The 237,014-nt window shown below is 49.6% G+C and overlaps 69 protein-coding genes across 69 annotated transcripts; 36 read left to right on the forward strand and 33 right to left on the reverse strand.

Annotated features, from left to right (window-relative positions):
* Positions 1-2,704: 2,704 nt before the first annotated feature.
* N7457_003145 (putative ATP dependent RNA helicase) lies at positions 2,705-7,354 on the reverse strand (the record flags this gene model as incomplete). Its single annotated transcript, XM_057174190.1, has 6 exons — positions 2,705-2,914; positions 2,974-3,301; positions 3,364-3,577; positions 3,628-4,925; positions 4,985-6,533; positions 6,592-7,354. The coding sequence occupies 6 exons, from the start codon at positions 7,352-7,354 to the stop codon at positions 2,705-2,707; spliced, it is 4,362 nt and encodes a 1,453-aa protein (XP_057034341.1).
* A 294-nt stretch (positions 7,355-7,648) lies between these two features.
* Positions 7,649-17,588, forward strand: N7457_003146 (uncharacterized protein; the record flags this gene model as incomplete). Its single annotated transcript, XM_057174191.1, has 12 exons — positions 7,649-7,769; positions 7,828-10,779; positions 10,840-14,664; positions 14,716-14,907; positions 14,965-15,120; positions 15,175-15,256; positions 15,315-15,456; positions 15,509-15,962; positions 16,607-16,655; positions 16,810-17,079; positions 17,176-17,326; positions 17,445-17,588. 12 exons carry the CDS (start codon positions 7,649-7,651, stop codon positions 17,586-17,588), a joined length of 8,538 nt encoding a protein of 2,845 aa, XP_057034342.1.
* A 2,325-nt stretch (positions 17,589-19,913) lies between these two features.
* Positions 19,914-21,197, reverse strand: N7457_003147 (uncharacterized protein; the record flags this gene model as incomplete). Its single annotated transcript, XM_057174192.1, has 1 exon — positions 19,914-21,197. The coding sequence occupies one exon, from the start codon at positions 21,195-21,197 to the stop codon at positions 19,914-19,916; it is 1,284 nt and encodes a 427-aa protein (XP_057034343.1).
* A 1,421-nt stretch (positions 21,198-22,618) lies between these two features.
* Positions 22,619-24,707, forward strand: N7457_003148 (uncharacterized protein; the record flags this gene model as incomplete). The annotated part of the gene is made up of 3 exons (XM_057174193.1): positions 22,619-22,643; positions 22,891-24,332; positions 24,417-24,707. The coding sequence occupies 3 exons, from the start codon at positions 22,619-22,621 to the stop codon at positions 24,705-24,707; spliced, it is 1,758 nt and encodes a 585-aa protein (XP_057034344.1).
* An 8,096-nt stretch (positions 24,708-32,803) lies between these two features.
* Positions 32,804-36,247, forward strand: clcA (putative C6 finger domain protein; the record flags this gene model as incomplete). Its single annotated transcript, XM_057174194.1, has 3 exons — positions 32,804-33,352; positions 33,424-35,852; positions 35,953-36,247. 3 exons carry the CDS (start codon positions 32,804-32,806, stop codon positions 36,245-36,247), a joined length of 3,273 nt encoding a protein of 1,090 aa, XP_057034345.1.
* Positions 36,248-37,353: 1,106 nt separating this feature from the next.
* N7457_003150 (short chain dehydrogenase/reductase family protein) lies at positions 37,354-38,453 on the forward strand (the record flags this gene model as incomplete). The annotated part of the gene is made up of 2 exons (XM_057174195.1): positions 37,354-37,390; positions 37,444-38,453. The coding sequence occupies 2 exons, from the start codon at positions 37,354-37,356 to the stop codon at positions 38,451-38,453; spliced, it is 1,047 nt and encodes a 348-aa protein (XP_057034346.1).
* An 860-nt stretch (positions 38,454-39,313) lies between these two features.
* lah (involucrin repeat protein) lies at positions 39,314-58,536 on the forward strand (the record flags this gene model as incomplete). The annotated part of the gene is made up of 3 exons (XM_057174196.1): positions 39,314-45,274; positions 45,422-56,917; positions 56,995-58,536. The coding sequence occupies 3 exons, from the start codon at positions 39,314-39,316 to the stop codon at positions 58,534-58,536; spliced, it is 18,999 nt and encodes a 6,332-aa protein (XP_057034347.1).
* A 988-nt stretch (positions 58,537-59,524) lies between these two features.
* On the forward strand, positions 59,525-62,613 carry N7457_003152 (magnesium transporter CorA family protein; the record flags this gene model as incomplete). Its single annotated transcript, XM_057174197.1, has 4 exons — positions 59,525-60,072; positions 60,144-62,201; positions 62,275-62,477; positions 62,543-62,613. Coding segments are annotated over 4 exons (2,880 nt in total), but the record flags the coding sequence as incomplete, so codon positions are not given.
* A 1,489-nt stretch (positions 62,614-64,102) lies between these two features.
* Positions 64,103-66,810, forward strand: N7457_003153 (putative phospholipid metabolism enzyme regulator; the record flags this gene model as incomplete). Its single annotated transcript, XM_057174198.1, has 2 exons — positions 64,103-64,746; positions 64,800-66,810. The coding sequence occupies 2 exons, from the start codon at positions 64,103-64,105 to the stop codon at positions 66,808-66,810; spliced, it is 2,655 nt and encodes an 884-aa protein (XP_057034349.1).
* Positions 66,811-67,946: 1,136 nt separating this feature from the next.
* N7457_003154 (DUF3824 domain-containing protein) lies at positions 67,947-70,674 on the reverse strand (the record flags this gene model as incomplete). Its single annotated transcript, XM_057174199.1, has 5 exons — positions 67,947-68,446; positions 68,517-68,791; positions 68,821-68,875; positions 68,939-70,309; positions 70,425-70,674. 5 exons carry the CDS (start codon positions 70,672-70,674, stop codon positions 67,947-67,949), a joined length of 2,451 nt encoding a protein of 816 aa, XP_057034350.1.
* Positions 70,675-73,001: 2,327 nt separating this feature from the next.
* N7457_003155 (phosphoesterase superfamily protein) lies at positions 73,002-74,443 on the reverse strand (the record flags this gene model as incomplete). The annotated part of the gene is made up of 2 exons (XM_057174200.1): positions 73,002-73,811; positions 73,877-74,443. 2 exons carry the CDS (start codon positions 74,441-74,443, stop codon positions 73,002-73,004), a joined length of 1,377 nt encoding a protein of 458 aa, XP_057034351.1.
* A 3,109-nt stretch (positions 74,444-77,552) lies between these two features.
* N7457_003156 (uncharacterized protein) lies at positions 77,553-78,443 on the forward strand (the record flags this gene model as incomplete). The annotated part of the gene is made up of 1 exon (XM_057174201.1): positions 77,553-78,443. One exon carries the CDS (start codon positions 77,553-77,555, stop codon positions 78,441-78,443), a length of 891 nt encoding a protein of 296 aa, XP_057034352.1.
* A 409-nt stretch (positions 78,444-78,852) lies between these two features.
* On the forward strand, positions 78,853-79,449 carry N7457_003157 (GNAT family N-acetyltransferase; the record flags this gene model as incomplete). The annotated part of the gene is made up of 1 exon (XM_057174202.1): positions 78,853-79,449. One exon carries the CDS (start codon positions 78,853-78,855, stop codon positions 79,447-79,449), a length of 597 nt encoding a protein of 198 aa, XP_057034353.1.
* A 177-nt stretch (positions 79,450-79,626) lies between these two features.
* On the reverse strand, positions 79,627-80,287 carry N7457_003158 (uncharacterized protein; the record flags this gene model as incomplete). The annotated part of the gene is made up of 2 exons (XM_057174203.1): positions 79,627-79,971; positions 80,021-80,287. The coding sequence occupies 2 exons, from the start codon at positions 80,285-80,287 to the stop codon at positions 79,627-79,629; spliced, it is 612 nt and encodes a 203-aa protein (XP_057034354.1).
* Positions 80,288-81,950: 1,663 nt separating this feature from the next.
* N7457_003159 (Zn(II)2Cys6 transcription factor) lies at positions 81,951-84,292 on the reverse strand (the record flags this gene model as incomplete). The annotated part of the gene is made up of 3 exons (XM_057174204.1): positions 81,951-82,344; positions 82,408-83,597; positions 83,651-84,292. The coding sequence occupies 3 exons, from the start codon at positions 84,290-84,292 to the stop codon at positions 81,951-81,953; spliced, it is 2,226 nt and encodes a 741-aa protein (XP_057034355.1).
* A 2,359-nt stretch (positions 84,293-86,651) lies between these two features.
* hxt8 (uncharacterized protein) lies at positions 86,652-88,799 on the reverse strand (the record flags this gene model as incomplete). Its single annotated transcript, XM_057174205.1, has 11 exons — positions 86,652-86,799; positions 86,889-86,994; positions 87,071-87,184; positions 87,249-87,388; positions 87,440-87,569; positions 87,632-87,693; positions 87,752-88,180; positions 88,263-88,453; positions 88,512-88,573; positions 88,631-88,658; positions 88,740-88,799. The coding sequence occupies 11 exons, from the start codon at positions 88,797-88,799 to the stop codon at positions 86,652-86,654; spliced, it is 1,470 nt and encodes a 489-aa protein (XP_057034356.1).
* A 1,131-nt stretch (positions 88,800-89,930) lies between these two features.
* N7457_003161 (60S ribosomal eL42 domain-containing protein) lies at positions 89,931-92,357 on the reverse strand (the record flags this gene model as incomplete). Its single annotated transcript, XM_057174206.1, has 7 exons — positions 89,931-90,151; positions 90,211-90,395; positions 90,463-90,555; positions 91,053-91,173; positions 91,348-91,918; positions 91,978-92,227; positions 92,280-92,357. 7 exons carry the CDS (start codon positions 92,355-92,357, stop codon positions 90,112-90,114), a joined length of 1,338 nt encoding a protein of 445 aa, XP_057034357.1. The 3' UTR covers positions 89,931-90,111.
* Positions 92,358-92,933: 576 nt separating this feature from the next.
* On the forward strand, positions 92,934-93,504 carry N7457_003162 (NEDD8 family protein RUB1; the record flags this gene model as incomplete). Its single annotated transcript, XM_057174207.1, has 4 exons — positions 92,934-92,944; positions 93,054-93,108; positions 93,254-93,336; positions 93,405-93,504. The coding sequence occupies 4 exons, from the start codon at positions 92,934-92,936 to the stop codon at positions 93,502-93,504; spliced, it is 249 nt and encodes an 82-aa protein (XP_057034358.1).
* Positions 93,505-94,253: 749 nt separating this feature from the next.
* Positions 94,254-95,510, reverse strand: N7457_003163 (elongin A domain-containing protein; the record flags this gene model as incomplete). Its single annotated transcript, XM_057174208.1, has 4 exons — positions 94,254-94,601; positions 94,625-95,206; positions 95,302-95,378; positions 95,453-95,510. 4 exons carry the CDS (start codon positions 95,508-95,510, stop codon positions 94,254-94,256), a joined length of 1,065 nt encoding a protein of 354 aa, XP_057034359.1.
* A 1,200-nt stretch (positions 95,511-96,710) lies between these two features.
* On the forward strand, positions 96,711-97,227 carry N7457_003164 (putative tubulin-specific chaperone Rbl2; the record flags this gene model as incomplete). Its single annotated transcript, XM_057174209.1, has 3 exons — positions 96,711-96,887; positions 96,973-97,059; positions 97,126-97,227. Coding segments are annotated over 3 exons (366 nt in total), but the record flags the coding sequence as incomplete, so codon positions are not given.
* Positions 97,228-97,376: 149 nt separating this feature from the next.
* Positions 97,377-98,463, reverse strand: N7457_003165 (uncharacterized protein; the record flags this gene model as incomplete). The annotated part of the gene is made up of 2 exons (XM_057174210.1): positions 97,377-98,377; positions 98,427-98,463. 2 exons carry the CDS (start codon positions 98,461-98,463, stop codon positions 97,377-97,379), a joined length of 1,038 nt encoding a protein of 345 aa, XP_057034361.1.
* A 452-nt stretch (positions 98,464-98,915) lies between these two features.
* Positions 98,916-100,088, forward strand: N7457_003166 (uncharacterized protein; the record flags this gene model as incomplete). The annotated part of the gene is made up of 1 exon (XM_057174211.1): positions 98,916-100,088. One exon carries the CDS (start codon positions 98,916-98,918, stop codon positions 100,086-100,088), a length of 1,173 nt encoding a protein of 390 aa, XP_057034362.1.
* A 1,899-nt stretch (positions 100,089-101,987) lies between these two features.
* Positions 101,988-103,747, forward strand: N7457_003167 (Maltose permease; the record flags this gene model as incomplete). The annotated part of the gene is made up of 8 exons (XM_057174212.1): positions 101,988-102,086; positions 102,137-102,581; positions 102,648-102,916; positions 102,992-103,096; positions 103,165-103,220; positions 103,287-103,395; positions 103,460-103,608; positions 103,687-103,747. The coding sequence occupies 8 exons, from the start codon at positions 101,988-101,990 to the stop codon at positions 103,745-103,747; spliced, it is 1,293 nt and encodes a 430-aa protein (XP_057034363.1).
* Positions 103,748-104,667: 920 nt separating this feature from the next.
* Positions 104,668-106,523, forward strand: N7457_003168 (putative MFS transporter; the record flags this gene model as incomplete). The annotated part of the gene is made up of 3 exons (XM_057174213.1): positions 104,668-105,496; positions 105,550-105,805; positions 105,866-106,523. 3 exons carry the CDS (start codon positions 104,668-104,670, stop codon positions 106,521-106,523), a joined length of 1,743 nt encoding a protein of 580 aa, XP_057034364.1.
* A 534-nt stretch (positions 106,524-107,057) lies between these two features.
* On the forward strand, positions 107,058-109,402 carry N7457_003169 (putative C6 transcription factor; the record flags this gene model as incomplete). The annotated part of the gene is made up of 4 exons (XM_057174214.1): positions 107,058-107,177; positions 107,229-107,323; positions 107,388-108,081; positions 108,131-109,402. 4 exons carry the CDS (start codon positions 107,058-107,060, stop codon positions 109,400-109,402), a joined length of 2,181 nt encoding a protein of 726 aa, XP_057034365.1.
* Positions 109,403-109,502: 100 nt separating this feature from the next.
* On the reverse strand, positions 109,503-112,293 carry N7457_003170 (uncharacterized protein; the record flags this gene model as incomplete). The annotated part of the gene is made up of 5 exons (XM_057174215.1): positions 109,503-109,831; positions 109,885-110,085; positions 110,141-110,376; positions 110,435-110,857; positions 110,918-112,293. 5 exons carry the CDS (start codon positions 112,291-112,293, stop codon positions 109,503-109,505), a joined length of 2,565 nt encoding a protein of 854 aa, XP_057034366.1.
* Positions 112,294-112,696: 403 nt separating this feature from the next.
* N7457_003171 (uncharacterized protein) lies at positions 112,697-113,987 on the reverse strand (the record flags this gene model as incomplete). Its single annotated transcript, XM_057174216.1, has 6 exons — positions 112,697-113,057; positions 113,116-113,176; positions 113,227-113,539; positions 113,599-113,666; positions 113,724-113,901; positions 113,955-113,987. The coding sequence occupies 6 exons, from the start codon at positions 113,985-113,987 to the stop codon at positions 112,697-112,699; spliced, it is 1,014 nt and encodes a 337-aa protein (XP_057034367.1).
* Positions 113,988-115,699: 1,712 nt separating this feature from the next.
* N7457_003172 (amidohydrolase family protein) lies at positions 115,700-116,878 on the forward strand (the record flags this gene model as incomplete). Its single annotated transcript, XM_057174217.1, has 3 exons — positions 115,700-116,137; positions 116,189-116,666; positions 116,730-116,878. 3 exons carry the CDS (start codon positions 115,700-115,702, stop codon positions 116,876-116,878), a joined length of 1,065 nt encoding a protein of 354 aa, XP_057034368.1.
* A 583-nt stretch (positions 116,879-117,461) lies between these two features.
* On the forward strand, positions 117,462-118,244 carry N7457_003173 (basic helix-loop-helix domain-containing protein; the record flags this gene model as incomplete). Its single annotated transcript, XM_057174218.1, has 1 exon — positions 117,462-118,244. One exon carries the CDS (start codon positions 117,462-117,464, stop codon positions 118,242-118,244), a length of 783 nt encoding a protein of 260 aa, XP_057034369.1.
* A 343-nt stretch (positions 118,245-118,587) lies between these two features.
* Positions 118,588-120,303, reverse strand: N7457_003174 (NADH:flavin oxidoreductase/NADH oxidase family protein; the record flags this gene model as incomplete). Its single annotated transcript, XM_057174219.1, has 6 exons — positions 118,588-118,653; positions 118,704-119,288; positions 119,379-119,398; positions 119,461-119,880; positions 120,064-120,166; positions 120,235-120,303. The coding sequence occupies 6 exons, from the start codon at positions 120,301-120,303 to the stop codon at positions 118,588-118,590; spliced, it is 1,263 nt and encodes a 420-aa protein (XP_057034370.1).
* Positions 120,304-121,273: 970 nt separating this feature from the next.
* Positions 121,274-123,576, reverse strand: N7457_003175 (Malic enzyme NAD-binding; the record flags this gene model as incomplete). The annotated part of the gene is made up of 5 exons (XM_057174220.1): positions 121,274-122,351; positions 122,426-122,774; positions 122,889-122,967; positions 123,046-123,265; positions 123,347-123,576. 5 exons carry the CDS (start codon positions 123,574-123,576, stop codon positions 121,274-121,276), a joined length of 1,956 nt encoding a protein of 651 aa, XP_057034371.1.
* A 2,076-nt stretch (positions 123,577-125,652) lies between these two features.
* On the forward strand, positions 125,653-127,962 carry N7457_003176 (uncharacterized protein; the record flags this gene model as incomplete). Its single annotated transcript, XM_057174221.1, has 2 exons — positions 125,653-126,046; positions 126,155-127,962. The coding sequence occupies 2 exons, from the start codon at positions 125,653-125,655 to the stop codon at positions 127,960-127,962; spliced, it is 2,202 nt and encodes a 733-aa protein (XP_057034372.1).
* A 588-nt stretch (positions 127,963-128,550) lies between these two features.
* N7457_003177 (uncharacterized protein) lies at positions 128,551-129,909 on the forward strand (the record flags this gene model as incomplete). The annotated part of the gene is made up of 2 exons (XM_057174222.1): positions 128,551-128,720; positions 128,817-129,909. 2 exons carry the CDS (start codon positions 128,551-128,553, stop codon positions 129,907-129,909), a joined length of 1,263 nt encoding a protein of 420 aa, XP_057034373.1.
* Positions 129,910-133,219: 3,310 nt separating this feature from the next.
* Positions 133,220-141,387, forward strand: N7457_003178 (type I polyketide synthase; the record flags this gene model as incomplete). The annotated part of the gene is made up of 6 exons (XM_057174223.1): positions 133,220-133,450; positions 133,517-133,930; positions 133,986-135,333; positions 135,383-136,533; positions 136,584-140,480; positions 140,533-141,387. The coding sequence occupies 6 exons, from the start codon at positions 133,220-133,222 to the stop codon at positions 141,385-141,387; spliced, it is 7,896 nt and encodes a 2,631-aa protein (XP_057034374.1).
* A 404-nt stretch (positions 141,388-141,791) lies between these two features.
* N7457_003179 (Clr5 domain-containing protein) lies at positions 141,792-143,409 on the reverse strand (the record flags this gene model as incomplete). Its single annotated transcript, XM_057174224.1, has 2 exons — positions 141,792-142,322; positions 142,384-143,409. 2 exons carry the CDS (start codon positions 143,407-143,409, stop codon positions 141,792-141,794), a joined length of 1,557 nt encoding a protein of 518 aa, XP_057034375.1.
* A 187-nt stretch (positions 143,410-143,596) lies between these two features.
* Positions 143,597-144,355, forward strand: N7457_003180 (snoRNA-binding rRNA-processing protein IMP3; the record flags this gene model as incomplete). The annotated part of the gene is made up of 3 exons (XM_057174225.1): positions 143,597-143,628; positions 143,741-144,101; positions 144,182-144,355. The coding sequence occupies 3 exons, from the start codon at positions 143,597-143,599 to the stop codon at positions 144,353-144,355; spliced, it is 567 nt and encodes a 188-aa protein (XP_057034376.1).
* Positions 144,356-145,507: 1,152 nt separating this feature from the next.
* N7457_003181 (uncharacterized protein) lies at positions 145,508-146,545 on the reverse strand (the record flags this gene model as incomplete). The annotated part of the gene is made up of 1 exon (XM_057174226.1): positions 145,508-146,545. The coding sequence occupies one exon, from the start codon at positions 146,543-146,545 to the stop codon at positions 145,508-145,510; it is 1,038 nt and encodes a 345-aa protein (XP_057034377.1).
* A 772-nt stretch (positions 146,546-147,317) lies between these two features.
* Positions 147,318-149,342, reverse strand: N7457_003182 (allantoate permease family MFS transporter; the record flags this gene model as incomplete). Its single annotated transcript, XM_057174227.1, has 7 exons — positions 147,318-147,369; positions 147,418-147,598; positions 147,656-148,004; positions 148,084-148,503; positions 148,584-148,789; positions 148,871-148,966; positions 149,090-149,342. The coding sequence occupies 7 exons, from the start codon at positions 149,340-149,342 to the stop codon at positions 147,318-147,320; spliced, it is 1,557 nt and encodes a 518-aa protein (XP_057034378.1).
* A 1,146-nt stretch (positions 149,343-150,488) lies between these two features.
* pyrG (orotidine-5'-phosphate decarboxylase pyrG) lies at positions 150,489-151,371 on the reverse strand (the record flags this gene model as incomplete). The annotated part of the gene is made up of 2 exons (XM_057174228.1): positions 150,489-151,162; positions 151,215-151,371. The coding sequence occupies 2 exons, from the start codon at positions 151,369-151,371 to the stop codon at positions 150,489-150,491; spliced, it is 831 nt and encodes a 276-aa protein (XP_057034379.1).
* Positions 151,372-151,738: 367 nt separating this feature from the next.
* N7457_003184 (MAPEG family protein) lies at positions 151,739-152,373 on the reverse strand (the record flags this gene model as incomplete). Its single annotated transcript, XM_057174229.1, has 3 exons — positions 151,739-152,023; positions 152,144-152,279; positions 152,342-152,373. The coding sequence occupies 3 exons, from the start codon at positions 152,371-152,373 to the stop codon at positions 151,739-151,741; spliced, it is 453 nt and encodes a 150-aa protein (XP_057034380.1).
* A 477-nt stretch (positions 152,374-152,850) lies between these two features.
* On the reverse strand, positions 152,851-154,518 carry N7457_003185 (putative diacylglycerol O-acyltransferase (DgaT); the record flags this gene model as incomplete). The annotated part of the gene is made up of 4 exons (XM_057174230.1): positions 152,851-153,068; positions 153,116-154,112; positions 154,170-154,210; positions 154,266-154,518. 4 exons carry the CDS (start codon positions 154,516-154,518, stop codon positions 152,851-152,853), a joined length of 1,509 nt encoding a protein of 502 aa, XP_057034381.1.
* Positions 154,519-154,962: 444 nt separating this feature from the next.
* On the forward strand, positions 154,963-156,961 carry N7457_003186 (WD40 repeat domain-containing protein; the record flags this gene model as incomplete). The annotated part of the gene is made up of 4 exons (XM_057174231.1): positions 154,963-155,047; positions 155,129-155,244; positions 155,295-155,495; positions 155,558-156,961. 4 exons carry the CDS (start codon positions 154,963-154,965, stop codon positions 156,959-156,961), a joined length of 1,806 nt encoding a protein of 601 aa, XP_057034382.1.
* A 289-nt stretch (positions 156,962-157,250) lies between these two features.
* On the reverse strand, positions 157,251-157,729 carry N7457_003187 (uncharacterized protein; the record flags this gene model as incomplete). Its single annotated transcript, XM_057174232.1, has 2 exons — positions 157,251-157,371; positions 157,440-157,729. The coding sequence occupies 2 exons, from the start codon at positions 157,727-157,729 to the stop codon at positions 157,251-157,253; spliced, it is 411 nt and encodes a 136-aa protein (XP_057034383.1).
* A 274-nt stretch (positions 157,730-158,003) lies between these two features.
* Positions 158,004-160,237, forward strand: pex8 (putative peroxisomal membrane protein Pex17; the record flags this gene model as incomplete). The annotated part of the gene is made up of 4 exons (XM_057174233.1): positions 158,004-158,077; positions 158,144-159,141; positions 159,196-159,644; positions 159,695-160,237. 4 exons carry the CDS (start codon positions 158,004-158,006, stop codon positions 160,235-160,237), a joined length of 2,064 nt encoding a protein of 687 aa, XP_057034384.1.
* A 160-nt stretch (positions 160,238-160,397) lies between these two features.
* On the reverse strand, positions 160,398-161,337 carry N7457_003189 (protein-S-isoprenylcysteine carboxyl O-methyltransferase; the record flags this gene model as incomplete). Its single annotated transcript, XM_057174234.1, has 2 exons — positions 160,398-160,483; positions 160,545-161,337. 2 exons carry the CDS (start codon positions 161,335-161,337, stop codon positions 160,398-160,400), a joined length of 879 nt encoding a protein of 292 aa, XP_057034385.1.
* A 339-nt stretch (positions 161,338-161,676) lies between these two features.
* N7457_003190 (sugar O-acetyltransferase) lies at positions 161,677-162,447 on the forward strand (the record flags this gene model as incomplete). The annotated part of the gene is made up of 3 exons (XM_057174235.1): positions 161,677-161,837; positions 161,919-162,315; positions 162,370-162,447. The coding sequence occupies 3 exons, from the start codon at positions 161,677-161,679 to the stop codon at positions 162,445-162,447; spliced, it is 636 nt and encodes a 211-aa protein (XP_057034386.1).
* Positions 162,448-163,133: 686 nt separating this feature from the next.
* On the forward strand, positions 163,134-163,649 carry N7457_003191 (uncharacterized protein; the record flags this gene model as incomplete). The annotated part of the gene is made up of 1 exon (XM_057174236.1): positions 163,134-163,649. The coding sequence occupies one exon, from the start codon at positions 163,134-163,136 to the stop codon at positions 163,647-163,649; it is 516 nt and encodes a 171-aa protein (XP_057034387.1).
* A 38-nt stretch (positions 163,650-163,687) lies between these two features.
* On the forward strand, positions 163,688-171,354 carry N7457_003192 (uncharacterized protein; the record flags this gene model as incomplete). The annotated part of the gene is made up of 11 exons (XM_057174237.1): positions 163,688-163,736; positions 163,789-166,679; positions 166,737-166,898; positions 166,953-167,103; positions 167,160-167,737; positions 167,796-167,899; positions 167,956-168,155; positions 168,217-168,774; positions 168,827-168,878; positions 168,938-171,081; positions 171,146-171,354. The coding sequence occupies 11 exons, from the start codon at positions 163,688-163,690 to the stop codon at positions 171,352-171,354; spliced, it is 7,098 nt and encodes a 2,365-aa protein (XP_057034388.1).
* Positions 171,355-171,759: 405 nt separating this feature from the next.
* Positions 171,760-173,680, reverse strand: N7457_003193 (pseudouridine synthase PUS2; the record flags this gene model as incomplete). The annotated part of the gene is made up of 4 exons (XM_057174238.1): positions 171,760-171,991; positions 172,055-173,284; positions 173,343-173,546; positions 173,604-173,680. The coding sequence occupies 4 exons, from the start codon at positions 173,678-173,680 to the stop codon at positions 171,760-171,762; spliced, it is 1,743 nt and encodes a 580-aa protein (XP_057034389.1).
* Positions 173,681-174,280: 600 nt separating this feature from the next.
* On the forward strand, positions 174,281-175,771 carry N7457_003194 (putative transcription factor TFIIE complex alpha subunit; the record flags this gene model as incomplete). The annotated part of the gene is made up of 3 exons (XM_057174239.1): positions 174,281-174,375; positions 174,425-174,520; positions 174,610-175,771. 3 exons carry the CDS (start codon positions 174,281-174,283, stop codon positions 175,769-175,771), a joined length of 1,353 nt encoding a protein of 450 aa, XP_057034390.1.
* A 534-nt stretch (positions 175,772-176,305) lies between these two features.
* N7457_003195 (uncharacterized protein) lies at positions 176,306-176,515 on the reverse strand (the record flags this gene model as incomplete). The annotated part of the gene is made up of 1 exon (XM_057174240.1): positions 176,306-176,515. One exon carries the CDS (start codon positions 176,513-176,515, stop codon positions 176,306-176,308), a length of 210 nt encoding a protein of 69 aa, XP_057034391.1.
* A 439-nt stretch (positions 176,516-176,954) lies between these two features.
* On the forward strand, positions 176,955-177,512 carry N7457_003196 (uncharacterized protein; the record flags this gene model as incomplete). Its single annotated transcript, XM_057174241.1, has 3 exons — positions 176,955-177,147; positions 177,261-177,339; positions 177,401-177,512. The coding sequence occupies 3 exons, from the start codon at positions 176,955-176,957 to the stop codon at positions 177,510-177,512; spliced, it is 384 nt and encodes a 127-aa protein (XP_057034392.1).
* Positions 177,513-179,589: 2,077 nt separating this feature from the next.
* Positions 179,590-180,666, reverse strand: N7457_003197 (uncharacterized protein; the record flags this gene model as incomplete). The annotated part of the gene is made up of 1 exon (XM_057174242.1): positions 179,590-180,666. The coding sequence occupies one exon, from the start codon at positions 180,664-180,666 to the stop codon at positions 179,590-179,592; it is 1,077 nt and encodes a 358-aa protein (XP_057034393.1).
* A 912-nt stretch (positions 180,667-181,578) lies between these two features.
* sit1 (putative siderochrome-iron transporter Sit1) lies at positions 181,579-183,836 on the reverse strand (the record flags this gene model as incomplete). The annotated part of the gene is made up of 9 exons (XM_057174243.1): positions 181,579-181,955; positions 182,022-182,081; positions 182,139-182,420; positions 182,470-182,527; positions 182,585-183,004; positions 183,064-183,168; positions 183,217-183,357; positions 183,418-183,501; positions 183,588-183,836. The coding sequence occupies 9 exons, from the start codon at positions 183,834-183,836 to the stop codon at positions 181,579-181,581; spliced, it is 1,776 nt and encodes a 591-aa protein (XP_057034394.1).
* A 1,420-nt stretch (positions 183,837-185,256) lies between these two features.
* Positions 185,257-186,765, forward strand: N7457_003199 (uncharacterized protein; the record flags this gene model as incomplete). Its single annotated transcript, XM_057174244.1, has 2 exons — positions 185,257-185,887; positions 185,942-186,765. 2 exons carry the CDS (start codon positions 185,257-185,259, stop codon positions 186,763-186,765), a joined length of 1,455 nt encoding a protein of 484 aa, XP_057034395.1.
* A 604-nt stretch (positions 186,766-187,369) lies between these two features.
* On the reverse strand, positions 187,370-189,923 carry N7457_003200 (GcvT family protein; the record flags this gene model as incomplete). Its single annotated transcript, XM_057174245.1, has 2 exons — positions 187,370-188,814; positions 188,849-189,923. 2 exons carry the CDS (start codon positions 189,921-189,923, stop codon positions 187,370-187,372), a joined length of 2,520 nt encoding a protein of 839 aa, XP_057034396.1.
* Positions 189,924-191,187: 1,264 nt separating this feature from the next.
* On the forward strand, positions 191,188-191,709 carry N7457_003201 (uncharacterized protein; the record flags this gene model as incomplete). Its single annotated transcript, XM_057174246.1, has 1 exon — positions 191,188-191,709. The coding sequence occupies one exon, from the start codon at positions 191,188-191,190 to the stop codon at positions 191,707-191,709; it is 522 nt and encodes a 173-aa protein (XP_057034397.1).
* An 862-nt stretch (positions 191,710-192,571) lies between these two features.
* Positions 192,572-197,314, reverse strand: N7457_003202 (uncharacterized protein; the record flags this gene model as incomplete). Its single annotated transcript, XM_057174247.1, has 3 exons — positions 192,572-194,530; positions 194,578-196,151; positions 196,309-197,314. Coding segments are annotated over 3 exons (4,539 nt in total), but the record flags the coding sequence as incomplete, so codon positions are not given.
* Positions 197,315-199,170: 1,856 nt separating this feature from the next.
* On the forward strand, positions 199,171-199,765 carry N7457_003203 (uncharacterized protein; the record flags this gene model as incomplete). The annotated part of the gene is made up of 3 exons (XM_057174248.1): positions 199,171-199,249; positions 199,311-199,349; positions 199,521-199,765. 3 exons carry the CDS (start codon positions 199,171-199,173, stop codon positions 199,763-199,765), a joined length of 363 nt encoding a protein of 120 aa, XP_057034399.1.
* A 1,122-nt stretch (positions 199,766-200,887) lies between these two features.
* N7457_003204 (uncharacterized protein) lies at positions 200,888-201,070 on the reverse strand (the record flags this gene model as incomplete). The annotated part of the gene is made up of 1 exon (XM_057174249.1): positions 200,888-201,070. One exon carries the CDS (start codon positions 201,068-201,070, stop codon positions 200,888-200,890), a length of 183 nt encoding a protein of 60 aa, XP_057034400.1.
* An 886-nt stretch (positions 201,071-201,956) lies between these two features.
* Positions 201,957-203,537, reverse strand: N7457_003205 (acyltransferase family protein; the record flags this gene model as incomplete). The annotated part of the gene is made up of 3 exons (XM_057174250.1): positions 201,957-202,660; positions 202,723-203,350; positions 203,424-203,537. 3 exons carry the CDS (start codon positions 203,535-203,537, stop codon positions 201,957-201,959), a joined length of 1,446 nt encoding a protein of 481 aa, XP_057034401.1.
* Positions 203,538-206,129: 2,592 nt separating this feature from the next.
* Positions 206,130-207,955, forward strand: N7457_003206 (SGNH/GDSL hydrolase family protein; the record flags this gene model as incomplete). The annotated part of the gene is made up of 10 exons (XM_057174251.1): positions 206,130-206,331; positions 206,408-206,414; positions 206,476-206,512; positions 206,569-206,621; positions 206,671-206,795; positions 206,916-207,003; positions 207,066-207,159; positions 207,219-207,278; positions 207,333-207,569; positions 207,656-207,955. The coding sequence occupies 10 exons, from the start codon at positions 206,130-206,132 to the stop codon at positions 207,953-207,955; spliced, it is 1,203 nt and encodes a 400-aa protein (XP_057034402.1).
* A 1,280-nt stretch (positions 207,956-209,235) lies between these two features.
* On the reverse strand, positions 209,236-211,525 carry N7457_003207 (fungal specific transcription factor domain-containing protein; the record flags this gene model as incomplete). The annotated part of the gene is made up of 3 exons (XM_057174252.1): positions 209,236-210,613; positions 210,665-211,395; positions 211,457-211,525. 3 exons carry the CDS (start codon positions 211,523-211,525, stop codon positions 209,236-209,238), a joined length of 2,178 nt encoding a protein of 725 aa, XP_057034403.1.
* Positions 211,526-212,293: 768 nt separating this feature from the next.
* On the forward strand, positions 212,294-214,381 carry N7457_003208 (fungal specific transcription factor domain-containing protein; the record flags this gene model as incomplete). Its single annotated transcript, XM_057174253.1, has 5 exons — positions 212,294-212,818; positions 212,875-213,038; positions 213,100-213,276; positions 213,340-213,675; positions 213,736-214,381. 5 exons carry the CDS (start codon positions 212,294-212,296, stop codon positions 214,379-214,381), a joined length of 1,848 nt encoding a protein of 615 aa, XP_057034404.1.
* Positions 214,382-215,541: 1,160 nt separating this feature from the next.
* On the forward strand, positions 215,542-217,267 carry N7457_003209 (uncharacterized protein; the record flags this gene model as incomplete). The annotated part of the gene is made up of 3 exons (XM_057174254.1): positions 215,542-215,626; positions 215,680-216,205; positions 216,265-217,267. The coding sequence occupies 3 exons, from the start codon at positions 215,542-215,544 to the stop codon at positions 217,265-217,267; spliced, it is 1,614 nt and encodes a 537-aa protein (XP_057034405.1).
* Positions 217,268-218,433: 1,166 nt separating this feature from the next.
* Positions 218,434-219,303, forward strand: N7457_003210 (TMEM53 family protein; the record flags this gene model as incomplete). Its single annotated transcript, XM_057174255.1, has 1 exon — positions 218,434-219,303. One exon carries the CDS (start codon positions 218,434-218,436, stop codon positions 219,301-219,303), a length of 870 nt encoding a protein of 289 aa, XP_057034406.1.
* Positions 219,304-219,531: 228 nt separating this feature from the next.
* Positions 219,532-220,473, reverse strand: N7457_003211 (uncharacterized protein; the record flags this gene model as incomplete). The annotated part of the gene is made up of 2 exons (XM_057174256.1): positions 219,532-220,066; positions 220,118-220,473. 2 exons carry the CDS (start codon positions 220,471-220,473, stop codon positions 219,532-219,534), a joined length of 891 nt encoding a protein of 296 aa, XP_057034407.1.
* An 891-nt stretch (positions 220,474-221,364) lies between these two features.
* On the forward strand, positions 221,365-222,449 carry N7457_003212 (Kelch repeat protein; the record flags this gene model as incomplete). Its single annotated transcript, XM_057174257.1, has 2 exons — positions 221,365-221,530; positions 221,620-222,449. The coding sequence occupies 2 exons, from the start codon at positions 221,365-221,367 to the stop codon at positions 222,447-222,449; spliced, it is 996 nt and encodes a 331-aa protein (XP_057034408.1).
* A 520-nt stretch (positions 222,450-222,969) lies between these two features.
* On the reverse strand, positions 222,970-227,284 carry bud4 (uncharacterized protein; the record flags this gene model as incomplete). Its single annotated transcript, XM_057174258.1, has 5 exons — positions 222,970-223,605; positions 223,660-224,082; positions 224,130-224,356; positions 224,410-227,143; positions 227,204-227,284. The coding sequence occupies 5 exons, from the start codon at positions 227,282-227,284 to the stop codon at positions 222,970-222,972; spliced, it is 4,101 nt and encodes a 1,366-aa protein (XP_057034409.1).
* Between the last annotated feature and the right edge of the window lie 9,730 nt (positions 227,285-237,014).

Genomic DNA, 237,014 nt, shown 5'->3' on the forward strand with positions numbered 1-237,014 from the left:
GGCCTTTGAGGGGTTAAGAGTGGCACAGCAGAATGACACTCGGACACGAGGAGAATTGGACAGGGATGTTCCCTGTGGCCTAGTGATGTGTTGTACAGAACAAGCGAACCGAGATAGCCCGTCTAACCTATAGGTCCTTTTGGACATTCCTGGAGTATACCTCCCCATCGCCGTATTCTGGCGACTCCATGTGACGCGAGAGAATTTCCAGGCGCCACCGGTTTCGCGCGAATAACAGCGCACCACGACAGGATCTGGCGTGGAACTAGGCTGGGGCCGTGCAACTGGATTTAACCTCGCATTGCATTGTCCCGAGCCAAGAGATCGACTGCACGTTCATCTTGCCTTGACACACTCTAGCGTCGCGAAAGAGGGGGGGAAGAAGCTGGGAAGACTAGGTGGTAGCGGGGACTGACACCTTATCACTCGACATAGAGGTGAACATCGTCGAGTGCTGATGCCGCCGTACTCCCTCTTTTCCTTATATCCTTCTCCAGCAAATCTGTACCTCAACCGCCCTAGCCGTCCAGCCGCCACTGCCAGGCCAAATGTGCAACGAGGCTAAAGCCCTCTGTCCAAGCCGGTGGCGCCGATGATTGGCTCTCGCGCCAGCAGCCCGCCGATCGATGATCCGACGCAACAATGACTGGCTGCGGGCAAGACCACGTACGAAGGGCTAGATCGTGTGGATTCACCGCCAGTTGCCCCCTTGCGTGCAGACGTGGCACAGAATTATCTCATTTCTGGAGGTCCGATGCCCGCGGGGGTGGGTTTGATTGGATTTTCCCTCGATGGGAGGAAGGATTTAAGATTGCATTACGGAGGAGTTAGTACTCCGTCCTCGACTCTCGAAGGATGACCCTAAACCCGATGTCGGGATTTCTTCGGTCGGAAGGGGAAGGTTTAGATGTACGACATAGTCCCAGGTGATTTCGATCTCTTTGTTCAAGTCGACAGGGGCTTCTGCACTCTTTCTCACAAAGCCAAAGTAGACATAAGCATCACCACATGCAGTGTCTGCAGACCTGTACGTATCAAACTCCGGGTGTCAGAACAAAAGGCGAAAACAAGGAAAGTCCGGGAGCCACCTGATCGCAGGAACCCCAAGATCCCAGAAAGGGAAAATGGGGGAGCCTGCTCACCGTCTCTTGCGCTGTCTCAGGTCATATTTTATAGTACCTAGACATCGTGCATCCGACAATCCCCTCAATACACCTAGAATAAAACAATAGACGAGACACGCGCTCTCTCCACGCTTCTCTCTCCCCGGGGAGGCGTTTCCTAGTAAGAATGTTATGCACAGTCCAGTCCAAGCTGCAAGCATCATGCACGATGGAAACCCAGAACCAGAGTCTGAACCTCGAGCTATAGCCAAGTGCCAGCGCAGGGCCTTCGGACTGGGTTGCGGTGCATGAACAGAGACAGTTCCCAGCCTGACTGATCGATGTCAATCTTTTCCCGGATCGTCCCTGGCGCCTGATGGCTACATTCTCGAATCATCGAATCATGTCTGCCATTCAACTTGTGCAGGCTGTGCATATTGGGTGTGGATTGGGGGGGGGGGCGTGTTTGGTGTCTGGGATTGTTTTTTTTTTTTTGGTTTTTGTTTTGATTTTAGATTGTTCTTTTTTGGCGCCAGAAAAACAACCCCGAATTGGAAACGGATTGCCCTGGTTGGTCCAGGTTGGGGCGATACTGGTGGGGGTTGGGAGTGCAGGAAGCTTCCAAGGCCCTTCCTGGGTATGGAGTAGGTCTCGAGGCTGTTCTCTTTTTTTCCCCCCTTTTCTCTTTTCAGACGTTCTCACCGCTGGTTGAGGACCTGCATGGGGAAACAGTTCTCGTGTTTGCTCAAGGGATCATCCATGTCGATGGATGCTGATACCAGGCGGTGGCGGATAGGTATATCCCTTGATCGATCGCGATGACGAGATTGGGATTGTTGTTGTCTTCGTAGACCGATTGTTGTCCGGTGGGGAAACTGGTGGGAACCAGTTTGGAGACTTGGTCTCGACCCTTCTAGGGGATTTGGAATCGAAGCCTTAGGACTTTTATGCTCTTCTTTGTGCTCTTATGCCGGAAGCATTGTGCGTGGATCTGGAGATCTTGATCTTGATATCTGGGGATTGCCTTGATAATGCAATGGTTTACGCACGGCGGATCAGTGCGGACAGCGTTGACGCATTGACTCGGGATGTATCTGCAGTGCTCTGTGTTATGTAGACGGATCTGATCGCGCTTCCAGAAGGCGTGGATGCAGTATGCTGTCTCCCGTCGTTCATGTAGGGATGCTACGGTTCCTGCTGATAGATCGTCCGGCAGTTTTGTGTTGCCTCGGTGTGATATATGAGTTCTGGGTTTGCTTAGGGGTTTAAGCTTCGATAAGTGGGCTGTAGAGATATGTTTCGGGGGAAAATACATTGAACCTCGTACATCTACTCCTTATATATATCCCTTCTGCGGGTCGAAGATGAGGTTGGCGTCGCTGCACTATATTACGAAACCCTTCCGGATATATATTTCCGACACAAGGATATACAGATACATCATGGAAAGGGTCATCGGAATGAAAAGAAAGTGTTTGTCCAACAAGGTGACTCTAAACCTAACAAAATTCTATATCCGACCCAACCATATCCATCATGATTTTATACATGCATATCTCATCAAAGCCACAGCGCATAGTCACATATCAAGCCTGGTATATTCATCGCTTACCAGCTTGAGCAAAGATCTGTTGCCAGATATCAATCCACTGTTGGTGCTTATATGACAATGGGCGGTGGGGGTTGCGGAACGTGTTCGAGAGAATTTCGCGCAGGCGGCTGTTGAGGATCTTCAGAGCGAGCATGGACTTCCAATCCCGCACGGCGAATCGAATACGGTTTGCATCGATGGAGACGACACCCGAGTACAACTATTATGGCAGTGGTTAGCTCATTCTCAAAAGAGAAAGGAGGAAGAATGCAGCCTTACCTTGAATTCAGCATCACCACACAGCAGAGCTATGGCGAACTCGTCTACTGCGCTGGTATCGTGCGCACTAAGGTGGCGAGCACGCGCCATGATGCTGTAGTATGATAGCCACTTGACCGACGATTCCGCCCTCTTGTTGATGGAAACGGCGGGAAGAGTGACTGTCTGGTTGTTGCCGACGTTACGCCAGCCCTTGCCCTCGCGAGTCAGGAGCTTTGGGTAGAAGCTCCAAGCGATGACCGAGTTGATGACAACGTCGTTGTTGCTGTTGATATCGAAATCTTCGGGGATGATGAAGAATTGTCTGTTTCGGCTGTTGGAGCGCGCACTGGAGAATTGGTTAGTAGCTGTAAGGCGATCATGTATCCTTCAGACCAAACGATTGCTTACCGGTTGAGAGCGGCTTTCTGGGTCGCATCTAGGGTAAGAAGGCCTGCATCGATGATTGACACTACTAATTGCATCTTGACATCTTCGATCGCGAGCAAGGTCTGCGGGCTGAGACAGTTCTTTCGGCAGAATGCATACTCGTTGGACCCCGGCGTGCTTCTCATGCGTCTCCAACTGCAATAGGCATTGTATACAGTCAAGAGATCCGAGTCACCTAGATTTTGTTAGTCGAGTGTCATTGGAGGCAAAGATGATGGAACATACCTCTTCGGAAAGACGCTCGTGCACCGTCACGTTGAGCATTGGACCCCATTGTGTTCACGAATGGCGATTTGGACGAAAGAATTGCAGCGATACTGACAGTTGCGTCCAAGCACCGGAAGAAGGCTCCATGGATGATCATTTTGCCGAGGAAGACATCGAGTGGCAACTTTGCCAGTTGTGTTCCAAGAGAGGTCAAGGTCTCGTTACTTGTCAGAGCTTTGACTTCCTTCAGTGAATCAATGGCACGACGAATATTCTTAGATGATGGTGGGTCAAGGGCTTCAAGAAGTGTCTGCTCGACTTCTCCCAATTTGCAGATCTTCACTCGAAGCACCAGATCCTGCAAAGAAAGTCGCAGCAATTCAGGGGTTTGCTGTTCAGAAAGTAACTTTTCATGCCGGTGTTTTGTGAAAAGATGGAAGCAGATACCATTTTGGACACGGCCAGCACGACCGCGACGCTGTTTAGCATTTGCACGCGAAATGAACGACTCAACCAGGCGAGATAACTGACGTCTCTCATCGAATCGCATTATCTTCTCCTTTCCTGCGTCGACCACAGCTGTGATATCTGGGATGGTGATACCTGTTTCGGCAATGTTCGTGGCAATGACAATCTTCCTTGTACCTTCGGGTGGTACGTTGAATGCCTTTTCTTGGTCTTCGCTGGCAATGGAAGAATGAAGCGTGTGCACAATCCATCCTCTTTGGAACATTGGCTCGGACAAGATTTCATCGTTCAGGCGACGGATTTCCGCCAGACCAGGCATGAACACCAAGATGGCCTTACTGTAGTGAGCCATTTCCGGGGCCGTGGCAATTTTGATCAGCAACCTCTTGATCAGCTCATAATCAAGTCTGTACTCGTCGATGTTGATGACTGTTTCCTTGGTTTGCCTGGAGTACCCATCGAGGCTAGCTTGGAGGCCTCCTGTCGTGTCAGCATCCGTGGGCGGGTCATCCATATCATCGTCGAGAACTGTGTGCTGGGCATCCTCTGACAAACGGTAGTTGGTCATCTCTACTGCATCCTCCAGGTACTTCATTTCCACGGGGAAGGTTCTTCCTGGGATGTTCAAAACCGGCACTCCACCAAGGTAATTCGAGAAACGCTGGGCTTCAAGAGTGGCAGACATGAGGATGAGTTTCAGGTCAGGGCGCTTTTGCATCAATCGTCGAAGTACAATCAGAAGGAAGTCACTGTCAATCGTGCGCTCATGGACTTCGTCAAGAACCACATGAGTGACGTCTTGGAAATCATCGGGTCGCTCGAGCATCCGTACAACCACTCCCGTGGTTCTATAAAGAATTAGCTGAGAGACAACGAAAGTGAAAGTGAACGAATTATCGGAACTTACGCATAGATCAATGGGGTTGATTGAGTGAACTTGCTTTCCAACCGCACTGCAAATCCAATAAGGGATCTATTAGTACCCACGTCGTTCTTGCTCTCTCCAAGCTCCTCGCTAACACGTCGAGCAAGTGAGATTGCGGAGATACGGCGAGGCTCGGTCACATAAACCTTGCAGGGTCGGCCTTGAATCATCTCATGCTCCAGGATGAAGGACGGGATTTGAGTACTCTTTCCGCTTCCAGTTTCACTGCAAATGATGAGAACTCGGTGAGCATCGAGCGTGCTCAGGATTTCATCTTTGAAGGCCCAAATTGGGAGGTTCATTCTGCCTTGCATCATGCGCTGGAACGAGGGCGTCGATGACTTCGCCATCCATGTTTCCCGCAAACGGTCATCAATACCCGAGTAATTGTCACGCGCGGATCCCTTCATCGGAGTACCAGGCTTGCTGCCGATGCCGTTTCTCTTCCGGAAGTTGTCAGAGAGAACGATGTCGTCTTCGAAAGTGCCTTGGTTTTCTTGGACAAGACGTTTGAGCTCCTTAATCGTATTTTTGTCGATTTCATCCTGCTGTGTTTTCTGCAAGGCTGCAAACTCAGTCCAGAGATCTCTCCAAACGGCCGGCAGCCGCAGGTATGCTTTGCCCTCCTTAGAATTCTGAGGAAACAAGATGAACAGAGCTAGAGTTGACACGTAACCTTCAGCCTGCTGGGCGTTCGGTGTTGCAAGGGCATCCATTGACACAAAAGTAGCCAAGGCATTCGACTTGTGTGTAATCGAGTCCACCGCGAGTGAGAACGGGGCCTCCTGAGGTTTCGACCATCGCACTTCGAGAGCCTTTCTATTTGAATAGCTTGAAGTAGAAAAATCTTGGTAAACAACCACACAAGACGAGTCCCTTGATTTACAAGTCTCTTCCAAAACCCGCCGAGGGGTCAACCCTGTTGACTTTCCAAAGTCTCGGAGTGTGATTGGTGTTTTGATCTCTGGGGCAGGGAGACCTAAGATAGAGCCTGAGTCCTCGGGCTCGGCTTGGAACATGTCACCCAGAGCATCGCCCATTCCCTCGATCTCAAGAAGACTCGGGTCTATCTCTTCGCTGGTTTCGGCCATTGGCTGTTCTTCTACAGCGGTTGCGGCCTTCTTCTTTCTGTCAACCGGCCGCCGAATGAATGTGGCATCCTTTCTAAGCTCGTCGAGCTTTTGCTCCCATAGATACTCTGCTTCTCGACGTTCGAAAAGGACATCGCGTTCGATTTTAGCAATCTTACGCTGCAATTTTGAGGATTCAGGATTTTCAGACAGGTTGGGAGCGCCTCCGCGGCCTTTCTTTCCTTTTCCAGGGCGATCGAAGAGATCTGGCTCTAGGCTGTAAAGCTGAGTTTGCAGCTCCAGCCATTCCGGAACCATGACATCTGGGTCGACTGAGCTGTCCGAGTCGTAGGAGACAAGAGGAGGAGGAGCAACCTTTGATGCTTTCCAATCTGGTTTCTTGCTTCCCTTGGTCTGATTTTGGGATGAAACAGGAGTTGAAGACCCCGAAGGCTTTGATTCTGAAACGAGTTAGCGTGATATCCTACTGAGAAGCGCCCAAGGAATTGAAGAAGTTACCTGTCATCCATGAGGTGACATTATCCGTGTCTTTCAGTTGACGAGTGTTTGTCTGCGTATAAGAAGGCAACTCATTCTTATCACTGTGCGTAGCTAGCCATTCCAGGGCTTCATCAAGGTTCCACACAACATCCCGACCAGCACTGGTTGAGTTGGCAGAAAAATAGTGCAGAACATGCTTCAGTGCATCCTCAATACGATTCGCTGGGAAGTCGAGTTTGGCCAAGGTTTCTTTCAGGATCCAAAGCTTGCTGTATAGCTCCTCCTCGGAGCCAGCTTGTTTTGAACTTGTGGTTCGTCCACCTGCCGTAAGATATTCATGCTCCTCAGTACTGGCTAGTTCGAGGATCTTGTCTTGAATATCTGTGGGTAGCCACTCCAATAGGCTCAATGTCACCGATTGCTGTCGGAAAACACGGCGTTCAGTATCCAATTTGACGGCCTGTCGCGTTGCGTCATTCTTGCACTTTGTAGCATACTTATCAACCAGAATTTGAAGTTCTGCCTCTTCAAGATGTTTCTCTAGTTCCTCCGGTGTGTAGTCTTGCAAAGATGAGGTCGCCTGTGGTGCGGCGGCGTCCGCGGTGGGCTCTGCGGTGCGTTGGGGCTGTGGTTCGTTTTCCGGCGTGACTTTCGATGTTTCAGGGGCTGTAGAAGGTGTCGGTGCTGCCTCTGGTTTAGGCTTTGAGGGCGTAGAGACCGTTGCAAAGCCACGAGCCGGGTTAGAGGCGGGCTTCTTCTTTTTCCTACTGCTCGGCGGCATTATGGCTTAATTAGCAGCGGGGCCGGCGGAGGTGTCTTCAAACGCTGAAAGTCAGCGGTCAAAGACCAATGGATTTTGCCTGTGAGATACTGTGGGATATAGTGCACAGGATTCACGTAAAAGAGGGTTGGGGTGTGTAAAGAACGAAGAGTCGGCCATGGCTGTTCAATGGCGGGATGGAATCCAGCTCCCCACACAAAACTCTTATGACAGCATTCCTAGCCCACTTCACCACCTTCACACTCTCTAAACCACCCCCCTTCTCTTTCCATTCCCCCGTATTGACCGCCGATCATGGATGGGATTCCATGGGACCAGGTCAAGGCCGGGGATCTGGATGCCTTGCGGGTCGTACTCCTCTCGAGTTCGACCTCGCGCAGGCTCCGGGCCCTGCAAGAACTCCGCGACAGGAATGGTAACGTGCCGATATATGGCCTCGGGACAAGCAGGTTGGCTGACTGTCTACTCTATAGGATCTGAAATATCTCCGGAAACCCACCAAGATATCCTAGACTTGCTCTTCCGAACCTATCCTCTCTATGTCGATCGATCCTCCCGACAGGCGGTTCAGCAATGCCTCCGCTCCCTCCTCCGCACATCCAATGCGACCGAAGACCTAAAATTCCTTACCCCAAAATTGCAAGCCGAGGCATCTAGACCAGGCCTGGCTTCCTCCTTTGCATTTGTGCTGTTGGAGTGGTGCTCTATCCTGTTGCAACAGGCAAGCGAGGACCAGAACACACCGCTGGCCATTGTGCTCGATTTGATCGCGGTCGATGCCAAGGCTTTGGAAAATTGTCTTGCCCACAACCCCAAGCCTGCAGTGAAGCAGTCTGCTCTTCGAGTAACCAGACGTGCTTTGCGAGCCGTATTTTCGTCTGAGGCATGGGGTGCTGACGCAGTGCGGCAGTCTGTTAGCCGACTGACTACGGACTCCACCCCAGCATACAAGAACGCGCCTCTTCTCGGTGTCGTATGCGGAGTCTGCGCGCGGCTAGCAGATAAGAAATCAATTCTTGAAGAATCCAAGAAAAACATTTTGGCATTCTATGTTAAGGAGATCGTGGGCTCAAAATCCGCTGTGTCCACACATATCGCCAATGGCATGTTCGACTTTTTCGCCTCGTTTGTAACACTTGAAGATGTCACTACTGAATTGGTACCTCCCATGGAGAAGTCCATACTACGAGCACCAGAGGTGGTTCTCGGCGGCGTGATTCCACCTCTCTGTGCCTCTTTGCCAGAAGAAATTGATCTCTCGGAAATAGTGCAAACGCGTCTTTCTAAACACCTTCTAGCTAGCATGAAGTCAAACAACCTCTCAATCCGCCAAGGCGCATCTGATTCGTTTGGATCCTTGCTCTCTCGATGCAAGACCGATCCCTTGGTCTTGAAGATCACGAGCGATATCATTAGCCCGTTGAAAACTCAGAAGATTACCACCGCTGAGCACCGCCTGGCTTATGCCCAGGCAATCGCAGCTATCTCACCTTCAGTGGATGTCTCGAAAGAGATTGTTCAAGGACTCTGCCCCGTTGTTTCACGGGAGCCCAATGAAGCTGCTCTAGAAGAGGAGATCAAATCTTTCAGCAAACACCTTACCTATCTCATCCAATCTAAGACCAAGGTCAGCGATGATGTTATCAACACTATCGTGAAGGGTGTTTCCGATAAGCGAATCCCATTCCGCAAGATCTGGCAAACAAGTGTGGGAGAAGTGCTGTGGAAGTCTGACCTTGAGGCTTTGAAGAGTGCTGAGATTGAACCCCTTGTTACAAAGTTCCTTGCTAAGATGAAGGATCTGTTTGGCGAGGTTGCTTCCAACCCGCTACCATCAGCCCAGAGTGGTGCTCTCTTTTCGGCTTATCTTTTCCTGGCTCTGTTCCACCGAGTTTCCGACATCGAAGGGTCTGCTAAGTCTGCTTGGGAGGAAAAAGTAACCCAGTCGATGACATTGAGTCCCAAGCCTTCTTTCCTTCTTAACCCAAAGGCATACCCAAAGTTGAGTTCCAAGGAAGAAATCCAGTGGCTCGTAAGGGCTTTGACTGCTGTTACTTCCGGGTCAAAGTTTGCTAGCTCTGAAGACGCATCCAAGACGGCCTGGGCTGAGACCTTCATCTACGCAATCACTGCGCCCGCTATTCCCTCAAACATTCGCGAGAACTCTGTGGAAGCTTTGTCCAGAGTCTATCTTACTGATGTGGCCTCTTTTGGACGCACCGTTGTCAATGCACTATGGGCCTGGATTCTTTCTTTCCGCACTGCGGAGAAGGAGTCAGCAGCAGTTTCTGCTGGACCAGAGAGTGAACGCCTACTTCATTTGGTCTTGAAGGCTCTTTGCCCAACCAAGGCTGGTGCAGAGGCCTCTGGAATCTCTTCTTCTGATCTCCAGGTTCTTCTCATTGAAATCTTGATTCTCAGTCGCCCAGAGTTGATCCCGAGCACGTCATGGATTGAACTGTGTCTGAGGACCGGCACAGATCCTGGCGATCTTGTTCGCGCACACCCTGCCAATTGCATTGAGCAGTTGGTTCGCGTCAACGCAGACGCTGTGCAGTCAGCAGTGCCGAATGTCAACCTTGCCATTTGGAGCGCTGGAGCCGAACTCGCGTTTGTTGCCCCTGACGCAATGATCCCGCGCTTGGTTGATCAAATTAAATATGATTTGGATGGCACCCGCCTATCCAAGTTTACTGCCACCGATGCCGCCATTGCACGCACGCCCGAAGGGACCGCTTTCATCGATGTGCTCAGCAGCAAGTCGAAACAGCCTGCCTTTGATAAGAATACCAAGGATTACGATACTTTGAAGTGGGAAGAGGAGCTCCGCGCACAATTGGCCGAAAAGAAGGGACAAAGCCAGAAGAAGCTTACTCCTGAGGAGAATGCCAAGGTCAAGGCCCAACTTGCCAAGGAGGCCAAGATCCGTGCAGATGTTTTGGACGAGGTCAAGCGAATCGAACGAGGAGCTGGCCTTATCCGGGGCCTTGCAACAGGCCCTGCCAACGATGTGGAAGGGTGGATCAACGCTGCTATCACTTCTTTGCTCTCACTTGCTCAGGCCGGCGCAGGTCTGTTCGTTGGTGATGTTGTTTCCCGAGCCTTCATCACTTGTGCCGACGAAGTGTCGACCCGCCTAGGCCCTCTGCGATCTTTCGTGGGCATTGCCACACTGCGAGCCATTGGTAACACCAATCTCCCCGCTGATATGGAATTAGAGCCCCTTGGTGAACTTGTTACAAGAATTCTATACCGATTGCGCTTTGCTTCCGAGCAACGTCCTTTCGATACCACATCTCTCGCTTACGTTCTCCCGCTTATCTCTTTGGTTTTGACCCAGAACGGCATCGAAGAAGCGAAGGGAGAAGAAGAAGGCACCCAGGTTCTCCTTGCTCTCGAGTTCCTGTCCTTCCACTCGGGTTCCTGTAAGTTATATCCTCTCGTGGTGAGTATGTGCCAGCCGATTCGCTAATGATTCTGTCTAGTCACCGACGCCCGTCTGCCTCGTGTCGATGTTCTTGGTCAGCTTCTGTCTGCTATGCAAAGATACACCCAGCACTATAAGCTGGTGAAGGATACGTTGTTCGACTTCTGTCGGTGCATCTCACCTAACATCAACAGCGAGGAGCTGGATACACTCTTGGAAGGAGCCATTGTCGCTGATGCGTCTGTTCGAACAACTGTGCTTCAGGTCATTGAAGCTGAAATCGATCTGACCGACCTCGACTTCTCGGAGCATATCTGGCTTGGCTGCCACGATATGGTGGAGGAGAATGCTGAGATTGCAGACACAATCTGGGAAGATAATGCGCTGGAGGTGGATGACACATCGTTCAGTAAGATCATGAAGTACTTGGATTCGAAGGACCATCAACTCCGAGGCGCTGCTGCCCGTGCTTTAGCACATGCAATTGAGTTCGACAAGAGCAAGTTTGCAGGCATTCTATCTGAACTGCAGTCCAAATATGTGGAAGAGATCAAGCCTAAGGCGCCCGAAAAGGATGCCTACGGAATGCCCAAGAAAGTGGACATTTCAGACCATTGGGAAGCTCGCAGTGGTATTGCACTTGCTTTCAATGCCATGACCAAGGAATTCAATGGTGATGAGGCTGTATCCTTCTTGCGATTCCTGATCGAAAAGGGACCCTTGCTCGATGGAAACTCCCGTGTGCGTGGCCAGATGACAGAGAGCGGTAAATCTATTATCATTCTTCGAGGCGAGTCAAAGGTTGAGGAGATGATGAAGCTTCTCCAAACAACCTTGGAAACCTCCGACAAAGACACCAAGACCTCTGACCTGCTGAACGAGGCTGTCATCGTCCTTTACGGATCCGTGGCGACACATCTCAAGGCCGATGATCCTCGCTTGCAAACTGTTATCAGTGAGCTGCTTGTGGCCCTCGATACTCCTTCAGAGTCTGTGCAGCATGCTGTATCCGAATGTCTGCCACCCTTGATCAGATCATCTGGTTCCAAGACCGCAGAGTATGTGGAAAACCTGATTTACCGACTTTTCAATGCCCCTGACTACCCTCGTCAACGCGGTGCTGCATACGGTCTCGCAGCAGTCGTGTGCGGTAGAGGTATCGCAACCCTGCGGGAGTTCCGAATCATGAGCCAGCTCAAGGAGGCTACCGAGAACAAAAAAGAAAAGGATCACCGACGAGGTGCTTTGCTCGCTTATGAGCTATTCGCCCTTGTTCTGGCGCGGACCTTCGAACCTTATGTCATTCATCTCGTACCCCAGCTTCTGGGAGGATTTGGTGATACCAGCATCAGCGTTCGCGACACCTGTTTGGAGGCGTCAAGAGCTTGCTTCCAAAACCTCAGCTCTTACGGTGTGAAAGAGATTCTCCCTACTCTACTTGACGGCTTAGATGATACGCAATGGCGCAGTCAAAAGGGTGCTTGCGATTTACTTGGAGCCATGGCCTACCTGGATCCGCAACAGCTTGCGGCCAGCTTGCCTGACATCATTCCACCCTTGACGGTCGTGCTCAATGACACCCACAAGGAAGTCCGTAATGCAGCGAACCGCAGTCTTCAACGCTTCGGCGAGGTCATCAGTAACCCTGAAGTGAAGAGCTTGGTTGGCGTGCTTCTGAAGGCTCTGAGTGATCCAACAAAGCACACAGATGAAGCTTTGGATTCTTTGATCAAGGTTTCCTTCGCACACTACCTAGACGCCCCCTCCCTGGCCCTTGTTGTGCGCATTCTCGAGCGTGGTCTTAGTGACCGATCTAACACCAAGCGGAAGTCAGCACAGATTATTGGCAGCTTGGCCCATCTTACGGAGCGCAAGGATCTGATTTCCCACTTGCCCATCCTTGTGGCCGGTCTCAACTTGGCCATTGTTGATCCAGTTCCTACAACGCGTGCTACTGCATCCAAGGCTCTTGGTTCACTCATCGAGAAACTTGGAGAAGATGCTCTGCCCGAACTCATTCCTAACCTCATGGCTACTCTCAAGTCAGATACTGGTGCTGGTGACAGACTTGGATCTGCTCAAGCCCTTTCGGAGGTTCTTGCAGGCCTTGGTACTACCAGACTCGAGGAGACACTGCCAACTATTCTCCAGAACGTTTCCAGTGCCAAGCCTTCTGTTCGTGAAGGCTTCATGACACTCTTCATCTTCTTGCCTGCTTGCTTCGGTAACAGCTTTGCCAACTACCTCAGCAAGATCATTCCCCCTATCCTTGCTGGTCTGGCTGATGATGTTGAATCAATTCGGGAGACTGCTCTCCGGGCCGGTCGCTTGCTCGTCAAGAATTTCGCCCACAAGGCCATTGACCTCTTGCTTCCAGAGCTGGAGCGTGGTCTTGCGGACGACAGCTACCGTATCCGTTTGAGTTCCGTCGAGCTGGTTGGCGATCTTCTCTTCAGTCTTACTGGTATCTCTGGCAAGAACGAGGGCGACGAAGAAGAGGAGGAAGCCACTCAAGCTGGCCAATCTTTGTTGGAGGTTCTCGGAGCGGAGCGCAGGGACAAGGTTCTTTCGGCCCTGTACATCTGTCGCTGCGATACTTCAGGACAGGTCAAGAGCGCGGCTCTGGGTGTCTGGAAGGCGCTTGTCGCTTCTCCCAGAACGCTCAAGGAGATGGTTCCCACGCTGTCTCAGCTCATCATTCGCCGCCTTGGATCCACCAACATGGAGCAGAAGGTTATTGCCAGCAACGCTCTTGGAGACCTTATCAAAAAGGCTGGCGAGTCTGTTCTCAATACCTTGCTACCCTTGCTTCAAGATGGTCTTCAGACTTCGCCCGATGTAGATGTTAAACAGGGTATCTGCATTGCTCTTCGGGAGCTTATCACCGCTGCTTCCCCCGATGCACTGGAGGACTATGAGACAATTCTTATCGCCACCGTTCGGGTGGCCTTGGTCGACAATGACGATGATGTGCGGGAAGCTGCTGCTGAAGCCTTCGACTCATTGCAGCAGATCATGGGCAAGCGGGTTGTGGACCAGGTCTTGCCACACCTTCTCCACTTGCTGAGAAACGACGAGGATGCCGAGCAGGCATTGTCTGCTCTGTTGACTCTCCTCACAGAACAGACTCGTGCCAATATCATTCTTCCCAACCTGATTCCCACGTTGCTCACGTCACCGATTACTGCTTTCAATGCCAGAGCCCTAGCATCTCTGGCCGAGGTTGCCGGTTCCGCCATGACCAGGAGGCTGCCAACTATTCTCAACTCCCTCATGGACGGCATTATCGAGACTACCGACGAAGATCTTCGGGAAGAGCTCAGCACTGCCTTCGACACAGTGTTGGTGTCTGTGGATGAATATGATGGCCTAAGTGTCGCCATGAATGTAATGGTCACTCTTGTCAAGCACGACGATCACCGCCGTCGTTCTGCTGCGGCGCTCCATCTGACCAAGTTCTTCTCCGAGTTCGAGCATGACTTCTCGCGGTACTATCAGGATTTGATTCGCGCCTTGCTGATTTCATTCGACGACCCGGACAACAATGTCGTCAAGTCAGCATGGACTGCTCTGACTGGTCTCATGTCCCACATGCGCAAGGAGGAGATGGAGAGCTTGGTTGTTCCCACACGCCAGATTTTGCGACACGTGGGTGTGGCTGGTGCAGACTTGCCGGGCTTCAGCCTGCCCAAGGGTATTATGGCTATTTTGCCGATCTTCTTGCAAGGTCTTCTCAATGGTACTGCCGATCAGCGTACTCAATCAGCTCTTGCGATGTCAGACATCATCGACCGTACTCGTGCCGAGTCATTGAAGCCTTTCGTTACTCAGATCACCGGTCCGCTGATTCGTGTTGTCTCTGAACGTTCTGTCGATATCAAGTGTAAGTCACGCAAATCCCGAGTAATATCTACGTACTGACCAGTTCCGACAGGCGCTATCTTCTACACCCTCAACAAGTTGTTGGAGAAGATCCCATTGGCTGTGAAGCCCTTCCTGCCTCAGCTCCAGCGTACATTCGCCCGTGGTCTTGCAGACACCACAAGCGAAACTCTGCGCAACCGGGCTGCCAAGGGTCTCGGTATCTTGATTACGCTGACTCCCAGAGTTGATCCTCTTATTGCTGGTAAGTTCCAGCATATTTAACTATGGAATGAACCTCATCGCTAATTTTTGTCTCCAGAACTTATCACCGGCTCTAAGACTACCGATATTGGCGTGAAGAACGCCATGATGAAGGCTCTCCAGGAGGTGGTTGGCAAGGCTGGTGCCAATATGAGCGAGGCATCCCGGCAAGCGATTCTTAGTCTGATTGACGATGACGCCAGTGACCAGACCGGTAAGATTACTATCAAAGGTTTCTGTGTTCAATAGCTTACTGACCTACTTGCAGATTCTGTTGCCATTACCAACGCCCGTCTTCTTGGTGCGCTTGTGAAGGTCCTCCCTGCCACAAGTTCGGTTCCTCTTATTAAGTATGCATATTCCTTCTCCTGGACTAGTGTTACCAGATGCTAATTTACTTGCTTGTAGGAACCGTATCCTCACTGGCTCACTTGATCATGCGGCAGTCCTGGGACTTAATGCTCTTTTGGCTGAATGTCCCGAGGTTTTGACGGAACACTTCGCTGCCGAGCTTCCTACCGTCATCTCCCAGGGCATTGCAAACAAGGATGTGAGTATATTACCAGATTATCCATGGCGGTTCAAAGCTAATTCAAGAACAGCCCTTCGTCTCCGACAACAGCGCCCTTGCTGCAGGCAAGTACCTCTTGTCCAACGATGGTGACCATGCTTTCGAGTCAAGCAAGACCATCTTCGAAGCCTTGGCACCTGCCATTCAGGTTGGTAGTCCTACCGATACTCGCCGACTGAGCTTGGTCGTTATTCGGACTGTCAGTCGTCTTCACCCCGAGCTGGCCCGTCCTCATCTGGCTCTGCTCGCACCGCCCATCTTTGCCAGTGTCCGTGATCTGGTGATTCCCGTCAAGCTGGCCGCCGAAGCAGCATTCTTGTCCATCTTCTCGGTGGTCGAGTCTGATAGCGAGGTGTTTGACAAGTATATGGCCGGTCCAGGAGCATCTCTTCCCCCAGGCCCCAAGCGCAGCATGTCTGATTACTTCAAGCGTATTGCTGTTCGTTTGGCTAACCAGGCGCGTGAGCGTCGGGAGGCTGAAGGTGGTGAGGGTGGATTGGGACTGTCAAATGATGAGCTGGATGATGAGAAGGAAGTATGGAGCATTGGCAAGGTCGATCTCGGAGAGGCCTTTGGCGATGAATGATGATTGATTTGCGCATCCAAGGAGCATCTACATGTCTATAGATATACCCTTGGGTTTTTATTTGTTTTTAGTCGTACAAAAGTTATGCATATGTACGTATGTTGATGTATATTTCATATTGCGTTTCGAGGTTATTCTATACCGGCCATTCACTGGGCTGCGTTTAGTTGTATACTGCCGATCACTATTTCCTAAACGGGAGGGTCCAATCAGGTGACATCAATCCTTTGACAGCACGTGATAAACCTCATCTTTGTTTTTCACCACCAAAGCCCAAGAAAATCGCCCGGTAAAAAACCAGAATAGAAAGCAAATTGTAATCACCCTCTTGATCTATCATTTACCATCCCATATCATCCCGTGGGAATACTCTTGGCTTCCCCGGACTGCAAGATCTTCAAGTTCCATCATCCCGATTTGGACTAGTGCTAGGGTATGCACCCTGAGCCTCTCCGCCCGTTGGTGGAAGCACTCGCTTAGCCCTCGGCTGACCTAATCTGGCCCGCAGTGCCCTCTCAAACTCTCACTGTCGGGATTTCTCAGTGCCACGAACATCATCCGCCAACGACCGTCGATACGCCGACATCAAGATGTGAGTTCATCTCCAAACTGTTATTGAAGTTCTCGGAAGCACTCCCGTGTGCTCGTGTCAATCATCCAACTCGTGGACCCCGATATTTTCGCCATAGTGGAGGAACAACTTCATGATGTGTGTGCCATGATGCTGACCGGGTCTCTCACCATAGGGTCAACCTTACCACCCAGAAGCGCCTCGCCGCCTCCGTGGTCGGCTGCGGCAAGCGCAAGATTTGGCTCGACCCCAATGAGATGAGCGAGATCTCCAACGCCAACTCTCGCCAGACCATCCGCAAGCTCGTCAGCGATGGCCTCATCATCCGCAAGCCCGTCACCATGCACTCCCGTGCCTCCGCCCGTGAGCTCAACGAGGCTCGCCGCAACGGCCGTCACCGTGGCCTCGGTAAGCGCAAGGGTACCAAGGACGCTCGTATGCCCAGGTATGCATACCTTTTCTCGTCTCCAATCGGCCTGTCTCGGACTCGTTGAACGGAATTGGGCCAGGAGCACAGTTACTGATACTGTTTTCTGTTTAGCCAAGTCCTCTGGATGCGCCGCATGCGTGTTCTCCGTCGTTTGCTCGTCCGCTACCGCGCCGCCGGCAAGATCGACAAGCACCTTTACCACGAGCTCTACCACCTGAGCAAGGGTAACACCTTCAAGCACAAGCGTGCCCTCGTCGAGCACGTAAGTTACAACCCGGATCAACCCCACGGATGACGATCGAATATGGAATATGAAGAATCCATATCCTACGCAACAAGAACACACCCAGGCTGACTCGTTCTCTTTTTCCCCGCTACAGATCCAGAAGGCTAAGGCTGAGCGTCAACGCGACCGTGCCCTCAAGGAGGAGATGGACGCCAAGCGTGCCAAGAACAAGGCTCTCCGTGAGCGTCGGTTGGAGCGCAAGGAGGCCAAGCGCGATGCTCTGGTCAGCGAGGAGTAAATCTGATACAAAAATTCAATTACCCTTCCGTTGTTTGACGCTTTTCTCGCAATTCGGCGGTGCGGAGGTTGGAAACGGTTAACTTCTGGGTTGGATTCGGGATTCGAGGCTGTTCCCGACATCGAACTCAGGTCGGCCTTCGGCGTCTTCCTATTAGTCTTAGATTCTGTTACGACTTTCTCTCCTTCCCCTGTTTTCTCTGATAGCACGGGGGTTCGTGGCTTCTTGGATCTTTCGGGAAATATGGGGTGTGGAAAATAGGAAGATGCGATGATGATGTGATACTCAAGCTATTCTTGTTAAAAACGTAACGAGAAAGCAAAAGGAAATCTTTTTTTACTTCACCAAAAAAAACAAAACAAAAACACCACCCTCGTTCCCGCGCATCTACGATGTACTCTGCTTCTATGGCATACTGATTGATATGCTGAGAAGCGGAACGTATGCGCCATCTAGGCCTCCCGGTATACTATTAGTGGTCTCGTCCGTCTTCTAGATTGCGCTGTATATGGTCACTAGCCGATCCCAGTATATGTATACAGCGTGGCTGACACTTTCTTGCTCTGTATTGGCTTTATCGGAATGACTCTCATACTATTATATACCCTTGACCACTGTCGTGGATCAAAGAACTCCAATGTAATTTATGGGTCTGGTGGCTCTGCTGTCTGGGGCTTTAATCCAAGGCCTATCCACTTCTAGATGAACCCACCACTCACACCACATTATTGCAATGGGGATGATCTTGCAGGATATCTATTTGACTTCTTTCTTCTGGCATGTCTACTCATTCGAAGTCTATGCGGAGAAACAAATTTTATATGAATCATTGTTACTCGTGTCTATATATCCATAGCGTAGCCCCACAGAATGCGGAGTATAAAAACCCGTCACTAGAAAGATTCCAGCCCAAGATTGATTGAATGAGGCCGTGTCTATGATTCCAGAGTAATTAAGATTTTGAATCACTCCCTGAGACCTACCTAGGTATCAGCGACCCCAATATACAACTTGGAATGTCGCAAGTGGCCCTCCGAACCCTGTAAAGGAAGAATACGCGCTATGTATTTATATTCCTCACCTTAATGAAAACCAATGCAGGACAGACTTCAAGCCCAAGTATATGACTGTACAAACCAGCAAAGACGGGTCTAAATCCCCAATCTCATGCCAAGAAGCTCAAATAAGGACAGCAGCTATACGGAGTACGGATTTGGAACCCACATACAAAAGCCTACCTCAAACCTCTCCAATTCTCAGTTCGTTTTAATTTCCCACCTCTTTCCATGATCTCAAGAGGCGGTGAAGCTTCACCAAATCCTTCCGGGAGTCTTAGAACGCCTCTGATCTCACAAAGGCGGGATGAGCATGACTCTATATCCCGACAGAGAACTCTGCTCAAACTTCAACCCTACCAGGAGCGAAAGTAAGAGCAAGGTTCACTGGATCCCATCTACAGATTTCATAATAAGACCTCAATCCAATGCCGATTCATGATCCAATACTCACCGCAACTCGACATCTGATCACCACATGTGTTCATCCCGAGCTTGGATGTAGGTAAGTCCCGCATGACGAGGGACAAAAGTGGTGAGAAGACAAGCCACCCCATACCCTGAAGAAAGAGATCTATTTTCAGAGCTTTTTCATGGCCTGGAGTGGACTCTTCTTTCAATTGGATGCGATGCCTGGCATACTTCGATCAAACACACCGGTCGGGCAAACAACATTCCAAAATAATGATATTTGGCTTTCAGCTTCCTTGGCCCTTCCATCTCCTTGCTTGGAATCTTTGGCCTTTGAAACAAGTCAGGAGTGGCGGTCAATGAAGTTGGCGATGTGCTAGATCTGACAGGCATCCTGAGCATGTTTCAGCCGATGGCCATTCCATTGCCTCCAATACGAAGAGAATCATCACTCGTCATTCCTCGCATTCTTATTCTAGAATGTTACGCGGAGAAAAGAAAGAACCGAGATCTGAAAGTAGGCCTATATTTTGAATATCAAAATGGAATACAAATCCTCACACCCTGTCTCATCGTACATATCAATGAACCCCCAAGAGTAATCCAGACCTTCAACACCAAGCTAAAAATATGATATAGATGCATCAAAGAGAAAAACCAACACGCAAATAAATGTGAAAGGTGAAAAAAAGCTGGTATATATGACGTTCGTAAAGTCTTATCATCGTCAGTCAAAGAGAAGGGAGAAAAGCAAGTGTATCAACATAACCATATAATATATGCAACATGCAAAGCGAAGCGGAACCGAGCCGAAAATAGGCCCGAACAAAAGAAGAAAAGAAAAAACAAAGTTTGCTTTCTAAAACTTGACACCCCATGGTGTTGGCAGCGGAGGAGCCGAAGGCCGGTGATGTGCGTTTGGAGGAGGTTCGAGATCGAGGTCGAAGGGGTCACTGCGCATGCTATCACGCATCATCGGCGTATCCAGATAACCTGGACTCAAGCGCGGTACAGCGAGGGAATCTGCGCCCTCGCGCTCGCAATCCCAGCTCGGATACCCATGCCCGTTTCCCCAGGAGGATGAAGAGTATATTGAGACGCTGCGAGATGGAGCAGATATCTCGATGACTGCGGATGGCGGATTCGCAAAGGAATCTTGTGTTGTGCGCTCGCCACGCAGATACATGCTGTCCAGGGACAGATCTGGATTGGAGGGTTGCAATGGGATAACTGGGAGCTTGGGTGATCGCGGGCTGATATTGCCTGGCATCGAGGGATAGGAATGGTAACGGCAGTGACCGATTGAAGAGGTCATGGAGTCGGCTCGTAAAAGCTTTTGTCTTGTATCGGGACGTTCTGTCGTGAGCTTGCGTCGCCTGCGGCGGATGAACAGAGCGAAGGCCAGAAGGGCGAATATGGTGAATGCTGATGCTCCGATGACGCTCCCAACGATCGTCCCGGTCTTGGAGGTGGATTTGGGGTGCGATTGGTCAGCTTGAGCTGTGTCTGAAGCGCTTGCGCTTGTGACAACTCCGGTGACTGGTGATATCGAGGGTGTGGTGGACGACCCAGTGCTTGAGATGGTCGAGGCACTAACTGAGCTCACGGAGCTAGTCGTCGCCTCCGGGAAGACTGGCAGTGGCAATGATGGAGGAGTACTTGGGCTAGTCAATGAGGTTTGTGAAATCCATATGCTGCTAGGAGCATCGGAGTTCCACGCGAGGTGTTCAGATAACTCTGAAGTGGTTGGAATCGGCAGATCTTTCATTGCGCTTGAAGACACTATGGTTGTTAGGCTCGATGTGAAGGTTGCCGATTCCGAGACAGTTGATGATATAGAGATGGCAGTCGGTAATACGATGTCCGGATTAGTCGTTGATAGACCAGTGGTTGTCAGCGTTACAGTCACTGGGGCTGGGTTCAGTGTTGGCGACACGAGATCGAGTACAGTGGTCGCAGTGCTGCTGGGACCACGCTCGGAGTCGGATATTGTGTAGATCCATGTAGGATGAACAGTCTCCGTTTGAATTGACGTGAGTGTCACTAGATTCGGTGGTTCAGAGGGTAGATGTGTAGTCCACGTCCGGGTGATGCTGGCTAGCCCTGCAGAGGGAGTACCAATGGCAGTGAAGGCACTCGACATCTCGTCGCGAGCCCACAGGCAACACCAGCCGGTTAAAAGACAGATCTGGTGGTATTTGCCAAGTCCTTATTGGATGTATGGAACATAGGGGCGATGTCGAAGAATGGATCCCTTTATATGTGAGACCCCGGCCGACAAAGGATATAGCGACAACGCAATAAAGCAGTAGGCTTCTCAAAGTGACTCTGAGAGTTCATCCAAGCCCCATACTTTATTCCTTGCTTTGTTCCTTGAAGCCTCGAAAAAGCCACGAACATACTCCCGTGGTTGGGTCGGGATTCCATACAGTTCAGGATTCACGTCGGTGGGGGTGCCAAAAGTGTAGCACGTCAGATACCAAGAGGTCGGAGGGTTATATAGACACTTTTTGCCCCTCCTATTCTGCAAGATTTCACACGAATTCCCAGGGGGTCTTGTCTTTCATTTGTCTGGAACCCGGCGCTTCTTCCGGTGTCTGGGTGGAAGCAACTCTTCCTGTGACAGATGAACGGCGCTTAGCATCCCCGTCCAATAAGACCCGGAGCGGAGGACGATCATCTCTAGAGAATATCCGATGCAATAATGTGACCCTCGCTAACTTTTTCTGCACGCACACAATCTCGTCATTGTCCCTGGGGAAGTAGGATCGGAGCAGGGAGAGTATCACGGACGAAATAAGGCCGTTTCGGGATTGGCGAAAGACCCAAGGTGATCATTTTGACTGGTCCAACCTGGAGTTACCCCCTGAGGTTTCACATTTTGCCTAATTCAGCTGCTGGTGTCTTGCAGTTCTCTGGAGTCATACTGCAGATGTGCCCAGCATCGAGTAGCAATGCCTCTTTTGGTAGATCATGTGATGATGTCAGACAGTCTCACAAGCCAAAAGCAATATAAAAGAGAGGATTGAGCTTGCAAGAGACAAATTGCCCAGTGCTCCGTAGAAATGTAGACGAATACGAGATAAGAGGAGTAGCCCATGAAAGTAGGGGAGTACATGTACGGGGTATGGGGCCTTGGAGAAGAGCACGTGGGAGCACCATAGATGATCCTCTTCAAGGCCAAAACAGCAATACAGCCGATCAACGAATGCACCAAGTCAGTGTGTTATATATCCCAACCTGGACAATAGATGCATCAACTCCAGTTCAGATGGCAGACGAAGTAGGCGAACAGGAACAGAAACAGAGGCAGGTCCATGTTCCCGCCAATTCCCCACCTGCAAAAGTCCATTTCCCTTCTTCTCTTCTCCATCTCCCCATCTCAGGGAGTCACTCTTTTTTTTGATCCAATTTCGACTGTTCGACTTCTTTATCTCTATACTGTGTTTTTCTGCCTTGCCTTTTCGGTTGTTCATTCACCAGATTCCCATGTGATCCCGGGGTGAAACTGGAACTTGGCGATAACCTTGCATCTGCATTTGCATTAGATCTCTAGAGCTCATCATGTTTGGCTGGGGATCTGGGCTGGGTAAGCAGCTTCCTTTGCCCGCCTAGGGTCGTTTTATTTGCTACCCCTCGTTGTGTTCCCCTTCCCCGCCATCTCAACCCCTTGGCAGTTGAATCCGAGTCGGGCCCAAAGCGATTATGTGACTGTACGGCGCCTGGCTGGGGATTGTCTGTTTGGATGCGACCTTCAGTCCATTGTCTATATCTCGAGAATTTCTTTGCCACCCATGCCGCGATTGCAACACCGAGTTAACGCAACCCTGCTACAGCCTTACCCTCCACCACTTCAGAGCCAGAGAAGGAACGAAAACCACCTGCTCACCCGATATCCCTCGATTTCCCCGTACACAACCTATCCAATGCCCTCGATAATGAGTCCGAGTCAAGACTTAAGGAGATGCCGGGTCTCCTGGCCGACATCAAACGCCCGCAGGACATCTCCTTGGAGCGCTTCAAACCCTTGAACATCCAATACGACATGGACATTGAAGTCGCCCGCATGATTCCCGAAGACCCCTCGTACCCCAGTCCTCCCGTGCCATGGAAAGACATCGCCGAGCCAACGGACGACAATCCCCGACCGTTGATGAGCAGCGGGGCCCCATATCCTACGAAGGAACGATATGAAGTCTTAGAAAAGGAGCTGTCGCTGGACAATGACGACGCCTTTCGCGAAGTGTCTCGATTGCCGCCATGCGAGGGCCGGAGTCGGGTTCGTATAACGCAGTCGAGAAAGTTCTGGACGGGGTTAGAGCGCATGGCTCAATACTGGGATACCAGCCTAGACAATTATTTCGAGCGTCCAGCAACCCCCGAGCCGACACCCCCGTCAGAGATAGAGCTGTCGGATGATCGCAAAATGCAATTGGATGCGGAGTCTAAGAGCGGATCCGAACTGGCAGATGCGATGGAGCTCGATGAAGCGCAGGCGTCCGCGGCTCTGAACAATGGCACTGTTGACGAGGAGAAACGGCCAGTTGTTGCCAGGTACACGGGTCGTCGAGTCGGGAATGGAGCCGAAATGCCGGATGACATCCGTGACGAGACAATCCGGGCACTCGTGGAGATGGCGGCATGGCCATTTGGATGCCAAGTCACCGCTCCTACGCTTCCGCCACGGCTCACGGCCAAGAACCTCCTCTTTCCCGTCCGGCAAACTTTCCAGTCTTCCCGGTCTCCGCGAGACCGCCAGCTCGCGCGGAGCGGCATGCTCGAAGGCCCCGTTCTCATCGCGCAGTGTCGCCCCGAGACATCTTTCCGCGCCCCGGGTGATACCCCGGGGACGGGAATTGGTGAGATAAGTGATCTGTACCGCGAGGTGGGCGGCATGCTGCTCGCCGCACAAGAGCGTGCCCGTGAAGGCGCAACCGAGCAGCGACCTGGCGAGGGCAAATGGTGGACCATGGCGCCTCGCTTCGGAGGGGCTTCCAACGACGGGATCCTGGATGATCTTGTTCACAATGGACACGGGATGTCCTTGCCAGATTCGATGATGGAAGAAGTTAGATCATCTGCCCGGGAGGCGGAGAGCGCCAACAAGCGTCACAAGTTTGAACATCCATTTGTCACATCTCTCGCGCGAAGACCAAGTGCTATGCGGAGACTCACCAGCACTGAGAAGTGGAAGATCCTGCAGCCTGGGCCCAGTCTTTGGGATAAACGAATGAGTTATTTGCAGATAGGCAAGGTCCAGGAGAGCCCTTTTGATGATGTATGTCACATGTTACCCAGTTTGTATTGAGATTGAGTGTGCATATGGCGGCATGACAAAGCTAACTATTCCGATCGTCTACAGATTTACATGATCTCATCTATCAACCATCACATCTCCATCCTGCACCTCCGCGTTCACCGACGGTACCTGGACATTCTCACTCACGGCGACAGCACTTTCCCTGCAACCGAAGACCAGCCATGGCATGTACTTCAGCTGGAAAGGACTAGGTGGTTCGACCTCTTTGATGCCAAAGACCGCATCGAAGCACTCCGGGGAGTCTGGCAACTGTTCCACCACCAGCTAAGACAGACACGACGTGAAGCTGACCTTCCAGTGCCGTCAGAGTTACCGATAGAGCATCCATTGTAGAGCATACATGGTGTTCGTAGAGACTTGTTAGCTCCTGGCCCCAGAGGCCTTTCTCCAGCGATGCATTTTGTACAAACGGCGCAGCAATCATCTTCCATTTCTCGGTTGCTATGTCATCGTCGATGTCCTTTTTTTACTTGTTTATTTACCATACCCATCTCCAATGACAACAGATCACAGCTATGGCCTTGTGCAATTCCTCGAATGAAGATATCAAGTAGAAAGATTTAGAGATCCCTGAGCAGGTCGTCAATTGACACTCGAGGAGGAGATAGACATCGTTGAGCTTGTCCAGTAAGGCCTCAATATACCTCGATCCAGCGTACCCTTGCAACATTGGCACTCCAACTCAATGCTTACTCCGGGCCTCGTGCTCAACACGGAGTACCTACCGAGGCAGGTATATCTGTTCCCATCGCCATCATTGTTCTACATGCTACCTCGGTACGGAGTACTTTTCCTGCCCCTGAAACCCAGGAACCCTCCGTACTCCGTATGGAACAACGCATACCCGGACATACTCGGTGTCTCAACTCCAACGACCTTTCCTCCGTCCCAATATCAGAAAAGAAAAGAAAAAGGCCAAGCGAAAGCAGCAACGGTCCAGACCAACCAATCCGTTCCAAATGTGATGTATCGAGATGATAGTCTGTCAAAATCCTGATTCTCAGCGCCCGGTGTGGAGAGTGTGAAGAGTGGTCCCCAAACCGGCCAATGCCACCGGTCGCTTTTCCGTTTCCCGTTTAATTTCCGCCGGCGTCACAAATAGACATGATAGGTGAGGATATTTCTGTGCGAAGTTAGATTGTATGAGATCAGAGACCCTTTCGATCGGGCTCTAGTTGTTTTAGTTGCGTCTTGGCTGTCTGAGCGCGCGTACCGCTGCTTTTTTTTCTTTTCTTCTTTTTCGGTCAGGAGGCTGGAGGAGGGTAATGGTGCGATCCTTGGTTTGCTTTTTGTTTTCGAGATACTCCGTACGGAGTACTCCGTACAGGTGCGTGCTCTGGAGGGCTTCGAGTATCAAGGACAAAGTACACACGTTGGCTGTGGTGGGGCGCGTTGCAGTCGCTTGACAGATCTGACTTCTTCCCCCCGTAACTTTCCAGTGTATGGGGTTCGCTTATTGCGATTGACGTGAGGTACGGAGTACACGAGGTATTGGTATATGTATTGGTACCGAGTACTCCGTAGTACATGGTTGTTACCCGATCATCGAGGCTATGGATCTTCGGGGATCGAGTTGGTGAGATCGGATCTGGTTGGACGCCTCAAAACACGAAAGCAGAGGAGACATGGGTATGGACAACGGTTGTGTCGACTCTGGACTGGGGTTGGTCCGATGCTTGTTTGCAGGTTTGAAGAAGCACGGAGTACGGAGTCCATACAAGTACTCTGTAAGTATAGTGGACAGACTCGTTGCTATCGATATTCCCAGATACACGTACTTCCTACCGAGAGATGTCCTGCTGGACCCTCGTACACGGACAGGTACGGAGTGTACAATGTATGTATCAAAGTATCCAAACGGTCCCCAGCGCTATTCGATCTCCTGATGGGATGATCGCACAAAGACCCGCTATCAACGCTAAATCAAGTACGGGGCAAAGCCAATCAAACCATACCAATTGTCCTTCGCCTCACCTCGCTGCGCTCGAGCCTTATAGAACAATGGGTATCAACCGCAGGCTGCAGCGGATCACACCATATCCATGACAAAGCGTGATGAGCCCCGTGGACCCCCCAAATCAAGAATATGGTGCGCTGAGCAAGTGTCCACATTCCAGTGCAATACATACATCGGCGCAAATAAGGCTCTGTGCGGAGCACTGCCCAATGGGGATGAACAAAAGTACGGTGTGTACCCGCTCAGCTGGAAGGCCATGTGGAGGCCGTGGAGTGACGATTCGGTGTACGGAGTACGGGTTACGGAGTACGGAGTACTCGGGGAACAATTGCTCAGGCCAGGGATGTAAGTTTCCCAAATAAGAGCTATCCCTTGAGTGAGATCGGCTTCAGGGGGGTTATAATCGTCAATCGAGAGCCTTGAACTCAATTCCATAGGTCGGAGGCTGCAGAAATAGAAACTCAAAATCAGATCAGAATGAGATCAAGCTGTGTACGATGCATTGATGACCCAGGGGGCTGGTTGTTTGATCTCAGAGATTAGAATCTATGCAAGTAACTGGTTCGAGGAAGTGGGGAGGAGCTAACCTCACCAGAATCCAGTCTACTGCCTATTTAGGCAATACCAACATAAAGGGGGTGTACAAAACCATGACTTGCGTGAATGCTATGCATAAAGTGGATGGTGACTCCAGAATGTCGGTTTCGACAGCGGGAACGATGTGAGATATCTGAGGTACTCCGTAGTCGCGTTGGAAATCCATTTGTCCCCCACGGCAAGGTACACAGCCGCGCTAGGAGGCTCGTCGGCTCGACGGCTCGACGGAGGGCTGACTTTTGGCGGTAGAGCTGGATTGAGTGATATTGCACATCACCAATAACTTTCAACGTTGACCGGCTGATTCGAAATCCGACCAGACTGACCTCTTCTGCCACAACTCGGTAACACCTCACGGGGTCAGAATCCGGTTGTAATCCTGACTTCCTTGGTTTTTGCCGGATTGGAATCTAGGGCTGCAAGAATACCAATTGGGCTGTGGACACTGATCTTGTCCTTCATGATTTCATTCTTTTCGGTTTCCCTTGCATTTGGCGAACGGACCAGCGGTTCATATGAACTCCAATGTTCAAGCCTCGGTGATTTGTCCCAAGAGGTGATGCAGCGTAAGGAGGTAGATCTTGCTTTGACTTCTGTTCTTCTCTTCTGCATTTTGATTAAGCCTTGTTGAAGACCCTTTCAGAAGGTAGTTGGCAACCCCGAGCCAGGGGGTGATGTGACAAGCGAGTGAATCGCGATCGGGATTTGGCGAGCGATATTGCCAGAGGTGATCGGCTCTAATTAGCTTTCAGAGTGGCTAGAGGCGCATTTGGATCCGAGGCTTCTCGCGATAGCTCGAGTAGATCCAACCCACACCTTATGACCACATGGAGCAAAACCCACGTGGGAGCGCCTCCGGCCGGGAGCTAGGAAGGTAAGTAAGTGATGAATCTCGATGTATCAGTTGCACAGATCACTGTGGCAACAGAACTCTCAAGTCGAGACATGGTCCCAGCCAACGGTGAAAGGGGGTGTGTGTTGTACAACCTCTACACATCACATTTTGCACCTTCTGAGTGGAGATATGAGACTAAAACCGTGTCGCGCATGTGGGGATAAGCGGAGAAGGACTAATTGCGCCTCCCAAATCGATAGGTAGCTGGTGCTGCTCCAAAACAACTCGCAGTCAAGAATGAGCCCTGGCAGATTTATCAAATCTGCGCTTGCTGTGCTGCAGTCCCGATCGTCAACAGGATTCTGTCGTGTCCCGTGAGATGTAGCGTTCGTTCTAGACTCGATCAAAGTCGATCGAAACCCTGGAGAAGACGCGCTTCGCGGGCCTAGCCTTCCGCCATCAGAAGATCATCCCCTATCTTCCGTACGGAGTATAGTGACAAATTCATGTGTCAAAGGTACCGAGAGAATGAAGGCGATCACATTTCAGCGCGACTTGTGGGCAATTACGCGAAACATGCGCTGGTATCGCCGAAAATTGCGAAGTTCCGTTTGAAATGAATTGATAGAATAGACTGGTAAGGAAGCTGCGCATGTTATCGTGTGACCTGGCTCTATGAGACATGACAGGAGTGACAGGCTAGGGTTGCGGTTGCAGTTTGATTTTAGACTATCGGCGTTTTCGACTTTGCCTTTGGCGCGTGTCAACGTCGTCTGAGCCACTTCGTACTCCGTATACGCCATACCCATCTGTGCAACCTCTCACGATGTCATATCAGCGACGGTGGCAACTAGGTCAGTACTCCGTACTCCGTACCTAGGTATGGCATCCATCGATCCCCCGAACTATCTGATTAGAACATGCATCCTCTCTACTCCGTACTCCATAGATAGTAGAGGTGTAAGCTGCATCTCTACTTGCCCTCAATCCTCCGTCTAGTCCGTACATACGGGCCATATCAATTTTGCATCAGTATCCGAGTCTAATGTGAGAAAGCCATATCCAACCACTATGCAACCCTCCGTATCGCCTTCTTTCAATACGGAGTTGATGTGGGGATCACGGCCTAGAGAGAAGATCGCCCGCGTCTTCTTCCCCATATGGCGTCATTCCAAGTATGTTGTCGTCGCGGGAAGATGATGCTCAGTCCTGATTGGATACGAGCCAGGTCTGCTGCATATTCATTCGGATCCTTGGGATTTCTCGGAGGCGAAAGCTTCGGCTGTACGCGGCACTGTACATGATCCATAGCGATACATTATACAGGAACGTACCTAAGGCTTATAAGGTAGTATAATTCAAGGAATGCAAAGGAGAATATCAAACTTTAGGTCTGTCTCGCTACCGGGCTTGGAGTACGAAGTACGGAGTAGTGCGGTTGATCCCAGAGGCTTGAGGCTCCAAGACATTGAGCAGTCCCACTTGGAAGGTGTAGGTGTTTGGACTATGACATAGGTGTCCCCTGTGCTTATAGAGAGGTTGGATTTTGGGTTGGATAATGTCATGTTCGGTGGTTACCCCTTGCGTTCAACATTGCATATCGTATGGGTCTGGGAACTTAATTGTAGGTATCGACATGCTGCACTGTGCATGGCGTGCAGCTATTATCTGGATGCAGGAGCGCATTGTTTGGAAGGTATGAAGGCTTTCCAAAATTCTAGTAGAGACGAAGCGAGGAGAAGGGATTGGGCTTGATGACAATGGATATTTGTTTTCTCATTGGCCTGATTGACATTCTACTTTCTTATCATCCTGGATCCATTCTCATCTATTATGCTTAGAAACAACACACCGAGCAACGCGTAGTCGCAGGATACATAGAGAGATGAAGATCGAAACCCATGCACCGCCCCGAACCTAGTGGACAGGATAGTGCAAAGGGCAGGTCAACAGGGCTGATCAAAATGGCAGATCAAAATGGCAGATCAAAACGGGAGATCGAATGGCCGATCGAATGGCTGATCGAAAGGCTGATCGAATGGCTGATCGAAATGGCTGATCGAAATGGCTGATCGAAACTGGAAGGATACGTTTGTATGGGAAAGTGGAAATCCATGTAACCCTAATTAAACCCCTTAACGGTGGCAAGAACTCGATTCGGCTGTCAACCGGAGTGGGATGTCTTGGAATTGGCAACGGACTATTCAGATACCCGCCTCACATTGCTGGATCGTTTTCCTCGGTTTAGCCTCGGATTACATATTTTTGATTCTTGTTTCCGTACGCACCCCATTCGTGCCGTCCAATCCCGGCTCCATATGAAGGATCCTCCAAGTGATCATTGCTCCTCCATGCTCCGGTTTTTGGAGAGCGGACACCCCTGACATTACTTGAGGTGAATCAATCTACTCTCAGACAATTTGACCAGAGGGAATCATTCCCTCGGTTCATGGTGAGGTCTATTGTACTGTAATCAGCCTTGAGATGGGGGGATTGTGTAGGTATCCATACACTATCCACTCCCGGAGTACGGAGTACGGAGTAGGCATACCACAATATTGTACTCCACCATGATCCTTCTATCTTTGCCGAGTGGCTATGGATTGAAGCGGGTGACGGCACGGACAGGACACAAATCAACGGTTTTTTTGGGTAGAAAAAAGCAAAAAAAAAGAACGAATCGAACCCCAGGAATGCTGGAGCAACTGTGTGCCACTATCCGGTTGACCCAGAAGATGAGGAACGCCGTTGAATGTTCGGTGGCACAGAGGCCTTGAGCTGCATCCTGATCAAGGGGTAAACCGTGTCACCGTCTCCGTTGGGAAGGAGATAAGCCGTGAGGATGCCTCTCCACTCCTTTTTCTGGAAGAATCCCCTGGAAGCTGTGGATGTGCCTATCCATGGGCCAGCGACGGGTAACCCCGAGTACGCCGTAATTACAATACCTGGCCTTGGTACTCTGTACCAAGGTATGTACCTGCTCCGTACTATATTCACGTAGGGCACATGAGGTATGTTAGATATTTTCCCATGGCCAATTCTCCGGAGATAAGTGGATGCCGGCTCAAAGTGTATCTGAATTAAACGACACTTTAGCCCACGGGGAGGTGCCCAGAGCTCTGGGTTGCTGATCAGCCCCGACAACCGCCGCCCTGGGAGCCACGGGATGGAAAAGATATCCCCGAATGACGCTCCAATGAAGGATGCGCTGGATGGAGAGGGGCTTGCAAGCGCTCAGACATCGCCGATCTGAACGTCTACCGATTTAACCGAATCCCCAGTCCAGAGTTTCCATGGCCTACAACATATATGTTTGAGAAGCGCCCCTTGCAAGTGTTTCCGAGTTTATTGACCGCATTGACGGCCAGTGCGGCGCGTGTTATTGGGTATTTGAGGCTCTGGAAGGCGATCCCACTTGACGTCCGGACACATCCATTGTCAATTGTTTCCTGGGAGGGTTGGGGGGTTCGCGTTCTGAATTCTTGACCCTTCGAAGAGGATGATTCATAGATTGGGAGAGAATTGATCTGGATACAATATCTGGCTTAAGAGTATACTCCGTACTCCGCACTCGAGTTCCAGGTTCCCTGAGCATTGATCGCTGCCCGACATGGATCATATTGTAATGTGAGATGAGCACTGCTTTGCACTCGCCTTGAGCGAATCCGGATACCTACCATCTCTCCCGGGACAACCAGGGAAGCAACTTGCATGGCGCATTTCCCGGCGAAGCGGTTGACCCCGTTCCACGCGGAGGACCCTAGCTTCGATCGTAGTACGGAGTACTAGAGATGTCCCTAGGAGAGATGGGCTGTCCGGAGCCTCGTCCCGCTGGATTCACATCTTTGTCCATGAATATTAATATAATCTCGCTTCTGCAGACCATCTCATATGTATTTTCCCCAGCCGCCGGACCCACCGTTAGGAAAGTCGGCAAAAAGAAAAAAAAGAAAAAAGAAAAAAAGAAAAAGAAAAAGAAAGAGGGAAAAAGAAACGGAAAAAGGAAAATCAAAGCCGACCTGTCAACTGTAACAGAGGAAGTACTTGTGTTTCCTTCAGGGGTTTCCTAAAAAAGATATGTACCAAAAATCATGAAAATCGGAAGCCACGAGAAGACAGTTGTTTTGATTCCTGAGGTACTCTCCGTGATCCAGGGAGAGGGGCAAACACACGTCGATCCCTACAGGCGTAATTCGAACTATGTGATTTATTATGTTATTCTGTTATTATGTTATATGTTTCCCCTCTCTTCCCCCAGAATCCGATTTCCTCTCTTCCCCTTCTAGTCTCCCAAACGCGGGAAATCGAATGCTTTCTGATTTAGCTCCCCAGGATTATTCGTATTGCCCACGGGCTCAGGTACGTGGTTTTGTGACAGCCGTACCATACCTGACCAGGGTACCTGCTGCGTGACCGGTACCCAGTACATACCGTGTACCTGTACATCGCAACTTGGACTTCATCTTGGGTTTTTTCCCCTCCTTGTGCCCAACCTTGTACTTCTGTTTGCGATCTGTCGTATATACGGTGGATGCACCTCACTTTTGGCTCTCTGGAATCGCTGCTTCATTTCCAAGTTTTGTTTCTCCTATAGCTCGGTCTAACGGCAGGCCCCTGGTCGGATCATCGCCGTAATCTGACTATTTCTTTGTTTAGCTCCACTACTCACCCACTCCAGAACTGCGACATCACCGCATTTTTGTGACCTGGAAATTCGGAGCTTTAGGCGCGCTATTTGATTCGCGGGAAACACCTTTTCTAACGGCGTGATCTGATTTCATTGTTCCCGACTTTCGCTCCTTCCGACATCAGTCCCATTCTCCATTCCGTTCTTGCCCTTTATTTACGCTCTTCCTATCTCCAAGCGCCATGTTGGCTTAAGTCCCAGTTGACCAAGCCCATTTGCTTTGAAAACGGTACCTTGTCCGCTCCAGAAAGACCCTGCGCCAAGGTCCGGGACTAATTGCGACAAGAGACGACTGCGCCTGGCAGCTTCAAGCCCCTCCGCAAACCCGGATTCTCTATTGGGAGAAAAAAAAAATGAATCGCATGCCTCCTCCAGAGGGGCACCATGCGCACCCAGGCCCGCATGCAGCATACGACTCATGGCGCCCTGCATACCCCCCGCCCTTCGATAGCCATCACCCCGACTCTCGTCGCACCTCAAATTCTCAGCCACCCCTACCACCTCAACCTCCTGGATATCCCGTCATGCCGAACCGTGAATTGCCACAAATCACACCGGAAGGCCCATATGGCCGTCCCAATGGTCACGGCCTGCCCCCGCACGCGCCCGTGCATTCCCCGCAGGATCCAACTCCCCCTCACCCAAGCTTCCACCAGCCCATCAACGGTGCGCCGCACGAGGCCTCGCCAGACTATCGCGCTCGCATGGGCTACCCGCCCCCAGATCAGATGAGCAATGGCGAACATACACCGGTTTCCGGCGCGTTACCGCCCGCTTCGCAATTCATGAACCCCGCTCCCCAAATAGTTGCCGGTTCGACGCCGCCTGGTGCGTACGATCCAGGCTATTACCAGAATCAGGCGATGGGAGCGCGTCAGCGCAAGGCAAACCGGGCTACACAGGTACGTTGGGCTCGCAGAACAGACAAGGTTCTTTTTTTTTTTTTTTTTTTCTTGCTGACTGAGCTATACAGGCGTGCGATCAATGCCGAGCTAGGAAAGCAAAATGTGACGAGGGAAGACCGCATTGTAGTCACTGCAAAGAGAACAGCTTGGGTTGTGTCTATAAAGAGGTACCACCACACAAGCAAGAAAAGACCACCCAGCTATTATTGGATAAGATGACTGCGATGCAGGTCCTCCTGGAAGATCGACTCCAGCAACTGGAAGAGAAATTGCTCAAAGAAAAGGCCGAAAAAACGCCTCCGACGGTTGAAGCGCGTCCGGTCCTCCCACCACCGGTCGTGAAGTCGGACCCTCCTCTCAAAACTGAGATGCCGCCAACTCAGATGGCGCAGACTCAGGCAGGACAGACTCAGATGCCGCAAACTCATACTTCACCTCCCAATGCTTTGGATCCCGGGAGTGCAGAGATGCCTGCCCCTGCCCAGAGAATCCCGGCCTCCGCCATCCCTGCCCAGAACATGGTACCAGTGGACTCGAGGTTTGATGACTCGATAACTGAGGCCGAGGGAGAGCTATCGATCCCGGTGGAGCACACTACTGCAGCCCACAAGCTATTGATGTGGCCTTCAATCAAGAAGCTGCTGATCCCCGAAGAATATGACGAGGATTATGTGATGCGATTGGAAGAAGAGCGCGGTCTTATCAGTATCTATGGTCAAGGCGAAATCTCATTCACGGCCGATGACAGTGAATTACCAATGGGGGAAAATCTCGATGGTGTCCGAACTGATGGGGATGGTGCGGGCCCTGATTCTGACGCCGAGATTGACAAGTTTGGTAACTTGAAGCTGGATGCCGTGACTGCTCGTCGCTATTATCAGAGTTATCTCGACAACATGTTCAAACTTCACCCGTTCCTTATGCAAAGTGAACTTGAGATAAAGGTCACCAACTTTATCCGCATCTATTGTCGTCCCAACTCCTCCCCGAGCTTGAGCTCGAATTACACCAGACCAGCTCGTGATGGTCCTCCACCCGCCAAACGGAGGCGATCCAACGAGAATCCAGGTGGGTGTGGAGAGTTCATGGAGACTATCTCCAACCCGCTGCGGCCACGAGTTGGTAAAAATATCGACAATGCCGTGGTTTTGCTATGCATGGCGCTTGGTGCTATCTGCGAAACCAGTGCTCCTCTTCCTGGGCCTATTATGGACGAGAAGATTGATTTCCGCCGCCAGTATATTCCTGATCCACTCCCACCAGTTGTTCCCGCCCAGCCTGCGAACGCAACATTTGCCGCCAACGGAGTGCTTTCCCCGCCAAACTCGGATCCGTCCATGCCGATGTCGCTTTCGCATTCCATGTATGTGCTGCCAATGCAGACCACTCCTAGCCAGTCTTTTTCCACTACCACCTCCACCCTAGGCGAGAGCCGAAAAAGCTTGTCACGGCGAACCGTGTCATCGACGATGGATGAAAAGGGCCGTACAAAGAACTATCAGGTCATTCCGGGCCTGACTCTCTATGGATACGGGACCGCGATCTTGGGTCATCTGCAAGGTGCCAACGAGGTGGAACATGTCCAATCCGCACTGCTTGCTGGGCTTTATGCTGGCCAGCTGGCTCATCCTTTCCAGAGTCACAGTTGGATCTCTCAGGCGTCAAGGGCTTGCCAGGTGCTCGTGAGAACAAAGCGATATGAACGACTCGAGGAGGGGCCTATGCAGGACTTGTACAATTTCGCATACTGGACATGTCTGCAGTTGGAGAGTGATTTGCTCGCCGAGCTTGATATCCCAGCGAGTGGTATCTCGCGTTCCGAGGGACGAATGGAGCTCCCGAAAGGGAAATTTACCATTACCCTACCTAACGATCTCAACGCGCCTCAAACCATGATGATGCTGTTTTATTCGGCCCAAATCCACCTGCGCAAAGTCTTGAATCGGGTACACACTGATTTGTACAAGGTCGAAAAGCAAGGCCAGATGCGATGGTCATCAACTGTACAGGAGGCTTTGAGTCTGAACCTCGATCTCTGGCGCGGAAGCCTACCTCTAAGCATGCAGTGGGACGAAAGCGACCCGCCAGCAAACGAAATCAATGCTGCTCGTATGCGCGCCAAGTATTACGGTGCTCGGTATATCATCCACCGACCTCTACTCTATCACGCATTGCACTATGGCCATACTGGTGCTCGTGTCGGTCCAGTCGGCCAGGCCTCAGTGGACTCGCCTACCTCCCAACAAATGTCTCCCTCGATGCTGCACGCTAAAACTCGTGCCCCGAACATGGCCCGCATGTCTAGTGACATGGGCTCTACGCCAAGCGCAAGCGCTGATGGCTGGACTCCCCCAAAGGTCCGGTTGAAAGATCTTCCGAAGAAGCTGAAACAAGCCTGCGAGATCTGTATTAGTTCGGCAGTCAAGAGCACGGAGGCTTTTGATGGTGTAGGTGGACATCGGTTGGTCGTCACCAACATCTTCGGCACTGCCCATGCGTAAGTAGCCCCATCACTGGGTTTTGAAAAAAAAAAAAAAAAAAAAAGAAATGAGACAACCCACAGACATAGAAACACTGCTAATATAGCTTCTCCACAGGCAATTTGGCAATATGCTCGTTTTATCCGCAACTTACATGTCCAGCCTCAAGGGGCTCGTCGATGAACAGCTACTCGATCGCCTGCTCAGACGCACTATTAGCTTCCTCATCCAAAGCGAGAACATCTCCCCCACCCTTCGCGCCGATGCCCGTATACTCACCGAGATCTACGAAAAGATCTTCAAGCACGCCCCTGACTTGACCCAACCCTCGAACTTGAGCAGCCAAACCCCAAACATGAGCGGTCAAGCTCCGAGTATGAGCAGCCAATCTACAAGCATGAGTTTCCCCTGAATGTGCATCTAACGTCAAAGTCCATCTCGTTTCTTTTCATCCCGTTCTTTATGGGCTTCGCCACCCAATATCTGATATTCGATATCTTTATGAACACATCATGCATGTCCCTTTAAGCCTGAGCCCTTCCGCGCTCTCCATTTGTTATATGTTTTGTCATCTATACCTTGTGCACTATACGCTTCTTTTCATTGGTGTCGCCCGTGCCCTATCCGACACCAATATCCGGCACTCACGGATCTGGGAACGACCCCCAGATCTCCTGGATATTATACCCGGTGGTTGGATAGGTGCAACTTCTCTGTACGTCGCGCGAACTCACCCCTCTTTTGATTGCCTCAAGGCGATGACTGGACTGGATCTGGATTTCGCACCTTTACTTTCCAATTTTCGTGTTCTAGTTTCAGGGTTGAAAGCATTTTGTGCCCCCGATGGTTTCCTCGGGGATACGCCCGGGATGTGGAGTTCTTCTGTGGGGATTCTACCTGCATGCATTGCGAGTCAAACAACTCTGTTTGTTATTCATTTTCTGGACACTTTTCCAATCTATCTTTCCCATTGGTGGTTATGGCTGTGCCATATCCCCTCTTATTTCAGGCAAAGAGTTGTCTTTGTCTTGTGGGTGGTACCGGTGTTTGTGGAACTATATACCTCCAATTTTAGTCTGGGTTGCATTTTGGGGGGATTGATTCTGTAGATTAATCTACCCAGCAGATTATACGTCTGGACAGAACAGCAATCAATTGAGATGAAAGCCAAGATTCTAGATAAAGTGGCATATGTGTACACGTTATGAATGCCCGTGCACCGGGTCAGATACCCTGTTGGCCTGGGCGTCGCGGGGCAAGATCCCACTCGAGACTCCTTTCAGCTCAAGGGGCTCGGGCTTTATGTTGATCTGACCGTTGTGATGAACAGAACGATTAAATGCACGCGGACCTCGGCTTCCCCGCATATAGATCAGGAGGGCCGAATGGCACGAGTCGGCTTACTCCATACTACATATAGACATTCGCTGTCAGCTTTTAGCTCCTGTGTTCCCCATCTTGGATCATTGAGAAATTGAGTGTGAAGGTGCACGGAGTACATACATCCTCACTTGGAATATGGCATCGAACGCAAAAAAGTGGCCCTCGAGGGAAGGTATCAACCCTTGTGACGATCATATGCAGCCCAAAGCTCACATATAACCCTAGGCTTCACGGCTGATGTACTTGGCAAATTGATATCCCGCACTTTGCTGGACCCATGGAAGATCCTCCCTATCCTCGCACTAGCTCAATACACAGCCCAAGGCCGTGAATATATGCAACAGCACCCATATCTCGACAAGATCCTCAAAGTATTGGCAGCACAAGCTGCCATCAGCCGTCTAAGCCACTGGCTCGACAGACGCACACTTAACAACCGCGTCAGCGACCACTACAATTGGAACCGCGAAGTTGTCATCCTCACAGGCGGCAGCAATGGCATCGGGCGACGCATCGCCCAACAACTCGGCGAACGCGACATCAAAGTCGCCATCCTGGACATAGTCCCCCCACCAACCGACGACATCCTGCCCAACAGTGTCCGCTTCTACGAATGCGACATCACCTCTCCCTCCGACATCACCGAAGTAGCCACCAAAGTCCGCGCTAGCCTCGGCCGACCCACCATCCTCATCAACAACGCTGGCATCCTTACCGGCCAAACCATCTTGAAAACCACCGTCGCCACAACCCGCCGCATGTTCGAGGTCAACGCGCTGGCCCACTACTGGCTCGCACAGGAATTCCTCCCGGACATGATTGAGGCTAACCACGGCATGGTCGTCACCGTTGCTTCTCAGGCGGGCTACACTGTCACGCCGAATATGGTCGATTACTCGGCTAGTAAGGCGGCGGCGATTGCGTTCCATGAGGGTCTTGGTGCGGAGCTGGTTACGCGGTACCAGGCGCCAAAGGTTCGTACTGTGCTTGTGACGCAGGGCTTTACGAGGACTACATTGATTAAGAACTTGACGCCGGATGATACTTGGATTAATCCATTGCTTCATCCGGAGACGGTGGCGGAGGAGACGGTCAGGCAGGTGTTGAAGGGGGAGAGCGGACATGTTGTTGTACCTGGTTCGGCCGGGTGGATTTCTACGAGCTTTAGAGGGTTTCCGTTGTGGATGCAGCATTCGTTGCGGTGTCAGTTGGAGAAATTGATGAGGGCTGGTTAGGTGGAGTTGGGTTTATGGATATGGGTTATTTAGGGCTTGGACTTTTTTTTTTTTAACGGCGATGTTGCTTTTGGTTCTTAGGAGGATATAGTATACTTCGTACTCGATAGGATTTGGAACATAGGATATATTTTTTAAGAGACTGTCCGAGACTCTGAGATTCACTCCTTTGCTGGCTTCTCGCCACTTACACCCCCCTTCATAGGAATTCGGGTGGTACCTTGCTGATGTGTGGCGCAATAATCGCGCCCTTGGAGGAGGTCTTGAACGTATACTCCGTGCTCCGTGCTCCGTCCGCAGGATGGTCGTATTGGAATGATTGTTGGCGAGAGACTCTCTCTCACGAGGAACTTCTCTTCCCAATCCTGTAGCCCGATAGTGCCTCGGCCAGTGTAATTATATGTGCTTGCAAGACTGATAGAGGACGTAGTAAGTCGATGGCTGGGCTGACGAAATCGAATCCCAGCCCCGTCGAGGGCCCGTGCACGATGCTTCACCGCGACTTTGATTCGCTCCACTCGTTGCACCGACAGTTCATCGCAGGCAAATCTCATTTTTTGTTCTGATTTTTTTTTTCTGCCAGATCTTCTGCATCTCACTTCTGACAGAACTCGACGACAGGACGAAGAACAGGTGAAGCGCCAAGTGTCGAGTTCAGCGGTAACACTGGGGGCGGGTGTAAGATCCACGGGTCAGCTCCCGTTGTTTACTCCCCCAAACAAATCCCATCACAACCTTGTTCCTGACCTGACATTCCCTCAGCTAACCTTTGGAACATTCATCTTTTCCCCCCTTTCGCTTACATTCCTAACTTAGTTTCATCCCACATGGTTCCCTCTGCTTCTAATTAATTGCCCATCATGTTCAAGGCCCTGATGGGCGGGGGCCGCTCGTCCTCCGACGTTCGCAGTTCTAGGAGCAGCCGGCGCAGGTCCGAAAGGTCCGACAGGTCTGACACAAGATCTATCTCAAGTCGCAATCCTGCACGGGGTGACGACCGTGACCGCGGCTTGGGGGATCTAACGACATACTCGCCATCGGGCTCCCGCAGTCAGCGCGGGCCGCCCAGCATTGCCGGTGAATCGATCGCATCTACCTATGTGACCGCTGAGCCGGAACCCATGAACGAAGATGATCGCTACATTGTTGAGCGCTCCTCATCGCGCAGAGATAGCGAACGCGAAAGCAAGAGTTCTCGCCGGCGCGACCGCGACCGATCTGACAGTCTGGAGCGAGAGAACCGAAGAAGCCGCCGAGGAACGCAAGATACCTTGGACGATGACTTAGATCGGGAGCGCGACCGTCGCGATCGTCATCGCACCCAGCCAGGGGATCCATATGTGGCACCAATCTACACAAATATTCCCGTCAGCGCTCCCGGCGCACAATTTGCCGCTGAGATTGGCGCCCCGGGATTCTCGCAATTTCCCATGCAGTATGACAATGCCATGCCGTCTGCAGGCCCTTCGCCAGCGTACGAGGTGCCTTATGACCCGCATGTACAGCAACAGTTCCCCGGCCAGTTCCCGGAACAAAGCGCCGCACCTTATCGGCCGCCTAATCCTGCTGGCGCTGCTGCTGATTACTACGGGGATCAGGGTCAATCTGTTGAACATCAGCCTGGTATTCGCCCAGATCGTCCAAGTGTGCTTCCCAATACTCAGGCGCATTTGATGGCCGCATCTCCATCGGCCAACCCGCCTCCAGAGCCTAGTAGTATGGGCCAGACTGGTGCGGCGGCAGCCTATTTCGATGACAATTTCCATGCTCCGGCACAACAGGGTCCGCCACCAGAGGTCTCTCAAGCTAGGCCCCCGAAGCCGTCGAAGCCGTCGAAGCCTACCTCATCTGGTGTTCTTCCTGCTGCCGCTGTTGGAGCTGCTGCTTACGGCATTGGTGGAATGATGTCGCACTCCGAGTCATATTCCTCTGAACAACACCATACTTCGTACAATCAGCAAACCCAGCCAATGACCCACGCTCAGCCGATGGCCCACGCTCAGCCGATGGTCTACAACCAGCCGATGACAAGTGCTGCCCACGAATCTCCCTCCAAGCCGTCCCATTCTCATAGCTTCAGCGAAGGCGTTGGTATCGCCGCTGCGGGTGCCGCAACGGGATACATGGTGGGTCATCACCATCATTCCTCAGGTTCGGAGCATGCGTCGCCATACCCTTACCACAACTATGAGCAATCTTCCCAAGCTGGCATGCCACCATATGCGCCTGGTCATAATAACGCCATGTATGCCGCAGGCGCAGGAGGTTTGGCTGCTCATGTTGCTGCCCATCATCACCCCGGTTTCTACCCCCACACACTCAGCGCACTGGCCTTCCAAGAACGTCAGCGCGGAGCCATGGGGAGATTCGTTGATTTCTGGCGTGATCCCGAGGGTGTTGGAAGATTCGAGGATTACACTGAAAGCATCGGTGTCTGCAAGTATTGTTTTGCACCTGGCACGACCTCCATTGATGCCCCTCGAAAGCACAATTATAACAGTCGCCGCCGAAACTCCGGCGATCGTTACAGCACCAGTGGGAGCTCCAGGATCAGCAAAAACAGTCGATACAATTCCTCCGAAGAGGACAACCGCCGAAGGCCAAAACACAAGAGGTCATCCTCGTGGCTACCTGGTATGATTGCTGGTTATGCGACTAAGTCGATCTTCTCAAACAAGGAGTTCGATGATTCTTACAGTGTTCATTCCGGCCGAAGGGGCTCAGCCCACGCCGAGGAAGATGACCGCAGAAGCTATAGCTCTCATGGTGTGACTCGTCGCTCTGGTCGCAGTCCTCACAGAGACCATTATGCTCACTCCGCGCATACACACTCAGTGCATGCATCCCATCCTGCATACTCTCGACGCGCACGCTCGCGATCCAGGTCTTCCTCTCGATCTGGCCGCAGTTCGTATTTGAAAGAGGCTGCGATCGGCGCGGCCGTGGGAGGGGCAGCTCTGGCAGTTTCGAAATCGCGTAACCGCTCCCGCAGTCGGTCCCCTGGAAGAGGTCGAAAGGATTCGTCCTCATCGTCGTCCTTTGTCAGTCTTTCCAGACCCGCCAAGAAATCCGTTGTCGGTGGTATTGGATCGTTCTTCACTGCCTCTTCCGAGAACCGGAAGAAGCGCCACTCCAAGAAGAAGAGCGGTTTCTTCTCTTTCAAAGGCTCTTCATCATCATCCTTGGATAATGATCTTGCATTCGGAGATGGTTTCTCGAAGAAGCGCTCAAAGCTCCAGAAGAAGAAAAAGAAGAGCAAAGATGTCGATGCTGCTTTGCTGGAGCTTAGCGACACCGCGAACCGCCTAGCTGGCTCATCGCATCACGGTCCCAGCCGTAGTGCAGGTGAGATGTACACGGCTCAATCCCGTCATTCCAGGACTTCTTCTTCTGCCAAGAATGATGATGAGTGGATTGATGCCGAGTCGGATGAGCGCTCTTCTTCAAGTGTTAGTTCCGCCCTTGCGTTTGGAGGAAGCAGCGCTGAGTCTTCATCCGATTCTGGCAAAAGCACCTGGGGCTTCAGATGGGGAAGCAAGAAGGACAAGAAGAGAAAGGAGAAAAGGTCGAGTGCGACCAATGCTGCTCTGGCAGTTGGCGCCGGAGCTCTTGGAGCTGCTGCAATCTCTTCTGCTCGCCGCCGTGATAGTAACGTCCCGAGCAGCTCTGGCAGTCTCCAACACGTTCACCCAATGCCAACTTCTGATCCTTCCCGCTTTGATGTTGCCAGAATGTCCCCATCTAAGTCTGGCGAGGAACCCACTCTGATCCGCCCGGGACCCATTCCTCTTCAGCAGCCCCAGCCCTTCACTCCTGTCTCCCAATCCGTGTACACCACCCAGGGACCTGTGCCAGGATCGATTCCTGTGTATAGCGGCCCTGTAGTGTCTCCCCTGTATGCCAGCGGATTTGACAAATATGATCCGCAATTGCATGGTCCTCGTGACGCGGTTTGGGCTATAGAAGATCCAGCCAATGCCGATCGCCCGAGATTGCATCGACGTAGCGATTCGTCTCCGGTTTATTCCACCCGGGAAACTGCTTCTAGCCTCAAGCGACGGTCTACCACGAAGGATCAAGCATCCGTGCAATTCGACCTGACGGAAGAGCAAGCTGAAAGGGAACGCCACCTCATTCGTCGCGACAGGAACTACCGAGATGAATATGTTGATCAACCCGTCCAACTCATTGACCGAGAGGAAGAGCAACTTCGTGATCGTCGCCGAAAGGAGCAAGATAATGACGACCGACGATATGGCGGAGACAGAGCCAGTGACTCCTCCTCTTGGGTTGGTGCAGCCGCAGCCGGAGCTGTCGGTGCGGCAGCTGCCAGTACTATGATATCACGCAAGACCGAGGATGATGAAGCCTCCGAGGCCAGCCAGCGATACAGTGAGCGCCGAGAGAAACGTCGTGCTGAGCGGAAGCGTGATATCGATACAGCGTCCATTCCCTCGATTGTATCACGATTCGAGCCCGTTCAACCCACTGAGAAGGAAGTACCTTCGGTGGAACACCGCGAAGACCAGAAGAAACGCTCTCCACGATCTCCACGCCCAGCACCTGTTTATGATGATTACGCCAAATTTTACGCCCCTGAAGAGTTACGACACAGCCCGGATGTTCATGCCCAGAAGCAAGGCTCCACCGATATGCCCACTATTGTGGAGGTGGAGCCAGCCAGCGAACGTCAAACAAATGAAAAGTCTGCGCCTGTAGAGCCAGAATATTCAGACTATTCATACGAACCTTACCAAAATGTGGAACGCCTGCCATGGCCAGTCCCGCGATTCAACATTATCAAGCCAACTCCACCCCAGAGCATGAATGGTGGTTCTGTCCGCGATGTCACGTCCCCAGTCCCTATTGTAAATGAATCTGATGACGCAAAGCCCCGCGACCGACCGACGACTGGCTCTCGGGTCTCCTGGGGCGAACATGAAACTCACGAATACGAAATACCCTCTTCCTCTGAACAGGATCCTCTGGAACATGATATTTCCCCCACGGAAATCTCAGCCAAGGATGTTCCTCTCCCAAAATCCGAGATTTCTCAGAGCAAGGGTGTCACTGACAAATCTGGTTATGGCACCGATATTGAATTTGCTGCCACACTTGCTGCTGCAACTGCCGCTGCTGGGTTCGATCCTTCTCTGATCACAGACGACCCATCATACCATACCCGCACTTCGCCTCCTGGATCCGAGGATGAGCGAACCTTCACTTCACCGTGGACTGCATATGTTCGCAAGGAGCCTCACGGTTTCATCGAGGGGGAGGTTGAAGAAGTTGATCCCAAGTCAACTAAGGACATTCCTTCAGCCACCGATCAAATCGTCCAAGACAATGATGATCTTTCTTTCACCGAAGGAGAGTCCTTCTCAAGGGATCGAGATATCTACCCCGAACGCCGCGAGAGATCGTCGATCGCCCAGGAGGTGATCGAGCAGCTTAACGGTAAATATGGCAAGCGCGAGAATTCCGCTTCCCCCGAGAAAGAGGTCGATGTCTTCTCAATGCCCGGTGGGTTTGATGTTGCCGACACTAAGGAACTGATCGATGAGAACACTGTTCCTTCGGCGCCGGCGCCTGCTGCTATGGATCCAGAGACCCCAACCAAATTCAAGAAATCGAGACGCAGCGGCGATGACTTCGAAATTTATGAGTCGCGGGAGGCATCTCCATCTCTCGGCGATTCTTTCTCTGTTATTACTGCTCCTGTCTCAAAGGACGAGACTTCCAAGTCCAAGTCTAGAAAGTCCAGACACAGTGGCGATGACTTTGGAATCGAATCTCGGGAGGCAGTACCTCTCGAGGCTCATGATGATTCTTTCTCTGTTATTTCTGCTCCTGTGTCAAAGGATGAAACCTCAAAGTCCAAGTCACGCAAGTCACGACGCAGCGGTGATGATTTCGAGATCTACGATTCTCGTGAGCTATCTGAATCTCGCGATGATGCCCGCTCTGTTACCTCGGTTCCTGCCGCTGAGGAACATGAGCCATCTAGGTCAAGAAAGTCGAGACACAGCAGCGATAATTTTGACATCCCTCTGTCACGAGAGGTTTCTGAACCTCAAGACGAGAACCGGTCTGTTTTCTCCGCCCCTGTCTCTAAAGAAGAGACCACCAAATCTCGCCGATCTCGTCGCAGTGGAGACGAATTTGATAACTCCAGATCGCGAGATGTGTCCGAGTCGCGCGATGACTCTCGCTCTGTCGTCTCTGAATCAGCTAAGTCTAGGAAATCTCGTCGCAGCGGCGATGATTTCGATCCGCCTCGTGATGTTGAGGATCCCCCTTCCGATGACGCGGAAGGTGGTGAGGAGAAGAAGAGACGTCGCAAGCGTCGCTCCAAGCGCGATAGTGACACCTTTTCTGTTGATGACGATGCTCGATCTATTGCCTCGATAACGCCTTCCGCCCGGGGCGATGAGCCCCGCGAGAAGCGCCAGGGCAAGGACGACAAAGAAAAGAGCGGTGGCTTCTTGAGAAGTATATTTGGCTCGCAGGTTTCAGCTCCTGCTGAGCGCGTTCGATCTGACCATTCTAGGTCTTCCTCGCTGGATAAGCGCTCATCCCGCGAAGCAATGTCTGAAGTTGGTGTCGACGATGAACGCCGCCACCACAAGAAGCGTTCTTCCAAACACCGCAGTTCCAGCAATGGAGATAAGTTAGATGCCTACATATCGGACAAGGAGAAAAGTGCTCAGGATGACACCAATCTGGAGGAGTACAGGTCCAGTAGGCAGCAAAAGGAAGAGCGGCGTCGGCATCGGTACGAGGAAATTGTTGATTCAGGGAGGAAACGGGATTCTGAGAAGGTATAACATCTGATTTTTTTTTCTTTTACTTATGTTGTGATCTTTTTTCTTGCTGTACACGTTATCGTGGCATATAGTTTCCCTTTTTTTGCTGGACGGTGGACCGGACCAGTTTGCACAAAAACCACAAAACCCGGACAAAAAAAGAAATGTACTAAGCTTTTACTGGTATTATTCCATGTGCAGGACAGACATAGTGACGACTTTGACGAGCAATCTTCTTTGAGAGAGCACCCCGGAATTTTAGCCCCTGAACGCGAGGGTCATGGCGCTTCGGGCGTTCCAGAATCAGCCGATGATCCAGTTGCTGTGGCTACAGGCTCCCAAGCCAGTGAGACCTTCCAACAAAGACCTCGGAGCCGCTCCGCCTCTCCGCCAGCCACAGAAAGGACCCTTGACCTGGGCCCCAAGTCTTCGAGCCGCCCCGCCTCACCTGAAACAAATCGCTCCCACGAATCCCGATCCCCCAAGCAACGCCGTCACTCCATCGCCAAATCCACCAATGAATCACCCACAGCCGTGCCAATCCATTTCCGCCGGCCCCCAACTTCCCCATGTCTTTCGCGCGCTGTTCCCGCCGAGCCGCCCGCCATAGTCGCGTCCCCGGGCTCCCCAACCCAACAGCGCAGCCGCCGGCCCACCTCCCTCGAGTTCCGAAACTCACGGGAGATCCGCCCTCTATGGCTCGTCGAGCGCCACAGCTTGATGAAGAGCGAACCTGAGCCCGAGGAGCCCCTACCATCACTCCCGTCCAGCAAAAACTCCTCCCGCGTTCCATCCATCGAGGATCTGAAATCCCTCCGCGAGGATGATGACATGAAAAGCTGGGAGCATGTCGATCTGAGCCAGTCCCTTATTGTTAACAAGCGGCCGACTGGCTTGATGATCTCAACTGATTACCAAAATGAAAATGACAAGGATCTTGATCTCCTCGACTCGCAGCAGGCCACGCCTACCGCTGAGACCTTCGAGGATGCAGAGTCCAAGAAGGAGAGACCCAGATATGAATTCCACTCTCCCTCGGAGCTCCTCCACGACCCCGCTATTCTAGATGTTTTGCCCCCCTCGCCTCATCTGGCTCCACTGCCTTCTGCAGAGGGCTCGGCTGTTGGCGTCGGCTCTAGAGTGCAAGAAACACAACGTGCCCTTGATGCTCTTGAAGGTGCATCCCAGCTGCCTGCTGAGCCGGAAACTCCGACCCAGGAAAAGCACTCGTTCTTCGGGGACGAGGATGCTAAGGGCGCCGGTTTGGCCGATGTTGTTGATTCCGCCACTATCGCCGCTGTCAAAGACCATGACGAACCGCGCTCGTTGTCTATAGATGAACCCGCTGCCGAGCCTGCTAAAACCCATGGATTCGGCGATATTGTCGATGCAGCAGTTGCCGCCAATGATTCCTCACAAACTCATGAGAAGGCATCTGTTGATGATGAGCTCAGTGAGCCTGTCACCGCTATCGAAGAGAATGTTCCTCCGCTCGAGTCTGTACAACCAGAGATTGAAGCAAAGGAATTAGTACCCGAACCAACTGAAAAACCCCTTGAATCTTCTGATCTTCAACCCCAACCTGAGCCAGAAGTTGTTCCTGAGGAGGTTGCCGCTACCCAGTCTTCGAAGAAAAAGAATAAAAAAAAGAAGGGAAAGAAAAATCAGTCCCAGACTGCAGACCCGGTTGCACTTGAAGAACCCGTCACACAGGATGATGTCTCCAAGGAAGTCGGACAAGATTCTGCAGAAGTACCCGCGCTCGAAAACGCTCCTGTTGAGCCTGAAGTTGTTCGTCCTGAGCAATCCGAGGCTGAGGTTGCTGAGGTGTCTCGTGAACTTGATATCAACGAGCCTCTAGTTGAGGCTCACCTTGCTGAAGCTTCGGCTGATGCTCCCTCGGTTGACGCTCCTTTGATGGACGCCGTCCCGGTTGACGCTCCCCTGGTGGATGCTGTCCCGGTTGACGCTCCATTGATGGACGCTGTCCCGAGTGATGCTGCTAATGTCGAGCCTGAAGTTGTTGTTCCTGAGAAATCTGAGGCTACCCCGGCTGAAGCTGCCCACGTTGATCCTGAAGTTGCTATCCCTGAACAACCTGAGACGAACCCCGCCGAAGTTTCGACTGACGCTCCCTCGGTTGACGCTCCCTTAGTGGACGCTGTCCCGGTTGATGCTGCTGTTGATGCTGCCAGTCTCGAACCTGATGTTATTGTTCCTGAGCAATCTGAATCCGCCACCGCTGAAGTTTCGACTGACGCTCCCTCGGTTGACGCTCCCCTAGTGGACGCCGTCCCGAGTGATGCTATCAATGTTGAGCCTGAAGTTGTTATTCCTGAACAATCTGAATCCGCCCGCGCCGAAGTTTCGACTGAAGCTCCCTCGGTTGACGCTCCCCTAGTGGACGCCGTCCCGAGTGATGCTGCCAGTCTCGAACCCGAAGTTGTTGTTCCTGAGCAATCTGAATCCGCCCGCGCTGAAGTTCCGACTGAAGCTCCCTCGGTTGACGCTCTCCTAGTGGACGCCGTCCCGAGTGATGCTATCAACGTTGAGCGTGAAGCTGTTATTCCTGAGCAATCTGAATCCGCCACCGCTGAAGTTTCGACAGAAGCTCCCTCGGCTGACGCTCTCTCGATGGACGCTGTCCCGGTTGACGCTCCCCTAGTGGACGCCGTCCCGGTTGACGCTCCGTCGATGGACGCTGTCCCGGCTGATGTTGCCAAACTCGAACCTGAAGTTGCTGTTCTTGAGCAATTTGAACCCGCGCCCGCTGAAGTTTCGACTGAAGCTCCCTCGGCTGACGCTCCCACGATGGACGCTGTCCCGGTTGACGCTCCCCTGGTGGACGCCGTCCCGGTTGACGCTCCTTCGATGGAAGCTGTTCCGGTTGATGCTGCTATTAATGAACCTGTTGAGACATCCCGCGAACTCGAGACCGAAGTTCCAGCAACCCAAGAATCAGATCCCATCATCACTCCTGAGGCCGAGGTCACTCAAGCCGCGCCTACCGATATTGAACAGGTGGAGGATACGTCATCCTCGACTAAGAAGTCTAAGCGCGACAAGAAGAAGAAGAGGAAGTCTAAGAGTGCATCTACAGCCGAAGAGCCTACTGATGACAGTGTTGCCACCCAGCTTCAGGATGACATTTCGGGCTCTAAGGAAATTGATAATCAGCAAGAAGAAAAGCCAACTGCACTCTCATCGGATGAAATCACTACCTCGATCGAACCACTCGAAGGAACAGCCGAGCAACAGGAATCTGGAGACCTCCTTGAACCCGTGGAACAAGTGTCTACCAAGGAATCCGTCCTACCTGTTTCCCAAGATTCTCCCCTACCTGCAGAGACACAGGAACACTCAGAGCCTATCTTCACCGATGCCAATGAAAATCCAATTCCCGAGGCTACTTCGCTAGAATCGGAGGAGACATCCCGCGGCTTCCACGACATCGAGAAAGCAACCGAGGATCCCAGCTCAGTTGCCCCTCCTGATGATCTGGCCCTTGTAATTCCTGAGACTCCCAAAGAAGACACCGAGACCGAAGACAATTTCCAAGAGGCTGTTGAAAAACAAAGCCCACTGTCTACGGAAGAAAAGGAATCCGTGCCGGAGCCTCGCGTGGAAGTAGCGGCAGATACTACTGCTGACGCTTCGGAATCTAAAGCTGATAAGCGGAAAAAGAAAAAGAAGAACCGCAAATCTGCTGCTGTCGAGGAGGTTCAAATTGCCGAGACGCCTGCACCTGAGACCGAACTCCAGTCAGAAAGCCAAGGCCTCGAACCTGAGCAGTCAACTTCTGCTGAACCTGCAGATACCCAATCCCCTCCAATTGGCGGTGAAGCCTTACCTTCCAAACTTGAGCATATCGAGCAAGCCCCCAAGGATGTGGAACCACCTTCAGAAATCGCCGTTGAAGATCCTCAGGCCAGCCAAGACCAGCAGCCACTTCAATTGGAGCCCACGGTGGATGCAATGCATGTCGGGACTGAGGAAGTGGGTCCTGAGGACATATCTCATGAAGTGTCACAGCCAGTTGCCGAGGAGACCCAGCACAACACGACCCTCCAAGATCCTGTTGAAGAATCTTCTCGCGAACTTGTCGAGCCTCCCATTGTCGAGACCCAACCTGACCCTGAAGCCGAGCCTGAAGTTGCTTTGACTGCAGCACAAAAGAAGAAGGCCAAGAAAAACAAGAAGAAGGGCAAGCAAAGTCAATCTTCCATTCCCGACGAACAGAACCCTGCGGAAGCTATCTCGCCGGCACCTGAAACAGAAGCTGCCGCTGAGGACATGGCAAAGGAACTTCCTGTTGTCACCGAAGACACATCATTGGACACTCCTTCCCAGAAAAGTGAAATGGAACAGCCCATTCAGGTCACACAGCCTCTTGAACCAACGCAGCCTACGGAGCTCGTGGCACCCGAGGAAGAAGCCACTGCTAGCACACTTCCGGAACCGACGGCAGAGGTAACTGAGGTAGAAATACCAAAGGAGGAACCTACCGAGCCAGAGGAGCAGGCCAAGGTCGAACAATCTCCTGCCGAGCCAGAGATCCCCATGACCGCCGCGGAGAGGAAAAAGGCCAAGAAGGCCAAAAAGAAGCTGCAAAAAGAGCAGGAACAGGGTGTTGGCTCCACCGCCGAGGCTGTCAAGCCTGCTGAGACCGCGTCTGCACCAGATGCCGAAGCTACGGAGGCAAGCAAGGAAATTGCTCCTGCTGCAGACGATGAAACTCTTGCTCCTGTGGATGTGTCCGCCCCATTGGATACCGAATCGGCTGAGACTGCACATGAGGCTGTGCCTACATCTATACCTGAGTTCGAAGCAGTTCCAGTAACAGACGATATTCTATCTGCCGCTGAGACTACGGAGGCAGTTCAAGATGTCGAAGCTCCCACTGAGGCCGAACCCTTGGTAGAGAGCGCTCCCCCATCAGCAGAGCTTGAGGCTGCAGAAGCAAGTACTGATGTGCCTCCTGTCTCGGAAGAAGCCCCTGTTCCTGTCGATGTTCCACAAGAACTTGATGAACAGGATGATGCTTCCAAGGCAGAGGAGCCAAAGAGCGACGACGTCATCCCAGTCTCTGTCGAAGAAGATTCAATCCCCGCTGCAGAGATCGATGCTCCTAAGGAACAATGTGATCCCGCAGAGCTCGAAGTGCAAATGACTGCGGCCGAGAAAAAGAAGGCCAAGAAAAACAAGAAGAAACAGCAAAATCAACAGTCCGTTCAGCTCGACGAGCAGCCTGCATCTGAGGCCCAACCTACTCCTACTTCTCCCGAGAACCAGAGCTCCGAACAGCCTGGTGATGTTTTGCCTGAGACCGAAGCCACGCCTGTTGCGGAGGCTCTTGCGAGTGCTGATGAAGCACCACAGCCTGAGGCAACCGGCGATCTTGAATCCGAGAACAAGGCCGAGGAGACACAAGCGCAAGATGATCCAGGTGTCGAGATACCAGCTGCTACCGAGGCACCCGCGGAAGAAAGTGTTTCTACTCCTGAACTTCACGAACAGGCTCCTGAGATCCCAGAGGAGGCGAAGGAGATTGTTCCAGAGCCCATGGCCGAAGCTCTTCCTTCCACTGAAGATCTGCAGGAAGAACCGAAGATTGATTCTCTTGTCGAAGAGCCTGTATTGGACAAGTCACTCGATGACATGGCCGAGCCAGTCCTGGAGGAGACCCCTGCTACAGAATCTACGGAAACCCCATTACCAGAGCAGGCCGAAGGTGAACAGGCAGCCACTACTTCGAAATCAAAGAAGAAAAACAAGAAGAAGAAACGGCAATCAGTGGTCGCTGAAGAAGACCAGCCTGTGCCCACCGAAGAGGAGCCAGCGGCTACCTCTGTAGCGGAAACAGCCGTGCCTACACCTGCCGAAGAAGAATCTAAGCCAGAGATTGCTGAGGGAGAACCTGTTGAGCCCACTCCACCTCAAGAGATTGAACAGTCTATTGATCAGGAAGTGCAAACTCCTGCCGAGCCAGAAGAAGTCAAGGCTGAACAACCCGCTCCCGAGGAGACCACTCAACCGGAGGTTCCAGCCGAGACAGCCACTACCGAGGCAGCTGAAGAGGCAGCAATGACTCCTGCTCAGAAGCGCAAGGCTAAGAAGGACAAGAAAAAACAGCGTCAATCGCTTGTCGTGGAAGAAGAACAGTCCGCTCCTGTTGAGGCAGAGTCCAAGCCCACACCCGCCGAGGAAGACATCACTCCTGCGCCTGCCACTGAAGAGCCCTTGGAATCTACCCCGACCCTGGAAACCGAGCCAGTAACTCTCGATGAAGAAATTGAGACTCCTGCTAAGACCGAAGAAGCACCCGCAGCCCAGGTAACCTCCGAAGAGCCCGCTCAGCAGGATACCCCAACTGAGGTAGATGCTACTGAGACTGCCGAGGAGGCGGCGATGACTCCCGCCCAAAAGCGAAAGGCCAAGAAAGACAAGAAAAAGCAGCGCAAGTCTGTTGCTTTTGAGGACGATGCCACTGCTTCTCCCGAGGAACCAAAGCCAGAAGATTCATCTGTGGCTCAAGAGAAGAGTGAGTCGCAGGATGAGCCTGCAGCTGACTTGGTTGCCGCCGAAGAATCTGCCAAGGAGCTTCCAGTGACCGAACAACCCGCCGAGTCTGCCGCTGAAAAGGAAGCCTCGGAAATCGCAGAAGTCTCCAATTCCCCCGAACAACTCCAGGAGGTTATTGAGCAGGAATCTTCCTCAATCCCTGAGCCTGATAGCTCCACTCAGATTGAAGACCCACAGATTGCAGTGGACGCTACAGAGCAGGACGCTCAAACCCCCTCAGAGTCACAGCCGCCGAGTGCGCAAGAGCCTGAAGCCCAGGCTGAGGCTGGCATGACTGCCAAAGAGCGTCGCAAAGCGAAAAAGAACAAGAAAAAGGGCAAGTCCGTGGACTTGACCGACGAAACTCCCGCTGCTAACGAGGCGGCGCAGGAATCTGAGCCTGTGGTGCAATCTCCTACCGATACTACGACTGAAATTCTGGAGGCACAAGATGCTCCAACCTCTGAGTCCACGAACCCGGCGGAAGGCCCCGAAGAAACGCCTATCGAACCTGATACTCCCGAGGTTGAACGACCCGAGACAGCAGAAGCCATACCAGACGAGGCACCAAAGGAAGAGACTCTTGAAGCCAAGGAGGCTGACAACGAAACTCCTGCCACCGATGTGGTTGTTGATTCTGAGTCGATCCCCTCCAACGAAGCAGAGGCCGCTGCCGAACCGACCGAAGAAGCTGGCATGTCAGCCAAGGAGCGACGAAAGGCTGCCAAAAAAGCGAAGAGGCGCCAATCCAAGAATGTCGATACCGATTCACCTTCTGCTCCGGCAACCGAGTCCGCTACGCCCACCGAAGCGGCCGATAGCGTCGAAAAGGTCCTCACATCCACGGAAACAGATGCCCCTGGGCTTCCAGCCGTAATGGCATCCTCGCCTGCGGAACATGACGGTAAAGAACATCAGTCCCACGACATACAAACTTACGACGCCGCGGCGCAAGATACGGCCTCGACTGATAAATACATGTCTTCCCAGGTAGAGCAGACCTCGATAGAGAGTCCTTTTTTAGATTATCCTCCCCAACCCGTGCTTGAGCGTTCAGTTGATTCCGGCGAGTTGGTGGAGGTAAATTCCCAACAGGAAGAAAGCGTTGTTCCTGTTGCACAAGAACCAGAGGAGGAGTTGATTGTGCCTGCATCTCTTGAAGAGGTGAAGGCGGTTGATGAGGGTGAGATTGTTGAGGAGATTTCGTCTGTGCCGGAAGCAGATGATCTCTCTACGGAGAAGGTGGTTGAGGAGGTAAAGGAGGTGCCTGTGGATGTGCCAGTTGATGTTGTCGCTGAGGCACAGACACAGGAACCTCTTGTGGAGGAGGAGGCGTTGGAGAGCGTCGTATCAAAGAAGCAGAAGAAGAAAAACAAAAAGAAAAACAAAAAACAAGAGGAAGAAGTTGCAACACCTGAGCCTGAGACCGCTGTGGCGGGGGAAAAGGAGCAAACTGACGCTGCGCCCTTGGTTGAGGCTGAGTCCAAATCCACGGAAGAGGAAATCGCTGAGGCCGAGCCTATCGCTGAGGCCGAGCCTGAGATTGCTGTGACACACGAACAGGAGCCGGTTGACGCTGTGCCTTTTGTTGAGGCCCAGCCTCAACCCAAAGAAGAGGAAATCACTGCTGTTGAGCCCATCATTGAGCCCGAACCTGTGAGTGTTCCTGAGGAGCAACCGGCAGACCAGTCAAGAGATGTCGAAGAGACTGTGACCGTCCAGACTCCGGAGGCGGCTGAAGATACCAAGGAGATCAGTGTCCCAGAAGTCGAACTGGCGGCTGCTCCCACCGAAGACTCTGAAGCCACTCCTGGATCAAAGAAAAAGAAGAACAAGAACAAGAAGAAACAGCGCCGATCAATTCTTGCACAAGAGCCCGAGGCCACCCCAGAAGCCAGGGAGATTCCAGAACCCGAGGTGGCTGAAGCCTCTGTTCCAGAGGTTGAGCCCACATCGGACTCTGTAGTCGCCGAGGATAAGCAGCAAGATGAGATTATTGTTGAAGCAGAGCCTACGGCATATTCCATTGATATCCCAGAAGAATCTGCCAAAGACGTCATCCCTCTCGCAGAGGAGATTGTACAGCCTGTTCTAAGCGAAGAAGGCGTAAACGAAGAGCCTTCCCCTGAACTTCCGTCCACCGAATCGAAGATGGATGATCAAGGGAAGTCGATTGAGGAAGCTGCTGAACAGCCAACAGAAATTCTCGAGACTGAGCAACCTATTGAGCAAGTGCTTCCTGAAGCTCCCGTTGAGCCCGAAGAGGAATCGCCAATAGTCTCTAAGAAGATGAGTAAGAAAGAGAGGAAGAAGGCTGCCGCTGCCGCTGCTCTTCTCGAGCAAGAAAAGCTGGCCGAGTCACAGCCTGAGAACCAGGAGGTTTCCACAATCACACCTCAAGCTCCAGAGGAAGTGGTAGAATCGACCGTCACCGAAGAGCCGCAGTCTTCAGAGATCAAGGATGAGTCTCAACCAGAGGCGGAAACAGGCTTTGAAGAGCCAGCTGAATTGACAGCTTCGGAACCCAAGGAAGATGTTCCCGAGCATGTCATTGTGCCTTCCGAGTCTATTGATTCCCTCGAGCCTGAGGTAAAGCCGGAGGAATCTACAAAGGAGATTGCTGAAGAGCCGGCTGAAGAGCCAGCTGCTGCAGCCGAGATCGTTACTCGGAAAATGTCAAAGAAGGACAAGAAGAAGGCCAAGAAGCAAGGCAAGCAAGAACTTATTGTGCCGACTTCAGTCCTATCCGAAGATCCTGTTTCCACCACAGAACCCGCAACTACTGAGGCTGCTCATGAACCAGAGGCAACCCCGGAGCAGACTACCCATGAAATTATTCCTGAGCCTGAGCTCGTCACCACGGAAGAGTTGATGGAGGCTCCTCAGCCCGAGCCTGAAAACACTGAAACACACAGTCTCGAGGATTCGAACATCCTACGGGAAGAGAAGCCATGTTCAGAGAGCGAAAAAGGTGAAGCATTCGTCTCTCTAGACACAGTCGAGACACCAGCACCTGTGGATTCCGATCCCACTGGCCATGGCATCTCTCTCGGGATCTCGGACAAGGGTACCGCCGATGAGGGCCTTAGCTTTGAAAGTCCTGCGGAGAATAATGGCCAACACAACGAAACACGGAATCTTGAGACAATTCCCGATTCCAATATCGCCAGGAGCCTGGATGAAAACACTCAACCTGAGGAATCTGAGGTAATCCCGGCCCTGTCCAAGAAAATGTCGAAGAAGGACAAGCGCAAGGCCAAGAAGAATGCCGGAACTGCTGAAGTCCCACCCCAACCAGAGGCAGAACCTCGAGCTGATGAGGCCGAGGTTGCTGTAGAATCTGAGATCCAGTCGATGGAGCCTAAGACGGAGGAGGAGCCTCCCAAAGAGCTCGAATTCGCAAGCTCGTCAAAATCCATAACTGAGCCAGAGCTGCCGATAGATGCCCTGATTCCGACTGAGGATCAACCTACACCCGAGCCTGAAGCTCAGGCTGAGCCCATGCAAATCGATGCAGAGCCTGTCGTCGACGAAGAAATTCGCCTTTCGCGGAAAGCCTCAAAGAAGAAGGGAAAGAAGGCGAAAAAGGCCAACAAGTCCCTTGATCTCGAACCACAGGCTGAGAATACTGTTGATCCTAATCAGCATGCTTCTGCTCCGCTGTCGGAGGAAGATCGAACCAAGACACAGGTTGCGGACACGGCAATCGACAACGCCGCTCATGACGACGAAGACTGGCCTGCAATTGACTGGGAGCAAGCTAGATATGGAGAGTTCCAGCGATCGAGAGACACGGATCCTGAGCCTGAACCTGAGATTACACTACCTGAGCCGGCGATTATCGGAGAATACATCGAAGCTTCGAGTCCTGAAGCCTTGCAACGCACCAAGTGGAAAGAGGGTGTGCACGAGAACGCTTGGGTTTTCAAAGAGCAGTCGCAGCAACCAGCCCGCCAAGTGGAGAGCCCTTCATCGGAGACTTTCAACGACAAAGAGATCGAGGCACCTTCCCGAACAACTACACCTGGTGGATCTAAGATTGCTAGCCTATTCCCCGAGCTTGAGCGTGGGGGATTCCGGCGATCGGTCTTGGAGAGGAAAACATCGTCACTAAAGGATAGTGCTGAGGAAGAGACTGTAGCGGGCTCGGAGGTCAATCGTGACATTGCGATCCCTGTCTTGGAAGCACCCCCAGCGACCGCCCAAACCAAAGATATTGCCACTGACTTGACCACTGAGCAACCGATCAGCCTTGAAAGACAAATCGAGTCCACGCTCTCTGAACTGCAAGCTCAGTCTGAGACCCCTCCTGCTACAGAAGATGAATCAACTAAGGAGCCTGAGTTTGCCACGCAGGAAGCAAAGTCTTCTGATGCGCCATTGTCATTCAAAACGAAAGACTCTACCGAACGATCTCTAATGCAATCTGATCCCCCGGCATCCAGTCGCATTGAGGAACCTCCTTCTCCCACGCGACTTCCACCCCAGGCGGAAGCTGGGGATGATCTATGTGAACTACGCCGATCACCATCTATTCGCGGACGGCATCAACAGACAGCCAGAACATGGAGCCTGGAACCACCGGCTCTACAACCCTTGAGCTCTCCATCGCCTCCTCGGTCGCTGTTCGGAGGACCGGTTGGTAACGATTACGTCCGACCCCGGACTCCGCTTGATACTATCGCGGAGCAAGACCCACGGGATGGCCAGGGAGCGACCGTGGCTCGTCGCGGGACGCCCCGCCTGGAGATGAAGGCCGAACATGTCTTGCCTCAACCTCAGACACCCGTCCGCAAATTTACAGACAATGCTTTCGATCGCGAAGCTTGGCCTACCGAGAAATCCAAGGGCTCTGATGTTTTCCGAGACGACATTCAAAAATCACCCGAACAAGGGATGCCCGTTCTGAAACCCAGCAACAGCAGTGGAAAATTACGTCGTACAAACCGCAGTCTTAGCGGCGATCTGCGGGCGGCTAGTCGAGCGCTAGACTCCCAGCCTTCGAATCTGGATCTTGATCAGCTCCCGTCTTCCTCTTCTTACGACCCCGTCACCGACAAGGGCAAACGTCCGCTGCGAGAGATGTCGGATGTATATGTAAGTTATTAATTTTGGTTTTATTGGATCTTTTTTTGCTTTGCGATTGTTTTGGTTTTGTTTACTAACTTCCGTAGGAGGGATGGGGTGAGACGCCGAACTCCCCGCGGTCGCCCAGCCGACCGCCTAGTGTCCGCCGTCGTCGCAGCATGCAGCACCTGCAAGAGATCGAAACCCGCCTCGACCAGCTCATTTCTGAAAATCGCCTGTTGATCGCCGCCCGTGATGAAGCCGAACATAAGCTGCGACACTCCAGCGTCGCGCGCAGAAAGAGCGACCGTGCGCTCAACTCCCGCGACGGCGATTTGCGCGACAGTCAATCAGAGGTGGAACAATTGAAGAACTCGGTGGAATGGTTGCAGAAGGAGACATCTCGTTTGACTCAAGAGAACGAGGAGTTGACAGAATCCAAATCTGCTCTCGCTGCCACCCATGCAGCTGAGGTCAACGCCTTGCGCGAGTCGTCCACGCGCGAGCTTGCCGACCTGCAGTCACAACACTCCCAACTGTCGTCCCAAGTACATGATCGAGTTCGAGAAGAGATTGAGTCGGCTCTTGCGCAGAAAGACATAGAATTGCGCCGCCTCCGTACCGAACTTGAGGAGGCTCGCGACAAGGTGAAGGAGCTACAACAACAAATTGCAGCCTCGGTACACGACAATGCCCTTGTCTTCCGTGATGAAGAGTACTTCGATGCTGCTTGCCAGAAGTTGTGTGGCCATGTTCAATCATGGGTTGTGCGCTTCTCTAAGCACAATGACAAGCGTCGCTGCCGCCCCCTCAGTGAGGTAAAGGATGAAAAAGTTGCAGACCGTTTTGACAATGCGCTCCTCGATGGTTCTGATCCCGATGCATACCTGTCTGATCGCGTCCGTCGCCGCGACGTCTTCATGTCCGTGGTCATGACCATGGTCTGGGAATACATTTTCACCCGCTATCTCTTTGGCATGGACCGGGAGCAGCGTCAAAAACTCAAGTCCCTTGAGAAACAACTGGGTGAAGTTGGCCCAACCCGTGCTGTGCATCGCTGGCGAGCCACCACCCTCACACTGCTGTCCCGGCGACCAGCCTTCGCTGCGCAACGTGAGAACGACACGGAGGCTGTTACTCTAGAGATCTTCCAAACGTTATCCCTGGTTCTCCCTCCTCCGTCCCATGTTGAATCCCAGCTCCTGGATAATCTCCGCAAGATCATGCGGGTGGCAGTCAATCTATCCTTGGAGATGCGCACCCAGCTGGCTGAATTCATCATGTTACCGCCCCTACAGCCTGAATACGATACCAATGGCGACCTTGCACGCCAAGTGTATTTCAATGCTGCCCTGATGAATGAGCGAAGTGGTCTGACCACTGACAATGGGGAGCTCGAAGCCAAACAGTCGATTGTGCGCATCGTGCTCTTCCCTCTTGTCGTCAAAAAGGGCAATGATGTGGGCGAGGGTGACGACGAGGTTGTCGTGTGCCCCGCTCAGGTTCTTATTGCTCGCCCCAGCAAAGACAAGAAGCTATCAAAGATGATGAGCGGCGACCGCATGTCCATCGATGCTACCAGGTCGGTCCACAGCGTGGCCCACAGTGTTGCACCGTCATCTATGATGGACATGAGCAATGTGATTTGAGGCGTCACACTCTGATCACGATTGTTCCCATCTTTACATGCGACTTTGCTGCATCCATACTCTTATTGTTTAATCTTTGTTCCTCTTGTCTTTTGCTGCTCGGAGATCTGGCGTCCGGGTTATTTGAAGTAGCGCTCATCGAAACTCGATGACCGTGAAGCATATGGAGTTATTTGCTTTCTATTTCCCTGTTTCTATTCCATTTCCTTGTTTGTCCCCTCAAGACTGTGTGTCAAGATGTGTATTTACCATGGCTTTGATGTCTTACGAGTGATGACCTGTACTTCTGACCTGGCGATGTAATAATCTATTTCTGTTTCCTTTTATTCTCACTTTATTTGCTTTTGCACTGTAGTCCTCCGGCTTCGTGTTCGCCGAGGTAGGTCGTCTTGGTAGGTATGCCTTGTGCATTATATTTGGAATTGCAGTAAGAGACAAGATACACTAGGCTAACAATCATTCAAGTAAGTCACATAGATCGAAAACATCCATCGTTCTCTTACATTGCTCAAGGACCATTTTCATAGATGTGCTGACCTCATCCGTTCCGTTTCGGGAAACCGACCGAGGCCGGGTCTTCCATGAAATCAGCTGGGAGTCAGAATCTTATCTGCAGGGGTTCCTTTATGACTGCTCTCTCATTTGTACAAGTAATCAGCTTTTCATTACACGGTGATATTCAACCATTTGCGGATTTCAGGTCTGTTCTTATCTGTCCTTCTCGTGCCTCGCTCAGCCTAATGTTCCCACCTGCATTGCCACACGCGTCATCGCCAACTTGAGCTGCAGCTCTTTTCGTGGTGCCTGGGTAGTGAGTGTGCTGTCAACCATGCCGATGTCGGTTTCCCCGTGATCAACAGCGCTAGTCAGATCGCGTGGAAAGCCGGAAATTCTGCCTGCTGCGAGTCTTAGCCTATGATCCAGCACCCCGTTTGCGTTGGCCTAGCTCCATTGGCTGATGAGCTACTGAAAATTCTCATTTCTCCAGTACGACTGCTCCGTACTGGAGATACCCAAATTTCATTGTGACCCAATTATTCTGATTGTCATAATGGATCCATCCATGACCCCGACATCTGGCATAGCGGCCTCTCAACCGTCTCGTTCCTCACATTCGTCCAGCTCAGGAAAACATCTACAGCATAGCGATTATCCACCTTCTGATGATAACAACGCTAACTACGACCCAATGAGCGGTGGCCGGTCCCCAGGGACTGGCCCGGTACCCGTCTCCGAGACTACGCCAGCCAGCGAGACCCGCTTCGAACCCCCCGCTGATAGTGCCGCTGGCAAACCCTCCAAGTCCCCCAAACGCAAGAAGAACCGCAATCGCAAGCGTCGCAATCGGCACCAGTCTTTCATTCCGCCCAGTAGAGAGGAATCTCATGATCTTCCTGGGGAGGACTCGGGTGCTGGAGGTGTCAGAGATCCAATGGAGGCCGATCGGCCAACCTCGAGGGACACCCCATCGTTCTTCAAATTGGGGCGCAATCTGAGTAATACAAGCTTGGAGAGTGATGCGCTTTTAGATCATCGGTAAGATATCCTGATACTAAGGGGAACCAAAGCTTGATATAGATACTAATTTTTTTGGCTTTCTCGAACAGGGATCAACCTTTGATGCGACCTCGCCGTGACAGTCGCCTCGCATCTTCATTCCGCCCTAGCTCTCTCGTATCCAATATCTACCGATCGAACGATGGGCAGCCCCGCAGTACCCCAAGAGGCGGACGGAGCCACCAGCAGTACAATGGTGATAGTGACGAAGACGAAGTCAATGACCGGACACCATTGGTGCGGCCAATCTCGGGTCACACACCCGGCCATACTCGATATGGAACAGATACTCGCGCGGGTTTGTTCGCATCTCGTGCTCGGCAGCCTTCTATTCAAACTGTTTCTTCGGGATGTTCGCCAAAGGACAGTCACAGTCCAGTCTATTCTCCCACTGTGGAGCGAGATTACGATGTCAACAACCCGCCATCCATTCCCGGGTCTCCAAAATTGGGCCCGGAGATGAACTATGATGATGCTGTGGTGACTGGGGCTGATTGGGACTTCTCTCTCGCGCGGTCGATGGAGAATCGCCGGGACTCCTTAAATCTGCTCAATGACACTCTGATTGACATAGATGGAAATGGATTACAGCCACATTCTGCGCCATCCTCTTCTCCTGGATCACCATTGCTCTCACCACACCAAGAATTGCGACGGCGCCGTACCGTGGCATTGCCAGCCGAGGAGGACGTATGCTTCCCTACCGAAACAATATCCGAATTGGGAGACGAGGGACCTAGGCAATTGCGAGATGAAACCGGTGAGCGCCGGCGCCGTAGACACCGCCGGTGGCCCGATCTCTCTGCACTGGAAGAATGGAGCCGCGAGGAGAAAGAGGAGCGCAATGGAGACCTCAGAGTCAAGAAGATCAGTGAGCCCATGTTCATCGAGGGCCGGTTGCGACCTCAGTACAAAACCTGGCGACGCGAAGAAGATGAGGCGCCTTATCGATTTACCTATTTCAACGAGGAGTTCCCGAGCACCATTCATGCGCAAACCATTTCGGAGTTGGTACAACCAGGTGGTAGCTTCCGCGATCTGTTCATTCCAGATCCTCCCGAATTGGAGGATTCTTCCTCCGACGAGGAAACGGAGGAAGAATCTCTTATGGAGAACCCATCTCTAAACCACTCAACACAACCCATCACCAAGCCGACATCCCATCCAGACAGCCAAGCTCAAGGCCATCAAACTAATGTCAACCCTCACCTGACACCTCAATCTATTGTCCCAAGCGGAAAGTCTACAAGCGACCTTATGGCTGGCAATGTCCCTCCTGCCAGAGGACCATCGCGTTTATCTGTCATCAGTGAAGGACGACCAGATTCACATCGAGAGCAATCACCGGCACAGTCGAATACATCGCCCAACGCAACCCCTCAGCCGAAGCCTAAGAAGTATGGACCGCGACCGACTTTCTGGTTGGATGTTCTCTCACCGACAGATGCAGAGATGCGTGCTATTGCCAAAGCGTTTGGAATTCACGCACTGACAGCAGAAGATATCATGATGCAAGAAGCTCGAGAAAAGGTCGAGTTATTCCGCAGCTATTATTTCGTCAACTACCGTACCTTTGAGCAAGATATCAATAGCGAGAATTATCTTGAGCCCGTGAATATGTACGTGGTAGTTTTCCGCGAGGGCGTGATATCCTTCCATTTCTCGCAAACACCCCATCCGGCCAATGTGCGGCGGCGCATTCGTCAACTGATGGATTACCTGATCCTGAGCTCGGACTGGATCTCGTACGCACTGATTGACGACATTACCGATGTGTTTGGTCCGCTGATTCAGGCCATCGAAGATGAGGTTGATGAAATCGATGAAATGATCATGCAGATGCACTCATCCAGCAAGGAAGGGTCGTCTAATGACAGTGTACTTCCCTCATTCGCCCCAGGAGAGATGCTCCGACGAGTCGGAGAATGCCGCAAGAAAGTCATGGGACTGTACCGACTGCTCAGCAACAAGGCGGATGTAGTCAAGGGCTTCGCCAAGCGTTGCAATGAGCAATGGGAGGTCGCACCCAAGTCAGAGATCGGTTTGTACCTGGGTGACATTCAGGATCACATTATGACAATGACGGGCAACCTTACACACTATGAAACGTAGGTGTTTTCTCTATTCTCAAGGCTGGTCTGGTGGATATTGGCAGTAATCCCGCTGACTGTGTTGTTCTAGGATCCTCTCCCGCGCCCACTCCAACTACCTCGCGCAGATTAACATCCTCATGAACGAGCGCCAGGAACATACTGCCGATGTATTGGGTAAGCTGACTGTTCTTGGTACAATTGTGCTACCGATGAACATCATCTGCGGCATGTGGGGGATGAACGTTAAAGTCCCCGGTCAAGAGATCGATAGCCTGACTTGGTTCTGGTGCAGTCAGTGTTTCCCTGATTTCTTCTTTGCTTCCATTTCTGGGTTGACCACTAATACGTTGCAATAGTTACTGCCGGTCTGTGTGTATTTGCATTCGTTTCAGTTTGGACTGCTAAACGAGTCTACAAAATTGTATGAACGGACACGATGTGTCCCCATCTTGGAAGATTCTGGGATCTACCTGGCTGGATCGATACCCTGTTTTGGTTGTTTTTGTTTTAACTGGCTCGTTATGAAAATTGGGAACCCTGGAGTCTTTTCTTGCTTTCTCTTTTTGGTCTTTGTTTCTCGCTAGGAATACGCTGCGTGTCGGTTTCTAGGGTGACGATATACGGGTTCATGGTGCTGCATTTGGGTGGTTATCTAGGTACACATATTGCCTACTAGGATAGAACTGTACATTAGTTGTCTATTTCTTTCATACCTATGCTTTTCACACTATTGCCTACTATAGATAGTCCTTGATTGTCCTTGATTGTACCCTTACTACTCGTTCATTCAGGCTGTGATTTGCGTGGCGTTGTTGGATTCTTTGTCCAGACACAATGACAGGAACATGTTGCAAACCCTAAAAATACATCGATGGCACGATCATTGGCCCATCGAGGCCAAAGAGATATATAGCTATCTCAAAGAAAAGAGTCTTCAGAAGAAGCAGTGTGTTATGTGTACGGAGTACACAGGGGGGCAGTGTCATCGTAATTCCCTTACATGGGTAATTAATTATTTCCTGCAGGCTGCAGGTGTTATTATCATTTATTACTATTAATTACCATCTCTTACTATTGATTACCATTGATTACCATTAATTACCATTAATTACCGGTTTCCACGTCACCCACGGGTCACCACCTGAAGAGTCGACTCCAGTGACTTCATCTCCTTTAAATCTTGCTCTCTCTCGCTATTCCCTACTTCCATCACCCTTATTACTCCGTCCTCCGTGCTTACATCTATAATCCATCCCGAGATTCTACAGGATTCTAGACCCGTGCTTCCCTGCAGTGGGCGCCCCTTCTTGACGTGGGCAACGATCATTGGCCTCGGCCACAAACCCGACCCTCTCAGCCACTTTTCACCTTTTGGTCACCGACTTCTCTGTGGTTTTTGGACAAACGTAAGACCAGAGACGTTGAGCCGGATCGGCGGGTCTCCATTCGCCTTGAACCAACCAAGGATTCTCAATTCCTTCGTTCTAGACCTCGTTTTTCGTGGACTGAAAGCAACATCGGGATGTGTGTGCTCTTTGCACTACCCTGACCAGGCCCACTTGGTGTTCTAAACAATCTCCATCTCCAGTTTCCCCAACCACCCTTGCACCTGCAGCCCTTTCGCTTGTTTCTGTACAGATCCCCCATTTTATGGCAACAGCATGTGGTCTTCGGCTATTCGTCCTGTACCCTCACATGTGTAACGACCCGTATTCTGCGCAACATCGCGGTTGATCCTCGTGATAGCTCATTCGCTCTTTCCGCCACACTTCTTCACCGTCGAGCTTTCCCTGTCTAGGCGCTGTGCCTTGCTTTTAGTATTTGCCGTTTCGGGTCCTGTGTCTGCCCAACTGGCTACCTCTCGGGTCTCCTGACTTGTCTGTGTTGTGTCAGCCCATTCTGACTCGACAGGGACCATGGCTGCGGAGTCCGAGAGCACGCCTCACCTTAACAGCACCTCTGGTCGATCCAGAGGGCTTAGGGATGGGGAGGCGGCGTCAGACCCAGTGCATCTGTCGGCCAGCGAAAATGGCATGATGGAACGCTCTATCATTAAATCCCAGGCCCAACCCATGTCTCAGATGCCTAAGCTTTATCCCAATTTTCCTCCGACTTCCGCTCCCGCATCAACCATCAACTCCGTTGTTTCCTCCCGCGAATCTTCCCCGGTCCGACTTTCCTCACGCAATCTCAATCCCTCCTCCCCCAGCCGAGCATCTACACACCACCGGAAGGCTAGCCAAGACCGATCCAGCCCAACCCGACCCCCGAACGGCTTAACTTCTGTTCCATCTACGCACTCACCGACACCGAGCCTTCAACGTTCTGCTTCCTCTCCCGTCAAGCCTCATCTTCTCTCCGCTCCTCCCGACTCGTTGGCCAATGTTCCTAGTCCAGAAAAGTCCAATATGCCATCATGGGCCTCGAACCGTCGCGCCGAGATGGAGTCGACACTTCCGAATACTTCACACAAGAGATCTTCGTTACCCTTGGAGGAAATTACGCCAAAACCGGACCGAAGCACAAACCGGGCAGTTACTAGGGGCGTCAGTGGGCCAGGGTCTTCCTGGAAACGGTCGAAGAGATGGCAAGCAATCCCTCGACCCCATCCAGTGAGACTGCTGCAAAGTCCGTGATCTCGGAAGAGCCACGATTGCACCGGATAGATGAAGACCCAACCACCCCACGCGCCCCCGCTCAAAATCTAGGCAGTGGCAGCGACAGTGGTGAAAATCGAAGCTCGGAGCCAAAGGAAGAGCCTCGTCCACAGGCGTCTGGTACTAAGACTCCCAGGGCCCTCATGTCGCAACGATCGACAACATCCCTCAGTGCAGGCGCTCGCGGAAAGCCCGCTGACGGCTCAGTTCGTAACATGATTGTGGAAACAGAGACGGTCAGCTCGATACCGCAGATCTCCATGGGAGTGGGAAATGGTGAGCGAGGCAACGCTACTCGTTCTGAACAAGGAACTCTACGCACAAAAGGTTCCAATGAGACGATTCGTCCGCGCAAAGAAAAGAGAAAGCACCGTCGACCTAATACCATTACATCGGGCCCTGTAACAAGCAAGGCGGACATTTTCGAGGCTAGAGTGGCTAGTGCAGTCGATGAGGCTGATGTTTCGGACTCTGACGAAACTTTTGTTTACGATTCGAACCCGCCTGATCCATATCCTTCCCGGACTCCCCGTTATCACTCCCGGACGCCTAGTGCGACATCCATGGTGAGTCAGGCAGACCAGCTGGCTGGTCGCTCACGTGGGTTGCGAGATGCTGCTCATGGCGTGACAGGCAAACGCAGCATGAAGTTTACCGCCTACAACAGCAGTATTGACGGCGATATTGTTGAGGGCGATGGTGTCTCGCGGTCTTCCAGGGCCGATGGAAGTGGAACTATCACTCCTCGACATCATAACATTGGTCGTCTTCATGGACGCAGCGCGCACTCGAACTTCCTTGACAACGACTCTCCATACGCCCCATCCCAATCTCAGAAGTCTCCGCGCCATTTTGTTGGTAATACCTATCGACATTCGCGCCACAGCAACACTCGATTGTCTCCCAACTACAGGACTATCAGCGGGGCTAAGAAGGGCGGCGAGCATCCCTATGACTTTGAAGCAGAGGGTGCAGATGATGAACGCACGCCATTGGTGGGCACGCCACGGTCAATCTACAGTCGTAATGGTCGCCGGCCTAACAGTGCAAGCTTGCGGCAAATGGAGTACATGGCGCAGCGCGAGCGTGGATTATTCTCTCGATTCGGCTCTTGTGCCATCATCTTCCTACTCATGTTGATTGTCGCCGGTGGTGCGACATCATTCATTGTTGCAGCAACTCAGCCTCTTTTAGATGTCCAAGTCATTGCCATTCAAAACGTGCTCGCATCAGAACAGGAACTGATGTTGGATCTGAATGTGCAAGCTGTCAATCCGAACTTATTCCCTGTCACAATCGATGACACTGATCTCAACATATTCGCAAAAAGCCGTTTCGTTGGGACTGACAAGTTTTGGCGCGAGCATGGAGATCTGGATAACTTCCCACGCATTGAGCAAAGTCGACGTCGTTGGCACTTGTCACAAACCATTCGGTGTCTGGGAAATGCGGCCTGTATTGATAAATCCATGCCAAGTGACTCTGACACACACACCAACGATGGAGTTGATAAGGGCACCGATCCCCCCTCAGACCCAGAAGGCGATCCGCGATCGATGTTGCTCGGCCGTGTATTCCACTTCGATTCGCCACTTTCTTTCGAATCATCTCCCTGGAATCATCTCACGTCGAGCTCTAAAGGACAAATTCGTCTGGCCCGGCCAGGAAACAAAACTGAAGCAGGAGGTACAGAGCGCTGGGAGCGAGTCCTCCAACATCCCTTTGAATTGACTGTCCGTGGTATTATCAAATACCAGCTTCCGCTAAGCTCGCGTTATCTCTCGGCCTCTGTCAGCTCCAGCATCAGGGTCGTTCCTGATAGTGATGACAATGATCCGCAACAAACACCGCCGAGCAACGACACAGTCCAAATTGCTGTGCCGCAGCCACCTGTCCGCCTTCCTCCCCTTGATACCCGTTCCACCGTGCCTAGCTCGGAGGTTTCGAGACGACCTTTCACGGCATAACAAATTTAGCGATAGATCGATATCATTGACTTACGACAGTCCTGTTATTCCTTTAATCTTTCTAATTTTTTTTTTCACTCATGTAACGAGACAAAAAGGCAAAGAGCCTATGCTTTTGGCTTGAGACTTTTCCCGCGGTATACCCATTTGCATTATTCTCCTGTTTATGCTCTTCTAGCAAGTCCTATCACGGATCAACTCTGTCTAGCACTTGTTGGATCTCAGATCTGGTCTCTCATCTTTCATTTCCCTCTTTCCCCGAGATGGATGCAAATCCTTTCTTATATTTCATGCTTCCAATTCCCACACGGCACCCAGCCATGTTATATCTGAGCAGGTTTCTCTGAGCAGGTTTCCATTCGAAGTTTCTTGTCCATTTCCATCTTTTGTGCCTGTGCACGCTGTATCCATACTATGTATCTGGTCCCTGGCTAATCTTGGAATCGTTTTTCGTCACCTTTGGTTTTGTATGGCGGCAGGGCCTTTTTTGGAAATTCTTCTCCTCATTAGCTCAGTCTTCGAATACGAGGCGGATTGGGCTTTGAAATCTTGTTTCATACTGCTAGAGATTATGTGGATATCTTTTGTTCGGGCTTGTAAATATTGACATGCATATTGTTTCGGGCTTTGGGGATGATATATAGGTTACGATTGAAAAGTTTGTGTATCATCCAGCTCTATTTTTTGACTTGGCTTGTAATCTCTGATTAGATCTGTTACTTATATTTCGTCTGAATGTCAATATTCAGCACAAGTCAGGAGACACTCATAACTTGGATAGTTAACATCCGAGGTCTTCCTACTGAGTCCTAACATCTACATGAGTCTAGTCGATCTATAAACCTGCATATTATCTAACAAAAAGCAGTAATCATTGCACTATCTGAACACACATACACGTCGTTAATCATTATCATCAGCAGCAGGCATCATTCATAACCCTATGAAACAGACGATAAATCAAAGATAGTATATCAAAGAGGCAGGGAACGGAAATCATCAAGTGCAGAACGAAGTAACTGTAAAAAATCAAAGGGGATTGAACCAGGAAATCTGTCAAGGTGGATATAGTATCAAAGGGGCTCAAGGTAAAATAAGAGGCAACGAGGAACTGAAAGCGGAAGCTAACACCACCACTAGAGCAAGATCTTGCTGACCTTGTTGACGATGTCTTCAATAGTCTTCACAACAGGCTCTTGCTCGAGGAGCAGACGACCCTGTCTGTCGAAGCGACTGGGTAGGTCAATTGTTGAATCTGAGTCTGTTTCAGAAGGTCTGTTACGTTCACGTTCATCTCTTTCGTGAGACTTGTGCGATGATGGGTGGTGGTGACTGGAAGAGTGATGATTCGAGAAGGAAGAACTGGGATAGGGCACAGGTGGATGGGGGACAGGAGAAGAGCGGCGGCGGCGATGATGATGATGGTGATGATGGCTATCTCGATCTCGATCGTGATGGTGTTCTCTGTCATCACGATACGAAGATGAATATGGCTCAACAGTCGAGTCACTATCATCGGTCTCATAGCCAGGATCCTGTGGGGAATCTGTCAAGTCGAACGCGACAGATTTCGAGGCTTGTGGCGGCTGGCTAGTTGACCTAGGTAGGGACGATGGGAATGGGTGTATGTTTAGACCTATGGATTAAAGATTAGCTTCTTGTTATGTATAGTTTATGAAGCCACAGTCGTGGTTCATCGAACCCACCCTTGTGTACATCATTTGGATCAGTGGGTAGGGTGGAGATGCTCACATTCTCATCAGCCCTACGCGGCCGAGGTGCGTACTGTTCAGCTCCTGGTCCTGGTGGTGGCACAGCGCCGTAGGCGTACGGCTGGGGTGGAGCAGCGCCAGGGGGAGGAGGGTAGTCCGCCGGATTGTAGGGTGCAGGAGTAGCGTTCAGGTTGTGGGGTGACTCGCCTGGAGGCGGGGGAAATAGTTGTTGTTGGGGTAGTAGTGGGGATCGGCCATGGGTGGAGGGCCTGGGGCCGTTTGTGGAGAATGCGGGTACGGCTCTGGGTCATAGGATTCTTCATAAGGGTCGTGGTGGATGTTGTCCTCATACTCTGGTTACGCCACTAGTCAGGGTGAATATTTCTCGATGGAAATGAGGGGAAGTGGGAACTTACTCGAATGTTCGCGCTCGCGCTCTTTGGACTTGCGGCGCTCGTTCAACTTGTGCGCGGCGTATCCGAGGCCTGTTGCGCCCAGAGCAGCACCTGCGAGGTCGCGTGAGCGGCTGCGGTGCTTCTGGCTTCGTCGACGGCGACCTTCACGGTCAGAATCGGATGAACTACTATAGCGGGCTCGGCTACGACTGCGGCTGCGTGGTTGGCGTCTGGGGCTGTAGGCTTGCTGCGTATTGTAGTAGGGCCCGCCAGGCTGACCGTAGTAGTGTTCAGCAGGGATGCTGCCTGCGACTGGGTCATTGCCGTATTCAATCAAACCAGCTGAGTCGCGAGATGGATCAGGGTAGGAAGAGGATGGGGCGCGGCTGTGAGACCTCGAACGATGGCGGCCCCGGCTCGAACCGTCCTTTTCATCCTTTTCGGCCTTTTTCTTCTCATAGAGACCGGTGGCAGCAGCAGTGGCAAGACCAGCACCCACGATGGGGAGAGCTTGTCTGATACGACTGTGGGAGCGGGAGCGTTCACCCTTCCGGGAGCGTGAATGGCTGCGGGCCTTCTCAACCAGGCCAGCGACTGCAGCACCAGCCAGTCCAGCACCAGCCATGTGTTTGCGGCGCTCGGACATGCTACGAGCCGATCCATCCCTGTCCCTGCCATTCTCTGAGCGACCCCGGCTGAAAGCCCGGGAGCGGGAGCGAGTGCGAGAGCGAGAACGACTCTTGCGGTCTCCGGCGTTCGACTTGCTACGCAATGCAGCCACACCAGCAGCCACAGCTGCGGCGCCAACACCCAGCTCGAGGAGAGTCTTCGCACGGGAGTGGGAGTGCGAGCGACTACGGCTCCGACTGTATCGGCCACCGCTGTGTCTATGGTGACGATGGGAAGAACGATCATCGTCAAAGGAGTGGGCACGGTGACGGCTCTTACTACGGCGGTAGTAGTCACGAGCATGCGACGCAGCATTCACAGCGACTGCTCCGAGAGCACCGGCACCAACGGTCTTACCTATGCGACTCATGCCATGGCTGACTTCGCCGTTTTTCTTACTGCGGCTGCGCAACAACTCAGCAGCGCCAACACCCACCAAAGCACCCTCTGCGAGGTGACGACGGTGGTGGGGGTGGTCGTCATATGAGGTCTCTTTCCTGATGTAGACCATGCTATCATCGCTGCTGTAGTCGTGGTCACGATCGCTGCGACGCCGACTCGCCTGAGAAATGGAGTCATCGGGGCTCAGCTCACGTCGAGGCCGATGGTCCTCGTACTCGCGGACTCGACGGCGGCGGTGGTAATAGTACGGGTCCTCATCGACCTCAGAGCGGCGCACGACATCATAGTCGGATTCACGGGGACTAGTATACGCATTGCGGGCTTCACGAATAAGTATGGGTCATTCTCGAGTGGGAGCCAGGGTACTGCTCCGCCCTTCCAGGAAAACTCATGGACCGGAAATGTGGGTGACCAATGTAGGGATTCAGGTACTCACGTTCATAGTAGTCCCTCTCGTAGCGCACAGGTGGTTCGTAGTCCACCTCTCGCTCGTAGCGCGTGATGCTCACAGGCTCCTCGCGATCAGTTTTGCGCCGAATGACCAGTTCGCGCTCGCCGCTGTACGGGTCTTCGTGTCTCGACATGAAGTCTCGACGATCGTCATCAGCAGGAATGACGTAGCGCTTAATTGACACCGAACGCCCGTCGTCCCAGTCTCGTTCGCGATCTCTGTATGTGTACGACATGGGATGTAATGAAGATAGTAAGAATTTATGAAAGACTGAAAAATGATTCGAGAAGTAAGATGTCGAGGGGCAGTAAAAAAAGTAAGATGCACAATGCAGGGAACTGAGGGGGGCGGCACGGAAGTGGGGTGTGTGCAGAGAGGCTGTGGTCGACTAATGGATGGGGATGTTTCCAGTTCAAGCCTGATTATTGGTAACGACGATCTGGCCACACAGAGTCAAAGCCAAGACAAGCCGGCGAAACCACAGTGGGCTGAATAATGATTCAGAATGATGAAAGGATCCTGTAGGGCAGAGAGCGGAGAGTCGGCACGCACTCAACCGACTCAGCCTCAAGAGTAGGTGATCTGCACCGCTGTGTCTAACTTGGAGAGTCTTGGAGTGGAGATGAAAGTTGACAGCGATGACAAGCGAAGATGAAATGAGAAATAGATGGGGAGAAATAGAAGAGAGAAAAGAGAAACGAGGCGAAGACACCGAAGATAAGGCAACCACGTGAGGCTCTTGGGGGTTTGGCAGCACCTTTGCCCGGGGGCTGTGGCAAAACGATGGAGAAGTCGCTTAGGATTGTTTGTCTCGTGTTGAGGGTGTACGGAGTACTGTACCTACGTTGTACGATACTGCCCAGGCGTCCAGTGTTTACCTGACGAGTTTGGTCCTTCCCGCTTCGACCCATGGACTCTACCAACTGATCCGGGCAGGTTCCATGGTTTTGACCTTTGTGACCCAGGGTCCTACTTTGTATACATTACATGTACATATGTACATGTACCGCCCGGTCTCTCGGACGGTACTTTGACAGAGGCCATGCATTCCAAAGTCATTCGGTTGACAGCTGCATCTAACAAGCCCAGGAGAATGGATCGGCGCTATATGCAGATAGTCATGAGAACACTCTCGCGCACTTCCCGTTGATAGGACATGAATAGATTGGCGGCAATCCACACCTTATATTATAGATTAATTTTACGCCGATGGTCTCGGGTCGGCATTTTAGGTTGCCGTTTCTCTGATCGATTCGACAATACGAGCATCATAGCGCAGCATCTTCGTTCCAATAAGCGCCCAGGAGTTCCCATACACAACCCTCATACCCTTTGACCGAGGGAAATCACTGCAGTGTATCACAGCCCTTATCCACCGGGGCAATAAGAGGCAGAGAATCCTCGCCCTGGTCTTTGTTTCTTTGTGAGAGCCCCGCGGATGACGTCAGTCTGCTGGGCGCGGGGCGTTCTCGGCCACTTGGGGAAGGCTGAGCACTTCGCCTCCCATCCTTCAGACAAAGGGAAATGCGAAGATGCGGTCAAAAACCAAAGCCTTAGGATTATAAGGTATTGTCCGATATATTACTCCATTAAAGAGAACAAATATAAATCCAAACAAACAATATTGCCTTGTCTGATCTCTTGCAGGCGCCAACTTCCATTGCTTTTCCTAACATGAAAAGCGCCTAGGGAAACCCTGTCCGACACCAAAAGCCCATGGTTAACTGGGAATACACGCTCGGGGTACAAATAAGGTACTAATGCGATATAGGCACATCCCGGCGCTATCTAAAACCACAAGAGCGCTTGCCAGATCAGTGTTTCATCAGCACAGATGACGCCCGGAGAGCCCGTTTCCTGACCAATCCCAACATGACGTCTCCATGTGCCCAGGTGATGCGCCCAGATTGCCTTCCAAGGTCGGCCCGACGGCATTGCACTTCCGTGTCATTGGATCTGGCAGACAGGTCATTCCGATATCCTGGAGCCTTTGGTGTTCTATGCCCGGGTCAGACGGAAGCCTCTGCTCTAGCATTTCCTGTTCGAGTAATTTTCTCCTTTTTTTTCCTGTTGGATGTTCCGTTGCATTTTTCCTTTCTTTCTTTTTGATAGAAATATCAAATCTCGGCTGACCGGTAGAGGAAAACGCTCTCCTCAAACGACATCTCCTTCGGGGATGGGAATGATGTGCCTTTCACTGAAGATGATTTTCTGCAGAAGGTCTGCTGTTTCTGTTGACACTGAGGACTGAACAATACTTCTTCTATCATGACATTCCCAGTACCTACGCTGGTTCAGGTGTCTATTTAAGCTTGAAAGCTGAGGTTGTCAATTTTCTGCTGGCTATAAATATTCACAGTACCCGCGCGATTATTCCAAAAGCCAAGTGGACTTCTCTCAATATACAGAGTAACAAATATCTAGCAGGACCACTGGCAACTGAAATATTGACACAAATATGCATCAAGCATGTTGAGCAATGTCTATGCCCAAGCACGTACTACCTCCTTGCTAAAAGCCTTTGTACAATTCCGACAGGCAGGAATCAACAGAGAATCAAACTTAATTATTGATTCTCCTGAAAGCCACAGGCTGCGGCAACGTTTCAGGAGTATCAGTCCGCGCCTGCTTCTGAATCAGGTGATCAAATGAAGCTGACGACCCAACACGAGGAGTGAAAGGCTCGAAATCCCACAGATAACCGAGAGTGCGCAGGATCGAAGAAGCAGAGTAAGACACGATATTACCGTTTGAGTCAGTTCCCTTTTGCTCGACCTTGCCCTTGGCAATCCACGGCGAGATGAGGAGAGTCGGGAGACGACCACCGAGACGGTCGAAGGAGAAGGTATACTTCTCACCATTGGGCGCGGTCTCAGTGTAAGTCAGGTCATCTGGACGGGTAGCCAGAGGGGGTGGGACGTGATCGTGGAATCCACCTGTCTCGTCGAAGGTCAGGATGATGAGAGTCTCTTCCCACTGTGGACCGCCGCGCACTGCGTCGTAGACACTCTTGATGAGGTTTTCACCATCGGAGACGAGACCACTAGGGTGCATGGAGTTCGTGCCAACGCTACAGCAGGACGGATCGACAAAAGAGAACTCCGGGAGCTCGCCGGCTGCGGCATCGGCATAGAATTCCTTCAGGGGAACTGCCTTGTCGTCATTTCCGCTGGTGAAGGTCCAGTCGAAGAAGAAGGCGTCAACCATACTGGCACTTGTGTAGTAGTTCTTCCAAGTGCGGTTGGTTTCTGAGAGCTGCTGGAAGATAGACCGTTGCGTGAGACCGTGAGTGTCTGGGTTGAAAGCCTTGTCATTGGTGCCGTGGCCGGCAGATGTGCCCGAAAGGACAAAGGCCCGGTTGGGATTAGTGGGCTATTATTTTACGTTAGTCTCTAGCACTTAGAGGATATCAAATAGGGTATTTGATATGGACTTACTCCGGGATGATCCGAGTGCCAGTGGTTGAACGTCAGGTAATTCTGGACTAGCGAAGTGAAGACTGGGACTTCATCCTCGGTGTAGTAGTTGATCACCTGCTTGGCCAGAGCAGCTTTGTCCACATCATCACCATAGAGACGTAGCTGTTCATGCACGAATCCCTGCTGTTTGGGCTTGAGTTTGCGCTTAGCAATGTCGTCATTGTTGGGGACAAATGTGCCGAAAAATTCGATATTATTTCCCGTCACCGAGTGATCAGGATCGTTCAAAATCGAATCAAAGTCCGTCGCAACGCTGCATACCTTACCCGCAGAAGGATCGGTTAGGTTATACGGGTTACAGAAGGGGCCATTGTTGATAGGATTGTCTAATCCCTTCAAAGTCTGGCCACCGAGCAGGTTGTCGAAAGATCGATTTTCCATCTCCAGGAGGACAACATGTTTGATCTTGTTCTTCAGGTTGGCGATAGAATCCGAAGAATGAGCCTGGGACTTGAGAACCCTCTGGGGGGCAGCGGAGACTGCCGCCGCGAAGGTCAATAAGCCAAGAAGAGCATTCAGATTCATTGTGAATCAAGGGAATGATCCGATTGAAGGTATGGGCAAAGTGATTGCTCGCTGGACACTCGATCCAAACTGCGGGGAACAGGCTCCCTTCTTATATGTTGGCATCCTGACATATCTCAATTAGCCAAAGATCCGCAACATTCCTCAGGCCCATTCATTTCCCAACCCCCTCCCACGTGTGGCTCTGGGCCTCATCGGCTCAACGTCCATCTAGAATCATAGATGCGGAGCGTAGACGTGATCCATCTGCGGGGTATTCATAAATTGAGCTTATCACAAGGGCTCCCACGCGGGATGAATAACGTCCATCTGAACTGAATCTGATTGGCGACTCCCTCCCCTGTCAGGACATGACCGCGAGGAATGCTCCATGCTGAAGGTCTGATTGGTCGCTTGTTCGGGATTGGCAGGCACATCAATGCCGCAGAGAGGTACCAGCAGCATCTAATAAGGTACATACAGCTTTCAACGGTGGGTAAGCATCAAGGTCGCAGATGGATGAGCACTTCCCATTGCGCCAAGCATTTGCCCAGAGTGCCAAAAGCAGCAAGATCGTCAGGAATGAGTCTAGGGCTGAAAGAGAATAACCCCGCTCAAATCAGGTCATGAGCTGCTTCCACGGGGTATGCTGGCTTGCAACAAGCCCTCTCATTCGGCCGACCTTTGCGCCGTGTGGAATTTCCCGGGGACAGGCAGACCATAACAAGTCAACTAGTTCACCTGCACCCGTCGGGATGAAGCGCAACCTCCGTAAAGCCCATGTCGATCACTTCGAGAGGTATCATCTTATAGCCACATCATAGATCAGGGATTGGATCTTACTTGGATTTGAGTCTTCATGTTCCTGAGACCGTGCGATCAGGGCGGGTGGCGATTGGCTGTCGACTTTGCGACAACCTCATGTGGCTGGTTTAGGTTGTTTTGCCTACGCCGATGTAGTATTCGGGGAATATGCACGCGGTACAAGAATAGTATCTATTGTGAAGATGTGGGAGCTGAGGGGACAAGAGTACAGAAGCTTATATGCGAAGGTTTTCGGTGCCGTGGGTTGCTGAAGCATACTCAGCACCTAATCTATCAACCTGGATATGTGAGAGTATACAATAACTTACTCGCCAATTTGATGTCAACGGTATATCACCTATATCACTCCAATAGATGAACAAAGTGGAAGCTAGAGTCTTTGGTTTCCTTCATTCGACCATGCCCACTAGACGCAAGAAAGGATCGACACAAAGATGTAGTGGAAGTCGCCTGATGTCTTCTTGGAGTGCAGATCTATCATCAAGCTAGCTGTCGGTGTGACATCTGTGCCAATCGAAAAGACCCGATGTTGCACTGTATGACTGTTAGTTCTCCTCCTTACTCTTATGAGACCATGGTTTTCTATGTCGACATCGATACCAGGCACTATCCCCAGAGTCTAAAACTCAAATTTTGTGTAAGACAAGAATATATGCATGTATTCATTATGATTATAAACCTCGAGACCGAGGTTGTCTCTCGTAAAGCTCAGGAGCGGGGTCCGCGGGAAACCTTCACTTCTGGCCGACAAAGGATTTTCTCTCTGTGAAAAATAGCTATATTAGGGTGTGCCGTTCATAAATCTAGAAGATACGTCATTCTTTAGATTTATTCGTCCACATAGCACGTACTAAACCTTGGAATGGACGATGACATGAGCCAATCACCCCAAAATTACGATTCAGTACGAGAGGATGCCCTAGCAAAATCAGGTTAGAATCCCTGTATAGATGGCGTCTACATCTACATATATCCTGCAAATTCTGATTGATTGAGGTTTGCTGTATAAATCGACACACAGCTTTCCTAGTATCAAAAGACGTAGATCCCACGGGATTACAAGAGACGATGGAATTCAAAAAGAGGCACCTAAAAGACATGAGTCAAGAGCATCCCGAGTATCCGGAGCAGCACTTAGTAACATTCACTTGTCAACCGCTCGAAGAACGTGAGGTGTATGCAAGAAAGTGGACTCATTGCGGAATGCGACCGGACGCAACACACCGGAGACCGTGAAGGTACTGCGGAGCAGATAGTTTTAGACGGGTTGATTGCCGTGGCAGATGTAACGAAGGAGAGTCTGATATGTATCTTTTGCTTTAGTCTCTCTGAAGCACAAAAGCCCAGGAGAACCCTGAATATAAGTGATGAGTCCGGTGACGGTGTAGCCCATTAGTAATTTTGGATATGCAGGAGCGGGATACTTCCGGGCCGGTATAATAATCACAGGTATCCTTCTCTTATGTCTTTATGCAATGAGACTCTAACCCGTTCGATGTTCACCTACATTAGCTAACATCTCCGGGATTGACCCCGCACGAGTATTAGAATATAGCGTTGTGTTTCGCCGACAGACTGCACGATGTCAAATCTAATGGTTGGTTATTAAGTATAGCCAAGCTAGTATTACGTTTATTTGTGCGATATTGAGGTTATATTCTTTAGTGGTTGTTTTGCACTTTGCCGGCTTCGAGCATCCTCAAGTATCGGGGGTATATAGACCCTTGCGGGTCATGAAGACTATCTAATAATTTGAGTTAGAGCCCTGGAGCGATACTTATATATAGATACGGCCTAGTGAGAAGAGATATTGAGGAGATGCCAATCTCAGACGACTGTTTGCTGGGAATCAGGCCTAACATCTCAGTCCTGCGTATGCTTACAAATCATAGCCTTCTACCTGTGTGACGGCGAGGCTCAAATAGAATGCTCTTGCGACCATTCTATATACATCTTGGATCTCCTATGGGAACCAAAATCTGAGTGACAAATAGCTCATCGATCTAGCGGGAGTATCCGCCGATGACGCAACGCCAATTCCGCCCCGCTGACGACCTCGGGAGGCCCCGACCAAAAACAATTAGTAATCAAGGTGGATTTCCAATCGGTCGTCAGAAATTCAGATTGCGCATATATCTAGTTCAACAATTACCTCTTATTTGGAAGATAGCACGTAGTATCTTCTTACTGTCTCATCTGCAATTTGCCAACTCACATCTCTCCCATTAAGAGGGATATCCCATCTAATAACTCCAACACACCAAGATCTTCGAAATACGTTGATCACATCAAAGCTACCAACAAAATGACCACAGCAACATTCAAATACATCGATCCAGCCTCGTACGATGCCACCGCCACGGAGCCATTCAAGAAACCGTGGGGCAAAGTCGACGGCCCAGGCTACTCCTACAAACTCACAGATCGGGAGCGCAAAGTCTCAGATCTCCGCGGCCAGGAGGCAGACTTCAACACCGACAATGCTGGCTTTGCTTTGTACAATTCACCAGCCAAGGAGACCACATTCACCGACGACGCAGAAGTGCAAGCGGGGTACTACGCTGAAGTCGAAGCCCTTCTACGGGCGAAGCTGCCAGGCGTGAAAAAAGTCGTCATCTTCGACCACACCATCCGCCGCCGCATTTCGGGCTCAGCGCGCAGCCCTGTACAGCTAGTCCACGTGGACCAGACGCCCCGGGCTGCTGAGGCAAGGCTGCGCCGCCACCTGCCGGAAGATGAAGTGGAGGAACTGTTGAAGGGACGGTACCAGATTATCAATGTCTGGCGGCCGATTGAGAACCCAGCTTCTGATTTCCCGCTGGCGCTGATTGATTGGAGGAGCATTGCCCCTGAGGACTTCGTTAAGGTTGATTTGCTCTATCCCAAGGCGTGGCAGGAACACGAGGAAGTCGCGCCTGATTCTGCGTCGACGTTTTCGACAGAAGGGTATGAAGTCAAGGGGGAGACTTACGCTATTGCTCCTAATGAGGGGCATCGGTTTTTCTATGCTAAGGATATGACGCCCGAAGAAGTCATGTTCATCAAGTGTTTCGACTCGAGGAGTCACACTATGACCGAGGGGAAGACGGATATTGCTCATGGATCTGGTCATACTGCTTTCGAAGATCCGCAGACTCCTGCCGGTTCGCCTGGGCGGCAGAGCATTGAGGTTAGATGCTTGGTCTTCTATGAATAGTGCGATTATCTTGGTGTAAATGAGTGATGACTTTACAACATACACCATACAATATACTTCGACTGTCATCTCGTATTCCGTATTTGACTCCACTTGAGATTGTGTACAGTCATGTCATCGGAAGGCGCCCCTCGTAAACGGATCAATCTGCTCATCTCCAAATTTCCTCGCAACCGTCTTGGCGAAAATTGGTGTCGTGTCTGTACAATGCTGTGAGTCACAGATCGTATCCCTCCCTATATGAAGGCTCAATTCTCCGAGATAGCCTTTTCTTACCCTCCTGTTCTTCAATGCGAATTTTCCCAATTTGTCCATAGTTTTCTACAAAGAAAGGTGGACTAAATAGTGAACAACTCTTGATTCCCCACAATCGAGCCAATTGAACTAACATCCTCCAGAATTCACCAAAATGTCCACATCCAATCTAATCACAGATCTACAAGATCAACCCAAAACCTGGACAAAGGGACCACACCTCGTCTCAACAGACCCATCCCTCATCCCCATCGCAACCCTAAACACCTGGTTCGCCAGCGATGAAGTATACTGGGCAAAGCCCATGCCCGAACCCGTCATACGACAAACCCTACAAAGCTCCATCAGCTTCGGTCTCTACCGTCAAAGCCAAACACAGACCGACAACTCAACGAAAGATGAAACCCCAGATCCGACTTCAGAGGGGCTTGAATTCATTGGCTTCGCGCGCTGCATCACAGACACCACAACATTCATCTACCTAACAGACGTCTTTGTCCTCCCCTCATGCCAGGGCCTCGGACTGGGATCGTGGCTTTTGGCCTGCATGCGGGAAATCATCGATGACATGCCTTATCTACGGAGATCGCTGTTGTTCACTGGTGATTGGAAGCGATCGGTGCCGTTCTATGAGAAGTTCCTAGGAATGCATGCTATGAAGAGTACACCTCCGGTTGATGGGAAGGATGGCGAGGGGTTGGCTGTTATGCAGCGGCGATATGCCGGGTTTCCTGGGTTTAAGGACTTGTAGATAATCTTCAGGGTTAAACACCCTTTGAATATTCGCTTTATACATATTAAAGATATAGATTGTGTGTATCTGGGTACATCTAGAGGGAGAAAGAGGTATATATATGTAGGCTGTAACCTTTGACAGTGAGTGAAAACATCCATGGCTTGTCCTCCAGGGCTACAGCATAGCAATGATTTAGAGACTCTTCATGGCAAGAATTGCATCCCGGACATGAGCTCCAAGCACAGTTCCAGCGTCAACGTCACGAGTGGAGGTATCCCCGGAGTCAAACGTCTTGTCTTGAACAAGGGATTTAGGGAGTTCCGATCCTGAAACACAAAGGGCTAATGTAACCAGAGTTGATCGATTAAGGTACTCGCCGGCAGAAGGCCAGAAACGCGTGGCTTCAACCTTTTTCGCAACGGCGTCACTGGCTCCTCGGCTCTTTGCATCCAGGTACGCAATAATGAAACAAAAGTACAAATACTGTTGGCGAGGACGGTTGTTAGTAACGAACGTCAATGGCTTGTTGTCAATCTCCTATTATATCATTAATATAATACTCAACTCTAGGTTTTGCAATACTGACCTTCAGTTTCATATAGGATCCACTCAAGGTACCGATGATGTTCTCCTTCTTTGATTCATCCAAGACAACACACCTCCATTGAGTTGGACTTTGCATTGGGCCGGGGATAGGTACAATCGCGATGGTACCTTGGTCGAAAAGTAGCTTAATATTGTCTGCCAGTGTGATGCCTAATTTGTATGAGTCAGTCATTTCCTTGGCCACAAAAAGAGCATGCTTGCCATTGCGGGGGTCACCAGGAACTCCATCGTTGACTAGGGTTAACATGTTAGCGGTATAATACAGGCAAGAAAACGAAGGCCTGATCAAACTGGACAAAAGAAGAGGTAACAGGCTATTAAGCTGTTGGGAAAACAGCAATGCTAATAGTTCAGCTGGATGAGAAAAGACGATAAGCTGATGAAAGGTAAGACAGACTTGATATCAGTGATGAAAAGGGAAGGAAACGTGAAGAAAGGTGATAGACTGATGGAAGGTGCCCTGGAGTACAAGAAAAGCAACTAAGCCTAGTTCGGATTTGACATGGCAGAGCCGCCAAATGTCGGGTTCCCAGGTGGGGCGCTCCGATGAGACTGTAAACAGTGCAAACATAGCCAAACCCTGACTTTTAAATTACGCTTCAATACCAGGGCTATATTTACATGTAGGCTTTACACAAAGGTAACTTCTGGTTCTTCGAGAGGATCTTAGGTATAATACAGAGTAGGTAATCTTTAAAAATTACGCGGTAAATCAAGGGAACTTTTTTATTTTTCTATTTTATAAATTACGAGCTTTTAGTGAGGACCTCCGTACCTACGTACGTGACGGCGTATTGAGGCGCTAAACCCTAAAAAGCAAAACTAACCGGATGTTGAAGTTATGTACTCCGTACAAGGTATACCTATGATATACCTACATTAGGTAGCTTGTGTGGTTTCAACAATGGTTCAACTGATAACTGTCTACAATGCTGGGTCTGTATAGAAGAACGGGTCTCCCTAAAAGGTATAGCATTGTGTAAAGATCTCAATGATATCTGCAAATGTACTGCTATTGGTGCCTTTCCTTCATTCCGGTATTCCACCGAGTAGCCTCGGGTTGGACATTATCGGCGTAAGAAAGGGTCCTTGTCGAGCTAGGTGTAGCGTCGACTAGTCCCAAAAAGGGGAATCAGGCCCTAGACATGATTCTCAACACCGGATACAGTAATTCAGAGGTCCGCTGTTTACATTTAGAAATGTCATTTTCACCGTGTAGCCTGTTAGTAGCCTGTATTATAACATCATCCTCAATTCTTTCTAAACAATATAGTCATTGTCACAACAAGCCCCCGTGATAGATCCAGCTGATAGATCCAGCTGTCTAGTTCCGGCGACTGAAATGGCGATTGAATCAATAGCCGGTACCTACACGGCCAGAGTTTCCGCAATCACACGGGGGAAATTCCCAAGTAGGGGCTTAGCTCCATCCCGCAATATGGTCTTACGGGTGAACCATGCGAAAAGGAAGGGTACTTGGAATCAGCTGAAAGAGAACTCATTTTGGTGTCGTTTTGGTGTGGAAACGAGGCGAACAAGTGTGCAAGTCGAGCGTCAACATCACATGCCCCTGGGCAGGACCGGAGGATGACTAAAAGTGCTTAGTTGCCCGGAAGAGAGCCCTGGAGGTGTTACCGGGCAGCGGTCAAAGGGTGGCAAGGCAGCCATTTTTGGCCTCAAAAGCGGTCATTTTCAGCGTCGATCCCACGGATCTCTCATATATACGTAAAAAAAAGTAATGCTTTTAATGTCTTCCATCTGTTCATAGCTCATGTGACTCATGACCAACATTATAAGATAATATAAGCCACCCATATCATGTTTAATATGTCCATCTCCCAGACCCGCGAACATGCGTCGCGCCGGTCAAAAGTCCATCCATATCATGTCATCTCAGACATAGAGAGCCTTTAATCGAACCCGAACCCGGCTGCGCCAGGCCCGAGTGTATCCCACGGTACAGACGTAGGACCGATCCAGTTTTGTGGATGCATCTGTCCGAAATTGGAATGCATGACTGGCTCGCTGCAGGTGGATGCAATGGTCGGTACCGGCGAGCCAGATTGCGAGTGCGAATGAACGTAATTATCCTGCATTGCTACCATCGGGGATAGGGTTGACATTGAGGACATGGGGGTTTGGATGGCTGGTCGGAGGTGGTTGTGGGGTTGGGATTGGGACGGGATGTTGGCTTGTGGTTGCTGGAGTTGGGCTTGGGCCTGGGCTTGAGCGTGCGCCTGCGCTTGGAGGTGGGTTTGCGAATGGGTGAGTGATCGGGGGTTGTATTTCGATGAAGCGACGTCACTTGGGTTTGGAGGTTAGTTGCTGAGTAGGAGTGGGGATTCCAAGGGTGGGCATTTGACATACATCATTTGTCGAATGATCGGAACTGCTTTGCTGCAGAAAACACTGCGCACTGAGAGTGAAGCGAACATGTCCAGTGCTCGGTCGAGAAGCTCTTTGATCTCTTCGTATTCGGATTGGTTTTCCGGGATGAGCAGGATGACTGCTAATGTGACGGCAGCGTGGAAAGCGTGGAAGCTGCCGAGTCCGCTGGTATACCATTTATAAGGCTTGAACGAGGGTGTTTCGAGGAGAGCTTGGAAGATGGACAGCGAGGCCTTGGCGGATGCGATGCACTTTGCTCTTGAGTCGCAGGTTGCGGGCGTGATTTCACCTTGTAGATAGCGGCAGAGACTGGGACGGAGGAGAAGGAGGAGGAGCTGGTGGATTTGGCTGTAAAGGATGTGGTGGTTGGCCTGGTGGTGAACGAGGACAGGTTCGTTTGTATCGAGTGTGTAGCGGGAGTCGATTGTTTCACGGACGGATATGATTTCCGCTTCGAGGTTGGAGGTGGTGTAGCGACAGGTGCTGGGATAACTAAATATTGATTCGCAAATTTTGGAGGAGATTTTGTACAGCCGAAAGTTCAAGAGAAGGTAGGTCATCTGTGTTGGGCGGGGAGAAGATGGGGAACGCGCTGCCCCTTTTACGCTGGGGCTGGTGAGTAAATCGACGTCGTCAATATCCGCTGGCATTTTCACGTCGTGGGTTAGAGGCTGCTGGTCGAGGCTCCCAAATGCGGTATTTTGGATGGTATAAAGCATCATCAATCCGGCCCAAACCCGCCGTCGCTCTTCTCGCTCGATCGGTCCAAGTGCAAATCGTTCTGGATCTAAATGACAGCCCATTGATATCGCAACGTGATGTGTGAATCCTAGCAATGTCCAAATCGGTAGTCCACGGTGGACTCGGGCGTAGTTTATAAGTATCAAGGCTTGTAATGAGTTGATCGAATGTCGGGACATCACTCCATCGGCGGCGAGACATCGCAATGCCGCAGAGCGATATCGTGCTGACAATGCTTTGATGTTTCGGCTGACCGTTCGCTCTCGCCCCAAATCAGCCAGCAAAGGATGATCATCGTCGAGTGCGCTTACAGCGATTGAAAGAATGGCGAAGAGCAATGCCAGCCATGATGTCGACACGCTGCCCGGATCGTGGCAGAAGTGTTGATATTCCGCTTCGAATGTTAAATCGTGAAGGATGTGGAAAACCTGGCAAATGATCAGCTAACCCGCAACCCACCCCGGTTGTTCTTGGGGCGTACCGTAGAAAAGACCTGAAAATAAACATCCTTGAGTGTATCACAATATCGACCAGGCGGCAAGATAGCTAATAGCTCCGCGCGTGATATACTCCCATTCTTCGCCAACGGAATCTGCAAATCATCATCATCCTCCGCGACATCCGAGTCAGCAGTCCGTAAACACTCCGCAGCGGGGCTCTTCGCCACCAACGACTCCCATTGCGAAGCTAGTGGCACGTAGCGGACATGACCGGAAGGCGACGTATGCAAAGTGCCAACGTTATCCATCATAGGACCTAGCGTGTCCCAAGCCTCCAGACCAGAGCCAATATCAGGCTCGGAGAAACTGCCAGCAGCACTCGTCCCACCTAGTGGCGAGAGCGCGCCACCAGAGGGCGTCGTCTGCGCGCTCATTTGTTTCTGGAGCAAGGCCTCCAAATTTCGAATGCGGGCTAACAGCTCGTTCTGCACGATGTTATCCCCAGACGAGCCGTGTTCAGCTGAAAGCCGCGGCTGGCCGAGGTAAATACAGTCTTCGGCGCCGAGACCGCGTCGCACGCATGTCTGACATGGTCGGCCATCACGCGAACATCGAATCTTTCTTGTTCGACAGGCCTGGCAGCTGATGGGCAGACGCTTGCCAGTCGAGCGGGATGAGGCCATAGAAGGGGGAATAAGAATGTCGGGGTAAACCTGAAGTTGAGAGTGGCGCAATCACCTCGTTCGAGGGGTTGTGGAGAGAAAATAAGAGGATTGTCGATAACCCAAACCACCCCCAAAACCAAAAAAAGAAACAATAAATTGGGAATCGTGCGATCTTAAAAAGGGGGTTACTCCACGATATTGGACTGGGAACAATGGCCCTGGTTGGGGGGTCATGGGCCCATGGATCGAGCAAGAAAATCACGATATAGAAAATCCACTAGATGGGGATGACATTTGAAGATTAAGAGCGGTTAAGGTCTTTCTATACTCCAGGCAGATCTTTATTAATAGGAGGTAACCCTTTTTTTTTCCCTCCAAGCAGCCACGTTGGGTTGCGTTAACCAAGTGAATCTTAGCGTCCCATTCATTTTGCCCCTGTCTTCACGCGGGCCGAGAACTAAATAAATAAAAGGCAATAAAATAAATAAGGGAAAAGGATCAAGACTCAAGGGTTGACTACGGCGAGCCCGATGCATGAAACCCTGAGTTCTAGAAGAGTGGAAATTGTTCCTTGATGGGGCTTGGGCGATCAACGATGTAAGCGGAGTCGCCTATCCGATGCCACTAAACAGAATGGAGTATAGACTGGAACGGAGTGCCGGGATGGGTTAGTCCTAATAGGGCCTTGATACACCTGGCAATCCATGGATGCAGTGCGGCTTAGGGTTCGGTCTCAAACACCTCCGAGTCCCGCTCCGGACCGAAAAAAAAAAAAGGTGCGAATGGACTCACATTGGACGCCAAGTTGGACACCTGGAGAGAGTAAGGTAAGGATGGGCGAAGAGACAGTAATCAAGGATCAAAACACCCAAATGCCCGTTGCCACTGGCCTAAGCCACTCGGATGCCGATCATTCCCCCTTGCTTCAGCTCCAAACCACAAGCGCAACAGGGCTGGTCCCTCGGCTGCTCATTGGTCGGGGGTAAGGCACCCGCGCCACATCGGATGCGCCTATGACAACAAACCAATCCCCCTGTCCGGGCGCCAACGCGCCATACTTAGAACAGGGAAAAACGTGCAAAACACGAGCTTGTTATGAAAATTCTGACGTTACCCTTATTTTTCAGCCCAGACGTCACTTGTCAGAGTGGTTCGTGTCAGACAGTGTTTATTTTTTTTCACTAGGAGGTTAATTAGCCCTATTGTATAGCATGCGGATACTTGATCCGCTTCCCTGGGTTTTTGATTCTTCCCTTTTCTTTTTTTCGTTTCGTTTCGTTTCTTTTTCGTTTCGTTTCTTTTTTTTTTTTCTTTCTTGCACATTCGCCTCCTAGGACTCCGTACGGAGTACTTTAGAACGTATGATGTATCGATTGACATATCAAGTGTGAGAATCCGTTATATTTCCCTTTGTGCGACACTATTCTTCTTAGTGGGCTCGGGCCTAATGTGCGTTCCTGGCTCTCGGGAATCCGGTTAACTTTAACGCTTTCGTTCGTTGACCGCAATTCCGAACTAAATCCGAAAAGGCAGCCTGCGAGGGACGGATAGCTGAAAGAAACACGAAATATGGGACATCAGCTGGAAATCACAAAGTACGTGGCAAATAGTCTTCTTCCCGATCTCAGGAGCATCCAGGGGGAGCAGAACTGTACCTTGGAAACCCGGTTTCAAATGATCGTGAGTTTACGGACTATTCCCCGCGGTAGCGATAGTTTACTTTGTTTTCTTTTTTCTATTGCGCGCTTGGACATGATTCTCATGCGTGGAGCAATGTCAAGATCACATTGTGTGGCGCAGTTCCGAGGGAATACACCGGATTCTCCACTGGGCACAAGCCACAACATTGTGTACAACGGTGTCGCCGGAGACTCAAGTGTATCTATTACGTAGGTAATCTAAGACTGCAGCGACGGCTGGTCATCAGTCAAACGCAAGTCATGATCTACACTCAAGAGTCTATTTTGGCGCGTTCCGTTGCTCATGCTGGTTGAGTGGAGACCAAAGCTGAAACGGGAACACACGAAATGTCCTCAGAGGCATCTCTTTTGGGCCTCGACAATGCATTCGGCCGGATATGCAGCTCAGCAGTTTCCGATTTTACTTTGTGGCTTCGGTAGTTTGAGAAAAGCCACAATTAATTTCGCAAGTGGGAATTGGGGGGTATTGTCCTCTACTCTACACGGATCCATGGATACCAGCCAGTAACTCCCAAGGGCTTCCAGAGTTGGTTATCACAAGGTAACCTCTCCGGAATTAACGTGGGGAATATTAAAAACACGTGGAATTCGGATCTCGAGGGGAATCGCATTGGCGTAACCTTCTTGTGAACCCCCCGCAAAAAACCCTGATCACTTTATCTTCATGCAAGGGGGTTTTAGACTCCCTTGCCCGTTGCACCCGCCGATTCAACGTGCTGTGTGTCGCCAATCACGCTGGTCGCGCGTTTAGTGCCTTCGTCCTGGTCCACAACCCGATCGCCGAACGCCGCGGCCACCTCTTCCAGAGTCTTTTGCTTGGTTTCCCTATAGAGTGGATGTTAGCTGCTCCACTATGTCTTATTGACTGATAAAATGGAACTGGAGGCGGAGCTGATGGTGGATCGGTTACTCACGGGAAGTAAAAGTAAGCGATCACCAGGAAGAACGCGGAGCATCCTACAAAGACATAGTAGTAGTTCTCGTGAATATTGGCAAAAGCACTGGGCCCGGCTTCGGTGACTGTTCGGAGATAACCATGTTAGCCATATCACATTCATGGAACCTATCTCGCAGGATTCATGCAGGTAAGCCATACTGGCAACGTTCACGATGAAATGAGATGCCGCCGCAATGCCCATCACCTTGTTGCGAAGAGCAATAGGGAGCACCTCGGCGCCATACAGCCATGTCGTACTATTGAGCATGCCATCTAACATGGAGAAATTCCCGAGTTAGCGAATCATATCGTGCAGTTCAGGTGCCAAATCCCGTACAATAGCAAACCACAAACAGATAGATCCCGAGTATCGCGAAGCCTTTCCCAATGCGGTTATCCGTGTTTTGGAACACTCTTTGCATCACCGCGGCGTAGATTTCGATCAAAACGACTCCGGCTAATCCGGTGATGATCATTCTGCGGGCCATTAGTGGTGCCATATAATATAAAACCCCATAGTTAACTTACTTTCGACGACCCCATTGGTCAGTGAGATATTTTGTCGTTAGGGAGTTCGACAAAAACGCAAACGTGCCATAGACCGCAGCCAGAGCGAGGATTGAGTGTGAGCCGATTCCAAGACTCTTGTACAGAATGGCTGAGAAAGGAATTAGCGATACAACATCCCCGACGCCAACACACTCACACCCCAGAACTCACTCTGATAGTATTGAATAACATTCACTCCCGTCAAACTTGTCATCGTCTGCACCGCAATCGATCTATACATCTGAGTCAGTCCCCAAACACCCCCACCGAAAGCATAAATGAAAAACTCACACCAGCACCCGGTGTCTAAATAGCATAAATACCTCCCGGTACGAAGTAATCTCCCGCTCCATCTCGTACTCAATCTGCGCCTTCATAAGACCAAATTCCTCCTCCATCTCATGGAGAGCCAGCCCCCGCCGAATGCGCGCAAACTCACTCCGCGCAAGCTCAATCTTCCCACTGCGAATTAACTGGCGAGGCGAGTTCGGCATAAACGTCGCAAGACCGATGAACATGATGATCCCCCAAGGAATCTGGATACCCAGAGGCAGACGCCACTGGATGGGGCCATAGGGTGCATAACTGCAAGCATAACCCACCCAATTCGACATCATTGTTCCGAACGAGATGCCGCAGCCGGAGATTCCACCGATCAAACCACGGTATTTGGGATCGGAGATTTCGCTCAGATAGATCGGGACGGTGGCGACCATGCCGCTGGGGGAGGATGCTTTGTTAGCCTTTATTCCGTTGGCGAACATGGCTGGTTGTGTTTGAGATATGTAGATATGCGACCTACCCAACGGCGAAACCGGCCAGCACACGGCCAGCGAGGAACATGCCAATGTTGACGGAGGCGGTTTGGATGACGGTGCCGATGGTCACGATTACACACATCATTTCCATGAAGCGGATGCGGCCGAGTCGGTCACCGATGAATGTCTGCGTTAGGGCCCCGACGGCCTCGCCGGCGATATACACGGCCACAACCTATTATAATCAGGTCTCTTGTCTTTTTCTATTGTGTCGGCAATTCAACGGGACATACAGCTCCTGTGAGGCCATTTGATGGATGTTTCATATAATCAATCCAGCTTTGGTGGGCAATGGCTAGTCATCCATCAGTTTTGAGTTGCGAATATAGCATTCTTAGATAGTCTAACTTACTCGTTGTAGCAATGCCAGTGTCAAAGCCCTATACAGTCATTAGGACTAATATTCTTTTTGGAGACAAGACTAGAGGATCTCGGAACAAACATCCCAGGGTTCAACCTACGAACAAGAACGTGCCGATGGCAGCAAAGAAAGCGATACCCAGCGCATACCACATCGCCATGTTGAAGGGTTCTTGATCCTCTGTAGAATCAGAAAACTCGTAAGGATATAAGCAAGTGATACAGAAACCAGATGTGAACAAGAATGTAGATCACTAAGACCTAAAAACAAGAGCTACCCCCGGTATATTATCAAATTCCTGCTAGAACAAAGCGGGCTGCGTCCGATGAGCCGAGGATGCGTCACACAGTACTCCATACTCCGTACTCCGTAGAGATACATGGGATGGACCGCGCAGAGCTCACAATATCGGAGAAGAACCGAGGGGGAAAACGAGCCTTGGGGAGGCGGGGGACTGGGGTAGGTTCCGATACAAGCTATGTATGTACTGAAGAGAGAAAAGATCATCGGCTCATTCGAATTCCTCAGCCTTTTACCCTGGCGAAATAGCTGGTGGCTGGTTGAATCGAACTCGATGTCCCGTCCCCGGAATGCGGGGGTTGGGGTCTTCGGGAGAGTTCATCCCGCACGGTGGGGGTCCACGTCTTCATTTCAGGCGCTTTCACTTTCGGCTTCAAGAGTTGCTCCAGGGAACCATACCCTTGCCGGTGTGAATCTGGGTTTTGGGTTAGCATCGTGGGATGACATCTTGGCGTTTACTTGACCCCCACGCTCGTCGAGTCCTCTAGGCGAACTAGTCCTGCTCTGCTCTAGTCGTTGTAGTCGTTGAAGTGGGTTGTGGAAGCCAATTTCCGTGTTTGAAAAGGCGAAATATCTTGTCTTGCCCCGTGTCATGGTTGTTAGTGCTCGGAGGGATCGGGATGTGCCGAGTCCGAACTAATATACTTCAACTGGTTGGTGGACAGGAGGATTTGGGCACCTTGTGTGGCCCTTGGTTGCACCGATAGCCTTGAGATGAGGCGAGGCAAGGCGTGTGAGACTCTGTTAAGTCTCACCAAACACCCCACGGGTAGATAGTGGATCCATATTGAGGATTCGTATATACATACTCCGGACATTGTAGTAAGTCTCGCCAAGAACGGGGCGCTCAGCCCACTATGACAGTCGAGATATCCGAGCTTGGGGTCATTGCCAGAGATAACGCCCTGAAGCATACGATGCAGCAATACAGACGGGATATAAGCGTGCAGATAAGGGGTTCCCGCTACGGTGTCGACAGCTACAAACAGCCCTACTCTGAAGCAAAAGATAATCATTCAACGACTCATAATCCGGTAGTCATAGATGGTGTTTTTGAATAGATGAATTCCTATTTCATTTTTCCATTGCCAAGGTCATATATGCTCCGCAATAACAGCGAAGCACTTTGTGCAATGCAGGAAACCCAGAAGCCGAACAAGGAAATGAACAATCTAGAAAACGAGGGCAGCACCCTTGGTCTTCTTGTCACCACTGTAGAAAGAGACATGTTAGTACTGAACAGTAGAATAGTAGATTCAGATGCAACATACCCCAGCTCGAAGTGCTTGCAACGCTTCAGGGCGAGCTGCTTCTTGGCCTTGCAGGCAGTGCACTCAAGACGCAGGACAACCTTCTTGGTGGTCTTAGCCTTCTTGTGGAAGACGGGCTTGGTCTGACCACCGTAACCACTCTGCTTCCGGTCGTAACGGCGCTTACCCTGGGCGAAGAGGGAGGCCTAAATAATACACAAAAGTCCGTCAGCAATGGCACTCCGTTGCCATCCCGGTGTCGAGGGCACTAACCTTGCCAGCCTTGTACTGGGTGACCTTGTGCTGTTGGTGCTTGTGGCACTCCTTGGACTTGCAGTACGTCCGGCGGGTTTTGGGAATGTTGACCTGTACGGAGATATGTCATGAGCTTTTGTCTTTTGGTTTGGTTAAGCGGATGAGATCAATGTCAATGTGGTTCGTGCCCCGAGGTCCAGTTCGAAATTGTTGTAGTCGCGAAGAGATTGATCGCGTTGGCCGAATACGAGTGTTCATGGGGAAAAAGCATGGTTGTAGGGCTGAGGCTCGAAAGGATCGCAGAGTGCGCCCATTTGGGTCTGCGACTTGAAACCCCGATCCCATCTATCACCGGAATTGATATTGCAGATTTCGCCACCTAAGCTCTCTTCAATGTCGACTTTCGTGTAGCACACTCCGTGGATCCGGTGGAAATCGGACGATTTGATGGTGCATCATATGGTAATTCGCGATGGGCGGGCAGATTTGACGATTTCGAGGTCGGCCGCACAATGAACATGATACAATCTCTCCACGACTCGACACGAATTTCGAATGACCGGGGCTCGCAGAACACTTTGACATATCTCGTAGGGTGATATTCTTACCATTTTGACTGACTTGGCCGGATAGCTGGGTGGTGGTCGTTGGATTGTCGCTTGTCGGAGGAGAGCAAGTGCGATTGTTGGGTTGTGGGATTCGACTCGCTTAGGCCCTATCGGGTGGGCGCTAACCGTTTTGGGAGTCACCGAGCTTCGTGCTGACTCATTATGTGATATTGATGCCTGAGGCACATTTCACATCCCGCATCAATCGAAGTGTCTGAACTCCATTCTCTAGGTATGTCTTGTAGTTGGCTATGCAAATCCCTTTCCAAGTATGATACTATCGCCTTTTCCGTACCATGTTCTGCCCTTGATCAATTCCAGCCCTTTTTCATGCCCAACGACCCATTCCCCTTGAGATGGATTCCCCAAAGTTCTCCACACATCTGAGCGGAGTTCTTGATTGAGATCCTCAATCTCATTTATGAGTTTCTTAGCTTTCTTCTCAACTTCGTTTGGAGAATCCAGCTTTTGATCTTTATTTCCACTGGGCGTGATAAAGCGAGCAATGGTAATATGCGCAGATGGCACAGTATACCTAGCCGCAATTGGGCAGCCAGATTGCGTCACTTTATTGTAGAGATCACTCCGCAGATGGTGATACGTAAAGTGGTCATCTTTCCCGCTACATCTACTGCGTTCTTCCTCGCCAGCGGCGGGAACAAAGCTCAGGGCTATAGCAGAGGTATCATAGCTGATGACTGGCTTAACGAGACGGGCGCGGTGTGTAAAGGTGTAATTTGCCAGCTCTTCTAGAACATCACTCTTTCCGAGCACATCAGCAATCTCATCGATCTCAGGTCCTGTCAATGCAGACCTGATCTCAAGGGTGGTCATGTGGAGATGATCCGGGGGCACAAGCCAGAGACCTAGGGCCATGATCAGTAGAGTCTTTGTGCATTCCTCGTGAATCTGATATAATACTCACCAGGTCCAATCAATGGACCAATTCTCTGCTGAATCTTGTACACCAAGTCCCGGACATGTTGTGGCGGACGTGCCCAAAAGGCAAGATTGTGTCTCGGGTCGATGAAGTCTGTCAGTCCCTTCTCTACCTCGAGGACTTGAGAAAGGATTTCATCTTTCTTCCACTCATGAAAACCTGGCTGGCAAATTTGATCCTTGAAAACGGCGGTTCTCTTGTTCCTATGGGTTTCATAGGCGAGTTGCAATTGTTTCTGGTGAAAATTCTCAATATTGAACTATTGCAGAGTGATAGCTTAAACTTACCGGGTCGTTCTTGGAAAGAGTGATCAATTGCTGAAACTGATTCTCAGGGGGTTCATGTTGTGCCAGTTCATGGGCCATGTTGTTTGAGGTTGAATTCCAGACTTGCGGGTGATTCTAGTTTGGGCCGAGACTCTCAGCGGGGTCGATGGGGTAACCAGGACTATGCGAATGAGAAGAGATATAAACCAATTTCAGACCGTTTGGTGGATTTTTCTAAAACGAGATAGCGTTGTTTCAATCAATTACTAGGTTAACAGCCAATTTTTACAAACTTCGATGCTATCAGTTTGTCGATGATGTTGCAGGTGATATATTATATATTGTTGAACTTAGCAGAATAAATAACCTATTCTGGGGGACAAACAGATACTTCAAAGGTATACCGCTAGAACAAAACAACAAGAAAACAGCCCGGTAGATCATCTTTAAAAGTCCCGATCATACTCCAAAACTGGTCTCTCTGTTCCTTTGTCGCGAGTGTGAGGCTCGCGATCAGGCAATAAGGCCACAGGCCCCACCAAAACCCCGCCGGCCTCACATCTTCTCTCCAAGCCCTCATTGACAATCAGCTGTACCTCCAACTACATTGCCAGCGCTGTCTCTCGCTCCCAAGTTACTGTTCAGTCCTCTTAAAAAAGCAACCGCCGCTCCAATATGTTGATCAAGTGCGTTTCTAAGCTCCATCATGACTCCACCCCCATTGCATCATCGCCAGACCCCGATCTGAAAACGAACAACCCGAGAGCCGCAAGCTGACATCGCGTCTCCAAATAGGGTCCGAACACTCACCGGAAAGGAGATCGAACTCGATATCGAGCCTGACTACAAGGTAACCCACCCGCCAGCCTTGATGCGTTCCCAGATTCTCCCCGCACGAACTACCGCGCATCCGCGATGACCGAACCCATTTACCAACATATACATCAAATTATGCTTTAAAAGAAGCCCAGACTAACACGAACGATTTTATACAGGTTTCCCGGATAAAGGAGCGCGTTGAGGAGAAGGAGGGTATTCCTCCAGTCCAGCAACGACTGATTTTCGGCGGCAAGCAAATGTAAGACACCCCTGAAGCCTGTTGCCTCTGACCAAGGGAAATGTAAGCTAACAATATCTTACCAATAGGGCGGATGACAAGACAGCCTCAGAATACAACCTTGAAGGTGGTGCTACACTCCATCTCGTGCTTGCCCTGCGTGGAGGAAGCACCGCGATGTCGATGTAACCCGCTCTTTGTCATTTTTAGATACCATATTTCTGCAGCAATGTGATTCCATTGAAGAACATCAATGTGTGTCTATTTCACACGGCCTCGGTTACAGCTTGGGGGACATTTGCTGTGATATAGGGACTGGAGCTGGGCTCCACTTGTGAGACAATATGTATACTGGGCGTCTAGGATTGAGTCAATGGTATTTATTTGAGCTTTTGTTTCTCGAGAATTTTAAACTTTCTCACAAACTCGCTTGTTTTTCTATGCCTCATGGTCACAATGATGAGCTTTGGATGGCATTTACGTGTATATTTTGGAGTAGTTGGATGTACGTGTGAATCCTCGGATATGATGGGATTACTAGTGACTGTGTTGGGAGCAAAGGACCGAGACACATAATTTAGCCTCAACGTCGGGTACTATGAAGTATAGCGGACTGAATCTATAGAGCATCCATATCAAGTTTTCATAGCGTAGCGAGAGGCGCAAGACGATCATGAATCTCCTTGTTTGTACAGACAAAGTAGCAGGAAACAGGCTACAATATCTCTGGGAAGTGGAGGATAACTTTTTCAATTTTTTCAATATTTTTTTGCACTATGAACTCAGAACATTATAATAACAACATGACACGCAAGTGAGGTGAAAACCACCTCGGGTATCTATTACAACATGCCGGAAATCCGGCCGCAAAATGAGAAGATTTGTAAAAGGTCCCCTTTCGGGGGACCCGCAGACCATAAAGTACAGTGATCCGAAGATCACGAGACACGGCGGCGCTTCGCTGGCATGAAAATGCTCGGCGCAGGGCGCCGGCGAATGATGCCTTGGCGTGGGGGAGGAGGCCCGGAGGACGGCGGGCGAGAGGAGGGCTCAGAAGAAGTGGGAGGGGCGGGGAGCGAAGAAGAGGATGCCTTTGCGGCATCACGAGGAGGAATTGGTTGGGAATTGACACCACTCTTAACTCCAGGTTTGATGGCTACATCTGCTGGCTTCTTTGCGCCAGGCGCATCGCCAGAGCCACTGACACTAGACACAGTGCGAGATACGATAGTGGTCCTAGAGATCGGAGGGCGCGGCCTAGGCCCAACTTGTGCTAGCATAGGGTGCTGGAGCGACGGTGGAAGCATACCTGGGAGTCTGCTGATGCGTGGGGGAGAGCCTGTGTCTTTGGAGGCAGAGGTGCTGGCTTCTCGGCTGGGTTAGGGCGCCTGTGTTGATGCTCTTCGATAAGGCCAATGGGTGCGCGCTTGATCTGTGAAGCACGGTTGTTGAGAGATTTGGTAGGCATCGTGAGAGCAGGGTTGATTTTTGGTGGGTGGAATATGTTAAGCTTCTTCCTTGGCGTAGGCTCCGACCTTGATGGTTCATAAGGGGCTTTGATACCGCCCATTCTGCGGGCAAATGAAGCTTGGCGTTGTTTAGCACTGGGTCGGGCCCCAGCCATGCGTGAGCTTCGGCTTTCAGGGATGATCTTGGGGGTAAGAAGTGCACGCTTGGCACTGATCCCTTCAATCGCTATCTTCATTTTCTCCGCATCGGCATCGAGAGCACGTTGGACTTGATCGCAGAGATCACAGTACACCCCATACCAGTTATCAGTCTTTTCTGGGAGCTGGTAACTTTCCCAGTCAGGAATGTCACGCTTGATGAATTCTAACCATAGCTCTCCGTCTTCTTTGGTGAAATGCGGGGATGCGACCTCGAGGGCATGCTGCAAATTGAACATGATCATATCAGCAAGTGTTTCAAGAAATGGGAATAGAGTGCAAGCAAATTATGAGTAGATTGGATGATTGCAAAACATACCAGCTTCTCAGGATTGTGGACATTCTGCAAGATGGGGCGCGCAAGCATGTATGGCATAGCACCTAGATCGTCCATGTCTAGAAGTCACACAGAAAGTCAATATGCATTCAACCAACAAAAAGGAGTATTAGGAATCATCTGATCAACGTACCCTTCACAAAGCGAATAGCTGTGGCCAAGGCCAGGTGAAATAGTGATGGGGCCGGCATGTTGCTTATGACGGCAATGGTTTAAGCCGAAATGGGTACCACAGAATGGGCGACATGGGATGGTGACAAGTAAAGACTCGATGACAACTTAAATGAGACTGAGATAGTATTCCAAACGATAAAATCCAGATGAAAAGATGCGAGATACAATGCGATACCATGCGACTCACGATGTGGCAGAAGGTGGGAGTGCTCTCGGCTTTAAATAAATGACTGGATGATCACTCAGTCATCCTCGAACGCTCATTGGCGGAGAGACTGGGCGGTGAGATGCGCTACCCGTCGTCATGGCCTCTCAAACAGACATGTACGGAGTATGAAGCAACAACACCTATAGGATTGATAGTATATTTGCAAGGTTGGATGTAATATGCAACCAAATAAAGGCTGATATCAGGTCTGTCATCTGTTTAAAATCAAGGTGATTCCATGGCAATCTAAGAAGGGATGCCCACGTATCAACACTGTCATGAGCTAGAGAATATTCAACAAAAGGATTAATAGCATATCCAATAACTAGAATATATTAGGTCAGACTAGAGGAATCCTCACTGGACTCGGTTTGGCTTCAATTTGCCCATACAACTTCCAATTTCCAACGAAGTCTTACACTCTAGCATCACGCTGCTGATAGCAGCCTGCTATTGTGGAGCCACCCCGGAGTTTGAGACTCCATAGAACAAAAATAGACCTATTCTGTTGGACAAAGCTCTTTAGATACCGCAAAACAAAGCTGCTCATGTTCAATGGACTTTCGTCGTGTTTCGGATCCATCGTCCGCCATCTCCGGTTTCGTTTTATAGTTCCCACCACGTGATGCTCCACCTCGAGCCATAGCAAACAGTGCAAACATCGTCTTAATAGCATCATCGAGGGGCATATCAATGAACTTTTGAGAAATCGGAAATCAGCACAACATATCTTTCATTCTTGTCATCAAATACCAAATTCACAGGTATGTTTTCATTGGCTCTACCTTCCTGCCGTGGTGCCCATATATGTACACAATGCCTTGAAAAGCCGTGTACAGCAATGTTACTCATACACCTGATGATTGGGGTATCCTGGCCTCGGGACTGTTGGATGCCGCATTCTAAAAGCTTCAATTGACGGACTGTTTTCTCATCATCTGGCGTATTCTCTGGAAGCATAATTGAAGACCGAGAGCCAAAACTTCAAACAGGACTGACCCTCACCCAGATAGTCACAATGGCACCCCGCTCGCAACTGGAGATCACCACTTCTTCTGTGATCCGCTTGGTCAAGGAGGAGGCTTCCTATCACAAGGAAATCCTGCAACAGACTGAGCGCATTAAGAAGCTAGAGACTGATACTGCTAGCGATGACGAGAACCGCGAGTACACCCTGAAGCAAGAGGTATGTGTTCTGCATTGAAGCTTCGCTCCCGCTGAATTAACTTGCCTACTCTCCTTTGCGCCTTCAATACTGACATAGACCATAGCATATGTCGCTTGAAGAGACCAAGAAGGTTTTGCCTAGTCTGAAGCAAAAGATCGTGCAGGCGGTTGCAAGCCTGGAAGCTCTGATTGTTAGTTGAATGCTCATTTCCAATCCTCAATCTGTACTTTGAGGTTCTATTGGCTAACTTTAATAGATCGAGGAGGGCAAAAAGGGATCTGAAAGCAATGTTGAGCACATCACCGCTGCTAAAGATGCCATCTCTTTGGCCAAGACCGCGGAGCGCGAGATCTCGTAAAAGAGATGTCAGTTACGTCGAGTCAAAAAATACCCACGAGATGGAAATTCCATAATATCATTCAATAAATTGAAACCATAAACAGCGCCAGACCGTAAACCTGAACTCCTTGCTAGTGCTAGTAATGTACACGCCGGAAAAATGCTTCTTCAGGTAGTATCCATCTTCTCGTTGAAGTCATCGGGGAGTTCCTCGCCCTCCTCAAGCTCGGATAGTTCGCCATCACTAATCGCAGAGATTTCGCCCTCATCCAACATACTAGTGTCCTCGCGAGCGAGACCTGACCCATCATTCTGGGCGGCTGTAACGTGCCGTAAAGGAGATGCGGCACGAGTAGTATCAGGCTTCTCAACGTTCAAAGTAGATGGTCGACTGCTCTCATCTTGGCTATGATGGGATGGAGTCAAAGCATCGCTTTCAGGACCAGGCGTGTTCCCGCCACTGGCCTTGCCCTTCAATGTGACATCCCCCTCGTCCGCGTCTGCGCCTTCTTGCATGCCTTCCCGACGCTCGACTTCCTCTTTCTCATCGCGGATCAAGCGACGAAGCTGCATTCCCTCATCCACAATACGGCCGAATTGCTCGCGTCGCTCAGCCCAGGTCTTGGCGTAGTCCTTGCTTTCTTTCTCCAGATCTGCAATCTCCAGCCGCAGTTTTTGAAGGTTTGCCGACTGATCTTCGCGGGGCTTGAGCAGACGGTTGCTCGTGATTTTGTCCGTCAGTTCATCGTAGGTCTTTCGCAAAGAAAGAAGTCGCTGTGCCTCCTCAAGCTGGTTGCGCAGATCGGCGGTGCTTTCCCGGACGGACTGCATTGTCGACAGAATCTGAACTCGCTCAGTGGCATATCGCTGGCGTTCTTGCTCATTGCTAGTGAGCAGGAACTGGACGCGCGCAATGCTTCCCTCGAAGGCAGCAAAGTCGAGTGAGACATCCTCGCGGAAATGGCGCCATTCCTCAAGGCTTTTTTGTTTCTTGGCCTCTGCTGCGGTCGCGTCGGACTCGGGATCGGTTTCTTCGGGGGGAGGGGTGAGAGGGAGTGAGGATTGCGAGACGATGAAGGATTCCGGGTTCAAGAGGCGTTTTGAAATTCGCTTGAATGGTTTCTCTTCGACATTAAGGAGACGCAATTTGTGCAGCGCATCTGTAAGAGCTGCGATGTGAGCATTGACACGCAAGGATGAGCTGGGGGTAGACTCGACCTTCTTCTGGTTGGCCTAACAACCCGTAAGAAGCCATCTTGTATGTCGGTTAATGGCGTCTGATCCTAATACTCAAAAAGCCTGATAGCGCAGGATGAATTGAAAGGATGCGCAACTCTGAGGTGTTGAGGGTGGGAGGAACACGAAAAGTGAAGCCGAGCGGTCTGGCACTCCGCCTTAACCTTATTGACTTCGATGGCGATTCTCCAACAATCAGCTGTGCTGTCTGACATAGTGGCCCTTGATTACGCGATTCATTGCGACTAGCTAAGATTTCTAGCTCAAGGACAAGGACAATTCATCATTACGCAGACTGATCGGGTGCTTGCTTGAGGATCACGCCGTGCTCCGCAATCCAAGCTGTTTGCAAGCACGGCCTGGTGAAGCCATAGCCAAGTGACCCGATGGACTCTGTCACCTAAGCACCTTCGACTGCTGTTAAAGCTGCTAATTTTTTTGTACCTATTACGCCCTAACGAGTTTTACACTATGACGGAGATGTACTCTGGTCTCCATGTGGGCCAGCGGTTTTCCTCCCTGGAAGATTTCAAAACAGCAATACGCAGTGTATCGGTCAGACAACACTGGGAGCTTCGTGTGGCCCGAAGCAACAAAAAAAGTGTGGTGATTGGGTGTCGATCATCGGCGAATTGCTTCTTTCGTGTGGTGTGTCGCTCGAACAAGAATGCGACCTACATCACCAGTCTCCAGGATAGCCATAGTTGTCGTCGCAATGCAGATTCTCCTGCAGCCACACCTGCTCGCTCTGAGGCTTCTCATGTGCGATTTCTCCTGGGCGAGATTCCCAAGCTTTTCGATATGAAATCGAAAATACGGGCGCAGGATGTCGTGGATGCCGTGAAACGCTACCATGGGTATGACATTTCTATGCGCCAGGCACAGCGTGCGCTCACAAAGCTTCAACCACGACACGCTGAGAGCCATGATGAACAAGGGCTCGATCTAGACATGAGTGTAGGGGAACAGCAGTCACCTGAACAATCTCCGGAGTTGCAAGGAGATGGGGTACAAGCATACGGGGAGATATCTGAGAACCGTTGGCTTCCAGATCATCTTCCACAATCTCTGATTGACGATGATGACATTTCACCGAACGAGGCTTCAAATAATCACATACCTGCTCCTGTTCCTTCATCTAGTTCTCAAGCTCTACCGCCTCCACCTCAGGTGCAGCACCCATCAATTCCCACACCAAACCCACCCCCTTTCAGTCACAATCAGCATCCAATGTCTATATCTCAACCAGGAGTCGAATACCAGACCGCTGCTACTTTGCCTGTAGGAGTGGTTGAGCCACCGAAAGATTACCCCCAGCGCAGTGATCATGCAGCCGTACCCCAAATGGTTATGACCAATTTCAAAATTGAGTTCACTTGCACAACCTGCGGGTCACTTAATCAGAGCTTCTTTCCGAATCAGGGAAACGTTACTGGTGCCAGCTACATGACCCACCATGCTGTACCAGATCCTAGCAACATGTCGGGACACTCCGGCGCTCCTCCTCAAAATGGAGTAGGAAATAGTAACAATGCTGTGAGCGAGTCTACTGCTTATGATATTAACGCCTCCAACACATCTACCATGCAGAACACCTGGCCTGGTGGAGGCATAGGAGTCCCAATTGGATCGGCACATACCTAACATAGCACTTGCGAGGATGATGCCGACGAAAATCCCATTGAGATCAAAAGCTGGTCGTGCTTGCATATTACAACCCGGGTGAACACGAGGACCAGCTGATTTGACACCCTACCATGACCATGCACGAGAATTTATGGTGGTAAATGTCCGAACCGTTCCAGTTCTGGACTTTTTACTCTCTCCCATGAGAGATTAAGATTGGTATCTTGGATGCTTGATCCAATATTTGATGGCACCTTCTAATCTAATCTTGAAAAATGTAGCTCCATGGTCTTTTCTGAGGACTTTGTTTTGATTTTGACGGTGACACATCTATATAGGGACATTGTAAGGCGGGAAAGTACATGTAGTATCAGAGGGGACCTGGGACTGGATCATATCAGGGCTTCTATTGGCATGGAATCGATGAGCCACATGGGATCATAATGTTTCAACACCATTTGTTCATAGGATTGGGCATGATTCTTTTGTCCTTAGCCCCGAACCGTTCACGTCATCTACTCCCGCGTGTTGAATTTTTGCATTTGGTCAAACACGTTCTTCTCAAAAACCAGTTTTCGTCCCCATACGAAGAGGATGATCTCATGCAGGGCGCCCCCCCTCGCCTTCTTGAACAGAGCTGCATCTGTTTGTGCGAGCGAAAATAAACGCGTGTTTTCTGATGATTTCTCTCGGTGCGTTCTCAGTACCTGAGAATGGAATCAAAGATACTGCATCTTGGCCCACATAACAAGGTATCTGTTACATGGTTGTTGATCTTCCCGATGGATTCTGACACCGACTAAACCAGTTATTTGCAGCCAATTGAACATAATTGTACCCCAAGTCCAACTCTAGACACACTGCCACCATTCCATATCGAAATTGCCGATCGCATCGGGCATCTAATCTCGGCACGCGCACTTCGCATGGTCAGGAGCCGTCCCCGGAAGCAGCTGCATTGCTTCGGAAAGATGTTGAGTCCAATGGGCTATAGCTTACATCTACACGTCTCCTTTTGTAGTGGAACCAGCTTATCCCGATAGTCTCAATGCAGTCTTTGTTCGTATTACTTCCGCCTGATGAGCCAGTTCGATTGGAAACCTTGAATCTGTGGAGCTCGCCCGGCCCAATAGGCTCTCGTTCTCGGACAATATCAAGTGTTCCAAGAGATATGAGGACCCCATTGGTATGGGCGGAATAAACCCGAATCATAATACTTGCAAGTACGAGAGCCCAAACGCCAGCATGGCTTCACAGAAGAGAGAGGAAAGGATACTGCCTCGATTGTGCGGCCAAAGCTGTAATCACTGCAAAAAGGAGTGCATTGGATCGATTTGAATAGTAACGCCGTTTATCTCGCCTATTTGACTGAAAACCTATTCTTCACAAGGTGCTTATGACCTCACTATCCGGATTATCTGTCTGGCGATAGAAACACCACCGATACAATGAGTGATCATCTCCATAGAAATGGACTTCGAACGCACTGGAAGTCGTTGGCGGCATGCTCGCTGGTCTCGATGTCTCCTTTTCAATATGGAGTGGACTTCACTTTGATAGGCGGCTTCCAGGCGATGGTTGGGTTTTTGCAGGTCCGTACTCTTGTCTCTCCATCGAAATTGGCCTCGAAAGAGATTGAAGAAACTGATTACCCTTCTCAATTCAGATATTCGGCGAAGAAGCACCGGAAACTCCTCTTGGGTGGAACATATCACATGAACGTCAACAATTAATCGCCTCTCTGATGACCTTGGGTGCCTTCATTGGGTCATGCTCGGCAGGTAATGTCGCTTGCACAGTGAGGTAGCTGTATATATAATTACTTATGTGCTTGTTCTAGGACCTTTCGCCTCGTATCTCGGACGAAAAACATGTCTTTACATAGCAGTTGTCTTGATCTATATCTCAAACATTGTCATGATGACCACCGACAGTATAGGCGGCTTATACGCGGGTCGTTTAATAATTGGTCTTGGAAACGGACTTCTGATGACCTTTTCCCAATTATACATTCAGGTATGTTCAGAGGAAGCAGACAGGGAACGTTCCACTGTAACGAAATATAGGAATGCTCACCAGCTCGTTACCGCGGCCTCATGTTAGCCGCTTTTCAATTTTGGACTTCCCTTGGCTCTCTCCTCGGGACCATCATTGATAATTTCACAGCCAAAATAGACGGCAAGAACAGCTATCTCATTCCGCTTGGTCTGATCTTTGTCATTCCCGTAATTCTATGCGCGGGTATGTTAATGATCCCGGAGTCTCCGCGATGGCTGCTACAGCAGGATAAGCCCGATCAAGCTCGAGAAGCCTTGATATGGTTAAGACCGGACCGACAGACTGTGGATAAGGAACTACATGATATACAGGGCGCAATTGAGCTGGAGCAAGACATGGCCAGCGGCACCTCGGTATGGGATATGTTCACTAACCCTGTTGATCGGCGTCGCACGATTTTGGCTGTTGCTTCTGTGACTGTTCAGGCTGCTTGTGGAGCTATGTATATGATTGGTGAGTCTGAATAACTATCAAAATACTATGGTTTGGAAGGAAAACATCTCTGATATCAATGGTCAGCATATGGTACCTACTTCTTTGAAATGGCCAATGTTGGGAATGCATTCGAGAACAGTTGCATCCTCACTGCTGTTGGAGTTGTCGCTATCTTGATTAACATTAGTCTCATCACCCATGTTGGTCGACGCCGAATCTTCTTGACTACTGGGCTTGTTATTTGCGGCTTTAGCCAACTTATAGTGGCTGCGGTCTATACCGTTCACCCAGGTACTGAGTCCACGGGTAAAGCAATTGTTGGGCTATCTGTTGTGTTTATCCTTGGATATAATGTGAGTATATTTTTTTTTCTTTCTTTACGGCTTGAAGCTATTTGCAGCAAGAGTCTGACATATCCTGTATTTTAGGGAATGATCTCGACTTACGCGTGGTTATCCGGTGGAGAGCTGCCATCCCAGCGGCTTCGGTCGTATACATTTGGTCTTGCAGCTGCGGTTGGGTTCTTGGGCGCTGTAAGGGGCCACTCAATCCTCGTATCTTTGATTTCCTTTTGAGGATTCAGCTGAAAATCATGGACTAGTGGTTGACAACATTCACTGCTCCCTACTTCATCAACCCAGACTCTTTGAATTGGGGGTAAGCAATGGCATACTTGAGAGCACTCTCCAAAGTTACAGGTGATTGACAACGGATTCCTTCTAGACCAAAGTATGGATATATATGGTTCCCATCTTGCCTGATTACGGCGGCTTTCATCTTCTTCTACCTCCCCGAAGTGAAAGATCGCACACTGGAAGAAATTGATGAAATGGTGAGTTTGAAAGTTCAAGATACGTATGGCAATGGCATTGATGCTAATGCCCCTGGAACCTCAGTTTGAGAAACGACTTCCTGCTCGAAAGTTCTCCTCTTACAAATGCGTGGGCAATGCTGAATCTGGACAGCGAAATGGGTCAATTAATTCGGCCGAAGGAGGATATGGTGCCTCGGAGAAAACAATTGCACACATCCGTGAGAATACAGTGTGAGAGATGGAAGTATTCGATTGGAGCTGTATTTGGACATTGGGGGTGAAGCAAGGCTAGTTTTGGACTATTGGTAGGGTCAAGGATGGCGAGGCTAAGATCAACACGACCGCAGATCAAATAACTCAATTTGAGTGAATGAATACTTGTTTAGGCCAGCGACTTCATCAGGAACAGCTTAGCTCAATCTATCTAGCTGCATTGCGAGGAAGTTGCATGGTGAAAGCTGATCCCAACTCAGCCTTGCGCAAGATGTGATATGTTATCTCTCCAGTCTCCTAGACTCACTAGTTTATGCCGGTTAGGTATATAATGCAGTTTTAATGATAAACCACATGAAGATCTGCACTTGATGCCGCTCCTTATCTCAAGCATTCAGTATAGCATACAGGCGGCTATGTGGACAAGAACACACAACGAGGGGCAAAGTTGCAAAACAACGGTGGCGAGGTGAGTACCTCGGAAAAATATCCGGAGATAGAGGTACAGACTTCCTAATTCGGCATCCCAGACCGTCATGAGTCAGCTGTCGGACGTCCGATCGGGTGTCGGACGCCGCAGATCCACAAAACACCTTGCTCTTCACCAATGGCAATGAGCTGCTGGCGCGGAATCAAGCCAATGCTTGTCTGGTTCGTCATGTAGCGGTATGTTTTTGGGCTCAAATGGAAAGCGGACATACGTCTTTTCACCTGTTTCGGACCTGGATCCGATGGAATGCCTGCTAACGGCGCTCAACCGCCAACCGACAAGGGTCGCTGATCAATCCAGACTAAATCCTGCGAAGAGGAAAACTTTTTCTTTTATCAATCCAACGACTCTTATATGAAGATCTTCCGCCGTGGAACTTGGCTATTCCTTTAAATAACATCGAGACCCTTCATACAATTGAGCCTACAATACCAAGCCAAGCATTTTCTTCGAACCTCAACATACTTTGGCAAAACAAAGTCCTCTAACAAGGGACATATGGCCTTCGACCAAATACCTGGAACAATCTAGGGATATTTCAAGCTTCTTTCACTTCAAGCAAGCTTTGCGCCACTACACGTGCAACTATGAATCGACAACGAGAGGCCGAAAAGGCCTTACACGACCAAACGAATATTCTCCCCTTCGGACAACTCATGGTCGTCTTCACAGGTCTTGCAATTTCCTTGCTGATTTGCATGGTGGATCAGAATGGTATCAGTGTCACACTACCCACGATTTCTCGCGACTTGAATGCGCAGAATACCATTTCCTGGGCCGGAACCTCGTCCCTGATTGCCAATACCATGTTCACGGTGTTGTACGGCCGTCTGTCTGATATTTTTGGACGGAAAATCGTGTATATCTCTGCATTGGTTCTGCTATGCTTTGCAGACCTACTCTGTGGCTTGTCTCAGAATCCAGCTATGTTCTATGTCTTCCGTGGCCTGGCTGGCGTCGCTGGTGGAGGTGTCACCTCCTTGACGATGATCATCGTGTCAGATATCGTTACACTAGAAAAGCGAGGCAAATATCAGGGTATTTTGGGTGCATCATTGGGAGTTGGTAATATCATCGGACCATTTTTAGCCGCTGCATTTGTTATGCGCTCAACGTGGCGCGGTTTCTTCTGGTTGATTTCTCCCCTGGCTGCTTGCTCTGCAGTCGTTGGACACTTCCTCATCCCTGATAATGCACGCAAAGATAGCTTCCGGGACAATATTGCCCGCATCGACTGGTTTGGATTGCTTACATCTTCCATTGGTATCATTTTTCTCTTGATTCCTATCTCGGGAGGTGGATCTTATTTCCCTTGGGACTCACCGATGGTTATCAGTATGCTTATTATTGGAAGTTGTTCATTCATCGCATTCTTGCTTATTGAATGGAAAGTGGCTACACTACCGATGCTACCAGGTATGTTTCCATTGGAGGCTAAAGATGAATGAGTATTAGTTAACGTCGATCAGTGGTCTTCTTCAAAAATAGGGTTGTTTCTGCGATCTTATTGCAGAGTTTCTTGCTTGGTGCAGTATACCAAGCCAGCCTTTACTACCTACCATTGTACTATCAAAACGCCCGTGGCTGGACGCCCATTGCCTCTGCAGCCATGACTTGTCCTATGGTTGCATCCCAGGCAGTCTTTTCGATCCTTTCGGGACAGTACATCTCACGAGTCAAGCGCTATGGCGAAATCATCTGGATTGGATTCGGCCTATGGACTCTGTACGTTGATCACCGCTTGAAGCTTCTTACCATAATTCCATGCTAACGTCGTTCCCACAGAGGCTCGGGTCTAATGCTATTGTTTGGTGCTCACACTCACCCAGCCATCGTTGGTGTCATTGTGGCAATCATGGGCGCCGGAGTCGGCTTCACATTCCAGCCCACTCTCGTCGCCCTGCAAGCCCATTGCACCAAGTCTCAAAGAGCTGTCGTGATTGCAAACCGTAACTTTTTCCGCTGCATAGGCGGTTCGTGTGGACTTGCTATCTCTGCAGCAATCCTGCAAGCCACTCTTCGCTCCAATCTACCAACCAAGTTCGCACACTTGGCAGAGTCCTCGTATTCACTTCCTTCAAGAGCAAACCTCAGCCCCGATGAGTGGGCGTCAATCTTGCTTTCTTATACCAAAGCTTCCCACGCTGTGTTTATCCTCCAGGTTCCCCTCATTGGTGTGTGCTTCCTGGTGTGTCTGTTGATACGTGATAGAGGCTTGGAGCGACCGAAGGAGCCTGAAGAGATCGAAGCAGAGAAACGCAAGGCCCAAGAAGAAAGAGATGCCGAAGTGGCTATTCCAGAATGCTCCGAGGAGAATACCGATCACCAGACCCGCCACGAAATCGAGAAGCGTCATTCTGCATCAACACTGGCCGAATCATCAATGCCTCCTTCTCGAGCGGAGCCCAACTTTGATAGCCTCGTGGAGAAGCAGCCGCATTGAAAATCCTAAGCGCCAGGATAGAACTGGGCTACTGGGGTTGCTTTTGAGACCGTTTCATCTGCGCGTTTACTTGGCTTTACTTCTGTTGCATGGGCGGCGCAAGATACCAAAAGTTCCATACATTTTTCATCGATAGGCTAAACTAATTCTCTAATTCACGTATATCATTGCTTTAATGTATCAATACGTCAAGCCTTGCAGAAATAACACTTCATGGATCTATCCTAAAATATGCTCACTAATAGACCTATGGTGAGCTCTATAAGCACCTAACCTCTCAGTACTCCGTTTCGATTTCATTTCTTCAATGAACCTTCACCTGATCTAGAGAGTATGAATCAATAGAAATACTTCATTTCCCTTTTCTGTTGCAAAATCAATATCTCAGGCTGCATTCGTGTTAGTAGATGTCGTTGTCTTGGCACTCCGACCAACCGCATCTCCGACGTCCTCCAACCTCTTGCGATAGAACTTCATTGGCAATGTTCTAGATGTCGCAAAAGATCCTGATATATTTCCGCAAAACCAGTCACTATGTATGTGCCGCGGCATAGTCCCGAGTCTTCAAGGCAGACGAGTCCTGCATCAAGAGATCATAACCCGCGGAAACGGGGGCGAACTGCATGCACTCGCTGCAAGACACGGAAGCAGAGGGTAAGCAGCAGTGGCGAAGATGGCCGAAAAGTGCATTGACCGATTTTCTAGTGTGACAATGAGTATCCAACCTGTTCCAACTGCTTGAAAGCGGGTGTCCCGTGCGACAAGTCCAGCGTCCGAGAGGACAGCGACCGCCAGAATGAGTAAGCCGAGTTATATGAGACCTTTTACTATGAACCAGCCATGGAAATCTAATTCGCGTAGTAGTTACACACGTGGCCTAGAAGAGCGTGTAGCGTTCCTTGAGCGCAAGCTCGTTGAGTCTGATCGATCGCCAAATCAGAATACCGCCACAAACAATGCGCCTTCACTCTTCTCCCCTCAAGCAGGGCATGGAACACCACACACAACTACTCCCGGATTCGACAATAATCCCGTCGGAGAGATTGTGGGCCTTCTTGCCCTGAGCTCCTCTGAGGCCCCTGCATACGTAGGATCCAGCTCTGGACTTTCTCTCGCTGCCGATTTGGGAGAGATGGTCCAAACAAGTGTCTGGAACCAATTTATCTCGAGAATGCAGCGCCACCCCAGCACTGCAGCCAATAATCCCCAAAATACTACAGCACAAGTACACCCGGCATCAGAGCAGCCCAGTACCACTCAAATTCGAGATCGGCCGGCGAGGGTAGAAGATCTCTTGCCGGGGAACGTTGAGCCTCCAACTGATGAGATGGGCGCAAAAATGCTTGAAACTTATTTTGCTAGACTTCATACCCGATATCCATTCCTGAATCGAAGACAGGTATGGCAGATTCATGAGGATCGATGGCGCTTGGCGAAAATCAAGCGCGAGGATCTTACTCAATCTGATAGATTCGCCATCTTCAAACTCAACTTGGTCTATGCAATCGGTGCAACAATGCTTCAGTTGAATGGGAAGTATTCAAACACGACCCCTGAGGTAATCGTACTTCTCGAGCGCTAAATAAACCATCGCTGACAAGTTGTAGCGCTTTTACACTGCCGCCTTGCAGTATGTCCCCACTATGTGTGATGCAAGATCCATCGAAAACATCGAGGCCATGGTCCTTCTTGTCGTATACCATCTCCGAACTGCATCGAGTCATGGCATGTGGTACATGATTGGACTTGCCATGCGTACTGCCATTGACCTAGGCCTTCACCGAAAAATACATGAAAGCAACATGGATCCATTTACTACTCAGATGCGACGAAGGCTGTTTTGGACTGTGTACTACCTGGAGCGAGTCGTCTCAATGTCACTCGGCCGTCCATTCAGCATATCCGATCGCCACATCGATCTCGACCTCCCATTGGAAGTAGACGACGACATTCAAGATCCCGCACTACTCACAGCGCCCCAAGATCCAAACAAAACAACGACTTTGACATACGCAATCTACCTCTGCAAACTCCGCCGCATCGATTCCCGCATTCAACACAAAATCTACCGCGCCGATCGGCCTCTATCATCCCTCCGACCAAAAATGGACCCTCTATACCTCGAACTAGAACAATGGAAAGAATCTGCCCTAGTAAGATTCAGTGGCTCAGACCTCGACTACCCAATGCTGCACTACAACCGAGCAGTCAGACTACTAATCCAACCATTCCTCCCTCTCCTCCCGATCACAGACCCATACTACCAAATATGCATCTTGGCCGCAGGAAACATCTGCCAATCCCACAAACGCCTGCACCAAACCATCGAATACGGCCACTCCTTTCTAGCAGTGCAAACCGTCTTCATGGCCGGAATCACCCTCCTCTACGCGCTATGGACACATACAGACCAAGTCTGGTCCGTCCGCATGAGCAACGATATCCGCGCCTGCTCAACCGTCCTCTTCGTAATGGGCGAGCGCGCAGCGTGGGTCAAGAAATACCGCGACGCCTTCGAGTTACTGGTCAACGCCGCTATGGAGAAATTGCAGGGCAACGAAACCGCCCGCAATGCCGGGATCGCGGAGCTGATGACGGCTCAGTATGGGGTTAATTGGAACGCTCCTTGCATGTCTGGAAATGACAAGTTTCCGCCAGTTAATCCGACGGGACTGGCTCCGGATACGATGGGCACGCCTCAGCCGCAGGGATGCCCTGATGATGATTCTGAGAATGCAGTGAGGATGGCGTTGCAGTTGGCGCCGTGGATCGACCAGGATGAAAGTGATCCACTGTGGATGCCGGACTTTGAGACTTTGGAGAATCTGTCCGGGCCTTTCTGGAGTCATGCTGATATGAGGCTTTTTGATCCGTTGTGATGGGAGTTTGTTGTTGTTGTTTTTTGTATATGCATTAGAATGCGCGACATCAAATATGATACCCTTTGATTCTTATTGAAAATGAGAAACCATTTTTTATTCAGAGATTTATCGACATTGTGAATTCTTTTCTAGGGTGACTCGCTCCATCTTTCAGATCTGTCCAAGGGGGTATATCCGCAAACCAACTTGCAATATCAGGCAAATCAAACCGTCCAAGGAACCCAAACTCTTCCTGACCCAATCCCATTTCATCCCATGTCGTGAAAGGGTTCGTATCTATATTATTGGATTCTTGGCGAATGTTATGTTCCTCAGTTACTGGCTCCGTATGATGTGACGACAAATCAGGCCGGTTCGGTGGTGGATTGCCCCTTTGTTGTAGCTGGGTAGGGACCAACGAGGTAGCATCCCCCGACCGAGAGGTAGCTATATGGATATCAGTTTGTACACCTGAATTTGTTTCTTCTTTAACCACGAACCTGAGTAATTTTGCACGATGTGCTGGTACGTCATTTGCAGGAATTGCAATGAGTTGCGAGCGGAAAGACTGAAAGTAGCCATGAAAGCTAGAATTTCTTCACACTTTCGCCAACTGTCGTCCACTATCTGGGGATCGACTTGCTCCCGGATCGAATGACAGGAGTTTGACATGATCAGGATAAATCCTGCGGTCGATGTGTCTAATACACGTCAGTTGATGAGGTTATAGGTCAAAGATCAGAAGTTGGCACGAACAGAACCCATTGTACCACCATGCATCGGTTAAATTAGTACGGTATGTCTTGTGGATAAGCGAAACAAGGTCAATCGCTGCCATGACGCAAGAAGCCGCACACTTCGAGAAAACCGAGGCATATATCATGTTTCTCTCGCCAGGTTGTACGTCAGAGCGTCGGGATGACCCTGCTCGCTCGTCGGAGCAGAGCTGGGTGAACATCGGACGGTATAACAGGAGGCGGAGATGGATGAACCTATTTTTCGCTTGAATATCAGTGATTTTCAACTCTGAGTCTTGAAGATAGTAGGTACCTCGCGCGTAACACATTCTGCTGGCGTTTGAATATCAATGCATGGCCATTGTTTGGATGAGGAATTGAGGATTCATCTGTCCAGTTCAATGGTTTTGGCACACTAGCTTCATAAGTAGCAAGCTTATAATCAAGTTCCATCAATGTATCCAGGCTACAGAGCTTGGAACCTCGTGGGGAAGTCGTGCCCTTTCTACTTGACCGACTTTGCCAAGCATTGTAGACTTCAGATAGGATAGACTCGAGGATCTTGTATAATTCAATGGTTGAAACGTAGAATGTCATGTATCCCAGCTTGTGATCACATAATTGTCCGCTGAGCTGACAAGGATCGGGTTCTTGTAAGTCTGTTCCCATTGCAGGCAAAGGCAACGGTGCGATGTGAGAAGTCATGCTCGGTCTTCCATGGGTCATGCTCACAATCCTATTTTGATTGGATTAGTTAAGACTTCACTAAGAAATCTAGAAATGGAATTGAACTAACATGTCCATAATGACGCAGCTGTGCCACGTACGTCGTCGTATCTCGATCTCCAGCGGTTTATTCGAGGTGTGCGTGCTTGTCTCGTGTAATCCGAGACCTTGAGCAGCTCGGCATGCCAGTCCTAATGCATTCCAGCACCGCACGGGATAGGGTGTGCTTTGTAGGAGAAGCGAAACAAGCAGGAGCGTTTGAACAACGCCAATAGTACCTATGTCCATCAGATCCAGATTGACAAATCGCTTTGAGCGAAGGAAAAACGAGTATACCGCAGCCTCTTGTTCTGCGGGTGGAATGTCGGAGAAATAGCATCCAAGGGCAAATATGGCATTCAGTGAGCAATGAAAGACAATGGAGTTGGGTCCACAATCAAAAGCCCCCCCAAGCCCAATATTGAGCTGCGGCAACTCAGGCTTTGATGACTTGTCCGACTCCCAAAGGTTTTCGTAAGCTTGCTGAAAGCTGGGGCGATGGAAAAATGGAAATAGAGAATACACTCTGTCCCAATAACACTCCAGAAGGTGGTCTGCTAGATATCGGGGCGGTAAGGAAAAGTCATCAAACCGAAGATCTACCGATGGGTAACTTAGATCCCGCCAGAGCCCTGTATCAGCGCCATGGGACCTCGACGACTCCTTTTTACTATTTCGTAAAGTAGACATGTATGGCTGTAATGGCATAGACTCTCCTGCAAGACGCACAAATGACGCTACGGAGGAGTTTCCATAGTATTGCTGCTCCCGAGGAGAGTCCATGCTTGGGTCATCCTCTGCGACAGATATCGCACCCATCGCGGTGACATTGCTATGGGAATTGAGAGATGGCGAGGGATAGATACTGCCTGCTTGGGGAGACAAATGTGTCGCACGTGGGGTGGTGTAGCTCTCCCCAGCTTCCGATTGGTTTCTCTGCGCGATGAATCTTGGAGGCTGGAAATTGGGTGTCGAGGACAAAGAATTTGGTATAGATACCACAGGGGTCGAGCCCAGCCCCAGCAGTCCTTCTGCAGCAACCGAGGTTCTAGATTCTACATCTAGATGATCCATAACCATGTTTTCGCCCAGGCGACTTTCTGAGGCTATGTGGGCTCCATTTTGCGATAGGCCAGGCGGTACAGTAACCCCGCCTTTTGCACATGCCTCTTCGAGCTCTCGAATGCGATTGTGGAGAATCTTCAAGTACTCATCATTGCTGGCAGACCTTGCATTCTCCAGCTTGTATACACATTGGTCAACGGTATACGAGCGACGAGCGCATGGGCCACAGACTGGCTTCATGCCATCACACCGCACCTTCTTGTCTCGACATGACTCGCACGCTAAGGCAATCTTACGACGCCGTGGTGCTTCTCGTTTAGAAATTCCACCTTTAGGAGGCATCTTTCTGGCAGCGCTTGGTCCTATAAGTCACAGTTAAGGGATGCCATATGACACCTCCACAGTGCTGTTGGTGCACCGTTTGATTGGCGATCCGGATGGTGACCGAAGGAGTATTCTGGGGTCTGGGGAAAGGAAAAGGAGTCTTATGCCCGGGATACACCCGGGCATCACGTGTCATATACCCCACGAACCGATTTTATGCGGGGTGCTGCTTTACGGTCACTGACCACTTAAAGGGGTAATTGTTTTACTCGAAAAGCAATGAGATAGGTGTTTATAGGTCCATGCAGATTATTGTCCCTTCTTTTCCTTTCGTCTTCCTTTTTTTCTCCGAGTGAGTCCTGTATAATACACACGTTGATCTCTCTCCTATTTTCATCCTGCAAGATTTCTAATGTCATGGTCAGTTTGCATGTGCTATTGCTTTTGTAGACTCATTATCTTCCTCGTCACTTCCTTCTCTCATCGTCAAAAGTGAGAGTGGAATATCCTTCGGTTGGTAGCGGCGTGAGGTACTTTCAATTCGACTGCCCGAAGGATAAAACCGATGGCTGGCTGACTGCGATGCTCCCATGGTGCTGGGAAACAGCCTTGGGAATAGCTTGTCCACGATCGGCTTGATTGCTGGGATGCTGGCAGCGATGATAGCGACAGCCACTTCGATACCCGACCAAATAGAGATCCCAAAGGTGTCCCAGGAGGGATCTGAGCTTCGATACAATTTGACAAGGTAGACCATCCGTACGACGCTGGCTATACATGCACTTTTGTCCGGTTAGTACCAATGCAGATCAACTCGATAAAAATCATCCTTGCACATACAAGAAGCCCAATGATAGGAGACCAGCGACGATGAACCTTTTTCTGGTCCCAAGCTGAAGGCCTGTAAACCGTTAGAGAGATAGAGAAAGATAATCTGTAACAAACACGAACCTAGGACCGTTCTCAGTGGCAACAGAAGAATCCAAATATCTGTCACGAGAGATAGTGCGGCGCCGGCATACCAAAACGGAATCGATTCGAAGCAGGTATAATGTTTATATTTCTTTTCATCGAAGACAGCATCCACCGGGGTGCATTGGAAGATGGTTGCGAGAATGAGTGCGACACTCATTGCTGTGACAAATGCGATCGTTCCAAGCGAGACACGTCGGAGGTTAGGAAACAGGCGTAGGTATAGCAGACAGATTGATACCTTGATCAGACCGGTGATCAGGCTGTAGATAACATGGGTCACGTATCGAATCTAGATTACCACATTGGTTAGCCCTCTTCTTCCAATCACACATTGCCATCCTCTCATACCTTTGCCGCAGGCACCACATCTGCTTTGATGAGATCCCATTTGTGCTTTCCCGTTCCATGACTGACTCCTATCCATGACATTGGTCAGAGATGAAATGTGACCACATAAGGAGCAGATGGCGTACCAAGGCCTGCAATCACCACGTTTAAAATTGCGATGATCGTCGCGATTACCATTGTCCAGTCATCCAGGCCGAATCTCTTCACGATGAAGATCCTCGAAATCGCACGAAGACCCACAATGATCGCCGCGACGCCTGTCACCGTGCCATTGATGATCAGCAGTAGAGGCCCACGATTCTCCTAGATGGACTGTTAGGAGATTTTGCGATGATCTTCGGCAGGCCTTCGCCTACCTGGTTGGACCGCGGCTGGAAGAACGTCTCCATAGTGTGTAGATCTTCGATTTAAAATGAGGGGTTACGCATGAGCCAAACTGCTGTGAAAGCCCCATACTCAATAGATTCTGCCCGGAGAGTTTGGACAGGGATTTTTTCCCGTAGGTGCCAGGGTAAAAAACTATATATTTCAAGCATGCGGGCGGCGGCAACCAGGATGCGCCCAATCGCTAGGTGCATAAACCCCGAGGTCTTAAATGACGGTTTCACAGTTCTCGTACCCCTGCAGCATGTTCCTTGGCTATGCACGAAATAGGCGTCCAGCGGGGGCTATGCAAGATGTCGAACGGAAATGGCGCTGAATCCAATCTCTGTATTATGTTGAATACACTAATCCCCCGGGGCAATTTCAGAAGGATGGTATCGTACGATACCCTAGTAGTCCGCTGAAGGCCTCTCAATGAATCTTCACGCTGTTTTTACCCCTCTTGGTCAATTTAAGCGATCCCTAGGTAATAGTTCGCACAGAAATCCCACTATGCGTCATCATATGGAATCCTGCCGGTCTAGAACCCTCTTAAAATTACGAGAGTCAAGTTCCATATTATGTAGGTAAACTACCATGGCATTCCACCCTGCGGGCTCAATCAGGGCATTAATCCTGAAGCATCGTCTGCGAGGGGACTATACTAGTAGAGAGACAGAGAATATGATACGATTGGATGTATACACGACCGGGCCTTGCACGGAGGATTGAATGATCCCAAGTTTACTGGATCTGAATACGGATAACCTCGCAAGTCTTGCAACAAGAATCTCGGTGGGTCTTCTGTTTCTGCATTAGCTCTGCATTAGCTCTGCATTAGTGGGTGTAATAACAGTACGGCTAAGCGAGTTCCGTAGAGCATCCCATCACACAACCGTTGTGGAGCCTGAAAATCAATACCAAATTTACAATACCATGCACCTACGTGCATAAGGTTCTCACCCGCTAAGATGTACCGACATGTCGGTACTGATGTTGTAGGTATGTATGTCGAGATAGAACGCAATGCAATCTATACTCAGACTCCAGATCTCTGGATCCAACGTGCTTGGATGCATTGTGATTGGTTCATACGTTTGAGGTCTGGCCCGGTCCGGGCTCCACTGTCGTTTCGCTACCTACCTACCAGAACTACTCCGTGAACTTCCAGAGGCTCCAATACCGAGACAACCGACATTGCCAAGCAAGTTTACAGCCCCCAAATCTGCCGATATTAAATCGCTAAATTAAAACATCGCGGAGGCGTATGGAACACACAACTCCCACAGCTAAAGCTTCCATCCGGCTCGTCGCTTCCGGCTACCGGAGGACACTACCGAAAGAGACTATTGGCAAAGAACTTTTGAGCGGATCTTGGGATATGTATTAGGTAGGTCCGGCGTTTTACCATGGTGAACAAGCAGGCTATAGCATGATCTCTTAAACCACTCACCCTATACTCCTTGAGAATGAGTACCGGAAAATGGGTCACTGCAGAGCCAGCCCCACCCCCATTCGGGGAGCTGGCCTGTTACACTAAGCGTGCATTTTGCATCGAGTGCTTCCACACACCTGGTCAGGACTGGTCGAGCAATAAAAAGGACGTTCATATCTCCAAACGATTGACAACTTAGTGCGATTTCCTTTTTCCCGGGTCGACCTCATCCTCAAATCTATTATCGCCGTCTATTGGAACCATCACCCCATACATACATCTCTCACATATAGAATTATTCTGATGCCTTCGCTTTTGCAGAAGCTCCTACTGGGAGTTCCCCTGGCCTGTATGGCTAGCGGTCAGGTTCTCACTGATCCCCTTGACTCAAACTATAAGATCGATGTTCACTCGCATGTCGTTCCGGACATCTATAGGGAGGAGTTGATCGCTGCAGGTTACCCAGTCAAGAATGGCACTGTGTACACAGATGGCTTCCCTGTTCCAGAGTGGTCACTGGATTTGCACATTAGTAACATGGACAACCTCGGAGTCAATTATTCGACACTCAGTGTCAGCGCACCCGGCGTCTCCTTCGTCAAAGAGGCCGAAAAAGCCAAAACCTTGGCCCGCAACATCAACCTTCTGCTTCACAACTACACTCAAACTCACCCCACTCGGCTTGGAGCCCTCTGCCTCCTCCCTCTCCCTTATGTTGATGAGGCTGTCGAGGAGTTGAAGGTACCATACCCCGCCTAATCAATCATCTGGTCAAATCTAACTTGCACGCAGTACTGCCTGGATACCCTCGGGTTCATTGGTGTGGGCTTGTACACCAACGCCAATGGCACTTACTTGGGAGACTCCAGCCTTGATCCTGTCTTCGAAGCCATGGCCACACGCAATGCCAGCGTGTTTGTCCACCCCTCCTCTCCCGAATGCACATCTGTCGCCGTGGGCCTGCCCATCCCAATGAGCGAGTATCCTTTCGACACCGTGCGCGCCATCGAGAACCTGCTAATCTCAGGCCAACGTGCCAAATACCCGGGCATTAAGATGATCTTCTCCCACGGCGGTGGTGCCATCCCCTTCCTGGCCTCCCGAATTGCCGGCATGGCCTCCCTTCCCTTCTTGGGCGGACTGTCCATGCCCGAGAGCTTGGCGCAACTCGCCGGATACTATTTCGATACCGCTAGCTCGACTTCTGCTATTCAGCTGGCGGCTGTGAAGAGCTTTATTGGCTCGGAACAGATTGTGACTGGAACTGACTGTAAGTGGACGGTTACCAGTAACGCCCCCGAAACATGCAGCAACATTATACTAACACGTGCAGACCCCTATGTTCCTTACTCGCAAGCCCTACCGCAAATGAACGCGATCGAGGGCAATGGCGACTTTACCCCGGCGGAGATGAGCAGCGTCAACCACCAGAATGCCTTGGCAGTCTTCCCACTGATTAGTGACGCTTTGGGGCTCAACTAAGATGTATATTAGGCATGACTTACAGATATATGGAGATCATTAAACACTTCGAACAGAAAAGTATTTATTTTGGTCACTACATTCTTGATTTGTGAACTATTCCCATGATTATGATTCATTTCACGCTCAGGTTCTCTGATCACGAAGCGGCAGGGGGGTGGCTGAAACGGCAAAGGGCAAGCCACGTCGGTCTAGAACCCGTTGTGCAGGGGTTAACTCGCATCTATTTCTCCTTGAGTCAAGAGGAACGAACTCTAAGTACGGAACCCGGGGTATCCGGGGGAATGATGACGATCATACCATGTGAAGGAGGTCCGGGATACATCCGGCCTCCCGGGTGCATTCCGGATTTGACGTAGGGGACCTGATTAGGGGATTTGAATAACCCAAAACATAGCTATTGTCTTCCAGTGCCTCTTGTTACATACTTTTCACTTCTTTTAGGGATTCACAAGCAAAGATATCACAATCAACGCCATCAACAGCCGAACCCAAAAGTCCCTACCCATGCCACCGGACTGTTAAACCCAGTCCTCACCTCGAAGACCAAAACTCCAAGCTCTTTAGCCCCTCCACCACAAATATGGACGAGAATCAATCATTCCAGATGGAGCTTAGTCCCCCATCACACTGCGACCTCTGGCAAGCGCCCACACCCCAACCGATCTCCCGCCATCAACTCCCAACCGAAGGTCTCCAATGGGGCTCAGATCCCAACTTCGGCTACCACGGCTTCTCCTGTCCGATCGGCACCTGGACAGAAGAGCGCGTCGTCCAAAACCTCCTACGAAACATCGTCAATCTATGCACCAGCATGGACGTCGGGCCCGACATCCCCGACATAGAAGAACCCATCCCCAAACACATCTCAGATCCAATGCAACTAAACGGCTGGACGATCCCAATATTCCAGCCCGCAATGATCCCAACTGACACTCTTTCCGAAATGGCATTCTCGCCATCTTCATCTTCATCATCATCGCCAAGCCAAGCCCAGAGCCAGACATCCCCAGAAGATCCCGAATGCACGCGACGCGCGAGCTGCGCCAAAGCGGCAACAACGTCTGGGCAAAAGAAGAGGAAATGCGTGCAAAAGCCAGGACAGAATTTGTGTCATTGTCGATCGGAGAAGAAGCGGAGAGAGATTATTGGGGAGCGATATAAACAGCTGTGTCATGTTGTTCCTGGGCTTGAGAACCATTCGTATACGAGGAAATATGTGCTTCGGGAGGCTGCGCTGTGGATTCAAGAGTTGCTAAGGGGGAATGATGTCTTGCATCAACAACTGGCGCAGCTGAAGGAGCAGGAGAAGGTAAATAGGGTGCGGTTATTTCCTGTTGAGGAAGACGAAACCCCTGCCTGTTAAAATTGGCTTTTTCATTCATGTATTTATATCATTTTTACGATGAGATGTAACTTTTTAAAGAGGTGGGAATGTCAGGCCCTTTGGTCGATTGAGACTATTTTAAACATACTATTTGCGTCGCATCCTATTATAGCGTATATAAAGTATGTATACGTTTAGGATGACAGGACATAAACCTTTTCGTATATTTGATGTAAATCGATAATTTCATCCAAGTAATATACTTATAAATGTCTATCCCATGGTCTAAGTTTGCTTTCAAGCACCCGCATAGGCTCAAATCAAGTAACACTTGAACATATTATCAGAACAAAACACACAAAACAGATAATATACACGCAATCTACAAAGCCGGCGCAAGAGCAGCAAGCCCCTTCGCCAAGCGCTGAATCTGCGAAGAATAGTATGCCTATAAAACCCGTTAGCAAGCATCAAAAAAAGAAGAAGGGCAAAACCTACACTCTCATTCCCAGCCCCAACAACATGCAGCGGCAAAAGCCGCATAAACCAAGGAATGGGCACCTTGTTCAACACCAAATGCGCATCCTCAGCACCAACACTCTCATCAAGCAACAACCGCGGGAATCTCGGCTCAATCGCCGCCGGCCGTCCAAACCCAACAAGATCACACGCGTTGTCATTAATCGCCGCCTCGGCTCCAGCGCGTGAGCGGAATCCACCAGTCAGCATAAGAATGAGTTCAGGATGGCGCGTTCGGACCTCCTTGGAGAACTCGAGGAAGAAGGCTTCGCGTGCAGCGGTACGCTCGGATTTCGGCGCGGCGTTGGCTTTGGCGTAGCCCATCATTTTGGGGTCTTCGTAGCTGCCGCCTGAGATTTCCATGAAGTCGATGCCGGCTGAGGCGAGCAGGGCGATTTGCGTCATTGTTTCTTCGAAGGTTGAGGAGCTGTGGTCGGCGGAGTTGAGCTTTATGCCGATTGCGAAGGTTGGTGGGACTACTTCGCGGGTCTGGGCGAGGATCTCGAGAAGGAAGCGGGCGCGTTTTTCGGGTGTACCGCCGTATGCGTCTGTGCGGAGGTTTGTCTGGGGGAGTTAGTGTTGGTTTTAATTTGAGGGTTGGAGCTAGAATGAGAGGAAAGAAGACTGGTCAATCCATCCCAATGGAGATCATACCTTGCTGTTAAGGAATTGATCTAAACAGAGAACATCATTAGAACAAATATCGAATATCCAAGTTTGGAAAAAAGAAACATACCAATCAAATACCCATGCGCACCATGTAACTCAACGCCGGAGAATCCAGCGTCCGCCATGAGTCTTGCGGTATCAACGAATTGGCGGATAACTCTCTCAATATCCTGGGTGGTCATCTCCTTCGGCTCAGTCCAGGCCAGATACCCAATCAGACGCTCGAGATAGCTATCTCCAACCTTCATGGGCACGGCGCTGGGTGCGATTGTCTGTGCGAAGATACCGCGGTAGCCCGCAAGACGGAATGATTGCCGGCCTGGGTGGCAGATCTGAGCTATGGCTGGGGTGCCGTGCTTTTGGCAAGTGTCGGCATATTTCTTCCATTGCGCGACGAGCGCGCTGTTGGTTTCGCGGTCTGTGTATTCGCCGTGCAGGGCTGGGTCGTAAGGCTGGCCCATGTGGTTGACGTCGACTTGGATGTTTCCTAGTGAGGGATTAGTTTGGTTGGATTCCATCGGGTGTTGTGTTTGCCCAGGTAGGTGGCATTAAAGTTCGAATTAGGGCTTGAGGGTTTATATTTGGAGAAGCAGCAGGATGTAAGACCAGGATTTGGCATCTTGCAACCTCATGGAAGTCTAACGCTTCATGTAGCAGGATTGGAGCTTACCTGTAAGGATACTCCCCCATCCACCGTCTGACCATTGCTCATAGGCGTCAACCAGGCTGTCTGTGGGCTGGTTGGTCTTGGCTAGCATCTCAGCCATTGCGGCCTAGAGGTGAATATTAGGACCTGATATCTAGCCATTGAGATTGGACGTGTGCATATGTTTAGCCATACCTTGCTGAGCCTGTTCGGCAAAACCAATCCACATGGAAGCTTGACCGGGTCTGCGAGGGGAGAAGGCATGATGTATATGCAGTATGCAGGTAATATATGCAGTATAAAATATAAGCACAGTCTAATGCAATTGGCGAGATAGCGCAGCCCAGAAATCAATGCCTGTCAATGTCAACGTTAATTCTCCTTTCGTCTCGAAGCGTCAATGAAAACACACCAACACCAGTACTCCGTAGTCGAATAGGAAATATCTGAAGAACGAGCGGAAAAGGCCCTTAAAAAAGATCCACTTGTTTCCATCGAAAAAAAATGGGAATTGACCGGGCTTTAGTCATCTCGGCCCCTCTTCTGCCCGGCGCAATGGAGAGCGCGGAGAGATTGATCGCCCCGACTTTCAGGTTTGACCAAGTGGGGGCGCTACTGGTATTGCATTGACGCTTGTAGAGCTCTAATGGCTCGGATGGTGGAGTGGCGTTCCACTTGGAGAGGGCGAAGTCGGGGAGTTGGGTTCATCCGTTTGCCACGTGAATTTCGGATGCGTTCCGGGGTGAAGGGCTCGGCGACCATCCGGATCTGGGGGATTTTTGAGTCATGGTCAGCGTGATGGTGATTTTGATTAAGTGTGTTGCAATGATTGTTGGACTTTTTGTATACATGGGAGTCAGAGGAAGAATAAGGCGACCGGGATGAGGCCGGGATGAGAAGTAACTGGAAATTTGTTCATTGCAATAGCAGCTAAAAGACAAAATGCTATGCCTAAGACGAGAAGGCCCTCGAAATGCGAGCCAAAAACGACGCTGGGTATTCTATCAGAGAAAAAAAAGAGGTTCGTATCGAAACCGAAAAAAAGGCGGAAGAAAAACAAGTGCGCTCGTGACCAACAAAAAAGGGGGAAATATGTCAAAACAGGTGACATGCGAGTCCATCACGCAGAAATCCTAAGCGCTCACAGATTAGAGGTGTTTTGTTAAGGCTAAATGCAACGAATATGCATAGCCAAGCCGAAGACAATAAGACAAAAAAAAAATCAAATCAAATCTTACAGCTTGGCACCGTTCTTCTCCTCGGTGGGGGAGCCATTCACCGTGATGGGAGGTGAGATTGTGCCCAGGCTGGAGAGGAGGTGGCCGACCTCACGCTCCAGAGCGCGAACCTCGGTGTGAGGATCGTACATGCGGGCTTTGATCCAGTTGTCCAACTCAAGATCGCTCATGGAGCGGAGGGCGATCTCGCGATCGACCTTGTCTTCCTGGGCGGCACGCATCACCTTGCGAGTGACGAGGACGCTGACCTCACGAATGCGGGTGATATCGGGATAAAGGAGACCACGCTCGAGTTCCTCGCCAGTGAGAGCCGCAGAGAGGGCCTCACCGGAGGCGTAGATCATGCTGTCGGTGACACGGACGGCCTTGGACAGAATGCTGCCAAGACCGATACCGGGGAAGACATACATGTTGTTACCCTGGCCGGGGTAGTAGGTGCGGGTCTCGCCGGCGGAGTTGGTGAAGGTGAAGTTGGGGAAGGGGGAGCCGGAGGCGAAGAGGCAGCGACCATCGGTGTGGGTAATGGCGGTCTCGAAGTCACACTCGGACTTGGAGGAGGGGTTGGAGAGAGGGAAGATGAGAGGAGCCGTGTTCAAGTCGGCCATCTTGCGCAGGATCTCTGGGGTGAAGACGCCGCCCATGGTAGAGAGACCCATGAGGATAGAGGGCTTGACGTGGTCGATGACCTCCTCGAGAGTCTTGTGCTGCTCGCCATTGTTATCACGACGGGCGAAGTAGACCTTGTGGTCGGCGAGCTTGTCACCGCGGTCAGCAGTGACAAGACCCTTGGTGTCGACGAGGTAGAAGCAGTTGCGGGCTTCATCCTCGGTCATGCCTTCGCGCATGAAGAATTCGACAATCTGGCGGGCGACGCCGACACCGGCGCTGCCAGCGCCGAAGAACACGGCGCGGTGGTCCTTGCAGGGCAGGCCGGAACGCTTGACAGCGTTGATGACACCACCAAGGATGACAGCACCGGTACCCTGGATGTCATCGTTGAAGCATGTGAAGCTGTCGCGGTAACGCTCAAGTGCGGGGAAAGGATTCTTGAAATCCTCGAATTGGATGACGATACTAGAGAAGCTTTGTTAGTCCGAGTTGCTATGGGAAGATCACCCGAGAAAAACATGTGAAAGTGAGTCACATACCCAGGCCAGCGCTCGGTAAGAGCTGCCATCAGCTCGTCCAAGAATTCCCGCTCCTCTTCAGGAGAGATCTTGTCACGGCGGCTACCCATGTAGAGCGGGTCTTCCCGGAGGGACTTGTTGCCAGTGCCGAGATCAAGAGTCAGAGGCAAAGTGGCCTCGGGACGAATACCCGCACATGCAGTGTAGAGCGCCAACTTGCCAATGGGGATACCCATACCGTTGATGCCCAGATCACCCAGGCCGAGAATACGGGAGCCATCGGTAATACATGTGATCTCGACATTAGGCTGGGGCCAATTGGCGATGACAGAAGCCAGATTGCCGCGATCCTCCCAGCTCAGGTACATACCTAAAAGTGAGCGTTAGCGCTTCCGGTTTTATTTCGTCTGTGGAGAAAACGCCAAATGCGGAGAAGATGGCAATTTGACTGCGGAGAAACTGATTTGAGTCGCTGACAACGTACCTTCGGGCTGTTGGTAGATCTCGGACCACCTTTGGCAGGCCTCGCCCACGACCGGGGTATAGATCAGAGGCGTCATTTCCTGCAGGGATTATTATGGTTAATGTTCGTCTTCTCCAAGATTGGCCGACCCAATCACATGTCTCGGAACTGAACGTACCCTGAGGTGGTCGGTCACCAGACGGTAGAACAAATGTACATTGTTCTTGCGCAGAGTGCTGAGGTATAGGAATTTCTCGATGGGAGTGCTCTTGAGGCCGAGCTGAGCCAGGCATCGGGTCTTTTGTGTTTCGTAGCCCTCGGCGCGAGGAGGAGTGAGGCCGTACGTGCGCAAGTACTTGCGAATATATGAAGGGTTGGCAGTGTCATAGTTGGCATCACTGCGAAGGAGGTGTATGTTAGTGATGTCTCATGGCTTGTGTTGGCGCAAGCTGGTGCTGGGTGTGATATGAGTCACTTACGCAGGCGAGGCGTGATTCACAAAAGGCGCCGGAGTAGCGTGCACCGGGCGGCTTTGCTGAGTAGGCAGGGAAGGATATCGAGCCATTGTGATGGTGTGTGAGGGCTTCAAGATTGCAGTGGAATAGAAAGAGAAGAGAGACCGAGGAGCAGATGCGAGTCTGTTTTTATGTACACGAGACAACATATTAAATTTCCCCTGGGACGTTCGTGCGCACATCATCCAGGACATTCCGAGAGGAGCGGACTGAAGACCAGATAATTAACCGGGATCGCGTGTCAAGGCAAGTATAGTAAAAAAGAGTCATGATTTGGAGTCGGGAAGAGTCGGGCATCGACGACCATGTGGGTTCAGGTTCGGTGTTGACAGCGAACCGTTGCGCTGGAAAGCCCTTTGGGAATCTGGATCCCTCCAAAAAGCTTTTCTTTTTCTTTTTTTTTTTCCCTTTTTTCGTTTTATTTCGGGAAGTAGATCCAGCAAGGAGAGGGCCCATCAGCATGTGGAGACGGGGGGCGCGCCGACTCCGACAAATGCGGAGATGTAGTCACATCAGTAGGACTATGGAATTGAAAGGGGATTATTGATTGGAAATTGAATGAGACACATAGAAGTGCGCGATTTATCGCCCATTCCAACATTGCGCAGGGAGCTGCATCGTACAGGTAAGTTGACGTTGACATTGGATGTGAGGAGAAGTTGGAGAAATCGGAGCTGCAATCTACACGGTAGACCTGTGGCCGAATTGGCAGTGCTGAGACGTACCAAGTAGAACTGTGAATAATGAAATCCTCGATGCTGATTGGCTGACAAAGCCGGGGAGGAAAACGCCTTCGAACCGGCGCTAGGCCCAATGCATCTGGTGGCCCCACCCCGACCCACAGCTACGAGCTTCCAGAGCCGCAGAGAGTGCCGAAGTGGAGCCACTATACCCTAATTAATGTTCTTTTCGGTGTTTCCCTTTTTTGGGGGCGTTGGTTTTATTTTGCATCTTTTTGCTTTTTTGCGTTTTGGGGGCCCCTTTTTTCCCTGTGGCTTCTGCTTCACGGGCCAATGCTTCTGGAAAGATCAGCTCCCAAAAAGCAATCTGTGGGAAATCGAAAACCGGCGACGGAGACTGCCGCTGTAGAGGAGAGTACCCCATACTACGGAGTACTGCCCTCCTTGTTGGATGCTCCACGGGAGCACTATGGAGTACCGCAATTTAGCCAAACACTGTTCCGATCGGAGGCTCACCGGTGAGACTTTTAGGCCTCTTGTTTCGAGTCCGCCGCGTTGGCGATGCTCTTCGGCGTTGTGAATGGCTCTCGGTCGCCGACACACCCAGGGGCTTTGATTACCTATGCTCCCCCAGCACGGTTGCGTTATTTTTTTTTTTTTACGCGTTCAGTTGACGAGGTCTGGAACCGCATGCACAGTCCATGCTTGGTAAGACGAAACACCTCGGAATCCAGGGATTTCATATGCCGGCACCGATTGGGCCCCCTTGGCAGCTCTGTGTAAGGCGCAAAACCAATATTCTATTAATAATTCATTCCTTATTCTCTGGTCTACAGCGTACATCCCCTGGAGACATATCTCCGGATTCCTCAGTTCCCACTTGCAGTTCCCAACGTTGGGACAGGGTTGGAGCTCTCTCCCTCGTGGTGGAATGCGGATGAGCTCATACATAGTACTGCGTTCGATGTGTCATTCCCAATAGATGGCGTAGTCCGGATGTGAGGCATATATGGACAATATGTTGTACTCCGTACTCCGTATACATCTCCTTTTTCATATATTTTTTGCTTATTTATCTATTTATCTATGACAATTTTTCGGATTATTTTTTTTCTCCTTTTTTAATTGGAGGCCAGGGATTCCCTCTCAATATCTCGGTCGTCAAGACGTAGAAATGGAGTGCACGTCGAAATAAGCCCGATCTAATAGGAGCTTGCCGTGGTTGCATAAAACACTATCCGTGACGGTGAATGGCTAACTCCATAGCTTTCCCCAGATGATCGTCCCCAGTTGTTCTATACACTTCTTTACTTCATGTCGAGTAGTCCTTTTATTTTGATGATAATTTCCTCCATACAAAAAAAAAAAAAAAAAAAAAGATCATGACAGGGCAAATTGAGTGAAAAATACACATTTGGGTTACACTGAGGAGAAATGTCGTCATGTGCCCAAAACAGGTTCACCAACTGCAGGCTCAAGCTCCTCCCTACAACGTAGAACATCAACCTTGCCTTGAGCTTTTACCTCTTCATCTCTAAACAATACCATTATCGTCACTACACTCCCACGGTCCAGGAGGGCCTATCCAAGATGCCTTCCGAGACAGAACCCCTCCTCCCTCGCTACGAAGATGACACCTCCCGTCAGCGCCGTCTCCACCAAAAGCTACACAGCTACCAAATGTTCCGCGCGATCTCTGAGGGTTACATGCCAACTACAGAACAGACTATTGCCAATCTTCGCACCCTTCTAGCCTCCGATGTCCTCGACCTGCGTAACCAAGATATTGGCAGCGTCGGTCGCCAGCTAGTGCGGGACAGTCGACTGTGGATCCAGGTCTTTATCGAATTCTTGCAGGAGAAGAACAGCCAAAACCAAATCCAAGAGTTTCTGTGGCGCCTGGCCCGTTCGCGAGTCGAGGTGGATAGCGAGAGGGTTTCAAGACAGGCCGCCCACGTGAAGGCGCGGGCTGATACCAAAGCTGGTGGGTCGCACGTATTTCCACTGCAATGCCCCAGCTTTCCTAGCTTCCGGGCTTGGCATGGACAAACCATACATAACGAATTGATCGTTCGCTAATCGATACATCTAGCATATGACAGTTTTCGCACCGTCGGTGGTCTACTGTTGACTAATTCTGATTTCCGTCTTTTTGTCGATGATCTCGTTACCATTGGCCGCCAGATCTTTGCTGATACGGCCGATTCCCTTGCTGAAACCTCGAAACTTATTGCGAAACAAGTCAAACCATCTGAGGAGGAGGAACAGGCGCTACAGGGTCCCGGTGCAGACGAGGGACATGCGCTGTCACAGGATGACCTGAGAGAGGAAGTTGCACATGTAGTAGATGTGGCTGGCGAAGGAGTTGCTCAGACAGGTCATGATGCTATACAGAGTGCTAAGGAACATCTGTCCGGTCGAGAGAGAGATACTTTGCTCTTTCGACTGAAGCAGGCTGTTCAAAAACTGCGTGAGAGGACGGACTACTCTGACTCAGTAGCTACTCTTGCACAACTGGTTGCGCGCTACGCTAAGATCTATGCGGATGCAGCAGATAATGCTGCCTCGGTCGCCCAGGAAGACATGGAAGTCAATGCTGACCTTAAGCGGGCCGTCGACGAGTTTTGGAATCTCTTGCGGTCATTCGGGAGTGCGGAGGAGTGGGATCGTCTCGAGGAGAAGTTCCACAACGTTTTGCGCCATGCAAACAAGGATCCCGAGTTCGATAATCTACTTGGAGAGGTCGGAGCCTCACTGCAGGAAATGCTCACCAATCCCGAGTTCTTTGATTCCGCTCCCGAGAAGCTTGATGAACTTAAGCAACACTCTGAGAAGGTAGGGTCAGAGACGAACCTGAGAAAAGACATGGACGATTTCCTAGCACAATCCAAACGCACACTTCGAACTGTGCCCGAGGACCCAACCGTATCCAAATTGATCAACGCCACCAAAAAGATCTATCAGCATGCCTGGGCTGCCTACAATGACAAGAAGGCAGACCTCCCAGCAGACCTAGTGAATGTCTTCCTCCCAGTACTCCTCCGGGCGATTCAATACATCCCCATTCCCCGCCTGGAAATCTCAGCTCCAGAGATGGATCTTCTCCTCGAGAACCTAATCCTCGAGCCTGGGCACACAGTAAACTTTTCCTCCTTCCTCCCCTACCGCATGCATCTCCTCACGCGCAACGATATCGACGTGGTAAAAACCCACTCCAAGCGGACAGAGACACTTATCAAAACAGCTTTCACGGTTAATATCCAAGGTCTAAATATCAGCGCTGAAGACTTTGGCTACTGGTTCCGTGCCCATACAGGATTCTTCCGCCTCAAGGATGAAGGTATTGCAAGCTTCTACCTGGATCGCCGCGGTATCGACATCTCTCTGGACATCGAGGTCGGCCGCGACCGTCTAGAACAAATCTTCTCTTTGCGTGGTGTGCGTGTCCGCATCCATAAACTTGATTACACCGTCAAGCGCAGCAAGTGGAAATTCCTCCTCTGGTTGACGAAGCCATTCTTGAAACATCTTGTCCGCCGTGTGCTGGAGAAAAAGATCGCTGAGGATATAGTTGCGGCGGCATTTGCATTGAACCGCGAGCTAGTCTTCGCTCGTGAACGGCTGCGTGCCACGCGCATCGCTAACCCGCAGGATCTAGCAACTTTCGTGCGAGCTGTCCTTGCGCGCCTCAAACCCGCCGACTCGGGTGTCGAGGCTAGGATCGGACTTGAGCCACTGGATAAGGGTGTCTTCAAGGGGGTTTACGCTCCCGGCAGTATTGTGAAGACATGGCATGAGGAGGCCACACGTGCACAAGAAGCTATTGAGGATGGAGATGAGACGCATGCGCTTGGCCATACTTGGCACAATGACATCTTTAATGTTGCTGGACGACACTGATTATGTTTCTCATTTGACTTGGGAGTTTGAGGATACGGGTTTACTTGACTAGTAGCGTTTTTATTTTTTATGATTGACCCGAAACATATCTATGCAATTGAACGATTCGGAATGCGATGTAGCCACACAAAGCTGTATCTCAGCAATGACGCTTTCCGCTTATACCTAGGTGTTCTCCAATTGAAAGTACCTATCTCAACCCAGAAATTCTTTGTCTACTCTGCTTTCATGAAATGCGTGTGTAGTCCAAATCCCAATGTGCTATACTCCGCACGTGATCCGGCTGAACATTGTTCCTCTTAGGCCACCTAATGTAGATCCACCTGGGCGGCACTATGAAGGTGCGGAGCCAACAACACTCTCCAACGTCCAATTCTTTTGTTTCTGGCATACACATCGGGCAAAGAGAATACCGTTGCTATTCACGATCGCGTACTCCATGTCGATCAATTAATAACTGCAACAAATCCGCCCACACCCCAGCTCATTGGAGCATCCTCACCTATCATCCTCGTTATACACATACACAAAAGCTCCGTCTCCTTTCCGAGCGCATGAGCAGCTGCTCGCGCAGCCCCTATCGCTAAAATGCAAATATTACGACTCTTAGTTGCGGTAGCCGTAGTGCTATTCTCCGTCGTTGTGATCGCCGCCGAAGATTACTACAAGGTGCTTGGTCTTTCCAAAACTGCATCAGAGAAAGATATCAAGCGAGCATACAGAACACTGAGCAAAAAATATCATCCGGATAAGAACCCGTAAGTACAGCTCCTCTATCACTTACATCTCTCCACATACTATGGTGGTACTCTCTACCGCGCATGCCTAGAAACAATTGCTAACGCATACTCCAGCGGCGACGACACCGCGCGCGAAAAGTTCGTCGAAATCGCAGATGCCTACGATGTTCTCTCAACCAGCACGCTACGCAAAGTATACGACGCATACGGCCACGACGGGGTCGAGCAGCACCGCAAAGGCGGGTCAGCGGGCGGCGGCCACGACCCATTCGATCTATTCTCGCGATTCTTCGGCGGCGGCGGACATTCCGGCCACGCGCCTGGCCACCGACGCGGACCAGATATGGAAGTACGTGCGGCGCTGCCGCTCCGGGATTTCTACACCGGGCGCGAGATCAATTTCCTCGTCGAGAAGCAGCAGATTTGTGATACGTGCGAAGGCACGGGATCGAAGGACCGTCATGTTGTGACTTGTGATCGTTGTTCTGGGCGTGGTGTGGTTATTCAGAAACACATGCTTGCGCCGGGGATGTTCCAGCAGGTGCAGATGCAGTGTGATAGGTGTCATGGACAGGGGAAGAAGATTAAGAATCCTTGTCCTGTTTGTGAGGGTAATCGGGTTGTCAGGAATCAGGTTGAGACCAGTGCCGTTATTGAGCCTGGTATGGGCAAGGGTACCAGACTTGTGTTTGAGAATGAGGCTGATGAGAGCCCTGACTGGATTGCTGGTGATTTGATTGTCATTCTGGATGAGAAGGAGGCCGAGTTCGGGAAGTCGGAGGAGGAGAGAACGGATGGGACATTCTTCCGACGCAAAGGAAAGGATCTTTTCTGGAAGGAGACTCTTTCTTTGCGGGAGGCTTGGATGGGTGAATGGACCCGCAACCTTACACACCTTGATGGACATATTGTACATCTTGGGCGCCGACGTGGCGAGGTTGTGCAGCCCCTGGCTGTTGAGACTGTGACCGGAGAGGGCATGCCACATTACTCCGAAGGTCATTTACATGATCACAATGAGAATGATGAGACGGGCAATTTGTATATTGAATACGCTGTCGTCTTGCCAGATCAGATGAAGAGCGGTATGGAGAAGGACTTCCACTCGCTCTGGGAGAAGTGGCGCAAGAAGATTGGAGTCGATTTGGCGAAGGATTCTGGGCGACCGGTTGCGCCTCCGCCGGCGGAGGAGAAGGATGAGTTGTGATTACTTTCTACCTTTTGCTCTTTTTGATTCCCTTTTTTTTGCTCCATGGCCATTGTATATTGCTTGCATCTGTTTCTACTGGCGTGCATTCTAAGGCTAAGGCTATGGGTTGGATTAGAATAGACCCTTGACTTATATGGAAACATTGTTGGATATGATATACAATACAATAGACACCTGCCCGAACCCTACAATCCGAGCAGCGGGGATTGAATATTCCCGACATCCGAACCAGGATGCGGCTCCCACGCTAATGCGAGATGCTGATCGATGAACTGGACAGCCTCGCGGGTATCTGTAACAAAACCCAATTTTAGTACTTACATATACGCCCGGCGCACAAAGCATCAAATTCTGATTACCCCCGATACCGTTTAGTCGTCGTGCATACATCTCGCATGTGGCGCAGGATGTAAACAAAGGAAGATATGGAGTAGGCCTTACTTAGCAGAGATCGACAGAGATCGGCGAACTCTTCGAGAGCAGGGATTAGGCGCTGTAGCGAATGGGATTGGTTTATGATGGACTACACGTATCTCGTACTTCCTTGACCGTTATTTCATGTTCGTCTACAGAGTATGATGTGTTCGTTTGGAGGTTCGGGCTAAGCTGACCATATGCAAACAAGGATGGAAGTACCTATCCACTTTGTCGATTGAACCTAGGGGGAGGTTGGTGGTACTTTGCTGTTCATTGCAATCAGACTAATCCAGTAGTTCATGTACAGTACTTATGTACATCTCTAGGTGTCTAAGAAGATGCAGTCTACAGAATGCGCGGTCTTCGTGTATCAGAAGGTCTATGGATACACCCGGACACATGTTAGTATAACCATGACTCGCGGACGTATCTTCAAGTGGGAATAACTTAATAGAGATAGACATTATCCTCCCACTGAAGAGAAAGGTATTATAGGATACGGATATAGTATCCATATGAGATAGCACAAAGAAATAATCGTTAGGCTGAACTTAACCTGGCCCTAGAGAACGCCTCAATTACGCCCAGGATAAGGATACGGAGTACAGAATAATGTGTGATTGATTTGAGACAACTCCAGTCTTTGGTTCAGATAGTTGGCGAGTCTCCATACAGTTTTATCCCGCACTGTTGACAAGTATTCCCAACGAGTGGTCCTAGCAAACGCCAGTGTCTCAGCTGATAGCCCGCCAAGGTACGATATTGACGAGCATTGGTTGGCTAGATCGAGCTATTACACCTTAGATGAACTACTCAGCGAACTTCAAGCTATACAGATACATGTCAGATCGCGACACATGGTTCATACTATCAGCTAGGATAATTTGGACCAACAAAGAACTTGCCAGTAGCTCTGGAAAAACATCATTCTACACCTATCTTGCGCCTTAGTTTGTCTAAATGCCCGCTGTGTTATGTACGCATATGCACTATGCACGACCTACAGTTTGGGGAACTTCCACCAGTACAGTTGCGGCAGAAGCAACACATACACATAGTCAAAGGAAGGATAAAGAACTCATACAAAATGGATGAAAGCAACAGCTGAGATACTATCGGCCAATACATACCGTCCACGTCAAGAAGACCACGCCTAGATGCAGTGATATAGGAGAACTGGGGGCGGGATTTAGATTTGGCCATACAGATCCCGTATCCACACCGACGGATAGGTGCGAGATGCGTTCCGGGATAATAGCACGATAGAAGGATATACGAAGTACCAATGATCCTTCTGTCGGGCAGGTATACTCCGTAGTGCATGTTAATGATGTAATTGATTAGTTACAACGCCATATCCACAGGTTCGTAGATCCATGTTCGTTTACGGAGTACTGCAAGCGCCTCTATTAATGAGGTGTGATGCATATTGCATCAAAGAATCTTGCGGGGTTTGATTTGACAGCCGCAGTGTTGGGGCCGCTGAATCTTGGCTAGGTGATATTATGGCGCTATTTTAGAGATCTCGGCAAGATCTCCTTCCTATACCAGCAATGCCCGGGGGTGGAAGAGGTCTAACAGATAGATCGGCTGTCCCAGATTGCGGTCTGGAATATGCATATTGTATGATTTTATTTTCAGCTCATCAGGTTTACATGGAATCTTTTGATATTTCATAGCGATCAAGGGTAGGAGTATGTGACTAGCAAGGTTGTACTTCGTACTCAAAGTACGATGTGAGTTCAGCTCATTAGGTTAGTTATACCCTGAGACTTTCTAAGGTTTAATAGACAATATGCCATGGTCCTTTCTCTCACATATACAGCATAGGCTATGTAGAGTATCCCGTGGTTCTAATGAGATCCTTCTACGGAGTACTCCGTACGGGAGTTCCCGTGCAAACAAGACCAACAAACAAGGAAGGCGAGGGCGGCTAGGCAGTCCCAGTCGGCGGGTTTGATCCTTCCCTGTCCTTTGGGTGGCCAATCAACGGTGCATATCGAAACTCATTTTGGCGCGAAAAAAGTCAAAATTACCTAGTCCGGCAGTGATCGACAATGCACGTTCCAACGGCAATGCATGTCCCCGCAGGCGCAGCGTCTCGGAATCCACGGTCTTGCATCCGGGTATCTTTGCCTCGTTTTATAGACCTGTAGCCATCTACATGCACATCCACCCCCAGGGGAAGACACTCTATGGTAAGACAGGAGAAATGCAATCTCTGTCTAGGAAACAATTTCTTGTTTTTTCTGGTTTAATCGGGAGTATTTTGGTGTGACATGGCTCCACCTGGAAGATTATCACACGAATACATGATATTTCTCTAATCAACCTGTCCAATGGGAGACGAGGGTCCTCGGATATTGTCCTCCATATGGACATGTTGTTTACTAGTAGACTTCCAATTCAGGATAGCAAGGTCCCTTGACATCTGAAGTACATTGTAACGAGCCCCCTTCCCGTTTTTTGGATCAACGCGACTAAATCAGGCAAGCCGGAAGATCCATGGAAGTGCTCGTGCTCGCAGGCTAGACTGCCAATCTCGGGCCTCCGATTGTGCGTTTAGTGTCTTCACATACCCTTCTCCCCTCAGCAACAACTACTTTAATAGAGCTATGATCCTGTGTCAAAGTCCATGACACGAGACTTCGGATTTGTTTGTTATCAAAACCCCCATGCCCCCTCGATCCTCACTCGATCTCGATACCTTTACTCCCTACTCAACCTATCCGTATCTTTACCCTACCCTTGCTTCTCTTTAGTTTTGACTTATCCCAATCTTCCATACTTCCCATCCTCATACCATCTGTTACATCCATCCTTCATCTAGCTTAGATCCGAAAGATCAGTTGACTTCATACCCAATCATCATTGTTCCTGGCATCGCACGATGCGTCCCATCTCTCTAGCAAGCGGCCCCAACGGTGACGGAGCCATACCTCCCGATGCCCTGGAACCTATCGCCATCGTTGGCCTAGCCACCCACTTCCCACAGCAAGCTACCACCACCGAGGGTTTGTGGGAGCTTCTCTTACAAGCCCGTTCCACATGGTCATCTATTCCCAAAGCAAGGTTCAACTCAGATGCGTTCTATCATCCGGACCCCGAGCATGGCGGAACGGTAAGTCACCTTAATGTTAGATCCGTTGGCAAGAAAAGCATATCGTTAACAAGTATCTGCCTGTAGTTCCATGTTCAAGGAGGACACTATCTCTCGGAAGATCCCGCATACTTTGATGGCTCGTTCTTCAACATCACTAAGAACGAGCTCTTGACATTGGATCCGCAACAGCGATTGGTCTTGGAGAATGTCTACCACGCTTTGGAGAATTCAGGAATCCCCTTGACCTCTGCCGTTGGCTCCAATACTTCGGTTTTTGTTAGCGGTTTTAACCATGACTACCTCGGCATTCTCAATTCGGATGCAGAGACTATGTTAAAATACAAGCCCACAGGTGTCACCAACGCGATTCTGTCCAACCGGGTCAGTTGGTTCTTTGACTTTAAGGGACCCAGTATGACTATCGATACTGCTTGTTCCAGCAGCTTGGTGGCATTGCACCTCGCTGTTCAGAGCCTACGGGCCCGAGAGACAAACATGGTACGTTATCGTTATGGAGATTGGGATCCTTATGCTAACCTGTTATTGGTAAAAGGCTATCGTCAGTGGCGTGAGTATTCTCGAAAACCCCGTTGAAACTATTGGGATGAGTCACCATGGCTTGTTGGGACCTCAAGGCCGGTCTTTCAGCTTTGACTCCCGTGCCGAAGGCTATGCACGAGGTGAAGGTGTTGGCACTGTTGTAGTCAAGCCTCTGAGCGCCGCTATCAGAGATGGAGATACCATTCGTGCGGTCATTCGCGAGACCGGTGTCAATCAAGATGGCCGCACCCCAGGTATTACGGTCCCCAGTGCAGAAGCCCAGGAAAGGCTTATTCGCGAGGTCTATTGGAGAGCTGGCTTAGATCTCGAGCACACAAGATTTGTTGAAGCTCATGGCACGGGAACAAGCACTGGCGACCCAATTGAAGCAGGTGCACTGGGACGCGCTTTCAAATGTTGTCGCAAGACCCCGCTGTATGTTGGGGCGATCAAATCGTCTATTGGACATCTGGAAGGTGGCTCAGGTGTCGCGAGTATCATCAAGTCGATTCTCACTCTGGAGTCTGGGATCATACCTGCAAATTTTGATATGAAACAAACCAATCCCTCCATACCTGCAGAGGATTGGAACATTGCATTCCCCACCGAGAGTATCCCATGGCCATCAGCAGGGCTGCGAAGAGTGTCAGTCAACTCGTTTGGAATTGGTGGCGCGAACGCTCACTGCATTCTTGACGACGCTTACCACTATCTCAATGACCGCAATCTTATGGGTTCTCATCGCACCACATCGACTGTTCCTACACCCCAGAAAATAAAAAGCCGAATCATGGCACTATCCCGGTCAGGAAAAGAGTCAGGCCAAGACAGCTCGGATTCGTTCGATGACAGCGATAACTCTGGATATGGAACAACCTGCATCGATACCCCTACAAGTGATGGCTTTTGTGCAACGCCTACAATTGGTACAGCCTCTTCATTTATCAATTTGGCCGAGCAGCCAAAGATATTCTTGCTTTCGGCCTTCGACGAAGATGGAGTTAAGAGAAACGCACTTGAACTTGCTAAGTACCTGAAACGGAGAACAGTCCAGTCTGTTATCCATGATCAACTCCTTGATGATCTCTCTTTCACTCTGTCGAAGAAGAGGTCCCAGTTTCCATGGAAGAGTTTTGTCATGGCATCCTCAACCAAAGAACTTGCCTGGAATCTGACAGAATCGAATTTTGCCAAACCAACCAGAACTACCAAACTGCCTGGAATTGAATTTGTCTTTACTGGCCAGGGAGCCCAATATCAGGCCATGGGCAGAGAGCTCATGGTCTACCCTGTTTTTAAGGAGTCTGTGGAGGAGGCCTCAGAATACATCCGCAGGCTTGGAAGTCCATGGTCGCTCCTTGGTAAGGACTGAGCTATTCTATTTGGGAGTGTTAAACTAATCCATTATAGACGAACTATTGACCGAAAGAAAATCTCCCCGAGTCCAATTTCCCGAGATCGCTCATCCTTTATGCACGGTCTTGCAAGTTGCGCTTGTCGACCTTTTGGCTAGTTGGGAAATCTTCCCAACTCATGTTATCGGTCACTCATCTGGCGAGATAGCTGCTGCTTACTGTTCTGGCAAGCTCTCTCGCGAGGCCGCCTGGAGAGTTGCCTATTACCGTGGATATGTATCATCCAAGCAGCTATCAGCAAATGGCGCCATGATGGCTGTCGGTCTCGATCCATCACAATTGCAACCCTATTTGGACGCTGTGCGGAAGGAAAGCACTGGAGAGCTCATTATCGCGTGCCACAACAGCCCCAAGAACAACACCGTGTCCGGCGACGAGACGATGATTGATGGTCTCAAGAACCTTCTCGACGACGATTGCATATTTGCTCGAAAGTTGGAAGTCAAGAATGCCTATCACTCGGCTCACATGCATACAATTGCTCAGGATTACCTCCTTCTGATGGGCGCTCTTCCTCAAGGAAAGCGGCTGGCAGCGCCTCATCCAGTGCACATGTTCTCCACCGTCACAGGGAAACAAGTCAAGGATGAAAATTTGCCTGCTCAATACTGGGTGGACAATATGGTTGCCCCGGTTCTTTTCACAGATGGCTTGGTTGCAATGACCTCGAAACCAATCTCTGGTCATGGTTCGACTGATTCGACTGATTCTTTGCGTCTTCTTGTGGAGATTGGACCTCATTCAACGCTACAAAGCGCCATCAAAGAAACATTAACCTACAAGAGCCCCAAATTGGAGTTCAAATACTTTGCTGTGCTCAAGCGGACTGACCATAGTCTCAATACTCTGCTCACTACAGTTGGCTTCCTAGCTGGAAGTGGATGTGCATTGGAACTCCACGCGGTGAACCAAGCTCCCAGATCTAAGGCAAGAAGGCGACCTAGGCTTTTGGTGGATCTGCCACCCTACAGCTTTAAACATACAGAGAAGATTATCTTTGAGAGCCGATTGAGCAAGAATCTTCGGACTCGAAAGTTTCCTCGCCATGATCTCTTTGGTGCGCCCATCACAGATTGGAATCCCACTGCTCCTAGATGGAGACACTTTGTCCGATTAAACGAGAATCCTTGGCTGCGGGATCATATGGTGAGTCCAACATTATGTACAAGATATCTCCATCTATTAACATGGCTTAGGTTACTGGCAACTATGTCTATCCTGGTGTTGGCTATTTGATTATGGCGATTGAAGCTTCGAAACAGTTGGTCGGCGAGACCAAAATCACTGGCTTCCAGTTACGAAAAGTCAACATCCGAAGAGCCTTGATTATCCCCGATACGAAAGAAGGAATTGAGGTCTCCTTGTCAATGGCAACCATCGAAGACTCCTCGGCATCATCGCGAACATGGCGACGCTTCCACATAACTTCTTACAATGCATCGAGCGACGAGTGGACAGAACATTGCACCGGCCAAATCAACGTCGAGCACGAAGCAGCTCTCGATCCAGTGGACAATGGCCGTGAAGCGGAAGAAGAAAGCCGCTCGTGGAAATCTGAACTCTCCCACGCAAACGAGAGATGCGGCAAATCCATGAATTTCAAATCCACATACAACAATTTACAAACATCTGGACTCAATTTTGGTCCTCTGTTCCGTAACCTTGCCGACGTGCGTGCCAGTGGTCATGGACTTGGAAAAGTTGTCGGGTCAGTGACTGTACCTGACATTGCACAGTCCATGCCAAAGCAGTACATGCATCCTCATCTCATTCACCCTGCTACAATGGACAGCATGATCCATTTAATGATCGCTGCAAGTCTTGACTTCACCGGCAAGTCCACTCTTGATCAGATCAGATTGCCAACTTTCATTCGTGAGGCCTGGGTCTCGGCAGACTTGAATTCGGCGCCATCCCACAAATTTACTGGACATGCAACAGTGTCTATAGTGGCGTCTGACAAATTCGAGGGCCAGATCAAAATACTGGATGAAGATACACACATCCACCGCATTCGCATGGACGGCATTGAGCTCACTCCACTAGAGTCCGGTCTTGCTGAAAGCAGTGAACGTCAACTGTGCAGTGCGATTGAATTCAAACCAGATGTTCATTTCATTGATTCAAAAGCCGCTTGCGCATTGACTTCTCTCGATGTCACAGATGAAGCTGAAGCTCAATACTGGGTGAAATGTCTCCAGCTTGCCACGATGCTTTACGTCACAGATGCCCTGGCTGAGCTTCAAGATATTGATGTTATGAAGCTCGATACCCATATGCAGAGGTTCTTCGACTGGATGGAGCATGTACAATATTTGCTCACACACAACAAGATCATTCATCTGCCCTACAGCGAGTTCCAGGAAATTGCTCAAGATCAAGCTCTCAAAGAAGCCATTGGCAAGGAAATCGAGGAACACAGCGCCGAAGGTGCCATCACCGCCCGAATGGGTCGCAACATTGTCAAGGTCGTGCGCCAGCAAACCGATCCTCTGGATCTCATGTTCGGTCAAGATGCTGTGATGGAACAGGTATACAAAGAAGGTCTTCATTTGTACAACCTGCCGCAGCATTTACAAAGCCACCTTTCTCTTCTCCGACACCAGCATTCCGAGCTGAATATCCTCGAGATCGGTGGTGGAACTGGTAGCTTCACGGCTGAAGTCCTAGCCGTCCTTTCGCCGGATCCAGAGAAGAGCAAAGGAAAGATTGCCAGCTACACGTTCACAGACATTTCTTCCGGCTTCTTCGAGAAAGCAAAACAGCGTTTCCAATCATGGTCCGATATCATGAGCTTCCAGTCCCTCAACATTGAGCGCAGCCCCGTCGACCAGGGACTTCAACTGGGGAAATATGACCTGATCTTCGCAGGCAATGTTATCCACGCCACTGCAAGTCTTAATGATGCATTGCAGAACCTGCGGTCTCTGCTAAAGCCTGGTGGCCAGCTCATCATGCAGGAAGGTATTCGACAAGACTTCCTCTGGTATCCACTTGTCTTCGGTCAACTCCCTGGCTGGTGGCTAGGGAATGAGCCATGTCGTCAATGGTGTCCCTACATCCCGGCCGAAGAATGGGAGCCCTTGCTGCTGAAAGCGGGATTCTCGGGCATCGATATTGAATATCCGAGTTCGAATGACCCCGATTTGACCTGGCAGAGTATTTTGGTTTCTTCTGCTATTGAGGCACCCAAGGAGAAGTCATCAAACACTGCAGTAATCTTGACGCATGAGACGTCGAAAGCGGCACATATAATTGAGTCTCTTCGGAAAACTCTACCGGGACTTGGATATGGCAGTGTCCTTGTTGAAGAGCCTTCAAAGATTGAAGATTGCATGGTGCCGGATGCTCTGTACATCTCATTGATGGACTTAGAGTCTCCTTATCTCTGGAATATTGACGAAGTCAAATACAATGCTCTCAAGAATATGCTCAATGAGTGCCAGAACTTACTGTGGGTGACCCCAGATCCCCTTGCCCAACCACATGCGAGTATGAGTTTGGGTCTTCTCCGCACCGTACGCTGGGAGCGAGATGCCGATGGCTCAAACATTGTCATATTGACAGATGCGGAGCCAGAGAATGCTTTGCCGGAGGGACTTGCTACAGCTATTGGCAAGATCGTTAAACGACAATTCGTGGACAAGCCGGAGAATGATCGCCACGCCGAGTACAAATTGCAGAATGGTCTCATTCATATCGGCCGTTTGAACGAGTGGGAGACTGCGGATCAATTCCTTGCTGCACAGTCCTCGAAGGTCGTTCCCCAGGTCCAGCGCCTTGGCGACGTGGATCGTCCCATCGAATTGCGGGCGAGTGGTGCCGGTACTGGTGAATACCACTGGATCACGGATACCCAGTATGAAGAAGTGCGCAAAGATACAGAGGTCGATATTGATATCCGAGCGCTTGGGATTTCGTCAGATGCGTCTGCCAGCCGCCTTGTGAATGAAATCGCTGGAGTCGTGACCGAGGTTGGCTCGAAGGTTGGAGACCTAACCCCAGGCGACAGAGTCATCTACATCTCGGGCGACAAAAAGAGTGGCTGCATCCGAACCCATGATCGAGTTGATGAAAAGCTGATTGCCAAGATCCCCAATGAGATCTCATTCGAAACTGCAGCCGGTTTGGCTTGGTCATACGTGACTGCACTCCGAGGACTTTGTGAGATAGTCCATCTCGAGCCCAAGGATACCCTCTTAATCCATACCAGTGCCACAGATATCAGTCAAGCGGCCATTCGATATGCGCAAATGATTGGGTCTACAATCTATGCTACTGTGGCCACGGTAGAGGAACGTGATACCCTCGTCTCTGCATACGGAATCCCTCAAGAGCGCATCTTCTCTAGAAAGGATCAGAGCTTTGTCAAGGGTATCATGCGACACACTCACGGTGCTGGGGTTGATGTCGTTGTCAACACCTTTGGTGGCGATGGACTCCGAGGCTCATTGGCCTGTGTTGCTCCATTCGGAGCATTGACTGATATTTCGAATCGAGATTTACGAGCTGATACCACAATTGAGCTGGCTTCTTTGCCTCATAACACGATCATCAACACCGTCAACATTCCTCTGTTGGTCCAGCATCGAGCAGAATTGGTGCGCCCTTTGCTCTGCGAGGCACTCAAGTTGTACTCCGAGGGGAAGATCGGTCAAATCGAAACTCCAAGTGTCATGGACTTCACCCAGATCAAAGAAGGTATCCATGCTGCACACAGCGGGAAAGCAGCTAAAGTTGTATTTGTGCCCGAGCCATCGAACATGATCCCTGTTGTCCCACTGTCAATCCTACCATATCAATTTGACCCATCCGCCTCCTACGTTCTTGCTGGTGGCTATGGCGGTCTGGGACGCAGTCTAGCCCGATGGATGGCTTCTCGAGGCGCAAAGAACTTGATATTCCTGTCTCGCTCATCCACCTCGAGTCCGGAGAAATTGGAATTGGCTGCCGATCTCAACAAACTGGGGTGCAAGGTACATTCCCTGACCTGCGATGTGGCCGATGCATCTACACTCAAGCGATTATCCGAGGAGGCATTTTCCCAACTACCTCCCATCAAAGGATGTATCCAAGGATCCATGGTTTTACGAGTAAGTCCATGTTCCCCATTTTCAATACGACAACAGCTAACCAAATTCCCAGGACGGCGCATTCGCAGGCCTATCATTCGAAGACTGGCAAACCGCAATCAAACCCAAAGTCCAAGGCTCCTGGAACCTGCACACAGTTCTCCCCAATGACATGGATTTCTTCATAATGCTCTCCTCAGTAGCAGGAATCTTCGGCAACCGCGGCCAATCAAACTACGCCGCCGGCAACACCTTCCAAGACGCTCTCGCCGCATACCGCGTCTCTCACGGCATGCAGGCATCCAGCATCAATCTCGGCAGCGTCTCGAACGTAGGCTGGGTCGCCGAGAACAGAAACTCAATGCGCACGCACACAGCCACATTATTCGAGCTACTCCGCGAAGACGAAGTCCACGCCGCAGTGGAATTCCTCATCCACCCCGACAAAAACAGGAATGAGGGACCTCCCCGCTCCCAGCTCGTTCTCGGCTTGCCGACGGCAGATATGTGTCGCCAGAATGGCGTGCCTTTGCCTACGTACTTGAATTACTCGATGTTCACGCACTTCCGGAGCACGGCTGCTGCGAAAAGCACTGAGGTCTCGGAGCAGAAGACTGTTAGTACTGCTGCGCTCTTGGCGGCGTCTTCTGGCCTTGCGGGTGCGGTGGATGTTGTGTCGAATGGGATTGTCGAGAGGCTTTCTTCTTTGCTTGCTGTTCCTTGTTCGGAACTGGATGCTCAGCGCTTTGGCTTTGGGGGTATTGATTCCCTTGTTGCTATGGAGTTCCGTGCGTGGATTGTTAAAGAGCTTAAGGCCGAGATTTCTTTGCTTGATATTATGGGAGCGGAGAATATTAGGGCTTTGAGTGAGAAGATTGCTGGTAGGAGCCGGCTGATTGCAGGAGGGTCTGGATCTGGATCTTCTTGAGCGGTCTTTTTATTTGTGTTTCCTTTTGCCCCGGGTTTCAGGGCTTTGATTTACGACAATGATTCATTGATTTCATGTCTGATGCTTCGTTACGAGATATGGATCTATGAACGTTACATCCAACATTCAAATTGTGATTTTTCGCTCTTTACCCCTATGTACTCCTCAGATTAGAATCGAGAATAGGAAACAAAGTACATATGGGAGATTTCTGTTTAGCCTGTGTCGAAAAGTAGATTTGAATGAGAGAATTCTGTTAATCTTAGTCTTCATTCGAGTATTCGCAAGCAGGACAGAATCCAATTCGACAAATTCATAGGAGCAAAGAAGTGTTTTTCCATTAGATCAAATAGCTCGTCCAAGACCCAGGCCTTCCGTTCATTAATCATTACATTCATTGAGATCTACTGTGCAGGTTGTGAGGGGAAATAACCCCGTAAGACCTGACCAGCGACATCACAAAGCGCCAGCTTTGGTTGAGCCGCCGACCGCTCATGTCGCCAAGCGCGCTCCCGGAGGGCCAGGTAAACTGAGCGGAATGGCTGGAGATCCCCAGGTAGTCGAGCAGGTGGTTTATAGGGGTCAAAGCCTAGCTCCTGGAGCTGTGTTTCACACCAGTGCAGAGTGTCTGGTGGGAGGTATTCTTCTATGTCATAGTCGGCGTGATGTTGCTGCATGGCCTGCAGTGTCGGGACATCAGCTGGCAGGCCGAAATTTTCTACACCCTTAGGTGGGTGGTGGTAGTTCATGTAAGGTTTTCCTGGGGCGCGCTCTGGGTGATCGGCTTGTTTGCGGATGTTGTGGATATTCCATGTTTGGACGTAGGATTTGATATGAGAGCGTAGGATGGGCATGTAGATTGCGAAGAGGGCGATTTGTTCGGGGACTGCTGTTGACGAGAAGAGGCCTTCATTGTGAAGTTGACGGAAATAGTTCTGGTTGATATTAGCATCATGCAATAGGGACAGGGAAACAAACAGGCGGGTTCGGGCTCACATGGTACAGCGTTACTACTGACTTAGCAAGCTGGGCCCACCAGGATTCGATCCGATGGGTATCTGTAGCTCGGCCGGGTGCACAGCACTGCTCACGGAGCACCTCCGGCTCGGTAGTGCGGCGAAGGGCAAAGTGGGCGTCAGCTAGAAGAGGAACCTCCGCCTCCAGATCAGAACGGAGGGTACGTGGTTGACGATTTTTCGAAGCGACAGTATCAAGATGGTTCTTGAGGACGCCCATGGCCGTGTGTGCCTCAACTCCGACATGGATCCAAAGGACGAATCTAGAATACGCATCGATTTCGGCATGAATGCGGAACCCAAAATTGGACAACTTTGAGTATCCGTTCACATGCCAGGTGAGATTTGGCCCGGCTAGAATCTTCGGCGGGGGAGGACGCCGGGGTACATCGCTTGTACGGCGCTCCACTGTATCTGGGCGGAGCATGCGGTAGACACTGTAGAGACGATCTCGGGCAAATACATGTCCCTTGCTGCGAAAGTGGTTGTGCAGCAATTCCTTTCCATATCCCTCAATGGTTCCCTTATCCATTTCCTCAGTCAAAGCGTCGAGGATCTCCTGGACCTGTGCTTGCTGTTGCGCAGGAGAGTCAAGTCGAAGACGGATGCCGAGCCGGTGGCGGAGTCTGCGTAGTGTACGATGGGAGACATCGTAGCCCTCGTCATGTAGAACAGTCACGATATCTTGGTCTGACAGACCTACATCGAAAAACAGATTCTTGATGCGAGCATGTAGCGCTTCATTCGAGGTGTTGCTTTCCACCTTTTTCTTAACACCCCATAATTGTAGGCGTTTGGTGAGAGTACGCGCCGAGATCTGGATATCATGTTGTCTCTTGAGATGCTTGCAGATGTCGTCACTTTTCATTTTCTTTTCGAACAATTCGATGATTTCAGGCTTGTACGGCTCCAGGTCGACCCTTGGGCGACCTGAGCGACCGGACATTGTCGGGGCATCAGCCGTGTTCACTGGATTCTCCATTTCGCCGATGAAGCTCAAGCTCATGTTGATAAGAATTAGCCGTGGAGAGATGGGGAAAGGCGGTGTGGCGGTATCTCCGAGCAGAAACCGACCGCCTTGATTTTTTTGTTATCGCAGCGATTTTCTCAAGATCCAACGTCTACGCTTTGGCTGGAATCCACTCGCAGTCTCTCTATCAGTTTAATCTCAGCTAGCTGATCCAACCGTCACAATGGTCCGCGAGCTCAAGCACCACGAGAAGAAGTACGTCCGCACCTGTAATCCCCCAGAAATCTTCGCCCGGGCCCCATCCACTACCTCCGAAGCTGCACAATATTACAAACGGCCGTTAGCTAACCATAAAACCTCCTTCCAGGCTTCTTCGCAAGGTCGATTTCCACAACTACAAGTCCGACGGCAACCACCGCGAACATGAAATCCGCCAAAGATACCTCCTCCAAGACCCAATGGACTACCGCAAATACAACGCACTCTGCGGTTCTCTGCGCCAACTCGCACACAAGCTCTCCCAATTGGACCCGGAGACGGATCCTCTCCGCAAGAAGCTCGAGTCCGAGCTACTGGAGAAGTTGTGGCGCATGGGAATCCTGAAGCAGACCCGCGAGCAGGGCGCCGGATTGTCTCGAGTCGAGCGCGAGGTCACAGTGTCCGCCATGTGTCGTCGCCGATTGGCCGTCTTCATGGTGCGCTCCGGTATGGTCGAGACTATCAAGGCTGTAAGTTTATCTTTCCGGAGATCCGGTCCCGGTGATCGCTTGCATGTGACGAAATCACTAACTCTTTTTTTCTCTATCAGGCTACCACTTTCATCGAGCAGGGCCATGTCCGTGTTGGTACCGAGGTTGTCAATGATCCCGCCTTCATGGTCACCCGCAACATGGAAGACTTCGTCACCTGGGTCGATTCCAGTAAGATCAAGCGCAACATCCTGCGGTACCGCGAGAAGCTGGATGACTTTGATCTTCTGTGATTTTGGTTCTGAAAACAAAAAAAGCATTTTGGGTCTTTGTTCTGATATACCCGGCGCTTGTGCATTGTGGCCTATTTTAGGGTTGGCGTATTGATGTTTCATGAAATTATATCTCGATGTGTCCAAGGTTCTCTGGATAATTGAATATGGATATGAATCCTATCTGAGTATCGCTGAATTGTAGGAAGTAGAGTACTTGCTGTACTTCGTATGCCGACTAACCATGAGGGCATCAATCTATTTGTTTTGGTGTATATTGACCTAATACATAGTAAATGTCCATGTGTCGAACCGACCGCCACCAGCCACCGAAATATGACCAAAAAGCATCCAATAAAGAACCATAGCCCACGATCCTTTGAGAGACAGGGATCAACTTCACCGGTGCGCACAGATGACGATCTGACTGCCGAGGGTCATGCGTACCTACGAATAAGCGTTGGCCATCCCAATATCACCCGGCACTTGACAAGATGATTCGGTCGTCGAATGATCGGCAGAGCAGGACGGTATTGGCACGTTCTAAGTACGTATTCGAGATTGCTCGGCATTCTTCATTGGACGGGAATCTCGTTTAGACATTCCAGGCCGTCTTTGGTTTATCTTGTGTCAAGGAACCTTTTTCCAAGCTTTTACCCCTCATAAGCACCTATCTGACGGGGATTTCGGTGGGGTCAGTACTTGGCGATATATTCTTCTTTTGGATACGAGCAAGTCTTGAGGGATATGCTACTTTTCATCTGGTATACAATATTAGCCGTAGGATAGTGTAGAAGATCAGATCAGTTGATTATACTAAAAGATGACAATCACTAGAGCCGGGAGGGGTACGGAAGACCGCAAAAAGCGATATGCTTTGAATAATATAAGGGTATCTCAGTCTTCGGAATAACGACAGGAAAACGATGCAAATGCAAAAGACTGGAGATAAGGATAGGCCAGAAAAGGATTGAATACCCGCCAAAAACGGTCTTTTGAGACGGGAAGCGGGCCAGATGCAAATGCAGATCGTCACTCGGGGATCATGGTATCATAGGGAAAGCAGTGAGTGAGACAGAGTAGTGTTGCGAGCAGCACCGGTGCTAGGCTCTGATGATAGGTGGGGGTGGGTGATAGTTGGCGCCCGAGAACCAGAATCGGAAAACCAACAATCTAGGTATTAGAGGCAGAAGAGGTCTTAGAACGAAGAGACGCCCAGCGTCGTCGAGCACCATCGGAGGAAGTTGAATTCGGATTTGAGGAGGTCTTGCTCATGAACTCCAAGAGCTGAGCTTGCGGCTTGGTTGGAGAATCCCGTTCGGGCTCTTCGTCTTCGGGGAGATCCATACGGAATCGACGCACGCTGCCTTCCCGGTCGGGCTTGCCTTCTTCAAAGAAGGGAGTGCGCGAGTTGCGAGTTTGGAAACAGCGAGGTGCGACGCGGCGCCATAGCCCGCGCATACCTCTACTGGCCCGATCGATTTTCTCGTACTCGCGCCGCCGGGTATCGGGTGAGGTCCATTCCATTACTGTCGCCGGGACGTGGATGGATGAAGATGAAGGGCTGTGGCCGCTAGCAGCCATGGGGTTGGATCGATCTTTTGATGAGACATGATGCGAGGTACTTTTAGAGATAGGCGAGGTAGACTCAGACTCGAAGCGAAAGGTCGAGTACGAAGGTGTGACTGCGGACGAGGGTGCTGAGAGATCCTTGTCTGACGATGTGCGGCGGTCGAGCCGAGATTGATAGGCAGAGGATGGTGTCCGTTGTAGAGAAGGTTGGATTTCGGCGGATGATCTGTTCGACAGATCGCCTTGAAACAAACGACATGACTCCCGGTGGAGGGCAAGTAGCGACTCGCGCTTGTCGAGCGGGGAACTGCGAGCTGATACGACGGGCACGATACTGGCTTTGTGCACAATTCGACGCCCCGAGTGGAGGGAGCTGCGTCGGCTGTTGGGTCGTGATCGCACGGTACTGCGGGATGCTGAGCGAGAGTGACTGATGGAGGTAGAGGTCGATATTTGTGATTCACGCCGGCCCGACTGTAACGAGCTGGGTCCCTTGGCTGGGTCGATCTTTCGCATGTTGGATACCATCTCCGAGGAGGTGTTGGAGTCACATCTCTTGATCTCAGTGACGACGGATTCACAGGTCTTTGTATCCAGGACCAGAGCGGGCTGAAGAGCCAGACATGTGACGGAGGCCATGTTGCCGTCAGCGGGAAACTCTGATCAAAGGCCACTATATATAACTGGCAGGTGCCCTAACGATCACCCCTGCAGAGATGTACTTCCAGGCCACAGTCCCCTGGAGACACAGACATATACGGGGATAAGATTAGGGCTAGTGACGAAAACGAGAGGTCAACTCCATGATGATCTCGAAGTTTGAAAAGGAAGGAATGAAGACTGAGACGTCGAATCCACCAGACTCTTCCCTTTTATTTATTTCATGTCCCACACCGCTCCTCATCTATTTTAGCGGAGTGGGGGTCGGCGTCTAGAAGCCCATGATCGTCGAATAAAGGCGCCACTGCCCCTGCAGTGCTAAATGCAGGGGTTATTCTCCATCCAGGCGTCTATTAGGGGGTTTCACTTCCGATCATGGCTATCGTACCATCTCTAGCAGTATGGCTGCCTTAATATAGTCCGGAGGCTAGCAGAGGTGAAAAAGAACCTTGGAACGTCCGGGGGTACGGGGGCAAAGAACGCCCAATGGTCCACATGGCAGATTCCCACATATTTCCACAAACTCTGTTGAGACGATCATGACGACTCGGCAAATAAGACACGGGGGAGGGATGGGCACGCTATGCAGTAACTATATGCTCGGCATACGTTCTGCAGCCGATTTTCCTAAACCTGTTAGCGTGTGTTGGGACACCCCTGGTCTCAACGAGAATTTACGTTGTACGGGGAAACAAGGGCAGATCCCCAAAAACAATGAATTCAGCGAATAATAACCCTTCTTAAGTCCCCTTCAAAGAGAATAGTGGAACTCGGGATTCTCCCGATCGGTGAGATCGAGCCACCTGCAAACACAGTCAGAAGTCTAAACGACAGCGGGGGGGGAAACGCACTCTTGATTCTCCCGTCTCACATATTCCGGGCGGGCAGTAAACAGGATCTTCTTCTTATTCTCCCGACGGTACCACATCCAGATCCCGACCAGCAGGAGGATACACACGCCCCAGCAGACGATAATGGTCACTTCGGCGGGGACGTAGCGGGGTTCGTCTTCGGGGCGGAAGGTTTGTGGGCCTGGAGATGTGTCAGCCATTTTCCGTGCGGTTTATCGCATCTGCACGGAGTCCTCACCAACGATATTGCCAACACAATATCCAATCAGGTACAACGCTGCCACGGTCGTCTTCTTGGTGTATCCGGCAATATTGGACGAAATGAGCGACAACAGTGCCACAAAAGGGGTTGGGCTGGCTTGTGTGAGATAGTAGCCGATCAAGCGACCGACATTATTTGATAGAGGCAGCGCCACAATGAGCACCATCCCCACGATGGCAGAGACCAGCCCACCCAAGCTGGCAAGGATGCGCTGGTCCGTGATATGTCCCACATAGCCATTGAGCAATAGCGCAACGATCTCCACAGCGCCACCGGGGACACCCAGGATCAGACTGTCCTTGCCCTCATAGCCGAATCCTTTAATCTGGAATGGTCAAGTCAGCATGCGTTGGCATCAGAGACAACGATCCTCCAATAGCACGTTATCATTATCATGAACATACCAATTCATTGAAGAAATTCGAGATACCACCATTCGGGATACTGGCAATAATGGCAAAAAAGAAGAACGCCCACGTCATGGGATCCAATAGTGTCTCCTTGACCTGATACATCTTGAAGTGCTTGTTTCCAATGCCCTGTTGGTTAACGCGGACACGTGCAATGGCTAGAACCCGATCTTCTTCGCTCAGCCAGCGCGCGTTGAGTTGACTGTCCGGCACAATCCAGAGGAAGACCAGCCCCAGGCAGACAGTGAGCAGACCGGTGACGAGGAAAACAATCTTCCACGGGTCGATGGCGGACCCGTGCTTCTCGGTGCCGGCGGCGATGCCGTAGGCAACAACTCCGCCGAAGATCTGGCCCACACCATTGAAGCTGAACCAGATGTTGACGCGGCTACCTTGCTCTCGTTTTGTGTACCACTGTGGGCAACGGTGGGAGGTCAGCTGGGTTATAGCTTACAAGCTTGATGCTTTGGACAGGGTAGGGACGATGTTCATACCTGGGAGGTCAAAAGTGCAAAGCCCGGGGTGACGCCTGCTTCAAATACACCAAGCATAAAGCGGATGGCAATGGCGCCGGAATAGTTCTTCACAGCGGCGAAACAGCAGAGAATCACCCCCCAGATCAAGATACAAGCTGCAGAATATTTCCCCAGTGGCAGACGCTGGAGGAGGCGGTTGGTTGGGTATTCCCAAGCGAGATAACCTATCCGCAAGAGCCATGAGATTCAATGCTCTCGGGCCAAAAACCAAACCAAGACAGGAAAAGAAAAAGAATGAAACATACCGAAGTAGAACAAACTCGCGAGCCACTGGTATTGATCTCCCTTGAGATTGAGATCATCTTTAATACCCATGACATTGGCATACGAGAGAGTGGTCTCTATAATTCACACCAAACATCAGTATCGTACTTGCACACAAGCCAGAATAGCAAGGTAATTGAGATCAAATATAAAATCCTTCCGTTGTGTGGCGACAAAAACGAGGAAAGGTATGCACATACTATCCAGATAATTCATTCCATAAACCAAACACATGATGGGCATCATATGCCAATCAATAATACTTAACAAACGGCGGTTTGTAGCTTCATCCAGCTCAATGGTTTCACCCTGAAGAGCAGAAATAGCCTTCATAGCCTCGTCGGCATCGTGCGAATGCTTCTCCATCTTTGGATCCACATATTTAGATTTCTCAACATCAATGCCGTTGTCAATGCCGGAGGACATTCTGGAATCCTTTTCTTCTGAAGCCATGCTTCCGGGGTGGAGGATGGGGAGTACAAGAACAATATAGATCAGCCCCAGTCAACCAAGTCGAGCAATATAAAATGCAATCCCCACGAAGTCAAACAAAGTAACTACGAAAGAGCAAGGAAATAATGTATAAGACGAAAAAGAAAAGACAGCTGGGCGGGCACAGCTAAATAAGTCGAAAAACGAACAACGGTGAGAACTCCGCACGACCGGCAGCTACGGAGTATATACAAGGTAGGCCAACGCTACCCCCAATTGAGGGTTCGGTTAGGCGCATAAAACCGGATAGTTTCACCTCACATGCCCATGGTTATCTTTGGAGTTAGATGGAGCCTCGTCTCCTCCTATCAAGCAACACAGCACGGGCAGCAACGCGGCACCATTCAGTGGGTCTCTCCACGATAAGAGGCCGATCATCTGGGGTTGGCGGCGTTGCAAGGTGTCTTATTGGGCGCTGGAGAGAGGGGGTGAGGGGATGGATCGGCATTGAGGGAGCCTGGGCATTTGCTGGGCATCTGCTGGGCATCAAGTCATTGTGCTGCGAGTTCCAACTTGTCGGTGTGTCGGAATAGCTCGAAGCGGCTCATTGTGGAGTGTGCGAGATGTGGGGGAGATCGGGGGAATTACGTCAAGACTTATATGGGATATGGGGATATCGTAGAATTGAAGATGGATCTGAACCCAAAAGTACAGTGGCCACTCTTATCTTTGCCAATGCAGTTGCCAAGGTGGGAGAAGGCTTTTGATCAGCCTTATAGCCTGACTTCTGCACTCCGAAGCTCCGTGGTATACGGAGTTCACCGGTGTACATCTACACAGCTTCCCGAGGAATCGTTGCAGATCTCACCGAAGATCGAGACGAGCTGAAACCCGCGGCTTACAGAGAGCACCTGCATGGTGGGAACTCTCAAACCCCCGAAACCCACGATCGGATATTCACCGATCTACGAGGTCTTGCTATCCCCTTGCGTCGCAGGCACCTGTGGGACATCCCTTACATAGAGACTCGTGGACTCGTGAACAATGCACGACCCTGATGTCAGAAAACAAGCCGCAAGAAGTTTATCTAGCCACGCCATCAAATATAGAATTTTCATTGTGCATCATCACGCATATACATATAGGAGATTGAGGGATGGGATCGCTCTATTGCCCAGCCACGCGAGCCAGATACGCCTCCCACCCTTGCTGCTGGTACTGCTTAGCGGCCTCGACAGGGTCCGCAGCGGCATAGATGCCGCGGCCAGAGATGATAAAGTCTGCACCGCGCCCCACAGCCGACTGCGGTGTCTGGTACTGCTGTCCGAGCTTGTCGCCCTTGGACGAGAGGTTGACACCCGTGGTGAAAACGACAAAGTCCTCGTCCTGCGCGGGCGCCTCTGTGGACTCGACCTCGCCCAATGACCGGGTCGAGACAAAGCCCAGCACGAAGCTGGGGTACTTGCGGGCGATATCGACGGAGGCGGAGGTGTAGGCGCCTGTTGCAAGAGAGCCCTTGGAGGTCATCTCGGCGAGGATGAGGAGGCCACGCTCGGAGCCATAAGGGAAGTCCGAGGCCTGGGCGGTTTGCGCGAGGGCCTCGACGATGCCCTCACCTGGCAGGATGGAGCAATTGATGATGTGGGCCCATTCGGAGATGCGCAGGGTGCCATTGTGGTATTGCTTTTGGACTGTGTTGCCGATATCGATGAACTTGCGATCTTCGAAGATCAGGAAGTTGTGCTTGGCCGCTAGTGCGTTCAGGCCATCGATTGTTTCTTGGCTGAAGTCGGAGAGGATGTCGATGTGAGTTTTGATCACGGCGATGTAAGGGCCCAGGCCTGGAGATAGGTGTTAGTGGGCTGTTTCATCGGAGGGTGCAGGTCCACGTACGGTCGGCGAGGTCCAGGAGCTCCTTTGTGGTGGTCACGTCGGCGGAGACGGTCACATTGCTCTTCTTTTCTTCAGCGACTTGGAAGAGCTTGCGTGCAAGGGGGTTAGGGTGCGATTGGGCGCGGGCGCCATAGGTCAATTGCGACTTGGACGACATGGCGGGGTTGGTGGGGGTGAAGATGTAGGTAGTTGCGTATATAGCAAGATGTGGGTATACTTCTGAGGGTTGAGCAAGAAGAATGTAAGCTAGATGGCAAATGTCTCAGGAATGAAAAGTTCTCTAGAGGTCCAAGAGCAGAGTAATCGACAAGACAAACTTCGTCGAGTCGACGACCGAAGACCGGGGAACTTTTTCTGCCGAGGACCCGCAGCACCCACTTAATCGGGGCTCATCTTAGTATGTACGAGAGCAGTTGACATTCATTACTGGATATGAGAATGTATCATCAATTGCGGTATAATATTTGAAAGAACGCCTGCGCTTTGAGGGTTGTAAGAGACCAAAATTCTGCCGCTTCAAGCTCCTAGGCCAGCAGACTGCGGCCCACACCGAAAACAGACAATCCCCACAGAGCACCTTGCGAAAGCCAGCAGAAGATTCCCATGTAGCGACCCTGGCCCTGGGGCTTGCCCGAGTACACATAGCCGTACATGAACAGAGTGCGGAAGAAAACCCAGGAGGCGCCCAAAGCAGTGGCGTAGTTGGGGTGCATCAGTCCGGCGACCAGGATGAAGAGCATGGTCTGTGGGGCATTCTCGGAGAAATTGGCGTGCGCACGCTGGGCGCAGTTGAATTGCTCGGCTTTGGGCTATATAATAAGTTCAGTGAATGTCTCTCGCCACTTGACACATACGTAGTACATCGTATGCAACTATCGATTTTGGGAATTTGCCGAGGCCGCCCGTCAAGGCTGGGAAGTAATACGCACGTTTTCCTTGCACTGCTCGATTGAAGCATAGCTGTGGGGGTAGGGCATCTTAGCCTCCTTACGCAGGCTGGTGGTGATAGCGCCATGAATGTAAGCCAGGACTGGGATGGCGCCTAGTGCGACGGCAATGACAGCGCTGGAAAAACCATTAGCCTTGGCACAAGGGTCCGAGGTTGATATAGGAGTAACTGCACGTACCCATAGTTCTCAGGAAGAGTGATTGCGACCATGATGAGAGATTTGAGGATTTGAGATGATGCAAAGTAGTGGATTGTTGATTGTTTTGAATCTGGGGAAGCTCTTTTATATGGACACAATTAAGTATCGGGGAGGACAGGTTCCGAGCTCCCGTCGGTGCAACTAATTTAGCCGTTTCACCAAATTCGGCCGTTTCTCCCGGGGACCAACGCCCATTCTGTTTAAACAGGGGTTGTATTTGAGATGTGGCCTAGTTGGCCTTTCTTAATTACTAAATCATACGTTCTTCGGCCTATCTTTCTTTCACGACCCATAATGCCACCTAGGTCCCAACAACAAACTGATTGAAATTCACAGTGAAGGAAAGAGGTAGAGTAACCAGTCAGTCATATTAAACAAGGATGCTGTCTAGCATTGATCCCACATTGATATGTGCATGGAGAGCAATACGATCCAGTATATGTCAAGGAACGTGCCATAGACCGGATGCCCATTATTCGATGTTGAGTTCATCCTGCCACGCTGGGAGCTATCTTACTCACGCTGCCATACTTAGCTTGCCAAGCAAAGAAGTACAGGAGAGCTCCAAGTGGCTGTCCAACCAGACAAAAGCTGACCCAGAAGATACAGTTTCCGATCACCCTGCCTTGGGGGCCGCGCATATTATCCAATGGCGCGGTGAGAGTCATTAGGGGCAGTTGAAACATCATTCCAAAGAATGCCACACCTGGACATGATTAGTATGTGAGCTGTAATAAGGGTGTAGGAAATTACCAATGAGGTTATGTGTGGGGATTCCCACGAGCATTTCGTGAAGCACGGCAGAGAGTGTGAAAACCACTACACTTGCAGCTAGGGGACTCCATCCACGACCCACAAGGGGGGAGAAGACATGTCTCTTCATGAACAGATAAACAGGGCGATTCCAAGATCGCCAATAGGCACCCAAACTGGAGCTGTTCCACCAGTCGGTATAGAATTCGCGGTCTCCAAAACGCATAACCTCGGCCAAGGCATTCAATAGCGCCTGGAACCCTGCGAAGAACCCGGCAAGCCAAATAATTAGTGAGATAGTGGACAGCTTCATAACCCGTTCCAGGATGGAGGCGATGTCCATGATTGCGATTTTATCAATCGAGTTACGCAATACCGGCGCAGCATATTGCGCGGATAAAAGCCAGATGAACATTGCCAGGACCACGAACTCTGAAAGGCGCTTTGCGACAAACGACCACCGGATAGATGGTGTGCGCGGATAGACAGGTTGGTAAACTAGCGTCGGCGCAAGCCAGAAGTATGCCAGGTTATTGATGGTGATATTCCTCGGATAGGGGCATGAGGAGTATATTTCAGGTAAACCTGGGTCTGCAGAGGGGTTGAGCAGCGCGAGACGGAGATCTCGGTTCGTGAAAGCGTAAGAGCAATTCTTTAGCCACACAATGATCGCATGCAGCTCGCATATTGTCCCAATACCGGGATGGTGGATGTAAAAGTACACCACGAAACTGGTTACCGCAAGGCACAATGTGGCATTCAGGGTGTGCAAAAATGCTGTGTACGGCCACGTTGACTGGAAGACCTTCTGATCATGTTCTTTTTCTTTCTCTGTCTTCTTCTGGCGGCCCACTGTCTGCTTGGCTGCCCTGGCAGCTGATAGCTCAATAATATATGCCACGAGCAAATGACAGGGTACCGAGGCAAATAGTATGGACCCGAGCACGAGATCTTGCTTGCGATAATCATGGCATTTGATACAGATTAGCACACCATACTGTACTGTGTATTAGTGATGAAATTGACAGAGTAACTGGGCAGGTTGGTCACGCACTTTCATAAAGTTCTCAATAATCAATCGTAGGTTCATTGCCACTGTAGGAATATTAGCCACTCTTCCATACATCGTCATTCCCAGGGTGATCCTTACCCAATACCAAAACCATAAGATTTCTGAACCCCAGGAAGTTAGGCATCACTTCAGCCTCGCGACTAAGGCTGGAATGGCGTGCTTCTGAGTGGTATGCAGCTACATGACGATATTTACTGCGTTTCTTTGCTGTTGATATGGATGGCGGGGAGACCTCGACTCCCTCTTGAACGGTTCCATTTGTGGAATTGGGCTGCGATACCTCGCGAGCGCTCGTAATAGCTTCTATGTGAGAAGACATTTTAACGCCCATCCGACCTTGGCGGGAGAATCAAAGTGTCTTGTGTCGAGCTCCGTTCAAACCGGAGCAACGACGGATGACAGTGGGTTGGTGTCGCAACGAACAATCAGGGTCAGAGATAATGACAGTCAAAAGGGTCAGAGAGGAGGAAAGATGCAAAGGACACAAGACAAAAAGGGCCAGAACAGTCTAATGTTCATGGTTTAATACTGGGACACGGCGGGGGAGACATCATAGCGCAAGCTCGCAGATAAAGCCGCACGGCCAATCAGCGTCACAGGTGGTCAAGGGACGGATCCTGCGCCCCAAGAGCTTCAACTCTCTCCGCATCTCATTTTTATTATTTGAGGCTTTGACACTGGTCTGGCCCAGTATTCAGAATCGCTCCAATTGATTTTGATCCTCATGTTGGCAGCCTGACAGCTTTGATCCTTTACAGCTTATCGACTGGTCGCGATGGCCTACTACGAGGAACATGGAGGCGATGGCCCAGGGCGATTTGGAAAGAATTTCGATGGTCCAGTTGGACCTCGCAGACCCCGTATGTCTTTTTTGTTTTGAATGCACTTGATTGCTTCAGCTTCTGTTTGTTCAGAGCCTGACTGATCATCATCTCTCTCAGGTCTTGTCACGGATTATGGCTCTTCGATGGTACAATGGATGCGAACACGGCAACCGCGATACAAAGGAGGACACCGATTGGAGACTGAGCGACCAAGTGCCAGCTTTACCGTCGATGTATGTGTCGACCGAAATTTCTTGCGGACAAAGAGACTGACTCGCGACAGGTTCTTCCCCCGATGGCGCGACCATACTCCGCCGTCGATACAATTCCTGTGCGGCACCTACACCAATCGATCGGAAAATCAAAGAAACCCATTGTTGTAGTACGATGGACTCCTGAAGGAAGGCGGCTGTTGACCGGCGGTCATACGGGAGAGTTTATGCTTTGGAATGGAACAGCGTTCAACTTTGAGACGGTCATGGATGTGCGTTTTCCCACCGTCCACGGATTATGTTCTTGCTAACATGCGCTGGCTGTTTGTTCCAGGCACACTACGATCAAATCCAAGCCGGTGTCACCTCCTTGGCTTGGGCCCATAGCCAGGACTGGCTGGTCTCCGGTGGACAAAGAGGCGACATCAAATACTGGCGACCTAACTTTAACAATGTTGAAACAATTGATGACGCACATCATGATGCAGTTCGTGATTTGGCTTGGGCACCGAGCGATACCAAGTTCCTTTCAGCGTCCGATGACACCACACTCAAGATTTTCGACTTCGCAACCCGAACGGCCGATGCGACATTGACTGGACACAACTGGGATGTCAAGTCCTGCGACTGGCACCCAACCAAGGGCTTGATCGTTTCTGGATCAAAAGACCACCAGGTCAAGTTCTGGGACCCTCGCACTGGCCGCTGCTTGACGACCCTTCATAGCCATAAAAACACTGTCACATCCACCCGATTCTCGCGGGTGAACAACAATCTTCTTGCAACTTCTTCGCGCGACCAGACCGCGAGAGTATTTGATCTACGTATGATGCGCGATATCTGCATTTTGCGAGGCCATGAAAAACCGGTTTCTTCTTTGACATGGCATCCTATTCACAGTAACTTGATCTCGACTGGTGCCGAGGATGGTTCTCTCTATCATTATCTACTGGATGAGCCCAACCTCCCGGCTGGCCAGATTCCTACCGTGGCTCCATACGATAGCCCGGACCCGACCAATACTCCGCCCCAAGTGATCTACCCGGCACACCGAGTGCAATACGCGCACGGTGCTACGATTTGGTCACTAGACTGGCACCCATTGGGCCATATCTTGGCTTCTGGATCTAAAGATAACTTCACTCGATTCTGGTCACGGACTCGACCCGGGGAGACTAGCTACATGAAAGACCGATTCCACATCGGGGAGGAGGCCGCAGAAGCCCAGGGAACGTGGAACCGCGGCTTCGGCCGGAAACAAATGCGTGAAGAAGAGGAGCAAGAAATGCAAGATGAGGCCGACAGCTTGGTCGACCAACGACGACCAGGCGGCCCCGCTCTGCCAGGTATTCAAAGTGCGCCGCCGGCCGGCCCTCAGACCGATGTTCCAGGCTTGCTACCTGGCATTGGCAGCGCCCAGCCTCGCCAGCCAGGACTGGATGGTGCTATGGGTGGGATGGATCCTGGCCGTTTAGCTGCTCTCATGTCTACGCACCCCCCATCACAGTCGAACACCCCCACACCTGGAATGCATGGCTTCCCCATGCCGCAGGGTATGGCCGGAGCCCCTCCGATGAATATGGATCTAGCACAATTGCAGAAACAACTCCAGGGCTTCCCCATGCCGCAGAATCTCAACCTCCAAGCTTTGGCGAATAACCCAGGCTTCCCCGGTGGATTTGGTGGCTTGCCTGGTTTGCATGGTGGTGGTATGCCTGATGGCAATCGGAGACAGTGATGAAAATGGATATTTGATTGAATTGCGCATTACAGGCTTGGCATTGGCGTAAAGGACATAGCATGGCTACATACTTTCACGCGGGGCAACGGCGTTATTTGAGATGATATTCAATCCCAGCTGTATCATATGAAATTCCAGGCGTTTCGAAAGTCTCAACAGCAATTATTATCTCTGGATGTGTAGGTTGATTGGATGTAGCCGCAAATCCATGTTTGTTATATCGATATAGACAAGGGAGTGACTATGTGCGAAATGGTCGAAGGTTGGTCGTGGGTAAGATTATTATTCAAAGCCCACCTTGCATGGGGAAGCTGGTGACAATAAGCACCATCACATTGACACCACCCCATACCATCGGCAGCCAAGTTGACATTCTGAAGTTGCCTGCTTCATACACCGCGCCGAGACTATTCACCTCGAATACGTCAGCTACCCAATCCTTGCGAGGAGGCTAGATTTCAAGTGATATACTTACACAACACCAACTATACTTCCAGCTATAAGTGCTTCCAGGGCTGCAACAAAGCTGTACACCAATGGTACAACCCATATCACCTTCCAGTTACGAAAATGGGTCAATACTGCACACCCAGCGACTGTAAGATGTGTCACGGCATAAAAAACCAATGTCCAGTAGAATGTGAAGCGCCATATGTCCTTTGTGTAGTATAGGTAGTATGATTGCTCGTGATGCGCCGGCAAGGGATCATATAATGACGGGAAAGCAGGTACTTCGTAGTTGATCGGAACTCGGTTGTTGGCCATGGAGAGTAGCTGCACCCGATCAGCTGCAGCAAGAATCAATCATCGAAGCATGGCATATAAATGAGGACAGTCACTTTGGGTTGTAGCTAATGCGTATAACAAAAACAAGCCAAGTCTGGAAGGCTCCAAGGGGATGACGATGCTTGTTTGCACTGTTTGGCGCTACACCCGGACCTCGGTTGATCTGGGGTTCTCCGCGGTTGATCATCTCACTCCCTGAGCGATGTAGAGCTTCTTGTCTGGGATTATCCCTATTCCTCTAGTCTCATCCCCAATGGCCACGGAACGCTCATTGGCTACTCTGTTGCGGTCGCTGCAGGCGACTTCCAGCTTTCAAGATGCCTCTGGGTCGGTGCCCATATCCCCAATCCGATCACTAAGGCCAACGTCAGGCTAACGGCATATCGATTTTAGTCTTCTTCCGACAGCTACCAGCTTTCTGTCAATGCTGGGAAATCCCTTGAATTTGACACTGCTATCTTCACAACTACTCGCTGCGCCTTCGCTTTGGAGTCACCCCGTTGACCTCCAATCGTGTCGCAAGATCCTCAGCATCTTTAATACCGCCGCTATCGCCGTCTTGCAGAATGATAGTCATGAGGAGCCCCGAATACCATACGGACGAAACAGGAAAATTGAGTGCGAGGCGTGGGTTAAGGCGGTCGCTGAGGGTGCCGATGATAAGTCCCCGCGGTGGAGGCACATGCTTTTGCTCGGCGGTATCCTTATGGGATTCGAAGGACAGAACCGACAAGGCTTACCACGGCATATTCGGGTAAAGCTTGAGTCAGCTCTTGCGAGAGCAACGCAATTGGCGCTGGAGGAGCTGGACTCCGAGATCGGCATCGATGGACAATGTATTACTATGGTTTTGAACTATACCTTCGAGCTCTTGTCGGATCTTGAGAGGAGCAAGTTTGATTATGATCGTTTGCTTCCCACGATGATTCAGTCGGCATATTTGTCCTCTGAAGGCCTCGCAGGTGGTTATTTCTTGGGATCCATTGATCAGGATGTTGTTGAGGCCCCCGGAAAGCAGTTCCGCTGGTCATCCAACTCCCCGACATTTGGTATTGTGTCAGCAATAGCTGCTCGTCCGCTTGTTTCAACCCTAGGTCCTTTGTCCCGTCTTATCGCGCATTCCGTGGATAATGTCCGGGATCCGAGGATCGTCGCGCAGACGGTTGATTACCTTGCGGACTTCGTTCGGACACTTATGGTCCAGTGGCGGCAAAATAAGTTGTCTGAGATCGACGTTGCGGAGGAAGCCGAGTTTCTTGATGCAGAGTCCCGGGAAATTACACTTCCTGCACTTTGGAAAACGTTGCGAAATTGCTTGTATTCGGTAGTTATTACCCTTCGGGCCGTCCTGGGGAGAACTATCAATGACCCGGTTCTTGCTGCTGGCAGTAGTAAGTAACAACCAAGTTGCTATGTTTTTTATGTGCTAACCATGCTCCCTCTAGGCGCACCATACCTTTCAATGCAATGCCTTCACATCCTTCGCAACATGTATTTCATTTCTTCTCGAATTGGACAGAATGCCTCCTCGCAGCAGACGTTTGTGCTGCTGGCAGCCATAGATATCCTCTCGCAATATCCCGTTCTTGCCGAGAACTTCCTGCGAAGCATCAAGCCAAGTGAAATTGGGCAAATACCCGCGCATCCAGTCGAAAGATGTTTGGATCTTTTCTTCTTGAATGTGGCAGAGCATTTCCCTCTTGTTCTGTCGTCAGAGACAAACGAAGAACTACTTTTATCTGCGGCTTTTCCGTATCTTGCAGCAGGTGCCAACAGCCTCTTATTGGAAATCTTCGAGGCTGCCCACAGTCTAGTGCTTGTCGTCTTCGCCATCCCCCACAATTCGGATTTGGCTGCCAAACATCTGCCTTTCTATATTGAAACCCTTTTCACTGTGAGTTATACCGTCGCTGATATATGGAAATAGCCTCTAACTATACATAGGTTTTCCCCAATAACCTTTCCGCGCGTCAATTCCGTCTTGCTTTCAAGACTGTCATCCAAATTACAGCACCCCCTTCACCCTTAGCAAATACCCAACCCCTTCTACCCTCTATCTTGCTGGAGGTTGTTCACGACCGTGCTTTGAACGCCTCGTCGACACCACTACCGCCGCAGGGCCCAAATCCGGATATGAGCCAGAGTCCACCTGTCTCCGAACAAGCCGTTCTGACGCTTGCTCTCCTTGATTCCCTCTCATTCCTCCAAGTGAACGACCTAAAAGAATGGCTTCCCCTAGCGGCGCAATTGATTAACACAATCTCCGACCGTCATATGCGACATACTTGTATTGAGCGCTTCTGGGAAGCCCTTGCCGGCGGCGAAATGGACGTTGATCGAGCTCACTGCTGTGTCACTTGGTGGAGCTCTCAAGGTGGACGTGAGCTTGTCCTTTTCGGTTCTGAGCCCACCCCAGGCGACTCAGATGAAAATGGACCTTACATGAGTGGCGCGGTCGGAGGCGTGGCACCGGAAAGTAAGCTATAATGATGCCAGTATGTAATGTAGATAGCTTGAAGGATTGAAGCTCTTACGCCTACGGGTGGGGTACGATATACTATATTCCCAATGGATCGCGCCTAGCGCTATGTTTATTCGCATATCGTAGTGTCTACAAACAAATCTATTTTTGCTATAATCCCCGACATTAAATGCCCGGAATACCCACTGGGGTGGTCTTGCGGTATTCGATATACTCATCGCCAAAGAAGGATATCAAGTAAGCTTCCTCGCCTGTAAATAAACGAATCAATCAGTAAAAAAAATCCGCACACAAGAACCGTAGATAACTTACGCTTGATACGGGATGAGAAGAACCGCCACAGCACCAAGGCATAGCCAACAAAGCAGACGATATTACCTAGGATAAGCTGCGTTCCTAGACCCCACCAGAAGAAGCCAAAGTAGCTTGGATGCCGCAGATACTGATATAAACCAGTCTTGACCAGAACATGGCCCTCCTGATGCCGACTCTGCACATGGTGGTTGAAGTTACTAGCAGCCTGCGCCATTGCAATCGTCCGAATGACCTGTCCGATCAACAGAAGCACAAATCCCCCAACCAGCAATAACGAAACCGAGCTTCCGAAGAACGGTTCCGTCACACTGAGCATCCGCGTAGCAACAGTCTGTCCAGGCCAGAAAATATGCGACACAAGACACTCTACAACGGCAGACCCGTGTGCAACATTGTATGCCCATCCATTTGACGACAGCAGGAACGCGGACACAGTCGCGTACCGTGTGTTGTAACGTGCCGTCACGTAGAACTCCAAGAAGTGGAATAGGCTCAGGGAGGCGATGAAGAAGGGCACGCGCCAGAGTGGGGTCTCGTGTACGGTGCTCAGGAACAGCGTCAAGCTGGCTGTCAGCCCGAAACTGGTTCCGAGGAGCATGGCACGCAGCGAGATCCCCGCCAGTGACATCTTGCCATCTGGGTAGATTGCGGTATCGACGTTAGGAGCATCGCTCGAGGCTTCGGAGGAGGACGAGACGTTGCTGGCGGTGCGGTTGTGCATTGGTTTGAGGGTGTGTATGAAGTTGGAAACGTTTGGGTCTGCGCCAGAGGTTGTTGCGGATACGGACATTGTCAAAAGAAATTAGGGATTGGAAGGTGAGCAAGCCTTTGATCTTGTGAGGTTTCACGACGATGGGCACATTTTCGAGGGATTGGCGAGATTTAAATAGTGGGTGTTGTCAGTGGACGAGTGTCGGTTTCATTGTTTGAGAACAATCTCAAGCGAGTTGTATTGTTTTGCATCGGCGCCTTTGCCCGACATGACACATCCAACCCCCGAGAACCCCACATGGTATTAGCTCGAGGGGCTCTCAGATCTCGGGCTTAAATATGAGGAGACATAGTAGCGTCTGGAGTCCGCTATTTCTTCTTCCTGTTTTCATATGCGACCGCTAGCTCTGTCGTAACCATGTCGCAGCCCACTGAGAGAGAGAAGATGCTCCGCGGGGAGCTCTACCGTGCCTTCACACCAGACTTGATTGCGGCTCGGACGCGCTGTAAATGGGCTTGTAATCGCTTTAATAGCTCGGAGGAGGTCCCTCGTCGGCGTCTGGTTGAGATGTGGAGAGAGTAAGTAGCATGGAGTCCACCGGTTGATTTACTTCGATCTGGCACTACAAGTATATAATTGAGTGCTAAAGCCTCATACAGTATCACCGAGGACAAAACGCCTCTGCCACCAAAATTGGATGACCCTGTTGCCGATGAGGCTCTTTTTGCACAAGAACCCTGGGTTGAAGCTCCGGTGAAAATCGACTACGGGTTCAACGTGAAGCTTGGAGCTGGGGTCTTTGTCAACTTCAACTGTGTCTTCATTGACACCTGTCCGATCACCGTGGGAGCCCGCACTATGTTTGGTCCTAATGTGAACTTGTTCTCTGGGTATCATCCGCTGGATCCCGCCCTGCGAAATGGCCTTGAAGGCCCAGAGAGTGGCAAGCCAATTGTGATCGGAGAGGACTGCTGGCTCGGTGGGAATGTGATTGTTCTTCCAGGCGTCACCATTGGCAAAGGGGCAACAATTGGGGCTGGAAGTGTGGTTACAAAGGTATGCAGTCTTTCATAGACGGCGCTGTATAAGCGTTCCTGACTTTGTTTGTAGGATGTGCCTGCTTTCCATGTGGCAGCTGGGAACCCAGCTCGGATTATCCGCCGGATTGAAACAACAATGACAGAGTAGTTGGCTCTGTCAAGCTTATGGGTATTGGAGCGACATCGCAGTTGCTAGTGATCTGCATGTCTGAAAGCCTGAAGGTCAAAGATACTGCGTGTTACATTAACGCTATGCACGGCTGGTCCAGACCACGATATAGATCATGATAGTCGATGAAACTGCTAGCTGCTCCAACTTGATTTTTTGACGAGATCAAACAGAAGCTCGAGAACGAATGCCAAGAGTCCAGACTCGATGCACAGGGCCGCATAAGGGGCTGTGCATTTGGCCGTTCACTGTACGGAGAGAGCACGAAGTACTTAGACCATTGAGGTAGGCAGTAGCGTTTGCGAGCAACCTGCTAGGTGTTCAGTGTATGATTCTTTTTTTTTTGTTTTGTTCTTTGCAATGGGCAATCAAATGGCACAATAATCAGTCACAGCAAATGGGCGCAACAGAAGCTTGGTAGTGCTTTGTTCAGAATCGCCCTGTCGCTCTCCACCCGAACAACGTCACTGATCCTGGCGCGTCCCCCAAAAAAGCTGTCGACCGCTCTATCTTTTCTGAGACTTTCCTTTACCTCTCCCTCTCTCCCAATCAATCTCTTCTCTTGAATTTTAACCTCCCTTCTTTTCCCACACATTCCTTCTTGTACAGCCTCCGGTTTGCGCGTCATTTCAACGGCCTCGGATCTCCTACGCGCGGAAAATGACATGGCTGAACCCCCGCCAGATAGCTCTTACACCCCACCTCACACACCCTTAATCGAAGAGTCTCCATTCATTAGCGACTTCATGGAGGATCTTGATCCTCAGGCGACCCGGAAACGTCCGCGTCTCGACTCTGGAAGCCGCGTGAGCCCAACCTTGTCTCTGGAAGGAACCTCGCGTACTGCCTCCATCGCACCTGCTTCAGACATGGATCAAACGTCGGATTCTGGCAATCCGGCCAGCAGAGTCACCATCAACACAAAATCTCCTGCCATGACTCCCTCCCTCCTTCCCTCAGACCCTGAGCTTCCAGACAACGACCTGGAGCTTCAACAACACACCGATACCACTCCTAACGTTATTTCCCTTCCCTCCTCACCCTCGACCCCCGAAGCCCAAAAATTGAAGTTGCTGAACCCGAAGATATTGATCAAGATCCGAAAACATCCAACTGGATGCCGCTGGGTCAAGTGGTGCGGGAACAAGACGAACCGGAGATCATTGAGATACAAGATGTGACACCTCTCTCCGAGTCATTTCCCAAAGTAGATCCCGATATGACCACTCGAGAGAATTTCAAGGTGATTGGGGACATGCTTGAACTTGGTAAGCAAGGAACCGGCAGCGAGACCGGGCTACATACTAATTCAATGGATAGGACACCCACGCGAAGCGACAGCCCTGATTGCAGTCAAAAAGTGGCTGACAACATGTGTGCGCGACATCGATCGACTTACAATAGAGGAAGTCATGGCTGATATGGAATTCTGGGGATATCTGCCCTGCATCCTGGATCGTCTGTTGCGCAGACAACTAGAATTACAATTGGATGACATTGAGGACATCTCAGATCTTTTCGAAGAATATCTTCTGGATTATGCTCTTATTGTCGTTCATCTCGTTCGCTTGGACATCGCGTTCCTCACTGGCGTGGAGGGGGACGAAGACATCGATATTTCGACGACCGCCTCTGGGAGATATCTCCACAGCTTGCCCTGGATCATCCATGGCATCCAGATCCCTCTTTTCCAGGTCCTGGAGAGCCAATTTTGCATCGACGCACATGCGTTTTCTGCTCGAATCAAAGCTAAGATCTTAGCTCCTCCATTCGATGCGTCGAGCGCAATGATGCAATACGCCTCCAAGCTTGTTTCGTTGCTTCCGAAGTGCCCGAAACTCCTCGCCATGCTTCCGGGCCCTCTGACCAATATGCTATCGCTATTTGAACGTGACACGGATATCGATGAGAATCGTGGTTCTGATTCTTTAGTTGACACGCCTACCGATTCGAACAGACTGCAGCCTTTTTACGAAACGATTAGAGCAATTGACAAAGCCTATCAGATCTTTGTGGGAAAGAAATCGCAATTGGCCACTGGCGAAATGAGTGATAGTCTGTTGGGCCCGATTTTCCGCAGTTACAAGTTTCTTTGCCTCGGTTACCCGGAGTTCTTACTCCAACTGGCCCAGGAGCTATCGGTTCAGGTACCCGAGGAAGCTGATGCAGAACAAGCCGCACTCTGTGTTATTTGGACATGGAAATTCGACAGCCTGAAAAGGCAGATTATGGAAGGTCGAATGGAGCTCCGCGTTCACGGCGTGGAAGCGATGCAGTCAGATCTGATTAGCATCTGGAGTCAGAACATATCTCACAACCGGGATGGGAATGAGATGCCGTTCTTGAAGTACATGGTGGAATACCTTCGGCGAAACAAGGTCCTTGAATATCTTGTGGGCATTGACTCCCACCCACAGTTGATTAGCCGCAGCAGTAACATCTTCGGCTTTTTAATTGTGACCGGCAAATACACTGACCATGACACTGATGTCATCTGGAAAACGGTCACTGAGAGTCAGGATGATCGGACTGTATCTGAGGTTATCGCCATGCTCGCACGGACCTTTGCCATGCATCCATTCAGATCCAAGGCGTTGCTTTACGTGTGCTCAAAGGTGCTTGAGCTCCCTCTAGATCGGTTTGACAGCCGCATCATCGATTTCTGTGAGCAATTGGTGCCTCGTATGCGCGAGAGCCAATCGGACAACGATCGTGACTATCGCAACCTGTCCAGCGGGGAGCAAGTTGACTCTATTCCACTGAAGCTTTGTGTCCGCCTCATTCGTGAGAGTTCTGGCGCGAAGGACCTACCCGCTGAACAAAAGGAGCTCATGCAGGGATTTGGAAGCGAGCAGCTGGCTCAGTTCATCAAGGCCGGACTCAACGAAACTGATAAGGCAGAAACATATGAGCGCTGCATCCAAGACATTGGGGAGATGAATGAATGTGCTGCAGGTAGCATACAAGTGTTGAATGCACTCGTGCCTCGCGACGATGCACGAGAGATCTGGAAACTTGCTAACGATTTCGACTTGACGCGCTTGGTGATAATTGAACTCCACCATTTCGTCAGTGAAGACCACGCCAAACCCAAGGACCCGTCTTCAAAGCACGGCCTTTCCTCGAGAGTGGAAATCATGCGCCGTCTCATTGATCTGGCCCCGGAAACCATCACTCCTGATCTCGGTAACACTCTATGGAAGGAGGTTCTCATGTCTCAGAACTTGGCTCCTGACGAGCGTCAAGTGATTTGGAAAATGATGGTTGATCTCACAAATCATACCAGCAAAGAAAACCCGTTCCTTGAACGTTGCATTCATGAGTATCTACCCGAAGTGCTTCCTAAGGATTACTCTCGTGAGGTATTGTGGTTCACACAACAGTCCGTCCACTACGAGATCCGAATCAAGCCCCCTTCCATTGTCGGGGAGAATGAAGTCATAACCATTCCTGGGATCGATCGAATCTGGCATCTCATCCTCACGGCACCCCCGCAGTCAATTGAAGCCGAGGCTATCAAGTTTGCCATCGATAGCTATTTGGACCACGGCGTTGTTCGCAGATCCCCCCGATCGGCCATTGACGCTACCCACATTGCCCTTGTCAAGCAATGTGTTGACCAACTGAAATCCGCCGCTGCCGCGTTGAAATCGCCATGCAATGAAAGAACCGATGGCGACGTCGCCATGGATATTGACAAATCCAACAATGAGACTGGGACCGATGAGCTCACGTTCAGTCGTTCTCTGCATTTCCTTCGTCAACTGCTGCATGGACTGCGAACTAGACCGCAGTACAGCTCCCCTCGTGGCTCTCCGCCTACCCTCCCGGAACGTCCTCTGAAGGGCGATCCCGTTGAATTCAGATACCAATGTTTCAATGGCACTACCACATCAAAAATCTGCTCTGTCCGCATTGGTGGTCTTTCCACGGCTTCGGAGCTTGTAGAAATGCTCGTTCAACTCAGTCGATTTTCCAAATTTACTGCTATACTTGGTGGACAGAAAGTCGAGTTACTTCAAGACCCAGAGGCCCTCGTGCAGAACCTGAAGCTCTCTTCCGGTTTGCTCATTCTTCGAAAAGCCCCGGATGCCCACGAAGTCACCTGGGCTGGGAGACGTCAGTCCCTGACAGCAGTGGACAACGAAGTACTTCAACACTTCGACGAGCTATATGATTTGCTGGATCTGAAGGATGACTTAGCTCGGCAGGTAAGGGATCATTAGGGGTTTTCATTTTCTTTGAAGGCTGGTGCTGATAATCTGCAGATCATTGATTTCTTGGTTGTCTTCCCGCCTCAGGCGCAAGCGCTAGAACTCGTTCGGTCGAAGAACAATTCCGAGACAGACATGTTCCCATTGCAGCGGCCCTTCAAGGCTCTGTACTCGTTGAGCACATTGTCAATGTGTCTTCACGAGGAGGCTGTAGAAGTGAGTTTGATCCTTTATTGTCTTGAATGTTTTTTGTGCTAACGACCGCTGCAGATGCCTCCAGATCAAGGCTTTGTCTCTCACAGCGTTCAAGTTTTGGTTGCATTCTTGACATCAGATGAACTGTTTGGTTCCTTCTCCAGTAACTCCATAACTGTTCTGCTAGCTACGAGAGCCATCGAATGCCTTCTGCTAGCTATATCTGGTATGTTAAATGTCGATCATTGTTCCATTGGAATATCTCGGCTAATTGTATTCTAGTGTATCGACCCGAAGATGATGAAGCTGTCCTCATCGCCAACCCACAGTCCTTGGTCCCACGCATTCTTGAATTGCTTGAGATTGGTCGCGCGAGTCCTACTGATCCACGAGCTGGTACATGTGCCCAAGGCCTGATTTGCAATTCTTTCGCAGTTCTAGTCGAGGGTTCATTGCGCGACATCAATGTCTGGAATGCCGTTAAGCAACACGCCAAGTTTGATGAGTTGATCCTATCACTTCTCCTGGAAGAAACACGCAAATCAATTCGAACGGATATTCTCGAACGTTTGAAGATAGTTTGCGGTCCCTTGAAGCCATTTAAGCTGTCAATGAAAAAGATTGATGTGGAATCTTCTGTTGCAGAGAACCCAAATCGGATTGACATGCTTGCCACTCTTTGGTCTTCCATTTTACAGGTCATCCCCAAGACTATCGAACATGTCCCTCGATCCGAAGAATTCTTCAATGCTTCTCTATGGCTATTCCGCACTATTGCGCAAAAGTCGCCTGGGGACGTGGTCTTCAATGAGTATCTCCGACAGTGGAGTGGAGTGATGCTCACTCACCAAACACAAGAGGTGATTTGATTCCCATAGAAAAAGATCCAAACAGAACTTGTTTACTGATGATCTTTAGTTTGTTGGACGTGAACCTGCAGATAATCTGGTGATTGGCTTTTCGGCACTGTTAGAATGGTGCCTTGAGTTGGCCAACGCTGCAGGTGTCACTTTGAATACACTGTACGTCTCATTTCTTAATCTGATCAAGTGTGCTTGCAGATCTAACAAGACTCTAGGACTATTGCCGAGGACATCTTCAACCAGTACCTGTTCCCGGACTTTTCGCCTGAGACGGCGGAGCACGTAGTCCCTCATGTTCCAGTGATGCACAGCTACACCCGCTCCAGCCTTTACAGCGTGGTTCTCTTGTTGTGCAAGCAGAGCGATCAGACTTATTGTCGAATTTTGGAACTGCTCGGCTCAAATGTTCCCCGAGGTTCGCTACACCCATTTATGGTTCCTGAGATTAGATTCTGATCAACTAACCTTGACGCTAGACTCTCTCTATCTCGAATCTGCCTTTGACCGATCGTTAATGCTTCGGTCGCCGGAAGGCTATGCGGGGCTGAAGAACCTCTCGAACACTTGCTATCTCAATTCGCTCATGACTCAGCTCTTCATGAATATTGATTTCCGGGATTTTATCCTCAATCTGCCCATTACTGATCGCATTTCACAAAAGCTTCTCTATGAAACCCAACGGCTGTTCACATGGATGCAAGAGACTTGGAGCAAGGGTATCGAACCCTCAGAATTCGTGAAAAGCATTCTTACATACGACAACGAGGAGATCGACGTCACTGTCCAGATGGATGTCGATGAGTTTTACAACCTGCTCTTTGATCGCTGGGAGGCCCAGGTTCTCGATGGTGAGAAGAAAAAGAGGTTCCGGTCTTTTTATGGAGGGCAGCTTGTTCAGCAAATCAAGTCAATGGAGTGCGATCATATCTCTGAACGACTTGAGCCATTCTCTGCGATCCAGTGTGAGATCAAAGGAAAAGCGACACTGGAAGACAGTCTGCGGGCTTACGTGGCGGGTGAGGTTATGCAGGGAGGTAAGTGAATTCATGCGTCCCCGGCAAGTGTTTGTCTTTAACGAAACTTCAGATAACAAATACTCCTGTACCTCATGTGGACGGCATGTTGACGCTGTTAAGCGGTAAGTGACAATAAGATGGTGGCATGGAAGTATATTCTGACTTCGACGCTCCGATTTAGTGCTTGTCTGAAAGATGTTCCTGACAACCTGATCTTCCACCTGAAGCGTTTTGACTTTGACATGGTACATATGCTGAGAAGCAAGATTAACGATGAATTCCAATTCCCTCACCACATCGATATGTCACCCTACACAGTTGAGCACCTTTCTGACCCCGAGCAAACCATCGCTCCGGATATGTTTGAATTGGTTGGCGTTCTTGTGCACACCGGTACAGCCGAATCAGGTCATTATTACTCATATACCCTCCAACGTCCCTCGTCCGGCGGGGAAGCTTCTTGGGTCGAGTTCAATGATTCTGATGTCTCCAAATTCGACCCTTCTTTGATCGCAAGCCACTGTTTCGGTGGCCCGAGTGAGACCATGCAGTATATCAACGGGGCCCCAAAGAGCAAAGTGTGGAATGCATACATGTTGTTCTACCAACGTGTGTCTACCATTGAGAAATCCAAAGAGGTCTTCAAGCCAACGAAGCCTGATGTTCCTGTACACGTTCCGGTGTCAATCACAACCCAGAATTATATTGCCATGGACAACGAGTTGCTTATTCGGGTCTACTGTCTTCTGGATCCACAATACGCATTTTTTGTGCACAAGTTACTCCAGCGATGGCCCAACATGGCTCTCGAGAATGCCGATAAAATAAGAGCGGAATCGTTGGCTATCGATATTGGGATGGACACCATTGAGCAATTAGTTACTCGTACCAAGGATCTTCAAGGACACCAAGAACTTTACGGTGAACTCATTGACATGATTGACAAGAGTCCCAACGCTGCTCAATCCACCCTTGAGTGGGTTGTTGACCGGCCAACCTCACTTTACAACATCATGATCAAGACGCAGCAGCCGGAAATCCGAAGCAAAGCAATTATGCTGATCAATCATGCCTTGAAGCAGCTCCACTTGATATCCACAGAGCCGGATTTCAACGAAGATGAACGGATATTGTGGTGCGACCGATTTGAAGATCTCATTCAACGCATTGTGGTCATGCTGTCAAGCCTGTGGTCCGATGTACAATGCACTATGCGGGTTTGGGAGGACTACTTTGGCTTCCTTCTCAAACTTTCCAATTACGGCGCAAGTGTCATTCAGATCTTACTTGAGCAAGGGTATTTTGCCGTCTGTTTGGAAATTCTCTGGATTGATGAAGCGGATACCAAGAGACTGCGCAATCGACATCCAAATTATGCGCGCCTATTGAGCAAGGGACGCCGTTTCAGCTATCAGTCTTTGCTGTCATTGTGCCTGGTCTTTTTCAGACATGTTGACCTTTCGCTTCGCCCTACCCCTGTTGGTGGACAGAGGCGAATTCTTAACGGGAGGTTCTCAACTAACACCAGGGAAATGGACCTCATCAAGCCAACTGACAGTGAAGGTTCTTTGTCCCTCTTGGTGAAGGTTGTGAACCACGATAATCTTGCCAGGTCCCCGGTCATCCGCGTTCTCATTGGAATATTGCTAGATGGTGAGCCTGAGACAGATTTATTGAATTCCATCCAATCAACACTGGAAAGTGGCGTGAGAATCGACCCTGCTGTCCAATGCGCACCTTTTCTGGGTGCAGCCGCAACGTTCTGCCAACGTTGCCCAGACGAGCGACGAGTCGTTGGTATGATTGAGTTTATTGCAAAGGGAGTCGAAAGCATCAACAACAGCGGCGGCCAGGAGCACATCGACTTCTTCATGCATCTCTGCCATGGCACCAACGAGCGCCTGAACATGGAACCGGCTACTTTCAAAGAACTTGTTCTAGAAAGCATTCCCATCTGGGCCCCGACCTTGCTCATTTATAAGGATGAGACTGTTCGTCGGAACATGCACAATGTCCTCGAAGAGAAGCTCTTCAAAGAGGAGAACACGGAAACCGATGCAGCAGACATTGAGCAAGATGGTGACCTACCCAATGATGAATTACAGACGCTCGAGCAACAAAAGTCTACTACTCAAGCACGGCGCCATAACATTGGCCGTCGGCTTCTGAGAAGTTGTATCCATCGACTGAAACTTTCGTTCTTGAATGATCAAATCAATCATGTCGACGGAAGATTGCTTGAAAACATCGCCCCAGTGATGAACTACTGTCTAGCCACCTTTTACGGAGATGAGACGGACCAGGACGACGGCCTGCAGGCCAAAGGTAAGTTTGAGTCACTTGCCTGAAGTGATTTCTTTCTCCAGCACCACTAACATGATCCCCTCAGAACTCCTCTCACTGCTCAGAGCGATGTCTCTCGAAGAAGTCCCTGACGACCCGCCTTCCGGTAGGCTTCGATTCCTATCCCTCGTGAATGGCCCTGAAACATCATCTAACCCGATACCCTTAGAATCAGACGTGGTATCCGTCGAGGAATGGGAGGCAAACTCTGCGATCGCAACAGATTCCGAGACAGGAGTTCCTGGATCTCCCTAACCAACGGACTTTTCTATTGCAATCTACTCCTTTCATATGTCTCTTTCCCATGCGTTCGGCGTCACAGGTTTCAGCGAGCGCGATGTGTGCCTATGATTCCAATTCTCACACCTAACGGATTTTACGACCTCTTGCTGTTCTATTTTGTTTTTGCGCTTGCAATGATTGTGGTTTTTTTTTTTTTTTTTTTTTTTTCGGGCGTACCTTTGGTCATGAGGAACTGGAGTAGGATTTTATTTCTATCAATGGTGACTTTGGATGGACAGGTCATCTACATGCATTTCGCTGTCTATTTCTCAGAATAGAAATTCGAGCGTTTCTAGCTCTTGACAATCTGATCCTTGTGTAGATTGCATTTTGAAAGATCTTCATGAATATCATTGTTCATTTAGGTTAATATTTTGTTCAACCCTCTTCCTCTCCGCCCGCTGGAGCCTCGCCTTCATCGTCTGACCCAACCTCCACGGCAGCAAGTGCATCTCGCTGGTCTTGTGGAGCGTCACGAGATTTGTTACCAACTTTGGTATTGCCGGCGCCAGCAGCGGTTGCGAGCTTGGCTGCTGGAATACCGCCTGAGGTAACATAAAGGAAGTAACCAGCAGGGAAGTGATCGATATGGTTGAAGAAAGAGCCAAAGCTGTATGAAAAGTTAGTATCACGATCTCAATAAAGATCGAAATCAAGATTGGGAATAACATACCCAGCACTCTGTTCCTCCTCCCGGAAAATCCGATCATAGATCTCCCGCTGCTTGAATTCATTCATCTCCTTCTCGAATTTCCCGAAATTGATAGGCAGACGGTCAAGACCAGCTGCTTTGTTGTTGTAGGAGTCGAAAATCGGCCGCTCGAGTAAGAGACCCAGACCAGGGGCTTTGGGAATAGCAATACGATCAGGACCGTAGGTCTCCGTGATACGGTCTGGGTGGCAGCCCGAACGGACAACCATTGTAGCCATCGCGACCATCTTTCGGATCTGGTGCATCATGAAACTCTGACCGTGGACCTTCAGGCTGAGCCATTCTGTGCCGTCGATGATAATCGGCGTGGTGTTGACCTTGAAGGATTTGATGTGACGCTTCGCTGAGGGATCGTTGTGTGTTTTCTGGATCGTATAGTTGTGGAAGTTCTTTGTGCCTTCGTAGCGTTCGAGACATTCTTGCAGGCGGGCGATGCGGGATGCGGGTGCGCGGTAGGCTCGTTTCGCGGTCAGATAGGCTGCTTTGATGGCTTTGATGGCGTCAAGGATGGCCTTTTGGCGGGGTTCCATGACGAAGGGCTTCGGCTCCTGGTCTGCGGGTGCCGGTTCTTCGGTAGCAGGTTGTTCACTAGTCTCTTGTGGTGCGGGTTCTTCGGCGGGGGTAGAGACTTCCTTGTTCTCGTCTGAGGGCTGGAGAGCATCGCGGGAGTCGTCGGAGAATATGGATTTTTCGACGATCGTGCGGATATCTTCAGGCAGACCTTCCAGGATTGGCTTGATATACTTCTCGTCGACGTCTTGCCAGTAGGTGGCGACCTCTTCCTGTCGAGCTTTGACGGCATCCAACTCGCCTGCCTTATCGGCAAACTCGACGATTTTACGTCCAAGATAGGTGCTTGGGTGAGGGGGCAGAAGACAGTGGCTTGGCATCAAATATTCGTAAACGCGGGAATCACACATCTGGTAGCAGCTGAAACTTTTGCTGGTCACTTCGTAGCCCCAGACACGAATTTGAGGGCTGAGCTGGGCATTGATCTTCTCAACGATATCTGCATCTTCGACGATCATCTTCAGTGAGACGACATTGCCGGCTGCGTGGACACCTTTGTCTGTGCGAGCACAACGGACGAAGGATGACTTCTTGGGATCGGCTGCGTTCGCTTTGGAGATTGCGCCGACGTTTACGAGGGCTGTGAACAGGTCACCTTCGATGGTGCGCTGTTGCTCGTTCCTATAACATACCTCGTCAGCACAAGACAATAGCACTCAATTGGCAAAAAGAGACATACAATTGCATTCCAAAGTATCCAGTGCCCGAGTATCCCATGAGAAGAGCGACCTTCTTCTTAGGGCGGCGCTCCTCGCCTTCGATCTCCTCTTTGGAGAATTGGGTCGCGTAGATCGGCAAATTGACGTCTTCTCCATTCTCAACCTTGCGACGCTTGGCTTCAGCCTTATCTTCATTGCGCTTTCGCTTGTCTACCGCTTGACGACTGAATTAGTTAGCTGACAATGCGAAGAACGGGGATATTATCATTGGTGTAGCGTACCTCCATGCCGCTCGCCCCATATCGCGGTTCTTACGCCTTTCACTACCTCCGCCTCCTGTTCCTTGGTTGTCGGCCATTGTATGCGTTGGAAGATCTCTGATAGCTCCGCGCGAGGTGCAGCTGGGTCGCGCCAGAAAGATCTGTAGAACTGACGGCTAACGGTGGGGCTCCGAGTATTCCGGAGTAGTGAGCGAGTTGAGGTTGAACACTTGGGTGCAGTGACGATCCCAAAAAGGTTCCGCTGGTAAACGATCGAGGCCCGCATGAAATCAACGATTTAGGGAATTTTGCCCTCGTCTCCGCGCCATTCATCTTTTCCATCATCGCCGTACTAGTCCGAGAACGGCCTAGCGTGCGGGTAGATTGACTAACCGGATATGGCAAGTGTGCTGCCTGAGGCGGAGTGAACTTTGCATGTGACATGAAGCTCCGAGGGCTTGAATCTGAATTAACAACGCCCATTGTTCACTCACTAGCTCAGCGCTGCCTGTCGCTCCAGCGCGCTCCTTTCATATTTAGACTCGGACTTCTTCACTCACTTAGCTGTCTCTTGTGATCCAAGCACATGCTCATCCTGTCCACTGTCTGAACCTTGCGACTGAACGCCTTGCGCCACGGTCGAATGCTTATCGGATTTTCTCTTGAACCAATTTTTTTGCTCCAACGCTCTTACAACCATGGATCTTTCAAAGACTCTCATCCGGACTGTGGCAAGGGCCTTCTATGAGACTCGTCACATTCTGGTAGTCGATGCGCTCTTCCTGCATTCAGTGTATGACGATAGCTTCCTTTTGAAACATCAATATGCTGACCAGCTACAGCCTTCACGCTGAGGATCTAGCATTCTTGATGGGAATGCAACAGAAAGATCTACGCAAGCTTTGCGCTAGGCTTCGAGAGGATCGCTTGATCGGAGTGTATGGCATTTCTGTCTGATGCGCCGCGCGCAGCAGTGCGAGGAAAAAAAAAATCAAACAAAGCTGACCTAGTTCTGTGATGACTATAGGAGCACACGCGCCGAAATTCGTGATGGATCCACCCGTCCAGTCAACCGCGAATACTATTATATCCCTCTCCACCCGGTTGTCGATGCAATCAAATTCAAAGTCTCCAAGTTGACCGCCACTATTAAAGCCCAATACACACCGAGCGAGGAGCGCAAAGAGTACATTTGTGTACGATGCAAATCTGAGTGGACCGAACTGGACGTACTGAGTCTAGTTGGAGAAGAAGGATTCGAATGCCAAAATTGCGGCGCTGTCCTGGAGCGCACGGAGGATGTTAAAGGCGTGGAAGGGATTGATCGTACGGGCCATGAGAAAAACAGCAAGCTTATGGCACAGCTTGACAATATGCTCAAATTGCTAAAGCAAATTGATTCGGTCGAAATTCCTCCGAATGACTTTGAAACTGCGTGGGATCACAAGGTGGAGGTTATCAGGAACCAGAACACACACCCAGTCCGTGCAGCAATCGCTGTTCCACCCAAGGCACAGGATATCACGCGTCCCAATGCCAAGACAGACGCAGCTGCACTGGAGATTTCACTCACCTCGAGTGAGGAGAAGAGTGCCGCTGAAGTGGCAGACGAGGCCGCTCGTAAAGCAGCGGTTGAGAAGCAAAACGCCCTCCCTGTATGGCACACGCATTCTACAGTCAATGCAGCCCAGGTTGGCAGTTCCCAGACCAAGATCGAGACGGGTACTGCGGTGAAGTCTGAGCTTGCGGATGAAGACCAGAAACCGAGTGTGGATGCCCTGGACGACAAGGTCGCCGCATACTACGCAGAAATGGAGCGCGAGAAGGCACTGCAGGCCCAAGCAGACGCGAGCAGTGCGGAAGACGATTCTGACGAAGAGGACTTCGAGGATGTCGAAGGTATTTCCGCTCCCAGCGGACCAGCTACACCCTCCATGGCTGGTGGCCCTACAAGTGCCCCCACCACATCCTTTGGGGGTGTCGGTATCAAGCGTGAGCTTGAGTCGGCTTCCAGCGCTCCTCAGTCCTCTGTTGGGACCCCATCTATTCCTGCCGATGATGGACCCGCGGCAAAGAAAATTAAGGTCGACCCTGCGATCAAGCCTGATCCTGAGGTTAAGCTTGAGGCTGAGGTTAAGAAAGAAGCTGAGGAATCCGACGAGGATGACGAGGAGTTTGAAGATGTATAATGAAATTAGAAAAACAGTCAGCCATCGGCGCAGGCGCCGAATAATCATGACAACTGGAGAATCAGGTTCGTAAAGCCGCATCATTGACATAGAATTGCATTTTACCGATATTACAGATTCCTGGAGAATTTTATTATTGTCCTCTTCTGCTAATTATTGTAATACTTGTGGCTTTATCGTGTATTGCTTTCTGTTCTGCTTTTGAGTTGGTTTTGATGGCGCATTGGGTTGTCTTTCAACGATCTTCAAGCTGGCCCAACCACCCATTGGGACACAGGATACATTTGGCTCCCTCTGATCGGTAGATTGCCAGCCAGTCCTCCCTCGAGAAACCATTCGTCGTCTTATTCGCTGTTGTATTCACTCACGTTGTTTCAACTATTGGAATGGCCGCTGACTAAAAAGAGATTGCCAGTCTTTCTACTTGAAAAATCCAGAATTTCAACACAAGAATACATAAATCGCCTCAAAAGACGCCATTGAATGCACCAAAGCCCCCCGATGGAAGGGATATACGTGCGTTGGCTCTTAATGTCACCGAGACAATCGCATCGGGATGTCTCTGTTCTTGCCCGCATCATAAATTCCGCCCATGATCAAAGACATCCTCATAATACCACCATTCACAACCTCTTCTAGCGTCTGCTCGATACCCCTCGGCTGCTTCCCAGCAAGAGGTACGGCGTCGATGTGGTGGCGTTGTAGCAGCTTCGACATGACAGCGGCCAACTCAACCCCAGCCATCTTCTGTCCCGAGGCGCCCTGGTGATAAAGCTCCCTTACAGCAATTAACCCTCACTGCGAGTCATGCCCATACAATCTAGTCCTCCATATTCTCACAAGCGAGATAAGTTCCAATCTTCGCCATCAAAAGCCTACATCCCTAGGCATCAACTTTTTGGCTCCAGGTCCCTGAAAGCCGCTAATGGTTGCACTGGAGCCACTCGTCGGCTAGTCAGTCCTTAGGCTAGTAGATCAGCCAATACTGGTTAGTATCTGCTTTGCTTGTGTGTCTTTCGACTCCGTAGTGTTGGGGAGGTTCATATGTGTGTTATATTACTTTTGGGGGCCAGACGTGGGTATAAAAGGCAGTCCCTTGCTCTGGAAATAGGGAAATTCATGCCTGAAGTGAACCCATAACACTGTGATTTTCTATCTTTACTTTCAGTCCAAACTACTCGCCATGCGTTTTACTCCAGCCCTCCTACTGCTTGCCACTGCTATAGACATCACCACCGCCGCGCCTACCGCCGACCCTCTTGAGCTCAGTGCTCGCAGCCAAGATGCGAAGAACGAATACGTCGATGTGGAAATCTGCTCGAAGAGAAAATGGGAAGACTGTGCTGATATCAGAGTCCGGATTCAAAATACATGCCGTTCGTGCCCACATTCACAACAACCCATCCCATCCTTTGCTCCATTTCAGTCCATCAAACCTTCAATTCTATTGAACCGCCGCGATGAAAACTAATCCAACAATTGTGCACAGATACCTTAATCGGTACTACCCTCAAAAACAAAGTCAACTCCATTCAAATCCCTTCTGGATACCGCTGTCGCTTCTGGTCGTATGTTTGCTTCCCTCTATCCTCCGATCAGAGATCCCGGCTGACTTGCGCTTCTGTGTAGTTCAATAAAGTGCAGGGGTGATAGCACGCCCGATATCAACACCTCAGAGTGGTATGACCTCCCGTCGGGCATGGAGGACAAGGCGAATTCAATCAAGTGCTATAAAAACTGAGCTGCGTTGGGACTTATTGAGGCCATTGGTGTCACGACTCCACATTTGGGCCTTTACGAATCAATTTTGCACCACGGCTGGATCGGATGTCACACTGGTTCCCTGGTCTCTCCCGCTTGCGAGGTTAGATAATGTAGGCCTTGTTGGCTGCTTCTTTAGAGAAATAGTTGTTAGCTTGTCCGTATACCCAGCATGAACTCTTCTTCCATTATTTTTCGGATATCCCTAGAATTGCTCCCAGGGGTCTTCGAAGCCCTGTCTTAAGCGATCTTGGAGAGTGAATGGCCCGGTTATTCTTGAATTTGATACTCCAATGGCCGAGAGAACATGGCTGCCTAAGGAGCACTATGCCTTAGTCTGCGCTAGAATTTTAGCGCTGGTGCTCTTGATGCTCGTAGATGTGCTGGATGTTCTAGGCAACACTCATAATCCTCTCATAGGGGCAATATAGAATTACAGACTAATATAAAATGAAGAGAATGGCGATAGATTCGTCAACGAGCTAGCCGATTTTCTCGAATGCCTCCGCTGTTATTTGTAGCTGGTAGATCTAAACAAGCGGTATATATGCGAGGGATTAGAGCAGTGCCTGAGTGGTGATTCCTGATAGATTCATTGAGCAATATTTGGAAGAGTCAGAGTAACTAATAGATTTCAAGGAATAGGTCCAACCTGAGTGAATTCCCACGCAACTCCTTCATCTATTAGATGGCCTGTCCTTAGTTCTGTGTCTTTATCGATCACCATCGGCCATAGCCGGTTCCCATCACTCACAAGGAGGATATGGCCGCCATTTGGATGTTCCCTCACGCAGAAGGATTTTTCCGGACTGCAACCCTGAGAGCTGGCGACGAATTTCCAAGTGGAGCGATTCTTCCCATTGTGATATTCCCCATTCTTCTGACACTCTATGTAGGTACCAGAAACAACATTCCGAAAGCCCAGGAACTTGTTGTCTAACTGAACACAGTCCCAATAAAGACCGCATTTATGCCCAGTATGTTCAGACATAAGTTTCAATTCGCCTTCATGAAGCCCAATGACAAGCTTTGTTGTAGGATCACGAATGATAAAGCACCTCCATCCCCAAGGACAATTCCGAGAGCGTTGCTCATCCCAATCAGTCAAAGATAGATTTTCCATTGATATTTCATCACACATGCTGCAAGTTGGTGTATTGCATCCTTCATCGCCGGTAGTAGTGGACGACATGGTGTCCAGGTTGGAGGTGATGATGGAGATTTTCTTCCTCTATCTTCCTAGATGCCGATCTAAGTGCGAATATCTCCAAGATATATCGCTGTGACGAGAGTTAGTCAACGTGATCGTGCAAGTTCTCCCTAGCATTAGATAGGTGATACTTGCAGGATATGAGATCTGACAAAGAGGTATGAGGAAGAGGGATTTTGATCAAGATCAAGTAGTGCAAACTCCAAATTTCCCGGGCGATGCTACGATGTAAGAGATGGACGGGTAACGATGACGATGGCCAGACGTGGAGAATATTAACCACATGAGCCGTTCCCTCGCTATTTCTGGAAGTAGTGTAAGAGCTAGGAAGCATCTACTATCGTTAAGGCGCTTATATAGCTTTATGAAGACCAGCAAACAGGGAGACGAAGAGAGAAGGCACCTAAGTCAGTGAAGATAGCAATTAGGTCTCATCTAACGAATGATGATGAGCTTTTGTTTGTCCTCACTGTCTCATGATATATCATGACCTACCAATGCTACATCCTAGTTCAAGCGTTGCTGGCCTTAGTGACTCCTTGGGTGAGACTTACCAGCCAGGCCATGGATATTCAATGCAGATTCACCTTTCTTCTTACAATGGAAACCTTTCGGTCCATATAACGTGCTAACGGCTTAGGAGGTTTCTAGTATGCTGGCCATATCTCAATTATTCTTCTTCCAAAGTCCCTGACGCTCTCCTCAGTCCGAGACTCAGATATATATGTCACTAAGAGAAAAACTCCACTACTTTCTCTCAATTCTCATACCTACATTTCCAATCCACAAAAAGTCCCAATGGGTATATAGAATTCATCCCTTCAATCAACCAAATTTGTCAGATGAATTATACAACAACCCTATGCGCCCTCAAATACTCATAATCAGGCAAAGCATCCCGCGTTGCCTTCTCAATCAGTCCAGCAGCCTCATCCCCAAACTCCACACGCCACTTAGCAACTTCAGCATCAATATCAACCAACACCGGCGCCTTATCTTTAACAACACCAGTCGACTCCTGCAACGTCGACAAAAAGATAGAATGACCTTGCTGCTTCAAATCCAGCACCTGCGTACCACCAACATCGACACAGGGAGGCTTCGAGCTATCAGACTTATTTCTCGCTTCAGTCCACTCATACTGCATAGATGCAATATCCAACCCAGCGTTCTCACAAAACTTAGCCACAACGTCTGGATTCCGAATCACATCGTTTGCATCAATGACCAACGGCGTAACAGATCTATCTGACTGCTCGATACACCAGTCAAACAGCTTCCGCGTCCATTTAAAGCTCATATTCACCACCGAGACTCCCTTGACACCATCTTCGTCCGTAAACCCTGCCTCGGACAGTTTCTGCATCGCACGATACATCGATGGCCAGGCTAGCGCCGGGTGACGGATGATGAAAGCAAGCCGCCACGTGCGCAGGTATTCATCTGGCAGAACGGTCTGGTTGTTCGGGGAGAATGTCCGCGACGGCCCGTAGCATTCTGGCACCGATACCTGGAACTGTTCCAGATCCTCGGGTTTCTCGGGGCCATTCACAGTGCTTGTGAACGCGCCTGGGTTCAGGAACCAGAAAGCATGTTCTTTGGTGAACATGATTTTGTTCTCGGTATGGGCTCGGGTGGTATAGCTTTCGAGTTTGTCGACGGCTTGTTGGAGGGCGGCTGTGGTCTGGTTCTTTTGGTCTGCTGTCCATTGGCAGAGAGGCTTTTGTAAGCGACCATCCTTGCCGGATGCCTCGAAGGCGTCGTGGAAGAAATAGCCGCCTCTTTCGTTGGTCAAGGCGTTCGGTTGGTTGGGGAGGTTGAGGATTTTCAGGAGGAGATTCGATGCGGTACGGGGTACACTAATGAGGAGGAGTCGCTGAGGTGTTTTATTGCTGTTCTCGAGGGTAGATGTGGTAATGGTCATGGTGAATGTCTTGAATATAATATACGTATATGATGGGCTGGAGGAGAATTAAGCTTAAGTGCAGTGGGCTGCAATAGGCGTGAGAGAAGATGGGCATACTATGGAGCCCAGTGGCGTGATTTAATTTAAATAGATTCGGCTCCTCTGCACATTGGCCCCCTGCACCTTTTACCTCTCGACGCAGACTTTGCTTGGGCTTGGGGTGGTGCATGGATGAAGTGCCCACTTCTACTCCATCCATTGGGATCGGCATTTGCTGGGGCCATTCAGGACTCGCCAGACGGATGTTTTAGACGGGTCTTTGCAGTGTTGGCCTATGATATATCACCAGCCAGTACGCAGCCATCAGGTCTAAGCTGTTTGTGGTTGTGTGCATACGGAATACTACCTCGGTGAAGAACGAAGCCACCGGCGTCAGAAAGGCAGCAAGGGGGTTTCACAAGTTGACTCTACCTCTGAATGGGCTCAACGAGAACAAACTATGATTGATCGACTCTTTCGAATAGGACATATACATGTAGTAAGATCCCATGCGGAAGACTTAGACTGGAGGTCATTCAATAGCATCCATTATTTCAACTCGGAGAGTCGGGAAGGTCAGTTGAGATTTGCAGGGATAGTGCATTAAGTGCATTAATTGCATCTTAATAGTGTAATGCGAACGACTGAAATCAGATATTAGAATATTCTTTATGTCAAATAGTAACATGATGGGTCAAATTCATGTTCCTGCTCTATAACTGAATGATTCAGCCAAATGAAATCAAGTCTTCACTCAAAGACGAACATAATTTTGCGATTATTCTTCTGCTTATTCACCCAATATTGCATACAGCGAACCAAAATATTTCTGCTTTCCCACTCCTTATTAGGCCAACTTGATTTTCAGGATTGTCCTCAACTACTCAGGCTTCACGACTGAGAGGCGCCCGAGTCAATACTATCCTCCTCGGCCTTGGCCAGACTCTGTTCCTTTGTGAGGGTTGGGTTGCGAATCACCAGAGCGAATGCAATCAAAGGGACTGTCAAACAAATACCCGTGATGCACAAAAGACGCTGTGCCTTCTGATAGGCGAGAATGACATTGTCTCGGTCGGGAGTTCCCACAGGATTGGCGTCTGCAAATGCAAGCGGCTGGGCGTAGACATACGCAGCGAGGGTTGGATTGGCCAGTCTGCGGTTTAGTTCGGAGGGCAGGACTTGGTTCCAGATGACGCCAGAAATTGTGTTTCCCAATGCGCTGCCCACGTTGTACGATGCGAGATATAGTCCGGTTATCACAGCAACGTCTATTTAGCTGTCAGCAATTGACTTCTTTCCATCGTAGGCTATGTTCGATTATAAATAATACTCACGTTCATGCTTTGACGCAACCTGGATACTGGCTTGAGCTGGGTAAGGGAACATTCCACCAGCTGATACCTTTTGTCAGTCATATTCAAATCAACGAGAAATCCCGGACAACCACTTACCAATACCCAGTAAAATCTGTGCGCCAATGACTCCGGAATGAGTGGAGCCCGAGCTGCCACCTCGGAAGTAAATGAGGATTCCAAAAGCCACCATGAAGAGCAAGGTTCCGGCCACGATGAAAGGCTTTAATTGGCGAACTTTGATAACGATGAGTCCGAGAATAACACCCGTTATAACAGAAACAAAGCTGTAAAGAGAGGTGATTCGAGTCGCACTGAGGACAGATTCATCGAAGCTCACATAAAGCACCGTGTATAAGAAGTTACCTTGCAAATACCACGCTAGATAGATGTTAGCCTTCAATCAAGAATAGTGCTGTGGCCGACGTACCAGCGTTGAGCATGATCGGGATTCCAAGGGCACCCCAAACTGCGCGGTCTTTGAATAGCTACAACCGATGAGAGTCAGCAACAATTTTGGATATAGCTTCAAGTATGCGACTTACCTTGAAGGGTAGCATTGGGTGTTTGCAGTATCTCTCCCAGCAGATCCAAACAGGAATCAATAAAATTCCGATCACAAGTGGTGCAATCACTTTGGCAGTTTTCCATTGCGCCGTCACGCCTCCGGCGAGAGTAAAGGGAACGAGAATACAAGCCAACATACCAAGCAAGAGAATCATACCAATGACGTCCAGATGCCAGAAAAGCTCTACAGCCAGTTGCCGTCCTCCCAATAACTGGAGCGAACTTTTGTAGGACTCGAGTGATCCAGTCTTTTTCGTTCGTCGATGGACAATGTAGAGAACCGCAATAAGAGGAATAGAGCACACGGGATAGATGATAGCAAACATACCAATGCCCCATTCCCATGAAGTGACCTTGAGAACTGCAGCAGTCAAGTTGCCACTAATCCACGTATTAATCTTGGACAAATTAGTATTTTCTTTCGCAAGTTCTTCACTGTGGGTGTATGGGGACTCACGAGGAACGGCAAGGCCGGGATATAGGAGAAGAGAAGACGAGACCGACTAGAAGTCACATCGGCAATTAGGACTTCCACCAAGAGCATAATACTGGTGTATCCAATCTAAACGGAGTCAAAAACATATCATGCGTCCATAATGAAATGGCTCACCTGATAAATCACAGCACCTGCTGCGAAAGCCTGGACATTCGTCGCGCATGCCTCCACAACAGTTCCTACAGTGTAAAAGACGATCGAGACGAGAATCATTTCCGCTCTGCCAAATACATCTGCAATCTTAGCAGCAGTTGGCTGCGAGGAGGGTGAGTGTTAGCTAATATGTATGTGTCGTTCGTCTTTCGATGCCCGTACCTGCGCAGCAGCGGCGATGACAGCTCGCAAAACATTGATGGTCGCAAGAAGACTATGTTGGCCATAACTTTGCGTGGCATAGGGCTATGAAAAATGACCACTGTCAGCTTATTTTGTTCTCGACACTCTTTGACGTCAGAATTGGGTTGCGGCGAGTCGGTGACACGGACCTGGTATGTGTAACGAACAGTTCCATCCAACCCGTACACGTAAGCGATCAGGAAAATGGCAAGGAAGAGAGCAACCCGATCCCATAGTCGGAAGTGCGATGTAACGATCTCGATCCGTCGAACACCTGGACTGCCTTGGCCCAGTAGGCTCACAGGGGGATTCACTGGGATAGCTTCATTGCGGGGGTTTTTGTCCGAGTCTTCGCCGATGTGGCTAGACTCTACCTTCATCTTCGTGAATAAACCCATGACAGGGTTGAGCGAAATTTCACGACTCGATCAAACTATCTGAGAGAGATGAAGTGGGAAAAGGAAAAAGTCTCCGAACAGCTAAGAGGCGAAAATAAAGGTCTCAGATAAAAGGCTCACTCGATCTTATCAGATGAGCCTGTGACCCTAAGTCCTGTTCAGGCAAGTGCCGAGAACTGCTAAGAGCCTTGGTCTGACAGGAAACAGCCAGCCACGGACATCGATGGACCCCACTCCTCGTATCTCACCCATGGCTTGGACTGCTGGGCACGCTCAGACCTCTCAGCTAGCAGGAGCCAAGGCCACCCCGGGGGGTCTAGGCGTGGTTCGGATATTTTCCGTATGCGTCGTACGACTAGCTGTTTCATAGCCAAGCCATTCTAGATCCTATATCCCGGACAACTGTGATGCCTGAATCAACATCATATCTACAAGATAGTTAATACAAATGTAATCCATCATCTTACAAGATCACACTGGAAAAACTCCCGGCAAGAGCTATGAATCAGATGTCGAATGGATGTCTATCCTATCAAGTGCGCGTTAGCAAGTTATATCTAAGTGTCTTTTAACAACATATCATGGTCAAGCACATGGTCCATACATAATCGTTGTGCATGTGAAGCTAAACTAGACTGACGATATTCCATCTTTACCCATAAAAAATTGAGATACCTAATTATAACTACACGCATAGGTTATGGGGGTATGTATGAGGTCAGATATACCCCATGGGATATAGTCAGATAGAATGTAATCAGGCTCTTTGCACATTCAAACATTCGCCCCTTTTGCTGATCTTGGATATAACGAAGCACCGGTCCTATTCCCTTCAAAGTATGCATGAGTCACGATTTCCCACTCTTCGTGCACAGGAGTCAAATACGGACTATGTACGGAGTAGGTCAAAGATAAGTTCCTTAGATGTGGATCCAGATGGAGATTGCCGTTATTCTGGATTGGCCATGGACATCCAACTTTGACACTATGCAGGTGGACGTAAAAGGACTAGATAAATCAACGTTTCAAAAATCCCATGAAGATGTTGAAGGGTTAGCACAATGTACGCAGCCACAACCAGTTACCACGACATGTATACGTGTTGAGGGATACCGCTTTCCAGATTCGGCACAGCACTGGTGATATTAACGTCACGAGCATACAACATATACCGGGGCACGCAATCGAGTTAATAAAGGATTGTGCCATAAGCAGAAAATGTCTCACGTTGCCTTAGTCGCAAGGTTATTCCTACTGTATCGCGTGTAGGGCCAACTGGGCACCCGCACTCGAGTGATTATCTAATATTTTTCGGGGGAGCAATCCATGACTGGGCGCGTTTGCAACGTGATCCCCCATACTTATTGAGTCTACTACTGATACCTATCTCTACCACTGGGCTACTCAATACCGCAGCAACATGTTCGGCACAGTGTCAATATTCCCGCCAGAGCTTTGGTTGATGATCATAGAGTATCTTCGCTGTGACGAAAACCCACAACATCTCAGCAGGCTTTCACAGACGTGCCAATGGCTTCATCGGGAAGTCAACCGTGTTATGTACCGGTCTGTCCGACTGAAAGGGCTAGAGAACGCTCGAAGTTTTGCCGACACTGTGTCCACTTGCCCAGAATTGGCAGCACTAGTCATAGAAGTGCGACACGCCGATGATATGGGCTTTGAGGACTTTGCTCACCACTCTGAGCCATTCTATAAGGCGCTTCCCAAATTGGAAAACCTACAAAATCTAGCCATGAGGAAGGATTTTCGACCAAGTGATCGATACACGCCACAAGGGGCAATAAACCAAGTGCTTAGCGCAATTTACCTCGCACGCGATGACGACAACTTGCGAATATCCACTTTGTTAGATATCATGGAGAAGCTGAAATCCCAAGGATATCCTCTTGGCTCAGAAGATGACCCATTCGGCCTTGGGTTCAATCCCCTTTCGAGGGACTTTAATTTGAAGGATGTTGCCAATGATCTGGTAGTATGTACATATTTTGCACGGGACAATCTCACACACTTGACTCCTGCATTAAGAACATGTAAGCGGTCTATTGAGCCCGGCCATGAGAAGGATCGATTTTAACATCCAACAGGTCATATAGGTACGGATTCACACCTTCCCGATTTGGAACAACATCAGCCTTCGATCGACTTCAACGAATCCATCTTCACACTCCCTCAGTTGGAAAAGCTCTGTATCACTGGTGCTATCTTTTATGAAGCTATATTTTCCGAGGAGCATGCTGTTGGTTGCGCCGCCAGCCTGAAAGAGTTACTCATTCTCAACTGTCGCATCTCCGCTGCATCTCTCGAGTACATTATTCAATTTCCGCGCGCATTGGAAAGACTGACCCTCAGAGGTCCAATCACACTAGAATCCCCATATCAGGAAGATGACTATGGCCTTTTTACAGACCAACTGAGAGACCGGCATACCTGGTCATTGAAGTACTTAGATTTGGACTTTTACGGGGGATCACAGCTAGGCCCTGCTCTCGAATACTTCGATGTCTTGGAGGAAGTCATAGTCACGCCTGGTTCATTGGGTAGTGTTCACGAAGGAGAGATTATCCTACCGGACTGTCTCGAAAGACTTACATTACGATATGAGGAAGGGAAAGCTCTACGGCTCCCGGCTCTGGTCCATGAGTTAGAAACAGACACCATTTCTAATCTATGCACTGTTGTATGCCAAATCCCCGAAAACCTTTGTGAAAGCACCACCTCAAAACTACGCCTGGAAGTGGAGTCTTTCAAATCGAGGTTCAAAGACTTCAAAGTGGACCTTTCCTGGGAACTGGTTCCATATCCCACCACCATGCCGAAATATGATATCTGCCCTTGCGAAAACTTGCAATATTACCATCAATCGTCTTGCCACCCGCTTGTTGAGCCCCTTTCATCACAAGATATCTAGACCGACAACCACTTCCCGCATCCTGCTGCACCTGGTGGTGGGGCTCCTGGCCACGATAGTCACACGTCCTGATGACCCTAACATGCGTCCCATGAGCTCCCTTAGCTCCACATACTATGAGGACTCATCCTCATCTGGTGCTTGATTGAAACCTACACGTTATCTCTCAGGTCAATATTGATATGGTCTCCTTCTTGGTAGTGGTGTGTCTGTCGTCATGTCTGTATTGTATCATAGATCTTTCTTTTAGCCTTTCAGGGCTCTTGTCCGGCCGCCATCATGCGGACCGTCTGTTTATTTGAGTCTAGATTTCTCCTGTACATGCTGCCTGTTCATTACTCATAGATCGAGAAGTCACGGTAGTAATTTGTATTATTAGCTGCAGTGAGAATTGTAGACCTTCACGTCACAAGATGAAGAGGTAGTAAATCCCGTCATGTTTTATAGGGACTTATAAAGGAATATGTGGTAAAATGGCGCTAAATGGGGTTGTCGTAACGTGCCTTAATTGTAATGCTCTCCCACCTATCTAAAGTATTCATTGAAATGCCCAGAAAGCAAAACAATTGCTCCACTCTGCCTTCAAAAAACATGTATGTAACCATCAAAGTCGCGACCTGAAAGAATCTTTAGACCCAGATGAAGCAGACAAGCTATCCTGGTTAAGACGATTCATCTCAGGATCATAAAGCGGCTCTGCTACAATAGTTGCTCGAATCCGTCTCCCAAAGTACTCAATCTCCACAGTCGTACCCTCGTTTACATCACCAGGAAGCCAGGCATACGCAATCGGCTTGCGAATAGTGTACCCAAATGCAGCAGTAGTGACATAACCGACCGCCTTGCCATTATAAAACACAGGCTCCTTGCCGAGAACCACCGAGCGACCATCATCGATGATCAAAGCTCGCAGTCGCCGAGAAGGTACCTGGTTAGACAGACGCTGGAAAGCGGCTTTTCCAACGAAATCGTCCTTTTTATTTGCGTCCACGGCATAGGCGACCCCCGCTTCAAACGGATTGTGCTCTGTCGTCATATCCACACCGTAGGTTCGGTATCCCTTCTCGAGACGCATGGAGTTGAAAGCGCTGCGGCCGCCTGCAACGAGTCCGTGCAGTTTTCCGGCTTGCCAGATTGTGTCCCATAGTCGTTGGCCGTATTCGGCGCTGGTTTGGATTTCCCAACCTAGCTCGCCCACGGAGGATTTGCGGATTAGGGTCACAGGGATACCGGCGAGGATCGTCTTCTTGAGGCTAAGATAGGGAAGTCCTTTGTTGGAAATGTCGGCTGTGCTGATTCCGGCGAGGACATCCCGAGCTCGAGGACCCCACAGACCGATGCAGCATGTGCTGCCAGTGATATCACGGACCTGGGTCCATTGACCTGGTGTGTTCTGTTCCTGGATGCGGGCTTCTCTCTTCAGATATGCCAAGTCGGTTGCAGTGTTTGCTCCAATCTGGAACGCGCTCTCGTCGAGTCGCAGGACAAATATATCGCCACGAATTCCACCATGGTCATTTAAAAGAAGAGTGTAAGTAACCGTCCCTGGCTTGGCGGTCATATCACCCGTCGTTAACCGCTGAAGCAAGTAAAGAGCCCCAGGACCGGACACATCGAATCGATGAAAAGCAGTCATATCAAACATAGCAACGGCATTCCGAGTCTTCCACGCTTCGGCTGCGGAGATAGGCGAATGGAATCTTGCCGACCAGGCATCTCTCTCGACAGGCTTCCATGACGGTGGCAGAGCCTGAACCAGTTCTTTATTTGCTTCATACCACCATGGCCGCTCCCAAGCCCCAGTCTCGAGGAAAAATGCCCCAAGTTCCAACTGGCGGGCATAGAAAGGACTGACACGCAACTTCCGCGGTGACTTGCGCTGCTGGAGAGGATGAATAATGTCATATATCTCGCTGAAACTTTGCTGCCCGGTCTCGCTAACGTAGTCATGATTGAGTTGGACTTCTTCAAAACGGGATAAATCGCATTCGGAGACGTCGATGTCAGATCGACCGGTTGTGAGGATCTGGGCGAGAGCTCGGGCAACGCCTGCTGAGTGTGTAACCCACACAGCCTCCGCTACCCAGAAGCCGTCGAGGTGAGATGGTTGCCCAAGGAGTGGCCCACCGTCGGGCGTGAAAGAGAAAAATGCCGTTGAAGCCATCAGCGATATCTGTTTCCCGGAGCGCGGGGAGAAGATTTTGACTCTCTTTCCACGCGGGATCGAAATCTTCGGATGTGAAATCCAGCCGAGAGGGCATGCTTTTCTCATCGACGTGCTTTGGCGTCAATCCCAGTGACGATGCAACGACCGGCATTGGACGATGTCCGTAGTATCCGATGCCATATTGTCCGCCGTGTTCACGGTAGTACAGACCCTTATCCTGATGCCGGAGGATTGGAAGTGTAGCATTCATTCCATTCGGCAGGTTGTTGATAGTTCGTCCAGCGAGTGCGGGTACCGCTGTCGTCTTTGCGTATTGGTGTGCTAATGGGAGTAGAGGAATCTCCACGCCGACCATAGCTCCCAGTTCAACGCCCCAAAACCCAGCGCAAGAGACCACAAGGTCTGCTGAGATGATGCCATTCGGGGTTTTCACGCCGGTTACACGAGGACCGTCGCGCTCAATCCCAGTTACGGGAGTATGGCCGAGGTAACGTACCCCGGCCTTGCTGGTCCGTTCGATGAGCAGCTGTGTTGCTCGAGCTGCCAGTGCGAGACCATCGCTGGGAATATGCAGTCCACCCAGCACCATCTCGTTATTCAAGTGAGGGTATAGCGTGCAGCACTCCTCAGCACTCACAAGCCGGGATTCAATTCCCCATGACGAGGCATATCCGTGTTTCCGCTTCAAATCCTGCAGCCGTGCCGGAGTGGTTGCCACTTCAAGCCCGCCGACTTGATTGAAGCACTTATATCCATCTTTCTCTATCGAAAGGAACTTTTCCATTGTATACCGTGCGAGATGTGCCATTGTTTTCGAGGGACCTGTTTGGAAGACAAGGCCTGGGGCGTGCGAAGTCGATCCGCCCGGCATGTGCAACGGGCCCTGCTCCACGACCGTGATATCCTTCCATCCTCGGGAGACCAGCTCATCGGCGAGGTTGGTGCCTACGATCCCGGCTCCGATAATGACCACGCGTTGTGAGAGAGACATCGTTATGTGATAGGTGTTGTGGCCGCATTAGACAGCAGCAGACGTCGGTTCTATTTGTATGATCACATAGTTGATAGTTCGTACAATGTGTGACATCCTCGTACAACTCTCCCCGCACCCCGCAGAGGCACAGGGGGAGGATATAGTGTTCCATGAAGCTAAAGATAAAGATGTTACGCCAAGCACGGGTTCCGGCGATGTAAAGCCGAGTATGTCAGTAATGAACACGGGCTGCATTTTGGCAGGATTGAACCAGCAGGGTATGTACTTGGCTTCCCCATGTTTATCAAGACTATCAAGCACGTCGGGGCAATCATAATTGATCAATCGGCTCCATACGACGTTTGGTTCGTTGGCAATGGAAAACATTTCCTGTTTCGGCCACGGGGTTGTAGATACGCATCTAATTTTAGTATGAGGGGGTGGGTCGTGGGAATTTGAAGCAATCCAAGAGTGTTATCCACGGAACGAGGAGCTACCAAGCTAAGTATGCCATTCCGCACAGCTGTTCTTGGCTGTTGTCCAGGAGAAAGATATAGAGATGGGCCTCACGCATCGGAGCGGAAAATCAAAGGTCCGTGGTATCGCTCTCCCAGGTTGGAGTCGGTATTCAATCCACGAGATGGTTGATCGGATCAATGCCTAGGCACTAAGCCCCTTGAATAGGTTTGCGATACAGTGCATGGCAGTAATGAGCTGGAGGCATTGGAGCTTTCCCCTAGCATTGTGAACGGGAAAGACGTTGGAGCCACAACTCCAACGGTATCTGGGGTTGAGATCGACGGTCCCGCTAGCTTAGCTGCCTGTTGCGAGCTAACTGCTTTGGAGTCCAGAAACGGGGTCCATTGGGCGAGTTGGTGACGGCGAGACGTCGTCATTGGCAGCGCATTGCAACATCCGCGTCCCAAATGATGCAATCGGCATTTCCTGGCTGCTGATTGGCCAGAGGAGCAACTGGGGACAGGGGTCTTGTCGACGAACTGGAGTCAACACGGCGGTGGATACAGGGCGTTTCAGATGTGAACTATAGCTTCAGATATAACTCTTCTCTTGCTCGATCTTCCAAACCTCTCAATGACAATGGCTTCTCAAATGGACCTAACCCCAGGCTCTGCGGGGCAAACGTTGGACGTTCGGCTGGAGCCGATCCGTGGGGAACCCAACAAGAAACGATCCCTGCCCTCCCTGTGACTCCGACTCTCTTTGGAGTTTTTGCCTCAACAACAACAATGCGATTATCTGCCATCTCCCACTCCATTTCATCATGACTGAAGAGCCCGGTAAATCTCCAATTCTCGGGGAGCCACCCAACGCAGTCCTGACCGACTCACGCCCGACTCCCGCTCGCGAGACCCGCACGGACGACCGAGAGGCATTGGAACTCCAACAGATACAAACGTGCGAGGACAACGACATAGACTACTCGTCCCCATCAGCTTCGTCGGGCGAGGAGTATGTGAGCACACGTCGGACAACGTCCCGTCCGGATTCCCGTCGCGAGCTTGAAGCTCGCACAGGTCTTTGGAGCTGGATATGTCGGTTCTGGAATCGACATGTGAGCCTGACGGTGCCACAGAAGAGCAATCGAGATCACTTCGGTAAATTCACACCACACTCCCAAGGCACGCTTTTGACCATTCCACTAAAACAATCTCGAAGCCCTGGAAAGAACGTTCCTTGCATACATCCGTACGTCCACGGTGATCGCCATGCAAGGGGTTCTCGTCGCTCAACTCTTCCGCCTGCAACGACCCTTACTCCAAGTCGATCGCTTGTCGTTTCATGAGATTAGAGTCCCGCTTTCGGTGGCCTGCCATTTTGTTGCGATTGCTGTCGCCTTGATAGGTACATTCCGGTTTTGGAGACAACAAAATGCCATTGCTCGGGGGAAAGTACACGCTGGAGGATGGGAGCTGAACTTGGTAGGGATCTTACTGTTCGTTGTAAGTTCTCCCTAGACAACCCTTGCTTGTCTGGATTGGGATTAACCTTCTTCCCTCAGATCATTGTAGTGACTTTGGTTCTTACTCTGATCATCTTGATCCAAATCAATCGTGGTCCCCAGGCACTTGTTAAACGAATATTGCGTTTATGAGCTCCCCTCTACCACTCCGTCTCCCTAGTGAGACAGGCTACCAGGAACACACATCCGAAAACGAACGTTCAAAAATGTATATAATAACGGGTTCACTATATGGTCCATATAACTCTAATCTCTGCTCAATAAAAGTCGAACATCCCAATTATTAATTGCGATATATCGGGTGCTACCCAACGGCATCACGGGATTGTGCAAAACATGAAAAGCGGCGCTGGGATGTATGCATATCTCAGTATCAAGTGAGCAGACACGAGGCTATCTCTTAGGGTCAAACATTGAGAAGTGTGGGAAAAGAAGAAATGACTGAATGAAAACGAGGCCAGGACTTGGCTTCTCCCCGCATTGCTTCATCTGTCTAGTTACCACGGCCTCTATCTGTCTTCTGTGGCAAACCATGGCATGCAGCATTCAACAGAATAATATGTCCTAAAGAGCAGCCAATACCAATGCCAGATTCCGATACAGCAAATTCCGTCAAACGGAATACTGGTGGCAATTTCAACAGATTGGCCGAGTTCCATGTGATCCAAGTTCGATCCTCGCTTACACCAAATCCTTGAGCAGACCGGCTTTCTGGATCTGTCAGAGAGCATGTCGGATCTCCGGGAGAAGGTAGGATAGAACTGCCTCTGTTGATTTGGACGTAAGGTTTAGTGACATCCAATTTCATGACATCGCTGCCGTCGGCCTCACGGGTCCGCAGACGATGCCAATTAAGGATATCCCAGACTTTCATGGTCTTGCTAGGAAGTTTGGAACAATCTGAACCGCGCAGGGCGCCATCAGGCGAGAAGATCAGTGAGATAATTGGCTCATCTTGGCACCAAATGGTCTTCAGGCGATCCCCGTTGCGTAAATCCCAGATGTTGATAACGTTTTCAATGCCGGAAGAAAGAAAGTAGGTAAGACACGCTAATAGCGTGTTATCAGGCGAGAAGACCACTGAGTTGATGGTCCGCACATAATTCCCTCCTGCTTCAAGGATCCGTAGACACTTCCAGGTCCGTGGATCCCAAACCTTAATAACACCGGTATCATAGCCACAAACGAGCAGCATGCCATCTGGTGAGAAGGCTATAGAGCATACAAAGCCACTATTGTTTTCAAGGGTCTTTAGGCATCGCCAACTGTGAGGCTCCCATACCTTAATCGTCCCCTTCTCATCCCCAGATATAAACAACAGGCCATCCGGCGAGAAGGCCACTGGTACATACCCTACACACTGATCTTCGATAGTTTGTAGACATTGTCCGCTATAAGCATCCCAGATCTTGATAGTACCATCCGTAGAAGTAGACGCAAATAGTGCGCCATCAGGCGAGAACTCAACTGATCCAATCCTGTCATGGTGGCAATCGATGCTCTGCAGGGATAGATTACTCTGCATGTCCCAGAGCCTAATATTGGAATCCATAGAGCCAGCTGCAAGTTGTGCACCATCATTTGAGAAGGCCACAGAGGTGGTCCAGTTCTGGTTGTCCTTAAAGGTCTGCAGGCATTGCCAACTATGCGTATCCCAGACTCTAATGTCGCCCTCTTGGAAACCAGATGCAAGTTTCGAGCCGTCATTTGAGAAGGCAACGGAGGTGACACGGGCAAGGTCATCAAACTGCTGCAGTGAATGCCAATTTTCCACATCCCAGATCTGAACATTGCCACTGCCACCGTTAAAGCCGCCGCCACGACCGGACACGAACAACTTGCCATTAGGTGAGAATGCTACTGCGGTGACCGGGTAGCGGTGACTTTCAAGGGTCTGTAGACATTGCCATGTGCTGGTATCCCAGATATGAATAATGCCGGGGAGCCTACAAGGCTCGGGAGACAAGTCGAGATCCTTACCAGACGCGAGAAGGGTGCCATCAGGCGAGAATGCCACTGAGTTGACCGGGTAACGGTGAGTTTCAAGAGTCTGCAGACACTGCCATCTATCGGTATCCCAGATATGAATAGTGCCTTTCTCGTTACCAGATGCGAGAAGCTTGCCACTAGGTGATAAGGCCACCGATCTAACTGGGTCATGGCAACGATCAAATGTTTGTAAACACTGCCAACTGTGGGTTTGCCAGATCTCAAAGGCGCTACCGCCAGACACGAGCCACGCATCGTCATGTGAGAAGACCAATGAGTAAACTGAGTCGCCCTGGCCTTTAAAGGTCCGCAAGCACTGGCCGCTGCGGGGATCCCAGATTTTGATAGCCCCTCCAGCATGACCGGACGCGAGCAGCGTGCCAGAAGACGAGAAGACTACCGAGTTCATATGGATGCCGTTGCCCACGAGGGTCTGCAAGCACTGCCCCCAGCCTTCTTCGACAACTTCGTTAGTACTAAGCCATCCCAGCTCATTAGTTTCAAACTGATTCCTTGTTATGGTGCCTCGAGGAGTAAAGAACACCGCCGAAGAGTACACTTGAAGTGGATGATTATCGATCATCATCTTGTTATGTATGATGAACCGGTATGCATCTTGGACTCTAGCAATCAAATCTGCATCTCTTGTAATTTTCTATATCTGAGTTAGAACTGTCATTTACCAGCGTTTTGTACGCATACCTTTAACAAAGACTCGAGCTTCAGCATCGACGTGGCTCCTGCTGACAAGCTTCTCAATAGACCGAGAGCTTCAATCCAATGAAGCAAGTCATTGCACATGAAAGACCTAAGTGGATTGAGGTCCTGCAGCTGTTCATTCTTCGTTGGAGTGGGACTTTTGCGCTGGGAATACTCTTGGAGGTGATCAACCCAGTAGATACAGGCATAGCCAATCGTGGCTAGCGGATCCGGATCTGGCCGCTTGACCTCATTTATTGAAATGGCGGGGTCATTAAGCTTGTATATGTTGCGTTTCAATGTTGAGTGAATTGCTTTCAAAGACCCCGAGAAAATAGAGTAGTGTGTCTTCTGCTCTCCGTCAGGATGAATCTTTTGGTATACCCGTTCCTGGAGAAAGTCTTGTGCGGACTGGTGTACTAAGGTAATTGTGCGTTGTTGGAGAGTAAGAAAGGGGCCACAAAGCCCTACGATCTCTATCAGCTCATCGTCATCAAACTTGTTGCCTGTCGTATTTCCGTGTAAGTCAAGAAATAATGGAATTTCGTCTAACGTAATAGGGCGATAAACAGTCGTGACAATTCCAAGCAGAGAGATGCATAGCTGAGCATCGTCGCGATACTTTGAGTCATGAATATTGCTCAACATTCGATGATACATATCATCAAGATCGACAGGGAGAGCACGGAGATCTCTTTCAGGATACCTTTTTGAAGCTTCATAAAGTTGTTTGCAAATCAACGCTACCCACAGGAAGGTTCCTTTTGCATTCAATTCCAAGTGATTCTGAACGTTACGCTTCTGCTCTTCTGTGTATCCCTCTCTGTCGGACAATTCCTTGACTTTATGCTCGATGAAAAACTGAACAGCATCTGATAAGCTGTGCTCGTGAAGCTCAAGGTCAATTTTGACCGGTGTGATAATTTCGAGAGTCTCTCTAATATTTTGCCAGTCACGGCTTGACACAACCCATTTCACATGTGGATATGACGATGAGTGTTTCTCTAGAAACCTGAGAAGTTCATCTACATCAGCGATACACTCATCGAGTGCATCAATGATGAGATAGGTAATTCCCAGAGCTTCATCCCCGAGAATATCCAGAAGGACATCACACACTTGAACCCATGCATTTTTATTCTCAGACAAGTCATCCGGGATGTGGCTGATCAGCGAGCTTTGCTGTTGGACAAGCATAGATATAAGTCCCCACAAGACTGCTGTAGCATTGTTGATGCGATTGCTATTCGCCTGGCAGAAAAAGTATGCAATATTGCTGCCATTAATAGCCTCTTTCGAAAGCTCATCAATGATCCCGCAGATCAACATCGTCTTGCCTTTGCCGGGGTTACCTTTGATCCACAGAATTTGATCATAGTCACTGTTTCTCCACCTCTTGAACTCATCATGATTGAGCACCCAGTGGTATGACCCTTCAAGCAGACCGCCCTCTGCCTCCTCAATTCGCTTTTTATCGGCCACCGGATCAGGGGCGCCAATGATTTTTCGACAGCGTCGGTCCTCGAGTTCAGGTACACGTTGTTCATTCTTCTGTGGCGTGACCTTGATTTCTCGCACTATAAATCTAGCAGTTAGACTGGTTTCAATCGAAGAAGAGAAGAGATAGTGTGGCAATAATCAAGTAACAAGCGAAATTACGGAAATATCATCCAAGAAGCTCCGGCGAGCGAGTACTTGGGGAGCCGAAGTAATCCAATCATAATTAGCACTTACTCTCACTAGTAAGTGTGCGCGCTTCAGATGCATTTTGAACATCTTCCACGTCTGTTATTTGCATCAACTCCTTCGCGTATGCAGCAGCCGTTGCAGCCGCATACCTTTGCCACTGGACGTTCTTGTGACTGTCACAGTAATCACAGATACCGCGAATAACAAGACATGGAAAATCGTTCATTAGACCCGCAGCTTCCGTTTCAAAACAGAGACACTGAGGGAAAATATCCCGTCTCCGTGCATTTTTGACAACTCGATTCCCAGAGGCAATGGTTCCGTAAAATATATACGGGTCCAGATTGGCACGTTCCGGACGTTCCAATTGCCTTGAAGCATCACATTCATGACAATTTCTCTTGCCATTTGGATGTTCATAGTCTGGGTCAAACAGACGGTCATGCTCCGAACCCTGATAAACATAGCCGGCTCCTTGTCGAGGGTTGGACATCAATGGGTACTTGCTGCATATAGCATCTAACAAGCCGGGGATATCACTCCCAGCCCGTTCATGCTTGCTCTGAAGTGCGCTCACGGCATTAAGCAAAACAGAAGGAGGAGAGTTCAAATCACCCCGCTCCTCAAATCCTTGCGCCGTAGCCTTTCCACAGTCATATTGTCGCACACCTCCAAAGGAGCCTTCGGGCTTGCTAACCACGACATCGCCGAGTCGGATATCATTATCATCGCTTGGGATACCACTCCCGATCCCAACCATCAGCCCGAACTTGATCTGTGGGAAGCTGGCAAGCATCCCGGCAGCAGCTGTCGCGGCAGCCGTCGTTCCATAACGGCCGACTGGAAGACTCGCAATGACAACATTGTGCTTGCCATTTGGACCATCGATGGAGCCCAGGGTGTAGATATTTGGATCTTGTGGGTTCTTAGACTGAGGTGGTGCATGCTTCTCGTCGAGCATAGATTCCGCGGCTGCCCTTTCATGCGGTAATGCAGCGATCCAACCAACAGCATATTCCGAATTGTTGAATTGAGGGTGTATGGAAGACATCGAAAGGTATTATTCGTTCGAGTAAATGACTCAAAATGTTGACTATTGTTAGGGAGAGAAAGCGTTGAATACCTAAACGACTTCGCCCAACTACGCCCCAGCCACGTGATAGTCCTAAACACGGAGTATAGGTGCCCACATGCGAATCTTTCCAAGATTATAGCCTGAACGATGATTATTCTTTCATTAACCTACCCTGTACTGCGTGTTCCTAATAACTTTGACTAGCCTACAGCCGCTTATCCATACACCGGGAGTCTTGCAGCGCCGACATGTCATCACCCCTGATGAAGTATCCGCAAACGCCTCGGAAACTGGGGTCATTCAGCGGCCAACCACAGCCCGGTTTTACTGGCAGCCTCATATTGGGGCTGTAATTGCGCACGCGCGTACAAAAGGGTGAATGATCAGCGACCAAGGCCCTTGAACGCCAGCCGATTGAAGTTGTAATGAAGGGATCCGGGGTATCAGAAGACAATCGAGCGGATAGACTACAGAGATCAATGATCAAATTACGAATCCACACAGCATCCTTCGCAACCTCGACGCATGCAATATGACCTGCATCTATGGTTGATGTAGCCATGGTTTTCTGTTTCTAAGATGACCAAGATATGAGCCCTCCGGCAAGCGTGAAAATCCACGTGGTTGTTGACGTATGTGAGTTCGCACACTAGGCGAAGTCATTGTCAACAAAAATCTTCAGCTAGATGCTGTATTTGTCTGAATAGGTAATTCCCTTCATTGTGTCGCCCTTCAGGTATGCGACAATGCGATAGATCGTATCTATATGAGCTTGGTCTGGTTTCGGGGCGTGCCAAGCTCCATGCCCTATAGCAAACGCAATGTCCGACCTCCTTTGGTTTCTGGCTCTGGGTGTATTGAAGGAGGTCAATTAGACTCGCTCTCAGTATTCACTATCTATAAGATGACTTTCCGATGCAAACATAGTGCTTGAGTATCCCAATACGCAAAGACATAGCGTTATATGAGGTGAGCTATATATGATCAATAAGAAAGAATTTGTTAAATCAGATGTGTAGAAGCTGAAGAACAAAGATAGATGACTGATATGGGGTTTGACTGGCTTCTCTCATCCTTTCCTTCTCTCATCATCTCCTCCTCTCCTCCTCTCATCATCTCCTCCTCTCATCATCTCCTCCTCTCATCATCTCCGTCTTCCTCTCTGCATCACCACTCATTCGTCTTTACCTTGCTACTTCAGTCACACCTGGGCAGTCCTCATTATTCTCATTCACGATGGCCGACAACGATCGACACCTTGTAAGTGACCTTGTCATATTGAGAGTGGGTGCTTCCGAAAGAAGATCAACGACCTCTCTGAAGTTTTTCTCATCGCATTGGACTGCCATGACTCCTCATGGATTGCCAATGCACTACCCTCCTTGAAGCCCAATCAAGTGACTTCATATTCATGTAATTTTGAGTATGACTTTGGTTGTTATGATGCATTTCAGCAGTATAATGGTGTCATGTCATGACTCGCCATTATCAGCCTGTCTCACAACCACGCCAGATGGGTTGCTTCACGGCAACATCATGGTGTGTTTGGTCAGCTACACATCCGTGCAGAGCTCAAACTTCCTTCTCTCACAATTCATTTCTATATCATTACCATCTACCCGAGAGACTACAACAACAGCCGCGTCAACAAACAGCATGGACTCATACTGACCCGTCATAGCTGTGGTGCACCCATTGTCAGATCGAAGGACATGAGATAGTCCAATGTCGAGTCCTTTACCGGGATTTGATGAATTTCGCAGCAATGACAGCTTCACAGTCTGCCAACGGCTTGGTAAGAACTCTCACGCACATTCCAGCAACGGCAATCCATGCTAGAGTTTCCGGTCAACCAACCTTTTAACTTTACAAAGGCCAATGGAGTTGCCCACTGGGGTCGAACAAAGAAGAGTAAGCTTCATCTACTCTCTGGGTATAAGGATGAGGTACAGAAGACTGACGAATGTCACAGAGACAGCGATCAACAAGACTTCATTGAGTGGCAATGTCTGTAAGTGACAATCTTTATACCCACCGCATTCAAAACACCAATCCCTTGCCCCTATCGTTGAATCATGTCCAGCTCCTTTTAGCATTCCTCTGAGTCATGAAAGCCTTTTTCGTTCCTAGTCACGACTGTTCGAATACCATATCAGACAAAATCGTTCTAACGTTTGAATAGATCCTGCCTCAGCTCCATTTGTGGCTGCTTCGAGTGTCCCCTCTTGGAACCCTCAGTACCCATGGATCCTCAATGCCAATCTCACTGTCGCCGAGGCCGAGATGTTGGCTAGCCACCTAGAGCAGCAGAGACTGATTTGGCTGTGGAACCGTGAGGTGTGGACTCAGCACACGGGCTATAACCTGTCAGGATGGAATGCGAGCGTTGGGGACGAGGGCTGGGGAAACCACAACAACAATGATTAGTTGATGAATATTCCATCAGCTGAGTCTGGGTCTACTCTCGAGCCGAGCAGGAAAGCATTGATTCATTCAATAGAATATCGGTCTTCTCCTTATTGGGCCTTGTTATGTCCACATAACCGCAATCGAAAACATCCAATCTTGTGATTTTGAATGAATCCCCCCATTGTACCCACTTCGATCATACAGTTCTTCATCAAAATAGTCATAATTCGAACGTATTCAGCTGCTTGGTATCGACCATAAACAAGGACTTGAGTGCAGAGCAAGAAACATTGTAGGAAACATGATGAATATATAGATACGCCCTCTGAAGAAGAATAGATCGCTATAAAACACCTGCGGACGCGTTAACTACTTGGGCGTTATGCTTGTGGGTGCCCTGCTTTCCGAGCTCTGTATACGTGGATGTTATATCAGTGCCTCTCATCCTCTCACTGTCCCTGTTATGGTTATCCTCGATACCCTCCATAGAAAGTGTAATAATACTCTTGCATTCACCGCGTTTAAAACTTTCCAGGAGCTCGAAACTACTTCCCTGCGAACTTTAGTCCAATATTCACGGGATATGATATTATATCCAGCCACTCAGCTCCCTGGCATAAAGCCTTCTTGCAGATCTTAAAACAAGAATATAAGATTAGGAACAACGGTACTACCAGGTAAGCACCAGATTGGAAATGAAATTGTCCGGTATTACTCCGTACTAGATTCAATTATGTGCGGAATTGCAATGGTTTGTATCCGAAAATGGATTGTGCAAGTTTCCTAGAGCATAAAAGCAACCACAGGAACTATGCCCAAACCACAAGAGAAATACACAACACCACACCTCATCGATCACTGCAGATCCCGTCGACTCCTGAGCCGTATGCCCAGACAACAGGAGATGCTGTGCATCAGCTAGCTACATTTGGATATCCCGTGTCCGCACGTAGAACACACGATGATCAATCTCAAACCGCCGTCGAAGATCATGCTCGTACAAGACGAGTGAATAGATTGCCCACATGACCGCTGTGTATCCGACGCCGGCTCACCTAGATATACGAACGCACCGCCTATCTTGTGGCGGCGCAGACAATATAAACCAAATTGCCTCTTCGTATCTCATTGGTTCGCACTTTATACACGTAACCAACCTCTCGAAGAAGGATCAACGGGCCGCAACAACCTGCCACCGCTGACAACAGCAAGTCTCCGGAAGTGCTCGGCCCGCGAGCGGAGCAAAGCCCCATCAGTGTCACGAAGATCTCGGTCTTCCCAGCACAGTAATACCGTAACAAAGCTAGTAACGACATGGGACATTGGGGAGGGGGCTGTGGGGATCGGTTTTATAAGGCGCCCCTCCCCTCCCGTTCCAGGTACTCCGTACTCCGTACTGAAACCCAAGTGTCAGCGTCGTGTCGGCAGTTGCGTCTGATTGGGGGTTAGTTCTGCTTTTTTAGCATCTTGGCGGAGTGTCTTGGGACCGCTCGGGTGTCTGGAAATTTCTTTTTGTTCGGGTGGGGGCAATTGGCATAGGGTGGCGGCGATCCAGCCCTATTTCTGCAACTTCGGGGTCTTGGCGCTCAGGGGCGAGGAGATAACGAACGAGCCTGTCATCTTGCGACTCGTGGTTTTTCTAGGTTTTTGGCTGATGCGGTTGCTTGGACCTGTGTGCCGTCGATGTCAGTGGCTGAATCCTGGACAGTTAGATTCGGAGTTAAGACTTTTGACCCTGCCCCCCCCTTTTTTTTTCTCCCACCAGCCGTGTTTCAAATGTGCGAGGGGAATGGTTTGGTTCTGAGGTTGGGGGGATGCTGATGCTAGTCATGTACTTTTGTACGCTGTCCACGTTTGATGCTCAGGTGAAGATTGATAGTCAGGTTTCGGGCATTGATTTTTGAGTATGTATATGTACATCCGAAATTATCCACACAATCCGCGACTTGAATTCATTTCGTAGAATGAAAGCCCAAGTCAGAAGGAAAAAAGAAAAAACACCAATCATGATCTGCACAAATATGATAAAAAATATGGTGAAAAGAAAGAACCAAAAATGGTGCTCTGAGAAAAGAAGAAAAATGCAAGAGATGAAAAGTAAATGAAACAGGGAGTGACATATAGACACTTGAAAGCGAAGGCCGCCAGGGCATTGCTTCGTAAGGAATCATTCCAACGTCTTTCCAAAAAACAAAAAATGGGCTCAAAATTAAGCGGTCTGCATCGGGATGCTCGTCATAGGCAGGGGAGGCGGAACCTCATCGGATTCCTGGAATGTCCACTTCTCCAATTTCTGGGCCATGCGCGCACAGAAGGGATCAACGTATCCAGTCCACAGAGTGGCGCAGAAGTAGACCAGACAGATCCAGGTCGGGATACTGATGGCCACAACCCAGGGGGCACGGATGGGGATCCAGTGCGGGTGGAGAGGCTCACCGTCGTCACCGTAGATAGGGTTGCCCTTGTCGTCGACGATATCGCCATCCCAAGGCTGGCCAGTGATTCCGTAAAGCATCCAGCACAGAACGGTGCGGAGGAGAGTACCGTGAACGAGGTAAACGGCGAAACTCTGCTTACCGAACCAGAGGAGGAGACGGCTGGACAGGAACTCCTTGGTGGAGGGGGAGATGTAGATAGCGAAGATAATGAGGTCGACACCGATGGCGGAGTACCGCTTGCCAACGTTGACTTTCGGGGGGAAGATGTAGTGCGATGCCTTCTCCATGTAGTTTGACCATGTGGACCATTCGGGGTGCTCTCCGGGGTATGAGCAAATGAGAAGACCCAGGATGAGAAGGGTGCCAGAAACAACCTTGCGACCCCAGCTGTGACGGTCGACGAATGCCTTGAAACCCTTCTCATACGAGAGGTCGCTGAGGAACATGCCATAGATAGCTTGCATCTGGAAAGTTTCTGTTTTATTTGTTCATTAGTACATGACACAAGTGTGTGGGCGCAGATAAAAAAAGACTTACCGGTGTTCTTGGCTGCGTCCTGGTGGAAGTAGAGGTACATTCCCAGGTAGATGACCAGGCGGAATCGGAACTTGACGAACATGGTGGCACAGATAAGGATGTAGATCAACATAGATGCCTTGAGCAGCGGAAGCAAAGCCCATTGGTGATCATCGTACGCCATGTATCCAGTGGTCCAAACCTCAAGGAAAGTTTTGAACAACCGAACAAACTCAGCCCAGAAGGTAGGCTCCAAATCGGGGGCAGCGTACCGGCACCACCAACAATCAGAGCGGTTTGCCGCAATGAAGGCGCCGCATTGTGCCATGCCCCATGAGATGAGCAGGGCGATAGTCGCAGGGAAGATAAGACGAGGAGGGCGACGGAAGGCACTCTTCGCCACCGATGTGAAAGATCCAAGGATATCGCCATTGCGAGACTGCTTGAGCGGCTTAAGGGCACAAACATAACCGGTCAAGAAGGCGAAGATGGTGACACCAAGACGGCCCTGCCAAGGAATACGGAAAACGGGCCACTGCAGAATTCGGGGAGGGGTGTCCACATCGTCGCGGGGAGAAAAGAGGTTATAGTCCCATGCTCGGGCAAGGTGAGTGAGAATGACTAGGAATGATGCGATGCCTCGAAGACCCTGTCAGAAGATTAGCATTTTGGAAGGGGTTTTTTTTTTGTTTATCCTTATAAGGCTGAGTTGCCAGACGTACATCAATCCACTTAACACTTTTCCGCGGATCCCCTTTCACCGATGGATCTGCGGACTTCCAGGGAATGTTTTCGAGTATGCGCGTGTAAATGTGGTTGGGCTGAATATACTCCATGACGGATGTAAAGACTGAATGAGACACCACACGAGCGAGGGCTCGTGGTATCTAGTGGGTTGATTGAGATGGGAGGTCTGCGACCATAAACATCAAAGGTCGAATAGGAAACACAAAAATGCCAAAAAATCGAAAGTCGAAAGCCAAAGATTTAAAGGAGAGAAGAAGGGACAGGTCCGCACTGTCTATACTTAGGCCTAGAGATGCAAAACCACAGCCCCCATAGATCAACGAACGTAGACGGGAGAACGGTTCAAAGGTGGGAAAAGCTAGGACAGCAGAATGGGGTATATGTAAGAGAAATCCGACTTTCCCACGAGTGATCGGGGGCTTGGCCAAGCAGAAAACGGTAGGCGAACTGAACGGGCACCTCGCGTGGAGCTGACTGGGCGGGGCGCTTCAATACAAGTCCAAAACCTTTGATATATGATACAGTGTACGCTATTTTTATGTATGAGACCCCAGATATGGCGGGAAAGAAAAAATAAAATAAAATAAAAAACAAGAAACATGTCTTGGGTATTGTTTTATTGCATTTAGAGAATCCACGCTGAAGGATTTCTATATCGTGTGCTCCGTATACAGAGTACACAACATATAGACAATACGCCGCGAAGGGCGTATCTCTCGGGAATGGGCATTGTCCTACGGAGACACCTGCGATGATTACAAGTGAAAGGGGCAAATGGAGTCCGTCTGCAGTGCTCCGTATGGAGTAGTGCAGTAATAGTGCAATACTGCACTACTCCGTACTCCGTACATGAAGCTATCCGCACAAATTAAGCTATCAAGGAACAAGAAGCTGACGACGCGCAGGTGAAATGCGCTGAGCGTGTAATAAATCAACCAATGAAAACAGCGTCTTCCCCCGTCCTGAACCACGGCCTAACAGCCTCAAATTACGCCGGATCTTGGCGCTGATCGTAGTCTCCACTGGAAACCGGTAACGGTAAATCGGATTCGGCGTTGACATTGAAGGCGTCACGCTATGACATCCAAGGGGATGGAATTTACAGGCCCCTATTTCAAGGTTTCCGCTCAATACGAAACCGAGTGCGGAGTACCCATTGTCTGTACGGAGGAGAAGTGTATCGTTCGACCAGAAGACTCCATGCGAAGATATGGAGCATCCCCTACCGCGCTTCCCAAACTTCCCAGCTGCTTTCAGGATGAATACACCCAAGGAGAACATTCCGTCGGTGGGAATGCAAACCTTTTCTTCTGAATTCCCAGAGGACACAACCCCAGCCAATCGGACCAAGGTCTTGGCTCTCCGTTCTGAGTGGATGGACTCAGGCGCTATGCTAGCTCTTCCACTATTGGACCAATGGGTCCTTCTAGAATTCAATTGAAATTGACCCCCAGTATCCGTACTCCGTACACCGTACGGTCGGACCACCCTTTTTTGTATTTGGTTTTTCTGCCCTGTGATATTGGAGCCTTGAAGATCGTCCAACCCCCCTCGAGACCAACCCCTCGAGGCCATGAATGGGAAACACGTTTTACCTCGGTTCTGGTCACACGTCCAGCACGCTATTGCATGCCACTCCAAATTCATATCTTATGTCTAGACTGGTCAGTTTGAACTACACCGCACTATCTACCCCGTACTTCCTGACCCTTCACGCTAGCACTTTAAATGCCGCCAAAAGAAAAAGAAAAGAAAAGTGGCCCGATCCGGGGTCAAAGAGGTTATTGTCTCCAGAGTACGGAGACTCCGTACGGAGCACTCCGTTCCTATAACATACAACATATGTACATGTTCCGTATTCCATACGGAGTCTATCACTCACATCGTCTGGAACGTGATGCACCAAAACTAAGCCCTATGAGGTTCCCAGCACTCCGGGATGTCGTTCCGACTCATCCAAATGCACCAGGTACAGTATGCTTGTGGTCGATCAGCCCAAGATATCAATTTGTAGTTCCTTGGCGACCCATTTATTCTGGACATCCGGGCCTGTTTCCAGGGTTGGACATGAGGAAAAAAAAAAAAAACAAAAAACAAAAAAAAGATCGTATTCTACACCGTACTGGGTGGCGGGTTCCCCTGCATTTCATGGCTCAACGCCTTCATAGGTATATAATAATAAGTGCAGGGGTGGTACGGAGTAGATGTGGCGGGCTCCAAGTCCCGAATCTTCGGAGATAGGTATTTTCACTGTATTCATCTTTGTATTTGTATTCGTATCTGCATTCGTATCTGCATTGGCATTCTGGTCTGATATGTCTGAGGTATCCAACTTCCTTCTTTTTTTCTGGTTTCATTCTTGAATTTCCTTGGTTCGGTTCTAGAACAGAGGTCTTCCGTTGGCCCTAATTTGATGTGGACCATCGCCCCCAAGATAATTTAAGAGAAAGGGTCTCGGGAAATTTGATCAGATAGGCCAACGGTAATTAATCTGGCACACGACTCGTATTAATTACAATACCCCTGTGGACCTCGACCTTGGCAGACGGCGCCAAGATCACGCAATTTGTGTCTTTTGCATCTTACCCCTTAGTCAGGTGAATCCGATGCTTTAGGGGGCAACGTTGTAGTACCTTGAAAGTCTGTACTCTGTTGGATAGGGACTATCATTCACACTCAAAATGCGGTTCGGACAGCGATTTACGGCCCTCCTCTCGTGGGCCATGGTCGCTTCGGCCACCATTCTCGAGAACGGTCAGCCCAGACTGAACCCTTATCCCGGCCAGCGAGAGCCGGTCACTCTGGACGAATCCTGGAGAAGCTATCCGGCAAATGCCCCAGAGATCTCTTACAAAGGTCGATGGGATAGCCAGCACATCTCTTGTATGTCCACTCCCCCCCCATCGGGCTCCTCTTCCCCGGATTCTTGTTTTTAATATTTTTTGCTAACGAACTTTAGGGTGGTCGTATGTCTTGATTTCTATTCTTTTTTCACCCCTTTTGTCATGGGTACTAATTAAAAGTCAGAGCACCGGGCATCAAGTTCGAGTTTACCGGTGAAAAGGTACGTCTTCCATTCCGAGGAACCCTAATTGGTTCCACATGTTAATATCATTCTAGGTCGCCGTCAACTTCGGCCCTAGCACCATCCCAGGTGTGCTGGTCGCCTACCGGTATGTCGACACACCCTATTCATGCGGGAATTCTTCTAATACCTATTAGCGTCGGCTCTCTGGACTGGCAATTCTCTAACGTCACCGCCGACTCAACATATCAATTCGTTGGTCCCTGGTCAGAGCTCAAGGATGGCGATGAACCAATCGGCAAAAATCTGTTTGAGATGAGAGGTATGTTATCATCGGAATCTAGCGACGATCTATATACTAACTACATTCCAGTGACGAATTGGGGCATTGGATAAGTCTCTTCCTGTCGTTGAGTCTGTTCGTCGCTGACCTTTCACACAGTTCAGATTGCTGGTGTCGCTGTCGCTAATGATGCCGAGATCACCAAGGCCCCGACCTTCGGAAAGAGAGTCGAGATCATCGGTGGATCGTGAGTCTTCACCCTCTTATCACATATCACCCGATGTTCCATCCAATTAACTCTTCTTCCAGCCTTGCATCTGGACAATTCGCAACTTATGAAACTATGTCCTCGTGGTCCTGGATGTTCGCCAACGGCCTGGGCAATGTTGAATACGGCATTACAGTCAGTCCCCCTCCAACACGGAGCCCTATCTTTCGGACCTGCTGACTGAATTTAACCAGGCCTATCCCGGCGTTTGCCTTGCGGATCAGCAATGTTACGGCGGCCAATCTCGCGGCATAGTATGGCATCCCCTCCTCGCTAGAAGCCTAGTATCTCACTGACAGCGCTACTAGGAATGGTACTGGCACCGCGCCTCGGACCCCGGCTCTCGTGCTCGTGCAATCTACGACCACGACCCCGAGCACTGGGACGTCAAGGCCGAGCAACCTGCCGATCTTGTGGTTATCCAGATGGGCGGCAATGACCACCGTCACCCCAACGAAATCCCCGGGCGGGATTACTACCATGCCTACGTTAGCTTGGTTGAAAATATCCACTCTAACTGGCCCAACGCCGTCATTCTCCTCATGGTATGTCTATGCCGTAACTCTTTCCATTTCATTCCCACCCATATCCTTGGGGTCTAGATAGTTCACTTCCAACTAACAATCAACAGTCCCAATGGGGAGGATTCAAAAAGGAAGGCAAGAATTACGTCGGTAGCACCTACTACCTTGAAGAAACCCGCGAGGTGAACGAACACTTCAAGGATCGCGGTTTCGTCTACTACTTCCCCACCGAAGGACTCCTGCAACACAACGACATCAACCCCAAGAACCACCTGACAGATGTCGGCAGTGTCAAGATTGCCAGCCACCTGTTGCAGTGGGTTAAGTTGGTTCTCCGGTGGAAGCTTGAGCCCACCGGCGAAGTCCAGTCTGGAACTGCCTACTGGAACGATCAGCAGGAATACTGATCGCATTCTTTCTTCTTGAGACTAGAATTGGCGCTGGGGGTTATCTATCCGGCCTTTTGTATATTTCTATCTTGGATATTTTGGCACTGAGTGGATAAATTGGAGTATCCTATATACAGTTTCTTGTGATTCAGATACTGGACCTCTGGAGCCTGGAAAGGGTTCGTTGGGGGGTTATATATATAGCGTGAGTGTCCGCGGTCTTCTCTGGCTGCCTTTATACAGCGTGTACCTTTTTAATGGAAAGTCTGATTAGACTCAGTTCTGCAATAGCTTAACCTTCCCCATGGTACCACGTGTGCAGATTAAAGTTTACCCCAGACCTCTTTCAGCGACGGCCATGCTGTTACACAACCTTATACGGAGTACTCGTCGACTATATAATCCCAGGATGGCATGTCTCTTTCTCCCCTCCCAATAAATATTCCCCCAAACGACGAAGAAGAGAAATAATTTCGCCGATATCAAGAAGAGCGAAAAGCCGTTCTTCAACAACATAGTCAGAATGAGCAATCTCTTTTCGTCTATAGATCTATGTTCCCACTGGGCTTTTTGAAAGAAGATCATGATACGATGAGACAAGATCCGGTCTGTTGTCTCCGACAGGAACTCGTTCAAGATTGTATTCGTAGAGGCGGGTGCTGTGCTCGGGGTTGTGGTTGCTGTGGAGCTCATTAGACGATATGTACGAGGGGCGCTGGTCATTGCACAACTGGGTGTGGGTGTTGTTCGGGTGAACAGGGATTTGCGTATACTGCGACTGAGAGGCGGGATATTGGAGGTTAGCTCAGGTCGATGCTTTGGGACTTTAATCCGACATATATTTTCAAAATCGCGAAGGCCTGTCTCGTGCTGCTGGGGAAAACGAGGCAAACGTGAAAGAGGAAGGTCATTGGTGGAAGTACCTTTTCTGAATCAGTTAAGGTTGGACATTGGAGCTAGGTATCTTGTCTGGATCTTCCTCTGGTTTGGGGAGCGGAGATCAGTTCTACAGTGCAGGCTTTCTTGCTTTGTGCTTTTTACACTGTGCACTTTGCACCTAAACGCGCTCAGGGTGTCGCCTGCCTTATGACTTTCAATGTCTCCCATGGGTAACGTGATGGTCTCGTTTTTATCTTCCCCGAACCCTAGCTAAATTTATATCGCCGCGATTTCCTCATTGTGTAAATAATGTATATTTATTGTTTAGTATTGCGAGTTGCGTAGATCTTCTCTGATGCAAAGCACTCAACGTCGGATTCCTCCTCATGCAAATATCTGCCAGCAGACCTGCGTCGAGATCAGAATTTGTTATCGTCCCCACGGTGTGTTTCTTCCCCATCCAAACCAGGGAAGAAGTATCGAATGAACTCATCGCTAATCGGGTCATGAGGAATGTATGTATCGCCTGCAGGAAGCACTGGTTCAGTCTGTACGAACAGGGCCTCAGATGCTGTAGTATTGGTATACGGACTCGCGTCATGAGTTCCATATGCCGGTACCGAAGATTGGGGAATACCATTATGCGGCAAGAACTGCGCACCAGTCATACTTCCATCTGTATATGTAGGTAGCATCAGGCCTGGAGGATCAGCAAAGAGGCTGTCCCGCCCTGGGTTTGGAAATTGTTGTGTATCACTGGCATCGTATCCCATGGTATACATTAGACGGCGAAGTGCATTTTCGCACAGCTGCCATGCACGATGGGAGGCGATACAATGCTCGGACATTGTGTGGAGCCACATGACAGATTTCTTCGCTGACTGGAGAAGACTGCCTCTTCGATCTGGCATGTGGAAACAGTCAAATGACAATTCTAGGATGATTACTGTCGCTGTCTGCATGATGTAGTGAAGAAAACACCACCACGGGCAGAATTGATATACATGGGCGGTATTTGGTTCACTTGGTAATAGATCAAGCATGTGCATGGCAGACTCTAAAGTCATGACAGCCATGTCGTGGCTGAATCCTTCTCGGTCGGCTTTCTGCTGATGCGTCCTGTGCCGGCAGAGACAGGGTCGTCCTAGAATGATTCGTATGCTGTAATAGTGAAATGCCAAGTTCGTCTTTGCCCAGTATGTTTGGTCGTTTTCGTCTTTCATGGTGCTAAAGTTCAGCCCAGGCGGGAGGGTCGATTTCCAAGTGTCAATGCTTGTCTTCAGTTGATTGATCCTGCCTTTGACGTCTTCCCATGATACGGATGCACTTTCTGCGCTGTAAATCCGGTCTAGAATTTCTTGGTTCACGACGATCAGATCGGAATAGTATAGGAAGTAGATGCTGGAATTGACTGGTAGCCCTCGAAGCCATGCATGCCCAGCCTCAGTTAGTGTATCATCAGTCTGCGGACTATCGGTATGCCGGAGGTGTGGGCTAGTCATGGCCATATTTAAGCATTTTTCCCTTAGTCCATAATCATTGAGAAGCTCTGCGGCGGATGGGTCTGAAAATTGATCCTCGTCGAATGGAAGAGGCAGGTGAGTGGTAGACATATGAATTGAGATAGAGGTTCCTCGGCCTGTCATCGAACCTAACTTGTGCTCAATTGCAAACAGACACCACCAAATTCGACAACGAACCTCCTTAGAGACAGCTGAGATTTTGCAAGTACTGGTCTTCGTGTTGATTCCCAGAGAGACTGCGGACCTAATTGCTAAAGCCGAGATTCGCCACGCCCTAGAGCTGGTATTAGACATGTTCTGTAAATAAAAGCCCCAGACAACTCACCTATTGATTTGGTTCGTAGATAGCATGTGAAACGCAATCAACCCTTCTATCTGCACTTGTTGAATGTCCGGATGTTGGAATATATTATCCCCACTCATACTAAGCATTCTAGCCCGCGTTAGGTAGAACAGATGGTCTTGAGTATCCCTTCGCTGTGTCGCATCACTGTTATATGAGTAATTTGTCGCAATTGCAAATACGAGATTTAATATTGCCAGCCATTTACTGTCTGCATAGGACATGTCACTGAAGAAGGCTCTGTATTGTGAAGAGAACATAGTGCGGTTGATGATGGGGAAATGAGGGTGGACCATGCGTAGATAAGTCTCGAGCAGATGATCTGCTAGTAGTCGAGGAGGCACCCAATACATTTGAACTGGCCCAGGTGCATCGATGCCCAGGTCGTCAAGATGATAATTGATCACGTGTGGAGCGATTCGGGTGCTGCTGTCCTTGTCGCTAGAAGTGAAGTTTGGTGGCTGGCCTCGACTGCGCTGTTCTGCCTCTTCTTCTACTCTCCGCATCCATGTGACCTCTGAGCTCTTGCCCATGTAGCCTGTGGCTCGGGAGCTCTCTGTTAGATTGAGATCATCTTCGACCCGGTCTACCGCCTCCAGGGAGCCGATGGAAGATGATGAGCTGGATCGCTCAGGCCAACCCTGGCCCTGGACATTGGATGTATGATGAGGCCTTGGATTTCCATCCAACGCATCAGATGAGCCAGAATTATACTGCTGAAATATTAGACAAAGCCCAGGGTACGAGATGTCTTGGGCCTGATGGGCCTCTCACCTTCTGCAGTATACCTTTAATACGCTCGGCAGATGGGCCACGGACCAGAGTTTCCATTTCCTTCAGCATTCTCTCATAGTCCTGTACCTTTTTATGGAGAGTCCCTATTTGCCTGGTATCGGTTTTAGTTCATGTTCCCAAATTTTTGCATGATCAACAAGAATGCCACTCTTCGAGGTTAACAACCTTATGTAGATGGGTCGCTCTTACTTCTGTTTCTTCTCTCGCCATTTCAGCGGATAGAAGCATGGAGACTTCGATTCCTCGCATTGCCTACACTTTGGAGTTTCACCGTTGCACTTTATTTTTCGCTGATGGCAAGATTCGCATGCGCGTGGGACTCGCCTATTAGATGGTGGTACGACGGTAGACCTTTGTCGGGGGATTGCAACTTTCATGGCAGAGGATTTGCCGTAAGTCAGAACATGAGGCTACCAGGTCTCTCATTGAGCTTGGTACCTAACCAAGAAGAAATGATGTCACGTTGCCTGGCCCATTCTACGATGACATCACTGGCCCAGATGGTCATCAAGGAGGGTGCATGCAAGCCTATGACCGGATTTGAGTGTGAAGAGCCCAGAATTTCAAGTAAAAGAGAGATCTGAGGCAGGTTTCAGGGCCGGGTGGTTTGGTGAACTGCTTGATGTCATTATTTGTCACGTTTCCTGACCCATACCAATATGGCGAGTATGGGGTGCACTCATATGAACATCACGTCTGGCTAATGCTCTAATATAGATCTCCAAGGAATGCAAATCTATGAATACGGCATTGGTTCAGTTGGAACTTGGCCAGATCAAAATTCCCGGACCAAAGATAGGGTGATCGGAAGCTGGCATGGCTCAGATACCTTCAACTCGACCGGCCAGGGACGATCCCACCGGCGAACCAGACTACTACCGGGACTTCTTATTTGATTGCTTTGAGGCAATACGATCGACAAGCGAGGAGGAGCAAAAAGAACTACTCCGAATGATCCGATCCCATATTCCACTGGAGGAGATTCGCATCTACCTAAATAAAATCCTGCCAGATGCCCAGAAAAATGAAGGACCCAGCAAGAATAAGAAGATTAAATACGACATTAAGATCGAGCATGATGCACCCAAATTCCGCCCCCGGTCCATGGATATTCGCTATCTGTGTGGCAGTGCGCCATACAAGGTCCCTGCAAGACCATGGACTAATGTCACCCATGATGATGATCTGGTCTCACACTTGGTTTCCTTGTACATGACTTGGGACTATCCATTCTTCGCTTTCTTTGACCGCGATACCTTTCTTGACCACATGGCGAAAGGGAAGTTGAATTCGGATTTCTGTAGTCCGTTTTTAGTTAATGCCCTCCTTGCCAATGCATGCGTGAGTGCTGAGCATCCAGTGATTGTGTGGACAATATGCTCAATAGTTCCAATCAGGATTATTCGCAATACTCCGAGGCATACACCGTTCCGGGAGATGTCAAAACGAAAGGCGCTGCTTTCCTCGCCGAAGCGGAGAAATACATGAGTTCGCACTCTTTTGAAAGAGGAAGTGATATTCGTCTCGCTACCTTGCAGGCAATCTTACTATTATATGAGAGGTATGGATTTTTTTGCCCGATAATTGAGCCCAACAACTGATGCCTCCCCTCTATGAATCAGATACTCAGTGTTGGGACATGATAATTTTGGCTATACGATGCTTCATCGAGCGATAGAGATGGCAGAAGAGCTTAAAATCGTCAATAACAACAAACTAAGCCTGAATAGCTCGCAAATGTCCGAAGAAATGCTGGTGTCAGTCAAACGCACTGCTTGGGGTCTTTTCCAGATTGATACGTATGTTTAACATGGCACCCCTCTTTTCACACAGAAGCCCAATTTAACATCAAAACGCCGCAGTATCGTGCATACAAACTTCCTCAAACCGAGTCGTGTGCATGAAGTGTGTGTAGACCGGATCAAGCGAGGTGAACGAAGCACTGGGGAAGCGTGGACACCATATCCAATACCAAGTTACACCCGGCCCTCTCACATGGCTCTCTATTTTGATGAAGCTTGCAATCTGTCTTACATTGCCCGTGATATTTCAAAGAGTGTGGCAATAGCAGAAAAAGATGGAGTCGACCTGAACAAAGTGAAGCAAGATATGTACGATCGACTCTGCCAATGGGAGGCGGACCTCCCTGATACTTTCAAACTTACAGAACGGCCGGCACCGCATGTTCTATTGCTCGGGTTTGTGATTTCTCAGTTTACTGTCTAGATCATAGCTTACTCGGAGAACTTTCCCAACAGGATGCGGTACCACGCGCTCGTCATCAATCTGTGCTGCGACAACTTCGGCTACTACTCCTCATTCTCTATGTTTGACAAGAGATCACCCATGAATTTAAGTGCAGAGAGTGGGCATACTGCTATTGAAGCAGCCATTCTATCCGCGCGTGAAATATCCGCCATCACTCAATCGCTACGAACGGAATATGGAATTCACTACATGCACCAGTTTGCCATGTATGCGATCAATGTTGCTCTATATACCCTACTCGAGCAACCAAGCGTTGATATCCTCGATCCAGACTTTTTATGTCTGGCAAGTGCATTTTCCGTTATTGCAAATCGTTCCCCGGTGGGAAGAAATTTATATCATTTCTTCAAGCTCTCCATACGGTCACGAAGTCAGGGAAAAAAGCTACAAAATTCTGATGAAATTCCACCAGAGATCAAGGGAATTTTCAGACAAGACCTCATATCACAATCCCGGGATAAAGAGCACCATGAGGTAACAAGCTCGGCGGAGGACACACGCTATATGGAGAAGATTGAAGATACATCGCAAGCAACCCCGGCACCTGGCTTGAAGGAAATGATTGGAGAATACGAGAAGCTCAGCATGGGGAAGGAAGAACGAGTGCTTGGTCATCTCAAGGGCGATGATTTCTAGCGCGTCTGTTGACATTCCAGTCTGCCTATCCTTTTATAGTAGAACGAAGGGCGAAGAGCGACTCAACGTGATCATACAAGGACAACGATTATGTATATTATTGGGCAGTATTAGCACTGGCATATAGCAATATACGCATGCGCTAACCCTGAATGAATGGAAATTTCAAAACAAGTATGAAGACTAATCTAAATCCCAAACTACATGTAGGCAAGGAAAGAATATATCTCTCTACTGAATGTATAAGGTATTATAGGAAAGGACTATTAGACAATGGATGACCCAGTACTCCGTATATGACTCACTAACTCCGACATCTTCATTACTATCTCTTACGATTGTACGTTTTCCTCAATCATGCCACTCACGAGAGTGACTAGAATGTACCAAGTACATATAAAAGGCCAAGACTAATAGAGTCCACGAAATTCTCTATTTCCATCACAAGAGCAAGCAGCCCAACCCCGACACCTCGGATCAACATCCCCCGCAATCCCCGGACCTCCAAGCCCCGTACCCCGGCCCAAGAACCCCCGTCCTCCCCGCAAACTCGGTATTTGTGCGGAGAACTGCGCGCTAGGCGTTGAAGTCTCCCTCGCTAAGTCGTCAACGAACCAACGACCGCAACCCATTTCCGCCACGATATCGTCGTGGATCCTAGCCTCGGCCGACTTCACGCGATTGGACTGTCACCCATAACTCGACGGGCCTTGGCATACTCTAACACGCCATTTCAAGCCAATTCCGGGAGGTTATGAGGGGGATAGCCCTCGTGGCTGGTGGCTAGCTTTTCAAGGCACCAGGTCCTTTGTGAGTCTGAGTTGTCGCGGTTTCGTCGTTTTCAGACAATATTTTCCTGTCAGATGATCGTGATAGGCTGAACATCGCAATCTAAACGAGATTGTCCCTGCTTTTGCCTCGTTTTAGAGCTCTGGACTTTGTGGGGGAAGGATGTAGGTGCAGAAATCCATGGATGGCCCCTGTCCTCTCCCCGCATAGGTTATTTTGTTGCTCGAAACTGCCCGCGTCGGATATAAAAGGCCTTGGGTGCGATGTCAATCAATTCAATCTTACGCCTCTTTACTTCGACATAATCCCCATACTTTGCTTTTTCTTTTTTATGCTTGCATAGAGATCTTCTACAGATCGCCTAATCCACAATGGGTTTCTTCAGTCGTCTGCGGATGACAGACACCCCGAGGGAGGTATTCAACCTTCGTCTTTTTTGGGCTGTGGGAATCTTCGGTACGTATTGCCCTGACTCTCTGTCTTGACCTTGCTCTAATGAAAGATAATAGGTATTCTCGGAGCAGGCAGAGGTATCGATGAGGGTCTCGTCGGAGGCATGATCACCCTCAAAAGTTTCAAGGACGAGTTTCCATTAGAAGTGGGCTCTGCGTCAGAGATCGCCGACCGCGAATCGAATATCACAAGTATGGTGCAACTTGGATCCATAGGCGGTGCTTTGCTAGCATTCCTGCTGTGTGATCGCATCGGCCGTGTCCGAACACTCCAATTCCTCACGATCATCTGGGCCCTCGGTTTCGTGATCGTTATTACCAGCTTTGGCAACATCGGACAGATTCTCGCTGGCCGCTTGATTGCTGGTATTGGAGTCGGTATGACCACTGTCGTTGGTCCTACTTACCTAGCCGAGGTCGCTCCCAAGGAGATTCGTGGTATGTTGACGAACATCTTTGCCGGTGCCGTGTATTTTGGTGTCACAATTGCCTATTTCGCGAACTGGGGTTGCTCTGAGAATATCCCAGACTCCTCTCGATCCCAATGGGTGGTTCCGCAGTCTGTCCATATTATGTTTTCAGGGTAAGTGGCCTCGAGATTCATCACGTCGCCGTATAAACTGACACATTCCCTGATCTTAGAGTCATCTTCCTTTTGTCTTGGACCGTACCGGAGACTCCTCGTTTCCTTGTCATGAAGGGCAAACATGAGGAGGCTCTTACGAATCTTTGCGCACTACGCAAATTGCCAGCTGATCACCCGAGTATCATGTCGGAGATGGCCGAGATTCGCGATAACATTGAGACCGAACAAGAAAGCACCCACGGATCTTCCTTCTTGGGCAAGATGAAGGAGCTTTTCATGCTCCCGTCAAACCGCTACCGTTTGATGTTGGGCGTTATGTCGCAACTTCTCGGACAATGGTCTGGCGCATCAGCCATCACAATCTACGCCACCAGCTTCTTCGCCGCTCTTGGAAAAACCGGACAAAGTGAGAAGCTTTTTGCCACATGTATCCTCGGTGTCGTTAAGCTCATATCATCATATCTCTCTGCCTTCTTCCTGATCGATTTCTTCGGCCGGCGTCGCTCGCTGTACACGGGAATTATCATCCAAGCCGCCACCATCTGCTACATCGCCATCTACCTGGCCAAAGTCCCAGCCTCAGCCCATGTTGGCGAGGACGGCGCAGCTGCAATCACAGGCTCTGCTAAACAAGCAGGTGTCGCCGCAGTCGCAGCAATCTATCTTTCCGGCTTTGGCTGGTGTATCGGCTGGAACTCGTTCCAATATCTGGTCAATGCAGAGGTGTATCCCAGTCGATTGCGCGCTCTCGGCTCGTCTATTGTGATGTGCACCCACTTTGCCAATCAGTTTGGTAACACCAAGGCCGTGCCCAGTATGATTCTCGCCATGAATAACTATGGCTTCTTCTTCTTCTGCAGTGCGGTTTGTGTTGCCGGTCTTGTGTGGGTGTGGTTCTTTGTCCCTGAGACTGCAGGAAGAAGTCTCGAGTCGATGGAGGCATTGTTTGAGTTGCCTTGGCACCAGATCGGTCGTCATGGTAAGGAGCTTGCTCCTGAGGGAATGAACTACTACGATGAGAGTGACAAGGAGAAGTCGGCTGCTGTTCACCGGGAATAGGCATTTTGTGGACTCTAATTCAATCGCCAATGCCGTGTGTCACTTGCGTTGATGGGGACTACGTCGTCATACCATACTGCAGAAATAAGAAATCAAAGAAAACACAAGAATCAAGATATCCAAGTGAGAGGCAAACACCTCGAAAAAAAAAAGATTATTCGCGGCAAGTCTCTTTATTGGATATTTGAGTAAACTCGGCAGGAATTCAGCTCAGTCTGTAGCAACACCGCTGGTATAAAATTTGAAATCTCACTCTCGCTGGTGACCAGGGAGTATCAGTGTTATCAGTGTGAAAAACACAGCAAATTACCACTAGGCCACAACAAAAACCAAGGTTCCTTTTTATAGCCTAGGGGGCTTATATACGGCGCTGACAGGGAGACGGAGCCTAAATACTAAGGCACCAATACTACCGCATCTGGTAGTTGTGCACGGCTGTCTCCATTAATGCATAAGCCTCGTTCTTCCCCATCGCATGGCTCGTGGGTCTCTATACAGAATGCAGTCTAGGTACGGAGTATATCGTGCATAAATGATACCACAAGAGTCACTTATGCTGCCCAAGTTAGGACGATCAAAGAAATTCGATGCCGTAGGGCTTCGGGATTCGGGGATTTAACTCGGCGTTTTCTCGTCGGTGGAGACAAGAGTTATGCATAGATCTAGATCTCCCCAGCCTATTCAAGACGGCAAAAGCTTGCTTGTTCTTGCTGTTCGAATAGCATGACTCGGTATAACTAGATAGCAGTCCTCACCAGTGATGAGAATGTAGATCTGCCTATCATTTCCATCGAAGCCGCGTGCCTGAGGCCAGCAGTTTCATATGAAACAATCGAATAGGAGATGCCGAGGTCCGTAAGAACAGCCTAATCAACAACCCGAGCCTCCCATTCGCCAAGTTCCTTCCAATCGTTCCCCAACGACCCACAATATGGAAGAAGAGATTGGTTCGAGAGATCGAACACCGTCCCAACGGTATATCTGCTCCGGAACAATTTCCACATTAGGTCGCTCGCCACGGATAGAGAATTTTTTTTTTTAGATCACTAGCATATAACAAATAAAAAGTCGCCAAAAGTTGCTTAAACAACTTACCACTTTGAAAAGGCTAGATCAAGGCCTATACATATCCCCCCTTGCACCTCTCCACAGCCCACACTTGCATCATGGCTCCACCAAAACCATTCCCGGGCTTCACCCCGATATCCGATCGAGTATACCTTCGCAATGGCCACGAGAACGCCAAACCCTCCCCAGCCGACGAACCAACCACAATCCTCATCTCCGGCTGGGGCGACGGCCAACCCAAACATGTCACCAAGTATGCCGACGGCTTCCACGAGCTATACCCATCCGCCCGCATCATCGTGATCCTATCAACAACCTTCCAAGCCTCCAATCAGCTCGAAGAAGCCAGAATCCAAGCCATGCTCCCCGTCGTCGACACCATCTTCCCCACGCCCACCGGCAGCGGCGAAAAGGAGCGTTTGCTGGTGCACGCTATGTCGAACACCGGCGCCATCTTCGCCGCCGCAACGGTCATGGCATACCAGCGTCGTCACGGCAAAGACAAGCCCTTCCCGCACCACCTCATGGTCCTGGATTCCACGCCGGGCAGTCTGAACTTCCCGTCCCAGGTGAGCCGGTGGTCGCGCGCTATGGCGGTCGGCACGGCGAAGTTCTTCCCGTGGCCGTTCATCATCACGCACGGCCTGTGGTATGCTTTCCTCTGGGTGAGCTATTTGTGGGGGGCAATGTGTCGCATAGTGCCATCGGGTGTGTGGGCGGATCTGATCATTAATGACAAGGCCTGTGTCACGACGGAATCGAGCAGATTGTATCTGTATTCCAAGGAAGATGAGATTATTGGATGGCAGGATTTGGAGGAGAATGTTGCTCGTGCGAAGACTTTGGGGTATAAGGCTGATTTGGAGATGTTTGAGGGCACCCCGCATGTGGGACATATGCGAGTTCATCCTGAGCAGTACTGGAACAAGGTGTCCAGTGCTTGGAAGCTGGCTATTGAGGGGAAATAAGGTGGATTAGATATCTTACATTGGGTGCATTTGTCTTTTTTTAGCTTAGACCATGATTATAATACTTATAGAGAAGCATTGAATTCAAGATACAGCAGATCAATATGCAATAGTTCATTAAATTCATAGCTCAATAGCTCGGCTGAGTCAATCTGGTGCTTTCAAAAGGCGAAATCGATAAACAAAAACAACAAAACAGCAGTCCAGCTTTCTCTCACAATATACACTCTACTCACGATCATCAGGATGGAAGACCAACGCCCGCACCTCAATACTCTCCCTCCCAGCCTCGTGCTCTGTCTCGGGATTCACAAAAGCAGTATGAGGCACACGACGAGCCCTTCCATCAACCTTAGAATCGAAACATTTGATCAGCGTCACCAAATCCGGAGTCTGGCCATAGCGATAGTACCACTTGATATTCGGATTCGGCTTGACGGAGTATGTCGCGCCCTCGCGGTCCGGGTAGATGAGCCCGGTAGGGACAAGATCACTGTCAGGCACTGAGTGGGCATCTGCCACCGCCAAGGGACTTTTCAATATAGTCTTGATCGGACGCCAGACGTTGATGATCTGGTATCGGCCCTGGAGGAGTTCGGGGGCGTCTTCGGGGAGATGGAAGGTGACTCTGTTCTTAGATGCTTCGTAGGTCTGGTCAATGTGCACGCGTTGTACAGGTCCGCGGAGCTGGGTGCCGAAGGATCTATCGGCTGATTCGCGGCGGATGGTGTGGTCGAAGATGAAGATGCGGGAGGCGCCTGTGCTGTTCATATAGTTAGCTTGGTTATAATGTATTACGGTTTGGATTGCATACGCGTCTTTCAGCAGTTGCTCTGTCTCCGGATAGTACTCCCTCTTGATCTTCTCCTCGTCCAGGAAGTCCTTTTCTTGGCTTTCGTGGTAGTAAATCTGGAAGCCATGGCTATCTAGCTTGTATTCGAGCTCATGGCCGCTGATGTCGTGGATGGTCGCTGGAAGGGTAGTGATAGGTTTATCGAAAGTCTCTGGTCTTCCTACGTAGGAAGGCGCTGGGGGCGAGCCATCCTCGTTTTCCTTGAGGAAGTTGAGGGTAGTCTGGACATGGTGAGGATTCTCGGGGACTGGAATTTGGGGCTTTTCTGCGAGCAGAGAGCCATGAGAGGCAGGGAGTTGAACAGCGGCAGCAGCCATGCTAGGATTTTTGCGATTTTGGTCGGACAAGCCTCAGAAGAGTGTAGCCTTGGATATTGGGTGGAATCATTTAGAGAGAATGCTCTTATGGTTATATACCACCGCTTCACAGTGGGTGACGTCCATTTGTCAGAACACAGCACGCAATATAGGTGTGACATGGAGAATGCTGATAAATGCCCTGCTCATTCACCAAGACTATGGTGCAAGGCTACATTATTAATAGTCGTATCATTTATAATCTACGATTTCCCCGCAATATCATTTGACGGGATGATATATGTATGCTGGAATATGCGTAGATGCAACCTGACTGTGCTGATGTGGGATTCCGACCGACTTTATGATAATTTATATGCTATTTGTTCTTGCAACGACTCTTATGAGAACATCGATATATACTGTACACTGGATCCTCGCACTGAAGGATATAGCTCTTAAGGTGGAAAGGGTTATATATAGATGTAGAACAAGTATATAATCCTTCAGGGCTGTGCCAGTGTCCGTGACTGACATTGCAGGGCATTTGTGTGTTATCTTACAGTTCCATGCGCCTCAACCTTGGAAGATATGAGTGCACTATTTCGACGAACATATAGACCAGAATGACCCCGAAGCAAGAGGGAGATCGGTGGTATAAACCCGTCTCGACTGAGCAGTCTCCCAATCAAGCCATGTGAACAACCACCAAGGTCCTCCGATCTCAACAAATGCCCTCGTATTTCTCTCTCGGTTGTGTCAGACCACTGGCATCGCCTCAGTTGGCATTCAACAAGAGTGGGGCCAATGAAATCGTGTTAAATAGCAACGTCGTGTGAATCTGAATCTGAAGACTTTCCTGTGCGCAATCCATATAACCAAACGTCCAAGGACCGAATCCCCATTTCCCCCATGGCTGTCATCCAAGCAAAATGGACCAAGATCATCGATGCGGAGATTCTGCAACGGTCCTCCCAAGTTGTCTCTGTCGTTAATAGACAGGTTCACATCTTTGGCGGGGAGTTGCGGCCGCGTGAACCCCGCGATAACAACGTCCATATTGTTGCCCTTGATGATCGTGAGTTTCTCCCAATTATTTACTCACACCACAATACATAGAAAAAAAGAAACCAACCCATAGCGGCACATAAACTAACCACCTCACAGCTACAACTCTATCCTCCAACCCACCAACCGACCAGTCCCCCTCACCCCGAGTAGGAACCACATCAGCCACCGTCAATGGCAAAATCTACATCTTCTCAGGAAGAGGAGGCACTGCAATGGCCCCGATAGAAGAAAGCGGCGCAATGTGGGAATTCGATCCCAGCACAGAGAGATGGTCTCTTCTAGCACCCGAGTCAAACACATCTGTCCCAGCGGCACGCAGCTACCACTGCACAGCCAGCGACGGTAACGACACTGTGTTCATCCACGCAGGATGTCCCGAGAAGGGCCGCCTATCGGACCTGTGGGCGTTCAGTGTATCCCGGAAACAGTGGACTGAACTCGCTGCAGCACCTGAGCCGCCGCGCGGTGGGGCGTCTATTGCGTATACGGGGGACAGGCTATATCGGATGAATGGATTTGATGGGCAGCATGAGCAGGGCGGTAGGGTTGATATTTATGACCCTGGTGCCAACTTATGGAGCTCGCACTCGTTTGGTCCGGATGGTGAGACTGGGCCATCGCCGCGTAGTGTGGCAGCGCTGCTTCCTGTTGTTGTTTTAGGTCGGGTTTGTTTGGTTACCCTGTTCGGCGAACGGGATCCTAGTTCCTTGGGGCATCAGGGTGCGGGCAAGATGTTAGGTGATGTGTGGGTGTTTGATGTCGAGAGCAAGGTATGGACCAAGGTTGAAACACAGGGGGACAAGCGCCCTGAGCCACGAGGTTGGTTTGATGCAGATGTGCTTGATGCTAGCAGTATTGTGGTTCATGGCGGGCTGGGAGAAGCGAATCAGCGGCTGGGTGACGTTTGGACTCTCGACCTTTCCTAGCCATTGGATTACTTCCAGCCCTGGATGTCCCTAGGTCAGTCTTCGCGAAAATGCGGAACTTTTGGCATCGGAGTGAGAGTTATGTTTTCGGCAAGTCCTTGATGCAACGGAATTAAGTAACGAGAACTAGTTAATCACTGAGACACAGCTGGAGAAAAAGCAAAACACAAAAAAAACATCAAAAGGAAATCATTTGTGCGTGCTATGAAGTCTTGAATCATACAATTGCCATATTTGCTTCCCCCATCCCGCTTGTACCAATCCATAAAATAATTTGACAGAGAAAAAAAAAAGAAACGAGTCGCATCATACACCAACACCGTGAAGGACAGTCATGTGGGAAGGGAACGAAAAAAAAACCAAGGGATAGACATCGCAGAAAGGAAAACCAAAGAGGAGATACAGCCAAGCACCTCCGAAGGACAAATAAAAAGGTAGTTATTGTGACAACTTGACATCATAGACAGGAGAATTGAAGACTGATATGTTGTTGGACCGCAACTCATATTCAAGGGGCTACCTAAAACATGAGAGAGCGGGTTTTCTGTCGACGCGCGTCAACACTTCCGATCTCAGGCTGAGATTGGGTGTGCTTGTGTCGAGGACGTGATGGCTGAGGTGCCGACGCCACAGATCCTGCTGATGATGGAGGTGCCATCATGGCACTATTTCGGTGCCGAGTAGGCGATGGTTGGGCGGCAGGGGCGGCAGGGGCCACAGGGATCCCACTGGGCGGACGACGAGCAGCGGCGCCGTTGCTTGTCTTCATGCTGCGCTCACGCTTGAGCACAAGATCAGCCCAGGGCTTGATTGCACCATTGCCTGACGTGGAGCCCTTGCCGACAGCTTCAGACATGACCCGAAGCCATCCTTCTTTATCTGCGGGGCTATCCGCATAAAAGTCAATGACTTCGCCGTTTCCAAAACGAATTCGGAATCCTTCCTCAACAAACATGTAGCCATCTTCTTCTTCAGCGAAGGCAGACCTGCGGCGAGAACCACTCTTTGTGCTGGTCTCTTTTTGAAGGAGGGAGGATCGATCGTCAATGAGCTTGGAAGCCTTGGCAAGGTTGATTGTCGCACGAGGTTGGCGGGTCGTTTCGTGGAAGGCTGTTAACTTGGATCCTTGCAGCTTGAAGAAACGACGGCGCCAGTACTGTTGTGGCTGGTTAGTGTTGAATTGGCACAAGCGGATTTCATGGGCACTTACTGGACAATCTCCACCCTGCTGAGAAAGGAAACCTTCCCAGGAGCGAGCTGAAACACTCTCTGCGTCACGCATTTCGCGAATGCAGGCATTCATGCTCTTCGGCATATCCTCATCTTTGCTACCCTTGGGCTTAGGCACAAAGAGCAGTTGGACTTCCAGCTTTCCAATCTTGTAAGGGGGGCGACGCTGCGTGTTGACGCTAGTCGCGCTCTTTTTGCTCTTCACGCTATTCATTTGTTCCTCAACCGCCCATTCGTTGAAGCAAGCAACGTCGACAATGTGTGGACGGCCAAAGGCCTGCTGCTCGTGGTCGCTCAAAGCCACATATGCGCGGCCAAAGCTACCATCACGAGCAACCAGATTCCGAAGGCGCTCATACACAGGGGCATTGACGTCCTTTGCCTTCTGCTGCTGTGATTGCATCTGTTGCTTTATGTCAAGCTCCTTGCGTCGACGGGGGAAGCAAATACACGGCTGAGGGCCGATGCCTTTTGGCGTGATGGTGATGCTGCGGGTTCCTGGGTTTGGAATTTGGTCTCATCAATCTTCATTTGCAGTGTCAACTGGAACTCGAGGTCATTCTGGACAATGAGCTCAAACTCCTGTCCAATTGGAGCAGACTTGCCCATCTCCAACCATGAGGTCGTGACACAATGCAGTCCATTATCCAAAGTCAATGCGAAGTAGGACCGCTCGCCTAAAAATATATTAGTAAGGGTACATATATCAGGTATCCTAGTGTGTGCTTACCACGTGGGAGAGGAAGGTCACAATATTTGAGGCCGACGACCTTCACAAACAAACGGCCTCGCTCTTCGCCATCTTCGAATGATTCGGGGATGGTTGGCTCATTCTCTTCGATAGTTGCGGGGGCCTCCTGGACAATGCTGGGTTGTCCAGGGAGAGGTGGGACTCCACCAACGCCAGGTACGGGCTTTTTCTTCGGAATACCAGTGGCAGTCTTGATACTTGATCGACGTGCAGAACCATTCCAAGGAACCGTGGTCCAAGTCTGTTGGCTAGCTTTCCGTGGAGATGAACCCGCAGAACGTGTACCACGCGGATCTTGAGGTGTTTGCTCGGCGGAGGGCGTCGGTTCTTCTTCGTTACGGCTGCTGGCAATGATGACTTTGGTGTTCTGTCTCATGAGGTATCCTCTCTGTTTAGGAGTAGGGAAGTCAGCGGGATGTACATTATTTCCTGGGTTCACGGGATCCTTGGGTATTTTTTTCGGGGACGATGGCGCAAAACCAGGGCTTTGGGAAAGAGCGAGATGAAACGCAACCTTTTGGGATTCAATGACACGATCGAATTCCTTATTCAATCCAAATCCGAGGCTTTCTTCTTGGATACTGAAAGGAATGTCGAGCTTCAAGCAACTGCTTTTCCGCTGAGAGAGATCCGTAGGCAGTCCCAGCTGCGGGGGCAGGTCACTTTTCTCATCCTCGCGATCGGAAGGATTCGAGTCATTAGAGATCTGCTTGGTCAATGAAGGAACTGGTGGCACGTGCTGGCCACTAATCTGGCGGCGGGTAGCAGCCATGGACTGTATATCGGCGGGGGTTAGTGACGGTCTAGTCTTGAGACCAGCACCAGGAGCTCGAATCGTCGCAACCGGGTCTGGGACAGACTCGTCCGACGAACTCTCATAATGCTCAGGCTCCTCTTCTTCCGGATATTCCTCGTCTTCATCATCCTCGATGGGATGACGAATAACGGAGTCTGGAGTGGATGGCTCAGAAAGCTCCTCTTGCTTCATCTCAGGAGTGGCAGGGCGTGCGAGAGACTGTCGAATCGATGTCATATCCAAAGGCTGACCTTGAGCATCGTTCTGCTGTTTCAGTTCACGAGATTCCTCCTTTGGTTGTACAAGGTGTTCGGGATTGACCTTAGCCTCAGCGATAGGGGTAGTTTGCTCGGATCCCGCATTGTGATAATGATTATCGGCATGTTCGCGATCGGCCGCTGCAGCAGCGGAGCGTAGCGAATAACTACTCTCATCATCATACTTGGCGCGCTGGTCATGGGAGGACAAGCTGTTGTCTGACTTGTTCTGGTAGTAATCTGTGATGGAATAAAGGTCCTCATCGTGCTCTTCTTGCTTGATAATAACGCTAGAGCAGTCATCATCGTCGGTTTCCAGAGATGGAATTGGAACATCCGGATCGTAATGGTTATAATGTTTGGGGCTGGAATCAATTTCAGATGATTCATCAGAGCTGTCATCCTCGTAACTGTCACCCTTTCGAATGCCTCGCAAAATCGAATCGCGAGAAATTCGGGGTGGAGTGAAGAAGTACTCTTTGCCCTCGTCATCTCTGCGGGCATCATCTTTCGATCCAATGTTTTCATCAGCCCTGGGAAGCTCCAATGGTTCTTCAACGCTTTGTGCGCCATCATGGCTCTCATCCTTTTCATTCTCCTGAAGCATCATCGAACGAAGTCTATCCTCCAACGAGAGACCCGCAGTGATATCAGACTTCGTATAAGAAGCAGGAGGCGGAGGAGATGGAAGGACACGATGGGCTGCACTACCGAGGTCAAAGGTAGCAGCGAGCTGACCAGCAGATGAGGGCCGCGTACCAGACATGCGATTCACTGATGGCAAAGGCGGAAGAGGGCGTCGCTCGCCATTTGAATCCAGGGATTCGACTCGTGTGTGCTGAGATGATCCGCCTTCCCGGGAGATGGGACGTTCATCAGCACTGTCGTCTTCAACATCCTCGATAAAGGGATCCTCGTCGCTATTTGTGTTTGAGCCCATGAAGCGCCAGTCCTCTGGCAGCACAACGGGTGTCTTCTCGATATCTTCCAACGAGGCATCAAAGCTGTCATCACGCTCGATAGACGACTCGGCCTCGAAGCTAATATCCGCTTCTTCCTCAGAGTCATAACTGTTCTCTCGGGATTCAGAGGCGAGTGAGGATAAATCCGGTGTTGTCATTTCATATTCATTGATCTGAGGAGGAGCGTGGTCAAATGTGACGCTCTTGGCATGTCGATGCCCAGCACTACCGTGCTCAGACCAAATATCTTTCTGAGGATCGAAGCCCTTGCCGTATCGACTACCCTTGGATAACGAGGATTTGCTGGGTGACGCTTGATCTTTGCTCGGGGATGGTGGCCGAGAAGTCTGGGTCGTATCATCATCCAACTGGGACTTCGGAATATTGACTTGGCTATCTCGCTGTGAGGACCTCTCTGGTACCAAAGGTCTCTGGGGGAACACCACCGACGCCGGATCGTAGTCATGGCCACTTTCAAGGAACATGCTATGATTCTTCACCTTCGACACGCGTTTCAGATTTTCAAGCGACGGGCGCTTCTTGGGGAAAAAGCACCCTTCCGGGTCATATGGTGCTTTATTCTCCATCCCCTTGGGGAAAGGAGATGGCGAGTCGCGACCCTTCCAAAATAGGCGGGGGGAGGCATTGTTATTCAAGGACGAAACATCGTATGTGGGGGCGTCTCCATGCGGCGTCTGCTGCTCTTGTTAGCCAATTTTATCATGCGTGACATATGTTGTTCACAGTACTTTGCTAACTTGGTTCCAGCTTGGCGAGTTGCGCCTCTGGGCCACAGGGCTCACTTCGGAAAGCGGCCGCTGGCCGGATCCGTTACCCATATTGCTAGTGGGTTTCCTGTTAACTCAGGATTCTGAGTATGAAATTGTGATAGATCCCCAATGCAACAGAAGGGTATCTGTAATGTGTCAGTTTACGGTCATGGTCATTCCGCCCTGATTGGCGGGTGGATTCGCGACCGATGATAAAATGGACAAGTCCAAGGGCGCCGAGATCGGGTATCATACCTTTCTTAATGTGGAATCGCGTGGGATGTGTTTTCCAACAGACCTGATTTATTGACTGGAAATGCGCAAAATCGTGTCGATCGTGGTAGGAATGCTGCGTCACAGGGCGAAAACAACAAAACAAACCCCGACGGGTGTTTGTGTCAACCCAAGACGGAAAAAAAAAACGGAGGGATAAGGAAGAGATACAGATGCCAACTCTCAAAGAAAGCGAGCAGGGAACACCACCAAAACCAAAGAAAGATGTTGGGGACAAGGGAAGTAGAAACAACGAAACTTGATATGTCTCTCCCATGGATTCAAGTGGATTGTTACCCCAAGCAAGAAACTGTTGCTGCGGGAGTTGTCATGGCAACGGCTGGCTGCGAGTGTTTCAGCGTCCCGTGACATTGCGTCAGGTGCCTATGATCGGCGCTAGTCTAAAGGTGGAATAGCCTCGTGGATCAATTTCGATGTTAAGATGCACCTACCATCTCTTGCATTCCTATGAAGCCCTGTATGTCCTTCGTGGTCTTTATATCGGGATCTTCAGATTCCAACTGTCACTTGATATTGATCCGTGGAGAAATGCCAGATACAGTCGGTTTTTGAACAGTATACCTATCCAGCTAGCACATGACTACACGTACATGTACAACAAAAGATCCAGACCCTGCCATGTAATTACCTCAGATAGAGCAAACAAGAGTTCTAGTTCTGGCTCCTCTGTATACAATACTCCTTGTATTCGCGTCATGTCCAAATGAAATACCCCTAGGCTGGGCAAAGGAAAAACTCCGTCTTGGTACAGCTTCGTTTCGCACAGTTTAGTTTGCAAATAAGCTTTTGTGGGCTTTCCACTCCACGAGGTAAAGGATGAGACCACATTTGGGCGCATTTCCTATAAGCTAGGCGTTCCCATGTGCACCTTGCAATGAATAGCTTTGGTAAAATGGGACATTTATATGTGGACAAGCCTCGAGTACCAGATGGTTAGATGGTAGCCGATGGTCCTTCATCCATCTGGATATAGCTATTATAGGGATCCATCTCTGCGCTGCTGTAACAATGAAGCCCTGCCCTCAGCGCTCGTCCTGCGGATCAATATGGCCATATTCAAGAACTATGGAGGCAAAGGGCAAGTGTGTGGCCAGCAAATAAAAGTGCATTCAAAATCCTTGACTGGCAGATTCGTCAGCCAGGCTGGACTCGATGTATTCACCTGTACACCGGACTCAGCCCTTTAGCTGGTGTGAAAACTATATCGGCTGCATCAGTGACATCAACTTCATCGTATCATGATTGGAGATAATAAAACATAGGGAGCGTGAAGACTTCCCTCAAATGAAACACGAAATTCGAGACATTTGTCAGTTCCGTCGGGACTGGATTTGGCTCGATCACCCTACTAAGAAATTGGGTCATAGAGCTGTCAAAATAAACTAGATTATGGTATTCTACAACCTTCTGCTGATTGTGCTCGCTCTCCCAGTCCAGTCTGCGCCCTTTGGAATGTCCATGATGCTGCTATTAGATAACGTCCTTAAAAATGGCAGCGAGTTCTTCTCAAGTTGCTAGACTCTCGAGCTATCTGCTTGAATGCATACCCGTCATCCAGCTTTCTGATCCACCAGTCGCCTGTACGTAAACACTCATCTGGAACAAAGAGAACTCATCTCTATAGGATATATATCTTACCTGAGCCTTCCAGCGCAGAATAGATCAAATTGTTGAGAACCATGCCTGAGGTAGGATTCTCTCATCCGTAGGATTATCAACGCTACGCCCTTTTTGTCTTTTCTGCCGAAAAGCTCACCTTTGGGGGCCAAATTGAGGACTCCGATCCTCGGCACATAAAGGGGCATAAATAGCAGGAAAAGGCAGATATTATCTAGATCTCCAGATAATTCAATACTTCCATAAGAGATCCTATTCCTAGTATCATTTAAACCTATTGTTGAACCCTATATGCTATATTATACCTCTGATCTTCAACAGGTTATAAGCCCGGCTGTCTCTAATAGCCGGAATACCTAAATTACGTAGTATAGTCTATTTACTATATTTGCTAGCAAACATTTGCTTACCCCTATATACCTTTTTATCTAATCTTTACCTAGACCTATATATATAGGTCCTTACCCTAGGATCTCTCTCTCCTTCTTATATATATCTCACCTCTTATTTTATACCTTACCTTTTATACCTATACCTCTCGATCTCTCGTAGATCTACCTATTTTTTTATCAATTTTATTATAACCCCTATTACCCGACGGTCCTAGCGAGATAGGGGGGTATCTAGTGCACCTAATATACCCTATATACCCTACGAACCCTCCGACTCCGACGCTAACCGACTAGACGAATTAGGGTCTAATAATAACTATAGTAGCGCCTTAGGTAAGGGTAGCGATAACGAAGGAGGAAATAATAGTCCTATAGCTCCCGCTAGTAATAGAAATATAGACCCCGGCTAGGGCCTATAACGTCTAAACCCCACGGATTAACTAGCTAGAGAACTTAAGTCGATCGAGTATCTCTATACCTAGTAGCCCTAAAGATTAACTAAGTAGCTCGTAGCGGGTAGACCCCCCGCTAAAGTCTCCGAGTCTATTAAGACTAATATATAAGTCCTATTAATATAGATTAATAACCTAAACCGATTTAATCGAGATAGCTCTATATTCTCGCTACGTAACCGCTACGCTACCCTAAAGAATAATACCTAAGAAGAGGAAGAAAACGCCTTTTAATACCTTAGTTTTACTAAGGACCTTAGGAAAATATTTAAAAGAAAAGAAGAATATAAAGGACTAAAACTTATAGGATTAAATAATTACTATACCTAGGCTACTAATATATAATAAGTACTAAACTAAAACCTTCTCGAATAAGTTATCGATAGTAAGGTAGGATTATTACCCCCTTTATATAAGAAGTACTATATACTAAATATATAGAAAGAAGTAGCCTAGCTTACTATCCTAAATACTATATACTTAGACTTAGCGAAAAATATTATACCGCTAAGCCCTCTAGAACCCGAGCGTATCTAGTAGGAATTATAAAATTAATACGATATAAAGGATACTTTTACCGCCGAATAAAGCGCTATTATAATAAAAGTACTATATATATCCCGCGTCCGTAACGTTAGAACCCTAATCGAAGTATTTAAGACTATATAGACTAATAAGACTATTATACGTCCCCCGATCGAGAGTCTACTAATTAAACTATAAGAAATAGACGAACTCGAAAAATATATAGAACTTATAGCGTGCCTAGATAGCCTAGAATAGCACCCGTAGAAGCTTAACTACGATAAAATAGTTAGTAGGTTAACTAACTAGCTAGACTAATACCTCTTCGATCGCCTATATAGCGAACTATAAAGAGAAGAAGATAACCTCGCCGCTAGAAAAAAGGTAGCTATAAGGACCTTATCTATAGAAACTAGTAAACCTATAAAACCGCGAGGACCCTATATATAACGAGGACCTCTAGGATTAGTATATATCTTCTATAAAAAGAAGGGGTACCCCGCCGAGAAATATTAGCTAAAAAACCCTAATTTAGTACCTAAACGGACTACGGAAACCCTAATTATATAGGTCGAATATAGTTACGAGGTATAAAACTTCTTAATTAGTATCTCGATTAATAACTAGATCTATAATATAGCCTATAACGAATATATAATTAGCTCGCTAGACTATTTTATACTAGGTACTACGAAACTATTAACTACTACGATTAAAATAGCCCTAATAAACTAGCTAGTCTAAGGTATAATTAGGGATATTAAGATTATAGTCGACGATAGGACTAAGTAAGGGAGAGATCTTATTCTTACTAGGACTATATATCTCCCTAATATTAGGACCGGCGTGCTAGCGGGTCCTAGTAGGTAATATAGAACTAGAGTGAAGGAATAGCAGGGTGCTAGTATATTTATAAACTAATCGCTAAAGAGCTAAGTTCCCCTAGTAGTCTCTATATAGATAACCTTTAGCGGGTCATAGGACTAGGTCACCTAACCCGGTAGGACTTAGTCTCCCTAGTGCGGTCTCTAGCGGGGGTGTTAAGACCGGCGTACTAGCGGGTCCTGGTAGGTAATATAGAACTAGAGTGAAGGAATAGTAGGGTGCTAGTATATTCATAAACTAATCGCTAAAGAGCTAAGTTCCCCTAGCAGTCTCTGTATAGATGACCTTTGGCGGGTCACGGGACTAGGTCACCTAACCCGGCAGGACTTAGTCTCCCTAGTGCGGTCTCTAGCGGGGGGTCATACTACCCCTACTAGGTCACGGGTTCTAGATCACTAGACTAGGCGGGATCCAGCCTATAAGGCACTCTCCTAGTAGAGGGTCGTAACATTTTCCCCCTCCTTAAAGAGCTACGTCCTCGTAGCTAAGGGTCGGGGTCGAGGGTCTCTTATAGTCGAGATAGGGAGGGTTCGAAAATAGTATATATATCTAGCTATCTAAAAGAGGGTAATTTATCTTTATAGTAGAAGGTGTAGATAGACTCGGAGCTTTAAGCGTTATCTCTCTTCGTCGCGTATAATCTAAGTTCTTTATACATTTTTCACTTATCTCTCTTCGAGTTATAGCTTTCTTCTTTCTATACTTCCTCGTCCTTTCGCTTTTTCTTCTCGTAGCTTTTCGTCGCTTTACTTTTCTTCTTATAGCTTTTCGTCGTCTCGCTTTTCTTACTATAGGTTATTTCGACTTATTATAGTAGCTCCCTTTCCTCCGGTCGCGAGTATAATATATACCTCTATTAATAATTACGCCCCTCCGGCCGTTATCTCCCCTACTAACCCTATAAGTATATAGTATTAGCGTTATATAGACCGTCTTAGATATAACCCGGGGTATATATATATCCCTCCGCCTAGTAGGATTAACGTTAATACTCCCCGGTATAACTATTATATAAGGAAGCGGTAGTCTTATATAATAGTAAGTATAGACCTCCGCTTATATTAGTAGTTATTAATATTCCTTAGGTCGATTCTAGGCTCGACGCTTAAGCTAATACTTATATCTTAGCGCCCTATACTACCCTTATATAGAATATATCGTTCCTTACGATTATATAGGGGTTTCGAGGTACGCGGAATACTTTAACTCGAGATATCTATATAGGTATAGTTACGCCTTTCGGTCCTTCTTACGCTACGCTCTCTTCCCCTCTCCTACCCTCTCCGCCCCCTTCGACGTAGGTTTTATTAATAAGTCGGGTTATAAGTTAGCTTTAGGCGTCTCCTTAGGCTAGGTTACGTATATAGCGGTAAGAATATAGGCGTATCTTAGAGGTTACTCGTCTAGTATAGGTAGTTATTACGTTATACCCTTAGAGAGTATTAGCTATATTACTTTTCGTCCTATTTTTCGGCGATAAACTCCTATATATCCTTATTATACGTTTACAGTCTCTTTAGGATATTTTTCGTCCGCTCCTTATCTTTACTAGTATTCTAGATCCTCCCCTAACCTATCTATAGCGTATACTAGCGTAGCTAGTTATTTTCTAGGGGTCCGTTTAGTAGTTAGCTATCGGGTTCGGCGTTCTTAAGCCTACTCCGGTCCTTCTAACCTTCCTAGAACGTATCTAGTAGTAGATCCTAGATTATATTAACTTCTTCTTTATAGATCTTCCTCGGTATATTATATACTCTAGCCGTTCTTTCTTCTTATTATAGTAGCTCTCGAATACTAGTATATCTTCTACGTTTTCTCTTAGCTCCTAAGTATTTTCCTTATACCTATATCCTCTCTATTTAATAAGGTATTCGGCGCCCTTATAGTTATCGGTAAGGATCTCCTTAATCTCCTATTTAGGTTAGTTATCTACTAGTATAGGATTAGGCCGCTCTTAAGCTTTTAGCGGATCTCTATAGTATAGCTCTAGTATTAAAGTATATTATATAGGGTAGATCTTATAGTATCTTAGCGTAAGGATTAGCTAGTATATCTATTATCCTACTATACCTACTATCGCGAAGGGTCCTATATAGCGGTTATTTAGCTTTTTATATAGTCGTCCTAAGTTAATATACTTATTTCTTAATATAACCTATTATCCGATTATAAAAGACTTCTCCGTATATTTCCTATTATAGGCTCGCTTTATTATAGTTTTTAACTCTTCTAGGCGCTTCCTTAGTATTTCTCGTATCTTTAGTATTTCCTCTACGCGGCTTTCGGCGTCGTTATAGGTTTCTATCTTCCTATCTAGTACTAACGTTCTTAATTCTAGTTAGAATCTTAGTAATACTTCGGCCGGGGATATTTTTAGTACGCTATAAGTAGTAGTATTATAGATAATCTATATAAAGGGGATCTATCTTATTTAGTCGTTTTAGTATTAGCTTACTATATTACGTAGGTAATACTTAATACTCTAGTTTTACCTCTCTATCTACCTATCGGTTTATAGGTAATAGGCTATTAATAGTCTATATCTTATAGTAAGGAGGTAGTAGAAATAGCTTTAGAATTTTAATATAAAGATAGTACCTCTATTACTAATAAGATTTTCTAGTATTCCCTATAGGGGTATAACCTTTTCGTAAAATAAGGTTACGAGTTCTAGCGAGTCTATATCCTTAGTATAGGAAATATAGAGGGAATATTTTAAGAATAGATTGACTATAACTATAATTACGTTATAGGCCTTCCCCTCCTATTTTAAAGGTAATAGACCTATAATAAAGTCTATATTTATCTACTAGCCTAGTCTCTTTAGTACTAATAGTAGTTCGAGTAGTCTATATAGCTTATAGCGTTTAATAGTATTAGACTAATAAATCTAGTATATAAGGACGTAGTCTTATATATCCTTAATAAGGGTTTTCTACTAGTATTTACGTCTAATATCCTATAGCGTTCTTTTCCTCGTATAATAGCCTACCTATAGATCGTCGTAGTAGATCCTTATAATTTCCTAGTAGATTATAGGTTCGTCTTCGGGAATATAGATATAATTATTATATCTTAGTAGTCTATTTTAGCTCCTTACGCTCTATTATATCTTTAGGGGTTATTTAAAGTCGCCGGTTTCTTATACCCTTCTAAGCGTATTCCTATAGAACTCGTTCTTCGCCTAGGTCTTAAGTATAAGTTCTACTATAGTTTCTAGCGGCTCGTAGGTATATATAGTTTCTCCTTTAGCTACTTCGCGTATCTCCTTTTAACTCGGTAGTCTATTCGTCGCGGGCTTAGTAGGGATCTCTATACGTACTATAGTTATTATAGCGCCTAGGTATATTATATCCTATAGATCCCTTTAGTAACTAGCGCCTTTACCGATAATCTTCTTAAGTCTCTATATAAAGATATTACGACTTATAGCGTCTAGTAGCTCGTCTACTATATAGTTAGGTCGTCTACTAGGAGCGTCTATAGGGTTCGTTTTCCCTAGGCGGAATATAATAACGAAGTTAAAACCTATAAGGTATTCTACCTAGCGTACCTAGCGTCTTATAAGCTCCTTAGTCGTTATAAATTAGATAAGATTAGCGTAATCTATTATTACTATAATTAGGTACTTATTTCCTTTAAGGAAGTAGCGCTATTCCTTAAACCCTATAAAGATTATTAGTATTTCTTAGTCGCTAACTTAGTAATTTCTCTCTACTACTAATATCTTCCGGAAGTAGAAGGCGATAGGGTACTAGTATCTATCTTTATAGAGCTATAATATAATTATATAGATAGCGGCTCCTAACGTATCCGTTTCTATTATAGTTTTTAACGTAGCGTCGAAGTATACGAGTATTAGTATAGTCTAGAAAGCGGTCTTAGTCCTTTTAAAAGCTTCTCGCGCTTCTTCTATAAAGATAAACCCTTCTTAGCGCTTATTTCTTCCTTTCTTTTATATATCTAGCCCCTTAATTAGATCGTTAAAGGGGGCGCTAATTATCGACTATTTCCTAATAAAACGTCGGTAGAAGTTAGCGAAGCCTACAAACTATTATATATTAAAGATATAGGTTAGCTCTAGCTACTAGCTTATCGTTTCTACTTAGGTAGGGTCTATAGTAACTCTATAGCGGGAGATAATAAAGCCTAAGAAGTCGACCCTCTCTACGTAGAATATATACTTACTAAGTTTAATAAATAACTTCTACTTAATTAGGCGTTCTAGTACTTCTTAGACGTAGTATATATAGGTCTCCTTATCCTTCGAGAAGATTAGTATATTATTAAGATATACTACTAGGTAGATATTAATAAGTCCTACTAAGGCTCTATTAATATACGCCTAGAAGGTAGCGGGAGTATTCGCGAGTCTAAACGGTATTACCGTATATTCGAAATATCTATAGCGGTATCTAAACGCTATTTTCTACTTATCTCCCTATTTTATATAGATCCTATAGTAGGTATTTTATAGATCTAGTTTAGTATAGATCTATACTCCTAATAATCTTATTAGGGACTTATTAATTAGCGGTAGAGGGTAGCGGTTCTTAATAGTAATCGCGTTTAACCCTCTATAGTCTATATAGAGTCTAAGCTTACTATCTTTCTTCGGTATAAAGAGGATAGGTATACCCGATTAACTCTTTAAGTATCGGATCTAGCCTTTTTCGAGGTTCTCTTTAATATACTAGCGGAGGACTTCTAACTCCTTAGCGGATAGTACGTATACTAGTCTCTAAAGGGGTATCTTACCTAGTATTAACTCGATTACGTAATTATATTCTATATAGGTTAGAAGGGCTATAATACCTTCTTTACTCGCTACGATAGCTAGATCTTAGTATTCTAGTAGGAGTTTAGTTAGGGGTTATATTAGATAGTGTTACGACCCTCTACTAGGAGAGTGCCTTATAGGCTAGATCCCGCCTAGTCTAGTGACCCAGAACCCGTGACCTAGTAGGGGTAGCATGACCCCCCGCTAGAGACCGCACTAGGGAGACTAAGTCCTACCGGGTCAGGTGACCTAGTCCCGTGACCCGCTAAAGGTTATCTATATAGAGACTACTAGGGGAACTTAGCTCTTTAGCGATTAGTTTATAAATATACTAGCACCCTACTATTCCTTTACTCTAGTTCTATATTACCTACTAGGACCCGCTAGTACGCCGGTCCTAATATTCTAATCGCTAAATCTTAATTAAACTAGACCGTTAGAATACGTAATATCGATAACTTAACGTACGAGCGACCGCCTAAGGGGAACCTTAGCCCCGATCGCGGAAACGAACGACGTCCCGGGACCCCTATAACCCCTACTAGAAGAGGTAGAGATATAGGGAGTCGACGATAACCCTTAGAGAGGAAACCCGTTAGATCCGATAACCCCGACTAAGGTAGACGAGGAGGCGGAACTCTAAGAGTTAGAGACCCTTAAAAGACGTCTAGCTCTAGTAAAGGAGAAAAATAGGATCCGCGCGGAGCTATAAGACAAAGAAGAAAACGTAGTAATCCTATAGGCGAGAATATAAGGATCTAGGATCCGTCGGGGTTCGCTAGGTAGCACTACTAGCTAAACTACCTACTAACTACTTAATACTACCCGTACGAACTCGATTATATTATAAAGAA

The sequence above is a fragment of the Penicillium paradoxum genome (assembly GCF_028828445.1).
Source record: "Penicillium paradoxum strain IBT 22861 chromosome Unknown utg000003l_segment0_segment0, whole genome shotgun sequence".
In the NCBI taxonomy this organism is placed as follows: domain Eukaryota; kingdom Fungi; phylum Ascomycota; class Eurotiomycetes; order Eurotiales; family Aspergillaceae; genus Penicillium; species Penicillium paradoxum.